The following is a 288,358-nucleotide window of genomic DNA, read 5'->3' as shown; positions in this document are numbered from 1 at the left end:
AATTAATATATTATCATTTAATGATTATTATGATTATTTTAATAGATGAAGAGTAATGTTTGTCAAAATTCAATAATCAAAACAAAATCAGTTATATATCTAGGAGTAGAAGGAAATTCCTTAATGTTGCAAAGTTATTTGCAAAAATGCATGTAGCACACACATTTATATTGTGACAGCATTGAAAGTGTTCAGGAAACTAGACAAAGCTGTTTGATCTCATTATTCTCTTCAGCATTATACCAAGTTCTGGGAACTAGTATAGTAATGGCAAGATACTAATGGCAAGAAAAACAAATAAAACTAAAATGGAAGAAGGGCACTCAGTGAATATATGATTATTTATGTAGAAAAACCAACATAAATTACTGATAAATTATTACAAGAGATTAGAAAGTTTTAGCAAAATTTTCAAAGCTGTGGGATACAAAATCAAAGTACAAAATCAATTGCATTTATATACACTTGTCTCAGTCAGGTAGAAAAAACTGTGAAAATAATATATAATAGGATAAAAACTTGTAGCTCCCATTTCTACCCTAAGTTATTCATAGATCCAAATCAATTCCAATTAAAGAACCCACAGAATTACTTTTCTTTCTCTCTTTTTCTCTGTTCTTTTTGCATATGAAACTTAAGGGGATGATTCTAGACCGATATGGAGGAACAGCCAAATACTCCTAAAGAAGAAGAATATCACAGGGGTGAGGTGGGTGGAATTTTCCCTGCCAGTTTTCAAGAATTATTATAAGGTTATAATTAATTACACAATATGGTACTGAAACAAATAGGAAAATCAAACAAAGGAACGACCTACACATATATGGACACTTGATTTATAACACTGTTTCATTCAAGATCTGTTGAAAAGAATAGATTTTTCAGCAAATCCTGCTGACACAATTAGTTACCTATATGGAGAAAATACAAAATTGGTCCTCTGACTGACATCTATACATATTTATGACTGAAAGGTAAAAATAGCGATATTTTAGATGACAATTTAGGATAATATCTTCATGAATTTAAATAGAGAAGAATTTATTAAACCAAACATTACTGATTATTTCAAATATGTTAAGTATCAACCATCATAGAGTAAAAAGAGAAGCCCCAAACTGAGAGAAAATACATGCAGCACATGGAAGTAATCAGTGTAAGTATCCAGAATGAGTGAATAACTCCTATGAATCAAGTAAAAATACACAATCTGATAAAAATGAGAAAATGTAAAAATAAACACTTCGTATAATAGGAAACACAAATAACCAATAAACCTGTGGGTAGATTTCCACTCTGATTTGTAATCAGGAACATGCAAATTCACAACCTGATGCCCCAGTCTGTGCCTATGGGACTCGCAGACACCCAGAGTCTGGTAATATCAAATGCTGTGGATATGGAGCAATGGGAGCATTTAGGTACTGCTGTTGGAAATGGAGATCACTGGGCACTTTGGGGAAAATGTGACATCATAAAGAACACTTAAAAATGTTCATAATCTATGATCCTAGAATATCACTCCTGTACATGTGCACCGGGAGACAAATGGAAAAATATTCTCAGCAGCACATATAATGGCAAATATTCGAAAGCAACCAAAATGCTCATCAGTGTTAGCATGAAAAGTATATCATGGTAAAGTCATAAGTTAGAAAAATAGATATACATGCATGCAGTTATGTAGATGAATATTAGAAACATAATGATTAGGGAAGAAAGAAAATTGCAGCAGAATTTACAGTGCACAATTCCCTTCTTTAAAATTCACAAGAAGTGGCATTTTGCTTAGAAATACAAATTTTTTGTGGTAAAAGCATGCAAAAAAAAAAAAAAGGAAATGATGAACATAAAATTTGGTTTATTGGGAAGGGAAGGGATGAAAGGGGAAGAACACACTGGGAACTACAGTGGTTTTCTTTTTTTCTAGCATTCACCTTACTGTCTTGTACACACGTGTTCATTCTATCACTATTCTTTTTAACTTACAAAACATAGTTTAAGATATTACTTTGACTCTATTCACTATTTATTACATTTTAAAAATATTTATTCTTCACTCTCTATTTTAAGCTTTAAAAGAATATAGTATACCTTTCAATAGGCTGCCCTAGAGAGATGCAAGTTCTTGCAATTGCTTGTCTGTTAGGTTTCTTAGATGTGTGAATCTCATTTGACTTTTGGATACCCCTATGGAGTTCAGAGCATATCCAAGGCATTGTAGTTATTTTAACAATGTCAAACAATTGAAAAAATCTTCACAGATAAATTTATCCTTTCATTTAGTCATTTATTCAACTGTCAAGTATGTACTATTTTTAAGTCCCTTCTGTATGTTAAGCACGAGGAAGGCTACTGCCCTTTCAGTGTTTACAATTTTAGTAGCAGAGATAAGACCAAAGACAGCTCTTTTGCAAGACAGTATGAGCTGAAAGCTGCCCAAGGAGCAGAAGTGCAGGTGTTATAGGAGCAGAAAGGTGGAAGAATGATTGCTGGGCTAATCATGCAGCTGTTTCAATACTATAGCTGCCTGGGGAACTATATATGCAAATTTCTAGGATTGGGATCAGGAACTTGGAAGAAAGTCTCAGGAAGGAAATTGGCATGTCACAATAAGGAAATGAGTGGAAGTGAGGCTTCTTTTAAACAACAGCTGTCAGATTCTCTCTGGTGAAGCAAAATCCTGCCTGAGACAGATGGGGTGGTGTCCATCATCTCATCTGTGAGTTTAATTTAAATTGACATTCTGACCCCATATAACTATGCAGCATTCCAGAATGTGCTGTAAGTTCAGGCACAAAACATACTGCCTATTGTACCAACAGGGATAAGGTGATGAAAACGTTCATGTGTGTGCATGTGTCTGCCTGTGCAGACAAATGTGTTCGTGTGTGTGGTGAGTGAAAGTATGGAAGTATGTAAAAATATGGAATGGGAGTGGGGCTCCCCTCACAGTAAGTAAATAAAAAATGCAGCAAGGAGTATTAAATATACTGGATTAAACAATATTCTTTGATTCTAGTCTTTCCCTTGGGGAGAACAAGCACTACCCCATCTTCAAGAATTATGTCAAGTAATTGATTCCTTGATATAGTGATCAAATCCTAAACATTTGCCTGATTTCTAGACAGTCATTTCAAATTCTCTGCTGGACTTTTCCAGATGGCTTACCAATAATGTTTTACACTGGACATGTTCAAATGAAAATTCATCTGTCCTTTTACTTGATACCCCCCCTACCTTTTAAAATTTAATGCTTGTGTCATTTTCTAAGTTTTTTATTCTTAAAACCTACAGAGACATCTGTGGCAACTCCTTTTCACTCATCACTTAGGGCCAGATGCTAAATTATGCTGTTGGTCTCTATAGTCTTTTTCATTCTTACAGTCCTTGGCATTTTCATTGACTTTGCATGAATTATGTTCTCATGACTTTTCTTCATTTATGTACAGTTTCCCATTTTCTTATACCTTCTCTCTTCCATTCTAATCTCCTTTACATCTCCCCAACATACTTGTCTGAAGAGTAAACCTAATTGTATTTTACTCCTGAAGAAAAATCCTTCTTCAATAGTCTATTGTTCTCAAGGTAAATATCCTGCCCTTCCCCTTACACTTAAGACCACCCAAATATGTTCGACTCTAAATTTTCATTTGTCAGGTTTTCTTTTCTTAGTCCAACTGGTCGATTTAGTAATTGTCCATATATCACCTCTTCTGATTGTGTTCACATTCCTTCTACATGGAATTCCATCACTCTGTATTTATCTGTCAAAATTCTAGCCATACCTCAGGACTACTCTATAGGGTTTTAAAGGGCTTTTAATTCACTTAGCCATAGATTCTCTATCTCTTCTCTATTCGCTAATAGCGAATTAGCTATTCTCAAACTTTTCATATATGTACTTATCTTTTTCTTGTACTAAATTATAAGCTCCTATGGTCACAAGCTCTGTCATTAGTACCATAAAAATCATTACAGAACCTACATATATCAGGCACAAAATGAAACAGAGAGGTTGAAAATATAAATAAGACAGAGTTCTACACACATGCATGTCATCAATATTATATGTATTACCTCAGCAGAAAGTCTTAGATGTTATAGGTATACATAAACTATTTTGCTTATTTTAAATTTATAGGAGTATCAGTGAGGCCATGATATAGTCTTTAGGATTAAAATTCTTTAAATCTTTCCTCCAAGAATATTTCAATATTTATTGTTTTTTTTCACTTTCTTTTTCTCTCTGTCTTTCACCCCCAACACACACCCCTTCAGATCTTTATTGTTATTAAATATAACATTTAATATTACATGAATAGCACAATTCTGAGAAAAAGCTGTATTATATATCTGTGCTAATTAAAGAGGTAAAATTATTATCTATCAACAGATATTGAATTTGAGGGACAGAACTCAGGAAAAATTCTCTAGTCTGCCATTTCTAGAGTAGGATGTAATTTAGGTTCTTTGAAATTTTGTGATATTTGTTGGAATGGAAGTGAACAGGTGGTGAAGAGAATAAAAGTCATGTGAAAAGAGGAATTGTCTTGTTGCTTATGCTGGAGAGATGTCGATAGGCTACTGTGATTGGTCATGCTCCCTACGCAGGAAGCTACAGAAGAACTTGTCAAAGTCCTGTCTTAAAGAACCCTGTTCTGGTACAGTTAAAGCAAGTTATTATGGCCATTCAAATAGTATGGTCAGGGAACAGATGGTAGTTTTCCACTGATTTTGTTCTTAGGAACACATTGCTAATACATGTAGGGCATATATCTCTGCTTTTAATTTCAATAACGTTAAATCACTTGACTTGCTTGCATCACTTCTACTGATACCATCTGTCCTACCTACTGGGTTCTGTTAAACTTCTTGCAGAGAGAAGAAAATATTGTTTCCTCTGCTTTTCTTTGTTATCCCTGAAATGAGCATACACATAGGTTAAAAATATTTATGGACTTTTATTGTTACTGATTATGAAAACAAAAAGAAAACAAGTAACAAAAAATTAGCAAACATTGGTCTACATTGAAAGGCAAAATAATTAGGACTCTCTTTCCTAGTGTTTCTTCAACTTTACATATCTATGAGCCCTTTCAGATTAAAAAAAATACAAAGCCAAGGACTCTTTAATTCCAAGTGTTGTTAACTTTTATATCATTACTTAAATATGTACAAACAAAATTTATTTTACTTGTAGCTCTGAAACTCTATTAAGCCACATTTTGAAATAAAGTACTAAAACTTCCCACTAAACCAATAAATTTCAAGTTAACAACATTAATTTAATATGACATACATTTTAGGATTTTTTTAAAAAACACAATTATCTATGAATTTTAAATTATAAAATGGTATTTTTTCACTTTTCTCATCCTATTTTGAGCATGCTGGACTATTATTTGAGTTATAATTATATCATTACCAGTTTTTTGGCCTTTAGAAAACTAATAGTCTTAACTATCAGGAAATTATTTTGAAGATCCAATGAATTGAATTGGATTCAATGAAACACAGCAAAGTTTTGCAGTGTGAAATCATTTATCATATATTATCATAATTACTTGTATAAAAATTAAATCTAACAACACATCTGCTAGTGAAATGATTACGATATTGAAGGCTACAGTACAGGTCTATTGAGTTCTGCAGAGTTCAAAGACCATGTGCTATCTGATGACTTAATTTCCCCACTATTCATCTTTATGTAAATTACTGTAAAAGCTTTATTTACACAGCTTGCCATGAGGTAATTTGTCCTTTACTTGGGGCCAATGCAAATGTAAACTCTAGAAATGCAATAAAGCAGCAGAACGTGATCATAAGTCGACAATGCACACAATCTATGGTATGATTATATGTATTTTAAGGTTACCAAAATAAATTCAGAAAATTCAATACTATTCATAAAACTAACAAGTAAATCTCTAGGAATAATATGTGTAGTAATTCCTCCTTTTATACCCATTCCTTGGCACTTCCTCATTTTCTTAGTCCTACTAAGATGAAAAAAAATATGTAAAATGCTAAGCCATTTAAGATGTCTCCAGATTCAAATGTTATTTATAGCTTACGTTAGATCCAAATTAAAATAAGAGCTTTACTGTTTTACACAGGAAATATCTACTTAGGTTATTTCTCAGTGGTTACACAATCCAAAGTAAACAAAATATATCTTAAATATTTGTAGAAAAGATTGGTTTGGGGAAGAAAAATGAAACATAAGACTTGTAGAAGAATTACAATTACTTGTTAATTAATTAACAAACAATTCATTCATCTGATAAAGGTTGCTAGACTATCATGTGACATGCACTGGGACAATTTTGTCACTATACAGCTTTATCTATTTTGATTTCAATTCTCTGGAAATGTCAAGACAAGAAATAAGCAGGTGGAGTTCTATATTGTATAATTCTATTTATGCTATATTTTCACTGTTTTCCCCCTCTATTAAATAAACTGTAAATTCTTTAAATATGTATATTCATATATAAATATGTTTTATAAAACATATAATTTCAATGAATGATAAAACAAATGATATTCACTCTATAAATCCTCAATAAATGATTTATTAATAAAGATGTATGAATAATACAACATGGGATTTTCAATTAAAATTAATGCAGAGAAGAATGTCCTATTTTATTTATAATTAACTTAATCCTATTGGAATTTAGATTCTTTATTGGCTAAATAAATTGTCTTTTCACAGTAGTACTATAGATTATGGGACATTACTTAGGTAAAAATGAAAACACAAACATTTCTTCCAAAGTATTTTTATATATGTTATGTCATATGCCATAATATATGCAACCATCCCATGTTATATGAAAACTTAATTAACAAAATAGAGAACTGTTTTCCATCTACAACCTGTTTTTGCAAAGCAGTTCATTTCTGCTCAAACTCTATCATGACATATAAGTCTGTGATTCTAAGATTGTTGTCAAAAAGGGAAGTTTGGTATTGTAGTATATTTTACACATTTTCCAGACAAAATTAGATGTAATGCCTTATCAAAAATGATAGAAATTCTCAAGTTCTGAGGCAACAGAGGAATATGTATATGAAATAAAGCATGTAGGAGCCACCCCAGAATTCAAAGCAAGGTAAAAGAACAGAAATTTGATAAAGTTAAAGGAAGAGTAAATTCTTCTTCTTACTCAGATCAGGTAATTCCTGCAAGCAAAAGCTTTTAAAAGTAGCATTGGAAAAGGATGGCCACAATCTATTTCGTTCTCTCCCAGACCTGTTTAATTCAGGCTCTTGAAGGTTTTTTGTTTCAAGAAAATGAACTTCTGATTTAATAATTTGGAAAAGAAAAACAATATTCACTGTATTTTTGGTTCATCTCTACCCTGAAAAAGCAGAAGCCACTAAAAGTAAGATTTTAGTAGGATTTGTCAATATCAATGAAAACATGAAAACAAGATATTTATTCTGTCTGATACATAGTCAACTTTTAGATGATAAGAACAAATTAAATCCTGGAGTCCAGAAAAGGTAGGTTACTTATGTAGCCCACTTTAGTTTAGCTTTTTTTTTTAGTTTCTTTTTTTATTTTCTTTCTTTTTTTAGTCCTAATAAGATGACGTAAAAAAGAAAATGCATGGTTGGTATTTATAAATTTTGTTGCTGACATATAGCTGACCTTAAGGTATAGATTAAGTTCTTTAGCAAATGGCTTCTTTTTTTTTTTTTTTTTTTTTTTTTTTTTTGCGGGCCTCTCACTGTTGTGGCCTCTCCCATTGCGGAGCACAGGCTCCGGACGCGCAGGCTCAGCGGCCATGGCTCACGGGCCCAGCCGCTCTGCGGCATGCGGGATCTTCCCGGCCCGGGGCATGAACCCGTATCCCCTGCATCGGCAGGCGGACTCTCAACCACCGCGCCACCAGGGAAGCCCCACATGGCTTCTTAAAAGCAAGCTCTTCTTTTAAAATTCGGTGGAAAGTATATCAATGGCAAGGGAGGTGAGAGAAAGGATGGATGAGTAATAAGAAATCAGTCTGTTGCACTAAAGGTTTCAACCTCCAGATGAGTTTAATTGTTGATGCTTCTTCGGGATCACCATTTTACACTTTGCTGCTCTCTGTACAGCCTTTTAAGGTTTACATCATTATCTTAAAATTTGCTTCTCACCCTTCCCCACTTGTATGTCTTTCTTGACTCCACTGACTTATGGAAACTATCTCTCAGTAAACTTCATGGCATATGCAAATTCACAGGCATATGTAAAGTCAGAGGTGAAAGGCATTTTCCCAGATTATATGAAACTAAAAGTTATTAGTGAGTAATCAATCTGATCCACTGATATAAAATAGGATCGTTTTTCTCTCCATTGCTCCAAAGAAACATTACTTCAAGTAAACAACTTGATTTAAAGACATTTTTCAAATTAGCACACTGACATAGTCAACGTATTTCCCTCTCCCTTTAACTACCCATGTTCTAGGAAATAATGTACAGACATAAAAATATAATGATAGTTATAAAAAGGAAGGGGGGTTAGCAATTTCCAAATTAATTTGATCAAGTAGTGAAATCAAACTTTATAACTCACGCCAATATCTGCTTAATCTTGGACTGAGTTATTTTATTGACCTACATGCCTTGGCAAAATTAAACAGATAATCATAATCTCTGCTCTTGTTTTTTAATACAGCAAAAACCATTGTCCAAAGAAAATGAATCAATACAATAAACTTTAAAATAAGGTTTGTTGTTGTGTAATTGTTGGGAGAGGTCATCAAGAAGACATGACCCCTGGTTCGACCTAAAACTGGTCCTGGGCAATTGGAGGCTTCTCACCCTCATACCTGTCCTTGGAATGTTCTTTCTACTTGCTTTCCCCCACTCTCAGAAGCTGCCTCAAGGATACAGCCTTGAGATAATCATGAGCTGTTGAGAGCATCTGAATGATATATGTGACTGAGCGCAGTTAAGGTTTCTATATAAACGTTAAGATTTTGAACGGCGGGTATGGAAATTGGCTGTCTTGCAGCCACCCAAGACAGGCCTCATAAGTAAGTTCCCTTGCTTATTAAACCTGCCACTACCAACCTAGAGTGGTCTGTCTCTTTCGGTGGTCTCTCCCTGTCCTCCAAGTATGGGGGGCTGGTTTCAGATTATAAATGGGAAGCTTCCCAGGAGGTTGAGACCCAACAGTAATCAACCACCATTCTGGGCATAAATATATTGCTGATAAATGTAAACACATTATAAGAGTTTTTATTTGCTTACCCACTTCAAGAGCAGTAAACTCTGTCCTCAGGAGTCAATCATACTATTAATAATTAAATGGATTTATATAAGCTATTAAAATTGCAAAATTATAGTTGATCATGTTCTCTTTTACCCAGAACAAATTCACTTCACTGCAAGCCAAAATATTGAAATAAACTAATTGTCTTTTTTTGTTGCAATGATGAATTTTGCATATATAATACCCAAATCACCTTATTTTTATACAGATCACTGCTTTCAAGAGATCAAAGGATTTTTTTTAAATGTAATTTTAGCAATGCTTGCAACACCCACTAAATTTGGTAGTAACTAATCATATTCTACTTTGCAGGATAGAAAATGCCAGTTTTAGAGCTAAAATAGACTGTCTTTCAGTGTTCTCTCTAATAAACATAACTTAATTGCCTCTTATTTCATTTCCTTAACTCTTTAGCATTCTGTATTACCCTGCCTAAATATGAGGCATGGGATATTTTTGGAGAAAAATAAAATAATATAAATACAACATAACTTTGTAAATGGTTATTGAACTCAGCCACTCTAGGTACCTTTGTGAGTCCAAGTTCCAGCTGCTGCTGCCTCCAGCACCAGGTCTTGGGATATTGTCATCCTCTCTAGTAAGAGATGCTGAAAGGTGATGAAGCAAACCACTCTGCTTCTCTGTTTAAAAAAAAAAAATTAACAAAATAAAACCTGAGTTTCTATTTTAAAATACTTCCTCTGTTATTTTTAAAATGGTCACTCTCTTACTCCTATCATTGAAATTAACTTCCAAATGGGAATCTCTTTGGGAAACAGTTGTATGAAAATCATTAGTAACACCCATTCCTGTCATCAGAGTTGAACAACTAAGGAAAATGAAGAATATGTCGCTTAACCAAGTAAAGGTTAACCAAGTTGCTGACACCTAGTCAATGCTAGGTAATTTGTAGGTTATTACTACCAGTGGAATGTATATATATATTTCACAACTTAGAAATTGAGCCATCTCAAATATAATTTATCATATAGAATTTTTTTTTTTTTTTTTTTTTTTTGCAGTACGCGTGCCTCTCACTGTTGTGGCCTCTTCTGTTGCGGAGCACAGGCTCTGTACGCTCAGGCTCAGCGGCCATGGCTCACAGGCCCAACCGCTCCGCGGCATGTGGGATCTTCCCGGACCAGGGTATGAACCCATGTCCCCTTCATCGGCAGGCGGACTCTCAACCACTGCGCCACCAGGGAAGCCCCATATAGTATTTTTAAGGGCATTTTATCTTAGTAAAATGTGTTTGGAGCTATCGTGCAAAAGTTCTCTTTAACTCACATTTAAAAATCATAGAAGGAGCTAGTGTTAAGATAGGGTTTATTTTCTGTTTAATAAAAGTTAAAAAGTAAATGTCACCATTCAGCTGGGGTGGCCATCAAGGGCAAGAGAAAGAAAAATAGAGGGAGAGAATGCAAGCAAACCAAACAGGTGTGTAGGATCCTGCCAACATGCTGTGCACCAGCCTGGTGGCCACTTGGAAGCTTGAGCCCCAACACTTTTACAAAGGGTTTTAAAATGTGCACAACCAATAGATTTCCTAAGCATTTCAACTTTCAAGCCTAAAAAGATGAGAGTTAGAAGTAGTCTTTTATTAAAACTAAAAATAGCAACTAATAAAATATTAACAAGAACAAATCTATACTAAACACAAACAGCAATCTTTCATAACATAGGCAGCTGTCCATGAAAAGGAAAGTCAAGCAGAAAAGGAAAATTCATGAAAATCAACAATCAGTACTCCTGAGATCCTCTATACTAATATTTTATAATTTGAAAGAAATGTTTATTTTCCAAACTGTAATTTCATTATACATTGAGTTCATGTATGCAGCTTACAAAAAGTTAAAAGCCAAATATCTTACAAGTTAGGCATTGTCCTTACTTTTAAAGACAATTAAATATTGAGATTTGAGTATTATTAAAGTTTCTATTTCTTAAGGTAGATAATGTGTAAAGTAAATGCTAGTCTCTCTTTTGTGCCTATTATGAACTAGGCCTTTTATCTACATCATCTTCAGTCTCCCAACTCCATAAATCAGTTAGTTCAACCACATTTCACAGCTGAGGAACCTGAAGCTCAGAGAGATTATGAAATTTGCCTCAAAATATAACAAATAAAATACGTAGGATTAGAGAATATATTTTTTAACTTGTATTGCTATTTTTACTCAGGAAATATGTTACCTTATTTGCTTTTGTTCATCATTGGTCAACATAAAAACAGATTACAAATCCTCACAAATCTCTGATGGTGATTTTGAGTAATTTTCTCATATCATTGTAAAAAAACTCCATGAAATTAGTTTCCTGATATTTTCTATAGACTATTTCTTTACTGATTTATAATGCTTTTCCTAGATCTTGTTCATATAATAATATACTCATTGTAGATTACACAGTGCCCACCCGTACAAAAGAAAACAATGACCCAAATTCAACAACCAGTCATGGTATCTATTCCTATATCATGACATGTTATATCCTGTTTTATAATCTGATCTTCAAAACTTAATAATATGTCATGTACATTTTCTGTGTCAGCATGTATTCTAAACAAGTAACTTTTACATTTTAGTGGTAGAATTATTTGCACAAACAAATCTGAAGGAAGACTCTAATAGGTACCAGAGTAGATGCAGACCTGTTCTGATGGCAGTGAAGAATGGGAGTAACATGCCTGATCTTGCTGCTGTTCATCTCTCCCCTCATGGCTACCTGAGGATCCTCTGTGGTTTCCATGAAGAATTCTTTGAAAATTCATCTGCATAATTTTGTTTAATAATAGATTATGATTCCAAATGATTGGATATCCCTTAAGTTTTTTCAACAAATCAAAACTGTTTGGAGGACTCACAATAATAAAAATACTAATGAAAATCATTATTACTGAAAAGAGAAATAATAACTAATGTTTACTAACCACTTAAAAAAATAATCAATTAATGACTAAAGTATCTCTATATAATAAGCATTATCATTATCTCCTCTGAAAATCAAGAACTTGTGACATAGGAAGGTATACTAACTTTTCTAACATCACACTGTTAGTACATAGCAGAGTCAGATTTAGCAACTAACACTGTAAACAAAATAGTAATACTTTTTATTTTCTTATAGCTAAAAATTTTTGTGGACATAATTTATTATTTCTTAAGGCAAATGTCTAGAAATGAAAATCCTTCTCAATATATGAGAATACTGAATTCCCATACCCACTCCACCTGGATATTTACATAATAACATGCTGCATTATCATTACAATAAAATATTTGCCAGTTTGATAGGTGAAGATACCTCATTGTTTCCAAAAATAATATATAATTGAATATATTAATGCAAGATAAATATTAAGTAAAAACATGTAGTGTATAAACAAGTTTATTGAGTTCCACAATGAGTTACAACACTTACTCTTCATAAAAACATTTGAGGAAGCTGATGTTCAAAGAGATAAAGTAATTCAGTGGGTCACATATCTAGTAAATGTCAAACCTGGAACTCAAACTTATGACTGTTCATCTTTGAATCCCAGACACTGAATCATTATGCTCTCTGAATTTTCTTATGACTGATAACATTGAAAATTTTCCTATGATTATTACCCAAATACATTTTAACTTATGATTTGCTAATGTGTGTCTCTTGACCATTTTTTTTTCTAACATCTTTATTGGAGTATAATTGCTTTACAATGTTGTGTTAGTTTCTGCTGTATAACAAAGTGAATCAGCTATATGTGTACATATATCCCCATATCCCCTCCCTCTTGTGTCTCCCTCCCACCCTCCTTATCCCACCCCTCTAGGTGGTCACAAAGCACCGAGATGATCTCCCTGTGCTATGTGGCTGCTTCCCACTAGCTATCTATTTTACATCTGGTAGTGTATATATGTTGATGCCACTCTCTCACTTGAACATTTTTCATTTGAATATTTGAATTCTTATTGATTGTCAATACTGCTTATGCATGAAAATTAAGCTGCAGCATATGTTACAAATGTACTTCCTATTTTTTCATTTTCATTTTTAAAAAGTTAATGATGTTTTCTGGCATATAAACATTTTAGACTTTCACATTGTCAAAACTAGTGCTATGTTTTCTAATGGTGCACCTTTATTGTTACGATAATAAGATTATACAAACATACTCCATAATTTCATTCTAGTAGGTTTATGATTTAGCTTTTTACATTAAATTATTTATCTGAAATTTATTTTGATATATAGCATGTAGCAGTGACCTCACTTAAAAAATAATTTCCCATCTGTTCTAATATATTACACTGAGTACATCATCTTTTCTCTTTTGTTCTGTTTACAGTTTTGTCTATTCTAGCACCAGCAATGTTTTATTGGCTGTATTTTAAAAATACTTTGTGTTATCTAGTAAGGAAAGTTGTATCTAATTAATAATTTATTTCAAAATGTTTTTGTCCATTCTATTCTTTGTAATCATTCTAGATTGTTCTTTCTTAAGAACTTACAAAAAAATTTCCGTTAGCATTTTCATTCAAAACTTTAAAATATATATTAATTTTGAAAGAATTGAAAACTTTAATCAAGACAACTTTTGCAAATACTATATACTTCATACTATTTTTACTTTCATCTCTCTTAGTAAAATATTATCTTTTCCATTATATATGTATTGCCTGTTTTCTGCTAGGCTTATACTTTTTTCATTCTTTCAATATTATTTAAGACTTGTACACTGTTTTTGTTTTGTTCTGTTGGTTCTTTTAAGTAGATTGCCTCACAAACTCATAACTCACAGTCTTCTTTTTTTTCTCTTTCTTTATTTCCTTCCTCCTTTCCATCCAGTTTCTCATCTTTCTTTTGCAATTTTCTTTGAAGAAAGAACTTAAAGACAATGGTTATTATTTATAGTAATAAAACTTGTTTCTTTTTCTTGCCTTATGGAATTGCCTGAAGCTTTGTACTACATGTTAGTCATGGGGACTTCCTTGCCCATCATTCTAATGATGTAAGGAAAAATTGACCAACTCTACTGGTACCATCACTGTTGGAAAACTGTATAGTTCTTTCTTAAGGGTTGACATGCAATTCCCATAATTAAGTGCAATCTCCCTTTTGGCTTTCAGAAATTTTATCTTTCTTATAGTTCTGACAATAAAACATAACATTCTTACCCTCTTGATCTTGAATGGGAGATGGCAAATAGTTAATAGGCAAAAGGAAAGAACAGACTCATAAATTGGCAAATACATAGGAAAATATTTCTATGGTATCGATGAAATGCCATTTAGTGGAAAATCCAAAATTATTAGTTCCTAGAACTACCTTGAATTTTAAATATTAGACATTACTAGCTTTCATTTACATTATCACTGCCATATGAATGAATTTGCAAAATAAAAAAAACAAAACCCAAAAACCTGTAGTATTTTCTAAGAGTTTCTGTGGCTAGTATCTACCAAAGTGCTCAAAATAGTGCTAGGTAAACATTAAATATTAGTGATGACATCAGACATTTTTCTATTCCTTATAGATTTATTGAAAATTATTTCACATTTACGTCACTATTTTATGATACTGAATTTTGACTTGAAATTGATATGCTTTATTATATTAAGAGTTTTAATTTTTAATAATTGTATTCTGAAGATTTATTGGGACTTACTCTGATAACTAAAAGAATTTTCTTCTTTAACTTATGGATGTGATGCTAAGATTTTATAACATTCAATTATTATAGAATCCTTGAAATGAATGTTATTTGGTCTAGGGCAGTATCTTTCAGTATATTGCTGGGATCAATTTGACAGTAATTTAAGATCATTGCGCTCCTATTTTTAAATAAAACTGAGCTCTGCTTTATTTTTGTGCTCTGTTTTTAGGCTTTGGCAGTGTCTTGCAAGCCTTGAAAATAAATTGGAGAGATTTCTCCTTCTGACCATGATGAGGTAACAAGTACTATATTTGTCCTCCCACTGTAGACAAGTACAAAACAAACAACAAATAAGCAAACATTTCCACACATTGAATCATAGAGAGTGAAGGATTATAATTCCTGAGAGGAAGAAAAAGGCTGACATTCTGCCTGGAGGAACTTTCTGGACCTTAAGACCTGAAGGGTAAACTCAACCAAAGCATGGTCATCTCACTGAGTTGAGGAGGCAAAGATCAGAGTTTAAAAATGTTGTGACGGATGGCATTTGTGGGCTAGTGTCTAAAAGATTAAGAATCTATACAGAGAAAAAGCTGTAGAAATATGCATATGTTTTTCTTTAACTTTTGTCAAATACCCAAGCTCCATTTGGCTACTTTTGCCAAATACCAAAGGATACACCAGGCTGGGCAAGAAACTACTAGAGATGCATAAGCTGAGCACTTGCTAGAGTGAATACACCGCTGACATATAATTGAGATACCAGCAGCCAAAGTGGAGAGAGCTTGTTGAACGTCCAGGGCTTCCAGTAAAGGACCCACAAGGAAAAATTTTACAGGGTTAAACTAGTCCCACAGTCATGGCAACTCTAGGCTCATCATAACGAAACTTAAAAACATGCTTCAAAAGGACCAAGCTGTTTCTTAAGTAACTTAACTGTCTACCGAAATAGCAACTTTCATTAATTTGAGAACTGAATCCAGATACTAAACAAGGTAAGAATCAGTAGGTTCAGTATCCAACCAAAAAATAACTAGACATGTAAAAGAAGCAGGAAAATGTGACCAATAAATGGGAGAAGAGAAATCTTAGAAATGTGAGAGACAATAGGATTAGCGGACAAGGACTTTGATACAATTCTGAAAAAGATGTAAAAAGTTAGAGAAGTTTCAACACATGATTTCAAGATTTACTATAAAGTTTCAGTAATCGATACAGTGGCATTTGCATGAGAATAGATAAATAGATCAATGCGACAGAGTGGAAAATTCAGAAATATGCCCAAGTATAATAGTCAGTTGATTTTTCAAAACAGGTGCTGAAATAAATCACTGGAGAAAGGATAGTCTTTTCAATGAATGGTTATAGGAGAAATGGATTTCTATATGCTGAAAGAAGGCAACTGACCTTTATAGGTTAACATATTCCCAAATAAACAAATATATATATACATAACAAATGTATTGAAATATATATAAGAACATTTAGAACTCAATACTAAGACAGCAAACAAAACATTTATTTTAAAAATAGACAAAATAATGAACAGCTTACAAAATAAGATAAATGAATGGCCAATATGCATATGTAATGGAGATATATAAAGTAAAAACAAAATGAGGCATACCACATACCTATTAGATGACATAAAGTTAGAAAGACTTAGCAAGGATGTGAAGCAACTGAAACTCTCAAAAATTGTCAGCAAAAAGTGTAAAATGGTGTGACTATTCAAAAAACATTTGGACTTTTTCCTATGAGATTAAAGAAGCATATACTATACCCCTCAACAATTCCACTTGTAGCATTTACAAGCAAATGAGAAAAGCAATATATTCATAGGTGAGAAAAAGACTTTTAAAGGAATAGGACACTTTTTTGTTAATTTGTAAAATAAAAAATAGAAGTCATAAGGAAATAGATGACTGTCTAAAGAATAAAAATTTACAAAATATTTGTAAAGGAGGAAATAAATCTATTAGAGAAAATTGAATAATGTGAAAAGCAACTACCCCAATGTGGTTGCCTAAGCCCATTTTTCCCAGTGAGTCTCCCAGGCTTTCAAGAAACAAATCATTTCATTTCCTTGTTATATACATTTGTTTTTTCTTAGCATAAGAAAAGAGAGTTTCCTAATTTATTTATTTGTAAGCAACTTATTGAAATATAATTTACCTACAAAAACTCTTAACTAGTGGGAAGCAGCCGCATAGCACAGGGAGATCAGCTCGGTGCTTTGTGCCCGCCTGGAGGGGTGGGATAGGGAGGGTGGGAGGGAGGGAGACGCAAGCGGGAAGAGATATGGGAACATATGTATATATATAACTGATTCATTTTGTTGTGAAGCTGAAACTAACATACCATTGTAAAGCAATTTATACTCCAATAAAGATGTTTTTTTAAAAAAAAAGTATGAAAAAAAAAAACTCTTAACTGTAGTTCAATGAATACTGACAAATAATTGGACCCTATGTAATTTCCACCATTAACATATATAATATTGGCATCACCCAAAATGTACCCTTGTGCCTTTTTACAGTTTATTCTACTCTACACCTGGTCCAAAAAATTGCTGATAAGCTTTCTGTCAAATAGGTTAGTTTCCCCTTTCTTCAATTTCATATAAATGGAATTATACAGTATGTACAGTTACATGTCTGGCATCTATTACTCACTATATAGTTTGATATCCATCAGTGTTGTGCTTTAGAGAAGATGTGTGAATATCCATAATCTCTGGTTTGAGTGTGATAAGAGCTTGATTTTTTAAAACAAATAAATAGCATAAATAACACAGTAAAGATGGTTACAATGTGGTAGGCAACTCTGTCCTGTGAAAAGTCCTCTTTCAAGGCACTGGCAACTGTCAAGTAGTGTCTCCTTAGAAAGGTTTATAAGCAAAGCCTGTCAGACAGAAGGCACTGGCTTGAGTGTCCTTTTGATTTCATAATATATCACACTCCCCTTATACAGTTTATTCAGTTGAGCATTTAGGAAAAGCAAGTAGGTTATAGAAAGATATATCAAAGTCAGAATGAGAGGAAAAACAGAAAGGAGCAGGTTGAAAGGGAATACAGAGAGAAGAGATCTGAACTGTTCCTCCTTTAGGGGTGACCTCATATTGATTCCCTCTTGTAACACAAGCTTCCTTTTACTCTCGTGAGTGACAGCTCTCAAATATGGCTTTTAGGTGAAGGAAGAAAAATGTCTGGAACAATGAAATCTTCTGATTGAACTAGAGTTACATTTTGGCATTTCAGTGTAAAGCTGGCACAGTTCACACTCTCTATGAAAACGGTGGTCAGCATGAATTCTAACTCAAACACCATTACTCATTTTCTCCATTACTTCATTGCTTTCAAAATGTGGAAGTGAGATACCTTCCTCTTCATCAAATACATGTCAGACACTTACAAAATGTATAAGATACTCCATATTTAAGATCTAGTTCAACTTCTAATTACAATTCGGTTGATTTAGGAAGATACATTGAAAGATGTATAATCTTTCTCGAGATTGCGTTCTACCTTCAATTTTTTTTTCTGCATTGAACTTCAGAGAGACAGGCTACAGAAATATATCAGTAATTATAATATCTACAATTAAAGCAACACATAGAGATCCTGCCCTTCCATTCTGTAACATTGTTTTGAAAATTTTTCTTTGAAAAATTGCTTTTAAAAGTAATGAATAGATACATCACAATATCAAGAAACCTTTTCTACATGAACCAAAAATACATTAATGATAGATTTATTTAGGTCATGTTAAACTTGTTTCTAATGTTAATAATGGTTACATATTTGGAAAAGTTTCTCAAGGAGTTTTCTTAGCCTGGTTGTGGTTTAAAATATTACACTTTTGCATATTTGTGAGATGGTTTAATAGGTCTGCTTAGGAGCAGAAAAATGAACTAGATGACTCTATGATAACACCCAGGCTTTCTCACTCTTGTCTCAATTACGACATGAACTTTGCATATGTGCAAGATGAATTCTTGCTATTATTAATTTAATGTTAAGATCAATTAATGTATATGGCATATCTGAAAGGTATTGCTTCAAATCAGAGTCAATCATCTAAGAGCCATAGGGTTTGCACAGGTGAACTAATCACACACTATACTTAGTCTATATGTTATATATTTTGTAAGTAAAAATCATTTGTTGTAAAGGCTTGCTTAGTTTGTGGATCTTCACAAATGCAATTTAAAGGGTTTTTTTAAACCTTAGAGTGGTTATTCTAATGTAACAATAGAAATCTGTTTAGTTAATATATAAAATAATATTTGAATAAATTGATATTTAAGAGAATAAATAATGTTTTAAAGTTTCACTAATTTGGGCTAATTTAAGCCACATTGTTACCAAAGCAATATCTATACTGTAAATGAAACCAAGAATTAAGCAGTTTTATTATATATTCAATGATTATGTATAATCAGCAAAAATTTTCTAGGAAGACCATCAATGTTCTTTTTCATATGTAGCTTTTGTTATATTAACCTTTTGATTTACCATTTCTGTTTCTCTTCATTTGTTCTCTTCATTTGATTCAAGTTACCACATGGAGTCATTTTCTTAGCTCAATATTTTCTCCCAACCACAATTTTTGCAGTTATTGGCAAATATATTCCATTTCTACATGATACAGGCTCAACAAAACATTATATACACATTGTTTTATTCAATTGCTTTTTTATATCAATTAAGAAAGGGGGAAAATGTGCACTTATAGTGTCTTTTATAATTACTTAATTACTATTACTGGTGCTATCTGTAACACCTGTAATGCTTTCAACCTGAAGAATTTCCTTTGGTATTTCTTTTCAGCTAGTAACAAATCTTGATTTTTGTTGTTGTTTTTCTTTGAGCACTTTGAATATGTTAATCCACTGCTTTCTGGCCTTCATTCTTTCTGATGAGGAGTCTGTTAATTTTATTGGGGTTCCCTCGTAAGTGATGAGTCATTTTTTACTGCTTTCAAGATTTTACTGCCTTGTGTTTGGCTTTTGATATTTTAATTATGATGTGTCTGTTTGTGGATCTCCTTGCATTTATCTTTCTTGGACTCTATTGAGATTCCTGGATTTGTAGAGTGTTGTTCTACAACAAAGTTTGGAAGTTCTCAGCCAACATTTCTTTATTTTTTTCTGTTTCTTTCTCTCTCCTCTACCTCTGATATTCACATTATTCATATGTTGGTATGCTTAGTGGTATTCACATTTCTCTGAAATTTTGCTTCTTTTCCTTTTTTTTCCTCTTCTTCAGCTTGTATGATTTCTATTGATCTATTTTCAAGTTCACTAATTCAAGCCCACAGATGTACTTTTGAGCCCTTCTGGTGCATTTTTCATCTCAGTTATTGCACTTTTCAATTGTAGAATTTACATTTGGTTCTTTTTTAATAAATAATTTCTATCTTGTTATTGTCAGAATACTTTTCTTATTTAATCATGTTTTCCTTTATTTCTTTGAATATGTTTATAATGTCTACTTTGAAGTCTTTTTTTCTGTTAAATGCTAAATTGTGATACTCTCACAAACAGTTTCTGTTGCATGTTGATTTTTCTTCTGGTGCATGAGTCACACTTTCTTATTTCCTTGGATGTCCCAGAAATGTTGTTGGAAACTGGATATTTTAGATACTATATTGTAGCAACTCTGGTACTGCCCCCTTGCTCCAGGCTTATTATTTTTATTTGCTTGTTTATTGATTTAGGGTCTGGCTGGATTATTTTAGTTAAGTCTATTTCATTCCATCTTTATTAAGCCTTTGATGTTGCATCTAAGGGGCACCTTGAGTCAATTTGGGAATAACAATTGTTTTTGCAGGACTTTCTTTAGCTGTCTCTCTCTTTGAACAGCATTGAGATCCATTAATTGCTGTTGATATCCACTAATTGAGATCTCCACTATTGAGATCCATTAATTGTTAGCTGACTACTTTATCATTTTCAACAGTGATCTGGGTCACAGATTGTTTTACAGACTAATCCAATCAAATTCAGGTTCCTTTGAAGGAATGGTTGCAGAGGTCAGTATTTGAGATTTGTTCTGACTCCAGGAAGTCTCCTCCAAGCTGTTTCTCTTTCCCAGGTTCTCTCTGGCAAATGAGCTAGCCAAATTTACCCTATATCTTTAATGAATTTATGAGTCTTTTTCCAAGTTACTTTCACCACACCCTCTACTCTTTTTGATAGCATATTTAGGCTTCAATTTCTCCACACCTTATTGCAAAAGTAGTTTGTTATTTTTGGAAGAGACCAAGAGCTATCTCTTCTATGATTTTCTTTTTCCTCTACAGCAGTAGGTGCTAGGCAAAAAATGGAGCCCTTCCCCCCCACCTCTTCCCTAGAAATTAGACTCAGTTATTTGTAGGGCAGCATGAGAAAGACTGACATCCTGACCCTCCAGGGAAAGTAGACCTTCAATTGGGAGGTGAGAATAGAGGCAGTCTTGAGTTCTTGGCTGCTACTAATCTCTAGTAGAGTTTCCATCTGGTTGAGCTGGGAAAGGGGAAGGAGGGAGCAGTCTTTGTCCAAATACTATAGTCTCTCACTGCTATTATGGAACTTTAGTAGATTTTAAAAAATAAATACTTCTTTACTGGCTATAGCCTTTAGCACCATTTCCAGACATTTTAATGGTTGTGTTTTGTTTTGTTTTCACTTATTCCACTGGGAAGTGGGTCCACAGAGCTCATCATGCAATCATGCCAGTGACTGTTCTTTAATAAATACATTTTCTTTTCTTTTCTTTTTTTATTACCTTTACTCTTTTGGGTAATAGCCTCAAATGTCTCTTTAACTTGGCCTTTTGAAAAAAAAAAACTATAGCATAAGAGTTGATTGTCATCACTCATGCAGACTACATCATTAATTCCATCTTCTTTTTTATTTGAAATAACACATTAAATGATTATATTAATCAAGAATATTAAATAGCTTTATAAGCACCACCAACAGCATCACTAAGAAATAAATGGTTAGCATGCAGTACTGTTCTTGTTTTAGAGGTTCATAGATATGAACCTTCATAGATATGAAGCATATGAATATGCTTCTAATAAATGTTTAACAGTCTTCATTAAGTGCTCTTAGAACATTAAAATCATCTAAAATGCTACAATAATTAGTCTTCTAAACAGCAGAGTGAGCACAAGTAGGATTGATCACTTGCCCAGATTTAACAATGTGGCCCCCAACATTTTGATGAGTCTCACTAAAAACAGATGCCACCATCATATGCTCTTTTTAAGTATAGAACAATAATGTCAAGAAAATTTCAATTCTTGGATGCTTTTATTCTTTCAGACAATACATATCAAACATTAGATGAAATATTTCAGCCCAAGAACATGTAAAGAATCAACACACTACTAGAGAAAAGTATTTTTCTGTAGCTAACATGGCATGAAAAGCACAGAAATAAAATAGCAATCTAAGCTGGCATTGTTAGTGTTGCACTCACTTGGATGATTATGGGCTTTTAAGAGATGGACATATTTTGACCATTTCAATCAGAGAAGATATGGTCAATTGACTCATAGAAGGACTAGAAATGGAGGTTGATTCTTCTGTTATATTTATACCAAAGTATCAGAGGACAAAACCATTTATGACTTATCTTCAGAGTTTTAAGTTTATTTTATAGGCATTTGAGTTGCAAATTGTCTATTATCATGGAACTTAACTGAGGCTACTATTGCAAAAAACGTTTAAAATTTCATGTAGAAAGTGAGATAAAGTTGCAATCAAAACAAATTTCTCTGGTATTGGCCATCTATTTCCTGAAGCAAAATGAATTTAAAAATCTCTTTGCTTATGGTGAACTAATGCCAATTAGTCCCGTGGTAATAATGTAAGTTCATATTAGCTTTGAGGCTGAGGTAATTTAGAAGAAAACATCAAAAGTCCAATGAATGCTGATAATATTCCTTCACTAATGACTTAGATGTGCACCAATGACTCTCAAGGAAATGGTGCAGAGCAATTTTCTGAACCTACAATATAGCATATAGAATACTCTTTAACATATCACCCAATCTTATTTGTTATTGGTGTGAATCTGAGTCTTTGCACTTTTTGTGAATTAAAATTTTATTCATCTGAAAAAAAACCCCTCAGCATCCTGTCTGAGAGATGTTTGAGTCTCCTTTGGATACATCTTGTTATTCATAGCATCTTACTTATGACCTTTAAAAATTGGAATAATTGTCTTGAGAAATTCTTTTCTCTGGTGGCTAAAAGAACTAGTTTTTACCCCCTATCATGTACAAATTAACCACCTCTTTGAAACCAGGTAATGATTTTTTAAATGTGCAATTTAAAATTTCAAACCATATTACCACTTTCCTCCCAGAAGCTTCACTGTCAGTGACTTAGTTAAACCATCATTAATCACAAGATAAGCTACAGTCATGTGGTGATTGTAATTTGATCCCACAGAACCAAAGACAAATGATATGGAATACCATTAGCAATGATAGCTTTAATGTAGACATTCATCACGGACTCAGGTTCACTTGATGTGACTTTGGGATAAAAATGGGGGAAATTACCTAGCTGTTGAAGATTCTATTGCTATTAAATCATAATTTTGACAAAACTGTACAAAATAAGAGTGTAGATTTTGTGCTTCCCGTTTTACACTCTTAAAAGACAAAACTGCAGGGGGCTTTGAAGAAACCAGATGCAGTGCAATTAGAATAGTGAATACTGATTAGTTGTTATATATCTAATTGCTAATAATAGAATCTGAGGTTTTGGCAAGCTATTTATAGAAGTCACAAGCCTGCTCCAGTTCATCAGAACAGGTAAGCTGCTAACAGAGGCTAAGAAGGAGACACACACACACACACACACACACACACACACACACAGTCTTTGATCAGTGACACATTTTATTGGTCATAAACTTCCTGAATATATTGCATTATAATCCCCTAAAGCAACAGAATACAAGTTTTAGAAAGAGATTCTTGTTATCTAACTTAAGTACTATCCAGTGGTCACATTTAAGAAGCTATTTATGTTTGCAAAGACCTACAAAATTATTATTAAATGCTTTCTCTGTAGGAAATCTGTGAGGTGAGCTGAATGCAGAATCAAAAGTGTGATTGCATTCACAACTGGGAATAAATATTGACCATGTCCTTCAGCCTTCTCCTAAAGAATATATGAGTTGAGCTTTAATTCTTTATGGAGAAAAAAATATAAACTCTGCTAGTTCCGGAATAAATTCAGGCAATACTACTGTGTATTTTATTTCTTTTTTTTTTTATTGTTTCTGCCACCGAGACCTACTGTGTAGCTTGTTCTACTACACCTGTCTCTGCTCCTATAAATTTATTTTCTTCCTGGCATTCTTTAGTTGAGTGATTCAATCACACTCTGTGCTCCCACTGATTACAGGTAATTCTGTGCTCAGATGGAGTTGATCTACTATTAAACCACAACATCTCTGTAGAGTCAGGTTTAAGATCTGGCCCACCAAATCTTTTCCTCTTTGAGAGATAAATTCAGTAAAAGTAATTAGAATGACTCTAACACTTTACTGCCTTGAAAATTTTAAAATACATCTATTTTTGTGGTTGAGAAAGTGTCCCAACATTGTAATTGTGTTCATGCTGTATAGAAATATATATATATATATATGTAATATATAAATACATAGTTTATCTTTAAGTTTCTATGGATCTGTGGATCAGCATTTAGTTTAATTTTATCTACATTTTGCCTGCTGATTTCTTGGTTTGAGGGAACATTCTTTAGTTCTTGGGAATCCTGAAGATTAAATGCTATGTTTGCTTGAACATATGTCTTGCAATTGGGTCTATGATAAAGTTCTTTGCAACATGAAAAGGTAGTTTCAGACATCTAGACTACAAACAATATGAACATTTTATAAATTGTAGAAAAATCCCTATGGCAAAGGAAATTTGAGTTTGAAGGTGCCTAATTTAGAATTCCCTTAAAGAATCTGACTTCTGCAATAACATAAAAGATTAGCTCCTACAAGCCAGAAGATTCTAGTGGTAAGTATAACAGTTTAGAATCTGCAGACTGATTATAGACACGCTAGATTTTATGAATTTGGGAAAATATTTAATTTATACAACAGATATTTGTGGGCACTATATTATTTTGTTAGGGCTGCTGTAACAAAGTACCACATACTAGGTGAATTAAACAAGAGAAATTTATTTCTCACTGTTCTGGAAGATAGAAGTCCAACAGCAAGGTGTCAGCAGGGTTGATTTCTTCTGAGGATTCTCTCCTTAGCTTGCAGATAGTCACTTCATGCTGTGTCCTCACATGATCTTTCCTCTGTATGCATGCATTCTCATGTCTTCCTCTATGCAGGAGCACCAATGGCGTCTCTCTGTGTGTCCAAATTTCCTCTTCTTAAAAAGACACTAGTCAAATTGGACTAGGGACCACACTAGTGACCTCATTTTTATCCCATCACCTTTTTTAAAGGCCCTATCTCCAAATACAGTCACATTCTGAGGTACTGGGGGTTAGGGTTTCAACGTGTAAATGTAGAAGTGGGTGGGGCACAATTCAGCCTATAACAGGCACCTCAGTTGAGCATTGGGAATATAGCACTGAATGAAACAGACAAGAATCCCTGCTATCCTGAAACTTATATTATTCTGCATAATGTCTCTAAATTCTCAGTTTCCTCATCTGTACAACAACGTTATAGATTGTTGCTGGAATTATGTCAGATAATGGTAGAGAGAATTTACAATAGTTAATTGCCCATAGGAAGTCTCAACAAATCATCATGAGAATTGTGATGGTGGAACCTGTTGATAAACATTGGCAGAAAATCTTCACACACCCTCTCCTGCAATTCCAAATGAGTTGGTTGCCTTCAGGCAATGACAGGATTGCTACTCAAGTGCATTATGCATAGGACATATGTATTATTTCACAAGTCTTACTAAATTATTTGCTTTCATTAGTACTACAGTTATAGGAGTCTCTGAGTTTCTGTGAGTGATATGAGGATATTTCATCTGATTAGATACTTAAATTCCTCTTTGTTTCTTCTTGAAGGGATTTTATATTTCTAGCTGTATAGGTTTAGTTCATCATGTTTGGGCCCAAGGTAGAATGGTACTGACCCCTTCTGGTTAACTCTATTACAAATTCTTCATGAATGTATTTTCAATTTGTGATATCTCACTTCAAACAATTCATTCAACATTGATATCTTCAGTGACTTCCTGCTTAAGAGGTTTTTCCCTTGACTCCTTACACATATCCAATTATTCAACAAAAATACATATCTTACCTACAATATATAGGCATTGTTCTCAGCTTTGGAGATACAGAATTAAACAAAATAAACAAAAATCTCTAACTTAATGTAGCTTATATTTAAGTGTTGATGAGTAGGAGTTTTTCTGTGGAAGATTTTCTGTGGGTTTATACCCACTACTCTTAATCAATATCAACCACTGTTGTAATTTAGAAGAAGATATGATAGTCTCAACTGCAAAGTACAGTATAACAGCATATTTACACTTTTTACATAAACTTTTATCCTTGAGTCATAATCTAAAAATTAAGCACTATTGCAAATATAGGTTTTTTCCAGAATCATCTTGCTTTAGATATTTGAACATGATAAAATGCCTTAAATTTACTCTTAGATAATTATCACGTCACTTTATGTTAAATTATAGCAAGTATATCTTTTAAATATTATTTATTTTCTACCTCTGTTTAAGGTCGTCCCTGCCATTATCTTAGTTCAATCAACTGTCATTTCTTATATGCGTTACTGCAAGTTTTCAGTATTTTTCTGTTATAATAGATTCTACACACTACACAAAAGATGTCTTTCTGTTTCAAACTTGTCAGATGATTTTCACTTCTCATGACCGCCCACATCATACTACAGTTTTATAAAAGATAAATAAGGAACTTCCACTTCCTCAAACATGACAATCTGCAACCTCAATACTCAACTTTCTTTCAAAAACAAATCCATTGGAATCCACTGATGGAATTTTTTTCTTCTTTTCAATTTTTGATGGTGAGGGGAGTGGTTTCTGGCTCTCCCTCTCTCTCTAGACTTACTACATTGTTTGCTAATAAAGGTGGGGATCCTGTCTTATCCATCTTTATATGTGCAGTTTCTAGCACAATTCCTACCTCCCCTTTGTTTGATGTAAATGACTTTTTGAGCCATATTTTGCATAGCATACAATTCATTCTTTTCAAATATACAATTCAATGATTTTTAATGAATGCATTGTTGTTTAAATGTGAAGCCATCACAATAAATCCATTTTAGAACGTTTTAGCACCCTACACAAAATTCTGTTTGTGCACACTTGCTGTTTATCCTTCCTCTTCCCTGCCTCTATCTGGGTGGCTACTAATGTACTTCCTATCTTTATAGATTTGTGGGGTTTCTCTTTTGATATTTGTGTAAATTGAATCATAAAATATATGGTTTTTTGGATTCTTTCACTAAAATATTTTTGCAGTTCATTCATGTAACAGAAAATACCCATAGATTGTTTCTTTTTTATGAATATTATTCTATTATATATTAGAAACTGTCATACACAGTACATAAAATGAAAAATATGTATAGTCATTTTGTTGGTCTCTGCTTGGCTGCGGTTGTCTTAATTTCTCAGTTATTCATGAAGGATAATTGTATAAGATATAGAATTCTTGGCTGAAAGTCTTTTTCTTTCTTTTCCTTTCCTACTGCCTCCTGGCCACCATGATTTCAGATGAGTTAGCTGCTGGTTTTATACAGGATCCTTGTATATGATGACTCATTTTTCTCTTGATACCTTTAATCTTTCCTCCTCATCTTTGAGTTTCATTAGATTTACTAAGAAGTATGTAAGTAGCAGGGGTCTCTTTGAGGTTATTCTATTTAGATTTTGTTGAGCTTCTAGTATATTTAGATTAAATGCCATTAAATTTGGGAACATTTCATTCCTTATTTCTTCAAATATTTTTTCTTCTGATTTACCACTGTTCTCTTCTTCTGGTTTTTTATTCATATGTTGCCATGCTTGATGTTGTCCCTCACATCTATTAAGCTCTGATAATTTTTCTTTGTTCTCTTTGTTCTTTCTGTTCCTCAGTCTAGATTATCTTCATCATTCTATGTTCAACTTCACTAGTTTTGTTTTTCAGCCAGCTCAAATTTGTTGTTAAGTACCTCTAGTAAATTTTTCATTTAAGTTATTGTACTGTTCACCTCCAGAATCTCTATATTATACTTTAATTTTAACCCCCCAAAAACATGTTTATTATTATTGTTTTTCTATAATTTTTTGAAATTCTCCATTTGATGAAACATAGCTGCCATAGTTTAATTCTATAAACATAGTTTTATTTAGTTGATCATCTTAAGAAGAACAAGACCAAGTTATATGTTGTCTATATAAAATCCACTGTAAATAGAAAGGTACAGATAGGTTAAAATTAAAGGAAGTCATAAAGATAACATCAATTAAAAGAAAGCTGGAGTAATTATATTAATTTTATAAAAAGCAGACAAGAATAAAAAAATTCTCATTGATTAAGAGGGGCATTACGTGATGATAAAGAAATCTATTCCTTAAAAAACATAACAATCCATAATGTGTATGCACCTAACAACAGAGCATCAAAATACATGAGGCAAAAACCACCAGAACTGCACTGCAAGGAGAAATAAACAAATCTACAATAATAATTGGAGACTTCAACACCCCTCTGTCAGTAATTGATAGATCAAGCAGGCAGGAAATCAATGAGGATGTAGATGAACTGAACTGCACAAATCAATCAACTTTATCTAATTGACATTTATGGAATGCTCCATCCAACAAGAGCAGAATATACATTCTTCTCCACTTCACTTGAAACGTTCATCAATGTAAACAATATTCTGGGCCATAAAGTACACCTTAATAGATTAAAAAAAGGAAATCTCACGAAGTATATTCTCATATCACAGTGGAATTAAAGTAGATGTCAATAACATATAGATAAATGAAAATTTCTTATAATATTTGGAAATAAAAAATATACTTATAAGTAGCAGATGGGTCCAAAAGCAATCTCAAGAGAAATAAAAAATAATTTGATCTAAATAAAAATGAAAATACATGCTATCAAAAATTGTGGGATACAGCAAAAGCAATGCTTAGAGGAAATTTATAGTATTAAATACATATATTAGAAAAGAAGAAAGATCTAAAATTAATAACTTAAGTTTCCACTCTAGGAATGTAGAGAAAAAACAGATGAAGCCTACAACAAGCAGAAGAAAGGGAATAATAAAAATTAGAACTGAGATCAACAAATTAGAAAACAACACACAAAACAACAAAACCAAAAGCTGATTATTTGGAAAAATCAATAAAATTAGGAAATAGCTAGCCAGGTTAATAAAGAAAAAAAGAGAGAAGACAAAAATGATCAATATCAGAAATGAAAGAGGGGTGACCAGACCGACTCATATTTATGGCATTTATTCTATGACTTATTACATGACCAAGTGAGATTTAATTCAACTATACAAGTCTGGCTCAAAATTTTAAAAATCATTAAATTTAATAAACCATATGTACATGCTAAAGAAATATCATATGATCAGTTTAACTGACTCACAAAAAGCATTTGACAAAATCCAACAGACATTCAGGATAAAAATTCTCAGCAAACTAGTAATAGAGTGGAACTTCTTTGACTTAAAAATGAATATTTACAATAGTCTTACAGCTCTTATTGTACTTAATGGTGAGAGATTAGACACTTATTCTCTTAAGATCAGGAAAAAAGCAAGGATGTCCTCTCTCACCACTCCAATTCCATATCATACTAGAAGTTCTAGCTTGTGCAATAAGAAAAAAAATAAAATGTACACTGATTAGAAAGGAAAAAAATAAAATTGTCTTTTTACACAAATGACATGATTATTTATATAAACAACACCAAAGAATCTACATAAGACCTCCTGGAACTAATGAGCAACTATTGCAAGTTTATAGGTAACAACCTCAATACTCCCAAAATCAATAGCTTATTGGTATTGACAAAATTAATTCTAAGAGTTTCAAGGATTTGGATGTCCACATATTGGGAGTAGAAGGGGTTTTTATTCTGTCTAAGACACAACCTAGTTAAAAATGGGCAAATGATCTGATAGACATGAAGAGATTCTAAACCTCATTTGGCATTAGGGAAGTGCAAATAACAACAATAAGATACCATTACACACCTATTAGAATGGCTGAAATTTTAAAAAAACGACAATACCAATTACTAGTAAGGATATGTAGTGACAGGAGCTCTCATTCACTGAGATGAAAAATGGCACAGCTGATTTTTTTTAAACATCTTTATTGAAGTATAATTGCTCTACAATGGTGTGTTAGTTTCTGCTTTATAACAAAGTGAATCACCCATACATATACATATATTCCTATATCTCATCGCTCTTGCGTATCCCTCTCACCCTCCCTATCCCATCCCTCTAGGTGGTCACAAAGCACTGAGCTGATCTCCCTGTGCTATGTGGCTGCTTCCCACTAGCTATCGATTTTACATTTGGTAGTGCATCTATGTCACTGCTAATCTCTCACTTCATGCCAGCTTACCCTTACCCCTCCCCATGTCCTCAAGTCCATTCTCTACATCTGTGTCTTTATTCTTGTCCTGCCCCTAGGTTCTTCAGAACCTTTTTTTTTTTTAAGTTTCCATATATATGTGTAACCATACAGTATTTGTTTTTCTCTTTCTGACTTACTTCACTCTGAATAACAGACTCCTAGGTCCATCCACCTCACTACAAGTAGCTCAATTTCATTCCTTTTTATGGCTAAGTAATATTTCATTGTATATATGTGTCACATCTTTATTTATTCATCTGTTGATGGACACTTAGGTTGCTTCCATGTCCTGGCTATTGTAAATAGAGCTGCAATGAACATTGTGGTACACGATTCTTTTTGAATTATGGTTTTCTCAGGGTATATGCCCAGTAGTGGGATTGCTGGATCATATGGTAGCTCTATTTTTAGTTTTTTAAGAAACCTCCATACTGTTCTCCATAGTGACTGTAGCAATTTACATTCCCATCAACAGTGTTTGAGGGTTCCCTTTTCTCCACACCCTCTCCAGCTTTTATTGTTTGTAGATTTTTTGATGATGACTATTCTGACTGGTGTGAGGTGATACCTCATTGTAGTTTTGATTTGTATTTCTCTAATGATTAGTGATGTTGAGCATCCTTTCATGTGTTTGTTGGCAATCTGTATATCTTCTTTGGAGAAATGTCTATTTAGGTCTTCTGCCCATTTTTAGATTGAGTTGTTTGTTTTTTGATATTGAGCTGTATGAGCTGCTTGTAAATTTTGGAGATTAATCCTTTGTCAGTTGCTTCATTTGTAAATATTTTCTCCCATTCTGAGGGTTGTCTTTTCATCTTATTTATGGTTTCCTTTGCTGTGCAAAAGCTTTTAAGTTTCATTAGGTCCCATTTGTTTATTTTTGTTTTTATTTCCATTTCTCTAGGAGGTGGGTCAAAAAGGATCTTGCTGTGATTTATGTCATAGAGTATTCTGCCTATTTTTTCCTCTAAGAGTTTTACAGTGTCTGCCCTTCCAGTTAGGTCTTTAATCCATTTTGAGTTTATTTTTGTGTATGGTGTTAGGGAATGTTCTAATTTCATTCTTTTACATCTAGCTGTCCAGTTTTCCCAGAACCACTTATTGAAGAGGTTGTCTTTTTGATGGAATATTCTTGCCTCCTTTATAAGAGATAAGGTGACCATATGGGCACAGCTGTTTTGAAAACAGGCATTTCTTACAAAGCTAAACACAGTCTTACCATAGCAATTACCCTCCAAGATATCTACCCAAATCATCTGAAAACGTATGTGTACACAAAAACCTATTGTGGGTGTTTATAGAAGCTATATTCATAATTGTCAAACTGGAAGCATGCAAGACAACCTTCAGTAGTTGAATTAAAACAAACTGTGGCATGACATACCATGGAACACTCTCCAGTGATAAAAAGAAATGAGTATTCAAGGCATGCACAGACGTGGATGAATCTTCAATGCATATTTCTAAATGAAAGAAGCTAGTCTGAAAAGCTGCATAGTATATGATTCTATTCATGTGCTATTCCAGAAAAGGAAAAACCATGGAGAAGATAAAAAACTTAGTGGTTTCCTTTAAATTTTTGCCCAGGTTTTTGTCTGCCCCAACTGTACTCACAGTCTTAGGTGATGTTAGAGCAAAATGCTATTGTCTTCAGTAATTCTTGGGAATAGGTGCTTTTTTGTTGCTCTTGCTCTTGTTTTTGTTTTTCAGAGCTAAGCTCCAAGTTAAATCAAATTGCTTCAAAGCTCTGAGAATGGAGGTTTTCCTAAAGCTTTTTGTTTTGTCAAACTATAGGTTGTACTCTGGGATGAGATTTTCAACAGAGCTCCCCAAAAGAGATTAGTCATCTCTGTTGGCTATAAATCTGCTGGCTCTCATTCCCACCATGCCACTGATTTGGGGAGTTAGAAAGAAGGGGAGTAGCCCCAAGTTAAAATCCTGCAGTCCCTGCTGTAGTTGCTGCGGTTCAGTAGAATATCTTGAGTAGATGTTTTTCACTTATTCACTTATTCTGTGAAATTTGGTTAATCTCCAGAGTTCTGAAATTGTTGGCTTTTACTATTTTGTCAGTATTTTCATTGCTTTTTGGGCAGGGCAGGTTCACTGAGATTCTCACCCCCCCACCCTCCATTCCAGAAGGCAATCTCCCACAGGAATAGAGCTGGATGCTCCATATGTGAATATGCTAGCTGGAGTAGAATAACAAAAGCAGCTAGGGAGTACTGGCACAGTAAATTGAAATCAGATTCTGGAAAGGGGAAGGCAGTTAAGTGGCAGTATTGAAAGTTTAGGTTTTTGTCCCATGAATAAGGTGAAATCCCTCAATATTTTGATTAGAGGAATAACCTGGAAAAATAAGATTTGTGAAATGTATTCTTGTAACTGTAGATGAATTATTGAAGAATGCTTTGATGAAGAAAGATTAGGTTTTATTTCTAACTGGTAATAACATGGAAAGTCATGAGTTAGTGGGGTCAGTAGAAATGCAAAGAACTGAAAGAAAGATGTTTTAAGAAATACTTGATGAGATTTTGAGATTGGTGAATATGAGAGATAAAAGGCTAAAATCAGAGGTGTTTTAAGCTTTTAAGTCTGAGTTTGGAGAAATTGATCCATTAGTGGAAATCTGATATTAATGTTAAGAAGAAAAGTATTAATTGAATAGTTTCCTTAACTATTGATGGTATGTGCAATATGAAATTCCAGACAAAATGTTGGAGACATGCACCTAGAATTCAGTTTTGAGATTAAAGTTTGCTGATACAGATTTACAGATAAATATAAGTGCAAAATTTGAAGCTGAAAAAAAGAAAGGACACTTCCAAGAAAGAGACGTGGAATTTACAAAGAAGGAACTTGTAACATACAGAAAACACGGTTCTGAGGTGAAAATAGAGTCTATGGAGACATAGATTGTTGACAATTTGCTGAGCTCTATCAAAGGGTTGATGATTTACTGGAAGAAAGTCACTTTGAAATGGTTATTATAGTTGGACCCAGGAAAAAACAATTGGCTAAGCAAAGTGAGAGAAATGTGTAGTAGAGATCGGACGTAATTTTCAAAATTTACACAATTTAAAACATCCTAGTGTTACCTTGGATTGGATCATGAAACAGAAAGAAGGACAATAATGACAAAACTGGTGACATCCAAAAAATGTCTGGAGTTTGGTTAGTAATAATAACAGTAATAACAATAGTAATAATAGAGAGAATAACATTGCTGCTTTGTCCCTCTAGAAGATAGTCACCTGTCTGCTATGGAGACTGCGCATAAATACAACCAAGACTATACTGATGTGTCAATGAACTACTTGGTGTTAACAAATTTAAGACACAGTTTTTCATTTGAGTTCTCATATTATTTTCTTTCTTGTAGGTGGAGATGTGACATATAGTGAAGGAAGAATTGAAATTACTTTAGCTTTGAAGAATCAGAGTTAACTGTTTAACAGGGCATGCATGGTTAAAATTTTTTATTTCTGTAGAATGAATTAGTCACTTTATTTGTATTTATTTTATATTTTATGATAGTAATAACACTGCATATAAATTTCTGAGTTGTAATTATGAAGCAGAAATTACTAGTTTTACTAGGGAAGTAGTGTTTTGATGTCATCATTTGACATACAACTAGAATCAAAACATAAAATCACATATAAGCTTGGTTTGATTCTATTTTTAATCAGGATAGTAAACTATCCAATACTTTTTCATTCACATTCAATTTGCTGTCAGTTGTATCTGCTCACAATTTATCCTTAAAATATTTGTGTTTTCTGCAGATTATCACCTTGTTATAGATAAGACATTTTCTTACACACAGTGTAACGTGTTACTGTTACTGAAACAACAAACTATTCTCAAGTTCTGACTAACGTAATTCAACGTAAACTCTCTGTTCCATTATATCATCAACATGGTATCTTATGTGTTTAGGAAACAATATTGTTAGTAATATTGACATCAACTTTAAAAATACTAATCAAATATTCTCTTCCCCTCACTTCATGATCAGAGGATCTACCTACTATACATTATCACCTCCTTTAAGCACATATTTTCCCCAAATAAGCAAATAATGAACAATGTTGGTCTCATTTCATTGCTTATATTTGTTGTTTACTGTCTTCTAAACTTCCCTATGAATTCAACCTTTACAAATGATTGACTATTAAAAGGAGTTATAATAATGTCACCCTGAAAGTTTTATTATCTAACAATAGAAAGAACTAAATACAGGTTCCTACATGTATGCTCTTTTTGTCTTTTAAATTCTTGAGATATAATTTCTGGAATTTGTATTTTTACAACTTGCTAGATGTACAGGACAAAAATAGTCTGCTTCTGTGGAGAAAACTTCTGCCAAAGACTTTTTTTGTTTTATCTTTATGATGAATGCAAATTCTCCATTAAAAAGCAGATTTTTCATTTCAAATGTTGAATGATACTTAAAATAATCCTGTTGGTTATAATTAGATGCTGAGGAAGGAAAAAGACACACACATGAGAATATTTTCTGGTTCTATAGCAATTTCACTTGATTGCAAAATAAAACTGTGTTAGTCACTTATATGAAAAGCCAAATAAATCTTGATGTTAATCTGAGTAATGCTGCTTTCTTCAAAAATGCAAAGTATTAAACATATTTTTTTAATAACATCATTGCATATTAAATTAATCCAGCCTTGTTTATAGACAATGGAAAAACTTGCTTATCGGTATGACTTAGTTTTGTTCCCACTATGATCTACCCATTTTCTTATTTTACTCCAAATATTACTTGTCTTAAAAGATGCTTTTTGGAAACTCAGGGGCTAATTTCAATAAAGAAAAGTATTAAGTTCTCCAGATGCTTTCTGTTAGATGTAACTGTAGCTATCCCATTACGTTATCTATCTAGCTCTTTAACTGAAGATTTTTGAGTTTTCCTCTCATTGAAGGAAAACTTTGTGTAAAACCCAATGTATAATCCCAGATAAAAATGTTGATTTCTTCAAAAACATTTATTGTGTACCTAATGCAACCAAGCCTCGAATAGAACAAAACAAAATAAAACAAATAAACCAAAAAAAAACTAGTGACGGCACTGTTTAATGGGTAGAAAATTAATTTTTATCTTCAAACCAATTGAATACTATGATAGTTAATCAGTATCTTTCCAAGTATGATTCATGGATGAACCTCATTCAGAACCACATGGACGTGTTTGTTAAAAATGTTTGCTATGGGGCTTCCCTGGTGGTGCAGTGGTTGAGAGTCCGCCTGCCGACGCAGGGGACACGGGTTCGTGCCCCGGTCCGGGAAGATCCCACATGCTGCGGAGCGGCTGGGCCCGTGAGCCATGGCTGCTGAGCCTGCGCGTCCGGAGCCTATGCTCCGCAACGGGAGAGGCCACAACAGTGAGTGGCCCGCGTACCGCAAAAAAAAAAAAAAAAAAAAAGAAAGTTTGCTATGACTTTATACTTGATCCAATAAATCAGGTACTTAAATTTTAAAAATCTACCAAGAATACTGTTGTATGCACGAAAGTATACATACCACTGAGTTATGAGGCAAGCTAGATTGTAGATATTCTGCATTTAAGCCAGTTTTCTCATCACAGGCATTTATAATTGTTTTGATAATATTCTTCAGTGAAACTCCACAGAAGGTTAGTTGTGCCTCATCAGTCACCTCCCCAAGCTCCCCACACGTCCAGTGCTTAATTCTTATACTAACACATTTCATCACAATATTGTCTATGAAATTTTTTGCAGACAAAATATTCCAATTGAATTATTTTTCTATGTTTACGTATTAAGCAATGTCATATTTTTATCTTCACTATAACCAAGACTGTTTTATATATAACAAAAAGCCTTTTTGTTTGTTTTAAAATACATTTGTCTACTTTCACCCAAATTCATCTAGCTGGAGTAGATGAATTAATTTGGAACTTAATTTGCAAGGTCCAGTGTAAAATAAATATGTGAGACTGCTTGTTTATAAATTATTATGCCTTTCTAAGTGATGGCAACAGAGCATTAAACCAAGTATGAGACCCTATGAAATCTCATTGGTTGCATGTCCATGAAGCTGTCTCTGCCAAGGGAACATTCATATATGTCTTCTACTAGTGAATAGCCAAAATATTGTTTGACCAAATTAAAAAAAAAAAAAAAAGGAAAAAGAAAGTGAAGGCTATTTGTACACTTACTATTTATGGTGATTTAACATTTGAACATTTTTTTAAAAAGTAAGTGTAAAATTATATATAATGCTATCCTGAATCTGTATTAATCTTAAAGAACTATTTCTTGAATAAAGCCACTTATGACACTTGATTTCTTCAATAGATTGCTTTTTTTTTTTTTTTTTTTTTTTGCGGTACGCGGGCCTCTCACTGTTGTGGCCGCTCCCGTTGCGGAGCGCAGGCTCCGGACGCGCAGGCTCCGGACGCGCAGGCTCCGCGGCCATGGCTCACGGGCCCAGCCGCTCCGTGGCATGTGGGATCTTCCCGGACCGGGGCACGAACCCGCGTCCCCTGCATCGGGAGGCGGACTCTCAACCACTGCGCCACCAGGGAAGCCCTAGATTGCTTATTTTTAAGTGAATTACCCATCTTTTCAATATATCTTTATTCACCTCCAAACCTATTCTGACCAAATGAATCTAGACTTTAGAATAGGGCTCCCATATAATAAATATTTAATTTGGTAGAAAATAGAAACAATAGAAGATGTCCACGTGGGTCTTCAGCTGCCAGTTAAGATAGAGCTAAATATCTCAGGCTTGGAGTTCAATCTTTTAATGAAAATAGATTAAATATTTGTAAAACAATAATATTAATGCAATGTGGCTAAATAAAGTGGTATTTAGCGTATAGTTTCCTGCTTTTCACTTCTTGCCATTATAAACACATTTTTAAAATTCCAATGTTTCTAAATACGCATTCCTCTCATATGTTGCACATGGAGACATTTAAATAACTATGTAGTATGGGTAAAATGGAATAACCTTTAAGATCTCTGCCAGCTGGAACTGAAATGAACCTTCAAAATCATTGTTTTCCCTTTTCTGAAGGACTTCCTGAGGATTACATTGAAAACAATTCTGTCTTCCTGTCTAACACAGTTCATGCATCAACTCCAACCTACAATGACACAGAAGAATTCCTGCAGTGTATTACCTTGAATGATACACAATGTATGTTCAGAAGATAACTTTAGCATTCATTTTCTACATATACAACACATATGTTGAAATCTAGATCTTACTGACATTTACCAATGTAAGCTACAATGGAGAAAAGCTTAGGAAAATATGCCTATTAGACATGGCTAAGTATATGACTGCAGGTAATAAAATTACAACTTAGTAGCTCCAACAGTTGCATCAAAAACTAACTGTGCCATATTGTGTCACATTTTAGAGTGGAAATGGACAGCATGTTGTGATATTTAAAGTGCCCTACTCAAATCACTTGCTCTCTTTTGCCTTATATTCTCAGCTTGATATGTCCCTTTACATTATGTCTTTACTGCCATATTTTAGTGTGATATTATCTCACAGATTATCCTTCATTCCTCAGATAAGTATGATTAAAATATTTTGTTTGTGTTATTGATAAAATAATTTTTAAAAGTACATAATCCTTTAGCATTTTTAGTTTCTATCTAAAATTTTTCCTTATAAGTTTAAACATGCAAAAGTGCAATTTCCAGCTTATTGAAAATATTGCCTTTTTCAAACAAGAGGGTTAACATTACTTTTTAAAATGGAGCCAATTAAATCTAAATACCAAAGGGTTTTTTTAGCTCCTATCATTCATTTTCACACATACATGACTACCGGATAGAATATTTACATTCTGCTTTTTCTTCCTTTTCCCATTTAAATTCCCCCACCTGATTTTATGCAAATATAATACAGCATTTCACTTAAAAATATAATTGATTACTCAAGCATGTAGCAGTTCAAGTATAATCCTTAAAGATGTTAATTTTTATGACTGTAAGTCCCTAACATTTAAAAATTTTGCTCTTGATTATCATTATAATTATAATTAGTATACAATTGACCAATACATCATTGTTATATTACAATTTTTGATAATAATAGATGAGACTGTGTTTTGTTATAATCCACCTATGCATTCGTTGACGAAGTTTACTTTGTTTAAATAAGGAATGGTTCAACATTATTTATAATACATTCTTTAAGTTTTATGGGCATAAGCACTAAATCTATTGATACTATGTATATAAATGTTACAGCACCATCATTGCCATAACCTCCTTTTGCATTATATTAGAAAAATCATATAGTGAAGAGTCAGAAAAAATTATTTTTAACGATCTATCAGCTGGCAACCTGAATAGGTCTTCCAACTTTCATGTTGACATCACCTGATTGAAAAATGATACTCATTGTTGAATGTCAATTAAATGTCACATCTGATTGGAAACTTTCTCTGTCTTCCCAGACTTAGTTATTTTGTGTTTTTCTATATCATTGTCTTGCTCTATTAGCCCATGAATATTGTTTAATAAATAATTTGGCCTCCTGTTTAATTATTGAATTTCTTAAATATAAGGACTATATATGGTTCTTATTTGGTCTTATTTACATAAATTGAATGAATAAAATAGTGAATGAATATAAGCCTATTTTACTATACACAGTTATAATAGTGCATATGTGACATATAAAGTATTTTAATTCCACAATAACACCCTCAAAGCTGTTTCTTGCTATCTAAAATAAGGCTATTTATTCAGCAATAAAATCCACCTTACATATTCTCGATTACATGCTGTTGAGATATATAACTCTGAATTTTGGAGGTCATTTATTAGAAATGGCCTCTGATTTTAATTGAAAAGCTACATAACACAAATTTATGGGATAGCAGCATGTTATGATTAATATAATAGTATGAGGTCAGAAGATTTTTCTGCCACTGACTATATGTATAAACTTGGGCAAATTATTTAATCTCCCTGTTTCAGTTGCTTCATCTGTAAAATGACAAGAATAGTGGCAACACAATATTTGGTTGTTTTAAACATTAAAGGAGATAAGAAAAATGTTATTAATTTGTGTCTGCCTAGCATACTATAAGTCCTTAGTAAATGTCTTAGCTCAGGCTGCCTAAGGTATACAAATATCATAGACTGGATGGCTTAATCAACAGACATTTATTTATCACAGTCTGGAAGGCTGGAAAGTCCAAACATCAATGTGCTGGCAGATTCTGTTCCTGGCAAGAGCCCTCTTGATTTGTAGATGGCTGCATTCTCCTTGAATCATCACATGGCAGAGAGAAATCTCTGGTCTGCTTCTTCTTCATGCATGGCCACTAATCCCATCACTGGGACCACCCTCATGACTTCATCTAAGCCTAATTACCTCTCACAGGCCACACTTCTAAATACCATCAGATTGAGGGTTAGAGCTGCAACATATGAATTTGGGGAGGAGCAAATTCAGGTCATTGGAAGACTGGTCCCTGTTGACAGACTCTTGAAGTTATTTTTCCCTTATCTTGAGAAAGCCTGTGAGTGACAGTGGGAGATGGGACACTTAGGTGGTCTAGGGATTTCCATCAAGACGTAAGGCATAGAAAGTGTCCATTACTCCACTGGTATATTTTGAGTAATGACATATTAACCTGATTTCTAGATGGGCTGTTTCTTTGTGGGAACTCATTGTTGAAGTATTAGACTAGTTGTTTACCAAAAGTTGATGCTTTGATACCAATGAGAAATAAGAAAACTCATACTTCAATAATTTCTACACGATTAAGTGATTCTTAATCTTGACTCAGTGATTCTCGAAAATATTATTGATGCACATTTTTCTCTTATGACTTTAAGCATAGTTCACAGCTTCAAAGTTAATGCTTTCATTTTTGGTGATCACTATGATTTTACTACATTTTCTTAAGATATATGTTACTGTCTCACATGGGACTAAAACTTTAAAGTAGTTTACACAAAAATTTTGTTTTCTTGTTTCTGGGAATCTTATTGAGGGAATTATATAGTCTTGTGGGCAGATAATTTTCTTTATATTGAAAAGAATTAACTTTTTTTCATTTGCTTTAATGTAGCTGGATTGTTAATTTGTAGCACATTGGTGGAAAAAGCCACAGCAGGAAGCTTTTGGCTCTTACTCAGATATGTAAATTACAGTAATAATCTTTGCATTAAAAGTGATAAAATAAACTTAATGGATCCAACCCTACAGTTCTTATTCTGAACCAAAAAAAGAGAAAAAAGAAGCCCTTTATGAATAAAACTGGAAATGTTCAACTAAATTGAGAAAGGCTGTTCCCATAGATTATAACCTTCAGTTATTCTTAGAAACCTCCTATGAAAACACAATGGAAAGATTCAAAATAAACTAGCTTGTTCCTGACCTGAGGTTTCATGTCACCATTAATAGGAGTTTCAACTGAATAAATACCATATGCATATGAAGGTATAATAAACTAGAACTCTGTTTCCTCTTTACAGAAAAAAAAAAAAGGCATAAGTGGCCCTTCTGTACCATGGGGGTGAGTGGATGTCTGAATATTTCTTCCTCTTACAGCCACCCTCTCTGAAATTGCCAAGGTTTCTTTGGAATAACGTTCCCAATATGTTTCTATAAGATCCTTGTGGAAATATGAGCATGTTGGGGCAAAGGAGAACAGGAATACTGTTAATCATTACTGTCCATTAAAATAATTTCAAATGATTTTCTTTTCAATTGCAATCAGAACTTGGGAAAAAAAGAAGATACATATGATCACTGCATGGAGAAGAGAGGAAAGGGTGGTATCAGGAATGAGAACTTTTACCAAGATGTGGTCCATGATGGTGATGAGGGTGTGGAGAAGTACACAGGCCAGGGAAGGGAGAATAACAAGTGTCATGAAATCCATTTCTCTACTGCACAATTTCACGCTGAGCTTGCCCTTTGGTGTCAATAACAAAAACACAAACAACAATAATAATAGCAGTAGTGGAATTTTTAGAATACTTACTATGTTTTTTTTAAAAATTGTATGAAAATCTTCACATGCGTTATTTCAACTTATAGGTGGAGGTATAAGAGGGACATTACAATAGCATCAGGATGAAGTTTCTCCCCAAAGGCATTATTTTTCTTTAACTGAAGTTTACTAGCCACGTGACTGTATTCTGTAGAAAAATTTTACATGTACTATTTTTACATGCACTATTAAAATTTTACATGCTCAAAAAGTAGCATGCCTAGCAACTTTTCCGGTCTCAGTTCAATATCCGTCTCATAATATCCACAAATGAGAATAGTTCTTCACAAATTATTGTGCTTGAAGAAAAAAGAAAGTAAGAGAAGAAACTCTAGGGTGAATTTTCTTTCCTTTATGTTTAGAGAGGTATATTTTGAAGCCTTATTCAATCCACATTGCTGTGTTGGCTGTTTACGGCTGGTGTCTGTTCTGAACGGGTAGGTGTGTGCTCTGATTGGTTGGCACTTATTGTACCAGTTGTTATATGCAGTATTTTAAATAACACCTTAGAGAATACCTGACAGAAAACTTGGAAGTAATTGTCACCTCATCCAAAAATCCAATTATGTCAGAATTTGTATCATAGTTGTGGGAAAGCTGTTATGTGTATCCTGTGTGAGTAGCAGCTGCCCATTTTACTACTGCTCTCAGGAAAAAATAATAACTCAAGGATGCCCACACTCTTAAGAGAATAAATTGTAATATTTATCAAGCTTTCCACATTTGCATATAGCAGTCATGTTTTGACACACTGGGATATATATGAATATTTTTAAAATTTATTTCATAGTTTTCTCATTTTCTTACAAAGTGATGATTATTATCCATTTTTTAAAAGATACGATTCTCAGTCTCTAAGTCTTGTTTATATTATTCCAGAAAAATTGTCTAAAGGGAATCTCCACCCACCCTCGCTATTCAAACATTTATTGAACAACTATTAATATGCAAATTTCTAAGATAGACACTATGAATGGTTTAAGAAAAACGTTCTTGCTCTGCAACAACCCTCAAGTATACGGAAGTATGTATGCAATGATTCTTGATTTAATCTTCATTTCCTTAAGGGGGAGGTTGCAAGAAAAGCATTTGAATTTTTAAAAGAAAAATTCAGACAAATCATTAGGAAATACAACCTGACTATGAGAATAATAAGAAAACCAAAACGCATTTATTGAATAAATGTTTATTGACTGTAATCTAATAGGAGGCAAACTGTCTGCTTTGAAACAAAAATAAAGCTGACACAACCCAGGACATACCAGATAAATTCAGTTCAGTGTTTCATGCTGTAGGATTCTCTGAGGAAGAGCCTTTTAGCATGGACGTACAGGGGGAGGTGTGAAAAATGAGGCTGGAGAGGAAGAAGACAGGGCGAGGATGCTAAGAAGCCAGAGCTTTATTCTATATGTGAAAACAACAAAGATTCTGAGTTTGGACATGGCCTAGCTATGTTTTGTTTTCATATAAGAGCTGGTAGCTGCAGGGTCTCTGAGTCTGAGGGTTGTAACATTGAAGGTAGGTATACTAATTAAGGGGTCACGCCAGTATTCCATTCATAGTTGGTGCAAGTTTAATGCAGATCAGTTTTAGTTAGGAATATTTTATCAATGTATTTCATATTATCTGGGATTGATCAGTTTGGGCATGAAAATAGGATGAGATTAGTTTTTATAAATCATTTTCCAGTGGCTCCTTTCAGTGGAGACCTACATAACACAAGGTCTTCTCTCAGAGGCTCACCCATTTATAACTGGGAGCCTCCTGGGCACATGACATCAACTGATGACCATTTCTCTTTTCAGCACCTCTCTGGGCCACTCACTGAGTCCTCTTTATTTGCAGGTGTTGCCTCCCCACTGTCACAAAAGAGGGTCCACTGTGAAGATTCTGGTTTTATAGCTAGCAGTTTTCTTCCAACATGGATTCAATTTCAGGCAATAGTCAATAGTAACTCAGCATCAATACTGCAGAGAAAAGTGGAGATTCAAGGAACATAATACTCTTTGGTGCTTTTTAAACAATAAATTGTAAGTGGATAGCATTTTCTATTTGTTTAAGTAATCTAGAGAAGAAGTTACTCAAGTATGTTAGTGATTACTCATTGTTTGATGAAGCATAGAGCTTCGAAGTTTAGTACTAAAATAACTAACATTTGCTGAGCACTCCCCACATGCTGGGCATGGACCTTACCACTTTGTACATGTATTATCTCATTTAACCACCCAAGAATTCCATGGGGTAGGTGACATTTGTATGCCCTTTTTGTACTGAGTAGTACTGAGGTCTAGAAACCTGCCTATGATTACTTAAGTGCAGAGCTTCTTTTGTGCATATCCTCCACACATAGCTCCTCCCCTCCTGGAGTCAGAATTATCTCTTTAAGTCATTCGTGCCTTGCAAGGTTGGACCAGAAATAAAAGCTAATGTAATAGTAAACAAACAAAAAAGAGTAAGAATTAATTAATTAATCACAGGAAAGCAGTCACAGCTGTTTTGGATCATGCCGAATATATTTACCAGAACTAGCACAATTATTTAGAACAGAAAGCAGAAGCAGAGACATTGATTGAAACTGCAGGGGGAATTTTGGTAAGCAGAATATAATTGCTCATTATTTTTATTTGTATCTTCCCATTTCCTTGTTCCTTTTTCCTTTGTTCTTTAATGACACTCAAGACTTTGCATGAAAACACATTCTTTTCATGGTTTATATATTTAGCCTCATCCTGCAGCTTGTCTCATTCAGAAGTCATGATCAGTTTCTAATATCATTATAATTTCCACAGTAACTAAATGGGGTATCATAATCATACCAATATGACTTTAGTAGAAGCAGATGAGCTAATTTTATGCAAATATTCTAAGCAATAACTTAAAAGAACAATAAGTATGAAAAAGATATCCTGTCCTTATTGTGGGCTTTTAGCTAAAATCTTCTAGGACAATTCAACTACTCTATAAAGGTTGTATTGAAACTTGGCTTCATTAGTGGACCCAAAAGCACTCTTTTTAAAGCAGCATTTGTCCTCATTCATCTCATTTATAATGTAAAGATATTATAAAGATTTAGGGGTCTTAAACATCAATATTTTTTGTTCGTACTTGAAAGATTACTTGAACACTAAAATTTTTTCTTTCCAATTAATTTAGAAAAGAAACATGATAATTATGTAAAGTTATTCTGTCACCTAATACATGTCTGAAATACAATAACTAAGTGGCAACAAGCTGGTGATGCAGTTTCTTGATGCCACAAGTTTAATTATAACCAAAAACAGTACAAACATAAGATAGTTTTACCAAATATCATTTGACAAGCATATGGAGTGTTCATCTGCTCTATTGTATTTCATTTTAAGTAAATATGTGAAAGGAATTACATTGCCTTTTCTAAAATCATTGAATTCAATATCAGATATTGTTCAGATCGGGAGTCAGAATACTTTTTTCTACAAAGGGCCTGACAGTAAATATTTTTGGCTTAGCCAGCCAGGTGGTCCCTACAGCAATTAGGCAATTCTGCTGTTGCAATGTGAAAGCTCCAATAGACAACAGTACAGAACAAAATTTGTGAGGTTGTATCCCAATAAAACTTTATTTAAAAAACAGGCAGTGGAATAGATTTGTCCTGAGGGCACTAGTTTGCCACCCTGGTTTAAAGAATGTTCCAAATATGAAAACCTTTGCAAAACAAACTTTTGTTAGTATTTACTTTAAATTATTTACTGTAAGATTTATTTTTTCAAGTATTAAATGAGTTTCAATTATGATGGAATATTATTGAAAACAGTAACATTTTATTAGTTGAAACCTGTAAATTTTTTTCACCCTCCCATCAGAGAGATTTGGCTAAAATGCAAATATGATTTCTAGTAGAGATTGGGGTCTGACACTTAGTCTATGATATTGCCTGATAATCTGAGAGATGAAAAGAAGTTATTTACCTTTCTAATTTTTATTAACTCTGAAGCTTTGGGTCTCTTTCAGTCAGAAAACTGGGCTACTCATACTGTATTAGGTGAATTGTGCTTTTTTGCAGTGGCAGAGAATTTTTCTTTTTTCTTACAAAAAGATTTGGACAACTAAAATTCCTATGATCTACTAAAATGATCTAAGAGGACCTCATGGTAGTATAATCTAGCATCCAAAATAAAACATGATACAATCTGGGCTAGAGATAGGAAGAGTCCTGGTATCAGCAGGGAGTATGCTGTGGAGGTCATATTCTTGCCATATTCTATTGTTTAAGAAAATTTTAACAAACTGGTAAAAAAAATTACTAACAAAGAAAGCTGATGACTTCTGAGCTTGGAAGAAGCTAGGAACATATCTTCCAAGTGAGGTTCTGAGAAGGAGACTTTACAAACTGTAGTGTCTTATTCTGCTCAGACTGCTATATCAAAATACTGAAGACCGAGTGACTTAAACAACAAACTTATTTCTCTTAGGTCTGGAGGCTGGGAAGTCCAAGATCAAGGTGATGGCAGATTCGGTGTCTAATGAGGGCTCCCATCCTGACTTGTAGACAGCTGCCTTCTAGTTGAGTGCTCACTTGGCCTTTTCTTGATGTGGACTCATGGAAAGAGAGAGGGCACTCATCTCTTTTTCTTCTTATAAGGGTACTACTCTCCTATTGAGGGCCACACCCTCATGAGTTCAACTAAACTTAATTAACTTGCAAAGGTCCCAACCCCAAACTCCACTTCAGTGAGGGTTAAAATTTCAACATATGAATTTTAGGGTATCCCAACATTCAGTCTACAACATGTAGCTTGCCAAACATCCAGTTTAAATTAGAAGGCTTAATATTTGAGTTTTAACCAAAAACAGGGAGAATGTCTTATATCCTTCAATATAGTGAGAATGCAAATGAGGTTCATTTTATAATATTCCATGAAACAATCTCATTATTTTTGATATCTCTCTGTTGCTCTTGTCAAAAATAATGATTAAATATTAAAAACCATATTGTTGAGTAGCAAGAAATTCTCCATAGGCTAATTATTAGGATTGAATTAATCTATGAATTCAAATAACTTAATTGAATCTTAAAATATTTTAACTTTTTAGAAAAAATCATGACATAGCTCCTTAATTTTTAAATTTTGTGCTTATAAGTAATATATATTCCTTTTCCTATAAATAACAAAAAGGTTTATTATTGTGATTGTTGTTCTTGTTAGTGTGGAATATTAACAACTTATTTTCTACCTCAGCAAACCTATTGATTTTTGTGTAGGTACCCTATTGTAAGATACTGTATTGAATTTTTTTATGAAAAGTTTTTCAATGTATTTCCTTGGGATTTTTGTGTGTACACGCATTGTATAAAATAATGGCCTTTTAATCTTAGAAAGATTAAAAGATTATAGACCTCTTAGTTCTGTTTCATTCTAAATGCATGAAGCATAAGTTTCAAAAATACTCTTAAAATGATGCTTATAATAGATATCCTGTTAGGTTTCCTAATTTTAATAGGTATTCTACTGATATTTCATCATTTACTATAATTTCCTTTGCTGAAAGTAAATTATTATTTACTTTAAATTATTTACTGTAAGAATTATTGTTAAAAGGAAAAGTAAATTTATTGTTAAAGTAAACTTATTGTTAAAGTAAACTTATTGTTAGTTTTTCTCAATACTTTTGAATAAGAATTTGTGTTGACTTTGTCAAATAAAGTTGGTCAAACTGCTTGAGGATAAAATGTTTTTATCTGACTTACTCACATAGTAAATGATCTTAGTAGTTCCTTAATATTGAATGTCTTTACACCTCTTTTTGAAAATTACTAATAATTGTTAAACCACACTTCTATTTCTGTGCTAATTATTCTGCACTGCACATTTTTTTTCCAAATTATGATTTATAGAGCTTCTTATCTCTTATGACCAGGAACAATTTATAAAATATCAATTAATTTGTTCTGTGAGAAATTAAATAATTCATCACTGACAATTAATAAATGCTTTTATGAGTTCTTCAATGTTATTCTTAGTTATTGATTCATTGACTTCTCTGTGTAGTATCTACAATCATTCATTTCATTGATGTTTCCAACTTTAGCATAAATAAATTGTAGATACCATTTTGCACATATTATTGTACTATGTCATTTTTGTTTACAATAGACGTTTCTGTGGTTTATCTATTTTGCTAATTTTTAAAAAGCATTTAACCTAGTTGCATGAATGCCATTATTTTTGTGTTGGTGTCAGAATGAAAATAAACAGCTGAGTAATGAAAACAATGCCTCAAAGAAGGCATAACTTAGACTTTAAACTCATAACTTAGATTTTACACTCATAACTTAGACTTTACACTCATGAGTCACTGTCACCCATTTCTGGTGTATTAGTTTTCTATTGCTACTATAACAACTAATTTCTATTAGTTTTCTATTGCTACTAAATTACTACAAATTTAGGGGCTAAAACAATACAGATGTTTTATCTTACCATTCTGTAGGTCATAAGTTTGACATGGGTTTCACTAGGCTAAAATCAAGGTATCAGCATTGCTCTACTCCTTTCTGGAACTTCTAGGGGAGTCTCTTTTTCTTTGACTTTGACAGCTTCTGGAGGGCACTCACAGTCCTTGACTTGTGGCCCCTTCTCTATCTTCAAAGCCAGCAATGCTCGGTCAAGTTTTTCTCACATTGGATCATTCAGACTCTCTTCTTCTCCCTCCATTTTCAACCATCAAGGACTCCTGGTAATTAGATTGGGTCCATCTGGATATTCCAGGTTAATTAAGATCCTTAAACTGGTCACATCTGCACATTTTGTCATGTAAGGTAACATATTCACAGGTTCAAAGTGGGGGGTTAGGATGTAGACAACTTGGGTGGACCATTAATCTGCCTAACACATGTGTTTCCTTTGTCATTTATGTCTTCAGATTCAGGTCAACTGCACACCTTTTGTAAAAGAAATTATTGTACATGAATCTGATATTTATACGTGATTAATTTTCTTTAATCTTTGTCAAATTTATCTTTTAATTGGTTTTTAAGCATGTTTCAAAAAGTTGTTTAGCTCTCTGTTGTTGGCCAGAGCCATATCTACATAAATTACTTTATTTGAACACATTTGTTTTAAATGATAAATATCTTCTGTGTTAACACACAGATTATGTTGACAGAATTTGTTTGCCTGAGTTGACCATCAGTTTAATCAGACTAATTACTTTATTAGCTCAGTAAACAGTCTTATATTTGGAAAACATTTTATAATGCCACTTAAATTAAAGAAAAAAATGAGTAGACATCAGATTATGAGTAAGAAATAAATTTCATTATCTGTCTGTATATACTTTAGGAAAAATGTACTTATCAATGCTTCTTTTAAAAGTTGCACCTCGTAGTTTACTAAAAACTACTTTTTAAAGTAAAAAGTGAACTGTTGGTACAATATTGTTAGGAACACCTTGTATCTAGACTAAATGATGACATTTATGCAGATGCAGCATAAATCTCGATTTCTTAGAGTTCTTAAAAAAATTATATGGAGTGTTACCATGGCATCTGAGCTGTTCACGAAACTTTCTTAATATTAAAAGAGCATTTTCTACCAATTTGCTTAGAAGATTTGACAAAGAAAAGTATTATCCACTTAATATGCCTCCCTTTTAGTCAATTCTATATATTTTATCTGTATTATTATGACACAGGTTTTTAGTAATGTAGATTTTATTTTATGTATTGAAGCAGATTTCTCATTATTATAGCTTTAAAAATAGTGTGTGTGGGTAGACAGATAAATGGATGATAGACGATAGATAGACTGATAGACATAATTTGGGTGTGTTTAAATTGTGCAACTTAAATCTATATTCTATGAGTCATATTTGAGATAATGATCATTAACTTCATTTATTATTAGTTTTTCATACTCTTTTACATTTGGTTCACCCAAATCTTTTAATAATTTTCTTATAGTCTTTCATCTGTCAGAAGAAAAGAAAAAAGTTTTGGTGGTTCTTCAAAAAGTTAAGGTTACTGCATAACACTGAAATTTTACCTCTAGGTATACACACAAAAGAATTAAAAACAGGTACCCAAACACATGTTCGTAGCAGCACTACTCACAATAGTCAAAGGCAGAAAAATCTCAAATGTTCATCAATAGATGAATGGATAAACACATTGTTATATATACATACAATGAAATAATATTCAGCCATAAAATGGAATGAAGTACTGATACAGGTGACGACATGGATGAACCTCCAAAACAGCTAAGTGACAAAAGCCAAGCACAAAAGATCAAATATTTTATGATTCCACTTACATGAAATATCCAGAATAGACAAATTCATTGAGACAGAATATGGATCGGTGGTTGCCAGAGGCAGAGTGACGGGGCAGGGAGAGGGAATGGGGAGAAACTGATTGATGGGTATAAGGTACTACTTTGCAGTGATGGAAATATTTTGAAACTGGATATAAATGGTGGTTGTACAGTGTGAATGATCTAATTGCCACTGAATTGTTCATGTTAAAACGGTAAATTTTAAGGCATGTGAATTTCACTTTGGTAATTAGCATTCAAAAATGTCTACGGTATAAGCAGTATAACTTCTCATTTAAGACTAGGGTATTTATGTTCTTAGCTTCACAATTCTGATGGGGGCTTCTGCTCCTTAGTTTTCATCCCCCCAAGCTGCATCCACATACAGGCTTTTCCCCTCTCTGGACCTTGAGCTTCAATGACTGCAGGCTGATGTTTTGTTGCAGCTCAGTAACAACCACACAGCCTCTCCCATCCTTTTATCTTCCTTAACTAAGCCAATGCCTCATCTGAGTGTAATCCTTTGTCAGATGCATATTGAAACTCCGAAGAGGTGTTCCATTTGCCTACACACTGAACATGAAAATGTATTCTGGTACCTATACACAGGGCATAGAAGGACCCTGGTACTTAATCTATGACCCAGACTTGACCTGAGGGTATCTTGACATAGATGTCTTCTGTTTTCAGATTCTCAGCTCAAATGAAGGTTCTACTGAAAGCTTCCAGAATCTGGAGATCTATTTCTAATCTAAGGGGAAGACAGAATCTGCTCTGGCTCATCACATTTTTCTATATCCTTTGAGTGCTAACCACAGGAAATATTTTTAAACTAAAAAGTCAAGATGTAACTCTTTCTTTCATTCCAGAATTTGACTCTCCTCTGAGGCAACATGTGAAAGGACTATGAAAGGAATTGGGAATTAAAAAAAAAAATGTGGTGATCTCAGCCACAAATAGAAGACTGAAAAAACTGTATCCTTAAATTAGTAGAGCTTTATATATAGATGTTTGTTTCCTAGGGTTAGGTTCTTAACGATTTAACATGACTACAATCGATGATTTCAAAACCATTATATTGTCCCGTCTCTTTTCTGTGCCTATTATTATCCTGGCAATGGGAAGGCAGGAAGTCAGAAGTTAAGAAGAGAAATAGTGTCTTTCTTTGTAAAACCTTCAGAAAACACTCCTAAGCAACAGCACATCATTCGCTCTATTCTGAACAACTGAAGAACATAGTGGCATTGATGTAAAATCTATGATCTTATCACAGCACAGTTTGATCAGGCATCTTGACTGATGATCACAGGCATTATGTAAATAGCACCATGAATATTGGTCGGGGTCTTTGTAATAGATTCTTTTTTTAACATCTATATTGGAGCATAATTGCTTTACAATGGTGTCTTAGTTTCTGCTTAATAACAAAGTGAATCAGCTGTGCATATACATATATACCCCATATCTCCTCTCTTTTGTGTCTCCCTCCTGCCATCCATACATATCCCACCCCTCTAGGTGATCACAAAGCACCGAGATGACCTCCCTGTGCTATGTGGCTGCTTCCCACTAGCTATCTATTTTATATTTGGTAGTATATATAAGCCCATGCCACTCTCTCACTTCCTCCCAGCTTACCTTTCCCCTCCCCATGTCTTCAAGTCCATTCTCTATGTCTGCGTCTTTATTCCTGCCCTGTCCCAAGGTTCTTCAGAGCCATTTTTTTTTGAATTTCATATATATGTGTTAGTGTATGGTATTTATTTTCCTCTTTCTGACTTAAATCATTGAATCTGTAGATTGCTTTGGGTAGTATAGTCATTTTCACAATGTTGATTCTTCCAATCCAAGAACATGATACATCTCTCCAACTGTTTGTATCATCTCTAATTTCTTTCATCAGTGTCTTATAGTTTTCTGCATACAGGTCTTTTGTCTCCCTAGGTAGGTTTATTCCTTGGTATTTTATTCTTTTTGTTGCAATGGTAAATGGGAGGGTTTCCTTAATTTCACTTTCAGATTTTTCATTAGTGTATAGAATTGCAAGAGATATCTGTGCATTAATTTCATATCCTGCTACTTTACCAAATTCATTGATTAGCTCTAGTCATTTTCTGGTAGCATCTTCATGATTCTCTACGTATAGTATCATGTCACCTGCAAACAGTGACAGCTTTACTTCTTCTTTTCCAATTTGGATTCCTTTTATTTCTTTTTCTTCTCTGATTGCTGTGGCTAAAACTTTGAAAACTATGTTGAATAATAGTGGTGAGAGTGTACAACCTTGTCTTGTTCCTGATCTTAGAGGAAATGGCTTCAGTTTTTCACCATTGAGAACGATGTTGGCTGTGGGTTTGTCATCTATGGCTTTTAATATGTAGAGGTAAGTTCCCTCTGTGCCTTCTTTCTGGAGGGTTTTTATCAAAAATCGGTGTTGAATTTTGTCAAAAGCTTTTTCTGCATCTATTGAGATTGTCATATGGTTTTTATCCTTCAATTTGTTAATATGGTGTATCACATTGATTAATTTCCATGTATTGAAGAATCCTGACATTCCTGGGATAAACCCCACTTGATCATGGTGTATGATCCTTTTAATATGCTGTTGGATTCTGTTTACTAGTATTTTGTTGAGGATGTTTGCATCTATGGTCATCAGTGATATTGGCCTATAGTTTTCTTTCTTTGTGACATTTTTGTCTGGTTTTGGTATCAGGGTAGTGGTGGCCTCGTAGAATGAGTTTGGGAGTGTTCCTCCCTCTGCTATATCTTGGAAGGCTTTGAGAAGGATAGGTGTTAGCTCTTCTCTAAATTATTGATAGAATTTGCCTGTGAAGCCATCCAGTCCTGGGCTTTTGTTTGTTGGAAGATTTTTAATCACAGTTTCAATTTCAGTGCTTGTGATTGGTCTGTTTATATTTTCTATTTCTTTCTTGTTCAGTCTTGGAAGGTTGTGCTTTTCTAAGAATTTGTCCATTTCTTCCAGGTTGTCCATTTTATTGGCTTATACTTACTTGTAGTAATCGCATGTGATCCTTTGTATTTCTGCAGTGTCAGCTGTTATTTCTCCTTTTTCATATCTAATTCTGTTGATTTGAGTCTCCTCGGTTTTTTTTCTTGATGAGTCTCGCTAATGGTTTATCAATTTTGTTTATCTTATCAAAGAACCAACTTTTAGTTTCATTGATCTTTGCAATTGTTTCCTTCATTCTTTTTAATTTATTTCTGATCTGATCTTTATGATTTCTTTCCTTCTGATAACTTTGGGGTTTTTTTTGTTCTTCTTTCTCTAATTGCTTTAGGTATAAGGTTAGGTTGTTTATTTGAGATGTTTCTTGTTTCTTGAGGTAGGATTATATTGCTATAAACTACCCTCTTAGAAATGCTTTTGCTGCATCCCATAGGCTTTGGGTCACCTTGTTTACATTGTCATTTGTCTGAGTATTTTTTGATTTCCTCTTTGCTTTCTTCAGTGATCTCTTGGTTATTTAGTAGCGTATTGTTTAGCCTCCATGTGTTTGTTACAATTACAGTTTTTTTCCTCTAATTGATAGCTACTTTCATATCTTGTGGTCGGAAAAGATCCTTGATATGATTGCAGTTTTCTTAAATTTACCAAGGCTTGATTTTTTACCCAGGATGTGATCTGTCCTGGAGAATGTTCCATGAGCACTTGAGAAGAAAGTGTATTCTGTTGTTTTTGGATGGAATGTCCTATCAATATGAATTAAGTCCATCTTGTTTAATGTATCATTTAAAGCTTGTGTTTCCTTATTTATTTTCATGTTGGATGATCTGTCCATTGGTGAAAATGGGGTGTTAAAGTCCCCTATACTGTTATTGTGTTTCTGTCAAATTCCCCTTTTATGGCTGTTAGCATTTGCCTCATGTATTTAGGTGCTCCTATGTCGGGTGCATAAATATTTACAATTGTTATAGCTTCTTCTTGGATTGATCCCTTGATCATTAGGTAGTGTCCTTCTTTGCCTCTTGTAATAGTCTTTGTTTTAAAGTCTATTTTGTCTGATATGAGAATTGCTATGCCAGCTTTCTTTTGCTTTCCCTTTGCATGGAGTAACTTCTTCCATCCTCTCACTTTCAGTCTGTATGTGTCCCTAGGTCTGAAGTGGGTCTCTTGTAGACAGCATATATATGGGTCTTGTTTTTGTATCCCTTCAGCCAGTATATGTCTTTTGGTGGCAGCATTTAATCCATTTACATTTAAAATAATTATTGATATGTATGTTCCTATTACCATTTTCTTAGTTGTTTTGTGTTTGTTATTGTAGGTTTTTTCCTTCTCTTGATTTTCCTGCCTAGAGAAGTTTCTTTACCATTTGTTGTAAAGCTAGTTTGGTGATGCTGAATTCTCTTACTTTTTGCTTGCCTGTAAAGGTTTTAGTTTCTCTGTCAAATCTGAATGAGATCCTTGCTAGGTAGAGTAATCTTGGTTGTAGGTTTTTCCCTTTCATCACTTTAAGTATGTCTTGCCACTCCCTTCTGGCTTGCAGAGTTTCTGCTGAAACATCAGCTGTTAACCTTATGAGGATTCCCTTGTGTGTTATTTGTTGTTTTTCCCTTGCTGCTTGTAATATTTTTTCTTTGTATTTAATTTTTGATAGTTTGACTAATATGTGTCTTGGTGTGTTTCTCCTTGGATTTATCTTGATGGGACTCTGCAGTTCCTGGACTTGATTGACTATTTCCTTTCCATATTAGGGATGTTTTCAACTATAAAATCTTAAAATATTTTCTCAGTCCCTTTCTTTTTCTCTTCTTCTTCTGGACCCCTATAATTCAAATGTTGGTACGTTTAATGTTGTCCCAGAGATCTCTACGACTATCCTCAATTCTTTTCATTTTTTTCCCTTTATTCTGCTCTGCAGTATTTATTTGCACTATTTTATATTCCAGGTTAATTATCCGTTCTTCTGCCTCAGTATTCTGCTATTGACTCCTTCTAGAGTATTTTTTATTTCATTTATTATGTTGTATCATTATTTGTTTGCTCTTTAGTTCTTCTAGGTCCTTGTTAAATGCTTATTGTATTTTCTCCATTCTATTTCCAGGATTTTAGATCATCTTTACTGTCCTTCTTCTGAATTCTTTTTCAGGTAGGCTGTCTATTTCCTCTTCATTTGTTTGGTCTGGTGGGTTTTTACCTTGCTCCTTCACCTGCTGTGTGTATTTCTGTCTTCCCATTTTGCTTCACTTACTTTTTTTGGGGTCCCTTTTTGCAGGCTGCAGGTTCGTTGTTCCAGTTGTTTTTGGTGTCTGCCCCCAGTGGCTAAGGTTGGTTCAGTGGGTGGTGTAGGCTTCCTGGTGGAGCAGACTATGCCTGTATTCTGGTGGATGAGGCTGGATCTTGTTTTTCTGGTGGTCAGGACCACGTCCGGTGGTGTGTTCTGGGGTGTCTGTGACTTTATTATGATTTTAGGCAGCCTCTCTGCTAATGGGCGGGGTTGTGTTCCTGTCTTGCTAGTTGTTTGGCATAGGGTGTCCAGAACTGTTGCTTGCTGGTTGTTGACTGGAGCTGGGTCTTATCGTTGAGATGGAGATCTCTGGGAGAGCTTTTGCCATTTGATATTACGTGGTGATGGGAGATCTCTGGTGGACCAATGTCCTGAATTCGGCTCTCCCACCTCAGAGGCAAAGGCCTGACACCCGGCCGGAACATCAAGACGCTGTCAGCCATATTGCTCCAGGTATGAGGGAAGTTTTTTGCCTTTTGGGAAGTCTGAGGTCTTCTGCCAGCGTTCAGTAGGTGTTCTGTAGGAGTTGTTCCACATGTAGATATATATCTGATGTATTTATGGGGAGAAAGGTGATCTCTATGTCTTACTCCTAAGCCATTTGGAAGGTCTTGTCTGTAATAGACTTTTTTTTTAACATCTTTATTGGAGTATAATTGCTCTACAATGGTGTTTTAGTTTCTACTTTATAACAAAGTGAATCAGCCATACATATACATATATCTCCATATCTCTCCTCCCTCTTGTGTATCCCTCCCACCCTCCCTATCCCACCCCTCTAGGTGGTAACAAAACACTGAGCTGATCTCCCTGTGCTATGTGGCTTCTTCCCACTAGCTGTTGATTTTACATTTGGTAGTGTATATATGTCCATGCCACTCTCTCACTTTGTCCCAGCTTACCCTTCCCCCTCCCTGTAGCCTCAAGTCCATTCTCTACATCTGCATCTTTATTCCTGTCCTTCCACTAGGTTCTTCAGAACCTTTTTTTTTTTTTAAAGATTCCATATATATGTGTAAGCATACAGTATTTGTTTTTCTCTTCCTGACTTACTTCACTCTGTATGACAGACACCTAGGTCCATTCACCTCACTACAAATTACTCAGTTTTGTTTCTTTTTATGGCTGAGTAATACTTAATTGCATAAATGTGTCACATCTTCTTTATCTATTCATCTGTCAATGTACATTTAGGTTGCTTCCATGTCCTGGTTATTGTAAATAGAGCTGCAATGAACATTGTGGTACATGACTCTTTTTGAATTATGGTTTTCTCAGGGTATTTGCCCAGTAGTGGGATTGTTGGGTCATATGGTAGTTCTATTTTTAGTTTTTTAAGGAACCTCCATACTGTTCTCCATAGTGGCTGTATCAATTTACATTCCCACCAACAGTGCAAGAGGGTTCCCTTTTCTCCACACCCTCTCCAGCATTTATTGTTTGTAGATTTTTTGATGATGGCCATTCTGACTGGTGTGAGGTGCTACCTCATTGTAGTTTTCATTTGCATTTCTCTAATGATTAGTGATGTTGAACATCCTTTCATGTGTTTGTTGGCAATCTGTATATCTTCATTGGAAAAATATCTATTTAGCACCTCTGCCCATTTTCATCAAATCTTCCCCTTCCTGTCTTCACATACTGTCTTCATACTTTGGGACATTGCAGATCCTCCCATGATATAGATTCTATTTCTCCACCCCTTGATTCTGGGTTTTTCATGATACTTAGACTAATATAACATTAGCAAATGTGACACAAGGAGATACTGAAATGCACTTGCATGGGCTGGTTTTCTTGCTATTCTTAGAACACTTTGATAGCCACGTGGAGAAGCCTGGTCTCATCTGCTGAAGGACTATATGGATACCAGCTGGAGAGAGACCACACTCATCCCATCCATCCCAGACAAAACCATCATAAACTTCCCAGCTTCAAAAAACCACCAGCTCTTTGAAAATTCAAAATAAATCTAGCTGAGATCAGCTAAGCTTGATTAGATTTGATGAGCCATCAGGCTCAAATAGTCGACCCACAAAATCATGCACTAAACAGTTGTTTCAGACCACTAAGTTTTGGATTGTTTTTCATGCACCAAAGGCTAACTAATAAACCTACTGATTTTTCTCTTCTACAACTTACTTACCATTGCATCCTAATTCACCAAAGTAAAATATAAATTACATTAGCTGATATTTGTTGATCACTTATGTATACCAAATGTATTGCTAAAAATTATATACTTTTAAAAAACCTTTCAAGGTTTGTGTTAAGGACTGAACTGTGTCCCCCAAAATCCATATGTTGCGTCCTTAACCCCCAGTGTGACTTTATTTAGAGATAGGGCTTTTCAGGAGGTAATTGAGGTTACATAAGGTCATATGCATGGATCCCTGATCCAATAAGACTGATGTTCTTGTAAGAAAAGTAAGAGACAACAGGAATATGCAAACACAAAGAAAAAGCCCGGTGAGGACACAGCCAGAAGGCCGCCATCTGCCAACACCTTGATCTTGGACTTCCCAGCCTCCAGAACTGTGAGAAAATAAACTTCTGCTGTTTAGGTCACCCAGTCTGTGGCATTTATTTATGTCTTCCCTAGTTTGTATTATTGTAATATAGTTTGTATTATTGTCTTCTTTTTGCAGATGAGGCAACTAAGTCTGAGAGGTATTTATGTAAATGGTCCAGAGTAACCAGCTAGCATTACACAGAGATGAGAGCCTAGACTAGGTCATTTTGATTGTGAAACCCGGGTTCTCAGCAATATAGAGGAAAGAAAGTGTGCTTATATTTTACTGCCCTGACAATACCAATACTAGGGTATGTAATCTAAACCAAAAATCTTGCAACAAATATTAAAGAAAACAGTACTTTTGTCAAATAAGATGTAATAAAAGATGAAACATAAAACATGCAACCAAAAAAATGACTGATTAAAGAGCAATAAGAAAGGAAAAAGTTGGAGGAGGAAGAGCATCCATAATCCATTGAGAACAGAGACTGTGATGACCTATTTGGTTTCCTTTATTCACCTAAAGCTTTATAATTATAGTTTTTGTATGTCATACTAACTTTCCACCACACAACTTGTGGTTATTAATTCATTATGTGATGTTTCCTTTTAAAGGTTTCTGATTCTTTTCTGTCAATGAGAAGATTGATCAGAAGTGGCTTCATTTCAGTTTCAGGACTCTGTTGCAAGGGCTCCATATTCATTTAGGCCAAATATGGGCATACAGTTTTCTTAATTTGATAAATCTATTCTATTTCCTTGTCTTTTGTTAATTGATTCTCTGGCATGAGAGAATCAAACAGGGCTCTAAAAGTACCTACACACACCTGGTGAACTCTGGAAAGATAATGCCACAGACAAAAGGTAGATTAACCCACTGGTAACAAAATTCAAGTTTCTCTAAAGCAATTGATGATTAATTAAAACTAGTGAAAACTCTTTTAATAATCTTTACTAGTAGGTTTGAACAAACACTTGGCTTGATTAAAAGCTAAATGAATAGTGAGCATGCATAACACTCATTCACCCATAGTTAAATTGTATTTAAAGTTAAATAACATTAAAATTTTCTTTAATGTTGCACCATTAAGTATAATTTATGTTTAGTAGGTTCTGATTTTATAAATCTATATAATTTTGTTTTTAATTTGAACCTAGCTGACTGTTTTAGTAACATTTCCTTTTAATAATTCTATCAGAAGACGAATACAAAATTCTATTAAAAACTAAGGTTTCCACATGTAAATGTCCCACACCTTTTTAGAAACATTACTCTTAAAGCTTACAACACATTTTTAGAATAATTCAGTTTTTTCTTCTCAACATTAGCATTTAGATTAAATATGATGTACAAAATATACTCAATATCCCACAGTATTACAATTTTTATATTCTCCAATATTTTATGTGACAAAAATGGCTTATCTGCTCCCTTTATGCCATACATAAGTTAATATTTTTCCAATGCCTTGTTTGAATTACTAATATAGAACACTATGACTCAACAACTGTTTTGAAGAATGACTTGGCTTTCTTTTTTTTTTTTTGGAGGATCAATTTTCTCACCAATTTGTGATAATGCTCTTTGATACTGAGCTTATTTATCACAATGTGACTAACATCTAGTACATGTAAAATGTGCATTCTCTTAGTATTGTAGGGTCTTAATGGGATTAAGAAATAAAAGATTTCTAAGATTTTTTAAAGAAAACAACACTAGTAAATGGCAGCGCAAAGGTTTGAGCCCATATTAGTCTGGATCAAAAATGGTGTTATCCAATATGCTACTCTCCTGGGTTTGCAATATATGTTTTTCACTAGCTCTTGATTCCACAAAATTTGTATTTCCTTTAAAATTCATTTCAAATATGTATTATAATAAGAAAAATGTATGCAATTGCCTTCAGAGTAAAATATAAACTCTAAAACTATATTTAAGGTTTGAAAATTGAATCAATATTTCAAAAAGGACATTTTTTCAAGCTTACAGCTCTTAGGTTCCTTTATCTCTATTCTTCTCAAAATAATTTCAGCAGAATTATTAACAGAACTGACTTCTTTTTAAGGTTTTTGAGCAATGGGAAGTTTCACTTTTGTTAAGTCATGGAATTATACATAGAAAGTAATGTTGTTGAGATTAGGCCTATCCAATCAAATGTGCTTTACAGAACATCTCTTATTACATAGTGAGAGTGTCCTGAATGGTTCTCAGGAGACCAGGGCACATTTTCAGATCTAGTTTTGATGACACATTTCTGTGAACTCACAATGGTTCCTGATTTTATAAATCTTCTGGGCAATAACTTACAGGAAAATACCTCCAGAGTGCTTGAGCCCTGTGCCAAGTTTGAGAAAGAACTCTGAACATGTTATATTTGAGTTCTCCTCGAGAACAAGGAAAGAAAGCATTAAAAAACTGAAGAGGTATGGAGTGGGAAACGAAGTTTCAAGGATCTTGGAAATATTTAGTGAAAAAAAAGAGACAAGAGAATAGAATGGAAAGACCAAAAACAGGATAAATTTTGAGGAAAAAAAAAATCCCAGGCTTGGATGGTGGGCCCAGTTTATAGGTGTGATTTTGGGAAAATATAACTGGTGAGTTTTAGGTTCTTCTATCATAAAATGTAGAGAAAACTGTCCTTTTTCAGAGAGATAAAATACCTAACACAATGCCTGTGACTTAGTAGGCAATTGCAAACTTTCACCCCATCATGGCTATATAGAGATTCAATAGGTAGTGTACTTTTAAAACATTTAAGAATCACAAGAAGTGGCAATAACAGTACAGAGAATCCCCTAGGACCCGGTACTCATTTTTTCACACTGATAACAGTTTCCTTAGCCATAGTACACTTTAACCAGGAAACTGACATTGGTACAAAACTATTAAGTAAATTATGGATCTTTTCAGAATTCCTACCAGTTGTTACATGCACTCAAATATATGTGGTGTGTGTGTGTGTGTGTGTGTGTGTGTGTGTGTGTATGTGTGCGTGTGCATGTGTGTACATGTGTGTTGTGATGTGTAATAATATGAAATTTTATTATGTGCACAGACTCAATACCACCACCACAATCAGGATAAAGACTAATCTATCACTACAGAGAAACTTCCTTATATCAACAATTTAAGTCACAGCTTTACCCTAATCCTCAACCTAGGCAATTTCTGTCTGATCTATTCTCCATCATTACACTTTTGTCACTTTGAGAATGTGACACAAATGGAATCAAAATACAGTATGTAATTTTTTGATATTGGCTTTTGTCACTAAGCATAATGCCCTTGAGTTGATCTAAGTTGTTTTGTACATCAATAATTTGCTCCCTTCATTGTTGAGTAGTTTTCCTTTGCATGGATGTATCATGGCTTTTTTAGTCCATCCACATCCACCTGTTGAAGGATGTTTGGGTGATTTCCAGTTTGGGATATTGCAAATAAAGTGGCTATGAACATCATATAAAGATTTTCATATCCATAAGCTTTTATTTTTCTATGATAAATACTCAGGAGTGTGATTGTTGGGTCGTAGGTTAAGCGTATGTTTAACTATTAACAAAGTTGCCGAACTGTTTTCTGGAGGGACTGTAACATTTTACATCCCTAGTAGAAACGTATGAGAGATGCAGTGCAGATGCTGTTGCAGATGGGTGGTATTTTAAGAAATGTAAAATATAAAACAATTTCTTCTCTGACTTCTTGGACAAAGGAGAGTTGGTCATAGAATACAACTGGGGAAAAATTGCTCAACTGAAAGCTAATACTGAGAAAGAAGGAAGCATATGATTCACACTTATGCAAAATTTTGTTTCCTCAAATGATTGAGTGGCTCAGTTGGCATGAGATTTGCCTGCTTGGAAATGTACACATTACTTTCTGTATTAGTCAGGCCATATTCTTGTTTCTGTTCAAAATAAACAACATATGTTATTGTGTAAATTCACCCTAAATAAACCAAAATTCTATTGTCTTCAGAAATTCTTGTAAATATGGTCATTCATTAACACTATGGGGGCAGGGAGACTCAATCTGGTGGGAGAAGCATTAGAAGATTTGGAATGTCACACAATCCCTGCAGGCAAGTAGGAGTTTCTTTAAAATAGGTCCTATTTAAAGAACCCAAGTGTAACACATCTTGTATTATCTTCACAGTGAATAAAGACAATCCCTGGGAACATCCTCATGGCAGCAATAGTCTGCTGCATTCATTTTCAAGGGTGCCATTTTAAGGTACAAAACTAATTTTTTCCTAAATCAATGCCAAAAACAAACCAGCAAATATGTTAATATAATTTTCACTTCTTCTACTTAGTTAATTACAAAACAATAGACAAAAAGAATTGAAGAAGAATGAGATATCCAACCAAATAATGTTAAACTAGTCAATACTGTTCTTTACAGTTGAGCAGCATTTATGATAGTTAATGGAATCGAAGAGTGTAATTATTTACTTGTTTGTGTACTTAAAATATTTCAAGCAAGGAAATCATCCTTTTATGGAAACCATTTATTTTTAAATTTCCTCTTTATAACTCTCTGTATTTTCCTAAGTTTACCTCACTTTGCCAGCTAAAAACAAAATGAACAGAAAATGTAAGTGCTTTTCCTCAAAATAAACAACTATCCATACCTGTGGATTTTCTCCTATGAAATGATAATAGAGGGTTTGCGAGTCAGTGGAAAAATATAGTAAGCTTAAAATAACCAATAAGAAGGAGAGAAAAAAATGAAGAAAATGACATATGATCTCACTGATCATAGAGGCGAGACATGAATGGAGATGGGCCAGCACCACTGGCTTGTAGACGTGCCTTGATCTGCTTTTCCTTCAGGTCAGCATGAGGGTGGTTGTTTGCTCTCTACTCCTCTGATTTTGTGTCCTAATTCATTATTTTTTTCATACTGCATTTTAAAAATAATGTTTCTTTTTGCAGTCATGTTATGCCTATAATTTATTTTTTCTTCTCTTTAAATTTTACTTGTATCTTGGGAAAATCAGAAGTAGAAAGTTTCAACAAAAAGTAATAAGCTTCTTTGACACATTGTTTTTTTTTGTTGTTTTTTTTGTTGTTTTTTTTTTAACATCTTTATTGGAGTATAATTGCTTTACAATGGTATGTTAGTTTCAGCTTCACAACAAAATGAATCAGTTATATATATACATATATTCCCATATCTCTTCCCGCTTGCGTCTCCCTCCCTCCCACCCTCCCTATCCCACCCCTCCAGGTGGTCAAAAAGCACCGAGCTGATCTCCCTGTGCTATGCGGCTGCTTCCCACTAGCTATCTACCTTACGTTTGGTAGTGTATATATGTCCATGCCTCTTTATCGCTTTGTCACCGTTTACCCTTCCCCCTCCCCATAGCCTCAAGTCCATTCTCTAGTAAGTCTGTGTCTTTATTCCTGTTTCACCCCTAGGTTTTTCATGACATTTTTTTTTTCTCTTAAATTCCATATATATGTGTTAGCATACGGTATTTGTCTCTCTCTTTCTGACTTATTTCACTCTGTATGACGGACTCTAGGTCTATCCACCTCATTACAAATAGCTCAATTTCGTCTCTTTTTATGGCTGAGTAATATTCCATTGTATATATGTGCCACATCTTCTTTATCCATTCATCCGATGATGGACACATTGTTGATTGCAATAATCACTACAACAACCTCAAACAAGGAAGAAGAGGTTTTCTTCTATAATGACAAAGACACCAGTAATGTTTCCCTTTATGTTGTGTACCTTCAAGGTAATCAACAGAAATAAATTCACCCCTTTCACTGACTATATTTCCCAAGGCAAATTTATTATTGTATCTCAACAGTTATAAATTATCAGTTTAAAACCACATATAGATATTATTATGCACTAGGGTACCATTTTATGAGGATTAGAAATGGTTTGATGATAGAAATTTATACTGGAGTATTTCAGTAGCAACCACAGTAAAAACATTCCTTTCATTCCTATGATACTCAACAGAAAGTAGATAAAAGAACATTGTAAAACATGCACTTTAGTGCAAGCTGTTTATCAGACCCACTCTGGGGACACTGAAAGCCCAAGGTAAGCGCATTTGACTGCCTACTGTAAAACACTTAAGATCAAACTCAGGATTGGGTGAGTGAAACACAATTATTGGTGTCAGCAGTTTAAATATAGTTCTTGCTGAGAACACCTTCAAGATAACTGTTCAGACCCATCCATTTTGCCAAGTAGAGGTAATAATTGGTAACTGTCAGTGCTCCCTCCAAACACCAGCCTCCTCCAAGAATAACCCAGCATGATTAGCTCGCAGCAACTGGCTGCACTTTTGCTGACTTCTTGTGAGTGGTTTTTCACACACAGTCACAGATAAACCCACTGTAACTGAACACAGCTGATGACTCATTTCATGGCTTTCAGCTTGTCTCCTTCAAAGCTGTGTGTTGTTTCTGTTTTAGAAAGAACAAGCAACTATTTTTAACAAAAGGGTGAGTTTACTACTTTTTATTCAGAAAAGACCATGCAAGCATCTTATAATCTTATGCTGTGACATGCAGAACATTCCTGGGTTTTGTTCCATAAATAGAGCAAAGTTTTACTTAAAGGAACAAAGTCAAAGTGACCTTCAAACCTATCTTTAGACTTTTGTGTGTTGCTACAGTAGATGCAGAATTCAAATTGAGTTGCTCTGCAAAATGTATTTTGGAAGCAGACATTTCTAGAGATTATAGATGGTTCAAAAGCAATTTAATGCTAGGTACACTTGGGGTGCTGTCTGATTCATGAATAATGAGGACACTTACATGTTCGCTTGATATATGGTACTCAAACAGAACTCAGTGAATATTTCTTATGGAAAAGGTGTCAGCTGGAGTGGTTATATATGAGGGACTTGCCACAAAAGGGTTCAGAGTTTATAATAATGTAAAATGAGGGCAATTCTCTTTTCTTTTAAAAGAAAATATATAATTTTGCCTTCAAACTTGTTAAGAAATGAACACATGTCAATGATGAAAATTAAATATTCATAGAATGTTTTAAATAAAATATTAGTCCTTAGTGCGATGATGTAGAAACAACTTTTTCTGATTCATATTTTATCAAACAACACAGTTTTGTTTTTAAATCAATGGCCACATATATAATTTCCCATAAATTGTTAGAAAATCTGAACAAGACTGTAAGGTTACCATGAGGCAAGTTAATGACCAAAACATTCCCACAGTTTGCTCTCATCCTATAATCAAAATCATGGATTTTATTAACTGCATGTTAAAGTAGTAAGATCAGCTGTAGTCCTACTCCAAGTCTAAGTGCATTCATTTTTGTTGTTTTTGTGATTCTGGAAGTGGAATCACACTTCCAGCCGTGGAAGTCTGGGCCATGGCTGTAACAGCCACACGTCCAGTTTCCATTCAGATGGAATGACTCTAACACATGTGCTCCTAGTCTGATTTCTTGGCAATTACAAGTTTATAATGCAAATAAATCATTTTGCTTGGAAAATGCTACTTTTTCAATGATGACAAAGTATTCTAATTAAATTGCAATTCTCCTGTCTGTTCTCTTCATTTTCCTTATTGCTCTATTTTCCCCAGCACTTATTCCTCCATAAATATTAAAAAATTTGTTTATCATTATGCATATGGTCTATTTCCCCTCATGAGAATATAAGCTTCATGAAGGCAAGGACTTTTGTCTGTTTTGTTCATTAAACTGTACGTAACACAAAGGACAGTTTCTGGAACAAAGAAGGTGTTTGAAAATATTTGTTGAATGAATAAAAGAATACTTACTGAGGTTCTGAGATGAAAATTTTTATATATAAATGTTGGTAAATAAATTCATATGCTATCTGTCTTTAGCCTTTTTATTATATCAATAAAACAAAATTTCAAATAACATCAATTTTAGATGCACTGAATCTATGTGGAAAGTTATGAAATACTATTACAGATTTATGATACTCTAGTATTTCTGTCGAGATAATAAGTAGCTTTCTTGTCAGGAAATTTATTTGTCAGATACTGATCTTAAAGAGTATGTAATATAAATTTGTTCTGTTTTTAAAATACAGATTTCCTTTTAGATCATTTGAAGTCCTTAAATAATTCATAGATCTCACATCAATTTTGTATGTACTCTGAATGTATGTAAATAATTGTGAGATAAGTTGTTGGATATCAGAGTAGATAAGAATATTAAATAAGATAACAAAAGAATTGAAACTACAGAGAAATGTTTAAAGATAATATGGATGAATATCAATTCTAAAAGGACATTTCCCTTAAAGAAAATTAAATTTCATATTAAAAAGTAGGTATTTGCTTATTGGGTCCACTACATAAGAGGCGGAAGAAGGATTTACAGCCAGACAATACAAAGCACAAGTTATAATTTGTGTAATATGCAAACCAACATAAACTGATGCAAAGCTTAGCAGTTTGGTTAGGCCCAGGGGCACAGAGAGGGACAGAGAGGCATGATAAATCTTTTGGGGGTGATGTAATAGTTCTGTACCTTGATTTTGGTGGTATTGTCTGGGGTTCTACATCTGTCAAAATTCAAAAAGTCGTGTACTTTAAATGGATATAACTCAATGTACATAAATTATTCCTCAGCAAATTGATGAGAAAAATCAAAGTGAGTAAAGATATTTTAGACAAATAAAAGTTATGAGAACTCAGCTTAAACAGATCTCTATGAAAGGACTAAAAAATATTATTCAAGCATAAAAAATATCCCTATTGGAAAATAGGGATAAATAAATAAATATTGACTACATAAGCAATAATAATATCTTGTTTCATTTAAAACCGAACAGGACTAACTTACATATGACTGCAATGGTATGTAATTTGGGAGAAAATGACTGATTTAAATTCTTCTAAGGTGCTTACATTGCCCAGGAATAGGAACAGAGTAAACATGAATATTAGACATAAGTCATTGAAGGACATATGTCGTAATCTCTTGGCTAAGCATTAAACAATAATGAAAGAGTAACATTTCTGAGTGAATAGAGGAGGAAATATAATTAAATACACATAAAAAATAATTCTCTTACAGATGGAAAGAAAGAAAAAAGAAATAGAGGACAGGTGGGACAAATTAGAAGCAAAAAGTAAGATGGTAGGTTTAAACTCAAACATATGAATGACTGCATTAATTTTAACTCAGCTAATGTGCAGATTAAAAGACAATGGCTATTAGAGTATACACACAAAGCACACACATAAACACATATACACAGACACATATAATAAAAAGAAACACACCATAATGATGAAATGTTAATTTTACCAAGAACATGGAAATTATATATTTTAAAAACCTACTAACATATCCTCAAATAGATACAAAACACTACTTATAAAACTGAAAGGCAAATCTACAGTTATAGTAAGAGATTTTAATATACTTCTCTCAGTAACAGAGTAAGTGGATCAAAAAAAATCAAGAATATAGAAAATTTCAATATATAACTCGCAAATTTGACTGATATATATGAAACATTGTACACACTTAAAAGCAAGATACTCAATAGTTAAATTGTACTTGGAACTTAAAAAAAACCAAAAAAAAAAACCTGAGTGTATGCTTCACCACAAAGCAGGTCTCAAATAATTACAAAAAAGTAAAATTATAGAGTATGTTTTATGGCTACAATGAAATTAAGCTATAAATCAAAAACAGAAAGATTGCTAACAAAATCATAATTTGGAAACTAAGAAATGTACTACTAAATAAGCCATAGATCAAAATAAATTCAAAATTGGTATAATAATAGTATAGATTAATCATAATGAATTATTATACATTAAAAATTATGAGATACAGATAAGCTGTATTTAGAAGAAAATTTATGGCTTTAATTCATATTTCAGAAAAGAAGAAAAGTTGAAACTCATTGAGCTAACTGTGCATCTCAAGAAGTTAGAAAAATTTGGAAAATTAAACCCCAAAAAATATAAGAAGGGAAAAATAAGAGTAGAAATTAATAAAACAGAAAACCAATGTACAACAGACAGAACCAAAAGTTAAATTATAGTCCTCTGAAATTTGATCTGAAGAGAGCTATCAAGAAATGAGAGAAAGCCCAAAAAAACAACATCAGGAATAAAAAAAATAATTCTTTACTATAGATCTTGCAGATTTTCAATATTGTAAAAATATAATATGAACTAGGTGTCCATGAGTTGGAAAATTCAAAGATGTCAAATGTCCCCCAAATTAAGTGTGAATTAAATGTAATCCCAATCAAAAATTCAACATTTTTCATTGTTTTTTGGAACTTCTCAAGGTGATTAAGAAAATATGATAAAAAAAATAGTTCATGCTTGAAGAGAACTATGGTGGAAGATCTTGCTTTCCTGGATATAAATGTTCATTATAAATCTATATTAAATTAAACAACATGGCATTGACTCAAGAACATTTCTCCATAGTTTCAATTCTTTTGTTGTCTTTTTATGTATAAGTGGACCAATGGAACAGAATAGGTTAGAAATAGAATCATGCATGTATGATTAGTTTATTTACCAAACAAATGATAATATAAAGGGGTGGGGAAAGAATAGTAGTTTCAATAAATGGTACTGTGTCCATTAATAGATGAGTGGATAAAGAAGTTGTGGTATACAGACATAATGGAATATTACTCAACCATAAAAAAGAATTAAATCTTTCCATTTGTCACAGGATGGATTACGCAGAGGGTATTATGCTAAGTGAAATAAGTCAGACAGAGAAGGACAAATACTCCATGATTTCACTTATATGTGGAATCTAAAAAACAAAACAAATGAACAAACATAACAAAACAGAAACAGAGCTATAGAAACAGAACAAACAGGTGGTTACCAATGGAGAGGGGAGTAGGCGGTGGAAAGAAATAGGTGAGGGAGATTAAGAGGTACAAAATTCCAGTTGCAAAGGAAGTGAGTCATGTGTATGGAATGTACAGTGTGGGATATATACCAAGAACTAAGTAATATCTTCGTATGGTGACATATCATAACTAGACTTATTGTGATGATCATTTTGAAATGCACCGCCAAAATATCACTATGTTGTGTAAGAGGAACTAACATAATTTTGCTGGGCAATTATACTTCAAAACCAAACATACAAACTAATAGAAAAAGAGATCAGATTTGTGGCTATCAGAAATGTGAGGGGGAGAGATTGGATGAAGGCATTCAAAATGTACAAATTTCCAGCTATAAGATAAATAAATAATAGGATGTAATGTATAACATGATAAACATAATTAACACTGGTGTATGTTATATATGAAAGTTGGTAAAAGAGTAAATCATTAAGACTTCTCATCACACACGCACACAAATACATACAATTAAGAGTATGAAAGTGAAAAGGCAATTCACATAGTGGAAAAGATATTTGTGGAATTCGTATCCAGTTTTCACAGTAAAGTTCTATAAATACAAAAATACACAAACCAATAGAAAAATGTCAAGAGAGTTGAACAAGAATATCAGCAGAGAGGGGATCCAATGGTCACATTTAAAAGCTCTGCTTTATTAATGATCAGGGAAATACACATCAAAAAATGCTGACGGTATCAAGTGTTGACAAGAATGTTGAGCAACTGGAAACTGACACACTCGTGGTATACAATCACCTTGTGAAACAATTTGGGATTATCTATGCAAGTTGAAAAACTATATATAAAATATATAAAACATATATGTATATATAATGTTCCAATTTAAAATAAAAGACAAAACAAAAACAGGTCTAGCTTTAAAAATTTTAGATGAGGTGCTTTTGAAGCCAAAATACTATTAAATATAAAGAAGGTGGTTGATGATATATGTAGAAATCCATGAAGAAAATATGTTAATACCAAATGCAGACAAAATGATTATAGTGTCATGAATAAAATAAAAATTTTCAGAATTAAGAAAAATTCATAACTCATCAATTATAAAAGTAGATTTTTATAACTCTCTTAAAAATTAATGAAGCAGGGAGACAAAGAGTTTTGAGTACATAAGATTTGAAATACTCAGTTAACAAACTTTATCAAAGGAACATAGAGCACTGGCACCAAATATATAAGGGACATCTTTTTATATTTCTTCAAGCCCACACAGAATTGTCAAAGAAAATTACTATGTGTTAATCTGCAAAGGCAGTCTTAACAAGGGCAAAAAATCACTAAGAAAAGCACCTTGTTTACATGCTATGACACAATTAATTTAGAGAAAATAATAAGGCCTCACAAAATTTGGTAGGTTCATTTAAAAAAATCTGTCTTAATAAGAAAATGTATAAACAAAATGGAAATTACACTTAAGTAGGACTGAACAATAATGAGGACTCTGTGGAATGAAGCTAGAATACTATTTGAGCCTTAAATGCCTATATTAACAAATGAGAAAGAATGAAATATTGTTAAGTTGGCCATTTGGCCACTCAAATCGATAACTTCAAAAAGACACAGAACAGAACCAAAGGAAGTAAAATAAAGAAACGTCAATAAATTTAACAAATGAAACAGAAAGCAAAGCAAAAGCAGAGTGGAATAACAAAACCGAAAGCAGACTCCAAAAATACCGTTGGTCAAAGACGGTAAGATTTATCAAGAAAAAAAGAGAGAAGACATATACACATGATATTAAGAAAGTAAAATGGGATATGGATGTGAACACACATTTAAACATTATATAAGGACACAATAAAGAGCTTGAGGTCAATAAATGCAAGAAAAATTAATTTAATTAAGTCATTGTATTGGAAAACCTACTTATAACTGCTTCAAGAGAAAGAATACCTAACAAAGCCTGTAATTAAAACAATTAAAAGAGAAGAAAAAAAATACACACAAAAGCTAACCACAGGACAAATTAACATATCTAAAATCTCAACAATATCAAGTACACATGGCTTGATAGTTCATTTTATTAAATGGTCAAGGATCAGAAAGCTGTTCCCTCATATTCAATGCTTTAGAAGTTAGAACATTTCCCCAACACTTTTAATGAGCCTCATAAACTCTTATTACAAACCAGAAAAAAATAAAGATATCATGAGGAAGGAAAACTGTGAACACAGATACAGATATCCAAAATAAAATACCAGCAACAAAACCAGCAACAGACAGGAAACAACCAAATGATGAATAGGTATGGTGCATCTTAAGAATGCAAGAACACTTTTATATTGAAAATATATTATGATATTTGCCACATTAACTTCTTAAAATACCAAAATATTTAAAATACCTCAATATATAGAGAAAACATTTAATTTCAACACTCATTTACTGTTACATATACACACACTCATAACATGCACACACCAATACCAAAAATTAAGCAGTAGAAACCTCTCAGCAAACTAAAAGCAGAAAGTGACCACTTCCCAGTAATGGGCTGTCATCAAAACCTACATAAAAGAGATATACTTAAGAGTAGAATATGAGCATCATGGTTTTATATTCAGAAGTAATACAAAGATACTGCTACTACACACACTAATAAAGATTGCACTAAATAAAGGTTTAAAGAAGATAGTTATGGGAAAGGAAGAAACAAAATATTGGCTCTTATAAGCAATGTAACCATCTACACAGAAAACCCAATGTATCTATAGGTCCAATAGATCTTATTAGAAAATTCAGCAATGTGGCAGGATAAAACTTAAATGAGCAATAAAATCAAGAGTGTTGTACACAAGCTTAGACTATTTCTAAGATATGCTTTTTAAATAAAGACCTTATTTACAATACTAGTAAAATACATAGTACTAAACTGTTTTGATTAATGCAATCAGAAGTCAAGAAAGAACATGTTAAAATTTTAATGAAGGGTGCAAATAAATGGAGATATGTTTAAAACTTTGAGGCAATTTCCATTGTAATCTCAGAGACTTTCACGGAAACACATTTTTTCAACAAAATTTGTGGGGACAAATAAAGAGAAAAAGGGAAGCAGGAAGAGAACAAAAGAGGAAGGTGACTTGTCATATTCATGTGGTTTTGAACTGTCAACTAGGTTAGAAGTACAATTCCTAGAATCTCCCTTCTAATGTATTTCTAGTTTATAGTTGAGAAAAAGAGGGATGGAGCTAGATCTGGAAGATAGAATAGAAGCAGAATCCATTGTGTTCTGATGGTTATCTTAGGGCAACAGGCATGGTTGCAGTTCAGAGATTGAGGACATGATGCCTCTGCTCCCAAAGCTCTTGCCAGCTGGTAAACAAAAGAATGAAAAGGGGGAAAACACACTAAATCTTAAATAGTGAGGTGTGAAGGTGAATGAAATCTAGAAAGGGTACAAAGTGGACTTCAACAAAAATTTCTCAAAACAAAGTTATAAAGTAAAAATGGCAAAATGTTTACATTTCATATATCTCAGTGGTGAGATGAGTGCATTTTATACTATCCTCTAAATTTCTATTTCAAATAGTTTTTATTTCAACAAATTACTGAAACTGGGAGATATGGAAGAATATATAGCATTATGGCATGAAACAAAAATTATAAAAGAAAATAGCATATTTGAATTCATACAGAAATATGTGAGACAAATCATCATAATGTTAACAAATACCACTATTACACATCTCTTGTATTTAAAAATTATATAGTCTAGATATTTTTCATTCTTTAGCTATTCAATTGAAAATTGTATTGATTTGTATGTTATGCCTTTTTAGCCTGCTCATATTCCATTATAATGTTCTATCAATATTTCAAGTAAATAGGAGTTTGGTATCTCTGTTATTAGAGTGTTGATTTTTAATCACAGATGAAATGTTTTTACTAAAGCCTATTTGTATACCAGCCTAGGCACTGGAATTTTTAATTTAGATTCACAGTATTATTTTAAGTAACTTTTTTTCTTTAATAGCAATTCATTAACTAAATGTTATGTACATATTTTAGAAAACTATACTTTTCAATACTTATTTTATAAATGTTCTATCAATATCTGTCAAGTCCTGAGATGATTAGAGCTATTTGACAATTGGATGATATAGTTCTACATTAAATATTACAAATCTCACTCAATTTGAGTGGTGTATAAACAATAAATATAGTAACTACAACTCGTAAGTTATTGTACTTTAATCTACATAGCCCTTTCATATTTGTTTATAAGCATTGAAACTAAGATAAGATTATAATTGCCTTAGAAAAACCCTCAAACACTTGTGTTTTATGTAGATTTTTGGTCCCAAAGCAAAAATCCTAGAAAAATCAAGTCAGCAAATGATATTACTCCAGTTTTAGAAAGGTGAAGATACCTCTAAAATAACTGAGGGTTTTTAATATACAGCATTCAACATCCATTGCCATAAGCCATCCTTACCATTAAATGTCAGCTCAGGTTCATCACATAGGACTTAGAATGCAGGTAATCAACCTATTTATGAATAGACTCCATGACGCAGGTCCCCTAAGTACAAATTTGGTGATAAAAACCCTGCCATGTGCCTGAAGAAATGTGAGTTAAAGGCCATGCTTCGCATGGAAATGGTTAAAAGTTAAGATAAAAGCGAGGAACTAAGTTGATCTGGAGGCACCTTAGGGACGTGTGATGTGAAGAGGAAACCCAAGAATACATGGGAGATCATCAGTAGCATCGGTGCGGAGTTGGTTATCTCTAATCACCAAGCCCAAGCTGCCATTTTTCCCTTAGTTACCCTACTCTCATTAGTGGGCTGAGTTTGGTGGCTCACACTCAAAGCCAGACAATTTTTGCACGTCTAGGAAGAAGTCTATGCACTTCAATAAAGCTTTAGAATACCTTTGGAAGTTTTGTCCAAATGTCTTCAACGTCAAGAAAATAAGAAGATAATCCCCTCATCCATTAGTCTCTTTTTTAAAGCAGGCTTTAAAGCATATTTACTTAATGTGTGATGAAAGCGATATTATTACAACACAACTGCAGTGTCTATGCAAGATGATCCTTTTTAGGGTTGAAATTGCATGGTGTGTTGAACTTTTTATAGAAGTTTGATGCAATAACCCTTAAACTGGAATTATCTGCTTCCATAGTTTGTCTATTTCAGATACCGCAGATAAGTCAATCATTTTGGATAGGAAAATTAAGGTGATCCAGTGTTCCCCCAGTAAAAAGAACTAGCTCTCTTGACTTTGATCTGTGTGCAGTGTAATAGTGGGGTAAAAAAAATCAGTGCCCAGTTAGAATTCCTTCAAATCTGCATCTCTCCAGAATGGTAAAGTCTGACTTTATTTAAATGGTCAACATTCCCCTGGTTGCCAGCTTTGTGTTTTCATTTTGCAATATTCCTATGGCAAAGCATTAAAAAACGGGAGTGTTTTGCTCTCAACTGAGTAGACTTAGTTACTAAAATTTATGCCTGATAGTTATCAGCCTCCAAAAAAATTATGATTTAGTCCTTCCATACTCTTTAGCCTTGTCCAAAATTGAAAGTAGGGGGAATTAGTCCTTGATGGCCCTGGCCTCTTCACTGTTCTTCCTTGGGTACCTGGTGATTTTATAATCTTTTCCTTCCCTACTTTACCTAGTAACCTCTGCTCTCAGAAAAAAATACCCCAATTTAATTTATACTATGTTCTGAAAGACTCATTTAAACTTTTTGTGTTATCCTTCCCAGGGAGATTTGCATTTCATGAAGTTGATGGAATAGACCTTTAACAGTGGCATCAGTAGTATGATGGATGAGGGATTATTCTGAAGCAATAATGGCTTTTCTGGTGCCTCAGAAAAGGAGTATGTCCAGACATGGAGTGTCTGTTCCTTCGCACATACAAAACTACTGCATAGGAAAAGACAAGTGGGAGGGGAAGAGGAAAATCAAAGTATACATGATTATGAAAGAAACACATACCTTAAAAGGGTTGCAACATGATGAGAAACAGGTTTTATTTAGTCTCAAAATGTCTCCTTTCTACATAAATATTAACAACATTATATCATGAGTCAAAATGCAAAATTTCCATTACCGTTGTCAATTTAAAACTCAGTCGTTTCTCTCTCTTCCACAATATCTCTCATATAAAACAATAAAGTTTTATTTTTTAATTTCTTAAAATAGTACTGAAATAAAATTTCCTCAGAACATTGCTATTTAAAACATGAATTTCCTTTGCAGAAGGTCCTTGTCTTCTCATGATTTTAGAGCAAGGCCAACAAATCTATCCCTTCCCTGTTTTCACACGGTTTCAGAGCTCTGCAGAAATTGCACATCTGGCTCTTTGCCTGTGCACCTGATGTTATGTCAAAAGAAATTATATAAATTAAAAACATTAAAAGGGTCTTTTTGAATTCAAAGCAATAGAACATATATCCAAGACAACAAAAAAGAGTTAGAAAAATAGTTAAGGGACATTAGTAGTATTAAGCTAGGAAACTAACAAAATGATGACAATATAAAATGAATGCTGTGAAAAGAACAATTAAAATATACAAATTAGAATTGGAAAATACACTGTGTGGACCAAGAATAAGATTAAAATCATTTTCTTCCATCCACATAGGGAACTTTGGTCATTAGCTTATTTATTTATTTATTATTATTATTATTTTTTTTTTTTGCGGTACGCGGGCCTCTCACTGTTGTGGCCTCTCCCATTGTGAAGCATAGGCTCCGGACGCGCAGGCTCAGCGGTCGTGGCTCACGGGCCCAGCTGCTCTGCGGCATGTGGGATCTTCCCAGACCGGGGCACGAACCCGTGTCCCCTGCATCGGCAGGTGGACTCTCAACCACTGCGCCACCAGGGAAGCCCCATTAGCTTTTTTAATTTATTTTTTTTTAAGTTTTGAAAATAGTGAAAGCTTGGCACATTTGCCAAAATTGTCATCTCTTGCTTTATTTCTACTGCCTCTCTATTCTGCAGATTCATGCCTTGTCCTGCAGATTCAGGCTTACTCCTAAATTTCTGAGCTATCAGTGAGTGACTATCCCATGTCATTTGCCACTTTCCTATCACTTGACCCACTTTCTCCATGTCTTTTTGGAGCTAAAAATGAAATTATTACCTCACTGCAAGAACCATACCTTCTGATCCACCACATTGCACACTTGCTTAAAAATGTGTTAATTTGTTCAAGATTGATTCCTTGTAAACTAGCCTTCCAGAGAGACAGTTGTCCTTTTGAAGAGCCCCATGGAGCTCTAAAGAAATGGACGGTCAGGATCCAACACCAAAGGTATAGTACATCGGAAAGCTACAGTTATGGGTCTTGGACGTCACAGCTGGATCAAACTGGGGAATATACAGATAGCCGTTAACCATGAATGGTGAAGTGAAAGAATAAGGCTGCAGGCTGGGATTCTGCTATATTATACTGCTTTGGGATCCTAGCATCCATGATGCTGAGGGAGGGTAGTATTCCTTAATCCCACAGCTTAAAACCTCATAACAGAAATGTGAGAGTCCTTCCAGGGTCTATAGCCAAGCCTGTTAGATCCCTGTGTGCTGCTTCAGACTGAGTGGCAATGAAGAGCCACACGTCTCCTGCCTGTTCGTTGTCTAGTTATTGACACTGATTCCTTCACGCCTCTCAATGAAGTAGCCTCCTTTGCCAGCTACATTAAAGATTTTGTACGCTCTGTAACTCACATATCCTTTCAGTGACATATTTTCTATTGTCTCAAACTTCCACCACCTCACTTCACAGTATGAAAAAGAGATCCTTTTGCTTCTCTCAAAAACTTCAAAGACATAAGACACAAGGAAGGTGAGGGCTGAGATATTTGGGCTCAGTAAGAGTCTTATGATATAAGACATGTGGAACTGAGAAATCTCTTAGATCCCAATATATCCATATAACCAGTGAGGGGTATAACATAGGAGAAGTTCAAAATGTGCCCCATTCATTGCTTGTGCATCTCTAGCACACACAAAAAGTACATCTGTTGAATTAATGATGAATGTGAGTGTTTCTATCTTAACTGAAAGGTGAACTTCCTAATGGAAACCCTAAAATGCATAATGCCCAGATTTTCTTGGATGCTTACTTGGTATAAAACTTAATTTCTTCTGAAAAATTTTTCTTATATATTAGATGTTTGTTCTCTTCAAAACATGATAGGTGCCTAGTAAATGTTCAATATTAACTGAATTCCAATACTTTGCTCACTGTTCTATTTGCTTTGTGATTTATTATCCACTTTCCACATCTTCACCCATGTCCTTAGTGCTCATAATAACTATCCCACCACCAGTAGTTTAAAAGAACACAGTCCATGGAATAAAAATTCTGAGTAATCATTACTTTTTGTCATTTTTCTTATTATCCATATCTAATCTATTTCCAAATTCACACTCTGTATGCGTAGTATGACATGAATCCATCTACTTCTCTGTAACTCTAGTTACAACATTATAGTTTTTGGTACGATCAACTGACTTTACTGTTACAACAGTCATTTAACTCATCTCCCTGATTAGACTCTTGACTTAACTCCCACAATACAACCCATTCTTTTTTATTTTCCTTTCATGGTAAACATGTATTTATTTATTTATCTACTCATTCATTTATTGGCTTAAGCAACAGATATTTATTTTCACAATTCCGGAAGCTGGGAATTCTGCAATCAGGGTACCAGCATGGTCGGGTTCTGGTAAGAGCCCTCTTTCTGGCTTGTAAATGGTTGCCTCCTTGCTGTATCCTTACATGGTGGAAAGAGAGAGAGAGAGCTGTTAGGCTTTCCTTTCCTATAAGGACACTAATCTAATCATGAGGGCTCCATCCTCATGACTTCATCTGAACCTAAATTACCTTAAAAAGGCCCCACCCCAAGTATCATCACATTTTGAAATAGGGCTTCAGCATATAAATTTTGGAGAGACATAAGCATCCAGTTCATAGCAGGTAGCTTTTACCAAACAGTTGCAGGTACAGAGAATCTCTGGGTTTGAATTTTAGCTCTGCTACCTGTGTGACCAGGGGCAAGTCATTTAAATGTTTGGAGCCAGCTTCCTCCCTTGTAAAATGGGAATACTATTGGTACATATAAACTATCTCAATTTAACTATAATACACATACTTCAAATAAAGGGCAAATATTGTAAGTCCACACTTCCATGAATTTTAACCAAGTGAATTCTTGGTATTACCATCATAGATTATGAAATAAAACATTTGGACTTTCAGATAGTTCAGCTAATGGCCTAAAAACAAATCTTTCCATGTAATATCCACAAACTATACAGATCAACTAAAAGAGCAAAAGAAACAACACACATTCTACACCTTCAGCATAGCTAATGGAGAGAAAACACTAAAAATTTAAAATTAATTTCAGCAGAAAAGGTAATACTGAAACATGATAAAGATAGCACAAAAACAAAATCACAGATCAGTATCATTTGTAAAAATTTATACAAAAATATACTATAAATATAAGCAAAATAATTTAACACACATTTAAAAAATATGTGCCATCCAAAGTGGATTTATTCCTAGAATGCAAGCTGATTGAATGTTAGAATATCTAGTAACATCATACACCACTTTAGTAGATCTAAGGGCAAAAAAAAATCCATAGATACTGAAAAATGTTTAGCAAAATTCAACATTCATTGATAATTTTTAAAATACTCAATAAAATAAGAATTTATGGATATTCTTTTTCTGAATATATATCCTAGTCATAAAGCTATCACCTCACTTATAGGGAATTTTAGAGGCATGGCCACAAAAATCAGGAAAAGAGCAAGATGTCCACTATTGCCATTACTTTTCAACATTGCACTACAGATTTTAGCTAATGAATCAAGTCAATTAGAGTCTTAAGAATAGGAAAAGAAGATCTGAAAATATTTCTTTTTGAAGGTTGTCCTAGACTGTGTTTTTCAGGAAGTAAACATAGATGAGGAGATTTGCATTTAGGATGTTTTAGAGGGAGTGTCTTTGCAATTAATACCTGTCAAGGAGCAAAACATGTAGGACTGGTTAGAGGGAAGTGTAGAAATGTGAAGCAACATAGTCCTCAGCTGATTCCATTTCTACAGGGAGTCTTAGAGCTGGGGTGGTGCTTCAGAGATGACCTATCTTTATGCAAAGCGTACTGAGGCTTCATACACCAACATGCAGTAGTCTTTGGATATGGGGTATCACCAAAGCGAGTGTGACTTAGGATAAGGCCTTCTCCCTTTAGATGAAAGAATTCATGGAGTAGGACTCACTGGGAGCCAGCATCTTCCAATACTCCAGCAACTGGAGTACAAATCCTGAAGGGGTAAATCTGAGAGGCATGCCAAAGTATCCACTACACAGATGTGTGATCGTATACCTAGAAAGTCCCAGAGGATGAATGGCTTAACGTAATTCTAAAAATAAAATATTTTAGTAAGGTGGAATGATATAAAATAAACATTTAAAAATCAATAGCCCTTCATATACATAAAAGTGAGATAGAGAATATAATGTAGAGAGTTCCTCATATGAAGTAGTACAAAAGAACTAAAATATTTAGAAATAAATTTAATAAGATGTGCAAAATCTACTTAAATATGGCTATAAACACTCCTGAAAGGTACAAAATAGATTGGAACAAATTGAAAGACTCCTTTGTTCCTGAGTGGGGATCACTCAACATCACATTCAATATAATCTTAATAAAAATACCAACAAGGCTTTATGGAGTTATAGAAATAAAATAAGCTTAGAAAAATAAATTCTCGAAAACAGCAAAGAGAACTTTGAAGAAGAAAAGCTAGGAATATTAACACTGACAGATATTTAAATATTACATAAAGCTTCTATAATTAAAGTGATACTGGCATGCTGACAAGCAGATAATAGAAGTTCATTAGAAAATTTTAAAAGGAATCACACTCTTTGGAGTTAAAACAGAATTTAAAAATGAATAGTGCTAGGAAAGCTGGAAGATCATTTGAGAAACAAGATAAAATTTGTACATACATTACACAATACTGAAATCGATCAGAGATCTAGAATGTAACCATACAAGTTTTAGAAAAAACCAGGATGAATTCCTCTATAAATAGGATATTAAAAAAGAAAAGCTTAATTGTGACTTAAAACCAGGCACAATAAAAGATTGATACATTTAAATATATAATTAAGATTACATATAAATCAAAATACCATAAAGATAATCAAAAGACAAATAAGTTGGAGAAAATATTTGCAACATAAACCACAGATAAAGGAATGGCATATATAATTTATAAGGAACTCTTAAAAAGTGAGGAAAAAATTTTAAATACATGATTGAAAAGTTGGACTCAGTTGTTTCATGAGAAATCCATTGTTATTTAAATTAGTGTTTCTCTATATGAAACTGCTTTGTGGTTACTTATAAGATTTCTATTTTGTCTTTAGTTTTCAGAAGTTTAATTAGGATGCATTGGCTTGGATTTCTTTTGGTGTAGCAATATTTAGAGTTTACTCAGCTTCTTGAATCTGTAGGTATATGTCTTCTGTCAAATTTGTGGAATTTTCAGCCATTATTTAATACTTTTCTAGCAGCACATTCTTTCTCCTTTACATTGGGACTCTGATGATATAAATGTTAAATTTATTATTATTGTTCCAGGGGACCCTAAGACTTTGTTCATTACTTTTAAGACTATTTTCTCTCTGTTGTTCAGATTAAGTGAATTCTATTGATCTGTTCTCAAATTCACTGATTCTGTCTTCTGTAATCTCCACTCTATTGCAATGCTTAACCAGCAAGGTTTGTTTTTTCCTTTTCCTTTTTGTGTTATCATATTTTTCAGTTCTATAATTTCTCTTCAATTCTTTTCTTTATGACTTTTATTTCCTTGCTGAGACTTTTTAATTTTTTCATTTGTTTCAAGGCAATTCATAACTATTATTGAAGCAGTATTATGTTGGCTGCTTTAAAACCTGTGTCAAATATCTTGAACAACTGATTCTGTTGATATTGTCATGAGTTAATTTTATTTTTTCATTCAAGTTATGATCTTCCTGGTGCTTTGTGTGACAAATGATTTTCTTTACCTGGACATACTGAGTATTGTTAGAAGACACTTAATGCTATTAAGTTTATTTTAACAGGCTATTGTTCTGTTTGCATTTAGCATATCTCTTTGATGAAAAACTAGGGCAATTCAAAAGAATGCAGGCACCTGTTAAATACAGGAAAGCTGTCAAACTCTTTGATGTAGATAGATATCATAGTAGAAATGAATTTGTAACATGTGACACCTCACACAAGAAAAGGCCTAGTGCCACCTCTATCTGGAAGTGTTTCTCTTAGATATGTCCACTTTGGGACTGGATGTCAATTACACTTTTCAGTACACTTCTCACCAGCACAAAATCTAAATTTTTCTGCCTATACTTTTCCCTAAAAATAGATATATGAGTAGATACTGAATTATTAAGTTTACTATAAATAATTTAAACTGTTTTTCTTGTCAAAATATTTAGAGTTGAAAATTTAGCTATAATGTCTTTGAGGATTATCAATATAAGATTAGTTTTAGGGAAAACATAATATAAAAATCTATGCATTCTAAATCTAATATGAGAGATTTCTATATATTGTAACACAATTTTCCTTACCAAAAGACCAGAAATAACTGGATGACCATTAATTGAGGACTCATTAAATAAACTAAATAATATCTAAAGAGTGAAACCCAATGCAGTTGAAATTTTCAAAAAAATGATGAATGTGTTTATGTACTACCATTTATTGGTTCTCCATAAAGTATTGTCCAAGCTGTATATAAGGGCAATGTGGATATTCATGTGTGTGTGTGTTTGCCTAAATGATAAATATGGCAGAATAAATCACAACATTTTAAGAACAATTATCTATAGGTGGAAGAGAGGTGATAGAGATAGAGTTTAGCCATATGTATAATATATTTTTATACATTATATTTTGGGGATATACAAATGTTTTACAGTTATAAAAACAAGATTTAAATTTAAAATTGAAAGCAGAATAAAACAAATGAACAAACATATCAAATTGGTAGCACACAGAGAAGTGTCCCAGATGACTTAAAAACATAATAATTTGATTAGATATTCTGAGTAAAATTTACTTATAGGACAAACAAAAATGCAGAATATTTTTATCTGTTTTCTATAATCATAGTTGATGTATCTGTGTTTTCATCCTGAGAATAAAGAGATTGAGTATGCATTATGTGAAAGCAAATAGGTAATTATACTTGTCTCATTAAGAACTAGAATTTATGAATGAGAGAAAGGTTATAGAGATATAAGATTGATGACTTGGGTAAAATCTCTGTCATTTTTAATTTGTGCTGAGTGAAGAAGTATGAACACCAAATGTATTTTCTCTTTAAAAATAAGAAGGAAAATATTTTCTAGGTATGACCATAAAAAATGTTCAGAAATGACCAACCTAGTAGTAGTGAGTAATGATTGGAAGGTAAGTACACAAGATATACATAAGACAACTTGTCATTATAGAAATCAAGGAAAATACAAAGTTATCAGGGAGAACTAAGTCATGTTATAGAGATCTGTATAGAGCTTGAATAATCTCCTTTCATCAGCCAAACACGGAATAATTTGAACATCAATATGAATTATAACTGTAACAGATTAGACCACATCAAATATACTTAAATCCATGAGTTCATAATAATATATGGTTTTTAAGTTACTTTGAAATGTATCTACAAAAATCTCTCATTCCACATGCTTTTCTTACAATATAACATTCTTTTAGGAAGTGGAGTCTATGTTTCCTTCTGTTGAAACTAGGTGGCCCTTTCTGACTACCCCTATCCATTGAATAGGACCAATGTGATGCTATGTGACTGACTTTCAGGGCTATCCTCAAAATTCCACACAGGACCCTCTTTTTCTCTTTGAATACTTGTTCTGGAGGTAGTCAGTCACCAAGTAAGCATTTTGACTGTTGCCATATTCTGGGTGGCTTATAAACAACAGAAATTTATTTCTCACAGTCTGGAGGCTAGAAAGTCCAAGATCAAGGCATGAGCAAATTCAGTGTCTGATGAACACATATTTCTGGGTTCATAGATAGTCGTCTTTTTGCTGTATCCTCACTTGGTGGAAGGAATGAGTGAATTCTCTGGGGTCTCTTTTATCAGGGCACTAATCTTATTCATGAGGGTTCTACCCCTATCACCTAATCACTTCTCAAAGGTTCCAACTCCAAAAACCATCACATTGGGGATTAAGTTCCAACATATAAATTTGGGAAGACACAAACATTCAGTCTATAGTGACTACCCTTAAGCTGACATGAAATTCAAACTAGTCCACATGGAAACGTCACATTCACACACAGAGGCAGGTGCCTGGCCAGGCCCCAATTATCTAATCATTTACTGTTCCAGTTACAGCCACTCTTTGACTCCAACGATATTAGAGATCTCAAGCACCAGAATTGCTTAGCTGAGCCCCTCCCTAATTCACAACCCACAGAAATATGACAGTCACTGTTTTAAGCCACTAAGATTTACTGTGTTTTATTCCACGACAGTGGATACCTGGAACAGTCACATTAGGAAGATGTTAGGGAACCAACACTTGAAAAAAATAAAGTTATAAAAGGAAAAGAATCAAGGATACATACCACATTTTCTATACAAACTACACTTCAGTGTAACCAAATAGTTAATGATGAAAGTTTTACATCAGAAAAATATTCTGCTAATAAGTGAAAAAGAAGTAATCCAATTTTATAAAAGTGTTTTCAAAAGCTTAGTGTACTGACGTATCTATGCAATAACTATCAATTGCTGATAACCAAGTAACTATATGTTATTTACCTCCTGATGGAATAATGCAACAGGGTCTATGCAGAATTCTTACCAAAATTAAAAAAAAAAACTTTGATATGATAAATCCTCTAAACATGGCTGCAATTTACAGGAACTATAGTAGAGATAGAATAATGATAACTGTGGGAAACTCTATAAAGACAATCAACTCTGTTCTTTCCTAAATAGCAAGCAAAGAAAATAGAGAGATGAAAGACAACCTATGGATAAAAACTTACATAATGGGCACATCAACTAGTTTGAACATATGGAACTTATTTGAATATCTGATTCACATATGAAAACAAAAATAGAAATGTTTGAGTTAATTATGAAAATTTTCACATTGAATATGTGTTTGGTAATATACAGAGGTTGTAATTCTTATGTATTATATTGATATTGTGTTGTATTTTTTTTAAAGTTTCTATGTTTAACAGATGTATGCTGAAATATTTATGGACTAAATAATATTACACCTGGGATTTGCCCCCAAAAGTTTTGAAGGAGAAGTGGGAGAGTAAAAATAAATTAGCCATAAGTTGATAATTGTTAAAGCTAAGTGACCATGCATGACGGTATTTTACAATATTAGTCTCTCTACTTTTATATATATATATGAAAAATAATAAAATATAATGATGGGTAACCCTCTAAAATGTACATTATCCTCATAGAAAATATTAACTTTCATTGTTACAAATATTATATATACATTCATTGTTGTAAAGATATGCTGATACCCTAAAAGAAATTTGGTCTTACTTGGGTCTATTTTCCCTTTTGATTAGAGATAGAAAATGAATGCAAATAAAAAAAAAATTCTACATGCAAAAATACAGTTTTTGACCTAGTGCTAATTGGAAGGGGAGTTCATCTGTTCCTGGAAGGTAATTTTTATGATAAATGTCTCCTGTGTTTTTCTCATCTAGGATTCAATGTCTATAGGGAATCAATATCTCAAATTCAGAACATAAACCTTTTTGAAAAAGAAAATAATTTCATACATAATATTTACATTATACATATAAATCTGTGTGTGTATATATATATATATATATATATACACACACAATTCTGTGTCTGTGTGGGAATATGCTTTAAAGAAATATAATTTTATAACCCAGCACTATATTTTATATGGAAATTTTGTCTTTATATTCTTCTAGTTTCATCTGTTTATGTCTTTTCTCTTTTATTAATTGGTCCATTCAATGTTATTTTGATCCAAGTAGACAGTTGGCATATAGAAGTCATCACTTTCATTCCAAGCTGGAGATAGTTGTCTTTGCAACTTAAGTATAATCATCTGTCAACTTCTATATATCTCTTTTTGGTTTGTGACAATAACTCAGACTTAAGAAAAATCAGGGTTATAACACTTTCCCCAATAAAAGATGTTATTATTTTATATGTTTATATACATCTTTTTATCTTCATCTTATACACTCTTTATAAACATGCAATTTATAAATGTGTATAAACATGCAAATACACTCTTTATAAACATGTTGGATATAGAAAACTGTATTCAAACATTAGCATAAATGGGAGAGAAAGAAATCTCCCCACTGCTATTTCATGTGGATTCTGTCAGTGAGTGATGAGCCCAACTTCCAAGTCTTATAGACTTCAGTTACTCTGCTTAGCTCAAGTATTGTATCCCTGCCCCTGGGATTGAGACATCTCTCTGGAGAGATCCTCAGGAGAGGGCTTGGAGGATTGGATGGTCTTCCTTGGGTATTTATCACCTTAGCTCCAGGGACAGAAAGATATTGTGCACAATCTAAACAGAGGTCATTCAGAGGTGAGTAAAACTCATTCAAAGGTAAATAAATAGAACATTCTGTGGAAGAAATCATAGTAAAGGGATCTTCAGGGAAGATTATATTGTGCCCAAACTGACTACTTACATCCTAGAACTATAATCAACTAGTGGTTCCTGTTTGAAGCATTGAGTGCTTGTATTTATACACATTCAAAATAACCCAGGCTAAGTGAAGTGTTCTTGAAAATAAATTTAAACTTTCTCATTAAAATACTAAATTTGCACATGTATCTTACTCAAGAGGGAATTTTAGCTGCCTTATGGTAGAAATTATAGATGAGAGATCATTTTCAGTGAGTGCATTTCTAAAAATACCTTCCCAAGCACAAATGTAGTTCATTAATAAGTGAATGGAATAAAATTGAGTACCATGGTGCAGCTGTTATACTCACACACTACGTGTGAAAAAACAAGCAACTATAGCAACTATATATTTAAAATTCAAAGATAACAAGATATGAAATGATAGGACACTTACAGAGATTTCCAAAAGTAATCACTATTGGGAACTTCTTAAAAACGTTGCATCAAAAAAAATTATTAGAAACACAGGAAGATAATGCCAAGTGATAAATCTGACAATACCATTTCTGACGTGATAATTTTATAAAAATCTTATAATAACTATATAGTTTTAAAATACTTTTATATTTCAAATAAGTTAGTAATAGTTTACTATATCACAAGAACATTTAGAATATTAGTGACTGTTACACTTGTTATGGATTATATTTAGCAACAAGTCAACAATAACACAATCTTTACCTTAAGACATTGATTATTTGTGGATCAGTCAGACTCTATTCAGCCTAAAGTGAGTGCTTTGACTTGAAATTTGTTTTGTATGCAACCATTTCATCCATCAATATCTTGTTTTGTGTTCACCATAGGAATTGAAAAGGTGGCTCCTTCAATCTCCTCTTGGTGAGCATTGACAAAGTGGTGGAGGAAGTTTCAGAAATCGAAGATATTCTTGGCTTCCAGCTTGATTTTTGGTCACTAAACATATTGCCATACTCTAGTTCATTAGACTTGCTAATAACCTTTGAGAGGAAAATTAACATTTCACAGAGCAACAGAGTAAAATTTGTGTATTGCAAAGAGAATTAGAGGTCACTATGATGCCATATACATTCATTTCAGTTCCCACAAGACTTTACGCTTTGCATCTATTTTTAATGAAACAAATAAAAACAGGAACACAAACCTATGAATACGATCATTTATACAGCTAGATTTTTAAGACATTTTTATGTCTAGTTTGTTATATATGTCTGCAAGTTGACTGGCAAGTGACAAAGCAAGGATGACAAGATAAATTCAAACACTGTACTCCTTCCTGGAAGAAGATCTTTGTAAACAAAATCAATATCTGCAGAGAAATATCAAACTCTCATGTGCTCAAGTTCAAGAACCTCAGAGATACTCTATAATAAAAAGGAATTGCTAAAACAAATACATTTAGAATAGATAAAACTCACATTTCTCAAAATATATCCAAAGGCTTTCTATGAAACCTAGAAACTACAAGCATGTATTTTCATCAACACATCTGATTTGGTGACTCTGTAAGATGTATATCTATTATGATAACTGGAATGTTATTTTCAATGAATATGAATATTTGTTTGTACCCTCTATCTTGTAGATGCCAATTTGTTTCTCTGTTCGAGATACGATTTTATGAAATAGGGATAATAGGTTTTCTATGAGGACACATTATCATGACACATTATTAATTAGTGAGTAATGGCAAGACATGTATTTAGTTGTCAGTATTTGACCAAAGAATTTGTGATATATATATATAAATAATATATATCATATATAAAATCCATTATACTTTATAGTATTTATATGTGTGTGTGTGTGCTATGAAGCATATAACTTCTAAGATTATCTAGAAATTAACATATCAGTTCATGAGCCTAAAGCTAAAATATCTAAAATTTCTAGGACATTTGAAATTCTTTAATTTGCTTCTTTTGGACTTTTGTTATTGACAAGTTTTCTTATTGAACTTCATCAGTTAATTATGGATTACATAATTATTATTTGTTTTAACATTACAACATATTTAGAGAATAAAGAAGAAATAATTTTGTGTTTTCTTTTCTTTTATGGTTTTATTCATTACCATCCTTGCTTTCACATATTACTTTTTCAATTACTAACAATAAAACTATCTAGCTTACAGGGCTTCTGCTGTCCACTTTTTTGGTGTGTCACCTTACTTTTTAATTATTAATTAATCTTTTTAATGTGTAAATTTACTCATGTACGATAAACTATATTTTACCTATTTTTATTATATGTTACCTATTAATACAACATATATTAATAATTTTATCTAATTTTAAAATATGAATATATTTCAGAAGAAAGAAGTATTTAATTTGCTAAGAAACTGAAAGCTAATTATTATATAAAATTGAATTATGTTCCATAACATATCTCATGTTATTGTGAGGCACTTAAAATTTTCCTCAAGTTCATGAAAAGAGATCAAGTATATTAAAATATGATTTTAAAAATAACCAGGCCTAAAAAAATGAGGTAACACAACAGTGTGATGTGCTATAAATTAGAATGTTATTTATGTAATAGAGTATTAATTATACACACATACATGCGTTCTTCTGTTGTCTCTATATTGGCTGAGAGATGCTACATGGGTTCTTTGTTTATTTTTTGTGATATACTGTACTTGTGTCTTCAAGGAGGATTAAAACACTGTGTAAATAGTAATTGTATGCACACTCAAAGCCTCGAACTCAGGCACTCTGTTCCCTTACTATCAAATAGTAGTCATAAACGGTCTTTTCCAGAAAATCTTTCTTGAGACAATGTCAACAATTTCAAAAGTAATTGCAATGTCATTATATCCAATTATTGGGGGAAAATTCACACGCATAGATATGGTAAGAGCCCCAAATCAACTCTATTGGCATAAGTCATTAACACTGATTTGCTTTCCGCCAGTGATATACTTGCTGTCCCTAGCCTAGTACTTTTCAAAGCTTAATAAAATCTAGGCATTATGATATCTATGCTACTATTCTTCATTTTATTTTCCACCTTATTTCCCAAAATCCTTACTGTGAATCTCAAAAATAACAATTACATTTTTTTCTGGAAATTTAACATCATAGGAAGAGTTGAAGCTAAGAATCCACACCATGATATAGCTATGTTGTTCTTTAAGTGTAAATAAATTTACCAAGATTTCTAGAACTTGGAAAAAGACAATTGATAGTCTCAAATTTGTTCAAAAACTTCGAAATTATAAGTTGTATGAAAACAAATTCAATGACTCATTTATTAAAAGCAGTGGTGTAAAAGACTTAAAAAAGAAATGTTGTAGCATCCAGTCTTCTAATTTCCTACATATGTTATTAAATATAACACATTCCTCCAACCCCAACTTTCATAACACTATTAGCTTTTTTCCAGTTAAATTCTGTTCACAAGGAAATAAAGTGTCATACTTGTTTTTCTTTTACTTTCCCTGAATTAAAAAAAAAAAACAGGAAAGCAAATTAAAAGAGTAAGACAACGAAACTTAATTGTATCTTAAATGGACCACTCAATTATTCAAAACTTAATTATTTAATTTATTTACTAAAACATAACACATTTTGGAAATGGGAAGTTAGAAGACCAGCTGTAGAACTCTGAACTTGTAGGTGCACGGGCTTAGTTGCTCTGTGGCATGCGGGATCTTCCCGGACCAGGGCATGAACCCGTGTCCCCTGCATTGGCAGGCAGACTCCCAACCACTGCGCCACCAGGGAAGCCCCGATTTAAAAAACAGTTATACAAAATATATATATATATATATATATATATATATATATATATATATTTGCACTGTTGAACCTATAACGTATAGAAATGTAATATACTTGCCAAAAAAGACACTAAAGAGACAGGTGGGAGCAAATCTGCATTGGGCTAAGGAAATGACTCCAGATGGTACTCAAATACATAAGAACAAATGAAGAGAAACAGAAATGGTAAATCAGAAGGTTAATGAAACAAAAGCTGTAAATATTTACTTGCTCCCCTTTCTCCTTGTAGCTTCTTTATAAGATATCAAATTATAGAATGTAGTAATTATAACAATGTATTGTTGGGTTTGTAATATTTATAGATGTTATATGTAGAACAAAAGTTCACAAAAAAGGAGGAAAGAGAATAGAGGAGTAACATTTCTATATCTAACTGGAATTAAGTTAGTATAAATCTAAAACTGATATTGATATGGTAAAGTGTATATGGAAAGCCCTAGAGGAACCACTAAAGAAATAACTGAAGGTATCTAGTGGAAAAATTATAAGAGAAATGTATATGATACATTAAAAAATATTCACTTATTCAGTTAATGCAATAGAAAATAGTAAAGAAGGAATAGAGGGGAAGAAGGCACAAGACATATAGAAAATAAACATTAAAATGGCAGTCATATTGACTAAATCAATATAATTTTAAATGTGAATCAACTTAACCATCCAAAGTTAGACTGAATGAAAAATAGATCCAACTATTTGCTTTTTATTGAAGATCTAATTGGCTTCCTTCAACAATTTATAAATCAGGCAGCACCCCATCTAGCAAGTAGAGAGGAGCTCCAAGGGGCTGTACAAAATGGAAGGCTTTTAAAGGCAGAGACTGGGGTGGGGCAAGGAAGTCCAACTATTTGCTCTTAAAAATAGTTTAGATTCAGAGACATAGATATACAGACAACAACTATAAGAAAGCTGGAGTGGCTATGATATTATAAGACAAATACATTTTCAAACAAAAAGTGTTGCTAATTATAAAGAGGACATTTTAGCATGATAATTGTTCCAATCCTTTGGAAAGGTAGAACAGTTATAAACATACATGCCTAATAACAGAGCACCAAAATACGTGAAAAAGAAGCTGTCAGAAATGAAGTGAGACATACATAAATTCAAAAATAATACTTGGAAAATTCAATAATCTAATTTTCAGTAATAGATAGAATAAGGCAGGAAAACAACAAGGACATAGACTTGAACTACACTGTAAACCAACTAGACCTAGCAGATATCTATAAGGAGCACCCACTAAACAATAGCAAAATATATATTCTTCTCAAGAGCACATAGAACATTCTCCAAGATAGACCATATACTAGACCATAAAAAAATCTTCAATAAAAGTAAAAAGTTATAAATAATACAAAATATGTTCTCTAAACAACATGGAATGAAATTAGAAATCAGTATCAGAAAGATATTTAGAATGCTTGCATATACGTGCAAATTAAACAACACATATAAATGTGTTGTTATAACCTAAATAACCAATGAATCAAAGAAGAAACCAAATAGGAAATCAGAAAGTACTTTGAAATGAATGAAAATGAGAGACAAATTAGCAAAACTTATGAGGTGTAGACAAAGCAGAGCTTAGTGATAAATTTAAAAAGCTGTAAATACCTATACTAAGAAAGAAGAAAGATATCAAATCAATAACCTAACCTTCTACCTTAAGGCAAAGGAGAAAGCAAGCAGAGGAAGGAAATAAAGATTAGAACAGAAATTAATGAAATAGAGGGTAGAAAAGCAATAGAGAAGTTCAATGAAAGTAAAAGCTGATTATTTGAAAATATCAACAAAATAGACAAATCTTTAGCTCAATTGACCAGAGAGACAGAGGCAGAGGCAGAGACAGAGACAGAGAACTCAAATCACTAGAATCATATCAGAAATAAAAGACAAGGCATTACTACTCACCTTAGAGAAATAAAATGTATTTTAAAAGAATTCTATAAAAATTGTATGTCAATGAATTAGACAGCTTGGCTGAAATGAAAAAAAAAACTTAGAAAGAGGCAAACTACAAAAATTGACTTAGGAACTAGACACTCTAATTAAAATATATTAAGTGAAGTCATTTAATTAATTATCAAAACACTATCCACAAAGAAAGCCCAGATCCAGATGGCTGCACGACTGAATTCAACCAAACATTTTAAGATAGAAATATTGAGAAATATTGATAATACCAAATATTCACACACTCTTCTAAAAAGTAGAAGAGTAGGTAACACTTCCCAACTCATTCAGAGTCTAGTATTACCCTCATGCCCAAACAAGACAAACATCACAAGAAAGCTACACACCAATGTCTCTTTAGAGATAGGCACAAAATATAGGCACAAAAATCCTCAACAAAATACTAACAAACTGAATCCAGCAATACACAAAAATAATTATACATTATGACCAAGTGAGATTTATCCCAGGCATACAAGACTAGTTTAACATCAAACAATAATTAATGTAATATATTATATCATACAAATTTTGTAAATAAAATGAGATTATATCAATATAGAAAAAACATTTGACCAAATCCAACACTCTTTCATAATAAAAATACTGAGCCAACTAGGAACTGAAGGGAACTTTCTTAATCTGATAAAAGGCATCTATGAAAACCCCACAGCTAACATTCTTAATGGTGAAAGATTGGAAACTTTCCCTAGAAAATCATGAAAAAGACAAGGATGTTTGTTCTCATCACTTCTCTTTAACTTTGTACTAGAGGTTCTAGCGAGGGAAGTTAGGAAGGAAATAATTCATTTAGATTGGTGTAAAACTATCTCTCTTCACAGATAATATGACCTTTTACATAGAAAATACCAAGGAATCCACCAAGAAAGCCAGGAGTACTAATAGATGAGTTCAGCAAAGTTGCAGGACACAGGCTCAACATACAAAATTCAATTGTATTTCTGCACACTTGCAATGAACAATCCAAAGATGAAATTTAAGGAAACAATTCATTCACAATAGCGTCAGAAATGATAAAATATTTAGAAATAAACAGAAGTACAAAACTTATACTCAAAAAGCTACAAAACATCATTCAAGAAACTAAAGAAGATCTAAATAAATGGGGAAACATCTGAGGTTGATGGATCAGAAGATTTATTGTTAAGATGCCAGTATTCTTCACTGTTCTGCAGATTCAACCCAGTCTCTGCCAGAATCCCAGATGACTTATTTGTACAAATTGACAAGTTGTTTCTAAAATTTATATGGAATTGCAAGGGACTTAGAATAACCAAAAACTATATATTTAAGAAGAACAAAGTAGGAGAACTCACACTTTCTGATTTTAAAACTTAATACAAAGCAACAGAAATCAAGATAGTCTCATTCATGTCAAAAGAATAGACACATAGATTTTCTAAGAGTGCCAAGATTGTTCGATGGGGAAAGAATAATCTTTCGACAAGTGATGCTGAGACAACTGGATAGCCACATGCAAAAAAGTGAATTTGAACCCTTCCCTCATACAAAAATTAACTGAAAATGGGTCTATGACCTAAATACAATAGCAAAAAACATAAAATTCTTAGAAGAATACTAAACGGAGAGTCTTTATGACCTTGGAATTTGCAGTGGATTCTTAGATGAGCAACCAAAGGAAAAAAAATAGATAAATCAGACTTCAAATTTAAAAAAAATTATTTTGCACTTCAACAGACACTTGAAAGACAACCAACAGAAAGGGATAAAATATTTTCAGATCACATATCTGATAACAGAATTTATCTGGAATATCTTAAGCACTTATAACTCAATAATATGAAGTCCAACAATCCAAAAATATGAGCAACTATTTGGAATAGGCATTACTCAGGGAAGATTTACAAAAGGCCAATGAGTTCATGAAGGAATCTTGATATCATTAGTAAACAGGGAAATGCAAATCAAAACTATAATGGGATGGCACTGTCCATCCACTAGGGTTGTATCAATACAGAGGAAGTGAAAACACATGTCCACACAAAAAATTGTACATGATTGTTTAGAGCAGCATTATTCATAATAGCCAAAAGAAGGAAACAACTCAAATATCCATTAACTAATGAATTAACAAAAAGTGGTATATCTATATGATGGAATAATATTCATCCATAGAAAAGAGTGTAATGATACATGTTATGTAATAAAAATATTATACCAACTGAAAGAAGCCAGTCTCGAAAGAGATTCCATTTATATGATTCCACATCATATATGATATATATGAATCATATCATGTGTGATTCCACATTATGTGAGTCCATTCATATGAAACATCCATAATATGCAAAGCTATAGAGACATACTTCATACTAGTGGCTGCTTAGGTTTGGAGGGATAGGCCAATGACACTAAAGGTTTGAGACTTTTTTCTGAGGTGATGAAAGTGTTCAATAACTGACTGTGGTGACGGTTGCACATATCTGTGAAATACTAAAAAAACATTGAATTGTGCTCTACTTTAAAAGGATGAATTTCATGGCATGTGAATTGTATCTCAATATACTTTTTAAAAAACAAAGCAAAAACTATATTAACTTTCTTGGTAGACTCATTTACAGGGCTATAACCACAGTTATACTTATATGTATTTGCATTATACCTTTATTAGTTTTCTTATGATAGAAACCCTGCTCATGATATATTTTCTATCCCCAGCTCTTATACTCTGTCAAGCATAATCTCTGCATAAATTTCTTCAACAAATATCTGGCACCAGTATTATTGCATATTTTTAGGAAAGTACTTAGGAAAAGGGATATACATCTTCAAATAACCAACATAGTAATTCCAGCTTGGATTTTAGTTCTATTTTTGTCATTTACTATATTTTGACTCTGATATGTCATTTATCTTTTCTAAGACATGGTTTCCTATCTACAAAATTAATATAAATATCTTACTTCATTGTTTTATTGTGGTGATGAATGAAATAATATATGTCTAAGGCTTCATCTTGGGCTTGGCACATTATAAACATTTAGTAACTGTCTACCCATGTTATCCTTTCAATATCAGGGATGTTGCAGCCATCTTTATGCACAGATCTGACTGGGTAGATATGGATAGATAGAAGGGATGATCCTGTATTTGATAACCTCCTTTCCAGTGTAAAGACAAGATGACTTCTTTCTTTTTATTCTTTATCAATCATCCATGAGATGTTATAATGCAATTAACTATGAATTATAACAGAAACTTGAGGGTTTTTTTTTTTTTTTTTTTTGCAAAGTTAGAATAAATGACCTGCGACTTCCCTGGTGGTCCAGTGGTTAAGACTCTGCACTTCCAACTTCCACTGCAGGGGGCACGGGTTCGAACCCTGGTTGGGGAACTAAGATACCACATGTCACAGGGCATGGCCAAAAAAACATATTACTTATATTACTAAAATCAATTTCATTTATAAAAAAAGAATAAGTGACTGTTTAATTCTAACTTTTTAGTATTAATCTGTAGCTAATATGAACACCATAATAGTCATTACATTTAGCTTTTTCTGAATATCAAACTCTGAGTAACTAAATATATTTGAAGATAAAAAATTAAAAATGTGGTGGTTACCAAGGGCTGAGGGGAGGGGGTCATGGGGAGTTACAAATCAGTGAGCATAAAGTTTCAGTTAAACAAGATGAGGAAGTTGGAGAGATCTGCCGCACCACATTATATCTATAGTCAACCATAATGTGGGGTACACTTAAAAATTTAAGAGGGTCGATTTCATGTTAATTGTTCTTACCACAATAAAATAAAATTTTAAAACAATTAAGGCTAAGTGTTAATTTTTTCTTATTATATACTTATCACCTAAAGTTTAAACATTATTTTTCAAATATCAGATTTTGTTTCTGTTATGAGGAAAATGTTTCCTTAACCTCTAAAGATACTAGACACACAGACTCAAGTGATTTTTTTTCCTTATGGAAGATAAATGTATGTACATTTGCTATTGATTGCCTTGATAACAATGCATTTTGTAAAATATCAGTAATTTGTAGGCATTGAGGATTAAGTCAGTCTGAATTACAGAGAGAAAATACCAATTATTTCTAAGCCTAGTCGGAACCACTGAAATGAGTAGACATGGGTCTGGAGTCCTTAAAAGTTAGTGTCATATATTTCAGGTTAACTATCTTTTTGACCTTGTAAGTTGTTATCGATTGGCTTAGTAAACTTTTATTTTTTTCTTCTTAGTTCATAGAAAGGTGAACATTCCAGCACAGGTTAAATAATCACAATTTCTGAATTTCTGGAATTTACATATTAGTCCTCAATCAATTATACTTTGTATTGTTCACCTTTGTTTGGCTAGCACTGGATTGGAATTCCTTAGTTCAAATTTTAACACATGTCTATAAACTGTTTCAACACAGTAGGAGGGCAATTGTGTTTTATAATATCCCTCTTGACTTCTTGTCTTAGATGCCTCTCCTCCTCTCAGTAAATATTAGATGATGGTAATTCCACCATTAAAGACCTCTCAAATGGCAACATTCTTTTTCCTGTAATATTAATGGGGCACATCAGAACTATGACACATAACTCAGACTTTTTATTTCAGCAATTTTCTATTCTATTTACTTTAACTGGCACCCCTACAGTTACTGCTTTATTGGCTTAGTTTAAATGTGCTGTTGTTACTTATGGGTTAAGCAGGTGGGCTGCTTGCATTAATAAAAATTGATAAGTAGGCAGGTTATCCTTCCTAATTTATTTCCATGGCAACAGACAAGCAACTGTGCCTTGTTTCTCAGGAGCAGAATGCTAATAACCAAATGTGCTTTACCCAGATGAATATATAACAGTTTACTAATATAAATGTCTCAACATTGTGTATATTACTGAAGAGAAATACACATTAATTCTACATCTAAGTTACATGATGGATATGCACAGGAGGATGAAAAACTGAGAAAGTTCCTCTGAAACATTAAAATCGTTCATTAAAGTAATGTATTTTAAATAGTGTGTACATTGAACAATTTAATTCTCTGACTCTCCTATTGTTTATTTTGGGAGATGCTTATATTACAGAAATATGTAGTAATGCATAGTTATTTTGACATCTCAGAAAATAATGGGTCCCGCACAAGAGTTCAATTAAGCAATAATCCCTGGGAAAAATGGTCATTACTAACAGTTAATGATTGGTTTGTTAGTTAATGGCCCAAGGCAAAGCCGAGGGCCGTTAAGACTCTAACAATCGAGTTGTGAATTGTAGCAATGGCTTGTGAAATGTAGCAGTGAGGGATTTTAAAAGACTTTTTTTCCCCTGGTTATAAACCACCTTTAATGGTTTATGATAGAAATAATGTGCTTTTTAAAACTGATTATAACATAGGACAGTCTCTGAAACAACTGATATTTCTAGTAAATCGACAATTGATTTTCTTCTGATACTTCCTGAAGCTATAAATTTGCAGATGTGATATTTTTTTGGTTTAGAATATACGCAACTATATTATACACATATATTGTTCATTGTTCAAAGTGGAGGCAATGTTGACAAAGCTATAAATAGCATTCTCCTTTCCTGGTTAAAAATATTGTATGGATTTCTATTAGTCATAATTATATACTTTTCTTAGATGTCTTGGCTGGCAAGTTTTGACCTGTGATATTAGTTTAACTTTATCTTGAAATAAGATCACCCACAGAGTTTTTACTGAAAAGGCTTTAAGGCTATATAGAATGGGCTCTTGAATCCCTACACCTCACAGCTCCCATAGGAAAATGCCATTGCCTGTTATGGCCCCCAACCATGTCCTCATGTGTTCACGAGTAATTTAACAGAATAAATGTGCTATATTCAGAATTTCTTTACCTAACATCAGCGATATTTTATTGCCTCTTCTTCTTTTTTTTTTTTTTTTTAAATCCATAGGAAATTAGACTTCATTAGTCTGGGTACTTGCCTCACAAAACTACTTGTAATGAAACTATAATAGCTCCTGGGTTACAGGAAGGCTTCATCTCCTCTTAGAAAATAAGACTTTGTACTCAGCTTCAATTAAGTCTGGGTCTGCATAACTGACACACAACTGGTCAACTGGTGAACTGATGTGGGGTATCAATAATTTGGCTCTCAAGATATATTTTTGAAAAAAACATTAATTGATTTCTTTTAAAATGAGTTTTTCAATTCATTGAATTAACATTTTGTAGGTTATCAGCTAGAATTTGGAATTGAGTTCAATCAGAGAGGTCATGTGGAAGAGGGATTAGTCTAATTCTATGTACATATTACCAAAATTAAATTATTTGATTAAAATTGTCCCATAGAACCACAGTATCTTTTTAAATTGTTCTACAACTTACATATGGGGATTTGCTTTTGTCCAAAGAACATCCCATGGATATACTTATTTTGATCTAAAATAAAACAATAACCCTTCTCTCTTTCTCTCTCTGTCTCTGGCTCTCTCATTCAACTACCACTCGAAGAGAGAGATATTAACTTTACATAAGTAAAATGAGAATCTCACATGCTAAATGACCTATGCACTGTCACACAGGTATAGTTAGCAGGTCTGGGGTTCAAAACAATTCAGTCTGGGTGTTGTGAACTCAAATCATATGTTTATTTGTTTGTAGGACATAAAATATCAGAAAAAAATAATTATATAGCAAACATGATCCTAAACACAATAAAAAATCTTATTAAAATATTATAAGTTTGAAGCAAATACTTCTAAAATTCAGAACAATAAGTGATAATATTGCTAACAGAATACTCACCATTCTAAAATGTCAGTATTAAAGCATTTTACCCTTGAGCATAATTGTATTTTATGAATATTCTAAACACAGTGAGAATCTCTACATGCTCCGTGGTACATTTTAACTTCAGTATCAAACAGAGAGCAATTAAGATAAAATAATATTTGGTTTTATCCTAGGTCAGAGTGGTCTCCAGAGGGTCATCCAATTCATACATAGTGCTGACATTCAATTCATATACACATACAGGGGTGAAACTCTGGGTATTTGCGAATTCATCAATTCATGCTATATGTTCAAATCTTATTCCTATTTACTAAACCAATCTATTATTCATTGGTATATTTGTTTCTTAATAATGCATGTTTGTGTTCAGAAGCAGCAAAATACTTGATGTTAGATAAAGAATTGATGATACGTAAATAATGACTATTAGCCCAATAAAGACATGCTGTCAGCAGAATATCTTCTATCTCTTTCCAACTTAATTGGGAATGCATTGCAGTGTGTACATTATGTTGCTCCAATTAATTCAAATCATTCCTAATTGGGATCTCTTAAATAACTCCCTCCTGGGTCTAGAGAGGAAATTGAATCAAGCATTAAATCAGGAAGTCATCTCTATCTTTAAATATATTGTTATTCATAATCAAATATGCTTATGTTGATATTACTAAAGATTAAGAAAAAATTCTTTTCTTGCGTTTTATAAGTAAGGGGGTACTGGTTAGTTAAAATGAGGGTTAACTAATAGTGGTAAAAACTAATGAAATATTAAATGTATATTCATTTCTGTGGGCAACTAGAGTTACTTACTTGAAATAATTATGATAGAGAATCAGTGATTCAAATACAAACCTAGAGAGAGCAGAAGCTGACTTACCTATGTGAGTTAGAAAAGAACTCATTACTGTGAATGATGGTGCAGAGATAGTGTTAAGGAGAAAATTTTAGTGGCAAAATATATAATGGGAAAGGAGGTTTAATGTTGAAATAGTAATAATAATCACATGAAGAAAAAGAGCAATGGCTTTTCATAGGCAACCACAGTGGAAAAAAAAGAAATAAAGGAGCTTTCATATCTCAGGATGGAGAGCATTCTTAATCTATTATTCAGAGCAAGCTTGGGAAATTAAATTACCTTCTAAATACCATATTTTCAGAAGGTATTGAGGAAAGTAAAGGTTTTGGAACTGATGTCATAAGGGACAGGTAAAGGGCTATAATGGCTTAGTGTAAAATATAGATTACAAAAAGATAACCATTTTCAAAACTTTTAAAATTTATGACTTGGAAGAAGAGTTACACTTACTTAACCTGAGACAATACAGAATGACCATTATTCCAGCATAGCTGTTAAAGTCTAGGGTTAGGCTAAGATTAACCCTATCACTTTAGGTGAGGAGGGAGGGGCTAAACTGAGGCAGAGTAGATAATGCTTCAACCAAATATGTTCTTGAACACAGTCAAGACACTTATGCTTCTGTTAGTTAAACTTTGATTGTTGCTAGTCGCTTCACCTCTCTAGGATCCATTTCTTCAGTTTTTATGCCACGTCTATTTGAGTTGGCTTGCTGGGTATCAGAAGAGATATTGGTCAAAAGACTGAAGCTAACAGACTAAACATGTGTGACTCTACACTTACACACCTAAAGGTGTAAGAATTTTCTAGTTCTTCATCAGAACTGTATTCTATTACAACTATACACAGGAATAATCTCTATTTCCCAGCATCCCTTGAAGCATATCTGATATGTAACTGAGTTCTAGTCAACAGAAAGATAGCAAAAGTGATGCATGCCAGGATATTAGGCCAGGACCATAGATCCTTTGCATGTAATCACCTTTGTTTTTTTCCACTCTGGATGAATATAATGGAAAATGATCCCTGGGGAAAATATGGAAACCAAGTATCAAAAATGGTTGAGTCCCAAGATGAAAGGAGTCATTTGGAAGTGAACAGCTTGTTTATTATCAATACCCACTTATGAATTTATGTGAGCAAGAACTAAAGTTCTAATTTGTTAAGTCACTGATGTTTCTGGGTTTACTATTACTATAGCTGGTGTTATTCTAATTAATATGGAGATCAGAAAGAATGTGGTATTGCTAACAGAAACCTAAATTATAATATTGACCTAATCGTTGGGGTGCAGATTATACAGGAGTTGGAGGATGGAAAGATTAAGGATCATATTATGTGGTGGCAAAATATTTGGTAAATGTGTGTCCTTCAATAACTTTTACATCAGACCACATGCAGGTTGAACCTGTAGGTCTCAGCACTGAATGAAGAGTTAGGAAGAGTCAGGCTGAAATGTGTGTACCCAACCATTTGATAGAATTTATACCGTATTGATATAACAGAAGTTAATAACCTTCAGAACATAGATAAGAGTAAAATGTAGTAAAATGATTAGTATGAGATGAGTTTGATTATTAATTACCTTTGTTTTTAATATACTTGTTTATTTAATTGTAAGTGTATAATCTATTATTTAATAGTGGCTGATTAAAAATTGGCTCATACAATTTCAGAAAATTTACTAGTTGACTCTTGTGATCTGGTATGAACTGTTACTAGATACATAACTATCAATTTTGGACTTCTTAAGAAAATAAATGAGTTTCATTTGTTTTACACTATTGACATTTGGGGCTTTGTTTGTGACCACAAATAGCACTGACCTAACTAATGTGCAGGGCTACATTCTTTATTCAGAAATGGCCTATGCCTTCAAATTATTCACTGCTCCTCTGGGTGATAAGGAGTCCCTTAACAATGCTTATACTTTCTGAGATCCAAGGATCTTGTCTGGTGGGTGGTGTTTCCCTGGGCTCCAGTAGGAACTGTGTCACCTGAGACAATAGGCTGTGTGTTTTGAAGGTAGAAGTATGATTGTCAAAATCCAACTCTAGTAGTAAAGCCAACAATCAGAAGTACAGACTTTATAGGGTTTTTTATTATCATAAGGCAACAGGACCATAATGCTTAAATTATTTGCATACTAGGCATCTACCTAAATAAAGGGCAGCTAGAATAACTTCAGAGCAACTAGAAAGCAGATGAGACTGCTGGTATGTATACCATATATATGTCCCTGAATTATTCGTGTTATAAATAGATGTATTATTAAATTGAACAATGCACTTTGATGTGATCATTGAAAATTTCAGTAATATTAAAATTTGGGGTTAGAATCAAAGAATTTTCAAGTTGAAAATTGTCCTTCTGGCCCTGGACCTTAAAATCCTGACAAAGAACCCACTTATCTGTGAATCACAACCAGGCAGATCATAAAACCGAGTCACACATAGGAGCGGACATTCTAGGTTGTTTTCCTTGCCCAGTTAACTTTTTTCTAGCTCTGTCTCCCTTTGGTTTAAAGATCCTCATCTGACTCACTTACTCCTCCCAGAGTAGAGCAATAGTATCCACTGGCTTTTGTCGACCCCTCCTTATGTAACTGTCTATTGGAGAAGGGTAGCCTAAGAATGGAGCTCCTACCTTCTGCCCACCCTCTCATAGGATTGGTGCCCAGGACTATTATCATTGGAAGCCCACACTTTTCCCATTGCATCAAGCAAGAGACAACTCCTGCTGACATTTTCCCCAGGAGTCGGGTAGGAGGGAGGCGGGGATCTGATATGCTGGTCTTGGTGGTAGTCCCGTTCTCTCTCCTACTTGCAGTTTCAATGTTTCTGTAATAGGGAAGAACAAATCTGACTCCATATTGATCTTTTTTATTTTACTTTAACCTTTGTATTCTATTGCTTTTGCTACAAGTTAGTCACTAAAGAGTTGTTGCCTGTAAGTTTAAATTATACATAATGGCCCATCTCTGGGAACCCTGCCTCCTATGTAATGAGCTAAGCTAAAATACCTTTCTTTAGCTCACATGAAACATCATGATCAAACCCACCTGTGAATAACAGCAGGAAGGAAGAAATTAACACATCCCTTCCAGAGTCTGACCAGAACCAGGACTTTACCCTCTTCCCTTTCAGTGTTAAAGAAGCCTGAATTATAACGTGGAGAAGATAGTTCTTTGGGATATTATTCCACCATCTTCTCAGTCTGCTGGCTTTCCAAATAAAGTCCCTATCCTTTGCCCCAACAACTCATCTCTCAATTAATTGACTTGTCATGCTGCCAGCAGTACGAGCTTGGACTCAGTAACATTTCCAGCAACAACATGCACATCTTGAGTGTTTCTCCTGCTTCCTGGTGGATGTTCAGTAATTTAATATGCAGATCTATGTTACCAAATGTATGCCAAATTGCTTGTAAACACATAGTCACACACTGAGATACTGATACAAGCCTTGCATACCCTTGCAGGCAGTGTTTTCAATGTTCTCCTTAAACTCTCTCATGGAGATGGACTATTCTAAAAGAATCCTATAATTTTGTTCAATCCCATTTTAAAGTCCTTAGATGGGCATCTAAACTTCTGAAAACATTTGTAGTTTTTGATACTACATCATATCTAGCATGAGCTTTAGAAATTATACAATTGTCTCTCCTGAAAAATTTACTGTTACTTTTGGGTATTTCATGTAGAGATCTGGGCTCATGGATAAAACATTTTAACTACCCAACCAAGTCTGTCATAGGTGTCCCTTCAAATCTGAGAAAGACCTCTCCAGGCCCAAGGTTTTTGTTTCTGTTCTTGTGAATTTTTAAAATTTATTTATTTATTTGTTTATAAGCTGCTTTCTGTAAGTAGGTACTAACTCCGTCTTTAATGCCAAAGAACATTTCCCGAAGAAATTATTACAACTTATCCAGTTGTAGACATATCATATAAAATTGGTGAGTCTCGATCCCTGGGTGCTATATAGAATATTTCTCCCCTCCAGAACGTCTATGCCACGAGGAATATATTTTTGATAAATTTTGTCTGACTTTATCTCACACTTCTCAATTCAGCTGGCAAATTGACTGTCATAGGAAGGGTCCTCTTTTGGAGCAGAGAGAACTGAGCCATGGGAAGACCATCGTAATAAGCATGAATGTTTATAATTATAGAATATAAGGGTTCTCTCCTCTGCTCTGCCTATATAAATATGTAGCCTGCATATACAACTATAGTAGCAGATAATGAAAAACTCATTATTTCTTGGAGATAACAACCCATATATTCTTAGGTCTGGATTGCAGCGGGTTGCACCACCTGCTTCTGAGTATACTCATTCAAATCAAACAGCTAAAAGGATTTAGGCAGTAAGTCCTTCCTGGAGCCTCTCTGGAGCTATCTGCTTCCAGAAAAATTATGCTTCCTTAACAGCATCAGAGCTCTTTCTGTGAATAGTAGAGCCTTTGGAGCTGGGCCCATACCAGGGTCTCTGAGGCAAGGTACCTCCCTACTGGGCTGTTGGGGTGATGACTCTGTACCAGGCTACCTTCCATAGCCTTCCCCATTTTTACTTCTGTTCCACAGATGTGGACATCAGGAAAGGATTTCCCTAGTAACCATTCTCTCCACCCCTTCTGTCTCCCAGAGGTCAATCCTCCTCACCTCCCTAACATTTTCTAGTAAGCCACTTCCATACAGATTCCTGAAATCAGAGTCAACTTAAGTCTTGTGTTCCCTAATGAAACTTTTGAAATGCGAAGAAAAGAACTGAAATCGTCAGTGGGTCAAGCTGAAGAATTCAATTCTTTTTAACTGTGTTCTGATGTTTATTTGAGGTAGCTGTAACTCAGTGATTGAAAACCAAGCTTTATTTTGATTATGCCTTTTTTTTAAACATCTTTATTAGAGTGTTAGTTAGTGTTAGTGTTAGTTTCCGGTTTATAACAAAGTGAATCAGTTATACATATACATATGTTCCCATATCTCTTCCCTCTTGCATCTCCCTCCCTCACACCCTCCCTATCCCACTCCTCTAGGTGGTCACAAAGCACCGACCTGATCTCCCTGTGCTATGTGGCTGCTTCCCACTAGCTATTTATTTTACGTTTGGTAGTGTATATATGTCCATGCCACTCTCTCACTTTGTCACAGCTTACCCTTCCCCCCTCCCCGTATCCTCAAGTCCATTCTCTAGTAGGTCTGTGTCTTTATTCTCTTCTTATCCCTAGGTTCTTCATGACATTTTTTTTTTCTCTTAGATTCCAAATATATGTGTTAGCATACGGTATTTGTCTTTCTCTTTCTGACTTACTTCACTCTGTATGACATAATCTAGGTTCATCCACCTCACTACAAATAACTCAGTTTCATTTCTTTTTATGGCTGAGTAATATTCCATTGTATATATGTGCCACATCTTCTTTATCCATTCATCCAATGATGGACACTTAGGTTGCTTCCATCTCCTGGCTATTGTAAATAGAGCTGCAATGAACATTGTGGTACATGACTCTTTTTGAATTATGGTTTTCTCAGGGTATATGACCAGTAGTGGGATGGCTGGGTCATATGGTAGTTCTAATTTTAGTTTTTTAAGGAACCTCCATACTGTTCTCCATAGTGGCTGTATCAATTTACATTCCCTCCAACAGTGCAAGAGTGTTCCCTTTTCTCCACACCCTCTCCAGCATTTATTGTTTCTAGCTTTTTTGATGATGGCCATTCTGACTAGTGTAAGATAATATCTCATTGTAGTTTTGATTTACATTTCTCTAATGATTAATGATGTTGAGCATTCTTTCATGTGTTTCTTGGCAACCTATATATCTTCTTTGGAGAAATGTCTATTTAGGTCTTCTGCCCATTTTTGGATTGGGTTGTTTGGTTATTTGTTATTGAGCTGCATGAGCTGCTTGTAAATTTTGGAGATTAATCCTTTGTCAGTTGCTTCGTTTGCAAATATTTTCTCCCATTCTGAGGGTTGTCTTTTGGTCTTGTTTATGGTTTCCTTTGCTATGCAAAAGGTTTTAAGTTATGGTCACCTTATCTTTGATAAAGGAGGCAAGAATATACAATGGAGAAAAGACAGCCTCTTCAGTAAGTGGTGCTGAGAAAACCGGACAGGTACATGTAAAAGTATGAGATTAGAACTCTACCTAACACCATACACAAAAATAAGCTCAAAATGCATTAAAGATCTAAATGTAAGGCCAGAAACTATCAAATTCTTAGAGGAAAACATATGCAGAACACTCTATGACATAAATCACAGCAAGATCCTTTTTGACCCACCTCTTAGAGAAATGGAAATAAAAACAAAAATAAACAAATGGGACCTAATGATTATGCCTTTTGTTTAATGCTACAGAATAGCATTTTCAATGATGGAGAGAGGTTTTTATTGAAAAGAACCATGTCTAATGGGTATTGAAATGCAATTTCACAGACATTTTTGGAACAGTTCCTCTAATAATATTACTTTAAACTTAACTAATTTATTTGTTTAATGTGAAGTTAGCCAGAAAACTAAAATCAGAGAAATAAAAACTACCACGGCTGTTTTCATATGCAAAACATCAAAAATAATTAAATAAATGCACACAGACACACAAAAACTGACTTACATCTTTTGACCAAAATAGATTTTATCAACATGATTGCCATACAAAAAAACCAGGGCTGTTATTTGATAGATTATTTTTGAAAGGTGGGTCAGCATCACAACATTTCCTGTAAGGACTTGTTTCATTATGTCAGTGATTGTAAGAGAGACTAAACCGTAAAAGACTACTTCCAACTATAAATAGGTCACATATTCATATACATAACTTTTTCTCACAATTGGGAACTTAAGCAAATAATTTGGCATATTTTTATCACAAGGAAAATATTGAAGCAGAAGCAGAGAGAAATAAATATCCTCTAGAATTCCAATCCTAAAATGGAAATATCACCCAAAGCTTTTCTATGAGTATTTAAGTAAAAATCTTCTCAATATTGCCTACTAGGTGCTTGGGGTCATTATATTACTTTTTTTTTTTTTTTTTTTTTTTGCGATACGCGGGCCTCTCACTGTTGTGGCCTCTCCCGCTGCGGAGCACAGGCTCTGGACGCGCAGGCTCAGCGGCCATGGCTCACCGGCCCAGCCGCTCCGCGGCATGTGGGATCTTCCCGGACCGGGGCACGAACCCGTGTCCCCTGCATCGGCAGGCGGACTCTCAACCACTGCGCCAACTGGGAAGCCCCATTATATTACTTTGAGTCAGGGAAAGTACTGGGATGATATACTGACCTGGAGAATAATAGAACTTTCCTTTCTTTTTTCTTCTCTAATGACACCAGGTAACTACGCTGGAACAATAAAAGAATAATATTTTAGAAAAATAAATTAGAGAAGTAAAGTTATTGTCACTTCAGTTAAATGTGTTCCATGAAATGTGTAGAGGGGAGTTGAAAAAGCAGGTCCTTTATTAGTATGAGATCAATAAGTGTGTTGTGTTCTAACTCAGGCCATGTCCCCAAGTGGCCTGGATACTACATAAAAAATGAATGTTTTGCACTACACAATACTCATATGAATGGCAATTTTATTTTTATTATTTCAGATTCTATTAGTATTCATCTTCAGACCCATAGAGCTAATAAGAATTCTATTGCCATCATAGTCTCTTTGAAAGAAGAAATGAGCGATACAAATACCTTATTTTCCCCTGCTAATTACCATAATGTTTCTTGATGGAAAAATGCATCATCTCCTGATATTCATTGTTAGGAGAGAGTGTTAAAATATCAGTTATAATATTTTCCTCACTTCGTACTTGGAAATAAATACATGGAGTCTGGGGTCTCTCTCAATTTCAGAACATTCTGACCTCAGACACAGCTTTATCACAGTATTGGCTGCTGACTTAGTTGTTAGAATAATTGTTTTGTTAAAGTTGAGAGAAGAGGCAAAGAAAAGTTCATAATTTATTGATCTGTTTTTCTGGCTGGTTTGAAATAAGTGAATTGGTATCAATTCTCTATGCATATATTGATTATTATATAAAAGGACCTGTAAAAGGGGCAGTATTCAACTGTTGAAAGTGGCTAAAAATATTTCCTGATAAACGTTATGAGAGTTCCATGGGGTCAGTTTTATCTGAGCACTGCATTCGTGTTTTTGTTATTCTCAAATAAAAGAGAAAGCTAATTTAAATCAGGTACAGCTCTGTGTACTTGTGAATCCTAAGGGATCAATGATCCTAATGGGTTGACAGCAAAGATCTAAACTGAAAATCACATTGGCCAATTCAAGTTTCATAACTAGTATCTAATTCTCATAAATCTTTGAAGTTCATTAAATTAAATTTTTAATGCATGTTGTTCCACTAAGAAAAATTCGAACCATCATGCTGATATTTCCTTCATCTGAATCTTTCTTCCCACTGCTTTAAATGTAAGTCTTGCAAGCATGGCCAGTACACACATGAAGATAAGTAGAATGATCATTATCGAATATTATAAATGCTTCAAACATAGCAGGTATTTTCAGAAACAACTTTGAGGAAACAAATTTCTGACAAGTAGAATAGAAATAAATAGAATTGACGTTTTCATTTCCATTTCAAATTTTTTAAACATGTTGATACACTTACAGGCAAATCTGTTTTTACTGTGCTTTGCTTTCTTGAACTTCACAAATATTGCATATTTTATAAATTGAAGGTTTGTGACAACCCTGCTTTGTTAGAAGATGGTTAGCAGTTTTTAGCAATAAGATAATTTTAATTAAGATATGTACATTATTTTTTTAAGACATAATGCTATTTCACATTTGAGAGACTGCACTATAGTGTAGACATAACTTTTATATGCACTGGGAAACCAAAAATTTTGTGTGGCATTACTGAGATATTCACATTATTGCCGTGGTCTAGAACCATACCTGCAATATCTGTGAGGTATGGTTGTACAAATTTTAAAAGCATAGAAATATATGAAGTATAATGGAGTGGTCGGAAGATCACACTGATACATATAATGAATGTGAATCTGGCAATGACAAATACAGACTAGTACAGTTTGGTATTATTACCTCAACTATGAGAGGTAATATGACTATGCTATTGCTGTCCATAATATGATTTTCTTTGGGTAAAGTTTCAAACAACAGAGTACAATTTACCTTAAATTTACCCCACAGGTTTTTTTGTTTTGGACAATTTAGTGTATATTAAGACATTGCAGAAACTATTTGTGCTTATATGTAAAATATAGTTGGTTCCAGATTCAAATAATGTAGTCTCTTCACCCCATCTTTCATGAATAATTGGCAAATAATGTAGTCTCCTCACCCCATCTTTCATGAATAATTGTGGGAGCAGGAATTTATTCTTCATTTTGTAGGAAAATCCTATGCATTGCTGGATGTCTTTTATCCCAGGAACCTTCCAATGAAATGCCTGTGGTATCCCCCCAAACATTTTCACAACCAAAGATATCCACATACATTTCTAAAATACTCACTTGGTGTGGTTCTACTCTTCATGAAAACTATTGCTTATGATTTATGCTATATGTTAGATACTATATATTATATGAGTAACTGGATGTAGTCACTGCCATTGTTTCAGTATGAACAGAACTAAGAACTGAGACCTTGGAGTAGAACTCACAGAGAGGAAGCTTTCAGCCTAAGACAGACTGAGCACTTCCAGAATGTAATATGCTCCTGGTAAGTAGACAAGTTCAGAAAAAATGAATTACCCAATAGTAATTTGACAAAAAGTAATTCTTCTGATGATTAATTGAATGGTCAAATTTCCAAGAATGAATTAGTATAATATCATTTTCTGAATTTAGTGGTTTTTTCAGTTATTAATTCACAAAATATCATTTCTAAAGTGATTTATATTTTTCTGACACTCAATTGTTATTTTATTTGGAGAAAGAAAATTTCTTGTGAATTTTGAATTCTGGGTATTGTTCACATTACAAGGTCAAGGATTTTATAAATGGTTAGGTGTGTTTATTTCCAAAATATTTTCATTCTCACTTACATTTGTTTTATTATTGTGTTGATTTGCAAATATCTAAGCACATGTTCAATGATCATCTGTCTAGTCTATTTTAGGTTGAATATTTGCATTTACCTGTAAAATGACTACAAGATTAATAATATTTCAACTAAATTTATCTTTTTTTTGTTTTGTTTCATTTTTTAAAAAAATTATTTATTTTATTTATTTATTTTTGGCCACGTTGGGTTGTCATTGCTGCGTGCGGGCTTTCTCTAGTTGCGGCGAGTGGGAGCTACTCTTCTTGGCGGTGCGTGGGCTTCTCATTGTGGTGGGTTCTAGGTGCATGGGCTTCAGTAATTGTGGCACACGGACTCAGTAGTTGTGGCACATGGGCTTAGTTGCTCCCCGGCATGTGGGATCTTCCCGGATCAGGGCTTGAACCCGTGTCCCCTGCATTGGCAGGTAGATTCTTAACCGCTGCACCACCAGGGAAGTCCCTCAACTAAATTTATCTTGTATTATGGGTTCTTCCTTTTAGTGTTTCTGGTAATTATTTATAAGCAGTTACTTGTCTTGTCATCATTTTGAATGATGACTGAGGAGCATGGTCATGTTTAATTCATTGAATATTTATATTTCCTAAAATCTTTAGCTCCTTGTCACAGCACTCTATAAGTGCTCAAAGAATAGCTCTTGTTTCACTCACTGATATCTGAGACTTGAGCCTGAAGCAGATTTGACAGACTATGTCTGTGTCTACCTGTTAGGAAAAGGGCCAGCTGGGTCTGGTCCTGCAGGGAAGGGAGTGTGACAAATCAAACTTGAATCAAACTTGAACCAACATATATATAAAATAACCAGCCAGTTTCTGTTTTTTCTTTAATTTTCCCACTCATTGCATGATTGCCATGTCAATGGACTACTCAATGAATCATTTTTAATGAATTGGTCAATCTGAGAAAGTATCTGATTCAAAATCTTAAAAAAATTCTTTTTTATTTGCGTAGAATCCAATGCTTGCTGGAACTGATCACATCATCAGATAAATTTAGACTGAACTAGACACAGCCTGTGTTTCTCATGTCTGACCACTGAGATATAGAAAGGCAAATTAGAAGAACCAGGATCCCTGATAGAGTGGTCACTGGTACCTTTCTATATGCCATTCATATCTCTCCTTTATTGCTCCCCCTTCTCTTGTTGCTTCAGAAGATTGAGAGGTAAATTTCTTTAAAACACTATATTCATAAACTATGGGGAAAATAAAATGTACTACAATGAACCCCTCTCATTGCTCCTGCATCAGATACACAACATGGGAGAATCATGACAAGCAAGTATCAGAGGAATGTAGTGTCTGTGCATTTGCCTGTTCACAAAGCACCTCAGCTACACTTAAGTAGAAACTGAAATATTTTATTTACTAATGTTGGAAAAATCCCCTTTCCATCTTCAGAAGATTCCAGCATCTGAGGAAGTAAACTATTGAGCTATTAAGATTTATTGAGCTATTTAGATTAAAATTATTCTCCTCCTCAAAAGAAATTAAAGAAGGTGGGGGGGATGTACTGTACTAAGATTTGAAGGAGTACAGGGAGGGCAATGAAAAAATGTTGGTTGCTTTCTTTTTCCTTGTTTGCTTTTTTTTGTCAGTTAAAATGCCCAAATGAAGCAATTTTAGTGTCTTTCCTAATGTGGAAAGGATAATCAAGCCCATTTTACTTTAACCACTTGCGTCTCTCGCCTGCGATTCCTGCAATTTTGCACATTCTAAATATAAGTAAAAAATGGAAGTACCTATTGAAAAAATTTGTCTTCAAAATGTAATTCATCTACACAGTATGTCTAGAACACATATATTTTTGAAACAAAGATAAATTGCCTGACATTTTTATAATTTCTTTATTAATGAATAAAAAAAAGCAATTTTTGAAAAACAAAATAGTATAATTTTAATTCATATTGCCTTAATGGCTGAAGACCAGAGGTAAAATAAACCAAACAGGAAGAGAAAATAGTACATATGGGTAATGTGACTTGGAAAATCACATTACTAAGGAACCATAAGTTTTGACTTTAATAACTTTAATATGATTCAATTTTCAATTTTAACATTATAATGCCTCACATTCCTAATTATCATGTTTTTCTGCATACCATATTCCTCGTTCTTGGAATTGTTGCTAGCACTATTTCCTGATTAGCACATTTATTTTATTTTTGTCTCTTAAAGACATTCAGACATTTCAGTGTAATAATTTTCCAGCTGCATTTTGGCATTCTTCACTCAAAAAATTGTTTTTAGAATGTTAAAACTCCTAGACATTTCACATCTTAAAAATGCTTAGAGAAGTATATTTCCTCACTTTTATTCATATGCATTTACAATTTATTTTAAATGGGCAACAAAATCAAAATAATTAAACATATTAAAGAACCTATCATTCCCTCTCAGTCTATCTTCTCAAATTTGTACATTGTATGTAAAGAAATACAAACTTTGATTATCTGTGCCATATGAAGTAATCATATGGATTATTTGAAATCAGAAATAATCATCTAATCTGTTTTAAAAATTATCTCTGAAGTATATTAGATAATGCCTCTGCATCCCATTTTCCTTCTTAAAAATGTCTTGGGCTTCCCTGGTGGCACAGTGGTTGAGAGTCCGCCTGCCGATGCAGGGGACATGGGTTCGTGCCCCGGTCCAGGAAGATCCCACATGCCGCGGAGCGGCTGGGCCCGTGAGCCATGGCCGCTGAGCCTGCGCGTCCGGAGCCTGTGCTCCGCAGCGGGAGAGGCCACAACAATGAGAGGCCCGCGTACCGCAAAAAAAAAAAAAAAAAAGAAAGAAAAAAAAATGTCTTAAGGCAGAAGTGTTAAAATGTTTTTATTTAAATGGCAGAAATACCTATTATATCAAAATCTTACACAAGACCGCTTTATGAAAAAGATCAAAATACAGTTACTTTGGATGAATCAGAGGCCTGTATTCTCCTATATAATTTTCTACTTTTCTCTGTAGCAGCTTGTGAAAATCCAAAATTAACCCAAGGTTACACAAAACGCTGTTGGAAAATCAGTCTGTTGTCAAACTTAAAAAGAAAATTTGATTCCTGGCTAATAAATCAAGAAAAGAAGCATTGTTTTCCACTCTTGCCCCTCACCTCCTTCCCAATTCACTTGATCCACCCTAGGCTTTGACAATACTTTGTACTTAACCTTTCACTACTCTCTCATTATATTTCATATTTTATTCTTTATGTTTCTTTCCAGCAAGTTTGGCTTCCCCATAGATTTAGAGATAGTAGTCATCAAGGTTTTTAAACCCCCATTTGCTAACACCATGCTGGACATACAGTAGCTAGTCAAGAAATGTTTGCTAAATGAGTGAACTGATGAACCATAAATAATTGACTAAATATGTAAATTAAAGAAGAAATAACATATATATTGATCAACAGACTAATTAGTATAAGAGAATGTTCAGTAATACTAATTTGCTACTAATAATTCATTTGTATATAATCAAATCTACCAACATTTTGGTTTGTGGGTCTATAACCTCAATAAAAAGTCACCTTTCCACAAGTGTAAACAAATCTCTTCCCCTATAATTTGGATTTGCCATCTTTCTATGTTTGTAAGAACTTTTTTGTTATAGATTATTATCCTCTTCTCCATTTTTAATATTTCCTCCACTAATCATTTCCCTTCAGAAAATAAAGACTCTCAAATTTGTCTAAAATTAAACACACACACACACACACACACACACACACACACACACAGAAACAAATTCCTTTAATCCATTAGCACTTTATTTCTCATCATTCACAGTCAAGCATGTAACAACACTGTCTACTTTTTCCACTAACCCACTTTTCATGTATTCAACCTACTGCCTGTGACTCACCTGTTATCACTTCAATGCATATGTTGGGAGGCGGAGATATTGAATAATATCCTCCGAACTGAGAAGGAACTTTAAGACCAAAAACAAAAGCATGCAACTCCATATAGTACAATTTTGAAGTTTTTTGTGAGTAACTTACATACAGGCAAGATCAGTGGGACAATGGTGATCCAGAAGCATTCACAGCTGTACTCCGCACATGCATAGAATTTTCATACAAAATGAAAAAAAAATTCCTGCCCCTATAAGACCTTTCATCTTGCCATTCAGTCATGCAAGATGGGGTGAGGAGACTATATTATCTGAGTTCTGCTAGCATGAAATTCATTTTTCCTAATGGAGGAAGGCTACTCCCTAGCTACACAACACTGGTTCCACTGAATTGGAAGATGAGATTTCCAACTTGCCACTTTGTGCTCCTTATGAAATCAACCCAACACATACAAAAAGGGGTTTACTCTTCTGCTTTGGCTGATTGATCATGATTATGAAATAGATTTGCAGTTTTACAACAGGGGCAAAGAGGAATATGTATGGGACCCTTGGGAGTATCTGCAGTACCTCTTAGTTCTTTTATATCTAATAGTAAAGATTAATGATAGGATAAGCAAAAAAAAAAAAAAAAAAAAAAAAAAGGGAGGCCTTTTGAGGGCTCACTTCCTTCAGAATGACAGTTTAGTCATCCTCCCTACTAAAATCTTTACCAGTTGATATTTTTTTCCAAAGAGCAAGGGAATAGAGAAAGCTTATAGAAGAAAGAAATAAAAATATTAACAATAGACATAACCATTTACTGAGATATGGACTATAGTTTTTTATACAGTTTCCCTTTGCATTTATATGTATAGTTATTAGTGTATATTAATTATACTTTCCCTTTATTTCTTTTAATTCTATATACAATATATCACTGGTTACTTTCAAAATTTAGTCTTCACAAAACAGAATATTTGGTGGAACTGTGACTGAATTTGATTAGTGATTATATTATATCCAGTAATGGCTATTGGAACTATGAGTCTCATCATTGTAGTGAGAGGGAAAGGACTTCACACTGTACAAAGGAAAACACTTTTTAAAAAGTTGTTTATTTGTTTTATGGAAATTCACACTACATGAAGGGTGCATTTGGAAACTGAAGTGCCAAAAAGATCAACTGTGCCCATTAACAAAATTGCCTCTCATCTCATAATTCACCTTCTTTTCTTATGGTACTAGAACTAGACCTCACAGATATTTCACCTTTTTCAGCTTTCTTTAAGAGAGGGTCCTTGACAGAAAGACACTGTAAACCAGAGAAGTGGAAAAGCACTTCCTTCCTGTATCTGATGTGCTGTTTTTCAACCTGACAGCCAATACAGTGGCATCTGGGAAGCCAGGTAGCACTCACTTCAGCTGTCCACAAGGAGAAGCTGCGGCCAACACCTAGGATATTTCTTTTTCGTCACCAAGCAGGTCACTCCTTCAGAACAACTGTGGTCATGCCCTCCTGAAAGATTTTCCACTATCATGTGGTTTTCTTTATAACCTCCAGCAAGTTTCTTTACCACTGGCAATCTGCATGTTTTTATGGTAGCCATTCCCTTGCCAAAAATATCTGAATCTCTGCATTAGCAAGGGACCTCATCTAAGTTCTTAGTTCTTTTCTTCTTCACTCTCCCTCTCAGCCCTAGAGGTAATAGCTGCTTTCTGCATTTGCTACTTCAGAACAATGTAATATTCTTTTTTTTAACCTCTTTTAGTAATTAACAAATATTTATATTAAGTTCTTCCTGCTTCAATTACTAGTATGTTTTCTATTTCCTAAGTGCAGCCTGACAAATGCTGAAGGATTTCCTCAGGCAGAAATAAATGGTCCCATAAGGAAGCACAGGAACCAAGAAAGGAAGGAGAAACAATGAGAAGGGTAAATATAATTGCATGCTAACTGCATTGCAATGTCTTGTGAAGTTTCCAATATATGATGCAATAAAATACATGGTGATAAGAGCACGAAAGGTGGAAGGAGGATTAATGCAGTTAAGTGATTCTTCAAAGCTGGCATTTTCGAAGGAAGAGAGTACTGCTTTATACAAGATTTTAATAAGAAGATGCATATCACATTACAGAAGATAAACCTTGAAAAAATAGTATAACTGTGTATAAATAAGACACTATTACTGAAGAAACACTGAATGATAATAATAATAATAATAATAAAACCAAAAAAACTTGGTTATTACAGAAAAAGCTGATCAAGTAGAGAAACATATCGGACAGAAAGAAAACATTGAGAGGATTTCGATATAAGTTCAGATACAAATATTAAAGTTAAAGCAAAATTGAAGTAAAAAAATAAAATAACATTCTATCTCCACTATAAAAAATAAAATAAATTTTAGTGGATTTTGAAACTTTAATTAAAAGACAAATATCAAATATCATCACACTGGAGTAAAGGAAAATCAAAACCCAACTCTATACTGATGTCTTTAAAAATCAGAATACAGAATTACACAGAAAGTTTAGAAAAAAAGAAATGGATAACAATGCTATCCAAAATAAAGCTGAAATATTCAGTCAATAAATGAGACATTTCAAAATGACTAAAAATTTAAGTCTTCAGATTCAAAATATTACAAACTTATTTACATTCCACTAAAATGTCCAAAGTACAATTTATGGAAATATGAAAGAACTAGGCAAACCCACACTCATAATGGGAAAATTTAAAACATCACTTTCAGTATCTGACAGAGAAATAAAAAGCAAAAAAAAAAATCTACAAGAATAATGATTGAGAGGGACCTTCAAGATGGTGGAGGAGTAAGGCGTGGTGATCACCTTCCTCCACACAAATACATCAAAAATACATCTACATGTGGAACAACTCCTACAGAGCACCTACTGAATGCTGGCAGAAGACCTCAGACTTCCCAAAAGGCAAGAAACTCCCCTCGTACCTGGGTAGGGCAAAAGAAAAAGGAATAAAACAGAGACAAAAGAATACGGAGGGAGCTGTGAAGGAGGAAATGTTTCTAAACACTAGGAAGCCTCTTCACTGGCAGAGACTGGGGGTGGGCTGGGAGGGAAGCTTTGGAGAGATGGAGGACAGCACAGCAACAGGGGTACAGAGGGCAAAGTGGAGAGATTCCCGCACAGAGGATCAGTGCTGACCAGCAGTCACCAGTCTGAGAGGATTGTCTGCTCGCTCGCTGGGGTGGGTTGGGGCTGGGAGCTGAGGCTCGGGCTTAAGAGGTCAAATCCCAGGGAGAGGACTGTGGTTGGCTGCGTGAACACAGCCTGAAGGGGGCTAGTGTGCCACAGCTAGCCAGGAGGGAGTCCGGGAAAAACACTGGACCTGCCTAAGAGGCAACAGACCATTGTTTCGGGGTGCACGAGTAGAGGGGATTCAGAGCACCATCTAAACGAGCTCCACAGATGGGCGCAAGCTGCGGCTAACAGCACGGACACCAGAGATGGACATGAAACGCTAATGCTGCTGCTGCAGCCACCAAGAAACCTGTGTGCAAGCCCAGGTCACTATCCACACATCCCCTCCTGGGAGCCTGTGCAGCCTGCCACTGCCAGGGTCCCATGATGCAGGAACAACTTCCCCAGGAGAACACATGGCGCGTCCCAGGCTGTTGCAATATCATGCTGGCCACTGCCGCCGCAGGCTCGTCCCGCATTCCGTACCCCTCCCTCCCCCCAGCCTGAGTGAGCCAGAGCCCCCGAATCAGTGGCTCCTTTAACCCCGTCCTGTCTAAGTGAAGAACAGAGGCCCTCAGGCGACCTACATGCAGAGGCGGGTCCAAATCCAAAGCTGAACACAGGAGATGTGCTAACAAAGAAGAGAAAGGGAAATCTCTCCCAGCAGCCTCAGGAGCAGCAGATTAAATCCCCACAATCAACTTGATGTACCCTGCATCTGTGGAATACCTGAATAGACAACGAATCATCCCAAAATTGTGGTGGTGGACATTGGGAGCAACTGTAGACTTGGAGTTTGCTGTCTGCAACTGAATTGTTTCTGATTTTTATGTTTATCTTAGTTTAGTGTTTAGCACTTGTCATCATTGGTGGATTTGTTTATCGGTTTTGTTGTTCTCTTTTTTAAAATTATTTTTCTATTTCTTTATTTTAATATTTTTTTTCTTTTTTAAATCTATTATTACTACTATTTTCCTTCCTTCCTTTTTTCTCCCTTTTCTTATGAGCTGTGTGGCTGACAGGGTCTTGGTGCTCTGGCCTGTTGTCAGGCCTGAGCCTCTGAGGTGGGAGAGCCAAGGTCAGAACATTGGACCACCAGAGACCTCCCAGCCCCCCATAATATCAATTGGCAAGAACTCTCCTAGAAATCTCCGTCTCAACGGTAAGACCCATTACCACCCAAAAGCCAGCAAACTCCAGTGCTGGATGCCCCATTCCAAACAACTAGCAAGACAGGAACACAACTGCACCCATTAGCAGAGAGGCTGCCTAAAATCATACTAAATTCACACACACCCCAAAACACACCACCAGACACGGCCCAGCTCACCAGAAAGACAAGATCCAGCTCCACCCACCAGAACACAGGCACCAGTCCCCTCCACCAGAAAGCTGACACAAGCCACTGAACCAATCTTAGCCACTGGGAGCAGACACCAAAAACAACGGGAACTATGAACCTGCAGCCTGTGAAAAGGAGACCCCAAACACAGTAAGTTAAACAAAATGAGAAGACAGAGAAATATGCAGCAGATGAAGGAGCAAGGTAAAAACCCACCAGACCAAACAAATGAAGAGGAAATAGGCAGTCTACATGAAAAAGAATTCAGAGTAATGATAGTAAAGATGATCCAAAATCTTGGGAATAGAATAGAGAAAATACAAGAAATGATTAACAAGAACCTAGAAGAACTAAAGGGCAAACAAACAATGATGAACACATAATAAATGAAATTTAAAATTCTCTAGAAGGAATCAATGGCAGAATAACTGAGGCAGAATAATGGATAAGTAACCTGGAATATAAAATAGTGGAAACAACTGCCACAGAGCAGAATAAAGAAAAAAGAATGAAAAGAATTGAGGACAGTCTCAGAGACCTCTGGGACAACATTAAATGCACCAACATTGGAATTTTAGGGGTCACAGAAGAAAAAGAGAAAAAGAAAGGAACTGACAAAAATTTGAAGAGATTATAGTTGAAAACTTCCCTAACATGAGAAAGGAAATAGTCAATCAAGTGCAGGAAGGGAAGAGAGTCCATTACAGGATAAATCCAAGGAGAAACATGCCAAGACACATAGTAATCAAACTATCAAAAATTAAATACAAAGAAAAAATATTAAAGCAGCAAGGGAAAAAACAACAAATAACATACAAGGGAACCCCCATAAGGTTAACAGTTGATCATTCAGCGGAAACTCTGCAAGCCAGAAGGGAGTGGCAGGACATATTTAAAGTGATGAAAGAGAAAAACCTATAACCAAGATTACTCTAACCAAAAAGGATCTCATTCAGATTTGACAGAGAAATTTAAAACCTTTACAGACCAGCAAAAGTTAAGAGAATTCAGCACCACCAAACCAGCTTTACAACAAATGCTAAAGGAACTTCTCTAGGCTGGAAACACAAGAGAAGGAAAAGATCTACAAATAAAAACCCAAAACAATTAAGAAAATGGTAATAGGAACATACATATTGATAATTACCTTAAATGTAAATGGTTTAAATGCTCCAACCAAATGACATAGACTGGCTGAATGGGTACAAAAACAAGACCTATATATGCTGTATACATGAGACCCACTTCAGACCTAGGGACACATACAGACTGAGAGTGAGGGGATGGAAAAAGATATTCCATGCAAATGGAAATCAAAAGAAAGCTGGAGTAGCAATTCTCATATCACACAAAATAGACTTTAAAATAAAGACTATTACAAGAGACAAAGACGGACACTACATAATGATCAAGGGATCAATCCAAGAAGATGTAACAATTGTAAATACTTATGCACCCAACATAGGAATACCTCAACACATAAGGCAAATGCTAACAGCCATAAAAGGGGAAATCGACAGGAACACATTAATAGTATAGGGGACTTTAACATCGCACTTTCACCAATGGACAGATCATCCAACATGAAAATAAATAAGGAAACACAAGCTTCAAATGACACATTAAACAAGATGGATTTAACTGATATTTATAGGACATTCCATCCAAAAGCAACAAAATACACTTTCTTCTCAAGTGTTCATGGAACATTCTCCAGGATACACCATATCTTGGGTCACAAATCATGTCTTGGTAAATTTAAGAAAATTGAAATTGTATCAAGTATCTTTTCCAACCACAACACTATAAGACAAGATATCAATTACAGGAAAAAAAATTATAAGCACATGAAGGCTAAACAATACACTACTAAATAACCAAGAGATCACTGCAGAAATCAAAGAAGAAATCAAAAAATGCCTAGAAAAAAATGACAATACATGATGACCCAAAACCTATGGGATGCAGCAAAAGCAGTTCTAAGAGGGAAGTTTATAGCAATACAATCCTACCTCAAGAAACAAGAAATATCTCAAATAAACAACTTAACCTTACACCTAAAGCAATTAGAGAAAGAACAACAACAACAAAAAAACAAAAACAAAGTTATCAGAAGGAAAGAAATCACAAAGATCAGATCAGAAATAAATGAAAAATAAATGAAGGAAACAATAGAAAAGATCAATGATATTAAAAGCTGGTTCTTTGAGAAGATAAATAAAATTGATAAACCATTAGCCAGACTCATCAAAGAAAAAAAGAAGAGTCAAATCAACAGAATTAGAAATGAAAATGGAAAAGTAACAACAGACACTGCAGAAATACAAAGGATCATGAGATATCACTACAAGCAACTATATTCCAATAAAATGGACAACCTGGAAGAAATGGACAATTCTTAGAAAAGCACAATCTTCCAAGACTGAACCAGGAAGAAATAGAAAATATAAACAGGTTAATCACAAGCACTGAAATTGAAACTGTGATTAAAAATCCTCCAACGGGGCTTCCCTTGTGGCACAGTTATTGAGAGTCTGCCTGCTGATGCAGGGAACGTGGGTTCGTGCCCCGGTCCGGGAAGATACCACATGCCGTGGAGCGGCTGGGCCCGTGAGCCATGGCCGCTGAGCCTGCGCGTCTGGAGCCTGTGCTCCACAACAGGATAGGCTGCAGCAGTGAGAGGCCAGCGTACCACAAAAAAAAAAAAAAAAAGTTAAAAAATTGTCCAACAAACAAAAGCCCAGACCTGATGGTTGCACAGGCGAATTCTATCAAACATTTAGAGAAGAGCTAACACCTGTCCTTCTCAAACTCTTCCAAAATATAGCAGAGGGAGGAACACACCCAAACTCATTCTATGAGGCCACCATCACCCTAATACCAAAACCAGACAAGATGTCACTAAAACAGAAAACTACAGGCCAATATCACTGATGACCATAGATGCAAAAATCCTCAACGAAATACTAGCAAACAGAATCCAACAGCACATTAAAAGGATCATACACCATGATCAAGAGGGATTTATCCCAGGAATGCAAGGATTCTTCAATATACACAAATTAATCAATGTGATATACCATACTAACAAATTGAAGGATAAAAACATGATAATTTCAATAGATGCAGAAAAAGCTTTCAACAAAACTCATCACCCATTTATGATAAAAAACCACCACCACCATTGATACAACCACTATGGAGACAGTATGGAGGTTCCTTAAAAAATTAAAAACAGAACTACCATGTGACCCAGCAATCCCACTACTGGGCATATATATACCCAGAGAAAACCATAATTCAAAAAGATACATGCGCCCCAATGGTCTTTGCAGCGCTATTTACAGTAGCTAGGACATGGAAACAACCTAAATGTCCATCAACAGAGGAATGGATAAAGAAGATGCGGTACATATATAAAATGGAATATTATTCAGCCATAAAAAAGAACAAAATAATGTCATTTGCAGAGACATGGATGGACCTAGAGACTGTCATACAGAGTGAAGTAAGTCAGAAAGAGAAAAATAAATGCCGTATACTAACACATACATATGGAATCTAAAAAAAATGGTTCTGATGGACCTAGGGGCAGGACAGGAATAAAGATACAGATGTAGAGAGTGGACTTGAGGACACGGGGAGGGGGAAGGGTAAGCTGGGACGAAGTTAGAGAGTAGCATTGACATATATACACTACCAAATATAAAATAGATAGCTAGTGGGAAGCAGCTGCATAACACAGGGAGATCAGCTTGGTGCTCTGTGACCACATAGAGGGGTGGGATAGGGAAGGTGGAAGGGAGCCGCAAGAGGGAGGTGATATGGGGATGTATATATATACGTACAGCTGATTCACTTTGTTATACAGCAGAATTAATACAATATTGTAAAGCAATTATACTCCAATAAAGATGTTTAAAGAAAAAAGAGAATAATGCTTGCTGTATCTTATATATTACCAGTTTAAAGAAGTTCTATCCTTAGTTATCTAAGAAAAGTTTCCTTTTTTATAATCATAATACATATTTAATTTTGCCAAATAAATATTCTGCATATTTTGAAGTGATATTATTTTTTCCTCTAGTTTTTTTTTAGTATAGTAAATTCACCTACTGATATTTCATGAATGTTAATCCAACCTGGAGTTCCTTGTATGAACAACTTGAGTATTATAATGCACTACTTTTTAATAAACTGATGAAATACTTTGTTAATTTTTATGACATTGCATCTATATTCATAAAATTGATTGGCCAATATTTTTCTTTTACTGTCTTTGTCTCATATTAATATCAATAGTCTGCCTGTCCCATAAAATGAGTTTAAAAGTGTTTTTTCTCTTTTATTCCTTGGAAGATTTTGTGTGAAATTATAACTGGTTCCTTTAGTGTTTGAAATAAGACCCCTAAAAAGCTTTCAGGAAGTGAGTGATGATTCATTTCTAGAGAAATTTTTAATAACTGCTTGAATTGTTTAAAGGATTATTGAACAATCCAATTTTTTATTTCCTCTTGAATAAGTTTTGGTAAATTTTATTTTTCCTGAGAATTTAATTAGTTCTGTTTGCTATTAAAATTAATTGGCACAATGTATTGTAACACCCTATTATTATATGTTTACTCTTTGTTGCTTTTAAAATCTATACACCCTTTTATACTCCTAATAAATCTTTTGTTCTTGCTTTTTGTTATTAATTTTGCTAGGGTTTTGACTATATTTTTCCTTATTAAATAATGAAAGTAATGTTGCCTTTGTTAATCATTATTATATGGTTTTCATTCTGTTACCTTACTTTTTGTTCTTATCTTTAGTGGCCTACTTGATTTGAATTATTCTAAATCCTTAATGTTGTTGCTTAGCTCACCAGTTCTGAGCTTTCCTGCATTCTCTACGTTTTTACCTAGTATTTTTATTTTGCTCAACTCAATATTTTCCGATTTTTATTATGCTTTCTTCTTTGGTCCATGAGTTTATTACAGTATAATATTTCTGAAGTGCTCAACTCTTAAATGGATGGATATTAAAAAATTTAAATTTACAAATTTAAATGTTCATTTGACTACCATTTAGATCAATATGTAAATAATTTGCAGTCCCCCAGAAGCTTCCCAGATACCTCTCCCCCAGTCGCTCAGCCCCAAACCTCTCCCGACTCTAATATCTAATTTATTTGATCTGACATTATTTGCTTATCATTTTACCTGTGAAATTCATCCAAGCTGTGTGTAGCAGTAGTTCACACAGCTACAACTTCTTGTAGCTGTATAGTTTCCCATTGTAAGAAGGTGCCACAATTTTCTTGTTGATAAATATTTGGATTATTTCTAGTTTTTTGGTTCTTAGGTATAAAGCTTTTATGAACACCCTCATGTATTTCTTTGATAAACATGCACTCTTTTCTTCTTGGGAATATAACTCTAAATAGGAATGAAGTTTTGGAATTTTTAGAACATATTTTATATATATATATATGTATATATATATATGTATATATATATATGTATATATATATATATATATATACACATATATATATACATATATATATATATAGTGCTCAGAATATACATTCTATATGTTGTCAAAACTATTTGGCATTGTTGATGCTAGTTTTCTGGACTGTTACATTATCCAGTATTTGGTGTTCCTTGGGTGCTCTTCAATTTTGTATACTCTCTGATTGGTGAATGCTATTAGTTCAGCCTTGGTAAATATGACGTTGAAGTCTCCTATATCATTTCTGATTATTTTCATCAATTTCACCTATCAATTTCTAGGATATGTATTTAAAAGCACCCACTAAATTAGTAGATTTGGTGTCATTTCCTTGAATTTCTGGCAAATTGTGCTTTAAATATTATCAGGTTATATCATTAGCAGCCTCCACATTTAGAACTGTCAAAATTACTTGTGAATTATAGAGTGATCCTTTTTATCTTCAGTCATCACAGTTTTACTTGTGTGATTTTTTAATCTGATATTGATTTATCTACAGCAGCATCTTTTACTTAGTTTTTGCTTGATATACATCTTTCTAACTTTTGAAGTTATATTTTTTATACACTTTAGGGTTGTCTTTTGAAATAAAGACATCATCTTTTGAAATAAAAGTTACATTTAGAGTACATTTATAGATTACATATTTATATCACTCTGAACTTCGTTTTTGAAAAAATTTATTTCATTTTCATTTATTTGATTTCAGTATGTTTGCATTTAAATCTATTTTAGCAGCCATTCCCAATCTTTTTTACCCAGGAGAGAACTTTGAAAAAGTTTACATGTCTCAAAGGACTCCTGCATAAAAATTATTATATCTTCACATATTATTTAGCATAATTAATAAATTATAGATATAATAATCCAATAATAGTTGTCTATTATTTTCGAATAGAGAGTAATATTTTTTCTCTAGCTCTGTTTCTTTATTATGACACTATTTTTGTATGATTTTTTTCCTTCCTACTACTATAGAAAATAATGTAGATAGTATATACTCCAGTTTTTCTTCCTTTTTAAAACGCTTAACTTCTTACTTATCTTTTAACCCAATCCAAGTTGGCCTAAAAGATTTGCCATAAATTTCTACTATTTAGAATTTGAATAAGGTTATGTACTCTAAGATTTGTACAAGAGTTTTCCTTCTTTCTCTCCCCTTCTTAAAGTTAAACATGATTTTTCAACCAAACTTTCTTAAAAAACAAAAAAGGAAGTATTAAAATTAGGGTACCTTTTTTTGACATTAATTTCTTTCCTTTTCAAATATTTTATAACTCATAAAACAAATATTTAAATAACTATTTTAATTTGATATTATTTGAGGTTACTACAATATGAAATGGGTTCACATGATTGAATGGTAAAACTACTAAAACCATAAACCAAAGCCATATGACTAAAATTATAGCATAAGATATAATTTAATATGTGTTTGGAAAAAAACATTTTCTAAGTGAAATGATTGGACTCAATATATCAATTATAAAACTATTATGCACATTTGTTGGTTACATGATCTTTTTAATAATTCTATATACACATAAAAGTTATTTTGAACTCAGATATAAAGAATGGTATTAAGTATAAAATGTGTATAAAATGTTTGCTTGCTTTTTTGCTGCACAGTTACTCATGGTGATTCAAACTTAAAATGAACACGTACAATTTTAATTTTTAACTGAAATGAGACAATTTCTGTCCTCACACTCAATGACTGTTAAACAAGCAGAAATTTGAAGATACATGCAAGAAGTTAAAAACTTCCTCAACAAATGAAGGCAGTCAAAGATACAAACTTCCAGCTATAAGATAAATAAGTAGTAGGGACGTAATACACAACATGCTAAAAATAATTAACACTGCTGTGTGTTGTATATGAACGTTGTTAAGAGAGTAATCCTAAGAATTCTCATCATAAGGAAACAATGCCTTTTTTCTTTTTCTTTAATTTTGTAGCTATATGAGTTGCTCAATGTTCACTAAACTTACCTTTGTCATCATTCCATGATTTAAGTCAAATCATTATTCTGTACACCTTAAATGTATACAGTGCTGCATGTCAATTATAACTTAGTAAAACTGGAAGGAAAAAAACGCATCAGAATGTTCAATGCTTTCTTCTGACATGAAGGATCTTCTTTCACAGATATATAAAACTTGTCTAGAGGCAGATTTATAATAATATTGAGTGTCTGATCAGACTGCAACTCACAAAATACTTCCTCTTCTTTCAAAGTCAAGTTCTCAGGCTGAACAGAAATGACAGTGAAATGGTCTATCACTGTGTCATATATTTGAGTTGAGAGGAAGAAAAAATCCTGTTCAGTGTTGCACTGTAGTTCTCCAGATATTTTTCACTAAGATTTGGGCCTTGCTCCTATTTTTTCTCACTCCGAATCCAAGCAGCAGTGGAAATATTTCAATATTTCCCTTTGTAACATGACTTTGTAAATATATGATTTTTCTAAATATATGTTTTCCAATTTTAAATACAAAAATCTTATCATTTGCAGTAAAACGATTTGCTCTGGGAATTGTTAAATTGGATCATGTGATGAAAAATGTCTGCCAGTTAGGCTCATTTCTGCAGCCATTTTTCATCTTCCAAGGACTCAGCAAAGTCTGCCCTACAATTTTCTTGAAAGTGTTCCTATAATTTCCCTTCCAGTTCAAAATCCTGTTGGGAACTCTTTCTCCATTAAACCACAGATTCCCTTGTGTAAAGGAAGTATGTGTATATGTTTTTTGCCCAGGTGTTTTTGTTTTTGTTTTATGCAGGTTTTAAATATTTTTGAGTGAGTTGTTCTTGGTTAATAAAATTGACCATTTTTTTCATGGCATCATTCTACTTATTTCATTTTCATGAGTATTTTTTTAACCTCAGAACTCTGTGAGCAAAGCATAGTTTTATGGCAATACTGGGACTCTGGTTTTATTAGAGAAGTGAAATCTTCCAAGAGCCAATCATTGACATGGTACCTCAGTGCATATGCCAATCTATTTCCTCCCAGACAGAACTTCTGTTTGAGATATGAAAATCAAACATCAAGGACATGTAGGCTTTTGCTTGTTTTAGACCACTTTTGCACAGGGAAAGTTACTATAAAATTCATCACCATTTACAAATATTACAAATGCTACAGAATGGCATTTATTGGTGAAATTTGTTGATTCATCAACCTGAATAGTGAAGCCCTTGTTTTCTAGTTTATTATACAAAACCTTTACAACATCTTGTGACATATCATCAATACGCTGATGATCACAGTCCTTTTCAAATTTTCATCCAGCGTCTTGTCTCACCAATTTCCTCACTATAATTTTACATGCTGGCATTATCAGACTTTTGCCAACCACGTGACTTATATATTCTGGACAATATTCTCTGCTGCTAAATAACTTGGTTCCTTTCTGCAGGATGGAAGTTTTTAACAAAAACTTTATTTTCAGATTCTAAAAGCCATATATAGTTGACCCTTGAACAATACGGGTTTGAATTGTGTGGGTCCACTTATACATGGATTTTTTTCCAATAAATATAGTACATATATTTTCACTTTACAGACCTTTAAATTAACTAAGTGTGGGGGAAAGTTTGTGTTTGATTAGAGATCCCATTATGTGAAATCAAAAGAACTAGTGTTTAAGTCCTGTTTCTGTGAAAACTCTTTCAGCTTCCTGCCCTTGGGTGAGTCATTTATCACTTCCTCTGTTTTTGAGGCAGAGATAGCAGTTCACAGATTCTTGACTGTGCAGCAGTTGGTGCCCCTAACCTTCACATTGTTCAAGAATCAACTGTAAAATAATCAGTAACATTATTTGTCAAATGACTGTGATTTATAAATAAGTTTCTTTAATTTTTCTGGCAATATTATTGCATTTTAAGTTGCCATAGAAGACATAAAGAAATTGCCAAGTTGGACTGTCAGCCCATGTAAAACCCACTGATACAAAGCTTTCATGGTCTCTTTGCACACTGACATATGATTCTGAAGTTTGTAATTCTTTATCACTAACCTGATCAGAATTGTCCATTGGTCCAGGGCTTGACTCCTCCTCTCCATTCCATACCTCATCTTTACAGAGCTCCACACTGGATCATCAGACATATCTGTAAAACAAAAGAGCTAATAAAATACAAAATAAAAGAGCATGATACATGGCTAAATAAATGAGAACACTGGGAAAAAATAAAGCACAATATAATTTACTTCTAACTTATAATTGAAGTTTTGTAATGTTCTTCAGGAGAGGATTTGCATTTGTTTCAACCAATTGAATTTCTTATTAACCTGAGACCACTTGAATTTAAATTCTCCCCTCAAAGATTTTTTGACACATAGGTGGTGTTACTGTTAATGCTGTTACTTGTGGCATATTATACTTTCTAAAGATGGCCACAACTTCATAGTGCATTTTGTTGTAATACCTAGCTGATGATAATGATTATGTCATTTGTTCCTTTTACCCAAAACCAACGATGAGAAAGGCAAATTTCCTTGCTATTACTTCGGAAAAGTAGGGGTCTATTTTCTATTCCACCACTGTTCTTTGAGACCTAATCTTTATGGAGATGTCTCTTATCTGATGCTTCTCATTGATTGGTCGTAAGCTATATTACATGTAGTCTGCAAAGAGGAAGAACTGGATCTCCATCTTTTCATAAAAACAGCTGAAGACAAAAATGTTCTTCTCTTCATTTTTGAAGTTTCAAAATATTTTTGATGTTTATGGATTTCTTGCTTTCTCATTACCCCAGTGACACATTAAAATCTTGGTTTTTGTTCATTTTGTTTTCAACATTTCTGTTATTTTAGTAGTACAGAGTCATCACCATCTTGCCTCTAGGGATGTTAATTCAAAATGCTCTTTCCACAGAGCAAACATTTTAGTGCTGCTTCCATGTTTGAAACTGTTCTGTTGATGACACTGCTCTTAAACTACAAACGCTGTTACATGCATCACCAAGTATGCTGTGATCTGGTCCCTCCTCGCCTCTCTTGTCTCATTATTTTCTCCCAACTCCCTTCACCACCACTCATTCTGTTCCAGCTTTTTAGACATTTTTTTTTAAGTGTGGCTGTCACTGCCTTATTTCTCTTTTCCTTAGTCCTTAGCTGACTCATTCCTACATCAGCACAAAGTGTTTGCTGGGTATAATTTTGCTGAAAAACACTTGTCTAGTAGCTCCCCTTCATCCTTCCTCACCCACTTCTGTCCACTTGTCCTCCTATAAGCTTCCCCTCCTAGAGAAAACAGCCAAACTGCATCATATCCACTTTGTTATTTAACTGTCTCCCCTTGAGGATGAAGTCATTGAATATTTATTCATCATTTTCCCCTAGATCCCAGCACAAGGTCATAAATATAGAAGGAACTGAGGGTGTGTGGCATAAATAAATGAAAGTATGTTAATAGTTTATTACTCATCATGGTCCAAAGAATAGGCATGTGTGTTTATGTGGATGTGGATGTGTGTATGTGTTTGTATGTATGTGTATGTGATGGTTAAGCTAAAATTGTTGCTCGTGTAAAAGAATTTAAATAATTTAAAAGGCATTTCCCTGTCGTCATGATTTATACTGAAATTCTTTAAGTTATCTTTTTCTGGCTTGTCATTTAAACACTTTATTCTGTTTCTTGATATAAACTTATCATTACTTCTAATCTACTTGCTCTATATCAGATTTTTACAGTAGCCCTATCATTGTCATTAATTTAGCTAACATATATATATGTTCCATGTTGTATGCCTGTTGCTTTTAATCTTTAGGGCCAACAATTGTAGTATGTCCATGTTCACATTATACAACCATAACTGTCACATTGAACAAACATAACTCATTTGTATACAGTCATGAAATTGTTTTCCTCACTCTTGCCTGGAAATCTACTACATCACTTCTCTCTTCTCTGGGAGAAATTTTACACAGTGCCCATAACATTTTCCAGTTATTCTGAAACAATTTTTACAGACATCTTCATTCTTACTCATTTTGGTAATCAAATTGCCTTTTGCTAGTTGCATTTTCTCCCCTCCCATGACATAAGTCTTTGTCAGGCTAGAAACTTAGTGAGAAAAAGGGATGCTGTCATCTGTCAGTTTCCTCTCCTTTTCCTAATCTTGTGCTAATATTGTTGTTGCTACTGTTGCTCTTCTTGGTCCTCAGTCCCCAGTGCCCACACCAACCACCAACATTACCCAGAGTCCTCTGAGAGACAAGAGACAGGAGTGGGGGAAGACAAGTCAGAGATACCATAGTAAATGTGCTTTGAACACCAAGAACATTAAATCTCTATGCCCATTAGGAAATGTTGTGGTGTAGGGAATATGAACAGTGTAGAGACACGGGAAAGAGATTTTCTTGTGGAAAATTGTATTTACATGTGACATATCTTTTGCCTAAATTTGGCAGAAAGGGTTTTCATTAAAAATCGCTACTACTCTCTCCTTCTTGTCTTTGCTTTGCTCTGACTATGGGCTTCATTGTCAGAAAAGCTGTTCCCCTCTGCAACTCCTATATCTCTCACACACAAAAAATTTACCATCAAAGATAAACTCAGACATGCTCTACTTGGTCTCAAGTCCAAAACTTATAGCCTAGCTGTATTTGCATAGTACTAGATGTAAATTCCAGGAGCAATAAGCTGTGAAGAGGGAAATATATTTTTGAAATGTAGCTTCAATTTCAACACATATTTGGAAAGAAGTGTTAAAGCACAAGAGAATTGGATGGGTGTGTTAGGAGTTTTTGGCAAATGAGTCAATATCTAACCACTGCATGGAGGTGGAAGTAAAAAGAAAAAGATTTCTTTTGGAAAAAACTACCACATTTGGGGGTAGAAATTTGTTGTTTTTATTTGCTTTGGATGAAACTTATAGAAAAAAATACAATATGCAATGGCTCTAAGAGGACTAAATCTTTACAAAGCATGATTATATTGAAATAAGTAACAGATCTTAGTCATTGGAAACAAATATTTTGATTTTAAAATGTTCTAAGACGATTTTGATTGAAACCCTCAGAGACCCCTAGGCAATGCCTAAACAATAAGCTATTTGTATCTGTTTAGAGTTTGTGAAGCTTCCAGCATCAGTGGACTTAGTAACTTAATATTTCATTAAGGACAGGTTTTTCCCTCTGCTTGCTCCAGCCTTGACGTTGGCTTCTTCTCAAGGTGGTGGCAATTTGGAGGCAGTTATTCTGTAAAATGCAGCAGTGATCCAGAGGAAGCTAAGGGATTATTTTTACTATGGTTGTCATGTAGATATGAGAAATAATTTTCAAGAAAATCTCTTACATGCCTTTGGCCAGAATTTGTTTCTATGTCTATTTCTGATCATGCAGTAGCAAAGCGATACCATTGATACTATTATGTTGCCCAAACTCTTACTGTCTGAAGTTAAAGGGCATTGATGAATCAAATTTAATATATGATATTAAAATTAGATCTTTGGATTTCAGGCTCTGAATCTTATGTTTTGAATTCTTGTTTGAAAGAGAAAATAAGAATTAATTTATTAAACACATATTCGAATAACATCTTTAAAAAGTCTTCTCATCATTGTTTTCACTGATTTCATTATGAGATTTTACTTCTGTTATGAAATAAGAGTTACCTTTAATACTGATGTAACAATAATAAACAACTGCCATTTCCCAAAGTTTTACAACCTAGACGTTGCTTTATGTGGTTTAGTCACTCTCAAAGATCTTTCTTGGAACAAACATAGTAAATATTCCAATAAACTATCATAAATAAATTAAGCATTTACATAAAGTTAAATTCATAAAATTCATAAAATCATAAAAAGCCAAATAAATTCTAATATTAAAATGTAAGTCATCTAAAATTCTAATTGAATACTTAATCTATGAACCATTTACAAATAGCCAAAATTATAAAATGCTTCCTCTTTACTATTAAAACAAATTCACTTATGACTTATGAGGAAATTTATATCTAAATAAACTAAAATGAAAATACCACAAGTTTCATGAGTGGGCTATCTAAACTGCTTTGCTGCCCATAGGATATTTGTGAGAAGGAAAAAAGTTAGCATTTGTTGGTTCACCCTTGAACATTTTATGTGAAAACTTGGTTATCATTATAAAGCTGAATGATTACCAAACACGAGTTTTTACCATATTACAACTATATAGTAAATAGTGGAAACAGTGTCTATTATTCTGGCAATTTGCTTGTTTTAATTCAAAATTCATAATTTCAAGTGAACAAATATATTGGCTAGTTTAGTTCTACTGCCCACCTTTATATCCATCTCAAGCTGATAAGGGATACATCCAAATTAAAAAAAAAAAAATGTTAAACTCAAGAAGGCCCCCAAGGATTAAACCGTAAAATGCATTTGCATTTAACAGTAAATAAGAAAAAAATTCAAAAGCGTATAGCTTATATAGAGTCTTGTAATACATTCTGCTTCTTATTATTTTATATTACCTAATGGAGGTAAACAATCCACAGGTGTAAGAATAGCCAGGAGATGGTCATTGGCCTGCACCTAACACTCAGGAAGGTGGAAATGTGTCTTATGCTTAGATGATTTTGCAGAATCTACTTTTCTACCAATCTGTTTCCTTAACATTTTTAGCTTTAAATTTCCCAGTATAGCTAAAGCGTATTTTAATAGAGCAGAATGCATCTGTTCCATGTGCCTCAAGGATCAGAATTAGAATGTGTTCCTCTTTATCAAATAGTAGAGAGGTGTTTGAATGCTTTTGGAGTCAAAATTTTCTGAACATGAAACTTGACCTGAATTATACAATCACCAGAGGAAAAAGAAAACAGGATTTGAACCAGCCATTAAGGATTGTCCTGGAAGCATTTGAAACTCAGGCATTAACTCAATCTTAAAATGAGTTGGGAAGTACAAGATTAAGTCAATGGCAAACAAAACACTATTAAGGCAACACTAGATGGAGTTGTTATTTTTGCAAGGTGGTAGGGAACTGAGAATGAGAAATCATATACAGTTGATTCTCATTATTCAAGGCAGTTTTGTTCTTTGAAGTCGTGAACAATGAATTAGTGAATACTGAACCATTGCTCAAGTGAAAATACAGGGTTAGGTTCCTGGAGCCTCGGGTCAAAATATTTTCATCAACTATTAAGTACAAGTTTTTGTTTTATGAGTGTCTCTGTTTAAAGACACATTACTTATGTATATTGCTGATTCATTAACACTGAACTCAGAGTCAACAATACTAAAAGTCAGGCCTCAATGAAGCTTATTGAACACACATATTTTCTCCATAAGTCATATTCTTTCTTGCCTTATTTTGCTTAGGAATAAAATAGAGCACTTTGGCACTGTGATTACGGATCATTTAAGCAGCAAAATCACCAACAAAAAGCCCCCAAATGCAGAAAAATAAGTCACCACTTAAACCGTGAAAGGACACTTGTTTATAGTATGAGAGCTGCAACGAGAAGAGAAGGCAAAGCATCTGTGTTTGACCTCAGCTGGGAATGAGTGTGTCAGGCAACTCAAATTTTTGCCACTCTGCATGTGTCTGTTATCCATAAAATTGATTTTGGAGTTACAAATAAATACCACCAAAGAGACAAATTCACAAATATGGAATTCGCAAGTAATGAGGATACACTGAACCTGAAACAGAGGTTAAAAAAATGGTCATAATTTGAACTTCTAAAAACAATCTGGATTTCAAACTAATTACTACTGCCAAGAATTGACATGTAAACTACTTATTCTACAGCAACAACCCTGGAAAACAAATCACTCTGTGTATTACTCTAATTATATAACCTCAAATCCCTATGAGGTGCTTAGCCCTGGTGACTTGGGCTTTCCATTGGTTCTCAGATTTTAACATGCATCAAATTCACCCAGGGGGCTTGTGGAAACACAGATTGTGGCACCTCACTCCCAGGTTGGGGAGGGGTCTGAGAATTGGCAGTTGCCAGGTATGGTGTTGTCCTGGAACCATACTCTGAGCACTGATGGACTAGATGAAGTATGAGTCAGGAAGACTCTTTCTAACCTTCTAACCTGGGTAAATATTCACAGCTGAGACTCAGAAAAGACTGCATGGACCTCCTTGGCCCCTTTCCCCTAGCTTCACCCCTCTCATGAGATTGTGTTGTTTTCATGTCAAATATAGAAAAGTTAAATAAAAATAAAGGAAAGGTCTGCCAAAGAAAGAGGAATTTTATCTGTTTTGGAGCAGAATCCATTATTTCTAGGTATTGTCAGTACATGGGATTTGTGTCGCTTGAAATGTGGTCCTATTTTACTACACCAGATTCATGATGGTGCCGAGAATAAATCCTAAAAGGAAAAGGAAAGGAAATTGCAAAGTGGCTAAACAGTGGGAAATCATAGCTGAAGCAAAAAAAATTAATATGCCCATGAATTCAAGAGATGTTATTCTCAAACACATTGACATTTCTAATCCTAAATATCCTAACACCATGTTCTCATCATTTTTTTTGGGGGGGGGGGGAGTGGGATGGAACTGATGGAGCAGTTCTCAAAATCAAGTAAACAAGTGGGTACACAATTTATTAATTATACTGTCTAATTCTAGCTTGGAAAAATCAATAAGTTATTTTAAAATATTCCTACCAAGAACCCATAAGTGAAGACAATGTCTATACTGAAATTTTAAGAGAACAAGAAAATGGTATATGTAACACCTCTTTTTGTGGTGTGACTCATTGCCAGCTATATAATTTGGTAAAAATGATGATTTTCTAGTAAGATTCTGTCTATAAAGCAGAATCAAATTTTCAGTTTATCAATAAAAGCATTTGATAATATGCCTACAAATCTAATACTAACAAAGAAAATTATTCTACAGGTATTTTGTCCTTTGAGCTATGTAACCATCAGAGCTAGCAAAATGTTTTAAAATTAAGCTTCAGGAACATAAAGACAAATCTCTAAAACATTTTTTAAAACTGATGTTTAAAATCTAATTGTAAAAAAAAAAAACTGGCTAAAAAATGGTAAAGGATTTTATTAGATATTTCTCCAAACAAGACATATAAATGGCCAATAAGCCCATGAGGAGATGCTCAACATCACTAATCATTAGGAAAATGCAAATCAAATCAAATCCATAATGAGATACCACCTCACAAACATTAGGATAGCAGGTATTAAAAAAAAAAACAGAAAATAACAAGTGTTGACAAAGGTATGGGGATATGGAATTCTTGTGTTCTATTGGTGAGAATGTAAAATGGTGCAGCCACTATGGAAAACAGTACAATGATTCCTCAAATAATTAAAGTATAATCACCATATTCCATTTCTGGGTATATATGAAAAAGAATTGAAAGCAGGATATCAAAGAGACATTTATACACCCATGTTCATAGTAGCATTATTCACAAGAGCCAAAAAGTGGAAGCAATCCAAATGTCCACTGATGGGTGAATGGATACACAAAATTGTTATATACATACAATGGAATATTATTCAGCCTTAAAAAGGGAAGGGCATTCTGAAACATGCTACAACAACCAATCACAAAAAGACAAATACTGTATGAGTCTATTTATTTAAGGTACATAGAATAGTCAAATTCATTGAGACAGAAAGCAGAATAGTGGTTGATAGGAGCTGGGGGGAAGAGGAAATGGAAAGTTATTGTTTAATGAGTATAGGATTTCAGTATTTCAAGATGAAAAAAAGTCTGAAGATTGGCTGCACAACAATATAAATGTATTTAAAACTACTGAATTATACACCTAAAAATTAATATGGTAATTTTTGTTATGTGTGTATTTTACCAGAATTTAAAAGAAATAAAAATCTAATGGTAATGCAGTATTTGTAGAGTGTCACTAAATATAATGATGTGTTTAAAGCTCTCTTTCATGGATTTTTTTCCCACAATAATGATAGGCAAAAAGAGATATACCATTCAAGAAACACTTGCTCCTCTTTCCTGATAAAAATGACTGATACAATACAGAGTAAACAATTTGGCCACAAATGGAAATGAATTCTCATGTCAGCAAACATTATTGAAATTTACATGAAAAGCAATGCTGACAATAGGAAAAAAATATATACAGTATGATTAAAGTATGGATTTTTAAATACTTCAGTTTGTGATATAAAATAGTTTTTCCTTCAATTATGAAATATACAAGAAATTATTTTCTTTGTTGACCAATTAAGTAAAAATGTACCCAAGAAAATATATTTTCAACATATTCTCAATGTATGCTCTCTATATAGTAGAGTAAATATGTATATGTATAATCCCTAATGGAATGTGTATTTGGCTTCATTTATTTTATTATTTGAGATAAGATTAGCCAAATAGCACCACATATAAAATTTTTTCACAGTATATTTTATAAGGAAGCATTTGCAATAAAACTCGAAGCCAGAAGTTCACAAAGTGCTACCTGATTTTATCAAGGTATTAAATTCTTTAAAAAATAGATCCTCAACATATAAGTGAATCATTATACTTTATGATGAAATGGAGAGACACCAAGAAAATCTTTCAAAGAGGTTCTCTGGTTATCATGTCAAAGTGCTTAAAAGAGTTGTCAAGCTTAAAGATTTTGTAAAGTCTTTTTTGGTGTTACAAATAGACTAAAATTTTTGGAATTGACAAGTGACCAAATGTTTGCTGTAACTCATAATCATTGTAATCATTTAGCCATCACTGTCACTGTCCTAGAGTCTAGAATTTGTTTCCAACACATTCTGGGAATTGAGGAACAAATATATCCCTGAAGGGAAATGGAAATCTCAAGGTGTGGTTTTGATTAGCTGCTTCTGGTGAATTTGCTTGGGGTGTTTTCCCATCAGACCAGTCTGAAGTATTTCATATGACCCTTCTATTAGAATTAAGAACATAGAACCTGAAACAGCATGCATTTAGGTACCACCTCTACATGTACTATATGCAGGCAAGTTAAATTACATGATTTTATCTCAATTTCTTCACATGCAAATTGTGGATAATAAATTTTACTATTTAATAATTAGAAGAGTGCCTGGTGCAGATAACATTCAATAGCTAACCAAAGCTTTATTTTACATTGTCACAAATTTATTAATATTTCCTTTTTCCTGATTTTCAAATATTCAACTTTAGATAAATACCAATCTCGATTCCCAAAATAATGGTGTGGATAATTTCTAGTAAAGAGGGAGGAAAAATCCACTCATGCCATATATTTTTGCTTCAATTATACTTTTGGATTTTCTCTGTGAGACTATGGAAGTTGATGTTTGATAACACTATCATAGAAATCATTTATTGTGCCATAGGGTATTCACAGAGCAGTTCAGCTTCTAGTGCTACTAGGGATCTGGAATTACAAGTCACCATAGCTATAACAGAGTACCTGCAAAATCCTTGGCCCATTTAACTATCAGGGTTCTTTCCATCCATCAATTATAATATAATACAGATAATTTCATAATTGTGTGGAGAAAAAGGAAGCTTTTGTTATCACCAGAGCCAATCTGACAAGGATAATTTTGTCTATGGCAGTTTTTTGCATCCAGTGTTAACCCATCATACAAGAATGCTGCCATTCTGATGGAAGTTCATACCTTGACTCCAATCTCCATTTTCAAGTGGTGCTTTGGTAACAAATTCACTCAAGAGTATGTGTATAACAATACTTGGCATGAAAAAACTACTGAAAAATAAGAAAAAGAGAATATAATGTGGAAGATTCAGAAGAAGATAAATAGTTCCTTAGAAAATAAATAGTTCTTATTTTTTATAAGAAACTTTAAAAACATGATGAACTGACATTATAAATAAATTGTAAGTATACACAGACTATGAAGCAGGAGAGATCCATAGATAATCAAATTTATGTGAAAAGGCAACTAGTTAAGTTTAAATGAGAAATGTAGAAACATGGAAAGATTGAAAAGAATTTGAAATGCAATATCTCATTTAAAATGCATGTGGGAAGCAACAAATAAAATAACACATTGTCAAAAATCTTATTAGTAGTTTAAGGCAGAGAAAAGAGACACATATTAAAATAATGAAAATATTAAAAGATAATTATGGACAGCAGAGCATACAGATGTATACTAAAGCAATACAGGTGTCCCTGAGGGAGGAAAAATATTTGAAAAAAGAAACATCTTAAAATCTCTAATAAATAGCCAATTATAAATATTTGTTTGAAATTGTTTTGTTTTAATCCCTAGTTTAAGTATATTGTGGCAAAATTATGAATTATGTATTTCTATGTTATTTTACTTTCAAGGTTCAATTTCCATCCTAAAATATGGGCAATTTGTGGAAATTTTAAGAGAAGTGAAAAGAGGGTAGTAAACAACCTTTATGCAGGGCTTGCAATGTGCTAGACATTGTTCTACATGCTTTACATGTATTGACATATTTAACTTCAAAACAACCTTAATCCTCAAAATAACCTACATATCAGATGAGGAAACTAAAGAAAAGAGATGATGAATTTGAATAAGTTCTACCCAGCTAATAAGTGGAGGAGGCTTGGGCTTCCATGTAGCCTCTTTATCATCAACATCCATCTTCCTAAATAGAATACACACAAGAAGCCACATAAGGGCATGAATTTTTCTGTTCTATCCCCCACGTATGAAGAGTGTCTGATACATGGTAAACACTCAATAAATTTTTAAATGAATACATACATATTTTTACTTCAGCCTCTTTAATCATATTTTAAACAATACTATTTGCCTAGTCAGTTATAAATGTTAAAACATTTAAAAATTGTACCCCTGACATATTCTCTATAACCTTGAACATATTTTATTTTGTATATTTGGTCCTCTGTTGACAAAAGCTAAAAATTTGCGACTATGAATTGTTCCACAAATTACTCCCTTCCTCAAAGAGACTGCTGTCTCAAAATTTAATTTTAGAAATATAAATTGCCTCTTGGCTTTCATTTAACTTTATCCTAATTTATCTTAGTTCATGTTTACTTAGTTCATGTCAACTCTTTTTTCTCATTTTCTTGCACAAGAGATACATTGCTGGACTTTGATTTTTAAGCTTAATCATATAGCCTTCGATTTCACCATGAGTCCTAACTAATGTACATTATTTGTCATATTGGTATATTTCAAAACATTTATTCATGACTATCGTTTTCAAGATATTTTTACTATTTGCTGTTGTTTCCTTTTTTACTTTTGACATGAGTTTTAATTTTAATAATAGTTACCTTAAAACAAAAAATACAAATAAGGACTTTTCTATAATTACCATAGTTAAAAAGTATAGTTGCTTGATTTTTTCCCAAAAGGAATTTAGTACAAATGAACTATTCTATTTCTCATTATCTAATTCCTATCTTTGTTAGAGTATTTAGGTTATATCTTGAAAGATTAATATTATGTTTGTTTTCTGTCCAGAAATTCATAATCATAAATCTTTTCTTTTAGGCATCTATATTGCTCTAGAGGTATGTATCTACTATAGAAGGGCTTCAGAATGAAAGTCAATATTTACACACACATACACACACACACACACACACACACACTTTGAAACTGGGTCATGACACTGAATTTCTGAGTCCATTACAAAAGAAGCCTACCACAAGTCAAAAGAGTCACCACAAAAGCAACAAGTTTATGCTAAATTAAAGGTTAGAAAAAATATATAAGGAGGAGGACAGTTCCTTGTCTCTGCTCAGAGAAGACCTGGTGAAAGTCAGTTACTTTGGGAGTGAGAAAAGACTATTACCACATGACTCTGAAGAAAGATAAAGGTTAAAGACCCAGGGCCAATCTGTAGAGGTCTGAAACAGGAAAATAATTTTTCAAGGAATTTCCCTCTAATTTATAAATATGACTTCATTTTCATGTTTGCCTACTTTTTTACTCTTCTATAATTGTTTATATCGTCTTTGTACACAGTATCCTTACTTTCTCCCTCACTTTCAACTTCCTTTTTCCCTTTGCAGTTGTCAACTTAAAAAAAGTTTGTCTTGACTGAATAAAATGGCTCTAAAATTGTCACGTAGAGTCAGATATAAAAGACTTCAGAAATGAAACAAGCAGTAACAAATTGAATAAAACCACGAGGTGAAGACAAGTATTTGCGAGCTATGTTCTAATAGAAAATATTGGGTTGGCCAAAATGTTCCTTCGGGTTTTTCTATAAGATTGTACAGAAAAACCCAAAGGACCGTTTTGGCCAACCCAATATCATCCACCCAGATCAAGCATTAAAAGATAAAAGGAATTAAAAAATTGTCGGTTCAAAAATGATAGTTGGTTAAGGTTAAAACTTGAAATATATCCATGGAATACAGGACATTGGATTTTCAAAGTCAATGAAAGGCTTGGGACTATGGTCCAACATGAACATAACAGATGAAGCTGAAGTTTAAGAAGCAGTTCAATTGTTCAGTAGTGTCATGAGCAGAATATTTCTGCAAGTATTTAGCATCTGGCTTCCAATTTGTAGACAGAAATTTCATCTCATTCATGCACAGTCTTTTGATTCACTTAATGTTATGCAAATGATCTACACCTCAGAAATATATATATACTAAAGTATGTAATAAAGAGGTAGCATATAATAAGATAAATAATAACCACATACATATATGTCCATTCCATAATATTAATTATATTCAGTTATGTTTAGGAACAGAGTGTATAATTATTAAGAAATGTAAGTTTTTATATTTTAAACATCTCTAATATTTTAAAAAATATTATTTACATTAAATTTTATGTCATAGCAACTTTACATTTTTCCATTTTAAATTCATAATAAAGTTTAGACAAGAGGTTTTAATTTGAAGTATATAACAGAATGTGATTTAATTTTAAACATTTTGACACTAATTAAGAAAACAATTTACTACATGTATATACTTTTAGTAAATATATGTGACTATCCTGTTTGTGAGAAATGTATATATTGCCATGTCAGAATGTTAACTGCTTGAAATAATCAAATATATTGAATTTACAATTATAGTTAACAACAGTTTGTCATTTATCACTTCATTTTGCTTACTCACAAACATCATTAAAATGATTGTCTTCTTTCTCACAACTTATTTCTTAAAAATTTCCCTCTTTTGTTCCCATCCTAAAATGTTCTCTTCCTCCTCATTGTAAAACTTTCCTCATTTGGCTTCTTGGTATGATACTTGTTTGTTTTTTCTCCTAGACTTGTAACCTTTAAACTCTGGTGTACTCCAGTACAGAATTTTCCTCTTTTCTATTTATGCTTATTCCTTGACAATCTCTGTGTGGTCTAAGGCCAGATTTCTAATCTTTTTGTGCCCTTGTTTCCCATTTGTGAATTGGGACAATACCAAGCTTATAGAATTATGTGGACTAAGGGAATTAATACACATTTAGAAAAAACTGCTTACAATATGTTCTAAAAATGCTTAGGTTTGCTTACTATGAGACATATATACGTTATGTTATTATTAGTAATGACTCATTAGTCATCTAGCCTCATGGCTTTAAATACTTTTTATAGATCGATCACTCCCAGCTTGTACTTGTACTTCCAGCTCAGACCTTCCCCCAAATCCAGACTAATATACGTAACTTCATTGTCAATATTTCCATTTGGGTGTCCTCTTAGTCTACTCAGGCTACTATAACAAAATACCACAAACTTGGCAATTTATAAACAATAGAAATTTATTTCTCATAGTTATGGAGGCTGAAAGTCTATTGAGACTTACCATCTATTCATATTTAAATGTTTTCATGTGTTGCAGGACTGACTTTTGTGACAGACTCACTGTAATAATTTTGGTTTTTTAGTATCTTTTAATCCGGAATAGCTTCCTCCATTCCCTTACCCCTCCTCACCACACAGAACTTTTTATAAAATAATGTCCTAGTCACCACAAAAAGCCAATATTAAAGGGAAAAATGTGATATATTACCCCTGAAATTCTGGATCAGGAAATCCAAATTGGAGGTAATATTGCTATGAGAGTCTGGAATTCCATTTTTTTAATTCTTAATGTTTTCTACATTAGTAAGATGGAATCACATTAATATAAATGTGATGTGTCCAATGTAATGATAAAACCATAGAAATGCCTTTTCAAATGTGTAATAGGCTGCTAAACTCCGTGATTGTATACCACTGTTTTAAATTCTATATAGTACTACAAATTCTTCTATTTAATGTATTTTCTTCATACCTTTACACCTTAGAAGTAGTGTAACTTTCCATTTTTTTTATGAAAACCCACATGAATATAAGTCATGCTAGATGATAGATAAGGGGTGTTCACATCTAGGAATAGACTATTTAGGCATCCCTAAGTTCTTCAACCATTCTTTCAAATTTTATCCTAAAATTATTATAAATATAGTACATAGCAGGCAAATAGTCACTTATCATTTTAAAGGTAGATGGATTTTTCAGAACATTAGTTTAACCTCCTTATTTTAGTCACTCTATATTGAAAACATGTAAAACATTCCCAGAAAATCAGTTTTATTCTACAGTTGGTAATACTCTTCATATTTATTGAAAGTAACATATGCATTTTAAAAAATCTATCCCTCTCACTGCTATTATTCAACAGAGTTTTGGAAGTTTTAGCCACAGCAATCAGAGAAGAAAAAGAAATAAAAGGAATCTAAATCGGAAAAGAAAAAGTAATACTGTCACTGCTTGCAGATGACATGATACTATACATAGAGAATCCTAAAGATGTTACCAGAAAACTACTAGAGCTAATCAATGAATTTGGTAAAGTAGCAGGATACCAAATTAATGTACAGAAATCTCTTGCATTCCTATACACTAATGATGAAAAATCTGAAAGAGAAATTAAGGAACACTCCCATTTACCATTGCTACAAAAAGATTAAAGTACCCAGGAATAAACCTACCTAAGGAGACAAAAGACCTGCATGAAGAAAACTATAAGACACTGATGAAAGAAATTAAAGATGATACAAACAGATGGAGAGATATACCATGTTCTTGGATTGGAAGAGTCAACATTGTGAAAATGACTATACTACCCAAAGCAATCTACAGATTCAATGCCATCCCTATCAAACTACCAATGGCATTTTTCATAGAACTAGAACAAAATATTTCACAATTTGTATGGAAACACAAAAGACCCCGAATAGCCAAAGCAATCTTGAGCAAGAAAAATGGAGCTGGACGAATCAGGCTCCCAGACTTCAGACTACACTACAACGCTAGAGTAAGCAAGACAGTATGGTACTGGTACAAAAACAGAAATATAGATCAATGGAACAAGATAGAAAGCCTAGATATAAACCCACACACATATGGTCACCTATCTTTGATAAAGGAGGCAAGAATATAAAACAGAGAAAAGACAGCCTCTTCAATAAGTGGTGCTGGGAAAACTGGACAGCTACATGTAAAAGAATGAAACTAGAACACTTCCTAACACCATACAAAAAAAATATACTCAAAATGGATTAAAGCCTTAAATGTAAGGCCAGACACTATAAAACTTTTAGAGGAAAACATAGGGAGAACAGGCTATGACATAAAACACAGCAAGATCTTTTTTGACCCACCTCCTAGAGAAATGGAAATAAAAACAAAAATAAACAAATGGGACCTAATGAAACTTAGATGTTTTTGCACAGCAAAGGAAAACATAAATAGACGAAAAGAGAACACTCAGAATGGGAGAAAATATTTGCAAATGAAGCAACTGACAAAGGATTAATCTCCAAAATATACAAGCAGCTCATGCAGCTCAATATCAAAAAAACAAACAACCCAATCCAAAAATGGGCAGAAGACCTAAATAGATATTTCTCCAAAGAAGATATACAGATTGTCAAAAAACATATGAAAGGATGCTCAACATCACTAATCATTAGAGAAATGCAAATCAAAACTACAATGAGGTATCACCTCACACCAGTCAGAATGGCCATCATCAAAAAATCTACAAACAATAAATGCTGGAGAGGGTGTGGAGAAAAGGAACTCTCTTGCACTGTTGGTGGGAATGTAAATTGATAGAGCCACTGTGGAGAACGGTATGGAGGTTCCTTAAAAAACTACAAATAGAACTACCATATGACCCAGCAATCCCACTACTGGGCATACACCCTGAGAAAACCATAATTCAAAAAGAGTCATGTACCACAATGTTCATTGCAGCACTATTTACAATAGCCAGGACATGGAAGCAACCTAAGTGTCCGTTGACAGATGAATGGATAAAGAAGATGTGGTCCATATATACAATGGAATATTACTCAGCCACAAAAGGAAAGAAAATTGAGTTATTTGTAGTGAGGTGGATGGACCTAGAGTCTGTCATACAGAGTGAAGTCATAAAGAGAAAAACAAATACCATATGTTACCACATATTTATGGAATTAAAAAAAAGTGATTCTGAAGAACCTAGGGGGAGGACAGGAATAAACATGCAAACGTAGAGAATGGATTTGAGGACATGGGGAGGGGAAGGGTATGCTGGGACGAAGTGAGAGAGTGGCTTGGACGTACATACACTACCTAATGTAAAATAGATAGCTAGTGGGAAGCAGCCAAATAGCACAGGGAGATCAACTCGGTACTTTGTGACCACCTCGAGGGGTGGGATAGGGAGGGTGGGAGGGAGACACAAGAGGGAGGGGATATGGTGATATATGTATACGTATAACTGATTCACCTTGTGATACAGCAGAAACTAACACACCATTGTAAAGCAATTATACTCCAATAAAGATTTTAAAAAAAATTTTTTAAATCTATCAATGTGAACATGGTGGTTTATTTTTTCCCCTCATAGAGAAAAACATATAGAATACCTGAAGCATTTTGCCTTATGCATATCCCTATAGATACAGATGAATTTGAGAAGAATATAAATGATAAGGGAGAAACAAATAAATACATTTTTCTGAATTAAAGTAGGAGAAATACAACAAATGTCTCTATATCACATAGACTTTATGTTTCTGAATAACTCATGTTCCAGAATAATTCTGCAGATATTCAAGAAACTTGTTTATCTATTTGGTCACTCACTTATATTTTAAAAGCAATATAATCCTAGTGTTTTTAGATTGCTTACATTTAGAATTTCTCAGCATTTCCACATGCTTTCTGAATGAGAAACTTTTAATTCCAAAGATTGTTGACAGAACTGACTCAAGCACATTGGCTCATGCACGATATGTTGTCCCTTCTTTGGAACTGTACATATTGTTTTTCTTCCTCTTGTGGATGTTTATTTGAAGGATGAATAGGTCACTCTTAGCAGGAGAGCTATTCACGTGACTGCCAGATACTGAAGACATATGAGTCAGTTCCACACAGACTACAAATTATACATGCTGGATAAATCTATATTCATATTTGCACTTGACCTAAGCTTCAACTTTAAAAATAGATTTAACAGAAATTATACGGAAATTCAAAAATTGTTTGGCTAGGAAGCAAACAAGTTATGCAACACAATTTTATAAAGGAATGTTCCCTCTGCTGAAAGAGATCACATTAGCAGTGAAATACTATATGTCAGCCTGAACTTAAGCCCAAACCCAAGAACATATTGTACACAAAACTTCTGAAATCTATTTATCTGCTGTGTGATTGATAGCTACTACTGCAGTTTGGAGACCTCAGGACGGGATTGCCTTTCCATCCTTTGTCATTATAGCATATTCTTTGAATGTAGAGTTATAGCCCTTTCAGCGCCAGGGCTATTTCAGGAAAATAGCCCAGGTTTCTGGGTGCTAGTTAGCATATAAGAACCTGGGCTCAATAGGCAAGGAGCTGGTTTCAAATCCTAGCTCAGCCACTAACTTGATCACATGTAGAAATTATAACAACTGCATTAGTTTCCTCATTTGTTAAACATGGCTAATAATGACCCTACTTCACAGGGCAGAGTTCAGGTGTGCCTTATGTGACATAATCTTTTAAAAGACTGCCTGTTATATACCTACTTAAGATATGCTTGCTGTGTTTTTAATTAGGTCTCTTTAATGTACTGTTGCACAATAAGCCTATAGTGTACAGATTGTGATTTTTGCAAAATTTTATTATGCATTCCAAGATCTCAGAAATATTTGTCCTGCCTCTTTTCCCTGTATATACAATTTTTTAAAAATTAACCTGCTTTTAACAGGGAGCTGCATCAAATCAAAAGAAAAAAAACAACTAAATCTGCAGCAAACACAGATAGAATTTTGAATTCTACATCAGATCTGAATTCCTTCTTCCTTGTTGGAGCAATGGGAGTTGCTAGAGTAGGCACTGAAAATGTCTCAATTTGGAATTACCACTTTGTGTTTTTTTTAACAAGAAGACTTCACTATTCTCTTCTGAAATCTTAGATTTCAGAGGATAAGCTAATTTGAGCATCAGAAAGATTTGTAGGAGAATGGTTGAATTTGGAGATTATACATATGTTTCTTATGAATTATTAATAGTAACCAATATTTTAAAGAATTGCACATATTGATTCTCACAGCAGTCTTATGAATTATCATTGTTCTAGTTTCACAGATGAAAAAAAAGATAATAGTTTAAGGATCTTTTCAGGTTTTCATAGGTAGTAGGTGAAATATTCAGAATTAAAACACAGATGTGACAAACTGACCAAACAATACTGTTTCGTGGTTAAAAAAAAAAATGTTTTAATCAAAATGCAGAGCCTGACTTTTCTCTATGCATTTCTATAGGCACTTCTGGGCAGGCACTAAGGCTGTTTACTAATTCTCTCTTTTCTATAATGCTATTAAATAACCAGAAAACTTACCCAAATGTCTGCATATTCCAGTAAAGATGTTTGGCTTAACATATGGCATTCAGATACTATCTTCTGAACTATCCCCTAGAGATATGGAGGCCAGTGCCCTTGAAGAGATAGGACTTTCTGATGTCAGTAATAAGAAAAGACCAAAAACAAACAAAAAACCTACATCACAGATCATCTTTCCCAGAACTTTCTGTTCCTGAGTGTCGACAGTGAGGATACTCATAGTTAGCAGAGGGGAGATGGGGGTGGCTACACAGGGAGGGACCTTGTAGGGGACATCAAACTGTTCTAGAACAAAATAAATATTTTTAGTCAGATTATCTAGTTATATGCTATTTCTGTCTGTTATCTAGTAGAAGTACTGTCTACTTCTATTAATTTCTATTAATTTCATGAGTATGAAAATTGTCTCTTTGTTATTGTAGTTTGTATTTTCCTGATTATTATTGAAATTTCATTTCATATTTTTATTGGTTTTTCATGTTTTCTTGCTTGAACTGTCCTTTAATGTTATTTGCTTACCTTGCTATTTATAGACTGGATAGTTTGCTTAATGATTTTAAAGTGTCTCTGATGTAATCTCTACTAGACCCTTAAGAGTTACATACATTGCAAGTACCTTACCCACCTGTAACTCATAGTTGTTTTTTTCTTTTGTTGCATAAGCATTTTAAATTTTAATACAGTCAAGCATCATATTATGTTGTTCACAAATATCTTTACCAATGGCCATAACAAGATTTTTTTATACTTGCACATTGATCTTTATGTGTTGGGTAAATTGGGAGTTCAAATTTATTTTATTTTTCATAGAGAACCATTTGTTTAGATTTTTAAAATCATTTCCTCACTTCTCTCATGTCATTTTTTCATAGCTAATAAGTCTGTGTCTAGGCTTATTTAGTTCCATTGGTCTCTTTATCTATCTGTGAGCCAACCAATGTCTTGCTTCTATTGTCTGTGTTAGAAATACTCTGAAATTGGCACCTTTTTTTTTTTTTTTTTAGTTTTTGGTGAAACATCTACAGAACTATCAGGGGCAATTTTTTTTCCCTTCCTCCTTTTCTCCTCTCTCTCTCTCTCTCTCTCTCTCTCTCTGTCTTTCTGTAGATTCATGTACTGATTCAATTCCTTCAATATACTTGTAGGTATATGGATATTTGTTAATTCTCCTTAAGCCAGGTTTACTCAGTTATATTTTACTAAGAAACAGTCTATTTTGTCATATTTCCATAATTTTCCTAAAGTAAGTTAATATATGCATTTTCTAGTTTCTTAGTCTCTAATTATAGCTTTGTCTCCTTTTTAATTTCTAATATTTTTGTTATTTCTACAAACACTCTCATTTTCTTGATTCATCTCACCAGGGTTTTATCAATTTTATGAGCCTTATCAATTCAATCACTGGCTTTTTTAAACCCTCTGTTGCATCTTTGTTTGTCTTATCTAATTAATTTCTGCTCTATACTATTACATGTTATAACATTTTTGTGGATTATTCTATAATCTCTTTTTTTCAAACTTTTAAATGAGGTATTTGTTCATTTTTTTCTTCTTAAATTTAAACATTCAATGCCATAAATGACATTCAATTTATTTCTCCTAGATCCTGTTGGTTGAGCTCTGCACCATTTTCATTAATATTTATACCTAAGTATTTTCTAATTTCCATTATGATTCCTTCTTTGATCTATGATTCATTCAAGAGGATATATTTACTGCATTTTCATTAAGTTATTTTTACTTATATCTTAATTACACTGTTGTCAGATAAAACACCCTTCACAATAATTATTCTCTAAAGTTTGAAACATGGCTTATGGGCTAGCATATGTTAAATTATTTTAAAATTCCATGTGCTCTTGAGAAGCATGTGGATTTCTAAATTGCTAGATTCAGGATCCTATACATAGCCCTTAAGTCAAGCTTATTACTAATGTTATTTAAGGCATCTGTATCCTCAAGAGACATGATCAACCTGTTACTTGAAGAGGGGTGTTAAAATCTCCCACAATATTGGTGAATTTCAAAACACTCAGTGGTTATATTCATTTTTGTTTTATATGTGTTTAAGGCTATGTTATTTTGTAATGACAAATTTAAAATTGTTTCTTCCCAATGAATTATATTGTTTAATGTATGCAGTAACCTTTATTTTATAGTTTTGCCACCTAGTCTATTTTTTCTTTTGTTTAATCTTTTGATCTTTCTTTTGTTTAATATTATTTGCTATTTATTAATATTGTTATTATATTGTGATATATAATGTATATCATATATATATTATTTTCTCAGACTTTCTGTGCTTATATATTTTAGGTGTATTTCATGTAAACAACAGATTTTTAAAACTTGTATCTACAATTTTCCTTTAACAGGCAAATTAAGTCCCCATGCACTTCCTATAATTATTGACATATTTGTATTTTTGTTAATATCTTTTTTGGTTCTTGCTTTTTACTCTGCACTTCCATATTCTTTCCCATATCTCATTGCATTTCTTCCTCATTTGGGGCTTATCATTCTTCTCCCTCTAGTACTTTGGACATATTTTATATTTCAATTATTTTAACTGTTATCAATTATTAAATGTTCATATTATTTTAGCAAAGTTTACAGTTAATATATTTTTATACTTTTCTTTCAAATAATTCTAGAACATTAGAAATTCTTAACTTCAATTAACTGTCATTTGACTTGCATTCTACTATAAGCCAATATTTTAGTTCCACCTTATTTTTACCTACAAAAGTGACCATTTTGATTTTTGTTTTATTCAGTCAAACTTTGTTTAGTTTTACTCATATGTTTACAGTTTTGCTGTTGTTGTTAACTGATCATGTTACATCATAGTCCTTCTTCTGGCTTTAATTTCTTCCATCCAAAATACACACTTTGGAAATTCCTACATAAGGGTCTTTTAGTAATAAATCTGTTTTTGTTTGCCTAAAAATGTTTTTGTTTTGGCTACATTCTTAAATTATTTTGTGCATGATTATGAAATACTATGTTGACAGATATTTCTGTGTTATCACTTTCAGTATACTATTTTACACTCTTGCTATTACGTACTTTTGTCATTTTAAAAATATGCTGTCAGTCTAAAAAATGTGTGTGGAGGGGTTGGCCATATTCAAATATTGCTTTTGTCTTTCTGAGTTCTATAGATTTACTAAAATTTATCTAAATTTGCATTTTACACAATTTATTTATTGGCTTAAAATATTCTGTGAATGTATATAAATTCAAACCCCAGATCTGCATGAAGATATGCTTCTTGTGCTTAAAAATATGAGTTATATCTATTTTTACCCCACTCAGAATTTAGGCCATAACAGATAATTCCTTGTTGTCTTACTTTGGCTTTTTTTCCTTCTATTCCACTATTGAATTAAGGGACTCACATATTGCTATTTTACATAGAAGACTCAATTACAGCACTCCAGCCTGCCTGGTCTCTTTCTATGCATTTCTTAATACTCAAACTTTTCTGTTACCAAGACTGGCAAATGTAGTACTTGACTACCCACTTTATTTTCTATTCGCTTTTATTTTTGATTCCTAAAAGGTTATTTACCCATGATTTCTAGGTGTTTCTTAGTGAGGTGTTTTTCAGGTTATCCATTTTACTATATATGTCTGCAATATAAATTGCAGGTAATTAGTATCGTCTGCATTTGATGTTTATGAAGGTAGCTTGCAAGTGTCTTACTCAGCTCATTTTGGGGTATTGAATTTAGTATTTACAGTGCTTTTATACAGTTTCTTTCCCTTCTCTAACACTTCTACCCAACGCCACCTCAAAAAAAATTTTAAAAAGAAAATAAAGAAAAAAACATATAAAATGATTTTAAAGGAGGTGAAATGGTAAAAAAGAAATATTTAGAAAACACTGAGTGTCTAGCATATGTGCCACCTACACAATGGAGCTTATTAAATACTACTGAATAGCTACAGACTAAACCAATTTGTCAATCAGTAAATTAAATTGAATTTCATACTGTAAGAGATGGATTTATTCTAAGATTTATATGATGAGGGAGCTATAATCTGTGAATAAGAAGATATGTTCTCACATTAACATAAGTTCTTAAAATATGTATTCTGACTGACTAAATTGGCTTTATGATTCCAAAATTTATAGTACAATTTTAAGCCTAAATAGTATTTTGGTTTTTAAAAAGTAAAAAAAACACAACAACTTGATATTGTAATTTAAAAATAACTATAAATAGATTATAAAACATACTTAAAGCTCTTCAATTTTTCCTGTTTACTGAATAACCTTATTTAATTATCTACCATAAGCACATTTGGACATGCAGGTTTTGAATGAAAAGCAAATGATTTAGAACCTATTTTTGCCATTGAAATCATATTTTTGTCATTTTCATGGTTCATTTTTTAAAGAATAAAGGAGACACCAAAATTTGCAGGTCTTAGTCATAAGTTATGGGACTGGGCAAACACTAGCATGAAGAATATTTTAGAATAGTAAGGATAATGTCCATTCTTATAATGAAGTCAAAATTTTTTATTTTCTGCAAAGAAACTCATATACATATAATTAAAATCTCAGATCAATGATAATTATATTATATAAGATAATATATATCCTATTACACTGGTATAGAATTTAGTAACCTGGAGAGATGGTGACAGTTTTGAGTTTCTACAAATTCTCCTACAAATGACTGAACAACTCAGATAGCAAAACCAAAATATCCATAGACAATAACAATAACAAAACGAGTGGCACAGTATATAAGAATGGGAAAAAACCCAGGAAGATCACGAAGACCTTTGTGGTATCAGCTTCTTTACAGGACAAAGTGGAAGGTAGAAAAAGATGTTTCTAGTGCCTTGAGAGCTAGAAGACCCATACATCATTCAAAGGTACTCACTGGATGATTTAGTAAGCCAATCTCAGAAGAAGGTTAAATGGGATTTGCCAGGTTCAATTTGAAGTTGAATACAAGAAAGAAGTGCAAGTGAGTGCACGTCAAGTTTATGTTGTTGATGCTTTTAGGTTCTATGAACTCACACAACTAACCAAATAAAGTTTCCTTCAGGAATAGACATACTGTGAAGAATCTCTTAATGTAGAAACCATATTGACAAGACTAGAAATAACCCAAATGTCCATCTATAGGCACTGGTTGAATAAAATATGTTTCATTCACATGATGGAGAATTATGCAGCTATACAGAGTGTAAAGAATAGCTATATAGACTACGACTAACTCTTCAGGGTACAAATTATGTGAAAACTCAAGAAAGAGACAATGTATACAGTTTGGTAATTCTTAACTAAGAAAGTTATAGATAGAATTAAACATGTTTGTATTCTCTTATTTTTTAAAAAAACATACAGTGAAAGATACTGTTATTTATGTGGGAGAGGAGAGTGTAGGATGCGTCAGGGGCAATATCTAGACTTTTCTGCTAGATCTTGGGTTTTAGATTTCATGCTGGAATCATGTAAATTTTTTACATAACAAATGAACTGAAATTTGCATTGAGTTGACAGCTTAGATAAGCAGAAAGAAATTATGCCAAGTGACCTAAAAACATTGTAATTTGACTGTAATGCCAATAAGGAAATATAAATTAGGAGTAAAAAAGAACGGTAAAAATACCCTAGAATTATGTTCAGTAAAAACATATTTGGGGTCATAATTTTGGTATTGTTATTCATAAACTATTATATGTATACACTATATAAACTAAGGTATTACTTAAAGTCTTTAAGAACCAATATCTTTAACCAAAGAGAAAAGAAAAATAAATATAAAATAAAAGAAGCTAGGTAAAATGTTAAAATATTTTATTCGAATTGAAAATATCAGTATGAGTCAGTATGAGTGAGGCAATTTCTGTTAAAGAAATATTATCTCACTCTAACTGCTGAAAAGGCCAAAAAATAGGGAACGATTCAGTAACCATCAGGAACCGAGAGCAAAGGCTATGTCTCTATTGTCTACATACCACAGGAACCTGTGCTTTTTGGAGATTTGGCTAATTTCAGTTCTGCAACAGGAAGTGGAAAATATGAGCTTGGACTCCCTGTTTTATCATAAAACAATGAAGCCACCAGAAACTACTCCAGTCTTGTCAAAAATGCTCAATATCAACCTGAAGAGACTTGCATTGATAATACAGAAGACAGTTTGAACTCTAATAAGATTTTAACAGTAATGGATTGAAGAACATTAAGTATGTTACAATTTTTTATTTCAAAAATGATAGTACTAAAAAGCACAAACAAAAATCTTCTTTAGACATATGTGGAAGATGTTACAGAGCTTCCATTGTCCTGAAAACTGGTAAATGAAGGGAAAGAATCAAGCATAACCCTGCCTTCCCTTTAGGAGCTGTACCTCAGGTTAACCAAATAGACAATGAGGGGAATTCCCTCTCTACAGAAGGAACCCAGCTGATAAAAAGAGAAATGATAGATCAAGAATATCACCATTTTACAAACACCTGTTGGAAAAAAAAAAGATCTTGGCAAGTTTCCTCAATAGCCACTATAATCTCACAAAAATAGAAATGACCAGATCTCATGTGACTCTTGATGAAAGGACACACCAACACTTACAATGAATCTTTTCAAAAACCCTTCCCTGAATCAGATCAAACCTCCAGAGCTATCTACCAGTGTTCAGGAAATATAGAGACAGAGAAATGTTTTTGGTTTTGCTTTTGTTCTCCTTTAAGTGCCAGAAAAACTCAATCAACAAAAAACAGAACGTGAGAAATTATAAAACCAATACAGAATCCACTGCAGTTTATTCAAAACAATGTTTTGAAAGAAAACAAATAAGAGAGAAGGATAAATTACATATAAAAGACATTTAAGAACACATTTACTGAACACAATATTTGGATCCTAATTCATTGGAAAAAAATGAAATAATCAGGAAAATTTGAATATTGTCTATTGGAGACTTTTAAGGTAGGTATTGTTGGGTTGTTAGGGATTATAAATTAATCATGGATATCTGTTTCAAAGTATACTTATCTTTCGGAGAAGTTTATTGAAATAGTTATGAACTAAATGATATTATGTTTGGCATTTGTTTCCAAAGGGTAACGGTGAACATGAATAGAAACATAGGTGTATGAAAAAAGTGATGATGAATATGATAGCTGGGTAATGGCTTCTGTGGGTTCATTTTACCATTGTTTTTTCTTTGCATATGTTTGAAATTTTCCATTAAAAAAGCTAATCTGAAACCTTAGAAAGCCTCAACCCCTTCCAAAGAACATGTCACAATTATCTAACTTCATTTTCCTAGACTTCACATCTGTTTTCACTGCGTTATATCCCTAAGCCTAAGGATAGTCCAAATGAAGTCATCAAGTTGATTGGTGATATGAACTGATTAAGTTTAAGAACCAAAATCAGAACTTAATCTTTATTGTAATGACTGTCTGTTGTTCCACTTAGAATGAGAGCTTGACAAGGGTAAAACCACATCTTATATTTATGATAACATCAAGGCTTACTACAGCATCTGGAACTTTCAGCTATTCAATCGGTGTTTTAAGTAAACAGGAAAATTCATTAACATATATGCACAATTATTTTCAAAAGGATGTTTTGATCAGTTTAACACACATTTTTTTATTATGATTAAACTGGAGACCCCTAATATTACCAGTCACTCAAACAGTTTTATATACTTCGAAGGATTCAAATTACAGAATTAACTGCACTCACAATTTGTTTTTGTTGTTTTAATAACATCAGATTTGTTTTGAGAGAAACTGTTTAACAACCTTGGCAACATATGTTGGTCAGCACTCAGTCTTCTCTGGAAAAATTGAAGAGTCCTCAGACAGTGTCTTATTTCCTTCTGATCAGTAAAACAATAAAATCTTTAACTATTTGATGAGATTGGGTAATGATTAAAAAATTCAAGATCTTATTATAAACTTGTGACTGAGAAGCTTAGGGGGCATTCATGACCAGTAAAGGTGAATACAATGCATTATGACAATCAAAAAGAGTTGGGTTGTAATTATAACTAAGAAAACTGAACTCTAACAAAATGGAGAGTATTCTGTTTGAAGGAAAAATATTAACCAATCATAGGGGGTAAGCTGTATTCAGTCATGAAAAAGGGTTTGGGTCAATGTATCTACAGCACTGAGCAAATGAGAGAGAGCCCTAAAAAGTAAAAGTGCCTATTTGACAGGTATATATATAAATATATATATAATATATATAAATATAAATCTGGGTTTCAGATTTAAATATAAATCTGGGTTTCATAATTCAGAATATAAATCTGGGTTTCATAATTCAATGACAGTGCTCAATATCAGCCAATAAAATGAGAGAGAGAGAGAGAGAGGAGAGAATATTTGCTGATAAGCTGACATAAGAATTCAGTTTCCCTCCACAGTTATTTTTTATTGTGATTAATAAATTGATAGTCCTCTTAAATATGTGTTTGATGAGTATGTCAGGACCTAAGGAATGAATAATTTCTGGGTAGTACACTGATAATAATCACATTTCTAAAACTGCCTTAGTAACCTCATCAAAACTCTGAGGGAGAGAGAGAGAGATTTTAACATTTCTAACGAGAGCTATCAAAAAAAAAATCACAGTATGTGTTCTAGGGGTTAGTAAAAAGAGCAAAGAATCCTAATTTTATATTTTGACAAATAATTATCTTAATGGTAAACAATTATACCTTATAATTATGATTATTATGCCTTATTTTGTTTCTATTAATGTGTCTACATTATATTTATTCTTATTCCTGATATCAAAACCCTTGAATACAGTGAAGTCATGCTAGAATGCCCTGTTTAATGTTCCAAATAACCAATCATAATGATTTAATTTACAAAAATGGGAGCCATATTCCCTGAGCTCTAATTCTACCTCTATGGCTTACTAGCTTTGTGGCTTTGTTCAATAACCTCTGTCTTATTTTGACCATTTATAAATTGGACTTATTAATGAAACTTACTTCATAAATTGTCCATGGTTACTCTGTTATTTTTCCTTTTACATCTGTAGCACCCATCACCACCATTAATGATGCATTTAGGCTAACACACACACACACAAATTACTTTTAAGATTTTTCCTGCATATAAATTATTTCCTCATATAAATCTTTATCAATCATTATTGCCAAAAAGAATACGAATATTTTAAATATATTTTTCCAAAAGATTTTTTAATTTGTAAAGACCAAAATACTGGTAAAACTGTCTTGGGAAATTAGCTATCAAAATGCTGCCAGCTAAAGAAAAATATTTTATGGGAATTTTAAGGAAAAATATATTTTAAGGGAAATATTTTAAGGAAAATTTAATTCATCAAGTTTGTTATTCATGCTTATTGTATGAACCAGTCAGAAAATTTTTAGGGTAGATATCATTATTATTACCCTCATTTTGCAAATAAAAAACAGACTTTGAGAAGTGACTTGCCTAAGGTAGTCTAGTTAGTGGTAGCTGGGACTTGGGGCAGGTTTGATATTTGGTGGTCATCAGAGCCCTGTCCACCAAGTTGTCCACAACGTATCACAGAGCAATTCCAGAAGAAAAAGTGTAGTTATTAAAATGTACAGCCTATTAAAATGTACAGCCATTCATATGTTGAAGCCCTAAGCTCCAATGTGACTGTATTTGGAAACAGTGCATTTAGGATGTAATTAATATCAAATGAGGTCATAAATATGGTCCTCGATCTGGTAGGATTAGTGTCTTTATAAGAAAAGACACAACAGTTCCCTTGTTCCACCCACCCTGCAACTGCCTTTTGGGACACAGCAAGAAGATGCCCACTGCAAGCCATGAAGAGAAGCCTCATCAGGGTCTGAGGCTGCCAGAGCTGGATCTGGGACTTCTAGCCTACGGAACAGTGAGAAAATAAATTTCTGTTGTTTAAGCCACCCAGTCTGTGGTGTTTTGTTATGACAGCCTGAGCTAACTAATTCTGAGCTTTGTTCTCATTCTCAGAAGTATCAGCTGGATTTGTGTAAAATATGATGCAAATTTCACACGGAGGAGTTTTCTGTTTTCTGTCTTATATGTGTACTTTCTTTAATCTTGCATCTCCTTTCTTATGTTCCCTGAGCCTTGAATTATTTGTTTCTGGGTACAGTTTAACATAGGCTATTCCACAGGTCTGGGATTGTTCATTTTGCCAACCTTACATTTCCTAGCGACTATGGCTATGCTCTCCTTAAGTGTCAGTTCTTTGGAAAAGCCTTCTGTTTTTATCATTTGGACATAGTGCTTGGTGATAATAGAAAGCCTATGATTTTTTGTCTTTCCTCTGAACTAGAATTCAAATGATGGATATGCTAAACACAACTGTTGCTGTGTATAATGACATTCAGTATGTGGATGCTGCATCCAGATTCCATTTTAGGGCAGCCATCTGTCCGTTAGCTGGCAAAATATTGGAAGATTTATACCTTAATAAAACCACACGCATAAGTGCAACCTACACTCCTTCATGTGCCCTCCAAGAAGCTTCACATTCGCTAGTGAATTTTCTTTAGCTTTTTACTAACTTTAAGACTATTTGGTAGTGAGATTTTAGACCTGTTAAGCCTGAATACGAGGATTTTAGCATATTTCTCACTTGGTATGGTTTTCAGTAAATCTTCATAAATTGACATGAATATCATGAAATTTAAAAGATTAAGAAATAGTCTCTATTTTTCTAGGCCTATACAAACTAATATTTTTTAGCACTGCAGAGCTTATAAAACCTTTTCCCTTCTTTTTAAATTTAATATCCAGAGCAACCTGTGGGATTGCTCAAGGTCACACAATCCATTAGCAAAGAAACCAGGACTCAAAAGAAAATGTCCTTTCTCCAAATACCGTGCCCTTTTCATCACCCCTCATAGTTACCTATTTATCTATGCACTGAATTATTGTACATTATTTTACTTAATTATAGCTATCAATAATAATGATAATTTACTGAACTCATTATACACTAGGAACTTTATTTATTGCTCTAAGTAAATTGCTCCATTTGATTGTTACAATATACTGATGATGTAGACATAATTTCTTAAAAATATAGTACATAAGAACTTATAAAAAACAATTGTCTACATACATACAGAAACTTATGCACTTTCTCCTTAAAGTATAAATAAATATTTTATGTGTGTGTGTGGTAGGGTCTACTAATACTTCTTCACCCCTAAATTCTTTACCTTCTTTAGTTAGGTTTTTTTCATATTTAAAAAATGTTATAATCTCAGAAGTCCTGTTTGTTTATTAGTTGGTTTTTATGCATTGTTAAGAGTCTGTTGTATTCTTTCAACCTACTACTAACTCTAATACGTATTTGACTTTCTTATTTGTTTTCCATAATATTGAAGTACAAAGATGTACATTCCTGTCTTTCATATGATAATCCATTTCAATCGATTAACCACTTCTCAAAATATTATTATAGAATGCCTACCATGTGCTAAGCACTGTTATGCACTGCTAAGCACTGTTATGAGCACCAGATTCATAGTGGAAACAAGACAGACAAACACCCCTTCCCTCATGGAGTGTATACCTTGGTGCAGGGGTCTATTCTCTTTATACATTTCTATTCTCTTGTCTTTGTATTAAAACTGGGATATATTTCTGTCAGTGTTCTGGAGGCTGATTTGGGGTATTTATACATGTATACGCTGCAGCAATGCTCCAGCTGGGGCCTGAGCCCCACTAGCACTGCCATAGTTTGGGTAAAGATGCCAAGCTCATGGCCCACAACAGGTCTACTGAATAGATCCCAACGTCATTTGCATTCACATTGAAATTTAAGGAGTGCTGCTTTATATGTATTCAGCAGAAACCATATTCACCTGAGATGTCTTTTCCTCTAGGTGGTCTTCCACTCCTTTGTGCTTCAAAAGCAAGAACATTTCCCTACAGATGCAGGTTCCATTGTGTCTTCAACTTGATCGCAACGTATTGTGAAATCAGAATCTCTCTGACACATGCAAAAAGTTAGCAACTGATGTAGTTTTTATTGAATGAATAAATGAATGATGAAACATTTTAAAATATATATTTTTAAGAAAATAATTTCAATTTAACATTTCTGAATTATACAATATATTGAAATAAGGAACAATATAGTCTGTGTCCATAAAAATATTTATCTATATACCAGTGGAGCCTGAAATATAATGTATGGTAGAGCTGAAAAAGTTAAGTATTTTCCTAATTTAAAAAAAATATATACATATGAAATATGTATGTACCTGTCCACTTGCATTTCTTGACATTGTTAAATAAAGGACAGACTTTTTCCAAACTGATAAATCACTACTTCTGCAGAAATTGCCACACAACCAAGAGAAATATATTCACAATTTGCCTTAATTTTCAAACTCCACATACCAAGCAAACAAAAAATTCACATATTTGCACTAACAGCTTTGTATCTATCTATTTTTAGGACAGATGGCTACTTCTTTCTCTCCACACTGCGGGGAAACTAAACTATCTTTGAAAAGTGTAGTGCACTAATCCTGCTCCATACTCAAGGACCCACACAGATAACTGTTGTGTATTAAGACAGCAGGCAGGAAACATTTTCTTCTTCAAAACACAGTGAATTACTTTGCTTAATTGTATATTTCTAACATACTACTACAAGACTATTTCAAATATTAAATTGTAAAAATGACCAATTTTTGAATTTCATTTTCTTTCCTTACATTTTCCCTCTGTGCATAAATCACTTATTGTAATCAATATCCCAAAATTGAAAAAAATTGCAAAAAAATAGATGAGCAATATATACTCTGATTCTGCATCCACTTCCAATAAACACTGCATTTTATATATTAAATAGGTGTGTCTAACAGCAATGCTTCTCTGATGATATAGCTTACTTTTTCTAAGGCATTATTCTGTAATTCTTTTAAGTGTAAAATCTCTTTTAAAATTTTTCATTTTGATATAAATTTAGACTTAGAGAAGATAGCGAAGAGAATACAGTCCTACATATCCTTCACCCAGTCCCACATTATCTACCCCTACTATGTACGTATTCCTGTCTCCTGGAATCTGTGACATTTTCTCCACCTTTCTTTGTTTTCCATGACCCGACATTTTTGAAAAGTACTCAGGTTTTAAAATAAAATGAACTTCAGTTTCATTTTGTCTGAAGTTTTCTCGTGCTTAGACTGAGGATATGGATTTGGGGGAAGAACAGCATGTGTCCTTCTCATTGCTTTGTATCAGAGAATACATTCTATCACTATTTTTACTACTGGTGATGTTAACCTTGATCTCTTGGTTAGGGTAGTGTCTGTTAGGTTTCTCTTCTTCACCGTCAAGTTGCTCTTCTTTTTTCTTTCTTTCTTTTTTTTTTCTTCACTTGCTGTACTCTATTTATTAGAAGTGTGTTAGTAAGTCCAGCCCATGCTTAAGGGGAGAGAATTAAGCTCACTTCTTGGAGGAAGGAGTATCAAAAAATTTGTGAACATGTTAAAAACACCATAGTAAATAATAAATATCTTGGAGGAGAAGCTTTTAAAAGTTATGCAAATTTCCTGTTTCTTCTACTAAATGTAATATTACTTAATCTATCTTTCCTGCAGCAATTACTGGTGTGATGTTCTAATGGTGATTTCTCTAGTTCATTCCTTCCCTCTACATATATAAACTGGAATCCATCTGTAAAAAAGGAGTGGTCTTTTTTCCTCCATTTAATCATACATTGAATTATTTACTTATATCACTATAGAATCAGGGAGTTATAATCCAGGACTATCATTGTTTATCTTATGGATCAAATTGTTTCAGTTTTAGCCAGAGAAAGCTTTTTGCAGTTTTCTCCTTTGTCATCATCTCCTCCTTCTCCTTTTCTTTCTCTTTCATCTCCTCTTCCTTTTCCTTCCCTTCCTCCCACACTTCTTCTTCTCCTTCTTCTTGTTTCTGTTGTTATTGTCATTGTTGCTACTCTTGTTTTTATTTTTGATACTACCTTACCTTCTGGCACTGAAATTTACTCCAGGATCATCTTGTATTTTCCCTGTCACAGCAATTTCCCCAAGAAGCCCTGGTTGCTTTAATTGGACAATTGTATTTGGAAACCAAAATACGGGTGCTAAGTGTTTTCTTTGGTAGTACAGAGACCATTTCTAGCCTCTCTTGGCATTAGCAGGGTTAAGAAGTGTGTATTTGTGTACTAAGCCATGTATACGCACATCTATATTCATCTCTGTATCCATCCATATGTATACATATTATAATGAATATGTGCTCCTACTCATATCTCCAAGTTCAGTCCAACACCATATCTATCATTTGCCCATTGCTTATTTACAACTTTTTCTCCTAAGGTGAGAGATCTGGCTCACATTATCTATATTATATTTAATTATTTGTTCAAAAATCATATATATGTATAGTTGTTTCAAAATTGCCTAGCCCTTTAGGCTTTTCCACTAAGGCACAGTATTTGGGTATTATTTTTGTCTTTCATCTTATAGTATCTAGTCAAAATATTCTGAGTTACTCAAGACAGCTCTTTTATTTCCCACTTGTTTCACTGTTGTTATGTCACATATTAGTAATATGGTTAGATATATTAGCCACAGTCTGGATTCCATACTGGTGTCCCCCCTCTTTTTGTCAATCTGGTTGATTTTTTTCAAAAATCTGCATGCAGTAAAATTCACTCTTTGTGGTGTACACTTCTGTGGGTTTGACAAATGCATTGAGCTGTGCATCTATCACCACGATACTGTACAGAATAATTCCATCATTCTTCAAACTTCTTTCTGCTGCTGCTGCTTTGTAATCAGCTCTCCCCTTCACACCCATTCCTGGCAATTACTGATGTATTTTCTGTCCCTATAGTTTGTCTCTTCCAGAATGTCATAAAATTGAAATCATACAATGTATTGCCATTGGGTTGAGTTCCTTACACTTAATAAAGTGCTTTGAAAATTTTCCATATGTTTGTAAATACGTAGTTACTTACTTGTTTAGCTAAGTAATAGTTCACTTTCTGGATGCATCTAAGTGTGTTTACCATTCATCTGTTGAAGGACATTTGGGTTGTTTCCATTTTTTTTTCAGTTATGAATAAAACTGCTATAAACATTTGCATGCAGATTTGGGGTGAATATAAGTTTTAAATTCACTTAAATAAATACCTAGTGGTAGAATTACTAAACCTAATGGTAAGTATAAGTTTAACTTTATTAAGAAAAAATACTGCCAAACTATATTTCAAGGTGGCTGTACCATTCTTGCCTTTCTCCCAGCAAAACATGAGAGTTCCAGTTTCTCAGCATCTTCAAGAGCTCTTGTTATTTCCACGTTTGTTTTTGTTTTGTTTTATTTTTAGCTATTATAATATATGTACAGTGGTATCTCATTTTGGTTTTAATTTGAATTTTCACAAAGATTAATGACATTGAGCATCCATTCACATGCTTATTTGCTACCCATATACATTGTTCCGTGAAGTGTCTGTTCAGATCTCTGCATGTATATTTTGGTGGGAATTGTTTGTTTTATGATAGTGAGTTTTAATAATTCTTTACATATTCTAGAGAGAATTCCTTCATAACACATAAGGGTTGCAAAAACTTTATTCCAGGCTTTGACTTGTCTTTTCATTCTTTTACCCTTTGGTGACCATAAGTTTGTTTTCTATGTCTGTGAGTCTATTTCTGTTTTGTAGACAAGTTCATTTGTATCATTTTTTTTTTAGATATTCCACATATAAGTGATATCATACAATATTTGCCTTTCTCTCTCTGATTTACTTCACTTAATATGATAATCTCTAGGTCCATCCATGTTGCTCCAAATAGAATTTGGGATTAACAGATTCAAGCTACTATATATAAAATAGATAAACAGGACCTACTGTATACCAGAGGGAACTTTATTCAATATCATGTAATAAACGGTAATTGAAAAAGAATATATACATTCTTTTTCAGAATCACTTTGCTGATACATTAAATTGAAGTATACTTCAATTTTTAAAGAAGTATCTCTTTATCAGCTTATATGGTGTTCAAAAATTTCTATTCAAAATAAGAAAATCCTAAAATCCTTGTTTTCTCTGCAGTCACCTGTTTTTACCCAGGTTTTGTGCTATTTGATTGCCCTTATTGATCAGTTTTCTGAGTCCAAGGAAGTAATTACTTTGAAGTTTCTTCTGCTCTTTCTTTTATGTAAGGATGGAAATGGTGCTTCTCCTAGCTTTCTACATGTCAAAGCTGAGACAAGAAGTCTGCCATATATATATTTTAGCAATATTATACACTAGTGGAATTCTTGAGATTAAATTCCTCTAATTTTTCATAAACAGAGAATATAGATAATTAAGGAAATCAAATAACTTCATTTCAATTCCAGTTATATATAATAATGTGTGGTTTATTCAAAAATTAATCAGGTGTATATGCAAACCTCTTTCTTTTCCTTTATAAAAGATGTAAGAAAAATATGTATGTCAGTTTACAAAATGTGTTTCTAAGTGATATATTTTGTACTTTTGGATGTGTTTATGAAGTAGTTATGGAATTTTGTACTTATCCTTAAAGAATCTGAAGCAATCAGATTAAACTTAATGTTTAATTGGTAAAATAGAGGAAACTCTACAGAGCCTATTGGTACTCTATTTTACCAATTTTTTACCAAAAGTTTAACTATTCTGTTATACTTTATTCTAGTAGATCATCTGGCTGCTTACAACTCATGTCCTAAAAAACATTAAGTATAAAAAGTATTTTTAAATAATTTAAATATATAAGTCCATAATACACAAAACAAAATATCCTTTACTTCACTTAAAATAGGCAATATTTTATTTTGTTTTCCTAGAACAATAGCCTATATCTATTATATCTTTTTAAAAAATATATTTTAACCTTTGGAAAACACATCTCACTTGTATCTTTGGATATAAAAATTATCTTCCTAAGTTTGTTATTATTCTTTCAAAAAACTTATCTTTATTTAATAACTATTGTTGAATGTTTCCTAGGAGTGTTGTTACACAGTAAGGAGAATTAAAAACAAATAATCCTTAGGGGTAGAATACTCAGAGAAATAACATTAGCATACTTTATATTTTAATTTTTCTTGTTAAATATTGGTGATTAGTGTCACTGAATCTGAATCTAGGTCACAGTCTAAAAGATTTTGGATATAAAAGACAAAGGGGAAAACAATTGAACTAATACTTATTTAGATGTCCCAGACATTCAGTTTCTGTATGTAATAAATGTGTTATCCAAAATGGAGCAATTAAAGATGTAAAGAGAATAAAACTTGTTTACATTCTCCTTTATCACCAAGAATTTCCACCACTAACTCACTATGCCCTATATTTTGAATTGTCTTTTTAAAAAAAGGCTTAGTATTACTACATTATGTTTTCATACTAACTATCCTGTTTAGGCTGATTAGCAGGTATGGTAATGCAAATGAAAATATTCTGCACAATCCACAGAATGTTTCTCTGCAAAGTGCTCTAACCACTTTTTGAAGCAATAGCTCTAGGCTAAATTTTTCCAAGTTAAAGTTTGTTTTCAATACTTTTCCTCTCCAGGATGCATTTAAATAATAAAATACCTATAATGATAATACTCATTTTTAATAACCCTCAGATTAAAAATAGTTCCCCAATTAACCTTCACTGATGGAACTGCGTATATCTTGCAGAATATTTGAAAGAGGAATCTCTACAGAGCCTAATACCACAGGTGATGGATCTACCTCTAGTCAGTGTCACAGCAACTATAGTTAACACTGTAGTACTACTGAACACTTGCGAAGTCATTTCAAATTAGCTTAAAACACAGAAGTTGAGACAAAACAATCCCTGTTTTAATTCTATGTAGACATCTGCATAAACACAGAACCATCTATTTAAACACAAACATATGTGTTGACAGCCAAACTATTGACAAAATAAATCAAAATAAATATTTTGGCCAAAGCTTTGGCTTAGGGTAAATGTTTGATATTAATTGCAGCTCAAAATGTATATTTGAGTTTTCTTGAACCTTATTGAATGACACAATAATGGCCTTAGCTCCATTGAAGTACGAATGAAATAAGAATGCAAAATGAAATATAACTGAAGATAATTCAGCATTGGTTTCTCTGATAACTAGTTGCTATACATATACAGTTTGAGTCATAAAAGATGAAAACCATAGCATATGAGTATTGAAAAGTCCGTGTAGCAAACTAATGAAACTTCCGTTGGTTACATTTTAGGGTTTTAAATAAATAGTATCAGAATGATAACTTTTTTTAGAAAACAATGCTTTTTCAGCAAAAAATGTATAATAATTATAATTAACATGTCGTATTTGTCAAAACTGCGGGTAAGATTGAGCTGATCTCTGAATAAAAATTCACGAGACAAACAAACTGGCGTTCATAGACAAATAATACACAGAAAAGAATGATGGTGATAATACTGAAGGGCACGCCATTCTAAATCCAAAGGATACATGTCCTTCTGAATACGGACATCAGAACAGTACCACAGTCAACCAAATACACTAAGTGCCATCAGTGTATGGGGTCACTGTTCTAGGTGCTGGGGACATAGGGATGAAGAAGACAAAAAGCAAACTTGCCTTCAATGAACTTATATCCTACTGGCAAGAAACTAAAAATTGACAAAGATATAAAAGGGATAATAATATATTAATGAGTGATTCAGGGAATGGGAAGCAGCTTCAGCTGGGAAGGGAAAACTTCTTTTAGGAGTTAATACTTGAGTTAATCTAATGATGAGAAGAAAGCACCCATGAGATCAGTGGAAGGAGTCTTCTGAGCATAAAAAAAAGTTAAAATATAAAATAATTCCTTGATAAATACATGTTAATGATGTTTGCAAAGTGAAGACTCACATGGGAAAAAATTTGTCATGATTTAGTAAAGTTAAATGTATGTACACATCCTATGACCTAGTAATCTCACTTTGTTTATATTTTTTAGATAAATTACAAGAATGTTCATGGCAAAAAGTTAAAATTAGAAAAAAAGGAAGAGCAGATCTGTATGTGTATGGTCAATTCATTTCGTTGTGAAGTGGAGGCTAACACAACATTGTAAAGCAACCATACTCAAATAAAAATTAATTAAAAAAAAGGAAGAATAGAAAACAACTCAAATGTATATCAAAAAGCAATGAAAATGAATAAAGCACAGATATAAATATATATAAATAAAGAAACAATTTTGAAGCATAAAAATTTTTCAGAAAACTGCATGTAGTATGAGACCATTGGTATGAAGTTTAAAACTGGTAACACTAAGTAATATATTATTGAGGAATAGGTGCCTGTGAGATAAAACTATCAGGAAAGGAAAGGAAAAGAGTAAGATAAAATCCACAATATGGTCATCTATGGTGAGAAGGAGGGGAATAAAATGAAAGGAGACACAATGGATTGGTAAGGTTCTATTTTTCAAGTGAAGAAGTGGGTAAATGGGTCTTTATTACAATTCTCTAAAATATATAGATAGTATATATTCCCTTCTATATATTATTGGTACTTTTCAATCAAATTGTTCAGGAATAAAATACAAGATAAATAACAATATAACAAAAAAGAATTGGGATAAAAGTTACAGCACAGTTAAATGTCATCTGTAGAATAGCTCTCAAAACATAAAATAAATTGAATTTCAGTGGCACCACTGATGTTGGATGCAGTAGCACATGTCATTAATTATTTTCCAAATAAGTATAAATTTAACAAGGATTTTTAAAAATCACTGATGAAACTTTATAAAAATTTTCTAAATTTTCATCATTGTTTTTTACCATGATACCTTTAATTCATTCTAAAATAAATATTGGGGTTGTAGTTAAAATTCACACACAAGAAAATACTATTTATCAAAAATAACAGCTCTTTTCTGTGCAAATATAAGTGGTATTATATTTTTAATTTCAAATTTCACTTGTTCATTGCTGGAATATGAGACTGAGTTTGACTTTTCTATATTAACCTGGTATCCTGTAACCTTGTTATAACCTCTTATTAGTTCCAGTTCCAGGAGAGTTGGAGTTTTCTTCCTTTGTTTTGTTTTTTGATTGTTTTGGATTATCTACATAGGTGATCATGTCATCTGCAAACAAAGACAGTTTTATTTCTCCCTTCTCAAACTGTATACCTTTTATTTCCTTCTCTTGTCTTATTGCAGTAGCTGGAACTTTCAGTATAATTGTTGAAAAGGAGTGTTGTGAGGGCGACATCCTTATGTTGAACCTGATGTTAGTAAAATAGCTTTGAGTTTCTCACCAGTTTTTCTCAAATTAATTGTAGGTGTTCTGTAGATATTCTTTATCAAGCTGAGGAAGTTCCTTCTCTATTGAGTTTACTGATGTTTTTATCATGAATGAGTGTTGGGTTTTGCTAAATACTTTTTCTGCCTCTATTGATCTATCTATATCAATCTATATGATCATGTGCTCTTCTTTTAGCTTGTTGGTATGATGGAGTATATTGATTGATTTTTTGAAAGTTGAACCAGGCTTGCATATTTGGGATAAATTCCACTTGTTTGTGGTTTTTAATTATTTTAATATATTGCTAATTAGATTAATTAATATTTAGAATATTTAGAATTATTAGAATTCTAATAAATATTAGAAAATATTATTTAGAATATTTTTCTAAATAATATTTAGAATTTTTTCTATGTTCATGAAAGATATTGGCCTGCAGTTTTCTTATACTGTCTTTGTCTGGTTTTGATAGTAGCATAATGCTGGCCTTACAGAATGAGTAAGAAAGTATTGGGTTAGCCAAAAGTTTCCTTTGGTTTTTAAAGTAAAAATGAAAGATACATTTTTCATTTTTGCCAAGAACTTTATAGAACAATGTATTCACCATTTTTTTACACTACCTTCTGACATTTTTCAGGCAGCTTCATAATTCCATCTTCCCAAAACTTTTTACCTTTTTGAGCAAAGAACTGTTCCAGGTGCCTTTTACAGTCTTCCAGGGAATTGAAATTTTTTCCATTAAGAGAATTTTGTAAAGACTGAAATAAATGGAAAACTGAAGTGCAATGTTTGTTGAATACAGTGGATGAACCAGAAATTCCCAGCCAAGCTGTAACAATTTTTGCCTGGTCATCAAAGAAACATGCAATCTTACATTATCCTGATGGAAGATTATGTGTTTTCTGTTGACTAATAGTTGACGCTTTTTGTCGAGTGCTGCTTTCATTTGGCCTAATTGGGAGCAGTACTTGCTGGAATGAATCGTTTGGTTTTCCGGAAAAAGCTCATATAATAGAGGACTCCTAATCTCATCATATACACAACATCACCTTCTTTGGATGAAGACCGTCCTTTGGTGCAGTTGGTGGTGGTTCATTTCACTTGCCTCATGACCTCTTCTGTTCCACATTATTGTACAGTATCTACCTTTCACTGCCCATCACAATTTGCTTTAAAAATGGAACGTTTTTGTTAATTTAAGTAGATAATCACATCTAGAAATACGGCCAAGAAGGTTTTTTTTTGCTTAAATGAAACTTTATAACAATTATAAAGTTATGTGGAACCCAAACACCACAGCGATTCACATAACCAAGCTGGTGAAAATGATTTTCAACGCTTGATTTGGATATTTTGAGTATGTTGGCTATCTCCCACTTGGTATAACGTTGATTGTTCTCAATTAATGTCTTGATTTGATCGCTATCAACTTCAACTGGTCTACCGACCGTGGAGCATCATCCAGCGAGAAATCTCCAGCACGAAACTTCGCAAACCACTCTTGACATGTTCGATCATTCATAGCACCTTCTCCATACACTGCAGAAATCGTTTTGTGCATTTCAGTCGTGTTTTTACCCTTGAAATAATAAAGCATAATATGCCAAAAATGTTGCTTTTTTTCTTCCATCTTCAATATTAAAATGGCTACACAAAAATTCACCAGTTTTGATGGGTTTTTTTTAAAATGCATGTTGATTTGACAGCTGTCACAATACAATCTAACAAAATTGTTTAGAATAAAAAAGACAACTAAGTACTACTGATGCCATGTTGTGGAAAAAAGCAAATGAACTTTTTGGCCAACCCAATATTTCCTGTTTCTATCTGAAAAAGATTGTAGAGAATTGGTATAATTTCTTCCTTAAATGTTTGGTATTGATAGGTATTTCTATTATTTGGAATCTATATAAGACATATAAATATGTCACAAGGTAGAAAATAATGACATTTTTGTACTGACATAATCCTATAAGAATGGTAATGCCAAGAAATGTTACTATGTCAACAAAATTCTTAATTGTATTCAATTGTTTTTTATGGCAGACCATTTTAAATTCAACTTTCGATTTGGTAATTGTTTTTATGTGACATTAACTGACTTTAATTAACATCTGAATTACATAGTATATACCTAACAAGGAAATGTGAATTGGCTCTTTTTGAGGTGAAAGGTTCTGTATAAAATTCACAACATTAAAATCAGCAAAAAGATTAAATTAAGATGTTGCTTTTAAGATTTTAAGCTTTTTCTTATTTTTCCTTATTAGCAAATTATTTGGAAACGAATGAAAGTATTTCAGTTATTTCCTAGAGGGAAGATTTTGCTTCATAGTCTCTAAAAATATGTGAATTTAGAAGATTGACTCACAGGCAATTAGAAAAATCTTTATTTTAATAATATGTAATTTCTAATTATGAGGAAATTGCATCAAATTACCACATTATATTATGCAAGTTTATTATGTATAGTATATAAAAAGTGACTACAATGACCACTTTCAATATAATAAGTACTCTATTTCTGACCTTATTTCTCATCAGAGACTGAGGATTCTCTAAGGGAAACCCAGCAGATCAATTAGTTGCATGTGTGCTCTGGATATTAATGAGGATTTGAGGGCTGTTGAAAATGAAAGTGATATAGTAGAAGGAATAGGGGAAAGGGCATATTTTTTTCTATATTATAAAAGTAAATTTAATGTTAAGTTTATTCCTCTTTTCTCACTTCTAGAAAACATGCAGCATTTTAAGTTAACTACTAGTATGTTTCAATTAAAAAAAGAAATCCAAATCTATTATTATTATTATTGTTGTTGTTGCTGTTGTTATCGTTACTATTACAGTAGTAGGAGAAATAAATTTATGCATATTTTGTCTCCCAAGAAATTAAACTTTTCTTAAAAACTATACTCTGGCTTAATAACAAAAATAATAACTTTAAAAAAGAGATTTAAAATTTCTGCATACAATGTCTCTCTCTGAAGCAAGGACATATGTTCAAGCACATTTACAGAATGATCCATGTGTGCTGCCATTTCCCTGCATTCACCTCCATCACCGCTAGAGCTCAACATTTCTGAATCAGTTCATGGTGAGTTCTTGGTTTTTCAGACCCTACCTGTATTTATCAGTTAACAAATTTAAATACTAATTATTTTTCTTACCAAAACAGTGATGATTGTTTTCTTCAACCTACTGAATTGAAATATGAGCAAACTACCATTTAAAAAAAATGAGGGAGAGGGGAAAAAAATATTAGTCTTCCCCTCAAGCCAGTCAGCCTTCTTTGGACAGAATAAACATACATATCTGCAAGATATAATTCACTAACTGACAGGGAAAGTATAAACTGTTATTTCTAGCCTACATCAGTGAATAGATGGTATTTAAATGGCATTTTCCATTTAAATCATAATAGAATTTTCAGAAGAAGAAACTATGTGGGTGATGATATCATGGCTAGAGTTTGGGAGCTTGAGAAAATAAAGAGAATTTTTAAATCTTTCTCTGTATTAAAAAAAAAATAGAGAGCTAAGTCTGAAAGAGAGAAAGAGGATTTTTCTTATTAACTATGTGAAGTAATACGAGGAAAACCTTAGTTCTTTAAAAAATTCTCAGTTCAATAGCGAACACAAATCTTTCATTTACACAAATTTCCAATAGTAAACAAATGCATGGTATCTCCTTAGTGTATGTGTCTGTGACAAGCAGCTGCTATGGTCCTTCCCTGAATGTCCTGTTAGCCTAAAAGTTGTCATGCTGTGGAGGAAGCGTCTGAGGAGTGTGAAGAAGCCACACCCTCTGACGTTGGGTCATGGTTCTTTCCCTGAACTAGGATACAAAGGACTGATTCCTACTCACCGTCCAGCTTATCAGAGTCAGTGATTATGGTAAAGGTTGGGTTAGCTCTGTCTTTCTATGGATGGATAGCTAGTCATCCTGACCAGTAAAGACTGGGAGTTGAAGAAATTCAGAACAGCCACTAATATTTTTATTATTGTTTTTACTGTAAAATGAAACAAGGGAAATCTACTTAAAAATATTAAGGGAAAATATTATCCATTTTTAATAGGATTGAAGTTCCCTCTATGCAGCCAGTAGGCAATTAATTAACCAGGTTTTAAAGATAAATATTAACAATAACCTGTAACTGTTGTGAATACAGATATTTGGGAAACCTGGAGTAGCAAAACATCATTTAAATGGAAAACGAATCAAGAATAAGAAAAACCTGCTTATCTTTTAGAGTGCAGGGAATAAACAGTATCAGTACCATTTTTAAAGCCCTTTTGCTGTTTTGGCATATGACTGAAATTTATCTTATATACTGAAATTTATCTTATATATACAATAACATGAAGAGAGGAAAAGAAACAACTTTTGGGACTTTGTTACTTAACTGGTAGGTTAAAATAAGGGAAGAAAGAAAAGGTAAGCAGAACAATTTAAATAATTTCATTCAAAATATAAGTTGGATAGAAAGTAGTATACATCCCTAGGGGCCTCAATAGAAATGTGGAATAAACCCCAGAGGAAAACAATGGACTACAACCTTCAGTCAAAATATAGAATTGTGTTTCTTTTTGTTTTTTAATCTTTGACCCTTTCCTTGTTAATATTGTATGCTGTGTTTTTTAAGGAAATGACAGAAAGTCAGATTATATTTTCTACATGTAACACAGAATAAATTCCATGGTAATAGACTTCAAAATAGTGACCACATAATTTAATGGTATTTAGATTGTTTTCCTTCTTCCCTCCCTCCCTCCTTTTCTCTGTCATTTATCTAATATTTAACACCAACTAATTCAAATATTATGTTGAGTCAAAAAATATGGATAGGTTACCATGCTCATTCCTTTTTACTTATTCTAAGCATGAGTTTTTACATACTTTCAAATCCAAGAGTTAGCTTCCTCTAAGGTATTTTGGAAAGGGGAAGCTTTACTATGTTATCAACATCACAATTTCTCTTTACTCTGGGTCCCAACTTGTGCAGGGGAGGAGTAAAGCACATCAATTTTCCACCTGTAACTTTTTGGAACAACAGACCTTGTGTGATAGGTTTATCCCTGTGTTATTCAGTTTAAAATAATAACATCATAATCCAAGGTATGCTCTGTTACTCCATGTCCTATCTCCTTCCAGTGATCCCTGGCAGTTTGGGGAGATAAATCTATTAATTACTGTTGGTTGGCTAATAAGTAATGCTTGCATCAAACACAACAACAACAACAACTACACACACACACACACAAACCCCAAGGACAATGTCAACAAAGTGTAAACCTACATTGTAGATGAAAAATTGATTTAACTGCATCAAAATCAGCGCTGCTGTCCCGGCCAGGGAGGGCATGACATCACCATGCACAGCAGCAGTTACTTATGGGTGACCTTTTATTCTTTTTAATTAATTTTTATCAAGGTATAGTTGATTTACAACGTTGTGTTAGTTTCTGCTGTACAGCAAAGTCAATCAGTTATACAGATACATCGATTTTTAGATTTTTTAGATTCTTTTTAGATTCTTTTCCCATATAGGTCACTACAGAGTATTGAGCAGAGTTCCCTGTGCTGTACAGTAGGTTCTCATTAGTTATCTCTTTTTATAGTAGTGTGTATGTGTCAATCCCAATCTCCTAATTTATCCCTTCCCCCTGCCTTCCCCTTGGTAACCATAAGTTTGTTTTCTACATCTGTGACTCTTCTTCTGTTTTGGAAATAAGTTCATTCGTACCAATTTTTTAGTCCACATATAAGTGATATCATATGATACTTGTCTTTCTCTGTCTTACTTCACTCAGTATGACAATCTCTAGGTCCATCCATGTCGCTGCAAATGGCCTTATTTCACTCTTTTACATGGCTGAGTCATGGGTGATATTTTATTCTTTCACATTCTGTTCTTGGTCCTATTATGGACCCATAGAAAGCCCCACCTACCTGGATGGTTACTTTGTAACTTAGAGGCAAGAGAAGATTTAAAACTAAAGCTTATCTTTATTTCTCATACCAGATAATTCAAATATCCTAATCATATATATATATATAAATTAATATATACTAATTATATATGCAGTGCTATAAAAGCAAAGAACAATGCCCTTTCCTCCACAGAGGACAGAATGATGAATTCTGCCCAAGACAGACTTTTCAGAGATCACACATAGGCCTTGAAAGAAGGGTAGAATTTAAATGCCTATAAAATGGGAAAGAAGAGCATATCACAGTGAAGAGAATGAATCAAGACACAGAGAAATGAGATAGCATCTGTGGGGATAAGTAATGAGTCTGGAATAGCTGGGATTTAAGTGTGAGGCTGGGGAGTAGTAACAGCAGTAAGGAAAGATGAAGTTGGAGAGATAGAGACTGATTTCTTCCAACAGATGAGTTTTCTCTTTCAATTATTAGAATTAGCATTGCTCAAAATAAATACTCCATCAGCTATAGCTTTCAAACGTTAGTCAAAGAGAGTCTGATATTTTGGCAAATGACTTGATGTGAAAGTATAACTACATTTTTCCTACACTTTAAAAATGACTCATCATTAGTAACTGTTGCACTTTTTTGTTTTTACTTATTATACCTTCATGTTCATTCACCTTCTAAAACTTCTCATTTCAAAAGAAACAGAGAAACAATTTACTGAGCTGAAGTTAAATTCCATAAGAGACTACCTCAAAGGAATTTCTCTTATTACACAAAATTGCTTTGGGTAAAATGGTGCAAAGGTCTCATTCATTTTAATGAGCATTTGCTTATTAAAAATAATAAGCATTTATAATATGAGCTTTTGGTTTTTTAACATGGGGACACTTTTTCACTTTAAAATTTCCAGAAATCATAACACTTACTTGCAAATTACATTCACTATTCTTAAACAATCTTAGCTTCTCCTTACTTTAAAGTCAAATGTTACTGTGAATTTTGTTGACTAAATTTGCTCCAGCAATAAGGTGTAATGAAGAGGGTTGATAAACTACCTGTATATTATGTCACAGTATTTTCAGAAACAGATTGTCCTGATCACTGTAGAATCAAGGTGCATGAGCAGGACCAAGGGAATAGTTTCACCTTGTCTGTAGACAATAAAGTGGTGCATTTTAGAAAGAAAAATTTTAAATCGTAATAGAACTGATTAAAAGTCGGTCTGCTTTATATTAACACACTGTACTGCCAACTCTAAATATTATCAGTTATAGAAGTACTACTCCCTAAAAAAACTATTTTTGCTCTAAGTTAATATTAATATATTGGTGGTGATTACTGCAAGTTTTAATTATAATATACATGTACACGTATATGTGAATTTCAAGAAGAATTGGAAGACAGGAAATACTTGAAGAAATAATGATTGAGAATTTCTAAAAGTTGGAGAAACATATACATCCTTAGGTTGTAAAAACCTGTAAGATTCTAAATAGAAGAGGTTGATGAGGGATTAAGAGATACAGACAGCATAGTGAAATTTAAGAACATGAAAGGTAAAGAGAAGTTTCTAAGTCTCTAGAGAGGTAAAAGCAGAACACTTTCAAAAAAAAAATCTGATTGAACAAAATTAGAGTTCCCAGTTGCAACAATATATGCAAGAAGGCATAAACAAATTAATCTATTTTATATTACATGGAATAAATTATAAATTTTATATCAACATAGTATTTAAATGTAAAATGAAAATATTTCTAGTTATATTATCTCACACTGACCTTTCTGAAAATCATCTGAATGATTAACTCCAGCAAAAAAGCATTAAAGGAGTGAGATTTATCATATAATGAAGAATAAATAGGGGCTTCCCTGGTGGAGCAGTGGTTGAGAGTCCACCTGCCGATGCAGGGGACACGGGTTCGTTCCCTGGTCCGGGAAGATCCCACATGCCGCAGAGCGGCTGGGCCCGTGAGCCGTGGCCACTGGGCCTGTGCATCCGGAGCCTGTGCTCTGCAACGGGAGAGGCCAGGACAGTGAGAGGCCCGCGTACCGCAAAAAAAAAAAAAAAATAAGACATAAAAATGTTTATCCATAATAATGATCATATTTCTTGCTAATATTGATTGCTTACTATGTGCAAGGCACAGGTGGAAATAATTAATATAATAATAATATTCAAACTTCACAACCCCCCTAGGAAATGAATACTATTATCATTCTCAGTTCACAATCTCTCAATTTGGAACTGAAATTTCAGATTACATCAGTAGAAGTTGAACGGAAGGGACGAGGAGGAAGGAACCATCATTTAGCATTTTATAAGGGTACATGTTTGAGAATAAAATATACACATTGTTCAGTTTCAGATATCAATAAGAAAATTACACATAAAGATAGATTAAATGTTAAAGAAAGAAGTACAGTAAAGAACAGAATTATAACTTTTAAAACAATAGGGAAAAATTGATCTTTCACTGGAAGTTAGTATAGGAGAAATTCAAGGAAAAAAAAGACATAAAAACATCTCTCCTAACTTACAAAAATTCTAGTCATTTTAAATGAGCTAAACTCACTAACCAAAAGACTGATGTGTGCAGATCAGCAACTTCTCCCTGAAAAAAATTCAGTAATATATTTTCTACAAGGTATGCTTAAAATGATGCAGAAGTATTGAAAATAAAAGGATAGAAAAAGTTATATGATACCTGTACATACTAACGAATGCTACACCAGCAAACATAACATCAGAGAAAAAGATTTTAAAGTAAAAAAAATGAATAAAAACTTGGTTGCGTACCACCAATGATTCTCCCAAGAGAATCATCAGTACATTTCAAAGAATTAATTTCTTAAAGACTATGAAGAAGAGAATTTCTTAAAGACTATGTTCTCTGATCAAATAATTGAACTCAGAAATAACCAAAATAATGCTAAGATCCTCGTATGTTCCAAAATTACAAAACATGCCAGTGAATACATGAGACCTGGGTAGATGGAAAAGCTTTAGCCCATGGGTGAGGTCTATGAGGTAAAATCCACCTTTGGAGAATGGGACTGGCAAAATATAAGCCCAACTAATTGGGCTGGTGTGTGTAGGGTGAAAACGCTGTCCTGGGTGAAGGAAGGTAAGAGTACTGGTCAGGTCTGGGGATCTAGACATTGGATCGACTCTGCACATTGAGTCAGCACATGGGGAGATGGGTGCTGGGGCAATCTCAGTAGTCTAGAGCCTTCTCAAGAGGCTCTGTACCCTGGGTCTCATTAGCAGCAAAATCATCTGTGGAGACATGTTAGAGAACAGGAGTCAGTGAACAGGTCTTGGATTTTGAAGAGTCAAAATCTGTCCCTCGCTGAACTGATTTGGGAATCAGAGTATCCTCTGTGTGAAAACCCCTCAGTGGATTCACTTGTGATGACTTGGGAATAGCAAAGGCCCAGTACTCCTGCAGCCTACGTGCACAGATTCTCTTCTTTTTACATTCGGCACTTTTTAGACAAAAGGACTCTCTATTTTACTTTCAATCAAGGACTCAAGTATCTAACAGTAGAAGAAACTAAGGAGAGTCTTAGTAGGGGTATATACATTGTATAGCACCATGCCAGATAGAGAGTAACGTAGAGAAAAGAGAGATTTCAAACCACTGAATTTTCCATTACAAATGTGAAAATGTCCAATAGCCGAAGATTGCATTTGCTTTTAATGCATAATTTTTGATACATTTACAAACAGACTTAGGGCTTCCCTGGTGGCATAGTGGTTAAGAATCTGTCCGCCAATGCAGGGGACACGGGTTCAAGCCCTGGTCCGGGAAGATCCCACATACTGCGGAGCAACAAAGCCCGTGCACCACGACTACCAAGCCTGTGCTCTAGGGCCCACGAGCCACAGCTACTGAGCCCGCGTGCCACAAATACTGAAGTCCATGTGCCTAAAGCCCATGCTCCACAACAAGAGAAGCCACCGTAATGAGAAGCCCGCGCACCGCAATCAATAGCAGCCCCTGCTCACCACAACTAGAGAAAGTCCACGCACAACAACGAAGACCCAATGCAGCCAAAAATAAATAAATCAAGTTAAAAAATTAAAATAGACATAAAACCAAGAGAAACTATTTAATCAAAATATTTCATTCAAAGAACACCAGAAAAAAATCTCATACTAAAGTTTGATGTTTTCCCATCTAAAAAATCAAATTTAAACATTGCTAGAAAATTAACCACATAATTACCTGCTATGTGGACCAGCTTTAAATAAATGTTAACTTTTACTTAAATGATCAACATATCACCAGCATGGTTGAGAAAAATTAGCTAGCCAATGCTTAAAAGCAACTATCTCTATGAAAATATCTAAAATTGTAGTAGTAATTATGGAAAGTTTTGATATCTGAAGTCAGTGAAAAACAATGGAAGAAAACGTTATATTTTAAATTAAAATTCTATAAGTTACTTTTAGAATGTGACATTTAGAATGTCATTGATTAAATAATTGAGAGTGAATGTAAAATGTCTGCAGCCACTGTAAAGATGAATGGGGCATCTCCCACCCCATGTGTTGCAAAAGAAAGTAACATGCCCTTAGACTTTGTTCCTTCCTCTATTCTTAAAAAACAGTAAGAAAAAACACATTGTGATTGTTTCTCAGTGAAAAGTTCTACATTAGTCATTGTTTACAAACTATATAAGAAAAAAAATTATTTACAGATTCATATAATTGTGTTGTATGTGCTGCACAGACTCATCTATTTATTAAATGCTTTATGAACACACAGAGCTTTCTTTTCATTCATAATTGATTAAATTTGTTATTTGGAGACAGATTATTTCTGAAGTTATTACTGGTATTTTATAAAGCTCTAAAGGAGCTTTCACCTTTCTTTTAAAAAATCTATACTTCACGTGAGGTCAATCTTTAAAGGGAAACATAAAGGATTCAAGGGTTATTATTTCTTGCTTATTTGCCTGAAGACTAAGAGTTATATGTGAGAATGAATAGGGTCATAAAGCATATCTTTTTCTTACTTCTCACCCCCCCATATCTAATATGCCTTATTGTGGAAATGCTGCTTCTGTAAACAGAATATGGAATTCATTTGTGAGTGGTGTTTTTGCTCTGTGTAGTACTAGTGATAGAAACATTTGGTTTGAAGCCAAAAGATACTATTTTCTGCTTAGTATAATTTTCCAGCTGTTGTTGGGGAAAGAATGTTTCACTTCCCCACCATTACACTGACATACTCATCTATACATTTATATTTTGCTGCTTTTTCAAATCAGTGATGCAGCTGCCACAATATGCCTCCTCCTTCTAGCAGGTGGTAAATTATTTTTTGCATAAAATGACATCATTCCCTGTCTTGCAGATAACACGCCCTCTGAGCTGAGGAAAGGGCAGAATCACTATGGAAAACAAAATTTAGAGGAATTTAGCACATCGTACTTAGTGAAACTATATCATATATTTTAGAGAATTAACAACTAAAGCATAACATTTGAAAAAGGAATTAACAACTAAAGCATAACATTTGAAAAAGGAATCAGTAAAATATAAATAATTAAAGATTTCAATAACTAAAAGAGTAGTAATATTTTGCTTTCTTTGGAATGAACTTGTTTGTGTGGCCCTACTCTTACTTTACTTTTTCCCCAAAGGGGAAAAAATAACGATTTGTATTACATGTAAGATAATTCCTCAGATCGTAAAGGTAGATTTAAATGATTATCTGGTGATATGTTTTACAAAGCAAAACCATAATAAAAATTTCCATTATAGTTAGACTGGCTCAAAACGTTTTTCCTCTCAAACAGAAACCTTTTTAACAGTAAATAAAATGGCTTTTAGCTTACATTCAATTTTGAAATGAGTAAGAAGCTTTTTTTTTTTTTTAAACCAAGATAGAGTAGGAATTGTCAGAAAATCAGAACCAATTGGACTACCCAGTAACTTACTGTAGAGATGTGAGGCTATAAATAAGCATATGATACCATAATTCTTAACATGAATTAATAACTCCTTAGATGGATATTTTAAATTATCTGTCATAGATAAATTAGCATATTTATACATTTTATTATACATATTTTATACACAAATACCCACAAGTAAATTCATGCTGATGTACATTGATCAGTATTTTCTTTTGTAAGTATTTTCATCTCTTAGTTATCTTTAAACTCATTAAAAAAAAAGTAGTGTAAGAGACCAATAATTCTAGCTTCTACTTTTAGAAAGAATACCTTACACTTATGTGGGTTTTAGAAGGAGTTGGACTTTAATAGGGTAATGATTGCCTGTATGCATGACTTCATGTATAATAAAATTATATCTGTGATAGGAAGAAAATAATTTTTTCAGAGGTGAAAGATCAGTTTCAAATTCATACTAGGGTTAGGAGAAACCAAATGTCCCTGGTAATAAACAGCATTGGAAGTGATTGGCAAGCTCACTAAAACTATGAAATACATTTACGTTGAAGGTCTACTGATTATCAGAGTAGAAGGATAATAGTTGATGGTATGGTTTTACTGGAAAGCTGTTGACTTATTTATTATATCCTTTCTAGAAGATGATATACATGTCATGAGGAAAATGTTTCTAATGTCTAATAGTTTTCTGTTCTAACAAGATGGGCCCAAGAAGATGAGAGATAATAGATGGCAGTTATCTAGTACAGGGAAAACTGTCTCTAATTAGTCTTAGCACAAAGTGGTCCCAGTGAATCTTTGCTGAATGGCTGCAAGAATGAAGAAGTTATGCACCACATTTTTAGAAAAAGTTAAAAGTAGTGCTTCTCCCTGCTAAGCTAATAGTTAGCATGTGAAGCCAGTGTTGTGCTTTAAAAGTTCCAGAAATTCTGTTTAAAATTTCCGATCAGAGTTAGATTCTATTAGGTAGCAAATCGATAACATATGTTATTAGGAGTGATGTTTATATTGTATATAGAAATAAGTTAATGCAATAGCATTAAAAATAATATATATATATTCCAGTAGCAATTTTAAAATATTCACATAAACAAAAATAGGAAAATAAGACATTTCCATGAGTCCAGATGTAAGTATCATTATCACAGTAGTGTACATACTTCCAGACATTTAGATATATGTAATTGGAATCTACAATTATTGGAGTCACAACGTTAAATGGTGTTATTTTTCCTAAGAGTTGCAATAATCATTTAAACCAACCCTCACCCTCTCCCCTACTTACACATAACTCACATACCCCTTTCTTTTTGGGTAGCCCCTTCCTCACTGGCACCTTGCTCTGGTTCCCTTTCAATGTAGTCAGATAAATGACTCTACTTCCTTGGAGTGGAAGAGAAAGGTCACAGTCTTGCTCTGAAATGCTTCTTAATTTTCCCTCTTCTATTTGTTCCTGAGGCTTTATCACCTCTGAGTGATAAAGGTGTCAGATTCCAACTGTTGTCAGTTCATTGTTGGCTATGTGAATTTAGAACGGATGACTTGGTACTTTTTTTGAATTCAGCTTTGAATTCAGCTTTGTGCCTTGGGCACAATTCTGGGACAATAGATAGAATTTTACTTAGGCATGCATACACACACACACACACACACACACACATCCATAATTTTTGTAAATGGGAATTACTACACAGATTGCTTTGTGACCTGTTTTTAACATGCATGATAAACAATGTTTCATATTAATCTTTATCAATTAAAACTTTTATCTTTTTCACATTACAGGGATGCATGCTTCTTTCAACAAGTGAAGCAATGTATTACAAAATGTATAAAAGTAAAACTAATTATTGATACCTTTCTTTGCTTCTTTTTAACATCACTGAGACAGCCAATGTTAATGGCCTTGTATGTACACTTTCATTCCTTTTCTCTTGCCCATAAATATTTATACAAGCATACATTCACATACTGGATACACAGTATTTTCTTTGTTATTAAGGTAGGATTATGTGATATACATAATACTCAACAACTTTCTTATTCACTGAAAATAGATTCCCCATAAGCTGGAAGAGAAATATTTAACAGCTTTTCTAAACAATCTACTATAAAAACAACACATACACATAGGCAAGTATCATTTTACATAAATTGATTTTATTCATGGGCACACCATTTTCTCTCCTTCTTATTCCCCAGGCAATCTGCTAAAAACGTAGAGTATAATATTCTGTTCTTTTTTTGGTAATCTTCTGTACATTTCTTCACACACATACATATACACACACACTTACATGTATATATAAAATAAAGCAATTGATAGCTTCAAACATTCTTTACCACATACAATCTTTTTAAAAAATCAACAGTAAGTCCTGAAAGGATGGTTGTAAAGTTTTGATTCAAATATACAGCTCTTCAGATTCTGGAGTGCATACCAAGACTTAGGATATTAATTGGTAACAATGTAAATCTTTCTCCATCATGTCCAGTAACCCATAAATCTCTGAAGAGTAAGTCATCTCCAGGACTTGCAATATTCACACTCTTGCTCCTGAACTCTCTGGCTGTTCCTCAAGCTTCCAGACTACCTAGATCCTAGATCCTGTATTTCTAAAGCAGGGATTCAAAATCATTTTGTTTGGAATCCCTTTATATTCTTAAGTATTTGGGAACCAAATTACTTTTGTTTCTGTGGGTCATAACTCTGAGTGTTTACATTAGATATTAAAACTAAAAAATTTGAAAACTATTTATTTATATTTAAAATAATAATAAATGCATTACATGTAAACATTTTTTCTAAAAGTTACTATCATGTTGAAAACAATATAAAGATATTAATGCATAATAAGACTAAATGTAATATATAGGTGCTGAAATTGACTATGGAAAGTTTTGTGAAAATCACATGTATGAATAAAATTCTCTTCCTATACTCATAAGCCTATATTTTTTTAATTTGATAATTTAAAGATAGATTCTGTATTTGCAAGTGTTCCCAGATAGAAAATGCTAGTCTTGGCTGTTATGGAAAGGAACAGAAATGACTTAAGACCCAAATATTTGATAAGCTACTTACTGTCACCAAAACTTCCTGAGAGAAATATAAAGTTGACCCATCACGAGGAAATCCACACTATGCATTATAATAGAACCTTAGTCCCAAACCTTTATGGAATCTCCTTAGACATGAGATCAGAATAAAATAGCTAGTTGTGGCTCCCTCAACTTTTCTTTCACATACAAAACTTGGTACTTCTCATTGAAGAGATGTCTAAAGACCGGGGAAGCAAGAACCCAAGTACAAGCCCATCTCTACTCTGTCACTGGGTGCTCCTTGTAAAACAGATGGTTTGTTTCCTTACCTTGACTCACATTAGCTCTATGACTTTGAGTGGAGTCTGGAAAGAGTAAGAGTGAGTGAACAAATAAGTGAATGACTGAACATGTGTGTTTTGTAGGGAGATTGTTGGCAATCAGTTCCCCTACAAGTTATAGACTGCATCTCCTAATCAATGAAGTTAAAATTGTTAAGATACTAAATACAACATCAGGGTTGCGTATGCTCTATATGTATACATACATGTGTATATAGAAAATACTGTCTTCAAAAGTTAGCTCTTCAAACTTTTGGGTCTGTCATAAAGTCAGAGTAGGTTAGAACCAGAAGGGAAAATAAAAGTAATTATGATCAATAATATTTTAAAAACAAGAAAAATAATACTGATTATAGAAGACATAGATTTGAAATTTACTGGCTGTCAGAATTTTTAAAATGTGGACATATATCTCACAATCATGATGTTCTGTCTTTGCTTTTCTAGTGTTCATATGTTTTTGAATTAAAGTGCTTTAACTAGAATTTATTATAGAGTTTTTAAATAAATGTTTTTAGATTTACAGAACTGTTACAAAGATAGCACAGAGTGTTCCAGTATATCCAATTCCCAGTTTCCCCTACTGTTGACATCTTACAGCAATATGGTATATTTTTCACAGTTAATGAACCATTATTTATTTATTAACTAAAGTCCATACTAAATTCAAATTTCTTCAGTTTTCCTTAATGTCCTTTCTCTGTCTCAGGATCCCACTCAGGATATCATATGACATTGTTGTCCTGTCTGCTTAGTTTACTCTTGTTTGTGACAGTTTCTCAGACTTTCCTTGTTTTTGATGATCTTGACAGTTTTCAGGCTTACTGCTTTGGTATTTTGTAGAATGTCCCATAGTAGTGATTTGTTTGAAGTTTCTCTCATAATTAGGATAGGGTATTGTGTTTTGGGTAGCATTTTCTTTGGCCTTAATAAAGTAATTAACATTAGAATTTGTTGCTTATAGCCTAGTTTCCTAAGAGATGGACTTCAGGGAGAATAACTGATAGCAAAATGTGACCAAAATTTTTTATGTTTATAAGTGCTCAATGGTGCTTTGACTTTTACTTTCAGGAAGTTTTTACACTCACATAAATATTGTATTAGTTCATATAAGGCTATTCAATACTGCATATATGAAAGGACAATTATCATGAAAGTTAACTCACTTCCTGACAAAGTTATAAAGTGGCCTCATAATAGGGTAAACATTCATCTCAATTTGGCAAGGACATTTCCAGTTTCTAGCTGCTGTCCCATTGTCATGCTCAATAGCCCCTCCTCTTTTAAAAATATTGCAGATTGTATGATAAATCATTTGGTCATAGATCCGCTTCCCATTGTTGCTGTAACAAATTACCACAAATTATGTGGCTTAAAACAACACAAATTTATTATTCTACAGTTAGGGAGGTTGGAAGTCCAAAATCAGGTTCACTGAACTAAAATCTACTGGCTTGTCACTCTTCCAGCAATAACATCATGTTGACCTCTGCTCTGTCATCACTTTCCTTGTCTGACTATAACCCTCTCACTTCCTTTTATAGGGACCCTTGTGAATATACACTGGGCCCATCTGCATAATCCAGGATAATCCCCCAGTTTCAAGACAATTAATCACATCTTCACAGTCTCTTTACCTTGTAAAGTAGTATATTCACAGGTTTCGGATCAGGGTATGAACAGCTTTGGGAGGTCATCATTCTGCCTACGATATACCCTAGTAATGAAGAATTAGTAAAAAGTAAAAAATATTCAGTTTGAGTGGGAAAAGTGAAGTTGTTTGGTGTAAGGCTTAAGTCTGAGAATGCATTTCAATGTAAACCCCTCACCTCTCCATGCATTTCTACCATTCATTTGCTGTTAAGATATAGGAACAGGAATTATGGAAATTATGATATTATTTGGTGGTAATCTGAGATAAGAAAAGAATGCAACATGAATTTATAATTACATTTTGTTTATTAGACTAGATTTCTAAGTTGGAATGTGGACCTAAGCAAAAGCATAGAGCAGGTGAGTTTATGTGGTAAAATAATAAACTTCCTGAACTAAATTTTTTTGAGAGTTCTAGGGTCTCATATCACTTTATCAGTTTTCTGCTTTACTAAACTTGTAACATCTTAATAAAGTAAGCAGTATATACTCCCAAAGTTAAATGCTTTCAGAGAGAGATTCCTTGGAGAAAGCTTGGTGGATTTCCTTGAACCAAATTAAGCAGAGTAAGAGTTGCCTAAGGAGGCTTTTTTTGCTTTTTTAAACTTAGGACTTTTAAAATTTATTTAACCTTTACTTTAAAGAAAATATTACATAGTTTACTTAAATTAAATAGAAAAAACTTTTGAATATCTATTATTTTCAAAGTATTAGAGGACACAAAAATAACCACATGCCAGTCACTTTTCTAATCACTTCGGTTATAATAGTGAACATTAAGAAACAAAGACCCTGCTCTTATCAAACATAAATTTTGGTGGTAAGAAACAGAAAATATACACATAAACAATTAAATAAATACATGATATGTCAGGCTGTGCTGTCTTTTATGGTAGCCACTGGTCACATGTGGCTATTTAAATTTTATTAAAATAAAAAAGAATTCCCCAGTCATACTAACCAGACTTCAAGTGCTCAATAGCCTTAAGTGGCCAGTGTCTACCACATTGCACAGTGCAGACTAGAGAACCTTTCCATCTTCCCAGAAAGTTCTAATGGCTGGCATAAAAAATTAATGCAAGGTAAGGGTAAGTGTTCAGAATAATTTGAAAACTGAGAGGACTAAAATATTCCATAGTATCTTTTTTAGAGCATTATACGGATCTCTTTATTAAGTGCCTCACAAAGACCAGAACAATCAATGGCTGATTAATTTATCTTAGAGTTAAAAAAGGAGGTGGATTTGTTTTCTGCAGCATTCATTAAGAGCACAGTTTAGAATTTTGTTAGTTTTCTTTTAAAATCCCTCTATAATAAACAAAAAGGAAATATTAATAATGGTCTTTCTTCTTCTGTGGTATGAATTACACAAAGTATTTAAAGATGCTATAAAAAAAAGCTCTTTTGCGTGTTTGTGGCTGATTTTTTTAAAGTTGAGAATATTATAGTAAAAAGTAATATAATATTGAAGCTTAATCTTAGTCATAATTTGATTCAAATTTTAATTTCTAGGGAAAACATAACTCATAAAATATTTCAAGAAGCTAGAATTTTAATTTAGTCAAATATTATTTAATAAGATAAATCAAACTTATCCCTTTGGCTAATTTCATTTTAATTGGTTTTCAGTTATCATCTTCTTTCTTTGTTTCATCAAGAAGATCTATACCTGCACTCAAATTTTTGTGAGATCATTATTACTTGCATATAAATATTTCTAAATTACTATCATGATATATTACTATTTAAATGTATTTTAGGTAAAATGTTAATGAGGTGCAAAGGCTTACCACTGTGCCACTGAGTTAAAAAACTAAAACATGAAATGCTACATTAGGAATTAGACAAAACAATAAACATCATTCATAAAATTCAGGAACTATTTAGGATAGGAAACTCATACCAATGTTGGAATAAAAAGAAGCTCTTTTACTTGCAGAAAACTCTCAGTAAATTATCTGATGTTAAATCAGAAACAATATAGCTATAAATATTCAGTTTTATGACATTTATTCTACATATTATGAGAGATCTTAGCTTTTATATTTACACAAAGAAAAAAAGAGCTGTAATACGTAGAAAGAAAGAAAAAGAAACTAACAACATTCATGAATTATGTGATTATTTTTACAGACATTTCAACAGTCATCTAGATTTCTATGCAATGACAGAAACATAATTTTGAGGATCTCATTATGATAGAAACAATATTATAATTTGCTCATGAATAAATGTTTAAAAAAAGAATGCATGCAAGTTTTATGTAAAAAAAGTATTAAAATATGTTGAAAGATATTAAGAAAGTAGTAAGTACATGAAAGGAAATACCACACTCAGGGATAAAAACTCATTTCATAAAGATTTCTATTCTTTTAAAATTAATCTAGAGATTCAATAGAATTCCAACTAAAATACCAAAATGTACGAGGTGGACAAGTAGATTTTAAAATGGAGAAGAGAAGAGCCAAGAATAGTTAAGAAGAAAGACAGGACTGAAGTGGGGAATATCTTCTATGTGGAAACTTATTACAAAATCATAATAATTAAGAGGATCTGTTTTGGCTCGGGGAAAAATATACAGAGCAATAAAAAGAATGGAGAGAGGATAAATCTACTCATATTTGATAAATAACCAATACGCTATTGTTTATTAGTCAGACTATTTTGAACATCTCAACAAATGGTGCTGTGAATTTTAGTAATCCACATTCTTTAATGGGAAATTTTATACGCATAATGCCTAAGATCAAGCCCAGACTAACTTTAGAGTAAAATATAGAGGAATATATATCTTCCTTCTCTCAGATAGGAATTTCTTAAATGAGATAAAAAAAGTATGTTTTAAAGAAGTTTTATAAATTTGTCAACTAAAATGAAATTAAGACATTTATCTAAGGAACAATTGAGTAAAAGACAAGCTACACAGTAGCAGAAGATATTTGTAACATATAGTAGAAGAAAACGATACATATTTCCTATAAACCAATAAGAAAGAAACACAATCATATAGAAAAAAAGGACAAATAGGTACATGGCAAGAGGAAACATGCAGATCTGTTTTATCCTAGCTCTTCTCTTCTAAACTCATAATGAGATATCAGATTAAAGAACTAGATTGGCAAAAAATAAAATAGAGTGATGATACAACAACGTTGCCATGGAAACAAAGAAGCAGAAACTCTAGTTAGCTGCTGGTGGGCTTGTAAATTATTATAAATATTCTGGAAAACCATTTGGTAATATCTAATAAAAGTGAAAACAGGTATATTTTAAGGAAAAATAATTTTATTCCTTGGAAGGTACTACAGATAAAAGCTTTCATATATAGTGCAGAATTTATCTATCTTGACAGAGCACCTTTCTGGTAATAGTTAAAAACTGGGAGCAATATGAATATCTATTAATAATATAACAAACAGATATATGTTGATATATTCATACAATAAAATATTATATGTGAAAATAAATGAACTATACTTACACATATCAAAATAGATGTCTTACAACAAAATAAAGGGTTAAAAAACATGTCCAGAAGAGTATGCACAGAATGATTTCATCTGTGTAATTTTAGAAAAAAAAGTTGACCAATGTATTATTGTGATAAGATAGGTAACATGTATATTTTTTATTTAAGGAAAAAAAAATTAGTATTAAGATAAATTCCACATTTGTCAACTGCTTTCTCAGTAACTGGTACAAATCTTTCTGATAATCATAAAATCTATATACTATATTACAAAATACTTTCCTTAAAATCATCTAGGAAGTACCAAAATAGTGAAGTTTCTTTGGCCTGAGATATAGAATAGAAAGAGAATCCAGAGAAATGAGCTGTTATTTGGAGGCATTTTTTCTTTAACGGAAAAGTTTTGCCATTTTCCAGTTCTAGTTTCACTAGTTCTTTGGGGTTAAGGATCCATCAGGGATGAAGTCTCTGGTAATCATCTTCTGCTTTGGGTTGGGAATCCTACAGTGTTGCTCTCAAGTAGCGTAAACAAGAATATAATGTCTCTGCAAGTACTACAGTTTGACTCTGCATTATCTGGGTGCTCCCAAACCTAAAGCATTAAGGTGTCCCAAACCACTATGACCCAAGAACTAGGAGAGACAAATGAAAATTCTCTCTAGCAGGGGAAAACATCATCCTATGTCTGACATTATTGAAACAAATAATTTTGCAAATACAATGAGCAGTACACAATCAAAGATGGCATGCAGTAGGAGACAACTAAGAACTGGTTTACAAAACAAAAAAAACTGGAGAAACATCATCGGGACACTTGAAAATAACTATCCTTGCTATGTTTAAGCATATAAAAGCCAAGCACAAAATTTGTATAATGAAATTGACATTACACATTGAAAGACATAAGGCATTCCATTACAGAATTGAAAAACATCATATGATTAGGAACCCAATGGGCATGTTTAACAGTAGATTAAACAAAATTGAACAAAAAATTGGCATCTGGAAGATAGGACAGAAAGAATTATCCAAAATGAAGCATTAAGAGAAAAAAACATACTGGGCATATACCCGGAGAAAACCATAATTCAGAAAGACACATGCACCCCAATGTTAATTTGCAGCACTATTTACAATAGCCAGGTCATGGAAGCAACCTAAATGCCCATTGACAGACGAATAGATAAGGAAGATGTGGCACATATATACAATGGAATATTACTCTGTCATAAAAAGGAATGAAATTGGGTCATTTGTAGAGACGTGGATGGATCTAGAGACTGTCATACAAAGTGAAGCAAGTCAGAAAGAGAAAAACAAATATCATATATTAACACATATATGTGGAACCTAGAAAAATGGTACAGATGAACTGGTTTGCAGGGTAGAAATGGAGACACAGGTGTAGAGAACAAACGTATGGACACCAAGGGGGTAAAATGCGGGGGTGGGGGTAGTGGTGGGATGAACTGGGAGATTGGGATTGACATGTATACACTGATGTGTATAAAATAGATAACTAATAAGAATCTGCTGTATAAAAAAATAAATAAAATAAAATGATTTCTGGAATGCCTCAAATACAAAATCCCACAATATGCTGTGTGAAAGAAACACAGCTAAAACAAACTGAATTTTAAAAGTTACAGTTTAGGAGGCAGGTAAACAGACGCCATGAAAATACTATTGAGAAAAGAACAAGGTTACAAAGGAATATCCAACGATATTTGTGCAAATCTTAGAGTTGCTTGAAATAATTTGCCAGAAGTAGAATTTCTGGGTCAAAAATAAGTGTACTTTACCTTTTGTATAACATACTGACTTCAGAATTGCTAAGTAGTAGAAATAATTTATATTGGCACCAATAATGTATAAGAATACACCATTGCTACAGATGAACTGGTTTGCAGGGCAGAAATAGAGACACAGATGTAGAGAACAAACATATGGACACCAAGAGGGGAAAGTGGGGGTTGTGGGGGGCTGTGGGGATGAACTGGGAGATTGGGATTGACATGATGTATACACTGATGTGTATAAAATAGATAACTAATAAGAACCTGCTGTATAAAAAATAAATAAAATAAAATTCAAAAAAACCACAAAAGAATACACCATTGCTAACCTTGGAAATTATCAATCTTCTTCAATTTGTTAACTAATATGAGTAAAGAGAAAAAGCATTTGTTTTCATTTGCATTTCCCTGACTAAAAATGAGGCTTAGAATCTTTATGTATATATTGGCATCTGTTATTTCTTCTGTGACTAGCCTGTTCTATATTTGCCTAGTTTTTATGGATTTGTAGCTGAAATGTATGGAAAGTAATTATTTACCTTTCATATGTAAATATTTCCAAGATTATAAAAATATCCTCATATCTTTTTAATAATAATTTTATACCTTTTTTTGTTTTCAGATTTATCTCTTTAAACTTCTGGAATTTATTTTTATATATGGCATACATAAGAGTTTAAATTTATGTTTTCTTTACAGAAAAAAGATGAAAACACAGAAGAAAGTATAAAGTATCTCTAACATATAGTGAGAAGGATTGACATACAGTTTAACACACCTCACAGGAATAAAGAGAGAGAAGATAGTAAAGGTGATATTTGAAGGAAAAGTTGCTAAAACTAATGAAGGACATCAGATTCAAGAAAGCCACCAAATCCAAAGTAGGACAAAAGTATTGTACATTGTCACACTGCATAATAAAAACGCAAAGAGAAAATCTTAAAGTAGCTATAGTGGAAGTTAAACTTGCTTTAAAAAGAGCTAGCTAGGCCAATAGCTGACTTCTTAACAGTGGAACAATGGAAACCAGGAACAACGGAAATCAGGAAATAATGTTTTCATTTGTGGCAGAAAATAATCACAAACCATACTGAGATACCACTACAACTTTATTAAACAACTAAATTTTAGAAAGTGCAGATATAGAGAAACTGGAACTCTCACACACTGTTCATGGGGATAAAAAATGTATAACCACTTTGGAAAACAATTAGGCAGTTTCTCATAGAGTTAAACATACATAAAATTTCTCAGAATTAAACCTGGATTTCTACATGTTCCTGAAAAGAGCCCTAGCCTCATTAATAGAAATGTACATGAAATAAAGTTAAGACTGTTTTCTTTCACTTCTCCTAGAAACATTTTCACATGCTGTAAGGATTAGATCTGTAGCCGTTTGTTTTCCTAATGACAGAACTAATTTATCTGATTCAAAAAAATGATAAAAACTTCTCTTATCTCCCCCATTCCATGGTTACATCCAGGGATAGGTCTCTATCTTAACTCTTGGCAAGCTACTGGTGACTGGAATATTACCTTCCTACTTATTTACATTTCTAGGAGGAATTTGGCCCCTGACCTCGAAGACATCTCTAGTTCTTACAATTTGAGGCTATCTGGCTCTAGAAGAGATCTTACTTACATATCAAGAAATTGGAGTAATGAGAAGATCCTTTCAGAAGCCAGAAGGATCGCTGCCTCTTTCTCTTCTATAAGCAAAAACAAATCACTTTTTTCTCTCCTGTACTAGGGAGTGTTTGGCTACTTGGGTAGGAAATATTTCCGTGGGTTCTCATCATGTTCCCTCAGGGACAAGGCTAGAATAAGGAAGGGAAGGACAACACACATAATCACTATGTGAAATTAGTAAGAAATCTTTGTCTGATTCAGAACACTTCGTATACTCAACAAGGATAAAGTTAATAAAAATGAATATTAAAAATCCAACACCCATACAACTCAAGAATTCTACACATAAATATTTTCTCAAAATAAATGAAAACATATATCCTACAAGGACTTCTGAATAATTATTTATAGCAGTTTTATTCATAATAGTCAAAAACTTTTAACAAACCAAATGTCCATCAGTGGGTAAATGGATAAACAAATCATAGTATATTTTTATGATGGAATACTCAACAATAAAAAGTAATAAACTGGTGATATGCACAATAATATGGACAGATATCATGGACATTAAACTGAGCATAAAAAGCCAGACACAACAGAGTGCATTTTGTATACTTCCTTTTATAAAATGTTTTTTAAGAATCTAAGATATAAACAAATCTATAATTACCCAGAGCCAGGAGTGGAAGATGAGGATTCACTGGGAAGATGTATAAGAAAACTTATGGGGTGATGAAAATGTTTTATATCTTGATTGTGGTGGTGATTATGTGGATATACACACTGGGTAAAATCCATTCAACTTTACTTTTTAAATGTGTACATTTATAGTATGTAAATTTTACTCAACACAGTTGATTTAAAAATTCTGTAGAGGCTGTCACAGGGGAGAAGTGTGCTAAGATCCTTACTATCCTAGAAGGAAGATACTGCTTAAGAGTAGGTGTTTTGGTTTTCATTATTGGACTTTATCTTTCAGAGCAGTTTTAGAGTTTCAAAAACATTGAGCACCAAGTACAGAGAGTACCTTTCATCCTTCTCCTGACAGTTTCCTCTATTATTAATATCTTGCATTAGTGTGGTACATTTGTTACAATGGTGAACCAATATTGATCAATTATTATTAACTAAAGCCCCTAGCTCACATTAGGGTTACTCTTTGCATTGTACAGTTCTATTGGTTTTGACAAATACATAATGACATGTATCCACTATTACAGTAACATAGATAGTTTCACTGCCCTATTGGTTCCCTGTGCTTTACACATTCATGTCTCCCTCCCATCCCCAAGCCCACGGCAACCTTTGATTATCTTGTCTCTATAGTTTAGCCTTTTCCAGAATGCTACATACCTGTAATCATATGATATGTAGACATTTCAGAATGGCCTTCTTCACTTGGCAGTATGAATTTAAGTTTCTTCCATGCCTTTTCATGGCTTTATGTTTCATTAGCTCATTTCTTTTTAGTGCTGAATAATATTCCATAGTCTGAATGCATCACTTTTGTTTATCCATTCACCTATTAAAGGGCACCTTGTTTTTTCAAAGTTTTGGCAATTATAGATGAAACTGCTATAAAGTTTCATGTGCCGGTTTTTGTGTGGAAGCAAGTTCTCACCTTATTTAGCTAAATACCAAGGAGTACTACTGATGGATCTTATGGTAGGAGTGTGTTAAGTTTTATAAGAAAGTGCCAAACTGTCTCCCAAAGAGGCGGTACCATTTTGCACTCCTACCCAGCAAAAAGGGAAGTATTACTTGACCTTCTTGCCGGCATTTGGCTTTGTCAGTATTTTGGATTCTGGCCATTCTAATAAGTATGTAGTGATATCTTTTTGTTGTTTTAATTTGCAATTTCCTAGTGACATATGATGTTGAACATCTTTTCCTATTTTTGTTTATCCTGTATACCATTTTTAGTATGGTTTCTGAACAGTAGCTTTTGGTCATTCAAATTTGGAGTTATAATTTCAAGTTTAACCAATAAAGTAACTAAAAAAGGGTATAAAAATGATAGGAAAAAAAGAAAGGAAAGATTAAACAATACTCACTTATTCCAAAATAAGGCAACAAAACATATTTAAAGGAAAAAAAAGATTACTGAATCAAATAGTAAAAGATTAGCTTACTAAACTTAAACCCAAAAATATCAGTAAGTACAGTAAATGTAAAGGTATTAATTACTCCAATTAAAGGAAAAAAACAAAACACAACAAAAGCCAGTGATATCCCTTTTGTAAGAGACACTATAAAATATAAGATTAGTGGTAACATAAAAGTAGATGATGGAGAAATACTAACCTACATAAATATGTTTTAGCCATGTTAGTATCAAAAAAGTATACCGAAATCAAAAATCCCTTTACTAGGAAGAAATATAGATCTAAGTATTCTTAGTAACATAATTTCCGAGTATATAAAGGATATGCTGAAAGAACTAAAAAGAGAACAAATTTGTAACCATAATAGGAAAAATAAGAAAAATATCATAGGAATTATAAAAAAAATTAGACAAAAATCAGTTAGGTTATATAATGTTAAACAAACAAGAAACACACTACTAAATTGTCCCAATGGACAATTCTTGAAATAGAAAACAAAACAAAAATGCTTGTTATGACCGTCCAGCATTGTACTGAGAGTACTAGTCATTAAAATAAATCAACAAAAATAAATATAGGGAATAAAAAAGGAGATCTAAATAAGTGCAAGATATTTTATGTTCTTGTATGTATTGAAAGATCCAAATTTATGTGTTTGAGTGTATCTGTGTGCATATGTATGCCAATTTCTCTCTAAATTGTTTGTTGATGCAACATAAACTCAATTAAATTTTCAACAGGTGTGTATGTGTGTGTGTTGTTCTTTTTAAGCTGATTTGAAAGTTTAAAGATATGTAACCTCCAAGAATTGTGAACAGACTCAAAGCAGAAGGATATTATTGGAAAACTTACTCTACTGGATGCCAATATTATTAAATATCTACAATAATTAAGACAGTTTGAATAGATACAGAAATAAACCAATATATCAATGGAACAGGAAAAAAAGACAGATAAGAACAAAGAGATGTCAATGCATACAAGGGGAGTAGGAAAGTAGTTTCAATAAATGCTGTTAGGACAGCAAAATGCTTGTCCATATGGGGGGAAAAAATGAGCCTAGTCCTCTACTTCAAACCACACACAAAAATTCCTTTCAGATAGAACATAGATTTAAAGGTGAAAGGGAAAGCAATCAATGATGTAGACTTTAAAATAGGTGACACTCTTAATGAACACATGGTAGGGGAAGTTTTCTTAAACAATACACAAAAAGAAAAAATCATAAATGAAAAGTTAACGTATTGACAAATTAAATTAAAAACCACCTGTTCATTAAAACTCACTATTAAGAAACTGAAAACATTAGATATAAGAAAAAAGATGAATATGTGCAATACATAAACAAAGTGCTCATATTCAGAGTATGTGTGTATATTTGTATGTGTGTGTATTCCACTCTATAACCCATTAGGTACACACACAGAAAAAAATAACTCATACATCTGTATACAGGAGACATTTACAATATTTTTTAACAGCATCCTTGTTTGAAAGAGTCAAAATTGAATACAATAGAAGAGATGAAAACTTTATGGCATATTCAAATACTAGATTATCATACAGCAATGAAAAGGAAAGAACTACAGTTAGAGACAACACATCTGATAAATTCTTAAATGATAATATTGTGTGAAATAAACCAATCAACACAAAGCATGAATATTTTTTGAAGGATTATTATTTAGTAACACTATACAGAAATGCAAAAAGTTATACAAGATATTCTAAATTATATTTTTCAAGCTCAGTGGTGGGTCCACTGATGGTTACTTTATTATTTTTATTAGTATTATTAAAACTCTGCATGAGTATTATATATGCCTATATGTCAGAAATATTTAAGAATAAAATTTTCTTTTTAAGAATCAGTCAAATTGTTTTGTTCTAAAGCATAAACAGGTTATAAAAAAGTAACCAGAGATTTAAATTTATGAGAATAAAATTGAAGTTACAATTTGGATCCCAATTATAAATTTTGTTACTTTACATTTTTCATATACTATAATAGAAACCATAATTGGAATTAAAGCTTTACACCATTCTGGTTATCATTGCTAATGAAATAAATATGTTTAGTATGTTCATCTATTACTGCCACAGAGAAGGGGACAACTAGCCCCTGCTAGTTCTATGTGTGTGAAACAGGAATACTCATTCTCAAGGATAAATTTATAATTTGATACTGAACAAAGCTAAGTCTGACACTGAGAAATCTCATCTCCCATTAGAGATCTTTAAAAAGTGAGTAACATAATTAGAGTCAGATTATGGAAAATAACTTTTTCACCATCTTCTGTTTTGTTTTGTATTATGGAAGAACCATGTCAGGCCACAGTGCTTTTGTTACCTTATCATAACATTTATTTCATTATTTTCTGTACTACATTTGTATGTTTTTTGGTAAAGCTTTCTTTTCAATTATTATTCTATTTTAGTACAGGAATAATCTAATGTAATAAAACTTATGATTGGAGTTCAGATTATGGATGTAATGTCATTCCTATAAATTTAAATTCTCTGTGATACTTCATTAGTTCTCATATTTGAAAATGTGAAAGCTTTCTAGACTATGTCTTAGTTTAGGAACTTCTTTTAGAAAAAATGAATGATTTCTCAATTCCTTTTAAAGAAGGTAATATATAAATACAAGTACATACATAATAAAGTAGTAGAAAGTTACCTTATATAGCCTTGATTTAAAGAACCAAATCAAAAGACTGTATCAGGATAACATCCTATGCTATTAATTTGTGTTTGTGTTCTGTTTTCTTAGTATTTTTCCAACCCCTATTAACTTGGCTGACAGAAGTTGCCAGAGGACAATCTCCCTTCTGGCTTTCATATTAGAAACCTGGGATTTATGAAGCAAAGTTTGCTGGGGGGAAGAGAAAAAGGTAGGTTATTGGGGGTTTTGAGGTTGAGATAACAGTAGAGATTTGCACAAGGCCAGCAGGGAAGTTTAGCTTGGAGTTAAAGAGTGACTGTGATCTATACCCCACCTCCTGAATCATGGAGTTCAAGTTAAGATTTCAAAGGAGAATGATTTAATTGTCAAGTTAAGATTTCAAAGGAGAATGATTTAATTGTCAAATAGGAAGACAGAGCCTTGGGTACCAAGGCTTCCAGTCTGGGAAAAGGACAAAAAGCCTAACCATTGAATGGATGCCCCAGCTTTTTCTGCCTTCATGGGGCCAGAGGGTTAGGATAACATGCGTACCTGCGGTTACCCACCTGGCCGGTAGACCAAGCCTCCCTGAATGCCCTGCTTTGAGTTGGAGCCTTTCCACTCTGTACCCCAAACTCAGAACCTTGTTCAAATCTTGGTGTGTGTGAAAGAAATCAGGGTGATGGTAAAATTGACTTTCCTTCCAAACTAATGGGGAAATAGGATTTCAAATACAAATTTATTTTTGAAAAATAATGAATTATATCTTGTACAACTGAATTTGAGCATGTGTACCTGGAATTACATTTGTGTATTTAGAATGATGTTTATTTTACTAAATCACAGTCCTCTGCATCCTATAAATATTTTAATATTTTTTCAAATAAATTATATATTTATTTTCCTTCTCATGAGTTCACTTAAATGAAGCAAGGTCCACTTGATATTCATATAACATTAAAAAGAAAAACTGTTAGAAACAGTAATTTGGCATTGTGGACCTAATTGTTGGACTAACTTCAACTTTTTTCCCCGTTTTACTAAATTCAGTGATTTCAGTCTGTTTCAGACACTGTTTGCAGCTTTTTGCAAGGAAGGTACATGTTCTCATATGTTTTACATAATTTTCATTCAGCAAAGATTAAAAAACTAATTAAGTATAGGTTTATGAAAAAGTTTATATAAAGAAAGAGTAGTCAGGGAAAGTAGTAATTTCGAGAAAAAATCATGTGAATTATGCTTTTAGAACCAAATTTAATGAAACTGTGCTGGGATGTGTTTTATCTAAAGTATTCTGCATAATTTTAAGCCCATGAATACATAAACACAATTATGATTCCAAGTTAAAATGTTCTAGTGTCAACTTGGTGCTACTGCCAAAATATTAATGAAAAACAGAATATTTGGCACAAAGAACCTATCAGTATTTTTGAATAATGCTAAAAATTATGGGGAATAGACAATATTTTTCATCATGTAGTAATGTTGATATTCAGTTGTTGAAATAACAGAGAACTATAAAATGAAAATGAATTATAAGCTTTCTTTGCTGGAATTTTGGTGAAAATAAGAGAAAGAACTCCCCATATTAAAAATACTTCCAAAGCCTCAGTTCTTTAACACACTGGTTAAGTCAGAACTGAAATGGCTGGTGTAAAGACTCTGACTTTTAGGAGAGTTCTTGGTTTCTTTTACGAATTCTACTGACTCACATTTAAAACATTAAGCTCACACATTTTATTTTTTGTTTATCCAGAACCAAGCTTATAATTACAGTAGAAGAAGCAGCTTAGAAGTTAGAGTTGGCAGACTTTTTCCCATAAATGTGGACTCTAACTTCAGACTGCAATGAGGAAAGATAAATGACAAACAGCTATGGAGGATAAAAAAGATCAATAGGAAAACACTTGGATAGAATTACAAATGCATAATAACGATTGTGATTTAAAGTTAAAGAAGGAATTTCACACATTAACATCGTACCTTATACTAGAGCAAAATAATCTCCATAACCCTAATTTATGTCATATAGAAAATTTTAGGAAAAACTGGCATTTCCAAGGAAAATAACATATGAACCTCCAAAATGACAGTTAAAGAACAGATACTCTCTTTTAAATCCTGAGAATTATATATTTTTCAGCATCAAATGTGTTATATTTACTTACACTATGAAACGATTTTGAAATTGCATTTATTTCTTATACATCTCATGATAGGAACTTTATAAAGTGTTCAGTGTTTTTGGATTTGTTTTTAAAGGTTATAAACAACAAAGCTGGATAGAGAGGCTGATGCTGGAGAAGGGTCTAGGGTCATTCATATATATGTGTATTTATATATGAGTACATATATACATATGTTATGGGATATTGTTTAAAAATCAGGAATATATGGAAACCTCACTAAACTTTGAAGGATATTAAACAAAGCCATATGGTAGGCAGAATGTCCTCCCAATACTGTCCACACTAAATTTCCCAGAATCAGTGAATATATTAGATTATATGGCAAAAGGGATTTGCAGAAATATTGAAATAATGCTTGCACGTAACCATCTTTGATATTTTTTTCAACTTTCAATTATATAAAACCTCTTAGTCATCATGAAGATATATTTGCAAGGAAGAAGGTAATAAGTTATTTAATTTTGTAGTTTGTTAATTGATATAAAAATTTAAATATTTAGACATATAGTATGTAGACCTCAACTTTTACCCCTGTACTGTGCCTGTATAGGTTTGAAGTTGACCTGCCAGAAGAATTAAATTATTATTGATGTCAGGGTACCAGAGAGAGTGAGCTGGAAATCTGGGAATTACAGAAGCATGCTGAGAAATTATTTGTAGATTGCAGTTTGGGGTGACATTCTGGGATATGATTCTAAAATGAATGTTTGAGGTAGGGTGAAGGAAAAGCTTACTCAGAAAAATAATTCCAGATTATGATGGGCTGAGTTATTGAGAGTATCATTTACCAGAATACTGAAATTACTAAGGATTTAAGGCAGGAGTATTGAGGAAGAGGATTGTGCTGAGCTAGAGCAAAAGAAATGTAAATGGGAAGGGAAAAAAATAAAGGGACTTGATTTGGGGGTCAGTAGATAATACCAAAAAGGTCAGATGCTGTGTGATATATATTTATGGTAGATTTAAAGTTAAATGACATTACTACAGGACTCAAGACTTACCCACAATGTTAACACTATTTTCTCATCATATTTTACCATGATTTCTCACATAATTTAAACAAAGGGTGAGACAGATAGATAAATAGATAGAAACATTTTCAACTCAATTCTCCAAAATACATTAACTTTGCTGTTTTAATCAGCTAAATCATTAGGAGAGGCATTTCTTTTCAGTTGGAGGACAAATTTAGTAAATAGTGATTGTAATGTTGGAAAGAATAGGAAAAGTGCTTTGGTGAAAAATGAATTTTTTGAGTCCAAAGTAATAAACAGAAGGAGATGTTATCTGTTATGTGAATGTTGAAAGAAAAATAAGATTTCAGAGTGATGAGATGAGAAAAGACAACACAGTAGAGAATACTGTAAGTAAAAGTTCAGGAGTAGGGAAGCATATTGTTTTTGTGGAATATTTACAATCTGGCTGAAGCATTTGTTGGAAAGGAGTAGGAAATAAAATTAGAAATGTAGGTTGGGCTCATACTGTGGAGGGACTTGAATGTCAAGGTGATTCATTGTGTAATGTTGTTCCAAGTACCAATGGGCAAAGTAAATATATTTGAAACCCGTTAATCTAAATTTATATTTGCTTAAATGTTCATGGAAAAGAAATGTTAATCTCTATATTAATATGTTCATGCCAGTGTATATATCCATTATTTTATTGCATAATATGTCCTAATATATTATATTCCAGATTTACCTTGTTTCTAGGTTCAGAAAGATTTATTTCATAAATAGAATATTTTATTTCCTGATTTGCTGAGACAGCATTTGATCGCAAGCTTCTTTTTTCTTTTTCTTTTTTTCCTGTACCATGGATTTTACTCATTAATCCTTTTTCCCCAAAGGAAGGAATGTAGTAAACAGGGTAAAATAAATTACAACTCAATCTAGCTTTTGAAACTTTCTACAATATTTGTATACCATAAAAATCATGACACTTGAGCCTTGTCTTTGAAGTATATATATTAACTTTAGCTGTTCTGCTGTTATCTTATAATATCACTTTCATCCACCACAGTCCTCCTAAAGAGTAAGACCTGAAATACTGTAGACTTAGTCCTCCTTCAAACTAAGGAACACATTTTTTCTTTAAATTTACAGAGCACTCTATTGAATTCTATACATTTTTTTTCTTTTGGTGCATAACTCCAAAAGAAAGGAAGAAAATATGTGTTTTATGCTTTCCACAAGAAATGATTCAGAATCAAAACTGTCTTCTAAGTTATATTTTTTCCCAAAAATACTATTAAAAAACTCAACTATCTGATGGAAAGTTTTAAGACACTAATTTTAACATAAAGAAAATTACTAACTTTCTATAAAAATCTTACATGCAAAATCGAACCAGTGCTGGAATAGAATAATAAAATAACATCTCTGAATATAAGTTGGGAATCAGAGTGACCACTTCTTAATTCTCCCTACCTTAAATATTCCTAGACAAGATAGAATTTTCAGATTACTTTTACCAGTGTTTAAGAAGTAGACAATCTGAAGAGGAGCTTCAACATGGCGGAAGAGTAAGATGTAGAGATTACCTTCCTCCCCACAAATACATCAGAAATACATCTACATATGGAACAACTCCTACAGAACACCTACTGAATGCTGGCAGAAGATCTCAGACCTCCCAAAAGGCAAGAAACTCCTCACGTACCTGAGTAGGGCAAAAGAAAAAAGAAAAAACAGAGACAAAAGAATAGGGACGGGACCTGCACCAGTGGGAGGGAGCTGTGAAGGAGGAAAGGTTTCTACACACTAGGAAGCCCCTTTGTGGGCAGAGACGGGCAGGTGGTGGCAGAGGAGGGACGTTTCGGAGCCACAGAGGAGAGTGCAGCAACAGGGCTGTGGAGGGTAAGGCAGAAAGATTCCCTCACAGAGGATCACTGCCGACCAGGACTCACCAGCCCGAGAGGTCTGCTCACCCACCAGGGTCGGGGAGAGCTGGGAGCTGAGGCTCAGGCTTTGGAGGTCGGATTCCAGGGAGAGGACAGGGGTTGGCAGCATGAACACAGCCTGAAGGGGGCTAGTGTGCCACAGCTAGCCGGGAGGGAGTCTGGGAAAAAGTCTGGAGCTGGCGAAGAGGCAAGAGACATTTTCTTCCCTCTTTGTTTCCTGGTGCGTGAGGAGAGGAGACTAAGAGCGCCACTTAAAGGAGCTCCAGTGATGGGCGTGAGCCACAGCTATCAGTGCAGACCCCAGAGATGGACATAGATGCTAAGGTTGCTGCCACAGCCACCAAGAAGCCTGTGTGAAAGCACAGGTCACTATCCACACCATCCCTCCTGGGAGCCTGTGCAGCCTGCCACTGCCAGGGTCCCGGGATCCAGGAACAACTTCCCTGAGAGAATGAATGGCGTGCCTCAGGCTGGTGCAACATCACGCCGGCCTCTGCCAATGCAGGCTTGCCCTGCATCTGTACACCTCCCTCCCTCAGCCTGAGTGAGCCAGTGCCCCCATATCAGCTGCTCCTTTAACCCCGTCCTGTCTGAGCAAAGAACAGATGCCCTCAGGCGACCTACATGCAGAGGTGGGGCCAAATCCAAAGCTGAACCCCAGGAACTGTGGGAACAAAGAAGAGGAGGGGAAATCTCTCCCAGCAGCTGCAGGAGCAGCAGATTAAAGCTCCACAATCAACTTGGTATACCCTGTATCTGTGGATTACCTGAAGAGACAATGAATCATCCCAAATTGAGGAGGTGGACTTTGGGAGCAATGATATATAAATTTTTTTCCCTTTTTCTCTTTTTGTGAGTGTGTATGTGTATGCTTCTGTGTGTGATTTTGTCTGTATAGCTTTGCTTTTACCATTTGTCCTAGGGTTCTATCTGTCTGGTTTTTGTTTGTTTGTTTGTTTTTTTAACTATTGTTTTCAGCACTTGTTATCATTGGGGGATTTGTTTTTTAATTTGGCTGCTCTCTTCTTTCTTTCTTATTTTTATTACTTAAAATTTTTTTTAATAATTATTTTTTATTTTAATAACTTTATTTTATTTTATCCTTTTCTTTCTTTCCTTTTTTTTTTCTTCTCGTTTTTATTTTGAGCCGGGTGGATGACAGGCTCATGGTGCTCCAGCTGGGCATCAGGGCTGTGCCTCTGAGGTGGGAGAGCCAACTTCAGGACACTGGTCCACAAGAGACCTCCCAGGTCCATGTAATATCAAAAGGCGAAAAGCTCCCAGGGATCTGCATCTCAATGCCAAGACTCAGCTCCACTCAATGACCAGCAAACTACAGTGCTGGACACCCGATGCCAAACAGCTAGAAAGACAGGAACACAATCCCACCTATTAGTAGAGAGGTTGCTAAAATCATAATAAGGCCACAGACACCCTAAAATAAACCACCGGACATGGACCTGTCCACCAGAAAGGAAAGATCCACACTCATCCACCAGAACACAGGCACTACTCCCATCCACCAGAAAGCCTACACAACCCACTGAATCAACCTTAGCCACTGGGGGCAAACACCAAGAAAATGGGAACTATGAACCCACATTCTGTGAAAAGCAGACCCCAAACACAGTAAGTTAAGCAAAATGAGAAGACAGAGAAACACACAGCAGATGAAGGAGCAAGGTAAAAACCACCAGACGTAACAAATGAAGAGGAAATAGGCAGTCTACGTGAAAAAGAATTAAGAATAATGATAGTAAAGATGATCCAAAGAAATCATATGAAAACAGAATGGAGAAAATAAAAGAAATGTTCAACAAGGACCTAGAAGAACTAAAGAGCAAACAAACAGTGATGAAAAACCACAGTAAATGAAATTAAAAATACTCTAGAAGGGATCAATAGCAGAATAATTGAGGCAGAAGAACGGATAAGTGACCTGGAAGATAAAATAGGGGAAATAACTACTGCAGAGCAGAATACAGAAAAAAAGAATGAAAAGAATTGAGGACAGTCTCAGAGACTTCTGGAACAACATTGAACGCACCAACATTCGAAATATAGGGGTCCCAGAAGAGGGAGAGAAAAAGAAAGGGACTGAGAAAAATATTTGAAGAGATTATACTTGAAAACTTCCCTAATATGGGAAAGGAAATACTTAATCAAGTCCAGGAAAACAGAGAGTCTCATACAGGATAAATCCAAGGGGAAACACGCCAAGACACATATTAATCAAACTATCAAAAATTAAATAAAAAGAAACACTATTAAAAACAGCAAGTGAAAAACAACACACAAGGGAATCCCCATAAGGCTAACAGCTGATCTTTCAGCAGAAGCTCTGCAAGCCAGAAGGGAGTGGCAGGACATATTTAAAGTGATGAAGGGGAAAAACCTACAACCAAGATAACTCTACCCAGCAAGGATCTCATTCAGATTTCAGGGAGAAATTAAAAGATTTACAGACAAGCAAAAGCTAAGAGAATTCAGCACCACCAAACTAGCTTTACAACAACTGCTAAAGGAACTTCTCTAGGCACGAAACACAAGAGAAGGAAAAGACCTACAATAACAAACACAAAAAACTTAAGAAAATGGTTATAGGAACATACATATCGATAATTACCTTAAATGTAAATGGATTAAATGCTCCCACCAAAAGACATACACTGGATGAATGGATACAAAAACAAGACATGCATATATGCTGTCTACAAGAGACCCACTTCAGACCTAAGGACACATACAGACTGAAAGTGAGGAGATGGAAAAAGATATTCCATGTAAATGGAAATCAAAAGAAAGCTGGTGTAGCAATTCTCATATCAGACAAAATAGACTTTATAACAAAGACTATTACAAGAGATAAAGAAGGACACTACCTAATGATCAAGGGATCAATCCAAGAAGAAGATATAACAATTGTAAATATTTATGCACCCAATATAGGAGCACCTCAACACATAAGGCAAACACTAACAGCTATAGAAGGGGAAATCAACAGTAACACAATCATACTAGGGGACTTAACACCCCAATTTCACCAATGGACAGATCATCCAAAATGAAAATAAATAAGGAAACACAAACTTTAAATGATACATTAAACAAGATGGACTAAATAGATATTTAGAGGACATTCCAATCAAAAACAACAAAATACACTTTCTTCTCAAGTGCTCATTCAACATTCTCCAGGATAGATCACATCTTGGGTCACAAATCAAGCCTTGGTAAATTTAAGAAAATTGAAATTGTATCAAGTATCTTTTCTGACCACAATGCTATGAGACAAGATACCAATTACAGGAAAAAATCTGTAAAAACAACACATGGAGGCTAAACAATACACTACTGCATAACCAAGAGATCACTGAAGAAATCAAAGAGGAAATCAAAAAATACCTAGAAACAAATGACAATGAAAACACGACGACCCAAAACCTATGGGATGCAGCAAAAGCAGTTCTAAGAGGGAAGTTTATATCAATACAATCCTACCTTAAGAAACAAGAAATATCTCAAATATACAACCTAACCATACACCTAAAACAATTAGAGAAAGAAGATCAAAAATCCCCAAAGTTAGCAGAAAGGAAGAATCATAAAGATCAGATCAGAAATAAATGAAAAAGAAATGAAGGACACGATAGCAAAGATCAATAAAACTAAAAGGTGGTTCTTTGAGAAGATAAACAAAATTGATAAACCATTAGCCAGACTCACCAAGAAAACGAGGGAGAAGACTCAAATCAATAGAATTAGAAATGAAAAAGAGAAGTAAAAACTGACACTGCAGAAATACAAAGGATCATGAGAGATTACTGCAAGCAACTCTATGCCAATAAACTGGACAACCTGGAAGAAATGGACAAATTCTTAGGAAACCACAGCCTTCTGTGACTGAACCAGGAAGAAATAGAAAATATGAACAGACCAGTCACAAGCACTGAAATTGAAACTGTGATTTAAATATTCCAACAAAGAAAAGCCCAGGACCAGATAGCTTCACAGGAGAATTCTGTCAAACATTTAGAGAAGAGCTAACACCTGTCCTTCTCAAACTCTTCCAAAATACTGCAGAGGGAGGAACACTCCCAAACTCATTCTTCGAGGCCACCATCACACTGACCCCAAAACTAGACAAAAATGTCACAAAGAAAGAAAACTACAGGCCAATATCACTGATGAATATAGATGCAAAAATCCTCAACAAAGTACAGGCAAACAGAATCCAACAGCACATTAAAAGGATCATACACCATGATCAAGTGGGGTTTATCCCAGGAGTACAAGGATTCTTCAATATACACAAATCAATCAATGTGATGCACCATATTAACAAATAGAAGGAAAAAAACAATATGATCATCTCAATAGATGCAGAGAAACCTTTTGATAAAATTCAAAACCCATTTATGATAACCCTCCAGAAAGAAGGCATAGAGGGAACTTTCCTCAACATATTAAAGGCCATATATGACAAACCCACAGCCAACATCGTCCTCAATGGTGAAAAACTGAAAGCATTTCCACTAAGATCAGGAAGAAGACAAGGTTGCCCACTCTCACCACTCTTATCCAACATAGTTTTGGAAGTTTTAGCAACAGCAATCAAAGAAGAAAAAGAAATACGAGGAATCCAAATCAGAAAAGAAGAAGTAAAGCTGTCACTGTTTGCAGCTGACATGATACTCTACATAGAGAATACTAAAGATGCTACCAGAAAACGACTAGAGCTAATCAATGAATTTGGTAAAGTTGCAGGATACAAAATCAATGCACAGAAATCTCTTGCATTCCTATACACTAATGATGAAAAATCTGAAAGTGAAATTAAGAAAACACTCCCATTTACCACTGCAACAAAAAGAATAAAAAATCTAGGAATAAAGCTACCTAAGGAGACAAAAGACCTATATGCAGAAAATTATAAGACACTGATGAAAGAAATTAAAGATGATACAAACAGATGGAGAGATATACCATGTTCTTGGATTGGAAGAATCAACATTGTGAAATTGACTATACTACCCAAAGCAATCTATAGATTCAATGCAATCCCTATCAAACTATCAATGGCATTTTTCACAAACTAGAACAACAAATTTCACAATTTGTATGGAAACACAAAAGACCCCGAATAGCCAAAGACATTTTGAGAAAAAAAAAAAACAGAGTTGGAGGAATAAGGCTCCCGGATTTCAGACTATAGTACAAAGCTACAGTTATTAAGACAGTAGGATGCTGGCACAAAAGCAGAAATATAGATCAGTGGAACAGGATAGAAAGCCTAGAGGTATACCCACACACATAGGGTCACCATATCTTTGATAAAGGAGGTAAGAATATACAATGGACAAAAGACAGCCTCTTCAATAAGTAGTGCTGGGAAAACTGGACAGCTACATGTAAAAGAATGAAATTAGAACACTCCCTAACACCATACACAAAAATAAACTCTAAATGGATTAAAGACCTAAATGTAAGACTGAACACTATCAAACTCTTAAAGGAAAACATAGGCAGAACACTCTGTGACATAAATCACAGCAAGATCCTTTTTGACCGACCTCCTTGAGAAATGGAAATAAAAACAAAAATAAACAAATGGGATCTAATGAAACGCAAAAGCTTTTGCACAGCAAAGGAAACCATAAACAAGAAGAAAAGACAACCCTCAGAATGGGAGGAAATATTAACAAATGAAGCAATTGACAAAGGATTAATCTCCAAAATTTACAAGCAGCTCATGCAGCTCAATAACAAAAAAAAAAAACAACCCAATCGAAAAATGGGGAGAAGACCTAAATAGACATTTCTCCAAAGAAGATATACAGATTGCCAAGAAACACATGAAAGAATGCTCAACATCATTAATCATTAGAGAAATGCAAATCAAAAGTACAATGAGATATCATCTCACAGCATTCAGAATGGCCATCATCAAAAAATCTACAAACAATAAATGCTGGAGAGGGTGTGGAGAAAAGGGAACACTCTTGCACTGTTGGAGGGAATGTAAATTGATACAGCCACTATGGAGAACAGTATGGAGTTTCCTTAAAAAACTGAAAATAGAACTACCATATGACCCAGCCATCCCACTACTGGGCATATACCCTGAGAAAGCCATAATTCAAAAAGAGTCATGTACCACAATGTTCATTGCAGCTCTATTTACAATAGCCAGGAGATGGAAGCAACCTAAGTGTCCATCATCGGATGAATGGATAAAGAAGATGTGGCACATATATACATGGAATAATACTCAGCCATAAAAAGAAATGAAATTGAGTTATTTGTAGTGAGGTGGATGGACCTAGAGTCTGTCATACAGAGTGAAGTAAGTCAGAAAGAGAAAAACAAATACCGTATGTTAACACATATATAGAGAATCTAAAAAACAACAACAGAAAATGGTCATGAAAAACCTAGGGCAAGATGGGAATAAAGACACAGACCTACTAGAGAATGGACTTGAGGATATGGGGAGCGGTAAGGGTAAGCTGGGACAAAGTAAGAGAGTGGCATGGACATATATACACTACCAAATGTAAAATAGATAGCCAGTGGGAAGCAGCTGCATAGCTCAGGAAGATCAACTTGGTGCCTTGTGACCACCTAGAGGTGTGGGAGAGGGAGGGTAGGAGGGTGGGAGACGCAAGAGTGATGAGATATGGGGATATATGTATATGTATAACTGATTCAGTTTGTTATAAAGCTGAAACTAACACACCATTGTAAAGCAATTATACTCCAATAAAGTTGTTAAAAATAAAATAAATAAAATTAATTAAAAAAAGAAAGAAGTAGACCATCTGGATTGTTTATAAGGTGCTTCAGAGAATAGAAAAAGCAAGAAATCTCTCTGTATCATTTTTAACAGCTTTATTAAAGTATCAGTAACTTAAAATTAACTACCCATATTTAAATCACATAGTATAATGCATTGCAAATTTGTTTATGACCATGAAGCAGTCACCATAATCAAGATAAGAAACAAATACATCAGTCCTAAAGCATATTCTGCCATTTTGTAATTCATATTTACAACCACTTCCTGTCTGTTCTCTAGGCAACAATTGATCTGCTTTCTGATAATATGGATTAAGTTTTGTTTTATAGAGTTGAATATAAACAGAATCGTGTCTGACTTCTGAAACTCTGGATAATTATTTTTAGATTCATCTATGTCATAGACACTGGCAATAGTTGTTTGTTGGGTTTCTTGCTTTTTGATATTGTGTTCTATGAGCTATTTATATATTTTGGGTATTAAACCCTTGTCAATCATATCATTTGCAAACATTTTCTCCCATCCCATAGATTGTCTTTTTTTGTTGATGTTTTCTTTAGTGTGCAAAAACTAGGTTTAATTAGGTTCTCTTTGTTTATTTTTGCTTTTATGTTATTGATTTCTAAAATATTTCCCATTGTATTCAGAGCACATACTTTGCCTGATTTTATCCTTCCAAGTTTTTTGAGACTTGTTTTATGGCCTAGGGTTTGCTCTACCTTAATAAACATTCTGTGTGCATATGAAAATAATGTGCATTCTAATGTTGTATGAAATATTCCATAGGTGACATTGGTTGATAGTGTTCAAATCTATATCATTTCTGATATTTTGCTACTTATATTATTAATTACTGAGAGAGTATATTGAAATGTCCTAATATAATTGTGGGTTGGTCTATTTGTCCTTGAAGTTCTACCAATTTTACCTCCTGTGATTTGAATCTCTGTCTTTAGGCACATAAATGTTCAGGATCGTTATGTCCTATTCATGAACTAACTCCTTAATTATTATGAAACAAACTTCTTCGCAATTTTTGCTCTAAAATCTACTTTTGTTATTAATATAGTCACTCCAGTATTATTTTAATGTTGGCATAGTATACCTTTTTACATTATTTTACCCTAATTTTGTGTTTTCGTATTTAAAGTGTGTTTCTTATAGGGCAGCATATAGTTAGTTCTTTGTTTTATATCCAATCCAATATTGATTTTTTTCCCTTTTGTTATTATCAGTTATATTTTTCTGCTTCCTTGCCTGGCCGATAATTTTGTACTGAATGCCAGGTATTTTTAATTTTAACTTGTTGAATGCTGGAAATTTGCATATTTGTACAATATTCTTGAGCTTTGTTCTGGGGTATAGTTTATTCACTTGGAAACAGATACCTTCTGACTTTGCTTTTACGATTTTTTTGAGGGGCCTGAAACAATCTCTGCTTTGGGCTAAATATTCACCCAGTAAAAGCATTTGTTATTATGGACTGAATTGTATTACCCCCAAATTCAAATGTTGAATCCCTAATCCTCAATTGGACTGTATTTAGAGATAGGGCCTTTAAAAAAGTAATAAAATTACGTGAGGCCATAAGGGTGGTTTCCTAATTCAATAGGGCTAGTTTCCTTGTATTGGGTTGGCCAAAATCTTCGTTCATTTTTTTTCGCAAGATGGCATCAGTAGCACTTAGTTGTGTTTAACTTAATTCAAAACAGTGTTGTTAGCTTGTATTGTGACAGCTGTTATATTAACGTGCATTTTAAAAGAAAGTTATCAAAATTGGTGAATTTTTGTGTGGCCATTTTATTATTAAGATGGAAGAAAAAAAGCAATATTTTCAGCATATTATGCTTTATTATTTCAAGAAAGGTAAAAGAGGAGGAAAATGGATTTAAACTATTTTAAGATTCTTGTATTATTTGGAATTCTTAAATTGTTTGACATATATTACAATTATTATTAATCATATTGTAATATCAAAGATAACCTTGTAAAGAATAACACAAGAAATTAAAACTAAAAAGCTAAAAGAAGAGAAAAAAACAAAAAAAAATTAATGGATTGTTAAGAAAATGAAGCAGAATGGTGGTCTGAGGAACTCTTTAGACCCTCTTTCCCTAAAATAACCAGTTAACTGTTGAAAATTATCTTAAAACACCATCATTGAAAGTCTCCTGAAAGAGCATACATTGTATGGAGAAGCATATCCAAACACAAATAAATGCTTATGTCATCAATTTCCATATACAAGAACATCCACAAAAGATTTATTTGTGGAAGCCAAATTACCTAATCTCAGTCAAAACTAGAATGAAAATATATTGTGGTATATTCATATGATGGAATAATATACAACAATGAAAAATAAATTCATATATATGAATATATATAATAATATATTATTATTGCTACATATAATAATATGGCTGGATCTCACAGAAATGATGTTGAATGAAAGGAATTAGACAAAAAAGGATAGAATGTATGAATTCTAGGATAGAACTGTATGAATCCATTTATATTTAGTTCAAAAACTGGCAAAATCAATCAAACTAGGGAAATTGTTGACCAGAAATGGGAATGAAGAAGTCTTCTGGAAGGTAGAAAATGTCCTATATACATACATATGCATATATGTATATGTGTGTATGGGTATATACATAATATCTATGTATATATAGTGAAAGATTTAGAAAAACTGCCAAGAACCAAACTCAGAGAGAGGAGCTTATATAAATAGAGGGAAAGGAATCCACAAAGGGCATTGATAGAGAATAGCCAGAAGGGTAAGAGAGAAACCAGGGGTACTTGGTATCATAGAAATCAAAGCCAGAGAAGATGGTCTATTGAGAAATTTTTTAAGTGAATTTAGCTACATGAAGGGCACATAAATCCTTATCAAGAACTTTTTTAGTGGTGTTGTGGGCAAGATAGATTTGGAGTTGAATACTTAATGAGAAGTGAAACGATGAAAAATGTTGAATAAAACTCTTTTTAGAAATTTTTCTGTGACATACAGGAGAGAGATAAATTGATAACTCAAGAAAAGTAAAGTACTATTGTTATTATTATTGTTGTTGTTTTATAGACGATAGGAGTCTACAACATGTTTAAATACATATAAAATATGTAGTAATGAGAGCATAGTTGATTACACAAGGGTAATATAAATGACAGTGTTAGTGTTCTTAAAATGTGAGAGGACATGATAGCCAAAGTAGTTAGAAAATGTGGTCAGTGATAAGCAGGCTGAAACTTCCTCTTTCATAATATGAGAAAAGAAGAAAAGGGTAGTTATGTGAGCAAGTAAATTTATGGGCTTCAAAGGGATTCTTACCTTAGGAAATATTTCTGTTTTCTCTGTGAATAAAGAGTTAAGATTAGTACTTGAGTTGCTTCATCATATTCAGCTGAGGTGAGTAATCAGTTCTGGTGAGATTTTCAAGAGAATGTACAGAAAGATAATACTGTACATTTACCAATACCTTTAATATTTATATTCATTAAGCCAGTAAAAAAGGAATTATCCAATATACCTTATAATTTAAAAAGTTTAGTCAGGTCATGGTTCAGCTAGGAATGGAAAGACATCGTTTGAACCATAGTTATTCTTGACTTCTGAGGGAGCTTAACTTGTCACAGTTTCCAGGTTTCCAGTTATTAAATATAGCTCAAAAAATATGTCAGTATTATAGTTTAAACCAAATTTTAAAGTGTAAGAAACTGCACCAAATGAATATGTCTGTCCAAGAACTGGAGCCTCCAGATCAGAGCAGGACTAGTGGTAAACTGATCTAACGTCGAGAGAATAAGTGACCCTGACTTGTATTTTGTTTGGATAAAAATAGAGACAATCCTTAGGATGCAAGTCAGCACTGAATTTCTAGGGAAAATATAGTTGGGGCAACTGCAAAATATAAACACTGCAAAGACAAGAGCCCAATATGTCCAATATATGCATAGTCCAATCCAGGATAAAAGAAGTTTTAAATATCTCTGGTGTCCCCACACTCAATTATTCACAGATCCACATTGAAATAATGCAAATATATTGAGATGTTCACACAGACTATGGTCTTGCATAAAATCATCTTTATCAACCTAGACCCTCAGAAGTTCAATATTTGATATTATATGGGCATGTCACATCTCTAGGGATCACATTGTTCACACAAATAGAAATCTCCATGAGAGATGTCTGCATTTTATAAGATAACTAAATAATGAAAAGAAATAGATGAGAACCTAGGCTAGGAAATTTCCATTTTAGGTAATAAAATCACATCTGAAAGTCTTGCAGGATTTTTTTTTTCTCATATGGAATACTCAAGGAAGAGAAAAATGGATACAGAAGCCAACGTTTATTATATGTTTTTTATGAGCCATATAGTTCAATATGCAGTTATCTCATTTGTTTCTCACAAAACCCACAGTAAATTTACCACCATTTTACATAGGAGTAGACTGAAGACAATATTAAGTATCTCATCACCTAGGTAACAAAGGATACAGTTCAATTTTAAACTACATTTGTATCTTTCCAAAGTTTGGCATCTTTAAAATATATCAGACTTCTTGCCTAATTATAAAATTGACTCTAATAGGATCATTTGGCTATTTATGTCATTTAAATAACAGGACACAGAATAATGACTTTGAATATGTCTCCGAACAATCAGATGGAGCATGTGGTTCTATATTTAGTTAGTATGTTTATGCATCTTTAATTTAGTGCTAATATTCCTTACTACTCAATTCTTTGTTTGGTTTCTTATTAGAGGTTTTAAATAAACTCTAATTTCCTTTGATTAAATATTAAGCTCTTTTACAGTAAGACTGTAGGCAATTTATTAATAGTTTACATAGCACAGGAAATACATTTTCAATTATATTCTACTGAACACATTCCAATTTCCTTTTTTCAGTATTGTTTCACCTCTTTTCTGATTTGTGTTATGGAGTGGTATTTCCCTTAATTAATCTTTTTAGATAGAATGAATAATTGGCTTTTTCTTGCATTGACAATGACTGTTTTATGAATAAGAAATATAATTAATATTAGCTCCGTATTTCTATATCTTCTGACAACCTTTAATTCATTGTTCCATACATATTTATAAACACAAACTTAATGTCACACATTCTCATTGGTAACAAAAATGACCAAACTCCGGAATATGTCGATCAGTTTCATTTTACCCAAAAGATTCATTGCTTTTTCAAACATATTTTTTTGGACAACTTGCAGCAGAAAATCAAAACAGCATGTTAAAAAATGCACATTCCTATCTCTTACCCCTAACTTACTAAATTAGAATAACTGGGAGTAGATTACATATCTGAATTTTTAATAGGATATGGAGGAATTCTTATGCATACAAAAGTTTGGAGCAAATGATCAGGTGAAAGTCCCTAAAAGAGTTACAGACCTTCCCTGAAGTTAGAAACTCTCTGTTGCTGGCTAGAGTGCTGCTGTGAGGTAAGTGGCCATGTTGAAGAAGTGGGCACAGCAAGGAACTACACGTGGATGGTAGTTGCTGAGGACAGCCACCATTTAAGAACTTCTGCAGTTACAAGTAAATGAATTCTGCCAACAACCTGATGAGGTTTGGAAGTGGATCTTTACCCAGTCAAACCTCTGAAGAGGCCACAGATCCCTCTGACACCTGGATTGCCCCCTGCTGAGATACTGAAGTAGAGAACCTAGGTAAGCCATGCTCAACTTCTGACCTACAGAAACTGAAAGATAACAAATGTGTGTTGTTTTAGGCCACTAAATTTGTGTTAGTTGTTATTCAATGACAGACTACTAATAGAAACATATAGCTAGCAGTGTATGTTATCCTATTAAATGTAACACTCCTATGAGGTAGATAGATGAACATCTCCACTTTACTGTGGAGGAAACAAGAATTAGAAAATAAATATATTCATGGTCACATAGCCAATAAGTAGCAGAAGTGGTATTTGATTCAGAAGTGCCTGAGTCCAGAACCCATTCTCTTACAAAAACCCTTAGGGGCTAAATTGACTAAAAAATCAGTATCATCTGAGACACTGATGGGTGAAGAATTCTCATAATCATCACTTTAATACCCTTCGTAATAATTTTCATGCTTCTACATTCAAAAACCAAGGAGATTGTGGATTTAATAGATTTAAATTAGGACAAATATAGATGATAACTGTAAGAATTTAACACCTGTGTCTGCCATCCACCTGCGGGGTAGTCAAGAGCCACAAGTGATATGATCTATGACGGTCTAAGTTGCATAAACGTAATCCAAGTCTTATGCAAGATGCAGAGTATCCACTGTACAACAGGTAAGACAGAAGTTGCTACTGAGAAGTAATTATTTTCTAAGTCAGCATCTTAGTTCCAAGATGATGTACACGTCTGGATAAAGTGGAAACTCAGAGGATGGATTGAGGTCATAGAGGTAGAATCTATTGCCCTCTAACATCCTACCAAGAAACCCGTGTTTGCAAGTGCTAGACTGGAAGTCATATAGGCTAAGTACCTATTTTGGAAATTCCTGCATGAGACTAGGAACTTACAGGCTATAGACTTGTAGGGCCCATGGGGCTCAAGAATTCCCTCCCCCACACAGAGGCACTAGGCATACTAGGTACTTTAGAATAGGTGCTGACAAACTATGATCCCTGGGCCAAATATGACCCACTTGTTTTTGTACAACTCATGAGCTAAGAGTGTTATATGTATTTACATGCATATATATGTATATAAATAATTTTTAAGAGCAAAGAGATGATTATTTAGTGTCATGTGATAATTTTATGAAATTCAAATTTCACTGTGCACAGATAAAGTTTTATTGGAACACATCCACACTTTTTTCTTTATCCCCTGTTTATAATTGCTTTCCTGCTACAGTTGCAATATTGAGTAGTTAGGAGAGACCTGAAAGGCTACAAAACTGAAAAATTTAGTATCTGGATTTTTCCAGAAAGTTCATTACTCCTTTTCTTACTATCCCCTGGTCAGAGATCAGGGCCACAACATATTTCTAGGCTTAGTTTACACTGGTTTAGGAAATGGAAATGGGTTGATCTAGAAGCTAAAGCTTTTTACTTCTAGTTCTGAGGAATTAGGGTAGAAGGGAAACACACTAATTATGACTTACATGTTGAACAAAATATGCAATTTAAAGTTTTCAGGAAACTCTCCCTCCTACGTAAAAACACACACACACATGAAGGATTGACCAACTATAACGTATACTAATTTTAAGTTAAATTCTGAGTAGCAGAAGCCTGTGAATATGAATTTTTGGTGAATTAATGGGAGCATTAAATTAACATTACTCTACTTCTCATATTTTTACAGAGCATGCCCTAAAACTGAGGAAATTATTTCTGATACATATTTAGACTTGTCTTTGAAACAAAGGCTTTAAATACTTTGCAAGAATATTTTCTTCTTCCTTCCTTAGGTTTGGAGAATGCAAATTTCTCAACTTTTGGAGAAGGAATATGTTCATACTTATGTTTGAGCATCTATATATTTTCCTTAGCAACATTTAAAACAGTCACTTGTGTTTACATATTACTAGTGGTAGTTTTTGCACACTAATGAGAGCTTGCTCATGAAAATCATACATATTGTAAATGTGTAGATATGAGTTTTGCCATCTAAAATTATACCAGAATGCAACCAAAATTAGTATTTCCAAGGGACACTAAGTATTTTCTATATACAAAAAACGGCATTCTTCAATTGTTTATAACTTTCTAAGGTGGCATATAGCTGTTTTTGTTTTGGGTTTTTTTTTGGTTCTTAGTCTCATCTCAGTCCAATTTAAAGCAAAATCTATTGTATGAATGTTTCTGAATCATAGTATTATTATTGAAGGTGTTTTCTCAACCCCTCAAACACTGACTCTCAAAAATATATTTAAGTTCCTCTCTGCCTATAAACAAGTTGATACCAAAGTCTAAAATGTATACCTTAAAAATGATTATTCTTACTGAGCGGAAACATTAAAATGCACTTGAAGTGAGAATTGTTGAAGGTGTTTTGATATTTTAAAAATATTTTTGGTGGAAAACAGAAATGGATGTTGAGTTCCTATGTTGATATCCCAGGTAGAGTAAATGTCATGTAACCCCATAGACAGGAATAACTCACTTTGTATCTCACACACATCCCCCTATGATACAACGGTTCCTGAAAGACTTAGAGTTTAGTCACTTAACAGAAAATAACTAGTCTTGAAGAATTAGCTTGTTCTAGATGAGCTTTTGGGTTTTGGTGAAGCTAATTCTATGATAAATGGTAATGAGTTTAGATATGGTGTTTGCTGAAGACAGTGAGAATACAGAGAAAATGCAGGAAGGTTCCAGCATCATCAAAGTTCTGTGGATACATGGTTTGAACTGCCAACTATTTTTTTAAAGGCCAAGACAAACTGTGCATATTAAACTCTATAACACATTTGTTACTGATCTCTGGGGAAATGGGTGAAACTTGCCTCATTTTTTGGATGGCTCCTCTTTGTCAGAGAGATGTTCTCCAGGAAAAGGTATGTCTTACTGGAAGAAAACAATTCATGTTAAATCCTCACAAATCAGCAGAAGAGGATTAGATTCAGTTCTGGAGTTCTAGATATTTTCCTGGAAAAATAATTTAATCTTCTGGACTTTACCTTGTATATAGAAAATGATAACAACAGCAAACCAACTGGGTGAACAAGGTTCCTGTGCCTTAAATCCAGAAAGTTTAAGTGTTCTTAACATGCAAAATTATTTTCTTTCTTGAGGGTTTGATTAAAGCTATTTGTCTGTACCTCTGTGCATATATTAACCCTGATAAAGTGTGGCATTGCTTACATCATCTTTTTTTTTCCAATATTACAGGTATTGTTTTAAGCTTCAGTTCATTTTGTCAGACACATTTCTTCACTTCCTCAGGTGGATATTACAATCCCAATGCCAGTCTTTATTTTTCAGATACACACCTGGCACTGTGAGAAATGTTTTTGAATAATTTTCTAGATCGATCGATAATTTTATTCTGATGATGCAATCTGTTCTATATAGTTTGCAATGTAGTAGAGTATGGTCTTTGAATTCAATACTGTTTTCCAAGGAGAGTAAGAAAATCTGCTTTGCATTTAAGACTATGATGTAATGTCTCACATTTGCAGATTACTTAAGATGAAAAACAGGTTTTCACCACTTGGAAGCCTATATTTTCATTGGTGTTCATGACAGGCAAAGTATATTTAAGGCAAAAAAAAAATCACTTTCAAGTGGTGGGCCTGATCAGAGCAGGTGACATTAAGTAATTAACAAGTTCTCTTTCCAAACCACACGCCATACTTCAATTAATATCATTCCTTAAAGTAAGAAGTTGTTTACCAATGCTGCCTCTGCAAGCTGATTGCCACTCACAAAAAAATCCTCTGAGACATGACTATGCCCAAGGGATTGCTTTCACTTCATTGTTTATAATAACTACAAACAAAGAGCTGCAAAAGCTCATCTCGCCATGAGAAATCCTGACAATCTGCCAGTTTAGTCACCAATAATAATGAGACTGGCACCAGCAATCAGCTCAATGCTAATCTAATGAGGGCCTGTTTCATTTGCCCATTGATATTACAGCAGCTGCTAAGCACCGATGTTTAGGACATACAAACAAGAGGTGTGTCTCCAACCAGTTGAAAGATAATTACCCCCACAATATGGCCTTGATAGCACACAGAAGCAGCAGCATTTTATTTTTCCATGAGATTTCCTAGAGATAGTATATCTTCTCAAGATTACAAAATTAATGAGGTCATCTGCCTATGCTAAGTCTGGAAAAGCTCCAATTAGTAGTTATTGTTGCTGGTGGGGTTTAGTGGTTGTTGTTGCTTCCCCCCCACCCCAAATTATCCATGCAGATAAGAACATACATGTGATTTACAGACTTGTGTATATAAGGACCATGTGATGTCACTTCCTTCACTTAGTTCCTGGGGTGAATGCAATTATGAACAGATGGGCAAATGACATGATTCCACTGCTAATGAACTTCCCTACTGAGGAAGAGGACAGTGCATTACCCTTTTGTACTTCAGAATCTTAATTATCACTTTTTTTCCCTAGTGTGATTATTACACATGCAAACATCTTTGAATTTAAGTCATGTTGATGGAGCATTATGGACATCATTAACTGCCTCTGTTCTGGCTGGGAAGCAGCACATGCTTATAAATGCTGTAGAATAAGACATCTACCAGAGGCAGAACTGTCACACTGGATTCTAAATTAAACATTTACAAGGGAGGGGAGATCTTAGTAAACGTGTCATTTGTTTGTTAGGGAACGAATGCCAGAAAGACCTTTTTGTTTTCATTTTTCCTTTTTGTTTTTTTTTTTATAGGAGAAGGAAGGAGGAAATATATAATGAAAAATAATCTGTTCAAAGTAGGGAAATTTTGTGCATGCTTGAAACCATATGTTAGAAGCTAATTGATCCTTTAATTTAACCATAAATATAATCTAGTACTGTTACAATTAGAAATAATTCTTAATGTACTGAATATTCCATTTATCAAGCATAAAATCTTTTCCTTTCAAGATATCATAATTACCCTGTCAGTAGGTCTAGAGAATCCAGTTATTTCATAGCAGTCTGAGACGGGTGTTACAAAACCTGGGCGACATCCTCATCCTAAAAATCCAGTGGATCAAGGGAGGGGTCTATAAACATACATCTATTCATGAACATTTTTCATATCTCTGAGAAAATCAGACTTTGCGTCCATTTTAGACAATCTAGACATGAAAGCCGTTTAAGAACTGGCCTGGATTGCTTATATTAAAGTAAAATCAACCCCAGATCTAAAGCTTTGAGTATCTGAAGCACTGGGATGAAATTCTGTGGCCCTGCATCTTCACGACATGCCAAACCCAAGGTTCCCCAGAATTAGGGTTGCCATTTATAAATATAAATACAGGACACTCAGTTAAATTTGAATTTCAGATAAGCAACAAATAACTTTTAGTATAAAAATTTCTTGATAGTAAAATGAAATAGCTTAATTCTATAAGTGTTAATATTTTATTTAGTCTAAGATAGTATTTTTTAATTATAGTAAATTCACCCAAAAGGTATTTCATCCCATTTATCCATAAAGATCACAGAAAAAATTAACCTTAGAGGTTACCTTTTTTTCAATTGCTTTAATCAGTCAAGTATTCTTATACAGCCTTTATTTTCCCAGTATGTGCTTTGAACAATAGTCATTGTATTACTTTTCCATTGTTTCTATAACAAAGTACCACAAATTTAGTGGCTTAAGACAACATGTATTTATTATCTTATAGTTCTAGAAGTCGGAAGTTCAAAATTATTTTTACTAGGCTAAAATAATAGTATCTGAAGGCCTGGGTTCCTTCTGGAGGCTCTAGGGGAAAATGTGTTTCCTTGCCTTTTCCAGCTCCTAGAAGTCACCTATATTCCTTGACTTGTGGCTTCATCTTCAAATCCAGCTGTGTGGCATCCTCAGATCTCTCTGATTCTGACACTCCTGACTCCTTCTTATATGGACCCTTGTGTTTATGTTGGGCTTATCTGGATAATCCAGAATAAATCTTCCCATTTGAAAACTTTTAACTTAATCACATCTACAAAGTCCCTTTTGCCATATTGAGTAATATATTAACAGGTTTCGGAAATCAGAATGTAGTGATCTTGGCAGGCCATCATTCTACCTATCACAGTCATTTTTCACAAATTCAGTCAATCCATCAATTATTTATTTAATTTTTAATTACTAAAATCAGACCATGGACTTGATCCCTAAGAGACTTAGATAAAACATGGAACCTGTGTCCTCAAGAAACTCAGTGGAAGAGACTGACAAAGAAGCTGACCATTAAATTACAGACAATAAGGGCTAGTTGTCATGTGACAATATTTAAGAGCACCTAATTCATTCCAAAAAATGGAGTATTGAAGGGAATAATGTCATAAATATTAGCAGAGGAGATTCTGAGATAAGTTACGAAAGATATCTAACGGTGGGCTTGGTGAGAAAAGTATGATTTCCTAAGAGGGAGAAGAATATGCAAAGACAAGGAGACAAGGTTTCTTAAGGATAATAGTAAGTGATTAAATACTGACTTATACACTGGGGAGGGGTGAGACAGCTGAAGCTAAAGAAAAAGTGAAGCCTAGATCATGGAGACTTTGTATTACATACTAAGGAGAAAGTACTGTCAGCATTAAGATAATTTAAAGAGTAGAATTACATGATCAAATATGTATTTAAGGAAGTGATTATTGGTGCAATTATGAATGTTATATGTGAATGTGTCAGCCTGACATACTAGGATACTAGGGATTTAAATATTCTGTAGATCACATATGAGATTGTCATTAATTTAGGCCATTGTAATGAGTATGGAGAAAAGGTAGGTTTCACTGAGACAGATCAAATCATATTTCAGGAGTAATTGAATGTGAATATTAAAAGTTTTGACTAATAGTTTCCATATTGTTTGCCTAGGTAAAAAGAGTTGCCATTCACTGAACTGTAAAATACAGAAGGAATGGACTGTGGTAAAGGATGACTGGTTTAGTTTTTGACAGAATTAGGGTGGTAATAGAATTATAAGCCATACTTTTGAATATATGATGACTTCATTGTAGAAGTCAAGATTAGAGATATAGATTTAAAAATTATATAAATACTGGTGATAGAAACCATGACAATAGATATTCCAAGAAACATATTTAGAATAAGAAGTCAACATGGCTAAATAGAGAAAGAAATATGATGAAAACTAGTTATCTTGAAGGATAGACAGAGGGAGATCCCATAAAGAAGAATGAATAAGACTGGCCAGAGGAGGAGAGGGAAAACAAATAAAATTCATGTCATGAAGGCTACAATAAGAGAGAGTTTTAAGGACTAGATAGTGGTCAAATTTTATGTATGATAATAGCTAATAAAGATTTAATTTGATTTAGAAACTACAGAGCATTATTGACCTTGTCACAAATAAGACCAATTTATAATAAGCACATAAAATAGTTAAAGAGATGATATAAAACTAGGAGATATTATACACAGGAACGCACACACACACACAATATGTAATCACAGGAATCTGGATCAGCCTATAAATGAAATAGCTGCTTATTTACTCCTTTTCTGATACCGTTGCCTGCTCCTTCCAATTTCGGCTTTGTATCAAGTGGCTCAATGCACACAGATTTAACTGAACTGTTTCCTCTCTTCCTCTATCATTTCAGGATGTGGTTAATTATTCCCTCATTTCTGGAAATCAGCTGTGTATCTTCTACTTGGAAGAACATGAAAAATATGATGCTTTTCCTATTTCAAAAATATTCATTTTAGTTGAAAGCATTTAGACTCAGGCTGGGCATGAAGCTTCAGTCAAAATTTTATTACTCTCTTTTGACCCAAGCATTCTCTAAAGCTAATACCATACTAACATTCTACTCTCCTTTTTCAGAATAAAAATTTGAAAAGTAAGAAGGAATGATCCATTTTTGAAGAAGCAGTTTTTTAGGTGTTCCTCAACTAAATCTATTTTCTTTAGATACAGAAAAATTACAATGTTATAACTTTCCCTAACATATTTGTTCTGTGTGATCATCACTTTACAAATATTAGTCATAATTCTCTCGCCATATGGGATAAAAACACATTTACCCCAAATTCTAAAGTAAACTTAGGAGCTATTAAAAGCATAACGTTCATTCAAATTACCTATAATAAATGTATTGTGTTTCTAATAGGAATCTTAGGTCTCACTTCCTCATAGCTAAATTTTTCCTGCATTTTTAGAACTCTATTCTTGCTTTGGGGCATTCTACTCAGAAATTTTTCATCCTCACAGAATTATTTTTATATTGGGATTGGTGCTTTAATCATTGATAAATTTCTTTTAATACATCACTTTCTGTTAAAAAATTAAAAAAAATTAAAACTTAGTCCATTTGAGCCTCTTGAATCATTATCATCATATAGTACTACGAGGAGTATTTTAGCAGACAAAACTTCCTGCCGACTAAATAATACGGAGCCAGAATAGAAGGTTCTCTTCCTGAAGTATGTGGATTTGCTACAGTCCTACTAGAACCTCTGATATGTTGTCAGTATATACATCAGCTGCCTGAGTGGATGGATGCCATTAGTTCTAATAAGCTGAAGAAGAAAAAGCACTTTAATAGTCTGCTCTAATCAATCCTGATTCTTAGTTTCTTCCTGCTTTAGATAGTCTAATCAACAAAATAATAATTGAATAGGCTCTCTTTATTTCTCAGTATAATAAAACATATCTCCTTTACTGTGTTATTTGAAGTAGAAAGAGCAGTATTATGCCCTATAAAAATCCTATTCAGATACCTCTATATTTGTATCTATCTATATATAGTATAAATATGTGACACTGCATATTCATATAGAGTAAGGTAATCCATGAAAAGGATTTAGAGCAGTGTTCAGCACACAGTAAGATTAAAATTATGTTAGCTATTATTATAATTATTACTATTTATATTTTAAGATATTTTGAATTGTCCTATTCTTCATCTGTCTTATGACATAGGCACTTTGAGATCTTGAGATATTCCTATCCATATTCATGTCCAGCAAACTGGCATTTATACACATAATAGCAGGTAAATACATCTTGGAAAAAGATAAAAATACCCAGGAAAGAATTTATATAAAAATAGACATATGGATGTAAAGCCAATATAATTAAATTCAAGTTAATGTTTTATTATTTAGCTCTTTATGTCTGGAATCTAATTTTTGACATAACTTCCACAATTATTTTCTGGTTTTTAGTATGGCAAAATGAGCATTTAACAAAACCTCTAAAATTAAGAACAATGCATATGTTGTATACAGAATACTTTCCCTGCTGCTTTCTAAATATCTCAAAGAAAATATGTTATTGCAAATATAATTTCTACAAATCTGTTCCTTTTAAATATTAGAGTTTGAAATGATTAACAGTGTTTTATGACAGACACCATGTTTTATTAAATTTAGTATTACTGGCACCCGTTAAACAGTTATAGAATATGAACTCTATAAAGATTTGCTGACATGAAAAGAAAATGAAGGATATAAAATAAAATGATTCTGCAATACTCATCAGTAAGTTTTTATTGTACACCATTTATGTATGGATTCAACACCTTGCTAAGAATCATGAGGGATTAAGATGAATTACATTTCAGAAAACAAATCCTTTTCCCTCAAGGAAATATATGAGTAAATAAAAAAGTCACTCCTTCATTCATACAATAAATATTTACTGAACAACCATGCTGAGAGATGTTTCTATTCTAGTTTTTGGGAATTCAGGACAAAGTGCCTGCCCTCAGGGAAACTATATTCTAGGGAGGGGAGACAGAAAATGAAGAAATAAATATATAAATATATAAAATGAGGGCAGAGAGTGGGGAGGGATATATTTTATATAACTTGATCTAGGAATAATAATCTTCTTATCATTGATAATTTTATATATATAAAGAGAAATTTTGGTAATTACAGTAACTGTATATACAAGCATTTATATATCTGAAGGATTTCCAAGAAGAGAGAATATCATATGCAAAGATTTGGGGCAGGAGTGAATAGGTGTGTCATACTGCAAAGTATGATAATATGCCTGGAGCACAGTGAGAAAAATGGAAAATACATAATTTTAGAAAGATTGCCAGAGACCATCATCAGTAAGATTTTATATACCACTGAAAAATACTATAACATTTTATCTAGAGTAAGATGGGGACTCATTGATGGCTTTGGAGAGGAAGAATTTACCCTATAGACTCCACAGTAAATTCAATAGACCATTTAATTCCCTTTTGGTTCATGTTAAAACATGAACTGTGTTGTGCTACTAAGGTTTACTATTATACTTTTAAGGGACAAGAAATAATTATAATAATAAATATTTAAATATCACAATATTTTCCAAATAACATATTTGGAGTAAGAGTGGCCAAATATTTTTATATTGAAATGATTTTAAAGTAGACAATTCTCTACTTGAAAAGTTTCCAAAATCAGTTTATTAAAGATGATTGCCATGAATGAATCATTTACTTTATTTTTCAGTGTAAATGAGCTTTAACTTTATATAGAATATAGTTAGCTATATAGCTATCTAGCTGCCTATTTGATTATTAATTACCATTTAGTAAAATGAATATTAAATAACATTTTAAAATACTAGCAATGTTTTCAATAAGGCAGATTTAATTCTGGGTAACTCTGATGATGGGGGTGACTTAAATTGAAATTCCAACATTTTCTCCCCAAAATTATACAAAGCAACAAGAAGAACAAATAAATCCACATGAATCTCATAACTTCAGCCTAACCCAAAACAGTGAACATTTCAAATTTCAATTACCTGTTAGTAGTAAAATAAAGACCAATTTTAATAAAGCTATTCAATTAAGCTCTATGACAAAACTTTACAAAGAACCAAGAGATTGTCTTTAAAAAAAGAAAGAAAACTACAAGCAAAAGGGAAATTAGGGAATGCAATACTGAAGTAGAATCACTCTGAAAAAGTCTGTCTATAAAAATACTGAGAGTTATATTAGATCTGAACACATAGTACAGGAAAAGGACTTCAAAAAGAATAGAAGATTACCCGAGATAGCCTTGAAAAGGCAATGCTTCTTGGAAAAATGTATTTTTAAAAAAGAGAGCAGTTCCTTGGAAATTAAACAATAAAGGGAAAAGTTAAAAGGACAAGAAATTAAGATCCTATAAGAAAAAAGAAAATATTAAAAATCAAAATTCAAAGGACTAGATGACTAAGAAAGAATAGATTCAAGTAAATGCTTAAAGGATGCATTAAAGAAAATTAGGAAAACAATCACATGAATGAAAATAAGATAGAGAAAGAAGGTAAAGTGTCTGAGACAAAAATCATTTAAAAAAGAAAAACAGGCAAAAAAGATCCAATATATGTCCAATTGTATTCCATGAAGAAGAAATTCTAAACAATGAAACAATAAATATTTAATTCTATAACCAAGAAAAGTTTCCCAAAGTAAAAGAAAACCCGAATTTACATAATAAAAATGTCCACGAGGCACTTGGAATATTGTCCCAGATGGTCAACTCTAGGGCATAACCTAGTAAATTATTAGAATTTTAAAATAGAGAAAAAAAATCCTTAGAGGCAAAAAGATTAAGTAACTTACAAGAATATTAGACTGGCATCAGATTTCTGAGAAGCATCAAAAAGATCAAAGCAACAAAGAAACAGAATTTTCAGGGAACTCAAGGCTCAAATTAGCCAATAAATATTATTTTGCCTCAGAGAGACAATATAGAGAATTAGCCATTCTATCCTGTATATAATAAGCCCATCTAAAACAGAGTTGAGCAAGGTAGAAACAGGGGTTTAAATTTTAATACCAGACAAAGCAAAGTTCAAACCATAAAGGATTAATGGCTGCTGTTTAATACAAAAATCACATTTCAACATGATGATAAAAGTTGTAAATATCTACTCATAAAACAACAAAGAAATTGCTTTTATAAAGCAGAAACTACAGAAATTGGAAGGGGACAGAGAAACATTAAAAATAGAAGATGTTAACATAACACTCAATAAGACTGATCAAGTGGAAAAAAATAAAGATTTAAATAAGCAGCTGATTTAATGAAGTAGCCTTACACATTAATAACAGAGAAAACACCTTTGTATCCAGCTCTAATTTCATGGAACAGCAATAATATTGATTGGATTACAAAGAAATCATGATTAAAGTTAATAGAAATATTATAAGCAAAATTCTCCTTATCACAACAAAATAAAACAAAATTAATGATAAAGTCATGAAAAACCCTTCCATAAGGAAATTTAATAACATTCTATCCAATGTTTGTAAAAGTTGAAATAAAATCAAAACTACAAATTTGTAAAATACAATGATAATAAAACCACTACTTATCAAGATACATTAAAGCTATATTAAAGTTATATCAGAGAAAAATCTACATCTTAAATTTTTTTAATCGGTTAAAAGATGAATAAAAATAAACTCACAATTTAACTAGAAAACTCCAAAATAAGCCCCAAAAAAGCACAATAGAGCAAATAGTAAAAATATTACAGAATGATGTAGAACAAAGAGAAATAGTTGATTAACAATTCAAAATACCATATTTTGAAAACTAGTAGATAAACAATTACTGAAGAACAGTTAGAGATTTTGTTAAAGACTAAAACAGATATTAAAGCTAAATGTAATGTGATTTTGAATTGAATCGTGGACTTTTTTTGTGTGAAGGACATTATTGAGACAAGTGGCATTTAGTTCTGTAAATTAAAGATTGCATCAATTATACAATATAGTACAATTAGGCAATTATACAAATATAATTATGGATGGACATGTTTTTGCTAGTAGGGAATATACACAGGCATCATGCTGCAAGTTATTCTCAAATGGTTCAGAAAGATATAAAATGTAATTATATAGATAGAAAATTATAAAGCAAAATAGGGTAAATGTTAACAATAGAGGAATCTGGGTTTAAGCACACAGTAGATTTAGATATTATTTTTGCAACTTTTTTCTACCTGAAATTACTTTAACAATTTATAAAATACAGTAAATTTTATTTTAAAATAGAAGTATTTAACTCTTGACAGCCAACTTTAAGGATAGACAGCATAGCTTAAAGTTTATAAGCCAGATTGCTCTAGAGTTATAATTCCAGTTCTGTCATGTATTAATTGTAATATCTCCTACATGTTACTTCACTGGCTTTGTGTCAATTTCCATGTATTAAATATAGAATATTTCATATGAGGTTATTATGAAGATTAATTGAATTGCTATATATATGAAGCATTCAGGTAGAGGCTGGCACATAACAAATGTTTTACAAATCCTTGTTACATAAAATAAAATTTACTTATTTTACCTTCTGCACTGAATTAAAGCAAAAATTCTTCCTTAGACAATATCTATGATCGATGTGTACAATATAGGAAACATGGGATATGTTGTTGAGAAATGAATTCCTATTGAAGATAGGGCATAATACATTAATTTTAAAATCAGGAACAAAACTAATGAGAACTATGACAAATTAAGTAATAGCAACTCAGAGCCAGACCATCTGGTCAAAGTCAGACCCAACATTAGTGTAATTCAAATTAAAAATTAGCATCTCTTAGTTTTCTGATTAAAAAAAAAAAAAATCTATGTACCAATCTAAATTTGCACCACAGATTTGACACTAAAAGTTAAGGAATGGAGTTCTAAGATAGATTAAAGCAGACAGATGAAATTTTGTCAGGGGTAACAGATGAACATAAAACCATCATTCTTATTGAAAATGTCATATAAAAGCTAAAAAAAAGAGGTTCTGGAAGATAAGCATGAAATCTTTGTATTGCGTTGTTTGCTATGTATGTTTTGGAGTTGGAAAGCATAGTTTAGTCTGGATGTAATTTGTTTATGGATGTTTAGAAACTCTGTCTAGCTGTATGTATTAAGAAGCAATACATATATATATAAAATATATATGTGCATATATATTTATGTATAGGTACTATTTGTGTTTTGGTTTTATATGGAATCAACAAAATAGACAAATAGAGACCAGACATTACAAAGAAGAAAAGGAAACATTAGCTACAGTAGGGGAAAGTTTAAGCAAAGATGAAAGGAATGCTTTTGAAACTCCATCACTTGAAAGGAAACGAAGAAATAGAAAAGGTATGGACTGGTTAGAATGATTCTGGGGAAAGCGCCCAAAAAAGTGTATGCTGGAATCCGATCTCAGAGAGCCAGTGGACTAGGGCAGGAGGCAGGCATGTCAATGGCGGCACATCTGCATTCAATCAGTGCTTTTTTTTCATGAATGCTCTGTTTCTCCTCCTTTTCTCTGAAATCACCCTTCCAAGAGCCCTGAGGCCTTTGGAACATGTGTGCTTCCTCTTTACAAACTTCTCTTGGCATCAGGAGACCTGTCTCTGTTAATTTAACACAAACCCTAAAGTATGCATACAAAGTGCTTTCCTCAACTTAGTTCAAGGACTTAATAATATTGATCTGAAAGTCTTGTCCTAAATTGCTGGATTTGAAATCTGCCCCAGTCACTAGACTGTCTAGCTTCAAACAGTGGAAAAGGTGAAAACCACAGTAAAATCTATCTGATCTCATTCGTGGTTGATGAGACCTCTCTTACACCTTATGCTTCCTATATTTTCTTCCCACCTCTTTTTATGTGGAATCACTAAACTTTCCAACATCAAATTATGTTTAGCTATTTCATCTCTTATCTCCTACATTTCTGCATTCCTGTGTTTCAAATGTGGGCACGGCATTAATGATGCTTAAGTAATAAATGATTCATTTTAAATGAAATGTTTTCTTCTTCAATTTTCTCTTCTATTCCTTATAAGACAGTCTATGATACCCCATATCTTAATGAAAATAGCTATTTTCATTAAGATCATGAGTCCTAAAAATAATTATGCTTTATTTTTATCACTTCTGATCCCTGTGTTCCTACAGATAAAGTCAATATTTTTTCTTTCTTATCTATTTCACTTTGGATTTGATTATTACACTTGTTCTGCTTCTCTTACTATCCTTTAAACTGTTCAGCTAATTTGATATGCATAATTTTCCCATGATAATTCTTCTGTGATATCTTATCACTAGATCTAACTTAACCAGATGATTTCTATTTGATTCATCTATATCTTATTTTCTTCTGTATTTGTTGGAAAGTTCCAAAAACTAAGCAGCCATTTATAATTTTATATAAATATTTTGTCTGTTATTTATGACCAAATTCTATTTATGCAACAAGTATTCTTGAACATTATCCCCATATCTATATTCCAGACAGTGACAGGTGTTTGTGCTACAAAATGAAAAATATCTCCTAGGATTGCTCCCCAACAGAAAGGAAAATATAAATTAAAATAGTGAAAAAGTGTGATGAGTGTTATAACTTTGACCAAGAAATCCATGTGCCAAAAAAGAAAGAATAATCTACTATGTCTCTGAGCATAAAATTAGTAATGTCTTCACAGACAATGCCAGAAAAATAGAGGTAGAGGAACATTATAGGAAATCAGGATATACAATGGACCAATTATAGATGTGTGAGGTATTACACAGCAGGACAAACACACAAACAGGTATTTTCAGTGAGTGTATAGCATGCAAATGGAGAAGATGAGAGGGAATGAGAAACAAAAGACAGAGAGGTTCCCACGTATCACAAAAGGGATCTCTACTTTGTCTTGGGGAATCACAGAGAGATTTTGAGAAAGAAGTGGCACAATCATTTTCATAATTCAGAAAGATTGTTATAACTTCAATAAAGAAAACTGAACAGGGCTTCCCTGGTGGCGCAGTGGTTGAGAGTCCGCCTGCCGATGCAGGGGATACGGGTTCGTGCCCCAGTCCGGTAAGATCCCACAGGCCACGGAGTGGCTGGGCCATGAGCCATGGCCGCTGAGCCTGCGCATCCGGAGCCTGTGCTCTGCAACGGGAGAGGCCACAACAGTGAGAGGCCCGTGTACCGCAAAAAAAAAAAAAAAGAAAAAAAAGAAAGAAAACTGAACAGAAATAAAATTGAAGAACAGGAGGTCAATGTAGAGACCATTGGACTATTGACAGACTTAATAAAAACATGAAGAGGTATTAAGAGAAGGGGGAAAATGTGAGGTCTACTAAGAAGACAGACAACAGAATTGTGTGGTCAATTGAATATGGATGACGAGAAATCAAACATGATATCCAAGTCTTTGTATTTGGCAACTAGGTCAATAATTGCTTGAGTAAAGATAAAGAAAACAGGGAGAGGAGCGGATAGGCTCTGGGGATTAACAGGTCAAGTTTGAGTTTGCACTACCTTTGAGCCTATGGAGTTGTCAATACGGCAGCAACTATTGGCAGAGGTCTGAATTGTAGGTAAAGTCTGGGCATTTCTAGCACACTTATAATAAGTAATGTTCTGATCATGGATAAGACTGTCCAGGCTAAAAGGCTGGTATAGCAAGAAGCACTATAAAGTGAGACAGTGATCTCCAAAATAGAAAGAGGCTCACGAGAATGGGATGCTGAAGAGCTTCCGGAGAGATGACAGGAAAACAGAACCAAATGAATCAGTGAAGTCAAGAAGTACAAGGACAGACTGTCATACAGAGTGAAGTAAGTCACAAAGAGAAAAACAAATATCGTATATTAATGCATATTTGTGGAATCAAAAATGGTACAGATGAACCGGTTTGCAAGGCAGAAACAGAGACACCTATGTGGAGAACAAATGTATGGACACCAAGTGTAGAAAGGGGAGGTGGGATGAATTGGGAGATTGGGATTAACATATATACATTAATATGTATAAAACAGGTAATTAATGAAAACCTGCTGTATAGCATAGGGAACTCCACTTAGCTGTACAGTAGAAACTAACACAATACTGTAAAACAACTGTACCCCAATTAAAAACAAATTTAAAAAACAGAATGAGGGCTTCCCTGGTGGCACAGTGGTTGAGAGTCCGCCTGCCAATGCAAGGGACACGGGTTCGGACTCCCACATGCTGCGGAGCAGCTAGACCCGTGAGCCATGGCCGCTGAGCCTGCGCGTCCGGAGCCTGTGCTCCGCAGTGGGAGAGGTCACAGCAGTGAGAGGCCCATGTACCGCAAAAAGAGAAAGAAAAAAAAAAAACAGAATGAATTGGATTATAAATGAAAAAAAAAAAAGAAATACAAGGACTAAAATATGTTTAATGAATTTGGCAAATTAGGCGCTCCTTCATGAGATCATCAGGGTGATTTTAGTGGCGTGGAATGGAGGGAGCATAAACCAGATTATAGGGGCATAAGAAGTAGTGAAATGGAGACAGAGATCCCCATCCAAGAAGCCGAAATTTGATAGAAGAAATTGGGAATGTGATATAATGAATAAAAGATCAATAGAGAGAAATTGTTAATATTAGAAATACTTGAACATGTTTCTTGGTGGAAGGAAATTTACCAGCAGGGAGCAAGAGAGTTTGAACATTACTACTACTGCTGCAACTACTGCTATTAGTAGTAGCAGTTAGAAGAGAATTAGCAGTTCCTTTGTAGAGGACACCAAGCAAACAGGTGGGTTGGGGGAGCAGCACTGACTTCGATTTAAGTCAGTTAGCACACGCTAAAAATTTGTACATGTGCATGTTTACAGGAAACTTCTGGAGCAATGTCTAAACCAAAATAGTAACTGATGGCAGAACATTCAGTCTTCATAACTGACAAAAAGAGGAGAATCTTGGCAAGCAAGGTCTATCAATAATATCAATTATTGCTTATTCAAATAATTCAAGGCACTGATACATTGTCCCAGGAATCAGCACCCTCCTAATTCTACATTACTTTAACCATCTAACTTCCACTGAATAACCCTCTACAATCAAGTCGTTTTATTTTTTCCAACAACTTTTCTCTGCATTCCCACATCATTTTTGTTTCTATATCCTTGTACTTTTATCTTTATTTCCCTTTTATCTGTTCTTTCCCGGAGAAAGAACAAATGGTGCGCCTCAGGCTGGTGCAACATCACACCAGCCTCTGCCAGTGCAGGCTTGCCCCGCATCCATACCCCTCACTCCCTCCGCCTGAGTGAGCCAGAGCCCCCATATCAGCAGCTCCTTTAACCCTGTTCTGTCTGAGCGAAGAACAGACGCCCTCCAGCAACCTACATGCAGAGGCAGGGCCAAATCCAAAGCTAAGCCCCGGGAGCTGTGCAAACAAAGAAGAGAAAGGGAAATCTCTCCCAGCAGCCTCAGGAGCAGTGGATAAAATCTCCACAATCAACTTGATGTACCCTGCATCTGTGGAATACTTGAGTAGACAATGAATCATCCCCAAACTGAGGTGGTGGACTCTTGGGAGCAATAATACATATATTTCCTTCAGTTTTTCTCTTTTTGTGAGTGTATATTTGTATGCTTCTCTGTGTGACTTTCTCTGTATAGCTTTGCTTTTACCATTTGTCCTAGGGTTCTATCAGTCCTTTTTTTTTTTTTTTTTTAGTATAGGTTTCAGTGCTTGTTATCATTGGTGGATTTGGTTTTTGGTTTGGCTGCTCTCTTCTTTCTTTCTTTCTTTCTTTTTTTTTTTTTTTTAAATTTTATTTATTTATTTATTTTTGCTGTGTTGGGTCTTCGTTTCTGTGCGTGGGCTTTCTCTAGTTGCGGGGGCCACTCTTCATCGCGGCGCGCGGGCCTCTCACTATCGCGGTCTCTCTAGTTGCAGAGCACAGGCTCCAGACGCGCAGGCTCAGTAGTTGTGGCTCACGGGCCTAGTTGCTCCGCAGCATGTGGGATCTTCCCAGACCAGGGCTCGAACCTGTGTCCCCTGCATTAGCAGGCAGATTCTCAACCACTGCACCACCAGGGAAGCCCTCTTTCTTTCTTTCTTTTTTTCTTTTTTTTATTACTTTTTTATTTTTAATAATTATTTTTTATTTTAATAACTTTATTTTATATTATTTTTTTCTTTTTGGCTCCCTTTCTTCTGAGCCGTGTGGCTGACAGGTTCTTGGTGCTCCAGCCGGGTGACAGGCCTGTGCCTCTGAGATGGGACAGCTGAGGTTAGGACGTTGGTCCACCAGAGACCCCCAGGCTCCACATAATATAAAATGACAAAAGCTCTCCCAGAGATTTCCAGTGCTAAGACCAAGCTCCACTCAATGACCAGCAAGCTACAGTACTGGACACCCTTTGCCAAACAACTAGCAAGACAGGAACACAATGCCACACACTAGCAGAGAGGTTGCCTAAAATCATAATAAGGTCACAGACACCCCAAAACACACCACCAGACGTGGTGCTGCCCAACAGAAAGACAAGATCCAGCATCATCCTCCAGAACACAGACACCAGTCTCCTCCACCAGGAAGCCTACACAACCCACTGAAACAAACTTAGCCACTGGGGGCAGACACCAAAAACAACAGGAACTACGAACCTGCAGTCTGTGAAAGGAGACTCCAAACACAGTAAGTTAAGCAAAATGAGAAGACAGAAAAACACAAAGCAGATGAAGGAGCAAGGTAAATACCAACCAGCCAAACAAATGAAGAGGAAATAGGCAGTCTACATGAAAAATAATTCAGAGTAATGATAGTAAAGATGATCCAAAATCTTGAAAATAGAATGGAGAAAATACAAGAAACGTTTAACAAGGAGCCACAAGAGCTAAAGAGCAAACAAAGAATGATGGAAAACACAATAAATGAAAATTTAAAATCTCTAGATGGAATCAATAGCAGAATAACTGGGGCAGAAGAACGGATAAGTGACCTGGAAGATAAAATAGTGGAAATAATTACCACAGAAAAGACAAAAGAATGAAAAGAATTGAGGACAGTCTCAGAGACTTCTGGGACAACATTAAACCCACCAACATTAGAATTATAGGGGTCCCAGAAGAAGAAGAGAAAAATAAAGTGACTGAGAAAATATTCGAAGAGATTATAGTTGAAAACTTCCCTAATATGGGAAAGGAAATAGTTAATCAAGTCCAGTAAGCACAGAGAGTCCCATAAAGGATAAATCCAAGGAGAAACATGTTAAGACACATATTAATCAAATTATCAAAAATTAATTAAAAAGAAAAACTATTAAAAGAAGCAAGGAAAAACAACAAAAACACAAAAGCAAATCCCAATAAGCTTAAAATTGAACTTTCAGCAGAAACTCTGCAAGCCAGAAGGGAGTGGCAGGACATATTTAAAGTGATGAAAGGGAAAAACCTACAACCAAGATTACCCTACCTAGCAAGGATCTCATTCAGATTTGATGGAGAAATTAAAACCTTTACAGACAGCAAAAGCTAAGAATTCAGCACCACCAAAGTAGCTTTACAACAAATGCTAAAGGAACTTCTCTAGGCAGGAAACACAAGAGAAGGAAAAGACCTACAATAATAAATCCAAAACAATTAAGAAAATGGTAATAGGAAAATACATATTGATAATTACCTTAAATGTAAATGGATTAAATGCTCCAACCAAAAGACATAGACTGGCTGAATGGATACAAAAACAAGACCCATATATATGCTGGCTACAACAGACCCACTTCAGACCTAGGGACACATATAGAAAGTGAGCATATGGAAAAAGATATTCCATGCAAATGGAAATCAAAAGAAAGCTGGCGTACCAATTCTCATATCAGACAAAATAGGCTTTAAAACAAAGACTATTACCAGAGGGCTTCCCTGGTGGTGCAGTGGTTGAGAGTCCGCCTGCCAATGCAGGGGACGCAGGTTCGTGCCCCGGTCTGGGAAGATCCCACATGCCGCGGAGTGGCTGGGCCCGTGAGCCATGGCCACTGAGCCTGCGTGTCCGGAGCTTGTGCTCCACAACGGGAGAGGCCACAACAGTGACAGGCCCGTGTACCGCAAAAAAAAAAAAAAAAAAGACGATTACAAGAGACAAAGAAGGACACTACCTAATGATCAAGGGATCAATCCAAGAAGAACATATAACAATTGTAAATATTTATGCACCCAACATAGGAGCACCTCAATACATAAGGCAAACACTAACAGCCATAAAAGGGGAAATCGACAGTAACACAATCATAGTAGGGGACTTTAACACCCCAATTTCACCAATGGACAGATCATCCGAAATGAAAATAAATAAGGAAACACAAGCTTTAAATGACACATTAAACAAGATGGACTTAATTTATATTTATAGGACATTTCATCCAAAAATAACAGAATACACCTTCTTCTAAAGTGTTCACGGAAATTTTTCCAGGATAGATCATATCTTGGGTCACAAATCAAGCCTTGGTAAATTTAATAAAATTGAAATCATATCAAATATCTTTTCTGATCACAATGCTATGAGACTAGATATCAATTATAGGAAAAATAACTGTAAAAGATACAAACACATGGAGGCTCAACAATATGCTACTAAATAACCAAGAGATCACTGAAGAAATTAAAAAATACCTAGAAACAAATGACAATGAAAACACGACGAACCAAAACCTATGGGATTCAGCAAAAACAGTTCTAAGAGGGAAGTTTATAGCAATGCAATCCTACCTCAAGAAACGAGAAAAATATCAAATAAACAACCTTACCTTACACCTAAAGCAATTAGAGAAAGAAGAACAAAAAAAACCCAAAGTTAGCAGAAAGAAGGAAATCACAAATATCCAATCAGAAATAAATGAAAAATGAATGAAGGAAACAATAGCAAAGATCAATAAAACTAAAAGCTGGTTCTTCGAGAACATAAACAAAATTGATAAGCCATTAGCCAGACTCAATAAGAAAAAAAGGGAGAAGAATCAAATCAATAGAATTAGAAATAAAAACAGAGAAGTAAAAACTGACACTGCAGAAATACAAAGGATCATGAGATATACTAAAAGCAACTATATGCCAATAAAATCAACAATGTGGAAGAAATGGACACATTTTTAGAAAAGCACAACTTTCAAGACTGAACCAGAAAGAAATAGAAAATATACACGGAGAAATCACAAGCACTGAAATTGAGACTGTGACTAAAAATCTTCCAACAAACAAAAGCCCAGGACCAGATGGCTTCACAGGACAATTCTATCGAACATTTAGAGAAGAGATAACACCTCTCCTTCTCAAACTCTTCCAAAATATAGCAGACGGAGGAACACTCCCCAACTCATTCCACGTGGCCACCAGCAACCTGATACCAAAACCAAAGATGTAACAAAGAAAGAAACTTACAGGCCAATATCACTGATGAATATAGATGCAAAAATCCTCAACAAAATACTAGCAAAAATAATCCAACAGAATATTAAAAGAAGCATATGCCATGATCAAGTGGGGTTTATCCAAGGAATGCAAGCATCTTCAATATATGTAAATCAATTAATCTGATAAACCATATTAACAAATTGAAGGAGAAAAACCATATGATCATCTCAATAGATTCAGAAAAAGCTTTCAAGAAAATTCAACACCCATTTATGATAAAAACCCTCCAGAAGGTAGACATAGAGGGAAATTACCTCAACATAATAAACACCATATATGACAAACCTACAGCCAAAATTGTCCTCAATGGTGAAAAACTGAGACCATTTCCTCTAAGATCAGGAACAAGACAAGGCTGTCCACTCTTACCACTGTTATTCAGAATAGTTTTGGAAGTTTTAGCCACAGCAATCAGAGAAGAAAAAGAAATACAAGGAATCCAAATCAGAAAAGAAGAAGTAAAGCCATCACTGTTTGCAGATGACATGATAGTATACATAGAGAATCCTAAAGATGCTACCAGAAAACTACTAGAGCTAATCAATGAATTAGGTAAAGTTGCAGGATACAAAATTAATGCACAGAAATCTCTTGCATTCCTATACACTAATGATGAAAAATCTGAAAGAGAAATTAAGGAAACACTCCCATTTACCACTGCAACATAAAGAATAAAATATCTAGGAATAAACCTACCTAAGGAGACAAAAAGACCTGTATGCCGAAACTGATAAGACACTGATGAAAGAAATTAAAGATGATACAAACAGTTGGAGAGATATACCATGTTCTTCGATTGGAACAATCAACATTGTGAAAATGACTTTACTACCCAAAGTAATCCACAGATTCAATGCAATCCCTATCAAACTACAAGTGGCATTTTTCACAGAATTAAAATCAAAAGTTTCACAATTTGTATGGAAACACAAAAGACCCCGAATAGCCAAAGCAATCTTGAGAACAAAAAACGGAGCTGGAGGAATCAGGCTCCCTGACTTCGGATTATACTACAAAGTTATAGTATTCAAGACAGTAGGGTACTGACAAAAAAACAGAAATATAGACCAATGGAACAGGATAGAAAGCCCAGAGATAAACCCGTGCACCTATGGGCACCTTATTTTTGATAAAGGAGCCAAGAATATACAATGGAGAAAAGACAGCCTCTTCAAATGAGTGGTGCTGGGAAAACTGGACAGCTATCTGTAAAAGAATGAAATTAGAATACTCCCTAACACCGTACAAAAAAATAAACTCAAATGGATTAAAGACCTAAATGTAAGACCAGACACTATCAAACTCTTAGAGGAAAACATAGGAAGAACACTTTATGACATAAATCACAGAAAGATCCTTTTTAACCCACCTCCTACAGAAATGGAAATAAAAACAAAAATAAACAAATGGGACCTAATGAAACTTAAAAGCTTTTGCACAGCAAAGGAAACCATAAACAAGACCAAAAGACAACCCTCAGAATGGGAGAAAATATTTGTAAATGATGCAACTGACAAAGGATTAATCTCCAAAGCTTATAAGCAGCACATGCAGCTCAATATCAAAAAAAACAAACAACCCAATCCAAAAATGGGCAAAAGACCTAAATAGACATTTCTCCAAAGAAGATATACAGATAGCCCACAAACACATGAAAGAATACTCAACATGACTAATCATTAGAGAAATGCGAATTAAAACTACAATGAGGTATCACCTCACACCAGTCAGAATGATGATCATCAAAATATCTACAAACAAAAAAAAACAAAAAAAAAATATCTACAAGCAATAAATGCTGGAGAGGGTGTGGAGAAAATGGTACCCTCTTGCACTTTTAGTGGTAATGTAAATTGATACAGGCACTATGGAGAACAGTATGGAGGTTCCTTAGAAAACTAAAAATAGCACTACCATACAGCCCAGCAATCCCACTACTGGGCATATACCCTGAGAAAACCATAATTCAAAAAGACTCATTGGGCTTCCCTGGTGGTGCAGTGGCTGGGAGTCCGCCTGCCGATGCAGGGGACACGGTTTGTGCTCCGGTCCGGGAGGATCCCACATGCCGCGGAGCGGCTGGGCCCGTTGGGCATGGCCGCTGGGCCTGTGCGTCTGGAGCCTGTGCTCCACAACGGAGAGGCTGCAACAGTGAGAGGCCCACATACCAAAAAAGAAAAAAGAAAAAAAAAAGACTCATGTACCACAATGTTCATTGCAGCTCTATTTACAATAGCCAGGACATGGAAGCAACCTAAGTGTCCATTGACAGATGAATGGATAAAGAAGATGTGGCACATATATACATGGAATAATACTCAGCCATAAAAAGAAATGAAATTGAGTTATTTGTAGTGAGGTGGATGGACCTAGAGTCTGTCATACAGAGTGAAGTAAGTCAGCAAGAGAAAAACAAATACCATATGCGGACACATATATATGGACTCTGAAGGAAAAAAAAAATGGTTATGAAGAACCTAGGGGCAGGACAGGAATAAAGACGTAGATGTAAAGAATAGACTTGAGGACACGGGGAGGGGGAAGTGTAATCTGGGACGAAGTGAGGGAGTTGCATGGACGAATATATACTACCAAATGTAAAATAGTTTGTGGAAAGCATCCACATAGCACAGGGAAATCAGCTCGGTGCTTTGTGACCACCTAGAGGGGTGGGATATGGATGGTCGCAAGAGGGAAGAGATATGGGGATATATGTATATGTATAGTTGATTCACTTTGTTATAAAGCAGAAACTAACACACCATTGTTAAGCAATTATACTCCAATAAGGGTGTTTAAAATCAAGAGATATTTATGAAGTTTTGTTAATGTAAACAATATAAGTCAAATTTAAAATAGGAGTAACCTGGGAACACATTTCTGGAAACTCTTCTGTTAATGAGCTTTGAAATAAATTAGGAAACAGCTTTAATTCTTTTAAGCCACTCTAGGTCCATTTAGTGTATTACAAGTTCAGTGGTTAAATAGTTCCTTAGTTGAGGGAAGCTGAAAAAACTCTATTAGACTAACAACAAGGGTGATTGTTTTTTTCCTTTTGAGCCGAGAACAAATTAGGTCATAGTGATGGATTTGATCCAAACACAGTATCTTGGCTTGACACAGAAGAAAGGTTCTGATCCAGAATTACATGGCATCTATGCTTGTAAGGCTAAACTTGTGACTATGTAGATTGAGAGTGATGAGACTTTTGGAAAATTAGAAATGAAAAGTAACTGAAAAATGAGCCCAGAAAAGCTAATCAGGAAAAATGATTTTTTTTCTGGTGTTTTTAAGGTTAGGAATTCTTTGATGCCATAAATTCCCACCTTCTGCAGTCACTGAGCAAGTTGTGACTAAACACGTGCTCATGCCTTATCTAGAGCTTGCACAGGTAAGCACAAAACTTGTCCTACAGAGAAGTATCTCTGACTTTCATTAAGCTCAATGGAACTTGACTGATTGTCCCAGCAAACTGATAGCGTAGCATTCTGAATTGATCACTAAAATGGATGTTGGCGAACTGCCCTGACTAGCTTTGTCTTCTGTTTGACTAGTTTCAGACAGACTTCCATAGGTCATGTGTTGTAGAGGAATAGACACAGCCAGGCAACAGGCCTGGTTCTGCCAAGGAACAGGAAACCAGGGAACTTGTGGGAAGTTGACCTTGAATTCTCTCACTTGAGCAATGAACTCTCAGGAAAACATTGAAGTTGTTTTGAATTAGTTATTGCACTTCATGAGCAGGCAGGCATGTAGCCAGCATTTCAAAAAGTCTAGCTTAATAAAAAAAAAAAGGGCCAGGAGAGTATGAAAAATCCCCAATATTGGCAAATGGTGTTTCTCACACCTGGTAGACACTTATTCTATGAGGGCATTTCCTGTAGCTGTGTATCTCCTTGAGGACTTTGGTAGGTTTCCACTACTGATTAAGAGTACACTGTAATGTTTTTTACTTCTTGTAGCTGTCTCTAAAACAAAGGTTTCAATATCCTCTGCCATTAAATAAAATTTAAATTATTTCACTCTTACAGTTGACATCTTTCTGTCAGTTCCTCCCTCAGTGTTTCATGCCCATACATCCTAGAACATACAGCTAATTAAAGGTGATGTCAAGTATATTATTGAAATGTAGTTTTATTACACTACAAAATATTTCTTATCCTTCATTACACACTTCTTATTCCTGTCTTCTCCAATCCCAAAAGAAACAACAACAAAAATCTTTAAATAATTTGTAGCTTCAAAGGGGAGCTAACAATTTAACATTTATTGGATCTGTTTTTTTGACACATGGGTACAAGCTATGGTAAATAACAGAAGTTCCACAAAGATCTATATGCTCTTAACAGGATGCAGCCTTCCTCAACCAGGCCTGTGACTGTTCATGGAAAGACTGAAACAGAGATGTACACAGATCTTTTGGACTCCTACTGAATGTTACAGAATGCTTTTTTGACAATGAAATTCGGTTGATAAAAATAAATAGAAAAGCCCTAAATATTTGGAAATTTACTAACAAATTTTTATAACAGATCTCAAAATTCACATATCATAAAATCTATCTTTTAAAAATTGTATAACAACTAAAATTTAAATAACCTATATGTGTAAGAAGAAATCACAAAGGTAACAAATTTAATATAGCAATGAAAACAGAACATATAAAAAACTAGAGAATTACAGCTGAAGAGTGTTCAGGGGAAAATTTATAATTTATAAGTCTTAATTTAGAAAAAAATTGTTTAGCATTAGTAATCAAGTTTTCATGTTAAGATGCTAAGAAAACCTACCAAATTAAACTCACATAAACATAGAAGCACAAATAACCAATATTAGAGAATAAATAACATAGAAGAGACAAATAAGTTAATAAAGCTAAACGTTGTTTCACTGAAAACATTAATAAAATAGGAAAATGACTAGATACACTAATTTGGGGGAAAAAACAGAGAGGATACAAATAACCAATATCTTAAGATATTTCTTACTAAATATCCCACAGGTGTTAATGATTATAAGGTTCAGTTTTAAACAAGTTATGTCAGTAAATTAACAATTGTGATGTTGTTAGACCAATCTGCTAAAAAACACAACCTGCCAGAACTGATACAAGAAGAAAATTTTAAAATTCTGTATAATCCTCTACCAGTTGAAGAGAGTTGATTTTTCATTCTAAGATTTCCTGCAAAGGAAACTCTAAATTCACATTTTTTTTATTGCTGAATTCTATAAAACATTAGGGAAAAACTAATGCCATTTATACACAAACACTTTCAGAAAGTAAAAGACAGAAAAAATTTTGCAACTTATTTTATGAGCCCAGCATTATTCTGATACAAAACCAGATATAGGTATTATGAGGAAAGTACAGTACAATATTACTCATAAACATAGATGCAAAAAATTTTAATACAGTACAAGCTAATCATCAATGTAAAAAAAGAAGATAAAACAACACAATAAAGTAGGATTTCTCTCAAGAATGCAAAATTGTTTTAATTTTCAAAAATCAACCAGTATAGGGCTTCCCTGGAGGCGCAGTGGTTGAGAATCTGCCTGCTAATGCAGGGGATATGGGTTCAAGCCCTGGTCCGGGAGGATCCCACATGCCGCGGAGCAACTAGGCCCGTGAGCCACAACTACTGAGCCTGCGCATCTGGAGCCTGTGCTCCGCAACAACAGAGGCCACGATAGTGAGAGGCCCGTGCACCGCAATGAAGAGTGGCCCCTGCTTGCCACAACTGGAGAAAGCCCTCGCACAGAAACGAAGACCCAACACAGCAAAAATAAATAAATAAAATTAATTAAAAAAAAATCAACCAGTATAATTCATCCTATGCATAGAAGGAAGGAGAAAACACATATGACCTTAGGCATAGACATATGAAATTCAATGACAATTCAAAATGAAAACTGTTCGCAAACTAGGAATAGAAGAGTACTCCCTGAATTTGATAAAGGGCATCTAAAAAAATCTAATGGTAACATCATACTTAATGGTAAAGAATTGACTGATTTCCTTCAAAGACTGAAAACAAGGAAAGGATATCCACTCTATTTTTATTCACAGGGTACTAGAAGTTCTACCCTGTACCATAAAACAAGGAAAAAAATTAAATATGTAGAGACTTAAAGACAAAATAAGATTGTCTTTATTCATAGTTGGTATGATATTATATGTGGAAAAATTATATGGAATCTACATTAAAATTACTAGAATAAATGAATTAAACTTACAAACATTCTTACAAAATTCTTACAAAAATTCTTACAAACATTCTTACAAAAATTATTCTACTGGATGTGAAATGGTATTTAATATTTAATGCATGTTTCCCTAATAATGATGTTGAGCATCTTTTGGTGTGCTTACCAGTGACACACATAAGGACACATACATATACTCTTTTGTGAAGTGACTACTTTAAACTTTTGACCATTTGCTACTTGTTGTTTGTCTTTTTATTATTGATTTGTGGGAGTTATCTATATATGTTTCATAGCAGCTCATGATAAATATGTTATATGAATATGTTTTCCCTGTCTCGTTTGTCACTACATTTTCTTAATAAAAAATTTGATAATCAGAAGTTGTTAGTTTTGATGAAATTCACTTTGTCATTATATTTTATTAGATACCTTAATCTAAGATCACAAAGGTATTCTAGAAGCTTTAGAGTTTTTGCTTGCTTGTTTAAATTTATCATCTGTTTCAAATTAAAAATTGTTGATAATGTAAAGTAGCAGTCCAAATTTTTGTCTTTTTCTCTCTCATACACTTACTTTATTTCCCTACACCATTTGTTTAAAAGACTTATTTTTCCCCATTGCACTTTCATTAAAAATCAATTGATGGGACTTCCCTGGTGGCGCAGTGGTTAAGAATCACCTACAAATGCAGGGGACACGGGTTCAAGCCCTGGTCTGGGAAGATCCCACATGCCGCGCAGCAACAAAGCCCATGCACCACAACTACTGAGCCTGCACTCTAGAGCTCGTGAGCCACAACTACTGAGCCTGTGTGCCACAACAACTGAAGCCCATGCACCTAGAGCCCGTGCTCTGCAACAAGAGAAGCCATCTCAATGAGAAGCCTGCACACTGCAATGAAGAGTAGCCCCCACTCATCGCAACTAGAGGAAGCCCACAGACAGCAATGAAGACCCAATGCAGCCAAAATAAATAAATTTAATAAACAAATAATAAACAAATAAATAAAAATTGTAAAATGCTAAAAAAAAATCAATTGATAGTGTATATGTCAGCCCATATTCTGTTTCACGTCTCTATTCTTATACAGTATTACACTCTCTGGATCAATACAGCTCCTAGTGAGCCTCAGTACAGTAAGTCCTCCAGTTTTCATCAAGATTTTTTGCTTATAGGCCTTTTAGATTCCATATAATTTTAGATTCAGCTTGTTGATTTCAGCACACAGATCTATTAGGACTCTGATTGAGATTACATTAAATCTGTAATTTGGTGAAAATTGACATTTTTAACAATATGGAGTTTCCAGGTAATACACTTGTTATATGTCACCATTTAATTGTTTTATTATGTTTTTTTGCCGTACACGGGCCTCTCACTGTTGTGGCCTCTCCCATTGCGGAGCACAGGCTCCAGACACGCAGGCTCAGCTCAGCGGCCATGGCTCATGGGCCCAGCCGCTCCATAGCATGTGGGATCCTCCCGGACCGGGGCACGAACCCATGTCCCCTGCATCGGCAGGCAGACTCTCAACCACTGCGCCACCAGGGAAGCCCAAGACATAGCAGTTATACTCCTAATACTTACCAAAAAGAAATCAAGCATGTATCCACAGTAAAGATTTAGAAAATCATGCTTATAGGTATGTTCTAAATAATAGCCCTTAATTGGCAACAACTCAGCTGTTCATTAACAACTCAGCTGTTCATTAACTAACTTAAAAAAAATGTATCTATGTTTATAGCATTGAAAATACCCAGAAAATAAAGAAACTACTGACTCCTACAATAACATGCATGGCTTCGAAAATGTTTTTATGGTTCTCTGGAATACACAAAATTGACAAACCTTTAGCTAGACTCACCAAGAAAAAAAGAGAGAGGGCTCAAATAAATAAAAAATGAAAGAGGAGACATTACAATTGATACTACAGAAATACAAAGGATCATAAGAGACTACTATGAATAATAGCATGCCAACAAATTGGATAACAGGAAAAATGGATAATTTCCTAGAAACATACAATCTTCCATGACTGAATAATAAAGAAACAGAATACCTGAATAGAGTGATTACTAGGAAGGGGATTGAATCAGTAATCAAAAAACTCCCAACAAACAAAAGTCCAAGACCAGACAGCTTCACTGTTGAATTCTACTAAACATTCAAATAAGAATTAATACCAATTCTTCTAACATCTTCCAAAAAGTAGAAGAAAAGGTAACACTTTCAAGCTCATTTTATGAGGCCAGCATTACCCTGATACCAAAACCAGACAAGGATGCTACAAGAAAATTGCAGCCCGATAATCCTGATGAATATAAATGCAAGAACCCTCAACAAAATATTAGCAAACCAAATTCAGCAATACCCTAAAAGCATCATATACAATGATCAAGTGGTCCTTTATTCCAGGGAGGCAAGAATTGTTCAACATCCACAACTCAGTCAATGCAATATACTACATTAATAAAATGAAGAATAAAAATCCTATAAGCTTCTCAAAAGATGCAGAAAAAAGCTTTTGACAAAATTTGACATCCATTTATGATAAAAACTCTCAATAACCTGCATTTAAAGGGAACATATCTCGACATAATAAAGGAAATGTATGAAAAGCCCACAGATTACATCATACACAATAGTGGAAAACTCAAAGTTTTTCCTTTAAGATCAGGAATAAGACAAGGATGCCCACTCTCACCACTTTATTCAACATAGTACTGGAGGTCCTAGACATAGCAATTAGGTAAGAAAAAGAAATAAAAGGCATCAGAATTGGAAAGGAAAAGTAATACTGCCAGTATTTGCAGATTACAGGACATTACATAGAGAAAACACTGAAGACTCAATCAAAACACTGTCAGAACTAATAAGCAAATTCAGATGAGTTGCAGACCCAAAACAGTCAATGAATGGACACACTTTATAACATGGTGACTACACAAGGTGTTGATGATGTGAAGCTGAATAAGACACAGACCATTTTAGAAATAAACTTAGAAACACAAAAGTAAAATAGGCAAATAACCAAATTTATATATATACAATATACAAATATAACCTATATGAATTCTGTTTACTATATAATATTAAGCTATAATATAGTATATTATATTTCACTACAAAAGTATCAGGGATAATGGTACTAAGTCTTCCATAATGTATTGAATTTTCTGCCTAGTGAAATAAAAAAGAATGTAACATATAAATCACAGTTCATAATATATTTTAAAGTTTGATTTTTCAGCCAAAAAATACTAACCTGTTTTTTCAACCCTCTTAGTCACATTCATTTTCCTTCTGCTTTCCTTTGCATTACCCTTTGGATAAACTCCATTTCTGGAGCATCAAACAACTCATTTCCAATGGGACTGAGTTTGCTTGCTGCCAGGGGTAGACATATAACAAAACCCTGGAAAGTCAGTGATTTCTACTTTGCTGTGCACAGTAATTACCTCCAGGAAGTTATATGACTGAGGCCAACCCAATGCATGTTATTGTTGGAATTTTACCATGAATATTAAGACTGAGGCATTCTATTTTTATCAAGATTATAGGATATAATGGTGTTTAAGCCTATAACTCTTGGTAGTCATTTTTGTCACCATGTGGAAGAGCGTTCCTGAGAATTAAGCCAAAAAGAGGAAACAGGCTAATAGGTGTATTGAAAATGATACACCTGATGATATTGCTTGAATCCTTAACTCAGCCCTGGCTGGAATCTATTTTATTCCTTGAGTTTCCAAGTCTCCTATTTATTTCTGAAATTTTGGTAACTGGAAAAAGTAAAAACAAACAAAAAACACAACAGCTTTATAAAAAGCTGCAAGAAATATCTTCCTATGATTCCAAGTATACAATTGTGTGTTTGTCTGGAGAGGTAGTTTGGCATTTCCTGTGAGAGGTCCACTTTGGTGAAACGGCTAATAAACTCATTAAAATGAAAATACCTGAAACTGAGAGTGGGTTTTTATTGATAGCATAAATGACTGTCAAGAAGAATACTTCTCTAGGGAGTAACTTATTTTGAACGATAATAATATTATTTTATAAGTATTATATTACTAGTATTATACTAGAGAGAGGCCATTTCTTTGGGCAATCTAAATATACATATTGGGGAATTCAGGAGGAAGATGGCGGAAGAGTAAGACCAGGAGATCACCTTCCTCCCCACAGATACACCAGAAATACTACACGTGGAACAACTCCTACAGAACACCTACTGAACACTGGCAGAAAACCTCAGACCTTCCAAAAGTCAAGAAACTCCCCACGTACCTGGGTAGGGCAAAAGAAAAAAGAATAAACAGAGACAAAACAATAGGGACAGGACCTGCACAGTGGGAGGGAGCTGTGAAGGAGGAAAATTTTCCACACACTAGGAAGCCCCTTTGCGGGCAGACACGGGGGTGATGGAGGGGGAAAGCTTTGGAGCCGCGGAGGAGAGCACAGCAACAGGGGTTCGGAGGGCAAAGCAGAGAGATTCCCGCACAGAGGATCATTGCCGACAGGCACTCACCAGCCCGAGAGGCTTGTCTGCTCACCGGCCAGGGCGGGCAGGGCTGGGAGCTGAGGCTCGGGCTTTGGTCAGAGCACAGGGAGAGGACTGGGGTTGGCAGCATGAACACAGCCTGCAGGAGGTAGGTGCACCACGGCTAGCCGGGAGGGAGTCCGGGGAAATGTCTGGACCTGCCGAAGAGGCAAGAGACTTTTTCTTCCCTCTTTCTTTACTGGTGCGCGAGGAGAGGGGATTAAGAGCACGGCTTAAAGGAGTTCCAGAGACGGGGGCGAGCCGCGGCTAACAGCACGGACCCCAGAGACGGGCATGAGACGCTAAGGCTGCTCCTGCCACCACCAAGAAGCCTGTGTGCGAGCACAGGTCACTATCCACACCCCCCTTCTGGGGAGCCTGTGCAGCCCGCTACGCTAGGGTCCCGGGATCCAGGGACAACTTCCCCGGGAGAACATATGGCGCGCCTCAGGCTGGTGCAACGTCATGCCGGCCTCTGCCGCCGCAGGCTCGCCCCGCATCCGCATCCCTCCCTCTCCCCCGGCCTGAGTGAGCCACAGCCCCCAAAGCAACTGCTCCTTTAACCCCATCCTGTCTGAGGAAGAACAGACGCCCTCAGGCGACCTACACGCAGAGGCAGGGCCAAATCCAAAGCTGAGCCCCTGGAGCTGTGCAAACAAAGAAGAGAAAGGGAAATCTCTCCCAGCAGCCTCAGAAGCAGCGGATTAAAGCTCCACACTCAACTTGATGTACCCTGCATCTGTGGAATGCCTGAATAGATACAACGAATCATCCCAAATTGAGGAGGTGGACTTTGAGAGCAAGATTTATTATTTTTTCCCCTTTTCCTCTTTTTGTGAGTGTGTATGTGTATGCTTCTCTGTGAGATTTTGTCTGTAGAGCTATGCTTTCACCATTTGTCCTAGGTTCTATCCATCCATTTTTTTTCTTTTTTTAAAAAATTTTTTCTTAACAAATATTTTTTATTTTAATAACTTTATTTTATCCTCTTTTCTTCCACCTTTCTTCCTTCCTTTCTTTCTACTTTTTTCTCCCTTTTATTCTGAGCCATGTGGATGAAAGGCACTTGGTGCTACAGCCAGGAGTTGGTTCTGTGCCTCTGAGGTGGGAGAGCCAACTTCAGGACACTGGTCCACAAGAGATCTCCCAGCTCCACATAATATCAAATGGCGAAAATCTCCCAGAGATCTCCATCTCAACACCAGCACCCAGCTTCAATCAACGACCAGCAAGCTACCGTGCTGGACACCCTTTGCCAAACAACTAGCAAGACAGGAACACAACCCCACCCATTAGCAGAGAGGCTGCCTAAAATCATACGAAGTCCACAGACACCCCAAAACACACCACCAGACGTGGACCTGCCCACCAGGAAGACAAGATCCAGCCTCATCCACCAGAACAGAGGCACTAGTCCCCCGACCAGGAAGCCTGCGCAACCCACTAAACCAACTTTAGCCACTGGGGACAGACACCGAAAACAACGGGAACTATGAACCTGCAGCCTGCAAAAAGGAGACCCCAAACACATTAAGATAAGCAAAATGAGAAGACAGAAAAACACACAGCAGATGAAGGAGATAAAACCCAGGATAAAAACCCACCAGACCTAAAAAATGAAGAGGAAATAGGCAGTCTACCTGAAAGAGAATTCAGAATAATGATAGTAAAGATGATCCAAAATCTTGGAAATAGAATAGAGAATATGCAAAAAACACTTAACAAGGACCTAGAAGATCTAAAGATGAAATAAGCAACGATGAACAACACAATAAATGAAATTACAAAGACTCTAGATGGGATCAATAGCAGAATAACTGAGGCAGAAGAACGGATAAGTGACCTGGAAGATAAAATAGTGGAAGTAACTACTGCAAAGCAGAATAAAGAAAAAAGAATGAAAAGAACTGAGGACAGTCTCAGAGACCTCTGGGATAACATCAAACACACCAACATTTGAATTATAAGGGTTCCAGAAGAAGAAGAGAAAAAGAAAGGGACTGAGAAAATATTTGAAGAGATTATAGTTGAAAACTTCCTTAATATGGGAAAGGAAATATTTAATCAAGTCCAGGAAGCACAGAGAGTCCCATACAGGATAAATCCAAGGAGAAACATGCCTAGACACATATGAATCAAACTGTCAAAAATTAAATACAAAGAAAACATATTAAAAGCAACAAGGGAAAAACAACAAATAACACACAAGGGAATCCCCATAAGGTTAACAGCTGATCTTTCAGCAGAAATTCTGCAAGCCAGAAGGGACTGGCAGGACATATTTAAAGTGATGAAAGAGAAAAACCTACAACCAAGATTACTCTACCCAGCAAGGATCTCATTCAGATTTCAGGGAGAAATTAAAAGATTTACAGACAAGCAAAAGCTGAGAGAGTTCAGCACCACCAAACCAGCTTTACAACAACTGCTGAAGGAACTTCTCTAGGAAAGAAACACAAGAGAAGGAAAAGACCTACAATAAAAAACCCAAAACAATTAAGAAAATGGGAATAGGAACATACATATCGATAATTACCTTAAATGTAAATGGATTAAATGCTCCCACCAAAAGACACAGACTGGCTGAATGGATACAAAAACAAGACCCATATATATGCTGTCTACAAGAGACCCACTTCAGACCTAGAGACACACACAGACTGAAAGTAAGGGGATGGAATAAGATATTCCATGCAAATGGAAACCAAAAGAAAGCTGGAGTCGTAATTCTCATATCAGACAAAATAGACTTTAAAATAAAGACTATTAGAAGAGACAAAGAAGGACACTACATGATGATCAAGGGATCGATCCAAGAAGAAGATATAACAATTGTAAATATTTACGCACCCAACATAGGAGCACCTCAATATATAAGGCAAATACTAAGGGCCATAAATGGGAAAATCGACAGTAACACATCCATAGTAGGGGACTTTAACACCCCACTTTCCCCAATGGACAGATCATCCAAAATGAAAATAAATAAGGAAAGACAGCTTTAAATAATACATTAAATAAGATGGACTTAATCGATATTTATAGGACATTCCATCCAAAAACAACAGAATACACATTTTTCTCAAGTGCTCATGGAACATTCTCCAGGATAGATCATATCTTGGGTCACAAATCAAGCCTTGGTAAATTTAAGAAAATTGGAATAGTATCAAGTATCTTTCCGACCACAATGCTATGAGACTAGATATCAATTACAGGAAAAGATCTGTAAAAAATACAAACACATGGAGGCTAAACAATACACTACTTAATAACGAAGTGATCACTGAAGAAATCAAAGAGGATATCAAAAAATACCTAGAAACAAGTGACAATGGAGACACATTGACCCAAAACCTATGGGATGCAGCAAAAGCAGTTCTAAGAGGGAAGTTTATAGCAATACAATCCTATCTTAAGAAACAGGAAACATCTCGAATAAACAACCTAACCTTGCACCTAAAGCAATTAGAGAAAGAAGAACAAAAAAACCTCCCAAAGTTAGCAGAAGGAAAGAAATTATAAAGATCAGATCAGAAATAAATGAAAAAGAAATGAAGGAAATGATAGCAAAGATCAATAAAACTAAAAGCTCGTTCTTTGAGAAGATAAACAAAATTGATAAACCATTAGCCAGACTCATCAAGAAAAAAAGGGAGAAGACTGAAATCAATAGAATTAGAAATGAAAAAGGAGAAGTAACAACTGACACTGCAGAAATACAGAGGATCATGAGAGATTACTACAAGCAATTATATGCCAATAAAATGGACAACCTGGAAGAAATGGACAAATTCTTAGAAATGCACAACCTGCAAGACTGAATCAGGAAGAAATAGAAAATATGAACAGACCAATCACAAGCACTGAAATTGAAACTGTGATTAAAAATCTTCCAACAAAGAAAAGCCCAGGACCAGATGGCTTCACAGGTGAATTCTATCAAACATTTAGAGAAGAGCTAACACCTATACTTCTCAAACTCTTCCAAAATATAGCAGAGGATGGAACACTCCCCAACTCATTCTAGGAGGCCACCATCACCCTGATACCAAAACGAGACAAAGATGTCACAAGGAAAGAAAACTACAAGCCATAATCACTGATGAGCATAGATGCAAAAATCCTCAACAAAATACTAGCAAACAGAATCCAACAACATATTAAAAGGATCATAGACCATGACCAAGTGGGGTTTATTCCAGGAATGCAAGGATTCTTCAGTATACACAAATCAATCAATGTGATACACCATATTAACAAATTGAAGGAGAAAAATCATATGGTCATCTTAATAGATGCAGAGGAATCTTTTGGCAAAATTCAACACCCATTTATGACAAACCCTCCAGAAAGTAGGCATAGAGGGAACTTTTCTCAACATAATAAAGGCCATATATGACAAACCCACAGCCAACATCAATGGTGAAAAACTGAAACCATTTCCACTAAGATCAGGAACAAGACAAGGTTGCCCACTCTCACCACTGTTATTCAACATAGTTTTGGAAGGTTTAGCCACAGCAATCAGAGAAGAAAAGGAAATAAAAGGAATCCATTTCAGAAAAGAAGAAGTAAAACTGTCACTCTTTGCAGATGACATGATACTATACATAGAGAATCCTAAAGATGCTACCAGAAAACGACTAGAGCTAATCAATGAATCTGGTAAAGTTGCAGGATACAAAATTAATGCACAGAAATCTCTGGCATTCCTATAAACTAATGATGAAAAATCTGAAAGTGAAATCAAGAAAACACTCCCATTTACCACTGCAACAAAAAGAATAAAATATCTTGGAATAAACCTACCTAAGGAGACAAAAGACCTGTATGCAGAAAATTATAAGACACTGATGAAAGAAATTAAAGATGATACAAATAGATGGACAGATATACCATGTTCTTGGATTGGAAGAATCAGCATTGTGAAAATGATTCTAGTTTCCAAAGCAATCTACAGATTCAATGCAATCCCTATCAAACTATCAGTGGCATTTTTCACAGAACTAGAACAAAAAAATTTCACAATTTGCATGGAAACACAAAAGACTGCGAATAGCCAAAGCAATCTTGAGAATGAAAAATTGAGCTGGAGGAATCAGGCTCCCTGACTTCAGACTATACTACAAAGCTACAGTAATCAAGACAGTGTGGTACTGGTACAAAAACAGAAATATAGATCAATGGAACAGGATAGAATGGCCAGGGATAAACCCACGCATATATGGTCACCTTATCTTTGATACAGGAGGCAGGAATGTACAGTGGAGAAAGGACAGCCTCTTCAATAAGTGGTGCTGGGAAAATTGGACAGGTACATGTAAAAGTATGAGATTAGATCACACCATAACACCATACACAAAAATAAGCTCAAAATGGATTAAAGACCTAAATGTAAGGCCAGAAACTATCAAACTCTTAGAGGAAAACATAGGAAGAACACTCTATGACATAAATCACAGCAAGATCCTTTTTGATCCACCTCCTAGAGATATGGAAATAAAAACAAAAATAAACAAATGGGACGTAATGAAACTTCAAAGCTTTTGCACAGCAAAGGAAACCATAAACAAGACCAAAAGACAACCCTCAGAATGGGAGAAAATATTTGCAAATGAAGCAACCGACAAAGGATTAATCTCCAAAATTTACAAGCAGCTCATGCAGCTCAATAACAAATAACCAAAGAAGCCAATCCAAAAATGGGCAGAAGACCTAAATAGACATTTCTCCAAAGAAGATATACAGACTGCCAGCAAACATATGAAAGAATGCTCAACATCATTAATCATTAGAGAAATGCAATTCAAAACTGCAATGAGATATCATCTCACACCAGTCAGAATGGCCATCATCAAAAAATCTAGAAAGAATAAATGCTGGAGAGGGTGTGGAGAAAAGGGAACACTCTTGCACTGCTGGTGGGAATGTGAATTGGTACAGCCACTATGGAGAACAGTATGGAGGTTCCTTAAAAAACTACAAATAGAACTACCATATGACCCAGCAATCCCACTACTGGTCATATACCCTGAGAAAATCATAATTCAAAAGAGTAATGTACCAAAATGTTCATTGCAGCTCTATTTACAATTGCCAGGAGATGGAAACAACCTAACTGTCCATCATCGGAGGGATGGATACAGAAGATGTGAATTGAAATTGAAATTGAAATAGAATTGAAATTGAACTATTTGTAATGAGGTGGATGGACCTAGAGTCTGTCATACAGAGTGAAGTAAGTCAGAAAGAGAAAGACAAATACCGTATGCTAACACATATATATGGAATTTAAGAAAAAAAATGTCATGAAGAACCTAGGGGTAAGAAAGGAATAAAGATACAGACCTACTAGAGAATGGATTTGAGGATATGGGGAGGGGGAAAGGTAAACTGGGACAAAGTGAGAGAGTGCCATGGACATGTATACACTGCCAAATGTAAAACAGATAGCTAGTGGGAAGCAGCCGCATAGCACAGGGAGATCAGGTCGGTGCTTTGTGACCACCTAGAGGGGTGGGATAGGGAGGGTGTGAGGGAGGGAGATGCAAGAGGGAAGAGATATGGGAACATATGTATATGTATAACTTATTCACTTTGTTATAAAGCAGGAACTAACACACCATTGTAAAGCAATTATACTCCAATAAAGATTAAAAAAAAAGAAAGCAACCATAAATATAGATATTGGTGTGCTCTGGTACTAGGCAAAGGAGGAGATGAGATAGCACTTCATGAAAAGAATAAAGAATATATACATATATGAAAAACAGATTCATGGAATTAGTAACAAATTAATCTGAGTGTTTCCTTAAATTCTGTAAAAATATTTTGAATAGAATTATTTCTACAAGAAATTATAGAAACTTTATAGAAACTCTCTGAATAGTAATTAGAAATTGCATTAATAAATGCATGCTTTTATCTAAAATTTATTTTTAAATATGTATTTTCCCACCACTGAAGAATAGCTGGAAAGCATAATCAAATTTAGCTTGAATGCTGAAAAAATATGACCCAGTGTGTACTAAGTATGCTATCTTTCTTGTTTTAAAAATTAGGACATGATTTTAATGCATTTTTTACATTACATTTCAATTAAAATATTCAGCTAATTGTTTTTGTTTCCGTAATCTACTGAACCAGAATTTTTTCCTCTTCTTTGAGATATACAAAAGCATGGTTTCTCTTGTCACCAATAATATTTTTTTCTTATTGTTGTTTTCTGAAGACTGTATTATTTTTGACTTTTGATTATTCTGAAAATATTATGTAAGTGGAATCATACAGTATGTGACCTTTTAGATTGGTTCTTTTCACTCCGTATAAAGGCCTTGATCCATCCAAGTTGTTGCAGGTATCATTAGTTTGTTCTTTCTCATTACTGAGCAGTATTCCATGGCATAGATGTACAGTTTGTTTAATCATTCAGTTATTGAGGGACGTTTTGGTTGGTTTGAGTTCTTGGTGAGGATGCAGAGAAATTAGATCTTTCACATATTATAGGTAGGAATGTAAAATGGTATAGTCAGTCACTCTTGAAAGAAGTTTGGCAGTGTCTTAAAAAACTAAACATGCACTTACCATATGATACAGCGAGTACACTTGTGGGCATTCATCCTAGATAAATGAAAACCTATGTCCACACAAAAATCTAAATAGGATTATTCATAGCAGTTTTATTTATGTCTGTAACATTTTTTTGTTTCCTATCATTACAGTGACAGTTATTGCAGCAAATATGTGCTCAATATCTATTCCACACCCAGTCTGTAATTTCACAAGGTACTTGTCTCCATCAAATATATGAACTTTGTACATGTGCCTCACTCCTCCAGCATGCATTCAAAGCCACCCTGTACATCTGACCAGGCCACACCCATACCTTCATGCACTACCTGACCAAACATGTGCCACTTTTCTATGAAAACCATCCTGACCTCATTCCTATATGTCAGACCTGACCCTTCCCTGAGGAGTAACATATACTCTCATGACTTTTATGAATATTCAGTGCACTTATATTTCCATATGCCTCTTTCTTTCTATTAGCTGTTTGAAGGGAGGGTCTATGTTTTATTCGTCTTTGCTTTTTTCGTACATGGCATATAATTCCTCCCTCAGAGTGGACACTAAAAGCTTAGTAAAAGAACAAACAGATAAGTTAATCTTTCAATTAACTGTGACTGACACTTTTATATTTAATTATTACAACTATACTTTGAGTCGATATTATTATCTCCATGTTATAAAGAGCATGGCAAGGCTGAAAAAAATGTTTTTAACTAGAACTTTACAGCTCAGCCTGGAGTTGATGGAATATAAATATCCTGATCTAAAATCAATCTCCTTTCTACTATAAATGGCTGCCTAAATCAATAGAACACCCTATTTTAAAAAATGTGTTCACATTGTTTTTCAATCATGAAGTAAGTTTTCTTCAAAAATGGAGAATAAAGTAAAGAACAGGGAGCTCAGGAACACATAGGTAACTTCTCTGCATGCTGACCCAGCTTTGTTTCAGGCTAGGATCCAGGCCCTTCCCTACGGGGCATGAGGTCTACAGAGGTTTCCTATCCTCCACTCGTCTGTGGAACATCCCTTCAGAGATTTCACTGCAAACATTTGTTTTAAATTAGTCCTCTAAAATCCTTACAGCTCATTGTTTTTAATACAATTTTAACAAGGCCTCTAAACTTCATAATATCTTTTTGCCAACTTTATTCTTTTATTGCAAAAATAGAAAGAGCTCCCTTTTCTGGGTGGTGGTGGTGGGATGAATTGGAAGATTGGGATTGACATATATAAACTAATATGTATAAAATAGATAACTAATGAGAACCTGCTGTATAAAAAAATAAATAAAATAAATAAACTAGAAAGAGCTCCCTTTTCTATCTTATTTAAATATTTATTTTCATTAAAGGCAGTAGGATCACCAGCTTGCCAAACACTGATTCCTTTCCATTCTGTGCCTCCCTCTCCCCCTTGCCTCAAAAAAGAGTGAGATAAACCGTGCCTTGGAACTACCTCAGACCGCTTTTCTACATAATAACTCAAATATTCTGTTTTGCCTTAGACTGTCTTAGCCCATGTCTCTGAACACTTTCTAATTAGTTATGCTTATAGACCTATCTAGATATTTGCTAAAAGGAATATTTTAGAAATTTATAATATGATTCTACTAAATTGTCTCTATTTGAGTCATCTACCTGTACTGCTTGCATAAAAATAATATTTCACAAAAATAATCTTTCAGCTTAGACCTTTTGCCTTCAGCATCACAGCTCCCCATAAATTACTGTCTAATTTCAGATAATTAAGCCACACATTCAATATTATATACCTTCAGCTAAATAGAAATCACTAGTATCTAATAATTAGTGACTAAAGGGCTTCCACCTCAACATTGATTATTTTCTTAATATTTCCCTCAGCATGTGGAAGCATTCAATTTTCTTGTTTCTGAATTTTATTTTCCAGTAAAAAAAAACCCAGATCCTTCTGTTTATGAAAACTGACCCTGTCTAGTTTTGCAGGTTGCTTGGAATATGCCCAAATGAGACAGAAACTTCATTCAAGTCAATGGCTTTTATTTAAACTTTCATTGTTTTTCCATATCAGAGTAACTGACATTGGTCTAGTGCACTTACGTTGTTTTCCCACTCTTACTGCAATATAAAATTATCACCTGAACAGCCAGAAGGCTTTACAACTATACATATTTAGGATCTTAGCACAGTAGCGGTATTGAAGGCGTTTGAAACATTCTAAACGAATAATGCTTAGCAATGAGAACAGAGAACTAATGATGGAAACAGACAAGATTCACTCACTTGATATGAAATAGCATAAGTTGCCTGATAGGACCAGAGAAGGAGATTTCTCCTGTAAGTTTCTTTTGTTTCCATTTTGAGAAAGAATAAAATCCATTCAAAAATATCAGAACTACTTTTTTAGCCTTTTTATGACTAGACTTCTAGATTCTCCTCCTTATGTTCCCATTTTTCCAAATTTTTACTTTAGTGTTTTTGTGAATTAACGTAAAATAAATAAATAAAAGGGTGAGAAAAGGAGTAGGATTACAAAAAGAGAAGTAAATATATTCAGTATCTCAGAAGATGGGCAGCAAAAATCAATGTAGTGATACATATAGTTAAGGTGAAATGAAGTTAGGCAAAATTATCATAGTTTGAAAGCACTTAAGGTGAGGAATGGTGGGGAGACAAAATATGCAGATGATGAGAGAAGGAGGTAGCAGACTTTGTCTCTGGACATAGATTTTAAGTTGAGGGATGCACGGATATATATGTGGACTCAGAAGGATCTGAGAGGGAGTACGGTACCTTGAGAGATGAAGAGTTGACTTAGTGAGAGAATGAGAGAGTAAATAAATGTGACAGAGAAGTAACAGCTCTAGTTTACAAGATAAATTGTTGTGTTCCTTCTCTTGGGAAACAGCAGCTGCTTCTTCCTCCTTTAAATTTGGTTTATATACTACTATGTAGAGCAAATTTAATTTATGACATTGTTAACATTAAATTATTGGGTTGAGCTCTAATATCCTCTAACTAATGTGCTCTTTTCTTGAAAAGATTTAACATTTGCTTATCTATCTAACATAAAGATTGTTGCCCATTTAAAGTAAGTATAAGTTGGTGCATGGACTTTAGCCAGTAAACAAAGTCATCACCACCAACCCCACTCTCCTTCAAAAGCTTAATATATCTAGTTTCTAACTCAGTGCTAAAAATGAAAATTCTGAGTTGAATATTGGTATAAAATATGGATCATGTGTGCTATTTAAAAACAGCTTATCCTTGGTGCTAAAGAGTATTTTGGGTAATATGTTCAGGAATAGAAATTTTGTGTCCTCTGGTTGTACATTGAAGGAGCTGGTGCTGTTTGAAAATCAATATTCAAACCTAGAGTTTATCCTCTGCTTAGAAAGGATGAATGATTGTCTTCTTCCAGAAACTCTTAATCTTGCCAACATCAATGACAGCACTACCAACTCTCAATAATGTAAAAAATTCATGATGTAAAATCTAATCTTTGCTTTCTTATTTGTAAGATTTCTTAAAAGTGTTCACATGTGATACTTTTATCCCAGATTATGCCAGAATTATATCTTCAATCATAAATGCATAGGTATAATAATTTGCACCAAAAATTACTCCGGGCACGAATGAGTGGAGAATAATTTCATTGTCATTCTCTGTGTACACCTGGACTTTCTCCATCAACTTAGTATGCTGTGTCCTTCTGTTGACTGCCTCACTTTTCAGACTTATCACATTATGTTGTGCCTCCAGGTTACCTGGCTAATCATTTATATGTATAGGTATATCCAATAGACACGCGTATATATCCTTTTCTACATCTTGCCTGGTCACTAAAAGAGTGTTCAAAAGTCTCAATCTAAATACTACATGATTTTTAAAGGACAATAAAGGCTTGCAATGCTCATATTGTACTTGCTGGATAAATAACATTTAAAATTTACCAACTGCCTCCAGATTTTGAACACAATGCCATAAATATAATAATCCTTTGTCAAGGTCCAATGTGCTATATTGTTAGCATTAGCCTTTTTTCAGATTAATTCTAGCTCTTCCAGAATCTTAATGACAATGGTAGGAACTGCTTAGGTTCTAAATACATATACATGCCTACTCTTTAGGGAGAGTCAGCTATGTGAGTAAAATTTCTACTTACTCAGGAAAGGCCACACTAGTTATTCAGGGATGTTTGATAACTGCCCATAATAAGTGCAGATAATTTGGTTAGAGAGATGAATGGAATATCATGGCCACAGAGATTAAATAAAGGATAAATAAAAAAAACAAGCGAGTTTGTCAAATCAGATGACATATTCAGGGAAAAAGCAAATACTACTTGAATTTGGAAGATGAAGGAGGAAATCAGGCATTTGATTAAATCCTGAAAACCCTTACCATGGAGTTTTCCTCTTTACTCATTAGAAGCAATTTATGTATTTGTGTTGAACTATTTGTAAATTTTCTAACCACCCTTTGATGGATGCTGATAGAAAGATTTAGTGGCAGAGAAAGGACAAATACATAGCTATTTTTAAATTAGTATTTCTATTTTGAAAATATGGTTGACCTCTTTTCCTGCTCTGAATGCTTACATAATTTTATGTAACTATTGTATTTATAGCTAAGTGGGGTGATAAAACATAGCATATGATTTGTTATAATAAAAAGAGAGCAGCAAGTCCCACTGTTTATGTAGGACAAGTGCAGTGGCAGTGACATTGCCTGCTGTGTCAGTGACATTGAAAGAAAGCATTGCAATGGAAACACACACACACACACACACACACACACACACAACTATTTGGAGCCCCTACAGCCTTTTCTAATGAGATGCTGTTGCATAAACAAGGAAATAAGGGGGCAGTAGAGGTTCTCTTGTATTTCATTATAAATATTGATGATGGTTTGTGATGAGCGGTAGCGCATATGGAAAAATATAAAATGGGAAATGAAATCAGCTTTAATTTCAACAGGCCAGACCTCTGGAATTAAATATCAAAAGATAAGTTTCCAATTTGGTGGATATTTTTTTTAAATAAAGGAAGAAAGGCCTTTTACATTTTAAGACAAACAGCTTAATTTTTCCACCTTACTTCCCCCTTTATATTTGAATATAAAATATTTGAGTTCTATTAAGCTATAAATACGAGCAATACAGATCTATGCAAAATTATCTTTTGGTAAAATTTTACTGATGCTTCAGAAACTATTGTTTTAAACTTTCAAAATATTTCTCGTTAGTAATGATCTAAACCAAATAAGCATGCAAACTAAATTGTAACACCCTGCACTACTTAACATGTCAAGTGTGCTTTTATATATATTATTTCATTAGTATGTTTGTTATCAATGTCTAGTTGAGAAAATCTGGCTTAGTGGTAGTAATGCATTAATTATCATAAAGCAAATAAGCAGAACACTGAGGCTGATATACCCCTTCAACATTACCATACAGCTGAAAACAAATTTATGGTAAGAATCCAGACTAGATTTTATTAAATTCAAAAAATTAAAGGGCAGCTGGAAGAAGGAAGAGGTATATAAGAATAGCCATTGACTTCAGTGATACTAGAGAAAAAATACAACAGTATAGTCGATTAAGGGCTGTCACGTTAGTACTTTAAACAAAAATATATTGAGCCCATTAAGCTTGTATCTGAGTTAGTTTCAACACTATAATCACTGAGTTGCTGTTCTTGATACCAGTGGATCAGTTACACTCAGCAAGCATAACGTGTGGAAAGATTGACACATGGTAACAGTAACAGTCAATCAAATGAGAAGCTGTCAAATAAAGAATGAATTGTTTCTAACATCAGAAGATTAAAAAGACAAGACTCTCAAAGGAAGGAGATTACTGACCATGGCAACCCCCACACAAATATTTTATTGCATTTGTTTTCCAATTACATAAGATTTTAATGAGCTGTGGAAAAACAGTAGGTGTAGATTACACTATATTAGGTTTATCTTCAGCAGCTGTCTCTGGCCTTGAATGACATTCTACCATAACAAAATTATTCAAAGCATATGACCACATGCATAAATCTGGTGATTTTGAAACCCCAATCAAAAGTACCATATTTGTCATTGTTCTAATGCCTATGAAATGTATTGGCCTGAACAGTACAAGGAAATTAACTTTTTTTGAGGCAATCAAAAGCCTCCTTTGTGAGAAAAATAAGAAGGTGTTAAAAAGCAGTAAATATCTCGGATGCTAAAGGATTTTTATGGCAATATGTTTTCTCACACTAATTAAATAAGCAAATAACACTAATAAAAGCATTGCATCATTTTCTTTCTTCTTTATTTTATCTGACAAAGACATGCAAAATGTTTTTAGAATAAAAAAAATCATAAAATAAAATATCCATCTATTTTTGGAAACAACCAATGACATTCCCTGTTAAAAGCACATTTTATCCACATGCATCTTACCAAACATCTTCCAGAACAGTTCTAAAATAATCACTGTCATGCTGATGTTTCTATCCTACTAAAGAACATTGTTTTAAACTATGTTTTGGAAACAGAGAATATTAAAGTTTTAAGTTAACTCCATTAGTTTACATTAGGAAAATGAAAGGTCTATTATGGAATGTAATATCTATATCCACATTTAGAAACATACTATAATAACTTCTATAACTTAGGGAGATATATGTCTAATTAGAAAACTAGATCAAGTTATTTGTGCTGTATTATAGTACCAATCTTTCCAGAATAATCAAGGTTCTTAATGGATTTCTGAAGATTAGATAATGAAAAACATTTGAAAGAATATTCCTTAAAGATCTTTCTAAATTATTTGAAATATGAAGGTCAGTTAATTTTGAGGAAAACTAAGGAGCCTTGATTCTTATGGAAAAAAAGCACCATGTATATATTAAGGAAAATAACCATCTTCATACATGTAGACTTGTACTTTAAAGGACAGAAAGGATACTAAATAATTATGAGTTTATTACCAAGACCAGGTATTATGCCAATTTATTGACATTTGTTACATTTAATATTCACAAACATTTCTTTCACCATATAAAAATGATATTTCAATAGTTCCTAGGCCAGAAATACTACATTTTTTCACATAATCATTTAAAAATCTTAAATATTTCTCCTTATATTTTTCACAAACAAGGCAAATATGTTGCAGAAAGTGTTTTATTAAAAAAGCAGAGATCTAGAGAAGTTAAAATGAATTATCTTTTTAATGATAACAAAAAAGAGAACTATTTTCTCTTATTAAGAAAGAGAACTTTTTTTTAAAATCCCATTTTCAATATCATCAAAAAGAATAAAACAGAGGCCTCAGGCCTTTAAGAGTGCAGGCCCCACTGGTTCTCCAAACGAGGTGCCAATGGGCAGCCTGCCATCAGAAGCCATGTCTGGGACATCCCCCAGGTATGCACTCAAGCCTTTTAAAAATATTGGGAGATGTGAATGGGAGCTTTCTCAGACAGTATATGAATAATTCATTTATGGGGCCATCAGGACCTCATGGAGTTTGAGCACAGACCGTTACCTCGCAGAGCAGGAAGACTCCCAAACAGCAACGGCAGACTGCATGCAGAGTGCCAGTAGGAGGACCTACAAGATGGCGGAGGAGTAAGACATGGATATCACCTTCCCCCCTACAAATACATCAAAAATAAATCTACATGTGGAACAATTCTTAAAGAACACCTACTGAATGCTGGCAGAAGACCTCAGACTTCCCAAAAGGCAAGAAACGCCCCACGTACATGGGTAGGGTAAAAGAAAAAAGAATAAACAGAGACAAAAGAATACGGATGGGACCTGCATCAGTGGGAGGGAGCTGTGAAGGAGGAAAGGTTTCCACACACTAGGAAGCCCCTTCACTGGTGGAGACAGGGGTGGGCGGGGGTAGAAACTTCGGAGCCACAGAGGAGAGCGCAGCAACAAGTGTGCAGAGGGCAAAGCGGAGAGATTCCCGCACAGAGGATCACTGTCGCCCAGCACTCACGGGCCTGAGAGGCTTGTCTGCTCACCCACCGGGGCGGGCAGGGGCTGGGAGCTGAGGCTCAGGCTTCGGAGGTCAGATCCCAGGGAGAGGACTGGGGTTGGCTGCATGAACACAACCTGAAGGGGGCTAGTGAACCACAGCTAGCCGGGAGGGAGTCCAGGAAAATGTCTGGAACTGCCTAAGAGGCAAGAGACCATTGTTTCAGGGTACGCGAGGAAAGGGTATCAGAGCAACGCCTGAACGAGCTCCAGAGAAGGGCACAAGCGGCGGTTATCAGCATGGACCCCAGAGACGGGCATGAGATGCTAAGGCTGCTGCTGCAGTCTCCAAGAAACCTGTGTGCAAGCACAGGTCACCATCCACACCTCCCCTGCCGGAAGCCTGTGCAGCCCGTCACTGCCAGGGTCCCGTGATCCAGGGACAACTTCTCCAGGAGAACACATGGCACGCCTCAGGCAGGTGCAACGTCATGCTGGCCTCTGCTGCCGCAGGCTCGCCCTGCATCCATACTCCTCCCTGCCCCCAGCCTGAGTGAGCCAGAGCCCCTTAATAAACTACTCCTTTAACCCCTTCCTGTCTGTGAGGGAACAGATACCCTCAGGCGACCTACAGGCAGAGGCGGGGCCAAATCCAAACCTGAACCCCAGGAGCTGTGTGAACAAAGAAGAGAAAGGGAAATCTCTCCCAGCAGCCTCAGGAGCAGTGGATTAAATCTCCACAATCAACTTGATGTACCCTGCATCTGTGAAATACTGAATAGACAACAAAACATCCCAAAATTGAGGTAGTGGACCTTGGGAGCAACTGTAGACTTGGGATTTGCTCTATGCACCTGACTAGTTTCCAATTTTTACGTCTATCTTAGTATACTTTTTAGTGCTTGTTATCACTGGTGGATTTATTGGTTTGATTGCTCTCTATTTTTTAAATTACTTTAAAAAATTTTTTACTTTAACAATATGTTTTTATTTTAATAACTTTATGTTATTTCTTTTCTTTTCTTTTCTTTCTTTTTTTCTCCGTTTTCTTCTGAGCTGTGTGGCTGACAGGGTCTTGGTGCTCCGGCTGGGTGTCAGGCCCAAGCCGCGGAGGTAGGAAAGCTAAGTTAAGGACACTGGACAACCAGAGACCTCCCAGCCCCACATACTATCAACTGGCAACAGCTCTCCCAGAGATCTCCAACTCAACGCTAAGACCCAGCTGCACTCAACGACCAGCAAGCTCCAGTGCTGGACACCCCAATACCAAACAACTGACAAGACAGGAACACAACCCCACACATTAGCAGAGAGGCTGCCAAAAATCATAGTAAGTTCACAAACACTGCAAAACACACCACTGGACTTGGTCCTGCTCACCAGAAAGACAAGATCCAGCCTCATCCACCAGGACACAGGCACCAGTCCCTTCCACCAGGAAGCATACAAAACCCACTGAACCAACGTTAGCCACTGGGGGCAGACACCAAAAAACGGGAACTACGGATGTGCAGCCTGTGAAAAACAGACTTCAAACACAGTAAGTTAAGCAAAATGAGAAGACAGAGAAATATGCAGCAGTTGAAGCAGAAAGGTTAAACCCTCCCCCAGGCCAAACAATTAAGAGGAAATAGACAATCTACCTAAAGAAGAATTCAGAGTAATGATAGTAAAGATGATCCAAAATCTTGGAAACAGAATGGAGAAAATACAAGAAACGTTTAACAAGGACCTAGAACTAAAGAGCAAACAAACAATTATGAACAACACAATAAATGAAATTAAAAATTCTCTAGAAGGAAGCAGTAGCAGAATAACTGAGGCAGAAGAACAGATAAGTGACCTGGAAGATACAACAGTGGAAATAACTACCGCAGGGCAGAATAAAGGAAAAAAAAATGAAAAGAATTAACAACAGTCTGAGAGAAACCTGGGACAAAATTAAATGCACCAATATTCAAAATAATAGGGGTCCCAGAAGAACAAGAGTAAAAGAAAGAGTCTGAGAAAATATTTGAAAAGATTACAGTTGAAAAATTCCCTACCATAGGAAAGGAAATAGTCAATCAAATCCAGGAAGCACAGAGAGTTCCATACAGGATAAATCCAGGGAGAAATATGCAAAGACACATATTAATCAAACTATCAAAAATTAAACACAAAGAAAAAATATTAAAAGCAGCAAGAGAAACAAACAAATAACACACAAGGGAATCCCCATAAGGTTAACAGCTGAACTTTCAGCAGAAACTCTGCAACCCAGAAGGGAGTGGCAGAACATATTTAAAGTGATGAAAGGGAAAAACCTACTAGCAAGATTACTCTACCCAGCAAGGATCTCATTCTGATTCGACAGAGAAATTAAAATCTTTACAGACAAGCAAAAGCTAAGAGAATTCAGCACTACAACACCAGCTTTATCACAAATGCTAATGGAACTTCTCTAGCCAGGAAACAAAAAAGAAGGAAAAGACGTACAATAACAAACCCAAAACCATTAAGAAAATGGTAATAGGAACATACATATCGATAATTACCTTAAATGTAAATGGATTAAATGCTCCAAACAAAAGGCATAGACTGGCTGAATGGATACAGAAAAAAGACCCGTATATATGCTGTGTACAAGAGACCCACTTCAGACCTAGGGACACATACAGATGGAAAGTGGGGGATGGAAAAAGATATTCCATGAAAATGGAAATCAAAAGAAAGCTGGAGTAACAATTCCCATATCAGACAAAATGGGGTTTAAAATAAAGACTATTACAGGAGACAAAGAAGGACATTACATAATGATCAAGGGATCAATCCAAGAAGATAAAACGACTGAAAATATTTATGCACCCAACATAGGAGCACCTCATTACATAAGGCAATTGCTAACAGCCATAAAGGGGGAAATCGACAGTAACAAAATCACAGTAGGGGACTTTAACACCCCACATTCACCAATGGAGAGATCATCCAAATTGAAAATAAATAAGGAAACACAAGCTTTAAATGGCACATTAAACAAGAGGGACTTAACTGATATCTATAGGACATTCCATCCAAAAACAACAGAATACACATTCTTCCCAAGGGCTCATAGACGTTCTCTATGATAGATCATATCTTGGGTCACAAATCAAGCCTTGGTAAATTTAAGGAAATTGAAATCATATCAAGTATCTTTTCTGACCCAAACACTATGAGACTAGATATCAATTACAGGAAAAAATCTGTAAAAAATACAAATACATGGAAGCTAAACAATACAATACTTAATAGCCAAGAGATCACTGATGAAATCAAAGTGCAAATCAAAACATACCTACAAACAAATGACAATGAAAACACGAAGACCCAAAACCTATGGGATGCAGCAAAAGCACTTCTAAGAGGAGGTTTACAGCAATACAATCCTACCTCAAGAAAAAGCTCAAATAAACAACCTAACTTACATCTAATGAAATTAGAGAAAGAAGAACAAAAAATCCCCAAACTTAGCAGAAGGAAAGAAATCATAAAGATCAGATCAGAAATAAATGAAAAAGAAATGAAGGAAAAAAAGCAAAATCAATAAAACTAAAAGCTGGTTCTTTGAGAAGATAAACAAAATTGATAAACCATTAGCCAGACTCATCAAGAAAAAAAGGGAGAAGACTCAAATCAATAGAATTAGAAATGAAAAAGGAGAAGTAACATCTGACACTGCAGAAAAACAAAGCATCATGAAAGATTACTAAAAGCAACTAATGCCAAAAAAATGGACAGTCTAAAGAAATGGACACATTCTTAGAAAAGCACAACCTTCTGAGAATGAATCAGGAAAAACAGAAAATATAAACAGACCAATAACAAGCACTGAAATTGAAACTGTGATTAAAAATCTTCCAACAAACAAAATCCCAGGACCAGATAACTTCAAGGCGAATTCTATCAATCATTTAGAGAAGGGCTAACATCTATCCTTTTCAAATTCTTTCAAAATATAGTGGAGGGAGGAACACTGCCAAACTCATTCTACGAGGCCATCATCACCCTGATACCAAAACCAGACAAAGATGTCACAAAAAAAGAAAACTACAGACCAATAACCCTGATGAACATAGATGCAAAATCCTCAAAATATTAGGAAACAGAATCCAACAGTATATTAAAAGGATCATACACCATGATCAAGTGGGGTTTATTCCAGGAATGCAAGGATTCTTCAATATACGCAATCAATTAATGTGATACACCATATTAACAAATTGAAGGATAAAAACCGTATGATAATCTCAATAGATGCAGTAAAAGCTTTTCACAACATTCAACACTCACTGATGATAAAAACTCCCCAGAAAATAGGCATAGAAGGAAGTTACCTCAATATAATAAAGGCCATATATGACAAACCCACAGCCAACATAGTTCTTAACGGTGAAAAATTGAAAGCATTTCCACTAAGATCAGGAACAAGATAAAGTTGCCCACTGTCACTGCTATTATTCAAAATAGTTTTGTAAGTTTTAGCCACATCAATCAGAGAAGAAAAAGAAATAAAAGGAATCCAAATTGGAAAAGAAGAAGTAATACTGTCTCTGTTTACAGATGACATGATACTACACATAGAGCATCATAAAGATGCTACCAGAAAACTACTAGAGGTAATCAATGAATTTGGTAAAGTAGCAGCATACAAGATTAATGCACAGAAATCTCTTGCATTCCTATACACTAGTGATGAAAAATATGAAAGAGAAATTAAGGAAACACTCACTTTTACCACTGCAACATAAAGAATAAAATACCTAGGAATAAACCTACCTAAGGAGGTAAAAGACCTGTATGCAGAAAAGTATAAGACACTGATGAAAGAAATTAAATATGATACAAACAGTTGGAGAGATATACCATGTTCTTGGACTGGAAGAATCAACACTATGAAAATTATTATACTACCCAAAACAATCTACAGAGATAATGCAATCCCTATCAAACTACCAATGGCATGTTTCACATAACTAGAACTGAAAATTTCACAATTTGTATGGAAACACAAAAGACCCCGAATAGCAAAAGCAATCTTGAGAAAGAAAAACAGAGCTGGAGGAATCAGGTTCCCTGACTTCAGACTATACTACAAAGTTACAGTAATCAAGACAGTATGGTACTGGCACAAAAACAGAAATATAGATCCATGGAAAAGGATAGAAAGCCCAGAGATAAATCCATGCACGTATGGTCAACTTATTTTGGATAAAGTAGGCAAGAATATAAAATGGACAAAAGACAGCCTCTTCAATAAGTGGTGCTGGGAAAACTGGACAGCTACATGTAAAAGAATGAAATTAGAACACTCCCTAAAACCATACACAAAAATAAGCTCAAAATGGATTAAAGACCCAAATGTAAGGCCAGACACTATAAAACTCTTAGAGGAAAACATAGGCAGAACACTCTATGAGGTACATCACAGCATGATACTTTTTGACCCACCTCTTAGAGAAATGGAAATAAAAATGAAAGTAAACAAATGAGACCTAGTGAAACTTAAAAGCTTTTGCACAGCAAAGGAAACCATAAACAAGACGAAAAGACAACCCTCAGAATGGGAGAATATATTTGCAAAAGAAGCAACTGACAGAAGATTATTCTCTAAAATATACAAGCAGCTCATGCAGCTCAAAATCAAAAAACAAAAACCCATTCCAAAAATGGGCACCAGTTCCAAATAGACATTTCTCCAAAGAAAATATACAGATTGCCAACAAACACATGAAAGGATGCTCAACATCACTAATCATTAGAGAAATGCAAATCAAAACTACAATGAGGTATCACACACACCTGTCAGAATGGTCATCACCAAAACGTTTACAAACAGTAAATGCTGGAGAGGGTGTGGAGAAAAGGGAACCCTCTTGCACTGTTGGTGGGAATGTAAATTGATACAGCCACTATGGAGAACAGTACGGAGGTTCCTTAGAAAACTAAAAATAGATCTACCATAAGACCCAGCAATCCCACTACTGGGCATATACCCTGAGAAAATCATAATTCAAAATAGAGTTATGTACCACAATGTTCACTGCAGCACTATTTACAATAGCCAGGACATGGAAGCAACCTAAGTGTCCATTGACAGATGAATGGATAAAGAAGATGTGGCACAAATATACAATGGAATATTACTCAGCCATAAAAAAGAAATGAAACTGGGTTTTTTGTAGTGAGGTGGAAGGACTAGAGTTTGTCATAGAGATTGAAGTATGTCAGAAAGATAAGAACAAATACTGTATGCTAACACATATATATGGAATTAGAAAAAAAAAAATGGTTCTGAAGAACCTAGCGGCAGGACTGGAATAAAGATGCAGAAGTAAGATAGTGGCATTGACATGTATACACTGCCCAATGTAAAATAGATAGCTAGTGGGAAGCAGCTGCATAGCACAGGGAGATCAGCTCAGTGCTTTGTGAGCACCAAAGAGGGGTGGGATATGGAGGGTAGGAGGGAGATGCAAGAGGGAGGGTGTATGATGATATATGTATATGTATAGCTGATTCACTTTGTTATACATCAGAAACTAACACAACACTGTAAAGCAATTATACTCCAAGATGTTTTAAAAAAAACAAAAACTGAAAAATAAATAACCACTCCAGTAGAATTCTTTATGACTTTGGAATACAGAAAGATTTATTGTACAAGGCTCAAAATATGCAAACAATATGGAAAATATCTGATAAACTTAAAAAAAAAAGAATAAAATACCTAGAATAATCCTACCTAAGGATGTAAAAGACTCTTACTTGTAAAACTAAGACACTGATGAAAGAATTTCAAGACAACACAACCAGATGGAAAGATATACACTGTTCTTGGATTGGAGGAATTAATATTGTTAAAATGACCATACTACCCAAGGCAATCCACAGATTCAGTGTGATCCCAATCAAAATACCAATGGCATTTTTCACAGAACTAAAACAAATATTAAAATTTGTATGGAAACAAAAGATCCTGAATAGCCAGAACAATCTTGAGAAAGAAAATAGCTGGAGGAATCATGCCTCCTGACTTCAGACTATACTACAGAGCTACAGTAATCAAACTAGTATGGTACTGCCACAAAAACAGACACACAGATCAATGGAACAAAATAGAGAACCCAGAAATAAACCCACACACTTACAGCCAATTAATCTATGACAAAGGAGACAAGAATTACAATGGAGAAAAGACAGTCTCTTCAAAAATTGGTGCTGGGAAAAATGGACAGCTACACATAAAACAATGAAATTAGAACATTCTCTAACACCATATAAAAAATAAAATAAAATAGGATTAAAGACCTAAATGTGAGACCTGAAACCGTAAAACTCCTAGAGGAAAACATGGGCAGAACACTCTTTGACATGAATCATAGCAATAGCAATATTTTTTTGCATCTGTCTCCTAAAGCAAAGGAAATAAAAGCAAGGATAAACAAATGAGATCTAATTAAATGTAAAAGCTTTCATACAGCAGAGAAAACCATAGAAAAAACAAAAAGACAACCTACTGAATGGAGAAGATATTTGCAAATGATATGACCCATAAGAGATTAATATCCAACATGTATAAACAGCTCATACAACTCAACATACAAAAAACAAACAACCGAATTAATAAATGGGCAGAACGAAATAGACATTTTTCAAAAGAGGAAATGCAGATGGTCAATGGGCACATGAAAAGATGCTCAACATTGCTAATCCTAAGAAAATGTAAATTAAAACCACAATGAGATATCACCTCACACCCGTCAGAAAGGCTATCATCACAAAGAACACAAATAACACATGTTGATGAGGATGTGAACAAAATGGAATACTTGTACACTGTTGGTTGGAATGTAAATTGATGCAGCCACTGTGAAAAACAGTATAGAGGTTCCTCAAAAAACTAAAAGTAGAACTGCCATACGACCCAGCAATTCACTCCTGGGAATAGCTCTGAAAAAAACAAAAACATTAATTCAAAAAGATACACACACTCCAATATTCATCACTATTTACAATTGCCAAGGTATAGAAGGTACCTAAGTGTCAATCAACAGATGAATGGATAAAGATGTGGTGTATGTATATACATATGTGTGTGTGTGTGTGTGTGTGTGTGTGTATGTATATACACACACACACACACACACACACACACACACAATGGAATACTACTAAACCATACAAAAAGAATGACATTTTGCCATTTGCAGCAACATGGATGGACTTGGAGGGCATTATGCTAAGTGAAATAAGTCAAATACTGTATTACATTACTTATACGTGGAATCTAAAAAAAATGCAATAAACTAGTGAATATAACAAAAATGAAGCAGACTTCCAGATATAGAGAGCAAACTAGTGGTTACCAGTGAGGAAAGGAAGGGGGGAGGGCAATATAGGGATAAGGGATTAAGCAGTACAAACTATTATGTATAAAATAAGCTACAAAGATATATTGTACAACACAGGGAATAAAGCCAATATTTTATAATAACTATAAATGGAGTATAACATTTAACATGGTGAAGCACTATACTGTTCACCCATAACTTAAATAATATTGTATATCAACTATCTTCAATAAAAAATTAAATAATAAAACTTATGGAAGATAACATAAGAGAAAAAAAGTAATTTTTCTACCTCAAGAAACTAAGTAAATAGTAGTTAAATCCAAATAAACAGAAGGAGGAATATAGTAAAGAACAAGAGATAATGAAATTTTAAATAAAACAAAAACAAAACCAATAGAGAATATAAATTAATCTAAATCTGGGTCCTTGAGAAGATCAATAGAATTAATAAAACTTCAGTCCAACTGACCATGAAAAAAGGCAGAAGATGAAATTTACCAATATTGGGAATGAAAGAGGGACTTTCAGTTCAGAGTATATAGACATTAAAAGACCATAAGGGAATGATACAAATTTTATGTCAATAAATTAATTAATTTAAAAGAAATTGACAAATTCCTTGAAAGATACATATTATAAAAAATACAAAATGAAATAGAAAAACTAAAACCTTATATGTATTAAAGAAATGGAATGTGTAGATAAAAACCTTCTTGCAGGGAAAACATAGGGCCTAGAGTGCTTTATTTTATAAATTCATCAGAATACTTAAGAAGGAAATAATACCAATTATACATAATCTGTTCTAGTAAATACAAGAAAAGGGAAACTTCTCAATTCATTTTGTGAAGCCAGCATTGCACTGATACAACAACAAGACAAAAACTTTACGGGGAAAAAAGAATACAAACTGATATCCTCACTGAATATAGATACAAAATACCTTAATACAATATCAGCAAATTGAATCCATCAATACATAAAAAGAATGATATATCATGAAGAAGTGTAACTTATTCCAGAAATGCAAGGTTAGCTTAATATTTTGAAAACGATCAATTTGATTCACCATATCCAGAAGATAAAAAAGATATATACGTCTACAAGAAACTAAATAACCCAATCAAGAAGTGGGCAAATTATTTGAAGAAAATTAGTACTTTACCAAAGACGATCTGCAAATGACCAATAAGCTCAAAAAAGATGCATCGTATCATTGATCATTAGGGAAATGCAAATTGAAGCCATGCAATGATATACCATTACACTCTTCAACAATGAAAATTAGGAAAACTGACAGTGTAAGTGAGAAAATAGAGCAACTGGAATTCTCATATATTGTCAATGAGAATGCAAAATGGTACAAACACTCTGTAAAGCAACTTGGATATTTCTTATAAAGTTAAGTATATATTTATCCAATGACCAACAATGCCACTCCTAGGTAATTACTAAAACTAAATAAAAACTTAAATACAAAGGCATGTACCTAGTTATTCATGTTTGCTTTATCTATAATAATCTCCAACTGAAAAGAACCCCAAAGTCCATCATAATATATCTAAATTGTGATATACCTATACAATGGAATACTACCCATCATTAAAAAGAATCGCCTACTGAAACGTGCAGCCACACGGATTAATAACAAAAGGAATACACTAAATCAAAGAAGCCACTGAGAAAAGATTACATATTTTATGCATATATTTACATGAATTTCTAGGAAATGCAAAACTATAGTCATAGAAGGCAGATCAGCATTTGCCAGGATCCAGGGGATCAAGGAAAAGGAGTTGACTGCAGAGGGACATGGAGTTAGGTTTTAGAATGTTAAAGGTGTTTTATGTCATTATTATAGTGATTACATACAAATTATCACAACTCTTCAAACTTTACCCTTAAAATTTATGTGGATTTTATCGTATGTATATGATACTCTAACAAAGCTGATTTAATACAAAAGTGTCTTATCCAAAGTCACTTACTTTGTTAAAGGTAGACTGGTTCTCAAATCCAGATATCCTAAGTCTGAGTACACTACAATATATGTTTCTGAAAGTTAGTGCTACTATCACATATGAAGAAATAAACTGAGATGACCTCTCCCAGCTGTGAGGAAAAGTTAATCCAGAGTGCTATGCCTTTTTCATGATTTTCATTCTGATTAATATTATGCTGTAAGACAGGTCCATTGCTACTACACAGAGATGATATGATTTATGTGAATGGGGACTGTTGGTTAAGTTGTGTCCCCCCGAAATTTAAATATTAAAATTCTAACTCCCAGTACCTCAGAAAGGGACTTAATTTGGTAGCAGAGTAGCCCCAGATGTAATTAGTTAAGGTAAGGTCATACTGGAACAGGGTGAACCCCAAATCCAATATGACCACTGTCTGCCACCACCAGAAGCTAGGAGAAAGACACAACAGATTCTCTATCACAGCCCTCTAAAGGAACCAACCCTGCTACACTATGACTTTGGACTTCTAGCCTTCAGAACTGTGAGAAAATTAATTTGTTGTTTAAGCCACCCAGTTTGTGGAACTTTGTTACAGCAGACCTAGGGAACTAATTACAGGGACTCATGAAGTTGTACAGGGCACAAGGTGCAATGACAAGAGAGTCTTCCAGCAGCTGCAGGGATCAGGCCTTGGGCATGTACATAAAACTCGGTAAATGAAGTATATATAAGGCCCTTTTACAGAGGCAAATTTTATAATAAAAATAAATATGGAGTTTTAGATATTGAATAACATATAAAATAGATAACTAATAAGGAACTACTGTATAGCTCAGGAAACTCTACTCAATACTCTGTAATGGCCTATATGGGAAAAGAATCTTAAAAAAGAGTGGATATATGTATACATATGACTGATTCAATTTGCTGTATACCTGAAACTAACACAACATTTTAAATCAACTATACTCCAATAAAAAATTTTTTAAATGTCTTGAATTGTAGGTCATTTTTAAAGAATGCTTTCTGTTTCCAAGATGGAATTTTAGTCTGCTCCACCACCTTTAGCAATAATGTGTCTGTAGAAAAATAACCAACTCTGAAGTCATTTGGCCTAGTTTCCCAATAGTATCAGTTTCCCAAGTTTCAGAGTACTTACTACAAAGTTTGGTGATGACTTCATGAGCACATGGTTCATATAATAATTTCAGGAATATTTGAGCTACTGGAAGAACTCCAAATGCTGTTATCCATTTTTCTAATTCACATTTTTTTGGCATATAGCTCTAGATACAAAATTAACACTTCAATAGTACTTTATTATAATTGTTATTGCTTACTCTTAACTACTACATACTTAGATGCTTAGTTACTTTAATTTGTTTATTTAGCCAAGCAATTTCACTACATACTAATCTAATTTTCTTTAGCTTATTCACATAGAATATGTTCATTTGCATGTAGGTATGAAGCAGCTTTGCTAGTTTTGATTTTGAATATCTCCAAGTGCACCTTTGTAAATCAGGAGATGAATCGGATGGGGTGTTTGTCTGAATACCATTTAAGGTTGTAGCAGGCAGGATAGAGGATGAGTAATGAAAGTGACTAATGAAGCTCTGGACGACTAGAAGGACTGGTGAATATAATGGCTCAGCAAAAGTCACTGGAGTTGGGCTTCCCTGGTGGCACAGTGGTTGAGAGTCCACCTGCCGATGCAGGGGACACGGATTCGTGCCCCGGTCCGGGAAGATCCCACATGCCGCGGAAAGCCTGGGCCCGTGAGTCATGGCCGCTGAGCTTGCGCGGCCGGAGCCTGTGCTCCGCAACGGGAGAGGCCACAACAGTGAGAGGCCCGCGTACCGCAAAAAAAAAAAAAAAGTCACTGGAGTTGAGTAACTCTGGTTTGGGTAAGACAGAGAAGCATGAAATCAGACCTAAACTGTATTTCAGGGGTCACACATTAAATGAATGTAGACAAGGTCACTTTTGCTAGTTATTTCTTATTTGTTATTAAAGACTTGACTGTACAAATAATATTGTAAAACTACTAGAATATTTGTCCTTAAAGAGATTAGAATACAAAATGGAAGATAGCTGCTGATATGGAAAAGTGCTTCCAAATACTTCTGTTTATACATGAAAACGACACTACTTACAAGTGAGAACTGTCTTACAGATAACTGTTGATACTATTGTCTTTAATACCCCAAAAAGACTATAAGGAAAATCTTTGAATTGTCCCATCTTGTCCAGTTATATTTTAATATATATTTCAAGTCCACCCTTCCCCAATATTCATTATCTGCCTATGTTAGATTCCAGTGGTGTCTTCCTTTGAGCTAGATAAATAATAAAGTTATAACACTTGATCTTTAATCATAGACTTCCCAGTTGAAAACTTTTAATGTTTCCATACATGTTAGGCTCCTCTCCTTATCTGGGCTGTAAGGATCCGATTAGACACTGTACTATGCTTCTTTTGTCGTCTCTGCCAGTTTCAGTTCATTGCTGAGTGTATAGTAAAAGTGCTACAATAGCAAACATACAGAAATCAGCACATATTATTATTATACACCTTGATCAACTTTCACAAGTTGAACTTATTCCTGTAACGTGTTCCCAGGTCAAGAAACAGAATGTTTCCATCACCCTCAGAAGCTTCTTCATACCCCTTTTTCAAGTTGAGACCTCATCCTCAAGGAAAACCCATACCTTGACATCAAATTGAGTTGCTTTTGTTTTTGTTTTTGAAATATGGAATCATACAATATATACTCTTTTTGTCTGGTTTCTTTCATTTTGCTTGCAAAAATTATCCATATTGTTTTGTGTAGTTTTAGGCTGTTCACGCTCATTGATGTACAACATTCCACATTTTAGCTATCCATTTTGTTGTTGATGGGAGTTTGACAGATTTCCAGCTGAAGACTATTTCACTAAATATAGAGCTAGAATATACTGATTTGCTCATTGGTATCAGATTTGATTATTCTAAGGTCATCCATTTCTAAGACTTGAAAAGAATGTTATCAATAATAAATTATTCACATTGCATATGTCAATATTTATTATACTGGAAATATGTGCTGTTTGATCTTAGGAAAGTATATCTTGAAAATATTAAGATGAAAGGTTTGGATTGCTCCCTCAAAAAGCCAATTTCACTTAGCCACTTTCACGTAGCTCTAGTTTTCAAGTCCTCTATCAAAGTCTAGTCTTGCATCTTAGAGCAAAGAAGATACTACTTTTGGTAGGAAGCATTTGAGGATTGGTGTAGGTGTCCCTGGATGACTAAATTCAGAAACCAAATAAACCAACAAAAAAAAATAATAAATCAACTAGTGTCTTCTTCACACGCCACCCAACTTACTTCCTCCAAAACCTCTTTACGTGATGACTGTGAAATGTGTATATGTACATATACATATACACATATATACATAGACATACATAAATATATGTATGTCTATTTTTAACAAAGACTTTTTTTGGAGCAATTTTAGATTCACAGCAAAATGGAGCATAAATTACAAAGAGTTCCCATATAACCATTGCCCCCACATACCCACAGCCTCACCCAGTAGCAACATCCTATATCCGAGTGGTACATTGTTACAATCAATGAACCTACACTGACACATTGTAATCAACTAGTCCATAGTTTACTGTGTTAGGGTTCACTTTTGGTATTGTACATTCTATGGGTATTGAGAAACCTATAATGACATGTATTCATCATTCTAGTTTTATATAGAACAATGTCACAGCCCAAAAACTCATCTGTGCTCTGCCTATTTATCCCTCCTTCTTTCATAACCCCTGGCAACAAGTGATCTTCTTACTGTCTCCATAGTTTTGCTTTTCCAGAACGTCACATAGCTGAAATCAGATATAGCCTTTCATTTGGTTTCTTTCACTTAGTAATATGCATTCAAGGTGCCCCCATGTCTTTTCATGGCTTAATAGCACATTTATTTTAGTGCTGGATAATATTATTATTTGGATGTACCACAGTTGATCCATACACCTAATGAAGGGCATCTTGGTTATTTAGTATATGATTTTGCTACCATTCTTATTTCCCTCTTCCACACAAATCTTGTTGAAATCATCATCTGAAAAATATAAGTGTTTTCTCTAATGAAATGATCCAGGTTCTAATTTTTATTGTCCCAATTCAGAGACAATTCTCTTTTGTTTCTTTGAATTTTACTGTTTTATATGAATTTTAAAACATTTTATATGAAATGAATTTATATGAAATTTAATTCAATGAATTTATTTATATGAATTTATATGAAATTCATATAAAAATTTTATATGAATTTTACTGTTTTTATATACTGAATTATATGTTTCAGCATATTATTTTAACAGCTTTTTGACAATTTCAGTGATGAGTATAGATGGATTCCCAGTAGAGCTCTCTGCCTAGGCAGTGTGACTCCTGAAGAGAAATAGTAGATAAACTAATAACATCTAGTTTTTTCATTGCTTGTAAATAGAATTTTTAGTCTTTGAAAAACATACTTGCTGTTTTTACTTTAACAGAGAATAATCCCTTACTTTGTTTTATTTTCACACACCTTCTTAGTGTTCATACTAATTTTTATGTACACATTTTTCACATGAAATATCCTATTAGAAAATTAAAGCATGGTCTTCCTCTTAAAAATAGGATTGTATAAATGGCAATAACATTTAGAAATTTTAAAATCCCTTCAGATATACATTTTTTATGTGAATTTATCCTATTTTTGTAATTCATTGAGTGATAAAAATCTAAAACTTCTTGAAAATTTAATACATTCAGTAGTTTAGATTTATTTTATTATGGACACGTACATCTGCACAAATGTTAAGTAAGGCAATTTCGGTTCTGTTGAATAAAGGGAAGAAATACCAAGAGTGAATAACTCATGAAAATAGATCTTGGTTGCAACTTCTACTCTATTTTTATTCCTAAGGAGAGGAAGCTCAACAGTTTTTGTCATAACAGAAATCAGTGACTATACTCTTCATATATAGCACATGACAAAGGAAATCTCAAAGAAGACATAGCTATGTGTATATAGAGGACTGATGCTCATTCACATAGGCTTGTTTTTGGTGTATTATTCTATTTTGTCAAGATTCATCTGTCTATCTGTATAACCATTTCAGTACCCATTTATTTAATAAAAGGTGGTATAAATTGTGAACCTCTATTTATATTTTCTCGTTATATCCTATGAGAGCCAATATGTTAAATACTATGTGTGTTTATAATTATATATTAAACACTTTGGTATAAGTTATACATTATAAAAAAATCAACATTTTTGCCTTGAGAAGTTGATAAAATTTAGGTAGCAAAATCTATTTAATACTTATGCTGGATGAGGTTTTGATAAACAATCAGCCCCTTCTATTCTCCAGTTTTTTACCCCCCTCAAGAGTTATATCTTATGTCTTCTTGACAGACACAATATGGAAGAATTAAATGAAATGAATGAAGTCCTTCCAGTGTCTAAATAATGTCCTCTTAAACAAATGTAAACTTATCAGAATACCACTAATGACTATGTTATGATACTTTCTCATCATCACACCACCTGTGTTATCAACTAGAATAAGAAAAAAGTATATACACAATGGGATTTTACTCAACCTTAGTATATTTTGATTTCTAAATGTGTTTCAAAGCATTACAAATCTTATGAAAATATGTACTCCACTTAACTGTATAAAACAAAGGGCTCGTATTCTCAGAAGAATTTCCTATGTCATCTCTTCTCAGTCTTTATTTTGTTGCAAAAATGCAGCAGGATAATAAGATAAAGTGTAACAAGCTTAGCTTCAATCTTGGTTCTTTCCCTTCTTCGCTGTAATCTTGATACATCTTTCAAAAATTTTCAATCCTAATTTCCTAATAAAAAGGAAGCTTGAGCTTTATTTTTCTGAAGAAAATCTAGTTCTAAAGTTATGTTAATAGTCTCCATTTGCATAGATATAATGTCTTTTACATATTTCCTGAAAGTATTTTCCTAAATATTTAATCACGGTAGGTATTTTTATTTTAAGGAGTATTTATGCAATGCATTTCAATACTTTATTTCAGGTGTGTTACAGCCAGGGAGAGCATAGGCATGTGTATGGGAGAAAAGAGAAAATAGTGACTCAAACTATAGATTTGCTGGGCATTTCTTTCACAATTTTTTCTTTCCTTTAGACAAATCTCATTTTATAGATGAAAAGAGAACTCTGATTTCAAGAAAACATGGTATCATAATGCTATCCAAAGAATTAACAATTTCCTCTATATTTCCTCATCTGCTAAGGTAATCAGCATATGTTTCTCTCTACTTCCCAATCTGTTGATTAAAATATTTAACAGGATTTGACCCATCCTAGGTAGCATTACATTCATTTGGCATCTCCTAATGTGATTTTGTATAATTACTGTTCATTTCAGTAATTCATTGTCTCTGTCACAGAATTTACTTCCATTTAAACTTACGATTCATCTGAATTTTATAGTGAAACCGAAGAAAATCCCTTTAATAAAAGTTATAGACACTTAATTTCTAAAATATACAAACAGCTTATCAATTCAATAACAAAAAATGGGCAGAAGACCTAAACAGTTCTCCAGAGAAGACATACAGATAGCCAACAGGCACATTAGAAGATACTCAACAACACTAACTAATAGAGAAATGCAAATCAAAACCACAATGAGGTGTCACTTCACACCAGTCAGAATAGCCATCATCAAATGTCTACAAATAAAAAATGCTGGAGAGGATGTGGAGAAAAAGGAACCCTCCCTACACTGTTGGTGGGAATGTAAATTGGTGCAGTCACTGTGGAAAACAGTATGGCCGTTCCTTAAAAAACTAAAAATAGCATTACCATATGATCCAGCAATTCCACTCCTGGGCATGTACTGGGAAAAGAAAAAGCTCTAATTTGAAAAGATACATGCACCTCAATGTTCATAGCGGCACTATTTACAATAGCCAAGACATGGAAGTAACCCAAGTGTCCATCAACAGATGAATGGATAAAAAAGATATTTTATTTATATATATATATATATATATATATATATATATATATATATAAAATGGAATATTACTTAGCCACAAAAATAATGAAAAATGCTGTTTGCAGCAATGTGGATGGGCCTAAAGACTATCATACTCAGTGAAGTAAGTCAGACAAAGACTCATATATGCTATCACTAATTGTGGAATCTACAACAATAGAACAAATGAACTTAACATAACAGAAACAGACTCACAGACATAGGAAACAAACTTATGTTTACCAAAGAGGAATGAGGGGGGGAGGATAAATTGGGAGTAACAGATTAACAGATGCACACTACCAATATATAAAATAGATAAACAACAAGGATTTACTGTATAGTGCAGAGAAGTAAATTCAATATCTTGCAGTAAACTATAATGGAAAAGAATAAAAAAAGAATATAGATATGTATATGGGTGTATATATATATAACTGAATCACTTTGCTGTATACATGAAACTTGCACAATATTGTAAATTAACAATACTTCAATCAAAAAAAGTTACAGACATGAAAATCCATATTCTTTAACAAGAAAATATATTCTCTGTTGATATCTAAACTTTTATTTTCCATCCCCTCACATTTGCTTAAAAGAAAAAAAAATTCCACAGTATTCAAGATTAACTTTACTAATAAACAAAATATACCACATTTTAAATTTATAGTAGGGATATAGGAGATATCAGAGGGGAAGTAAGATGAAACCTTTAGCTCTCAACATGGGCAGGATTTAAATACTTTTTATTATAATAAAGGAAGAAGGCACCATTTCTAAAGGGCCTATGTAAGGGCCTGGATGTAGAAAGGGGAGAAACGTGCAGGTGAGAAATTTCTGGTCATGTAGCTGAGTGAACTCTTAGGAAAGTGGTAGGCTGAGGGTCAGCTACAGGGTATACTATGGGAGGCCCTCTTCCATAGTGATGAGTTTTGAGAGCCATAAGTATAATTTGGAAAAAGTAGGTTTAAACATCTCTGAGAAACAAGGGTTTCCCTTATTAATCTGTCAATCCCACACCTGGTGCTCTAAAGGATTAAAATTTGTATCATTTCTAGAGTCAGAGGATTTATAGGAGCTTATCCCTAGAAATTTCCCATCTTCACCTTCTACGTTGCACATGATATACTTGCAATCTCTGTGTTCATTGTACCATTTCATATGTACATTGTTTCAAGTTTTCTTCAGAAAGCTACAGGAGGGGTTTGGAAGCATACAGAATATAGCTTCCCTTCCATGCTTCTTTCCATAAAGATATGGCAAATTTATACAAACTAGATATGTGCCATTTCTGAAATGTTGCTAAACTGTTTCTGATTGATGAGACTTTAGTCCAGCAGAAGCTGCAGACACTTGACATATTTTTTTCTGCCACATAAATAAAATGATATTATTTTCCTAAGAATTAAAGTATCTCAGCAGGTGGAATTGATTATTATTCATAAATATTTTCATAGGCCTTGCTAACAAACATAGCTACCATACCTTCAACAGGTGCCATTTGTGATAATAAGTGAATAAAGGACTTTTTTCTTTGATATAGACATGCAGAATAAATGCTAAACAAGTAACATGTACCTTTGGCTTGGGAAAATGATCAGTATTCTTCTTTTACTGACTCCATCTCTGAATATAACAATTTTTCGGTAAAAATATTTTTGCTAGGTAAGGGTGGAATTCCAGTTATGATGTAAGAAAATCATCATGTTCCATAGTAAATCAGAAAAATAAAAGATTATTTACAGGTAGAAGAGTAAAATGCCTTGACAGCAAGAAAAATGTTGGGAGAAAAATGTTTCTGTCTTCTTTACAAAACCTTTACTGTTGTTTTTTTTTTTAACTCCCAATTCTTAGAGGTATTCATTGACTCAGAACATTCAATCTACTCTCAGGTAGAGAAAGAAGGAAATGTATACAAAAAATGCAGCAGAGTCCCATGGTTTTCTTCGAGCATATCCCTTTGTGTGTGTCTTGGCCCACTTCTGTCCATGTCATTTCCACAAACACAATTGTTCTACTAGCATCCTCACTGCCACCAATCCAGTGGTCACACTGGTGAATGATGGGAGGCCTGTCACCATGGGTGGTCCAGGCCCAGTCATTTCTACAGACCCTAGATCCTTGTCGGGTTTGATGATGAGAGGCAGGCAAGTAATTCAGCCTGGTGCAAAGAAAGCCTCTCCCTGGGATTATTAGACTTGGGACTCCAAACATTGAACTATTCTCTTTATCAAGTGAAGCTATGATTGTAAAACTCTGGAGCTGTCCAGAATTCTTACCATGTGGATCAGAAAGAGTAAAGGAATACTTGCTAATACAAATTGCAAATATGGCTAATAGGCAGAAAGAAGTAAGGAAAGCAAATCCAAAGATAGCATTCCAAGTTTTCAATAGTTCGTAAAACTCATTTCAATACCATACCTAGGACTTGCATCTGTATTGCATTTTTCTCAAACTTTGTCAGGTTGTATTTGTCACTTGCAACTAAATTAGTACTGACAAATGCAGATTGCAATATTGCTGATAAATTTCCCAGGTTATTAAAAGCTTTGCTAGGGAATTCCCTGGTGGTCCAGCAGTTAGGACTCCACACTTTCAATACAGAGGGCCTGGGTTCAATCCCTGGTTAGGGAACTGAGATCCCACAAGCCATGAGGTGTGGCAAAAAAAAAAAAAAAAAAAAAAAAACCTCTGCTAGAGTATAATTTTAAGGGTTTTCCTAAACCTTTTCACTTTTATTCTTAGGATTCATTACTTGACACTCACACATACAAGAATGTTTCATTTCCTAGTTCCTTTCTGGTTTTGATAGATTTGATGGAAGAGATAAGGTAGAACAAAAATTGGATTAGGTCAATTCTTAAGTTTGTGAGCTGTTATTGAGAAAAAAGATATTCTGAAAAATACAGTACAGCTAGAATAAAGTAAAGTTCAAATATAACTTTACAGAATGTAATGGTTATAAAATAACTGGAATATTTTTAAGGCAAAATCATTTACTCAACATCAATCTGCAAATATTTATGGAGCATCTATTATGTGTCAAGTATTTTTCTATATGCTTTGGGTATAGTAGTAAACAATTTAAAAGTTCCTGTTATTTTAGACCTTATATTTTAGCATAATCAAAGCTTAAATAGACCCCAAACCATTTTTAGTATTTTAATTAATGCAATAAGGCTTGAATGAAAGAGAAAATGTAGTTAACACATGGCTTGAAATTTTATTTCTGTCCATTAGTACTTTTATGAGTAGAGTACCTTATCAGGTGTTTTGCTAAACTTGCAAATATTTTCAAGAGCATTTCAATCTGTTGAAGTTCAAAAATGAAATTTCCAGTGTTCTGAGGTCCTTGAGACAAGTAGACAGAGCTGAGATTCTGGGAAGACCAAGGCAGCTAGAGTTCACAGAGAACCAGAGAATAGAGAGCTACACATGGAGAGCATTCCAGAGATCTTTAGAAATTTCCATTCTAGTATTCAGCTGGGTACCAGTCAGCCAGCATATACATATGAAGAAACTACCTAAGTCAAAGGAAAAAACTACCCAAAAGAATCAAAGAGGAAAAGAATACCCAAAGCTCGCACAATGCCTGTTCTCACAGCCAGAGTAGATTTCCTAATTCACAGGTCACTGGGTAGGGTAGTTAGACCAAAACAGTAAGACTAAGTTAGCACGTACAACAAAGATCAAGAATCTTTTTAAAAATACAAAAATTATCCAGCATGCAACAAGGTATAATTTACAACATCTAACAACCTGTAAAAAATTAGCAGTCATACAATGGATAAGGAAAGTGTGATGCATAATGAGAAGAAAAGTAAATCAGTTAAAGTATCCACCAAATGGCACAGATGATAAAATTAATAGACAAGAACACTAAAGCAGTTATCACATCTGCATTAAATACATTCAAGAATTTAGAGGAAAGATAGAAGATAATTAAAAAACATGAAAGATATTTTTAAAAGACCCAAATCAAATCTGTAAAGATAAAACTACAATACCTGAGGTAAGAAGTTTTCTAATGGAATTAACAACAAATTAATCCTTGTAAAGAGTAGTAAACTTGAAGACAGAGGAATAAAAACTATGCAAAATTAAACATTGGAAAAAATTAGTGAAAAAAAGATTAACATGGAAACAATGAACTGGGGTACAACTTCACAGGTGGTCTGTTACACTCATAATTGGAGTCAACAAAGGAGGAGGACCAAATATTTCAAGAACTAATGTACAAAATTGATGAAAACTATAAATCCACGCACCTAAGGAATTCAATGAATGCCAATCTCAAGAAATAAAAATACACAAAGTCTATCAAATTGTAGACTTAAAGTGTGATTTACTGTATGTCAATTATCTGAATAAAAGTTTAAAAAATGACTTAGAAAACCCATGACTTAAAAATCAACACTCCAAACAAGAAAATATTTTCCAAACTCTCTTTTAGCTCTTCCTTCTTATATGACTCTTAACTTATAAATGTAACAAAACCTGGGACTTCTAAGGTAACTCTAAGCACAGTTTTACACTCTGATCAATTTTCCCTAACCTGCCTTGCAGCTATAAAGGACCTTCTGCCCCGGAAACATAACTTCCCCAGTCCTTTCTTCCCCTAGGGACATCCTCATGAATAGGAAGATTAGATTTGATTCATAGAAGGTATTATCCTTATATATCTAACAGGAAGATCTGGATTTTTAAAGAAACTTTGCACTTTTTTAATAAGTACATTGCATTTTTAGAATTATTTCACTGTAAATCTGTGGTTTATGGTAAGCTTTTGTAATTCATTCTTGACTAGGTTTAATGATTGCTGTCTCTATAACTGTTTCTGTGGAGGCCACCTATCTTTTGAAATCTTTGTTTATACAGTCTCATTAACAGTGAGTTAGCAAAAACGGATTGCCAACCAAAAAATTTTGCTCACGTTTTACTCAAAAATATAGAAACAACCACAAATTGTTAAAAATAACTTCCACTTTTAGGCATTTAATTTTATATTGACTAGCAGTTTTTAACTTTCTACTTAAGATTCCAAAACTTACTAGAAATGAACTGGTTAATGTTATCAATTTAAGATCATCACACTTAATACATCAGCTTCATTAAAAGAAAAATATTAAAGTACTTTTTGACTATATCTAAAAATATGATTATGTAACATCATACCTATTGTGTACCGTGTATTCATGCCTAGCTATGTTTTTCTTTTTCAAATATTGTATTTTATGTTATTTTTTTCATAGCTTCTCTTTCAAATCATTTTCTAGTTTACCTATAAATGATAAAATGAAACACAGTATTTTTCTACCTGTGCTTTGGGAAAACTATCCTCTGCTTCCAAAACTTTCCATGTAACAGAAACACCCATTTATGTTGTAAATAGAAGTTTAAAAATATGGACAGAAAACAAGCAAAGATAAAATATAGTACAGTGACTCTGATCATGATAAGTGTTTAAAATATTAATTAAGAGAGGTTGTTGAACACCAAAGAAAAGATTGTTTAGGTAACTTCCCTCCCCACTACACTTTTTTTCTAAATTCCTTGACAAAGATGCTTTTCTTGTGTCTTGAGTTCCGGTGGGACTTTTACATTATCTTTTTAACTACTAAATAAAAATTGGATATATCCAACATTATCTACCCATCTATCTATCTATTTATCTAGACATATCAGTAGATTATCATAAATATTCATGTAATCACTAGGTAAGATTTCTTTTTAATCCAGTACCCCTAGAAGCCCCTTGTCTGTGGCTTCTATTTTACACCTGAACAGTATTTTTAGTTGAACAGAATTTCTTGACTTTAATGTAGTTCAATGACTATCTTTCCTTAGGATTGTGAGCTTTGCCTCCTATAAGGGAAATATTTTCCTACTCCCAAATCATGGATACCTTCTCCTATGTATACAATCTTTCATAGTTCAGTATATTTACTATAGGTTTTTCATAGATATATTTTATCAGATTAAATATGTTTACCATTCCTAATTTTCTAATTAGATTTTATTTTAAATGCCCACTTACAAGTTGATATTGAATTTTATCACCCTTTCTTACCATTGAGATAATCATGCTTTTCAAAATTTATTTTAATTTGATAAATTACATGTTGATTTTATAATGTTAAAGCAGACTTGCAATCCTTAAATAAACCCAAATTGGTCATTATGTGTTATATTTTTATATAATACTTGATTTAATTAGCTAATATTTAGTTTAGAATATTTGATTGCATAAATATGAGTAATGTTGTTCTGTAACTTTCATTTCTCATATCATCCTTGTTAGATATTGATTTCTAAGATATGAAAGGCTCATCAAATAACTAAACTCAGATGATGGCTATCCCGAAAATGGAGAAGAATGGGTTATTATGAGAGTAAAGGAATTGAACGAAGGTCACATTTTGATGGGATAGATATTACTGGAATTATGGTGTTCAAATATGGGCTATTTTTTTTAATTCTTATATTTATAAAAACTTTCTGTTGATAAAGGTTATAATTTACTGAAATCTGACTATCTGTAAGCCTCTATTCTTGTTGTATAAAATGTATTTGAGCACATTTAATCATTATAAAAACCCTATGAGGAAATACTATTTCTATACCTATTTTTCAGATGAAGAAAATGAGGCATGGAGATGTTTGAAAGCAAGTAAAATATCTCCCAGCTGGAGACAGTAAATAAATATCCAAAACTCAGCAGCATCTAAGTATAAGAACCTGTGTGGCCCCACCTCCCAACCTCTCCTCCCACACATCTCAGAAATTATCTATAATGTTAGTCTGATGTATCAGTCAGAATCCAATCAGGAAGTAGAAACTGTATTCATTATTTTACAGAGAGAATTTAATGTTAAAATATTAACTAGGTATTAAAGCACTTCTAAATAACAGAAAAGGCAAGAACACACCAACTTATCACAGAGGTAGCTAACAAGGACATGGAGAAAAAAATGTAAGAGTTTGAAATGAATGAAACAAACACATGGAGGAGAGGACCTTCAGAGCTGAGCCATAGGCATCTGAGAAGGAGTACTATTGAGCTGGTTCAGGGTCTTCAGGCTTGTAGAAAGTTCTCTGATGATTTGTAACCCAAGCCTCCTAAGTGTGTGTTGGTAGGGGTATGATGTGGGGAAGCAACCAGCTGGTGCTGCAAAATCGATTCACCTGTTGCTACTAGAACAAACAGCTACTGATTTGGATAATGTAGCTAGGTTTGGGTGATGCTGACAAGAATAAGGAGCAAGAAGAAAGCAAATAGGGAGTGATACATCCCTTCTTCCTCCTCCAGCTATGCAGTCTTCTGTTAGAACCTCAAATGGCAAAGCTGACCAGGAAATGTGGCTTGCAGAGTCCCAGGAATAACCTCACAGAGTGCACTATAGAAGAGTATGTTTAAATTGGGAAATAATAGCTTAATAACTGTTACACATATTAATATTCTTCCATGCCTTTTTATGTTTGTGTAAAATTACTCCCTGCTCCTAAACTCCACCGCCCCCTGTCCAACACACACAGAACAAGGTTTGGACCCAACGCATAGGAGCATCTGGTACCAGACCTACACACTTAATGACTGCACTATACATGCAGTCTTCCAAGGGGAGTTTTATTCTAGAACATAGAGTATAACCACTGTGAAATTATTCAAAAGAATTTATTTTACTCATTAATTCATGAATTCAACCTGGGAGAATGAGAGAAGAAAAGATGACTTTAAAATTTTCGGTTCAGCAATCAGAAGGATGGTGTAAAGATATGTGGTGCATATTTGCAGAAGATGACAGTCACCCAAAATGATCCCTATGGTTGTTTGTAGTCATCATTGTTCCCAGTTCCAGCTCAATCAACCACTAATCTACATTGTCTCTATAATTGTATTTTCTGGAATGTATATAAGTGGAATATACAATATGTTCTCTTTTGCATCTGGCATCTTTTATTTAACATGTTTTTCAGTTTTTTCCATGTTATAGCATGTATTAGCCCATTGCAGAATAGTATTCTATTGTTTATCCTTTCATCAGTTGGTGGACATTTGGATCATTTCCACTTTTTGGCTATTAAGCAAGGCTGCTTTAAACATTTGTGTAGAAGGCTCCGTGTAGACATATATTTTGGGGGGGGATAGATACTAAGTGTGGAATTACTGGGTTGTGTGATACGTTTATGTTTAACTTCAGAAACTGCCAAATTGTGTTTCAAAATATCTGTACTATTTGACAACCCATCTGCAGTCATTGAGAGTTCCAGTTTCTCCATATCCTCTCCAACACTCAATGTAGTCTGCCCTTTTTATTGTAGCCTTTCTTCTGGATGTGTAGTGGATTTTCATCATGGATTTCATCTTCATTTCTCTATGTACTATGATTTGAGCTTTTTATGAGTGTATTAGCCATTTATATATCTTTGATGAAGAATCTATTGAAATGTTTTCCTATTTTTAATTGTTTTGTTTTCCAATTGAGTTTTAGGAATCCTTTGTATATTCTGGATACAAGTCCTTTATGATAGATTTGGCCAATATTTTCTCCCATTCTGTGGCTTGTCTTTTCACTTTGTTATACATTTCCCTAGATGTACAAACATTTTTAATTTTGATGAAGTCTAAGTTATCAACTTTTCTTTTTATGGATCATGATTTTTGGTGTTCCAACTAAGAAATCTTTGCCTAACTCAAGGAAAAATATTTTCTCCTGTTTTCTTCTAAATTTTTCATAGCTTTAACTCTTTCACATAGGTCTATGATTCGTTTTGAGCAAATTTTTCTGTATGGTGCAAGTTCAGGGTCTAAATTCTTCTTTTTGCAAGTGATTACCCAACTGTTCTAATATCATTTCTTAAAAAGACTATTCTTTCCCCCATTGAATTGTCTTAACATCTCTGTTGAAAATCAATTGACTGTAAAAGGAATTATACCTGGACTCTTAATTATGTTCCATTAATCTATATGTCTATCTTTATGCACATACCAAGCTACCTTAATTACTGCAGCCTAATAGTAAGCTTTGAAACTCTGAAGTACCAGTAATCCAACCTTGTTCTTGAGTTTTAGGATTGATTTGGCCATTCAGGTTCATTTGTATTTCAAAGGCTGCTAAAATTAGAGATTGTGTTGTATCTATAAATTTTTGGGGAAATGTTATTTTTCTACTCAAAAAGTAATTACACCCATTAATTTAATGTTCCTGGTGAATCGCTAGGACATGAGTTCATATAGATTGAGTCATGACTGTACAGGTCAGACTTATTCTAGAAACTGAACTCCCAAAGTAGCTGCCTCTTCCAAGAGAGAAACATATTGTTTGTCTTATACAATTCATCAATTTTCTAATTTACTGAGTTTTTCATGGTCTTCTTGAGGGCTGAGGCTTCATAACCTTCTTCATCTCCAAAGATAGATAGCTTGATACTGCTCAACATAACAAATGGTTTTTCAAGTCCTCATCAAAGTGTAAGGTTAATGTGAAGCTTCATAAATCTCTGGAAATCCTTCTTGACAAATCTTGTCATACACATTGAGGCACCCCAATTTTACACCACAAAATTGTAATTTTACAGTCTGCTCAATTTTCCTTTTTGTGGCTAGGAGATAGTAGTGAGAATCTCTTCCTGGATCAGGTTTGTAGACAAATAAGGATTTTAACCAGATATCTTTTCAAAGTCTGTAATCTGAAGATGTTGTTCCTAAACTGGAGGCTGAAGTGATGGAGCAACCCAGGAGGCTACTTCATGTGCCACATCTTGCTCCCACCATCTTGCTCTGGCGCCTTGACTACCACTGCTGGAAGATGTTTGGTAAGATGTAAGACATCATAGCATGTTTGTATACTGATGAGAATAATCATATAGCACAAAGATGGATGATATAAGATAAATAAATTGCTGAAGATATATCATTGATCAGGAAAGAGATTCCTTGCAAAGGTAGAGGGAGAAATTTTAAATGAGGGAATAGTACATTTATGGAAATATGATGGAGGGTGGACATTTGTGGGTGAAATTGGGCACTTGTATATGGAGTTTGTCAAAATTCTCATTGAACTGTTTCAGTTTTCTCAATGAGTTAGAAGCTCTCTCATTGGCTGAAGAAGGTGATAAATGAGAACAGAGGTGTGAAATAGTCATCTTGACTGAGAGAATAATTGGACCAGGGAAATATGGCATGATTGCGCAGACTCATTACCAACATGCTCGGGATTCCTGGTCATTAATTTAAGGTGAGGCCAGTCAGTATGGCTGTATAGGTGTATGTTTGTATGTGTGTGTATGTATCTGTGTGTTCCAGTTATACCCATCTGAATGCATGGAGAAGTTGGAAAGTTAGATTAAAATGTTTGTCTTTTGCCAAGAAAGTATAAAAATGGGAAAGTAAGGTAGTATGGTGTGTACTGATATAGCAAAGTCTCAAAGACAGAAGTTTAAGATTTAACTTAAATCTGTTAAATTAACAGATTTAAGTAATCAAATTTGTGTGGATGCAAAGTAAATGTTAAAAATTGAAATCATAGCTTTAGACAGCTGAGATGTTGCCAGAGTTTACTATTGTTTTGGTAATGCCATGGAGGTAGATCACCCACTGCAACTGAGCTCTGAATCAAATCAAATCACACCATACTTTGAGAATAAAGATTTTCCAGAGATCTGCAAGTCAGACAAAGTACTTACTATGCTATGGGGATGATGCTTTTAACAGAGTGCTGCAAAAGTTTCACTAATTCTTTTACGTGCAATGCTGCCAGCTTT

At 33.8% G+C, this 288,358-nt stretch overlaps 1 long non-coding RNA gene across 2 annotated transcripts; it reads right to left on the bottom strand.

Moving 5' to 3' along the window:
* Positions 1–77,140: 77,140 nt before the first annotated feature.
* LOC132437242 (uncharacterized) lies at positions 77,141–178,857 on the bottom strand. 2 transcript variants are annotated; one of them, XR_009521984.1, is made up of 4 exons: positions 178,786–178,857; positions 126,596–126,689; positions 105,917–105,975; positions 77,141–77,268 (listed from the first exon to the last, which is right to left on the bottom strand). It is a non-coding gene; the product is annotated as an uncharacterized lncRNA (long non-coding RNA). The 2 variants fall into 2 exon arrangements; XR_009521983.1 differs by lacking the exon at positions 178,786–178,857 and adding an exon at positions 145,334–145,484.
* Between the last annotated feature and the right edge of the window lie 109,501 nt (positions 178,858–288,358).

This window comes from Delphinus delphis, chromosome 14 (assembly GCF_949987515.2).
Source record: "Delphinus delphis chromosome 14, mDelDel1.2, whole genome shotgun sequence".
NCBI classification, from domain to species: domain Eukaryota; kingdom Metazoa; phylum Chordata; class Mammalia; order Artiodactyla; family Delphinidae; genus Delphinus; species Delphinus delphis.
This window is presented reverse-complemented; position numbering and strand designations above follow the sequence as displayed.